Raw genomic sequence first — 288,358 nt, forward strand, 5'->3', positions numbered from 1 at the left:
AGCTATAAAAACATTTTAAAAGCTAAACCCATATCGCGACCTTCACAACATACACACACCCGCACACAGAGTTTCATGTTATCGTGTAGGAAGTTACTTTCGTCGACATAGTGGGTGGGATTCTTCATCGGCGGGAACCACCACTTCGCCGGCAGCGCACTAACGCCTGCGGATTTCCCGACGGCGTGGGGGTGGCCACAATGGGAAATCCCATTGGCCGGCTGCCGGGACGGAAGATCCCGCTGCTGGCGGGGGCGCACCGCACCAGAAAAAGGGTCTTGCAAGACGGAGAATCCCGCCCAGCGTCTTGAATGTAAGAGGGAAGGGGGGAGGGAGAGGTACTACTCCTTTGGCATGTTTCTTCCAGACAACTGCTCAGCAGCTTCCATGTTGTAACAACATAAGATATCAAAAATGGCTATTCTAGTCACATGACAGCTCTCTCCCCATAATGATTTCAGAAGGTATTTGCTTAGCTCATGTCCGGAAATACGGTGACTATTTATTTTTGGCTGAGGTGATTTGATTCTGTAATGAGCCAGCCATTAACTTCCGAATGATTCATTATCCATCTTGATGAGATATGTAAAACACCTTTCCATATATCTATTGTCCTGCTCGAATTTCTCTCTCTGCTTGACAGGTAACCTTATAGAAATGCAAAGATGAGATCACTCTCACTTCACCTCTCGGGTTCAGCTCATTTGTTCATATTTAGATCAAGGCTGTAATGAGGTCAGGAGCTGGGTGTCCCTGGGGGACCCCTACTAAGCATCAGTCAGCAGGTTATTGCTGAGGAAGTGCTGCTTGATAGCACTGTTGATGACCCTTCCATCACTTTGCTGCTGATCGAGAGTAGACTGATGGTGTGGTAATTGGCTGGGTTGGATTAGCCCTGCTTTCTGTGTACAGGACATATCTGGGCATATTTTCCAAAGCGTCGTAGCTGTACTGGAACTGTTTGACCAGTTCTGGAGCACTGGTCGTCAATACTATTGCCAGAATATTGTCAGGACCCATAGCCTCTGCAATATCCAGTGCCTTCAGCTGTTTCCTGCTATCACATGGAGTGAATGGAATTGGCTGAACAAAGGGATGTTCGGGACCTTAGGAGGAGGCCATGATTAATCATCCACTCAACACATCTGGCTGAAGATGGTTTGAAATTCTTCCGCTTTCTCTTTTCACAGCTGTGCTGGAATCGGCATCTTGAGGGTGGAGATATTCGTGGATCTTCCTCCTCCTGGTCGTTGTTTAGTTGTTCACTACCGTTCATGATGAATGTGGCAGGACTGCAGTGCTCTGATCTGTTCCGTTGGTTGTGAGGTGATTTAGTTCTGTCTATTGCGTGCAGCTTCCATTCTTTGGCATGTAAATAGTGCTGTATTGCAGCCTCAAGGTTGAAACCTCATTTTTATGTATGCCTGGTGCTGCTCCTTGTAGTTGAGTACAACTCTGCTGCTGATGGCCACAGCACCTCATGGATGCCCAGTCTTGAGTTGCTTGATCAGTTCGAAATCTCTTCTCGTGGGCAATCCCTCAGCATCGAGGATGACTTGCTTCCACTCCAGGGAGGTGGGTTTTCCGGTGGATGAGTAGTCCAATCCTGGATACGTAGGCTCTGCCACTTGAATGGCAGGTTGTACTTGATTAGGTGGATGGGTGGGACGCTCCAGATTCTGCGCTCTCTTTCCACTTTTTACACTTGGTCTCCACATGCTCTCCACATGGCGCTCGAGGTGATTGGCACCTTCACAGAATATTTTTCTCCAGTTTGTTCATCGGGAATGTTACATTTATTTAGGGGAGCTCTCAGAGTGTCCTTGCAGCATTTCCTTTGTCCTCCTAATGATCGCTTGCTGTTGCGGCGCTCGAAGTAGAGCACTTGTTTTGGGAGTCTTGTGTTGGGCATGCGGGCAATGTGGCCCACCCACCACAGCTGGTCGAGCATGATCAGTGCCTCGATGTTGGGGTTATTGACCTGGGAGAGGGCGGTCACGTTGGTACGCCTATCCTGCCAATGGATTTGCAGGGTTTTGCAGAGGCAGCATTCGGAATCTATCCCATTTAGCAGTGATAGTATCACACAACACAATGGGGGGTATCCTCAGTGTGAAGATGGGACTTCATCTCCACAAGGGCTGAATAGTACTCACTCCTACCAATATAGTCCTGGATAGAGGCATCTGACAGGTAGATTGGTGAGGATGAGGTAAAGTTGTTTTTTTTCTCTATTTTTGTTTCCTCACCACCTAACCGCTATGTTCTTTAGTTCTTTAGGACTTGGCCAACTTGGTCAGTACTGGTACTACTGTGGTGGTATGAATGTGAGCACTGCCATTGGTGCAGAGCATGGGTTTCCCATTGGCTCTGGCTGGTCATGTGCCTCTCGTCCGATTGGCTGGGACTAGTCATGTGACTTCTCACCAATTGGTCGAGAGGCAAATAGACCCTGCCTCCGAGGCGGGGTATAAGTACCCAGAGTTCCCGGCGGTCGGCCTTTCTCTGTAGTTGACCACCGGGCTAACAACTAGCTGATTAAAACCACAGTTTGGATCTTCATCGTCTCTCGAGTCCAATTGATGGTACATCAATTTAATCAGCTAGAATTTTGGAATGGAGCTACGCATCAAGCCTGACTGCCTCCGCACCAGCCCGCATGCTTCAAATGCATCTGCAATCTTTAAACACTGGCAGGCGTGTTTTAACAGTTACCTGACAACTGCAGCCGGCAAGCCCACCAAGGAGCAGAAACTCCAGATCCTCCACCCATGCGTGGGCACGGCGGTATACTCAATGATTGAGGATGAAAGCGATTATGATGCGGCCACGGAGATTCTCAAAGGACACTTTCTCCGGCCGGTCAACGAAGTATACGCACGGCATCTCCTGACGACTAGACAACAGTTCCCTGGTGAGTCATTCGACGAGTTTTACCAGGCCCTCACAGCTCTAGGGAGAACGGGCGCATGTCTAAGTTTCGGCGACTGAGCACATGGAACTTTTAATTAGAGACGCTTACGTTGCTGGCATGCAGTCCCCTTCTATCCGCCAACAATTGCTGGAGAAGAACGCCCTCAGCCTAGCTGAGGCACGGACCCTTGCAACCTCCCTGGAGGTTGCTGACCTGAACGCCCGCGCCTACGCCCCCGGCCGCGCGGCAACACTCTGGACTTCATGGCACGCACCACCCCCGTCCTCCGTGGACCCCGACCCCCCCCAGGCCTGCGCTGCGGGTCGCTCCGACAATCTAGCGGGGCCCCATTGCTATTTTTGTGGCCTCTCCAAGCACCCCCGCCCGCGCTGCCCGGCTCGCTCCGCTCTGTGTAAGAGCTGCGGGAAGAAGGGCCACTATGCGGTGGTCTGTCAGAACACGTCAGTCGCTGCTCTTCTACGCAGCGACCACGGATCACACCCCCTGGGCCCCCCTAGGGCCCAGTGCCGCACACCAACCTCTCCGGCCCACCTCCCGGCCCCCGCAACAGCCCCACGGTCCTCCCGACCCTCGCTCCCAGCTGCCACGACCGGCCCGCAGACGCCGCTGACACTGCCCCCAGCCGCCACGAAGTTCCCACGGGCGCTGCCATCTTGGGCCCCGGACGCCATGTGCGGGCCATGGGCGCCGCCATCTTGAGCCAACATGGAAGGCCCTGCCAGCGATTACTCTGCCACCGAGGAGGATCTGGAACTCTCGCCACAACTTGCTTCCATCACACTCGACCAGTCGCGACCACGCACGCTCGCCAAGACTACGACAACGATCCAGCTCAACGGACACAAAACGAGATGCCTGCTGGACTCCGGGAGCACAGAAAGTTTTGTCCACCCGGACACGGTAAGACGCTGCGTGCTCCCCATCCATCCATTTAAGCATAAGATTGAATTGGCCTCATGTTCGCACTCCGTCCAAATCACCGGGTGCTGCATAGAGGACCTCATGGTCCAGGGGAGGGTATTCAAAAACTTCAAACTCCTCATCCTCCCCCGTCTATACGCTCCGGCTCTCTTGGGCCTGGATTTCCAGTGCAACCTGCAGAGCTTGACCTTCCAATTCGGCGGCCCTATTCCCCCTCTTACTGTTTGCAGCCTCGCGTCCCTCAAAGTGGACCCCCCTTCCTTGTTTGCTAATCTCACCCCAGATTGTAAACCTGTTGCCACTAGAAGCAAACGATACACTGCCCAGGACCGGACCTTCATCGGGTCCGAGGTCCAGAGGCTCCTTAAGGAAGGAGTTATCGAGGCCAGCAACAGTCCCTGGCGAGCCCAAGTGCTGGTAGTTTGGACTGGGGAGAAAAACCGGATGGTCATTGATGACAGTCAGACCATCAACAGGTTTGCGCAGCCGGACGCATAGCCTCTCCCCCGTATTTCCAACCTGGTTAACAGGATCGCGAAATACAAAGTCTTTTCCACGGTGGACCTTAAGTCCGCCTACCACCAGCTCCCCATCCGCGCGAGTGACCGCAAGTACACCGCGTTTGAGGCAGATGGGCGCCTCTACCACTTCCTCAGGGTTCCATTCGGTGTTACAAATGGAGTCTCGGTCTTCCAACGGGAGATGGACCGAATGGTCGACAAGCACAGTTTAAGGGCCGCCTTCCCGTATCTTGATAACGTCACCATCTGCGGCCACGACCAGTAGGACCACGACATCAACCTCCAAAAATTCCTCCGAACCGCAAAACTCCTTAATTTAACTTACAATAAGGATAAGTGCGTGTTTAGCACTGACCGTCTAGCCATCCTTGGCTACGTAGGCCCCGATCCCGAACGCATGCGCCCCCTGATGGAACTCCCTCTCCCCAACTCCCTCAAATCCCTCAAACGCTGCCTGGGCTTCTTCTCATATTATGCCCAGTGGGTCCCCAACTACGCCGACAAAGCCCGCCCCCTCATCCAGTCCACCTTTCCTCTGTCGATGGAGACCCGCCAGGCCTTTAGCCGCATCAAAGCGGATATCGCAAAGGCCATGATTCGCGCTATCGACGAGTCCCTCCCATTCCAGGTCGAGAGCGACGCGTCTGATGTAGCTCTGGCGGCTACCCTGAACCAAGCGGGCAGACCCGTGGCCTTCTTCTCACGAACCCTCCACGCTTCTGAAATCCGCCATTCCTCGGTGGAAAAGGAGGCACAGGCCATAGTCGAAGCTGTGCGATATTGGAGGCACTATCTGGCCGGCAGGAGGTTTACCCTCCTCACAGACCAACGGTCAGTAGCTTTCATGTTCGATAATGCACAGAGGGGCAAGATCAAGAACGACAAGATCTTGCGGTGGCGGATCGAGTCGTCCACGTACAACTACGATATCTTGTATCGTCCTGGGAAGCTCAACGAGCCTCCCGATGCCCTATCCTGCGGTACCTGCGCCAGCGTGCAGATCGACCGCCTCCGCTCCCTCCACACGGATCTCTGAAATCCAGGGGTCACCTGTTTTTACCATTTTATTAAGACCCGCAACCTGCCCTACTCCATTGAGGAGGTCAGGACCGTCACCAGGGACTGCCACGTCTGTGCCGACTGAAAATCGTACTTCTACCGCCCCAAACGAGCGCATCTGATCAAGGCATCCCGCCCCTTTGAACGTCTCAGTATAGACTTCAAGGGTCCCCTCCCCTCCAACAACCGGAACACATATTTCTTGAGTGTTATCAACGAATACTCCCGCTTCCCTTTCGCCATCCCCTGTCCCGACATGACCACAACAACCATCATAAAGGCCCTCCTATCCACCTTCTCCCTGTTCGGTTACCCCGCGTACATCCACAGTGACCGGGGGTCCTCCTTTATGAGTGATGAACTGCGCCAATTCCTGCTCAGCAGGGGCATAGCCTCTAGCAGGACGACCAGTTATAACCCCCGGGATAACGGTCAGGTCGAGCGGGGGAATGGCACCATTTGGAAGACCATCCTGCTGGCCCTACGGTCCAGAGATCTCCCTATCCCCCGTTGGCAAGAGGTCATCCCCGACGCCCTTCACTCAATCCGGTCTCTCCTCTGTACTACCACTAACCAAACACCCCATGAACGTCTTCTTGTTTTCCCCAGGAAGTCGTCCTCAGGATCCCCTCTCCCGACCTGGCTGGCCACCCCCGGGCCCATCTTGCTCCGGAAGCATGTGCGGGTGCACAAGTCCGACCCGTTGGTTGAGCGAGTCCAGTTACTCCATGCCAACCCGCAGTATGCGTACGTGGAGTATCCCGACGGTTGGCAGGATACGGTCTCACTTCGGGACCTGGCACCTGCCGGCATGCGGCCTTCTCCCCCTACATCAACACCTCCCCCCAACCCAAATTTCCCCCCAGCACCCCCCACGCCCCCACGACCCAGCGCACATGCCCCCTCTCCCCCGATTACAGCGTCCCCACCACCGGCCCGGGGTAGGGAGACACATCTACGACCCGCGATCCCGGAGGCAAGAACGACCACGGGCACCCAACAGGCTGATCGTGTCCATCTGATGCGACCATGGGACATTTTGTTTTGGACTTTGTTGTTATTCTGTTGCACCTTAAGTTAGTAGTAGCAGTATTGTTGTTTTTGCCACGAGCCAGTGGGCAGCCCACCTTTCTCGATTTTCGCAGCTCATACCACCAGTCCTCGGACCCCCCTCCCCCTCTTCCTCTTACACACACCCCCCCCCCGTCTTCTTTCTCCACAAGGGGTGATTGTGGTGGTATGAATGTGAGCACTGCCATTGGTGCAGAGCATGGGTTTCCCATTGGCTCTGGCTGGACATGTGCCTCTCGTCCGATTGGCTGGGTCTAGTCATGTGACTGCTCACCAATTGGTCGAGAGGCAAGTAGACCCCGCCTCCGAGGCGGGGTATAAGTACCCAGAGTTCCCGGCGGTCGGCCTTTCTCTGTAGTCGACCACTGGGCTAACAACTAGCTGATTAAAGCCACGGTTTGGATCTTCATCGTGTCTCGAGTCCAATTGATGGTACATCAACTACCAAGTCACTCTTGGTGATGGACACTGAAGTCCCCCCATCCAGAGTTGGTGTTTAACATGGAGGAGTACTGATTCAACAGCTGGAGGGTGACGGTACACGGAAATCAGGAGGAGTCTTCATTGGCAATGTTTAACCTGATGCCCTGAGATTTCAAGGGGTTCAAAGTCAATACTGCGGACTCCCAGACTGTATACCACTGTGTTGCCACCTCCAGTCTTGGTGGTATATGGGACATTGTCTGTAAAGTAAGATTCCGTGAGTATGACTGCCAAGCTGTTGCTTAACTGGTCTCTGGAACAGCTCTCTCAATTTTGTCTCAGGCCCCCAAATGTTAGTAAGGAGGACAATGAGGCAGCAAGGTGGCGGTGGGTTAGCCCTGCTGCCTCACGGCGCCGAGGTCCCAGTTTCAATCCTGGCTCTGGGTCACTGTCCGTGTGGAGTTTGCACATTCCCCCCGTGTTTGCATGGGTTTCGCCCCCACAATCCAAAGATGTGCAAGGTAGGTGGATTGGCCCCGCTAAATTGCCCCTTAATTGGAAAAAAATAATTAGGTACTCTAAATTTTTTTTTTTTTAAAAAGAGGACTTTTCAGAGCCAAGAGGGCTGGGTGTGTAGTTGTTGTTTTCGGTTGCCTAGGTCAATGCTTGGTGGTTTATGGTTTTTTATTCCTTTTAGCTTTCACAGTGGTTTGATACAATACATTCCAGAAGCCATTAAAGAATCACCCTGATTCTTAAGACAAATGTAGGCCAGAAAGGTAAGGACAACGGATGTCCTTCCCGGAATTATATTAATGACAATGAACAATGGTTTCAATTTATTAATTAAATCGAAATTCCCACCAAGTGCCATGGTGAGATTTGAATCCATGTTGCCAGTGTCTCTGGATTATTAGTCCACTGACACTATGCCCAACCATCTTCAGCTGCTTCATCAATGACCTTCCTTACAACATAAAGTCAGATGTGGGAATGTTTGCTGATGGTTGCACAATGTTCAGCATCATTCACAACTCCTCAGACACTGAAGCAGTCCACGTGCAAATGCAGCAAAACCTGGACAATATCCAGGTTTGGGTTGACAAGTGGCAAGTAACATTTGCGCCACACAAGTGCCAGGCAATGACCAACTCCAATACGGGAGAATCAAACAGTAGCCCCTTGACATTCAATACCATTACCATCACTGAATCCCACACTATAAACATCCTGGGGGTTACCATTGACAACAAACTAAACTGGACTAGCTATATTAATCCTGTGGTTACAAGAGCAGGTCGAAGGTCAGAAATCCTGCAGCGAGTAACTCACCTCCTGACTCGCCAAAGCCTGTCCACCATCTACAAGGCACAAGTCAAGAGTGTAATGGAGTACTCTCCACGTGCCTGGATGAGTGCAGATCCAACAACACTCAAGAAGCTCAACACCATCCAGGACAAAGCAGCTCTCTCGATTGGCATCCCTTCCATATGCATTCACTCTCTCCACCACCGGCGAACAGTGGCAGCGGTGTACCATCTGCAAGATACACTGCAGGAACTCACCAAGGTTCCTGATGCAACACCTTCAAAACCCCCGACCACTACCATCTAGATGGGCAAGAGCAGCAGATACATAGGAACACCACCATCTGGTGGTTCCCCTCCAAGTCACTCACCACCCTGACTTGGAAATATATTGTCGTTCCTTCACTGTCGCTGGGACACAATCCTGGCACTTCTTCCCAAATAGCACAGTTGGTGTACTTACATCACATGGACTGCAGCAGTTCAAGAAGGCAACTCACCACCACCTTCTCAGGGGCAATTAAGGATGGGCAACAAATGCTGGCCTAGTCAGTGAAGCCTACATCCCATATTAAAAAAAAAATCAAATTTTTTAAATGCCACTGCCTCTATAGAGCACCGGCCATACCACTTTTGCATGACATTGTTTTCCCATTTTAGAGCAGTAGTTTTAGGAGTTGATGTTATTTTTTTACTGGTTTACACTCTGATTTACTTAATTTACTTCAGGTATATCTTCGCCTTCCTAGCAACATATTTGCTTCTACTTCTTCCCCACCTACAATACTGGTGATAAATGTAACCTTTGTTTCATGGATTCCCAGGTCGAGGTCACACTTTCCAACATATCACGGCTAAACTTCATTTTCAATTCTGCAGTTTAATCACCAATTACCCTCGTGTCCTCAGACAAATAATCATGAGGATGCGCGTGTAAACGGATAATTTCTTGCCAGCAACTGATGAAAAAAATTTACTTTGTTAGTCGCGAGTAATTAAATTTTTAAAATGGAACACAATTTTCCTCTGCTTCAGGAATGAAACTCTGGAGCGAAACAGGAGTTTCCTTATGAGTCTCTGCAATGAATAAGAATATGATGGTGACTCCGTGTAAGAAATGAGCACAATGGGGCAATGTCCTCAGAAACAAGATCACAGTAGCAAGTTTCTGAGAGGTATCAGCCATTACTGCATGCATGAGTGTGTCCTGATAAAGCAGTAGAAAATAGAGGATTATATGTGAATACATCACTGAGAGAAACAACAAGCGTCACAGAGATAATGCAAAAAACACAAGCAGCTGCCCCGATAGCCTGGTGGGTAGACATCGTAGCATTGAGCCAGAAAGACATATTTAATTCTTGGTCTGTCATGCATTAGTTATTTCAGCGATGCTAGAGTGCCATAATTGTCTCTGGCAACTTGGACCTTTTGCTGGGATAGGAGGAGAAAGTTCTCTGTGGTTCCCATTCCTGAGTGCTATTCAGTGACTCCAGCTGACAAATGTAAATATGTAGATGTCAGGTACCAATTGCATTGGACTCAGCTCCATAATCTTCGACAGTTAAATAGCCTGCTGTCAATCTTGGTCGAGGCTCACACATGAAGATCAGATGCTTTGTCAAGGTAGTAGAGAGCTCCTGACAGGTGAAACCATAACCCAGGAAACCTCAAGGGTTTCAGTAAAAGGGAAGAGAAAAAGAGACTAAATGCATATAACGCTGTGCCAAAGCATCATCTGAAACTGAGTGATTGAAAGAAGAACAGCACAGGTGGGGCATCATGAAGTAAGGCACTGTTTCCGAAGGAAAGACTGCAGGAAATGAGAGTATCCCTGTGAGAAAGAGCAGCATTGTATTGAAGCCCATGGGAGATAAAAGTGCTCTAGCTCAGCAGTGCAGAATGTGATAGGAAGGCACCATAGGAAATGAGAGCATTGCAATTAGTGGCTACAGGAAGCAGGCACAGTAAATCACCTTGGTAATTAGAGCATTGAACAGACTTGTATCTACATTAGCCATGTGCCATCTTCCCATCACATCTCTTCTGACAAGTTTGTGAAGCCTGCAGGTTTTTCTGCCCAAAAATTATAACTCACCTATAATGCTGGGTGCTTACATGAATGTCTGCACCTCCATTCTCCATCAGGTCTGTGGGTCAAAACTAATTGACTTCATAGGCATTGTCTAACTCCATGATTACCAACCATGCACCCTGTACACAGGTTCTGCCCCTCCGACATGAGCTTCTTTCCTGCTCCCTTCATTCCACCATTTGTTCAGTTAGCTTTACATTGAACTCAAGAGTTCAATGAATTGATTGGAGGGACACAAACAAAAACAATAAACACAAGAGGGTGACCTGTTGGCCATGTTTCTTACTTCAGCAGCCACTTTCATGTCATCAAAAGTAGTTGATGAATCTGGATTATTGGACAAATTAATCCCAAAAAGTCCACACCACAATCTAGATCAGGGGCTGGGTTCTCCAAAAATGGGGCTATGTCCCCACGCCAGCGTACAAACGCTGGAGTTTTACTCTGGACATTCCTTAAAAATATGAGCAGCTATTCACCCACCTGCAGGGGGCGAGCAGGGCCCGGAGTGCTTATCACACAGGCCCCGGCACTTCCGGTTCCAAGTCCGCACATGTGCATGGAGCAAGTGGTCGCAGCGAACACGATGGTGGACTCGCCAGCGGACCTGCCCCGCGCCGCTACATATAACACGCCCGATCGCCGCCCCAGCTACCCATAAGGCCCCCCCCCCCCCCCATACTTGATCCCTCGCCCCCCACCAGGGCGGCCATGGACTGAGTTCGCAGCTGCCACCCGAGGTTCCCGACCGGCCAGACGTGGTTAGAACCACGTCGTCGGGAACTCGGCCAGTTTTACCCAACGAATCGCTGGGGGGCCTCTGTCAATGGCCCCCCAGCCGCACCGCATATTCCGCGCACAAGTGATTCTCCAGGGATCGGATGTTGGGCTGGGGGATGATGTTCGGTTGTTGTGGATGTTGGGTTTGGGGAGGAGATGTTGGGATGTGGTTGGGGGGATGTTGGGTTTGGATTTGTGGCAAGTGATGTTCGTTTGGCGTTAGATGTTGGCTTGGATTTTCAGGGGGTGAAGTTGAGGCTGGAGTTTGTGGGGGGGGATAATGATAGGTTGGGGTTTGTTGGGTTGAGGTTGATGTTAGGTTGGGGTTTGTGGGGAGGGGTTGGTGGGTTGGGGATTGATGTTAGGTTGGGGTTTGTGACAGGCGGATGGTGGGTTAGGAAGATGAGGTGGGAGTTGCAGTTGGAGGATTTCTGTCTTTAAAAAATCAAGAATGGCCTAAGATTGCAACAGCAGGATGAAAGACCAGTAGGCAAGTTGGAAAGGACAAGAGATCTGAGTTGCTTTTCAATACATTTGGGTTGTCTATGATTTTGTACCACTTTTACAGCGTTTCCTGAAATAAACACATTTTAGTGAGACCAACGTTCAAACCCTTCAGGATGAAATGTAGCAAAAAAAAGAAACTGCAGCATACACATTGAACAAAAATAACTTGTGCCACATGGTGGGGCTGGTAATCGCACTGTGTCTCATACCTCTAGACTAATGCTAGCAGAAGTTCAATGAGCTGACAAGTGCAAGTCATATAGTGTACTGGTCAGGCTTTGCTCTTCCTTGCCACCAATAGTTAACTCTGGAAATTAATAGCTGTACAAATAATACTTCACAGAGCAATGTGGCTAAAACGTTCACAAAGTCAATTTCTTCAAAAGTTCCCATCTCCTTGCAGCAATTACTTGCACGTAGAACTCCAAATCTTCTGCCTCCACCTCAGCAAGGCAATGGCGCCAGATCTATTACATCATCTATGTGGTGCCTCGGAAACACCACATAAATGGTATTCCTCACACAATTCTCCCAATCTCATCACTGGAGAAACCTGTACATAGGGTGGAATTTTCTCATGATTTGTCGGTGTCTGGCTCTGACTGAAAACTGGGGCGGAATTCTCCGACCCGCCGGGGGGTCGGAGAATTGCCCGCCGCCGGCGTCAATCCCGTCCCCGTCGTGGCCCGAATTCTCCCGCCACCCGGGAATCGGCGGGGGCGGGAATCTTGCCGCGCCAGTCGGCGGGCCCCCCGTGACGATACTCCGGTCCGCGATGGGCTGAAGTCCCATCGCTGACAAGCCAATCCTGCCGCCGGGAATCAAAACACCTCTGGTGCCGGCGGGATTGGCGGCGTGGGCGGGCTCCGGGGTCCTGGGGGGGCTCGGGGCGATCTGACCCCAGGGGGTGCCCCCACGGTGGCCTGGCCCGCGATCGGGGCCCACCGATCGGCCGGCGGGCCTATGCCATGGGGGCACTCTTTTTCTTCTGCCCCGCCATGGCCTTCACCATGGCGGAGCAGAAGAGACCACCTCCGCTGCGCATGCGCTGGTATGACATCAACAGCTGCTGACACACTGGCGCATGCGGGGACTTCCGCTGCCCGGCGAAGGCCTTTCGGCTCCAGCTGGCGTGGTGCCAAAGGCTGTTCGCGCCGGTCGGCGGAGTGGCAACCACTCCGGCGCGGGCCTAGCCCCTCAATGTGAGGACTTGGCCCCTAAAGGTGCGGAGAATTCTGCACCTTTGGGAAGGCCCGACGCCGGAGTGGTTGACGCCACTCCATCCCGCCGGGACCCCCTGCCCTGCCGGGTAGGGGAGAATCCCGGCCCAGATGTGTATTTCTCCAGATGTGCAGCCAAGACCTTGAGCCGCTTTGACAAAACAAATTTGAGGTTGTGGTTTACGCCACCAGTCTGCCCTGATAGATAGGGATGTCATCTTTAAAGGGCACCCAGATCAGAACTGAGGTGAAACTCCCTCCCCCACCCCACAAAGATATCAAGGACCCTCCCCCATGGCATAAACATCGGGGGGCATTCCATCACCGCCACAGCACAATTATCACAGGCTCTCCCTCTCCCCCCACCCAACAACCACCACGGCAGTATCGCCGCTGCTTCCCCCTCACTGCTAGGTTATCTCCCTCACTGCCTGCTCCATACAGTCATGACAGTCATGTCCACCCATTCAAAGGATTTGGCTCTCTCACCACCCCTCCCAACCATATAATGGGAAGCTCCCCCCTCCAAATTGGACTACCCGGAAGGCCCGCCCCGGCACTGCCCCAGGTACAGGCTGGCACTGCCAGGTTTGCAGCACCAACCTGTGCCACAGACATGCCCATCCCCCACCGGGGGCTATACCTACCATGGCGCTTCTGCCAGGATACCCTCAACTGCTTCCAGGCTTCATAAAGTTGCTGTGAATCTCGTCAAAATTAAGTGAGGGGGATTATATGATGGGTAGGCCTTTTAATCCATTGCAGATTCATTAAAATGTATTCAAGCAAGGTTTCTGCCCTTAAGGGTGGGAGCCCTGTTACACCATGGACGGGGTGGGCGTGGAAAAGCGGGAAACGAGATCTTGCTGATGAGAATGTAATTTCCCGACTCTTGGGAGACGTTGGGACCGCCTCACCACTTACACTGGGAGCCAACGCGGGCTCAAAGTCACTCGCATTATATCTGCAAGATGCAGGTGACTGGAGGAGACAATTGAGGCATCAGAGATGCACTGCATTCCTTCTCCACCATCCAGTGGTGTTATGGTCTCAATAGAGATGAGTAAATTTTAAAAAGAAATTCAAACTCCCAGTTATTAACTGAAAGGATTATGCCAAAAGGTTTAATGTTTTATACATAAACATTTGCCATTCAACAATTAAACATAGCATGTACTGCTAACTTAACACTATATTTCATAAACACTTATCCTTTAAATCCAAAAACCTCAATAGAACACTTTATGTTCTTCTTTTATTTCCACCCAAGAGATCCCTGATACTTTACAGGATTTTGAGAATTCTTTCAGTTTTCCCAAGACCAAGCCAAGGTGTCCCACGGCTGTCTGGAATTTGCTGTGATTCTCTCCAGTGTTCCCACTTTTCTCCAAGGAGTGAAATTCCTTGGGATCCTTCTACTAATATTTGGCTAGCCAGCACTCCAACTCTCCCCCGACTTTCCTTCCAACACTTCACGATCGTGGACACCACAGCCCAAGGGTGGGCCTCACTGGTAACTCCACAACAGAAAACACCCTTAGTTTCTGATGACCGCTATCATGAGTCTGCGGATCCTGGGAGATTTTCTCAAAGCTGCTTCCAAGCTCCAACTGTTTGCTTTTGTGAGAAATCTCACAGTTAAACGCAAGCCCCAAAAATCTCCTGCAATGCATTTCCACGGAAACGTGCACATCAAAACCCACCCTTTGATCTGAGAAATAAATGGATACTTTAAGGCCCCTTGTTTACTAGTTGCTTTCCAAATGCTCTTTGATGGGGGGGGGGGGGGGAATATTTATATTTAAATATCTATATTTCTATTGTGGACAACAACCGTACAAGACTCACTGGTTCCATTATGAAGTTAAGAGAGGACCACGTATTGTTTATTGTTTTCCCACTTCCAACTTTGACCTTATTAAATAAAATAGGCAACCCTGTGAATAGTAATCTTTAGGTCTGTTCACCAGCTTCTCACCAGTTGTTTTCGTTCTTCTTGAAGTTAAAAATTTCAATCCCCAAACTAAAAGTTATTTTGCCCAAAGTTCAGGGACCATGAATTTATGTTGTAACACAAGCCTGAGAGCTGATGGAGAGGCTCTCTTATGACCAAAGGAAATTATGAAATTGGTGAGGCATGAGGTTGCGCAGACTTAAGATCGAGAGATGCAGACTGTAGAATGCAAACCGTGGACTCCAATATCTCGCCTCCGTATTTTAATAAATCCTAATGACATCCATGAGTCTCCAATTCACCAATGGAAACTACAGTGCAACTCATAATGGGGCTGAACGAGGCCCAGAACTCACATTCAAAAAGCCTTACATGCTCATTTTACAGCACAAACTCACTCAAATTGGCGGGTAATTCAGGTCCATTACTTAAGACATTCATATTAAATGTCTTAAATGTGACCCAAACTGCTAAAAACATTTGAATAGTTCTTAAAATACATCAATGAGAGTGTAAAACGTTTCTCAGTAGCAAGAAACAAAACAATCTTAACATTTCAAAATCAGAAAAAGGCAAAGTGTTTATTAATAAACTTGACTTAAGATGGCCGGTACATATTTAAAATGGAATCCCCTCCAGCTCCAAGTAGCACATTTTCAATTATTTGTGCTTCTAAAATTAGAACAAGAAACAGAGAGTGGCTGACACCACCCTCAAAGAAAAGTATGATCGGGTTCCTCATTCAATACAAAGGCAGTCTTGTGCTCCTGGTCAGCCTGGGAGAAAGTTCCATTCCATTTAAATAGCTCTCAATAGTGATTCAGCTCCTCAGGTTATGTCGGTTTCATTTGGAAAGTAAGTGAACCCAATGTACCAAACCATAAACATGCTTTATGATCCCTCGGAAGATACAAAAATGAATCCTTTCTGAATAAAGGATATATGAATGAACGTATAGATTGAGAAACAGTGCAATGGGAGGCAGTGGAAATTAAATCCACACAAGTGAGCTGATTTGATAGCTCAACAGGAACCAAGCAGAAATATAATTCCTATCCTACCCCAATCAGATACCATACTGCATATTTTTGGAATACCAAATGTAATTTGTAATTGCATTTAATACGCATGGTACGGGGAGGCCAAAGTGTCAGAAAGAGTAAAAGGGTTTCTCAACTCCGAAAGAATTTAATAGTATTGTGAGAAACTGTTAGATGAAGGGATTAACAGATCTGAGTGTGTGCATGCGTGTAAGGGAATAGACACACGCGAGAATTAAACTAACATACAGACACAGCACAGAAATTAGTGTTTGATTCAGAGACGAGAGAGTCTTCACTGCAGCTGCCAGAGTGGGATCATGATATTTCAAGATCAGCATCGCTCAAGTGATGTAACATTTATATTTCAGTACCATTACCAGGGTCAGTTCTAACTTTAGTGACAGCACGATACTATAAATGAGCCAGAACTAGTGCTTCTGGCAGCACCCATCTCAGTTTTTCTATGCACTGTCAGGAGCAAACATGTTGGGCAGCACGGTAGCATTGTGGATAGCACAATCGCTTCACAGCTCCAGGGTCCCAGGTTCGATTCCGGCTTGGGTCACTGTCTGTGCGGAGTCTGCACATCCTCCCCGTGTGTGCGTGGGTTTCCTCCGGGTGCTCCGGTTTCCTCCCACAGTCCAAAGATGTGCAGGTTAGGTGGATTGGCCATGATAAATTGCCCTTAGTGTCCAAAATTGCCCTTAGTGACCAAAATTGCCCTTAGTGTTGGGTGGGGTTACTGGGTTATGGGGATAGGGTGCAAGTGTTAACCTTGGGTAGGGTGCTCTTTCCAGGAGCCGGTGCAGACTAGATGGGCCGAATGGCCTCCTTCTGCACTGTAAATTCTATGAAAAGGCTCCTGCCACCGGATATGCATGTGATATTGGTATGTTTCTGACTGCAACTATGTTAGCTTCTGCGAATCTTCACTTAAAGTCTCTGGCCACAAAGCAAATTTGCAGTTAGGACTTTACAAGAATGGCACATGTGCAGCTGCTTTTTGTTGGCACTTGTTCTCTGAGCTCTACCACACATTTTGAATGGGATGGACTGTCCGACATCAAGTGAAGGATTACGCTGCCACATACTGATAAGTGGCAGCTCAACACTATGAACCATCTGTGGCTTTTATAAGGAGTGAGAAAGGCCTGGAATTTGCAGTAGGAATAATGGTGAGGTTGTCAGCACTCGAGGTTGCTACAGTATAAAACGGACAGCACATGCGCAGTTGAAGTGTTGAAATTTGTAACTCGCCGTTAGGGATGCGCTGTTCCCACAATAGCTGTGTTGTTTCAGTCTTCACTGATACAATCATAAGAAAATCATTGATTTGCCATGAACCTCAACCATTTATAAAGAACAAAGAACAAAGAAAATTACAGCACAGGAACAGGCCCTTCGGCCCTCCCAGCCTGCGCCGATCCAGATCCTTTATCTAAATCTGTCTCCTATTTTCCAAGGTCTACTTCCCTCTGTTCCCGCCCATTCATGTACCTGTCTAGATGCTTCTTAAATGATGCTATCGTGCCCGCCTCTACCACCTCCGCTGGTAAAGCGTTCCAGGCACCCACCACCCTCTGCGTAAAAAACTTTCCACGCACATCTCCCTTAAACTTTCCCCCTCTCACCTTGAAATCGTGACCCCTTGTAACTGACACCCCACTCTTGGGAAAAGCTTGTTGCTATCCACCCTGTCCATACCTCTCATAATTTTGTAGACCTCAAACAGGTCCCCCCTCAACCTCCGTCTTTCCAACGAAAACAATCCTAATCTACTCAACCTTTCTTCATAGCTAGCACCCTCCATATCAGGCAACATCCTAGTGAACCTCCTCTGCACCCTCTCCAAGGCATCCACATCCTTCTGGTAATGTGGTGACCAGAACTGCATGCAGTATTCCAAATGTGGCCGAACCAAAGTCCTATACAACTGTAACATGACCTGCCAACTCTTGTACTCAATACCCCTTCCGATGAAGGCAAGCATGCTGTATGCCTTCTTGACCACTCTATCAACCTGCGTTGCCACCTTCAGGGTACAATGGACCTGAACTCCCTGATCTCTCTGCACATCAATTTTCCCCAAGCCCCTTCCATTGACCATATAGTCCGCTCTTGAATTTGATCTTCCAAAATGCATCACCTTGCATTTGCCTGGATTGAACTCCATCTGCTATTTCTCTGCCCAACTCTCCAATCTATCTATATTTTGTTGTATTCTCTGACAGTCCTCCTCGCTATCTGCAACTCCACCAATCTTAATATCATCTGCAAACTTGCTAATCAGACCACCTATACCTTCCTCCAGGTCATTTATGTAGATCACAAACATCAGTGGTCCAAGCACGGATTCCTGTGGAACACCACTAGTCACCCTTCTCCATTTTGAGACACTCCCTTCCACCACTACTCTCTGTCTCCTGTTGCCCAGCCAGTTCTTTATCCATCTAGCTAGTACACCCTGCACCCCATACGACTTCACTTTTTCCATCAACCTGCCATGGGAAATCTTATCAAACGCCTTACTAAAGTCCATGTATACGACATCTACAGCCCTTCCCTCATCAATTAACTTTGTCACTTCCTTATAGATCATTCCTCCAACTAAAAGCTAATGAAAACGTTAATAACTTCTGATAAAATGAGAGTTGAGTTTTTAACGACACGTTAGGTCAGAATTATTGCTGAACAACAGCCCTGGTCTGAGAAACTAATTTTACATATATGGAGTTTCATTCCTGCAGAATATTTTAAAATTGCAGAATTTTTATAAAGTATTTTTCTTTTAATTTTTGGCCTGATATTTCTCACTTCGCCTCCTGTCTATGTTGCAATCTTCATTTAACTTTCTGCACAATGGTTTATATGTGATGTATCTCTTTCCTTCCTGACTTGCTGTCTGTGAGAATTCCTCAATCCGATAAGCTAATCAGCACTCCAGATGTCTGCCCTGTTGCCAGAGGCACCAATCCCCTGTCGGTGGCACAAATTGAAACTGAGGTCTGAGAAGAGGAAATCTGTGCTCTGTGGCTGAAAAACCTCTGTGGTCAGTTTTCTTAAAGGTCAGGGGCTACTCCTGTTCCTTCGCCCCTGACCACGCAATGTGAACCATACAGATCCTCGCCATGGATACAGAGGGTATTTACTCCCTTGCCTTCAAACCAAATAAATATGTCTTACTCTGTGGCTGTGGTATAAAATGCATATTCACAAAAGCTGAGAAACAAAACCACTGCCAGATGGACCTATTAACTCAGCGCTGTAGTTCCTCACCAGAGCTGTTTCACAACCAAAGTAAACAGCAGAGTTTGCTCGTGATCCTCTTGTTTATTCATGATGTAACTGTGAGGCTACATTAGGAGCGTGAAGGCTTCTCTGACTTGGTTCTATATTATGATGTGTTACCTCACTTAAAGCAATCATCAACATCAATGCGAAAAACAAAAAAATACTTTACATACTTACAAACTCAAATCAACTTTGTATAAAGTGCCCATATGAGGGTGCTCAATTTACTGGAATTGCAATCATCGTAACAGTGTTTAAGGCTGATCATTATGCAATTACTTTTTTGCCACAAAATTCACCATTAAAATGGGACATCTTTTCATTTGCTGAAAATGTTGCTGGTGCTATCTTTGTCTATAGACCGAGTACAAAATAACATATACATGGTCAGCAACTTGTGCATTAAAGTAGTGGTAAGCAAAATATTTATTTCTACACCTTTATAAGCAGCTCATCTGAATGGCAGCAATGGTTTGCAAATAAAATGTCTTTCAAACATGCATCACATCTCGTAATGATGCAAGTTTCCAGATGCTGGTCAAGAATTAGGGAAATTAATCAGAAGCTTCGTCTCTTCTTAAGCATGGCCCAATCTCATCAGTTGCCCAATACGCCTTGAGTCAGTTTGCAGTCTGTTATTCCACCTTGTGGGCCCAATTCATATCATCAGTCCTTGGCTTGTGTCCAGTTAGATTGGTTATGAGATACTCAAATTGCCGCCAAAATCCAATCTTCTCCAGGAGGTAATTCAGCCATCCTGAGCACAACAAGGAGGAAGATTTACAGACATCAGATTGTACACTCCCATAAACATCACAAACCTTTAGACCTTCTTTGTAATCACATTTCAGTGTCCTGGACAAATTAGCTTATTTTTCCTCATACAAGCCTATTCTGTTGCTTTACAAACTTTTATGCCAGTCTACAATGATGTATGTCACTTCTAATCATAAATGAATATATCCAATTAGTACAAGAATAAGGGTTCTAGTAATCATCCACCCTTGAGTATCGTAGAATATCACAATCAAATTTTAAAATGCATTTCAACATACTGCAACTTAACAAAAGACACATGTAAAACAAATGGTCATTTAAGATGCAGCAACTAAAAACAGTATTTCAAGATTACCTCAAACCCCTGATTGATCCCGGTGCAGCCAATTTTTCTTGTTTTCTGTAGGTTCTGTTTTATTCAGGTCTATTTGTTACTACTGACAGTAGGTTATTAATAATTCGATGTGGAGAGTGTTGCTTACTGAGAACTGAGAACACATCATTCCTGAGAGAGAAGAGGGCTGTTAGGCCACATTCTCCCTTGAAACAGATACTCTCCCTTGTGGATTGTTTGTAAATACACTCATCGTTGGTGTCCTACAAAACAACTCATCATTTTTTCCAATGGCTGTTAGTGAACCTGGCTTCCTCAGCAAGGAGGATGTTTGGGTACTTCTGGTTTTAAAACAAGGGCCTGGCTTTCTTATGCCAGTTTGAAGCAATACTACAACCATGACAACTCAGTCCTGAATGAGATGATTGGCTATGACCAGTTTTGTACTTTTGGCTGGTTGTGCGGTGCTGTTGTGCAGAACGCATACACAAAACCTCACCTTTGCAATTCATTATGTTAGACCAAAATTGCCTTGTCCTTCAAATCTGATTATGTAACTTGTCCAGATCAAGGCCTATAAGGTAAAGTTAGTATAGTCCCATTTGACCATCGGCTGCTTTCCCCTTTGAGGGGGATGGCTGACTGGTGGTTTAACTGGAGGGTCACCACACCTCAGGCATGAGGCGAGTTTGAGAAGGTGGAGCCTTCATGAATAACCTCAGCCGATACTGGAATTGATCCCGCACTGCTGGCCTTGCTCTGCATCACAAACCAGCTATCTAGACAAGTTAGCTAAACCGGCTCAAACTCTAATCCAGGTTGTTATACAGCATCACTCGTGTCAGCCACTTCTAATCGCAAACAGAACGGAATTCTGCAATGCTCCATCTAGCTTGAATAATGAAAGGTTATGTCACACAGGGAGATGATAAGTGACCGATCCTGTTATGGAGCATTTTAGCTCAGGTTGGAACTAGGCCAAACTGTTACTCACGTTTAGGACAAAAGTGATCCCTTTTCATTTGATTGTAGTCCTCGGGCTGGTAACTACTTTTAAATTTCCACCAACAAATTATAAAGATATTGACAACACCTACATTTGCCCACTAATATTTCACAGCTTGATACGAATACAAAAATAAATAAATAAAGAAGACAGCCATTCATATCTTTCCACAGTGGGATGGGGTTGCTTTCTGTTTTACAGCCACTTCAAGCAGGAATGAAGGGCCATCAGTGATTTTTCTAATTTGCTTTACTGGTCTTGTAACGACATCAATGTTCAGCAGAGTAAATGTTTATATTAGCAAGACAGTTCGACTTTTGGGTAAGATTACCTTTACAGATTAAATGCTCTACTGTCAAAGTGATCGTAAGCAAAATACTAAATACAGGGAATGTAACCAAAGCTTGATATTTTAATTAAACATGTTCTAGTTCAAGGATAAACGTTTGACATAGTTTGTTGGCAGCACAATTTTCTGTCACTATTCTTGGGTTGCGAAGCAGTATTTACAATTCTGACCTGTGGTAATGCAGAAGTAGGTTTCGTGAGGGGCAACATGATGGATGCGGTGATGTTTTCTGGGCAAGATGATGTGAAAGTCCTGCAACATGGTGACCCAACGAGGCAGACCGAAGTACGTGTGAGACCATTTGTGAATCTGATTGGTCATTGTCACAAATATGCCTAAACAGAACACATAAGAGTCCCAGGCATAAGCTTCATAGACAGCCTCTGTAAAAAGGAAAACAAAGAAGGAATCAAATGAAACTCCATCTTACAGCAACCACTTGAGTACTTGCCAATATTGAAAAATTTATTCTGGTTAATAATTTTTGGGGGAAAAAATTAAGTGCTAATCCTTTCCTTCATCTTTCATGGGTTATGCATGAGCTACAAATCTAGCTTCTACATTTTATGAATGTCAATGGGATTATGTTGTGATGAGAAATGGGGTAGAATCACATGGTCCAGTAAAACCTTGTTAAACAAAGCTCACAGAATCCAAAGACAATTCCTAATCTCTGTAGGATTTTTCACTAATATTATGGAATATGGGAACAATAATTTCAGATTTTACAGAATTGTTAAGCAAGACGAACAGGAAGCGTGCTTTAATCAAATAAAACTCCTGACTGCTACAATCAGCATGGACTGGCCTTCATGTTACACCGTGGCAGCAATGTCCACCAGCAACTCTTTCACTTTCTGAACATGACTTTCTTCTCCTTTTGTAATTATTCTGTTATCTCCCTCAGAAGTCGGAAGTAGCCTTTTCCTTCTCCTTCGTGTTCACAAATCCAACCTCAGATGTTATTGCATCACAATGGAAAAGACATACGCGTGGTTCCTTTTTAAATATTGTAATTGTTAAAACAAAATAACCAGGGCTCCTGAAAAATTCTTACTATTCACAGTCTTAGAGTTCAGATCCTAAATTCAATTTCCAATGTTATACGCCACACTCTTTGTTCTGTCAGTGACGTTGAATCTAACAGTTCAAAACCTGCTCTTCAACCCAGAAACTCAAGATTTCAGGTCACAAATTAAAATTACAGGTGTGAATTAACCATTCACTACTGTTGCGGCAATAAATATTCAGTGCATTTTGCGTTCAATCCATCCAACCGCCGAACATGGTTGCACAACGGAGTGCTTGACTATTACCAGAAGTGATGAATTCCTTTCTCAGCAACAGCACTTTCCTTGTCAGGAGAGCCTGCATGAAGAGAAGAAAGAGGTTGCTGACCTGCACAGTGTTTTGGGATGAAAGCACGGTTTGGTTTCAAAGGCCTACTTCATCAACTCTTTATATGGTTAACCTACTGAGTACTGCACGTTCTTTGCAGCCTTCAAAATTCCCAAATGTTTTTGGCCAGGCAACAGCTGTGAATGGAAGTCGCTATCATTTTCTAACATTTTATACTAAAGCACTGAGCTGTAAAAAGAAAAATCTGCAGAAACAAAGAATTTTCGGAATCTAACCAAAATAACATTTTAGGCTTGTGACTGGAAAGGCGTCAAAATTCTAATTTGGCATTTAAAGAGTTAAAATATAACTCAACATGGTTTGTATTCTTATTGGAAACTGGAATGGAATGCTTCGGGTTATTTGTTCCTCATTAAAACCTCCACAGTTACCCCGCAAATATGTGGTTAATACTCAGCAATATACAATATTTGAAGTACTTTAGTCTTCAGGGGCAGAAGATTCTGCACTGGGATTCAACACCTCTTGAAACGTCGAGATATTTTGAAGGGATGCGCTGAGATAACTATCCTAAAGTATCCTATTCAGTAGACTGGATTGGTAGAAATGTCAACAACTGAAAACATACATGGTCCGATAATAAAGTTTAGCACGCGCTGGGCGAGCTGAAGAGAGATGAAAGAGGGGACAAGATAGATCCACATCATTTTTGAGGAATAAAGTGGTGCTTCTGTAAAAAGCTGCAATTATAGCACGATTGTAAAGCAATATTTAGCAATACTTTTTTTGACATTTACATTTCTCAAATTTTACGTTAGAACATGCAGTCCCCAACATTTGTAGAAACAGAAATATTATATTCATTATAACAGCCACAAGGAACATCAAGTATTAATGGGTTATTAATTCAAGGCCCATTAAGTAAATTTGAGGGTAACCCAGCCTTCAAAATTGCATTTTACCGCAGAATATCTGAACATGGAAACTATCAACAAGCTGGGAAAATATAAAATGCTCAATACAATAAAAGTAACTTCCTAAAAATAATCAGAATCTGTTCAGAGTTTTAACATATATTTTGGAATATTTAACCAAAGACTCGCAGTGTTCACAAGTCAATTATCCTCTCTCAGCATCTTCTTGAACAAGTGTTTCACCAACAGCCTCCCATGAGCCGAACATTGATGCCTGGTGGCTGTAGCATTGATGCCTGGTGGCTATAAGAGTAAATTATCCATTTATAATGCACATGTTTATCAGACATGAGGTCGCAAGGTTTACCAGACAGTTTCCTGGGTCGGCGGTATGAGGAGAGATTGAGTTGGTTAGGATTATATTTGCTGGAGTTCAGAAGAATGAGGGGGCACGTGATAGAAACCTATAAAATTCTTACAGGACTGGACAGGACACTATTCCCAATGGTGGGGTAGCCCAGAACCAGGGGTCACAGTCTGGGGATACGAGGTAGACCATTTAGGACTGAGATGAAGAGAAATTTCTTCACCCAGAGAGTGATGAACCTGTGGAATTCACTTCCACAGAAAGTAGTTGAGGCCAAAACATTGTATGTTTTCAAGAAGGAGTTAGATATAGCTCATGAGGTGATGGGGATCAAAGGATATGGGGGGGGGGGGGGGGGGGGGGGGGCAGAACAGGTAATTGAGATGGATGATCAACCATGATCATAATGAATGGTGGAGCAGGCTCAAAGGGCCGAATCGCCTCCTCCTGCTCCTACTTTCTATGTTTCTATATGATAGATCTGACCCAATTCTGTAAAAACCTTGTGTTTAAAGGAGTTACTTTCACATTAACTCTGTTCTCTTCAAATGTCTCCCCTTCAAAAATCTTAAGAATCACCTTTTGGTTTAATACATGGTTGGTAAAGATACTGCATTAAGTAAAAATTAATGCTTTATAAATACGGAGTAATCATGACAGTAAAAATAACAAATCAGTTAAATTTAGTGAAAATGGTGGCTTTTTGGGGCTTGACTTAAGAGGAAATTGTTGTAGTGCCACTAGATGGTGCTATAAAAGAACAATTTGAACATTCTTGCAACTTGTGAGAAAGTCAGCTAAATATATAAATAACTGAATAGATGAATAAAGTGATATTGTTTTAATATACTGTTTATGATGGAAGTCAAAATAACAAGATGACAAGCCTGCAACCACTTTTGGTTCTTCTGGCATATTACCTGTTGAAGCACATTTACACAGATCAAATAAAAGGGATAATTTCTAATTTAAATATTTAAGCTTAAGTATCTTGCTCATTGCTGGAAGTTCACCTCATGGCCATGATGGTTTGAACAAATATTGGCTAGTACGCAAGGTAAACAGCTGTTAGACATTTCCAAGGGGAAAGCGAAGTTAACATCCCCTAACATTAAATAACAATAGAGAAAGGGCGACACGGTGGCACAGTGGTTAGCACTGCTGTCTCACAGCTCCAGGGACCCAAGTTCAATTCTAACCTCGGGTTACTGCCTGTGTGGCGTTTGCACTTTCTCCCCATGTCTGCGTGGATTTCCTCCGGGTGCTCCAGTTTCCTCCCATAGTCCAAAGATGTGCAGGTTAGGTGGGGTTATGGGATAGGGTGGGGGAGTGGACCCAGGTAGAGTGCTCTTTCGGGTGGCCTCCTTAGCACTGTAGGGATTCTATGAAATCACAGGCTTTTCCCAATACTATATATAAATTGTCTCAATGAGTGTAATGGCACTGTATCAGCACCTAGTCAATGCTACAATACAATTAACATTCATTACCCATTTGTGCAGGATGCATTGGTCAGTATTATTACTGCTGTATTAGTTTGCACTAAAGTGCAACATTTTACTGAATGTGTCCCCTTTGCATTTTGAATGTAAACCCAAAGTTATTACTAATCTCCAGTGATCTTGTCCGTAATGTGGCTCAGAGATGATGTCCTAACTTTTAAAAAAATATATTTTTAGTCGGGTGTTCATTTTATAGGATACTCAACAGTGCAAAACAACAAGGCAGAGTTAGACACTGGTACAAACATAAAACCCCGAAACATAGCCTACCCACTCCCACAACCTGAACCCTTCCCTTCTCCCCCCATATGTTTTCTATTGGTTATTTACATTTGGCTAGTAGCAGTGTTGTTACATTAGTGTGTAAACATACAAGAAGCAAGTATAACTAACAAGGGATCAATTGAGAATGTATAGTACAAAATATAGTGCAAACTGGATGTTAACGTGCTTTGTTGCAAATGCCACGAGAAACTACGTGCAGATTTGAGGTGTCCCTTTTGCTTTAAGTCCCCGATGGTTGGGTTCCTGACCTCTCTGTTCTACTATTTATATGTGGTTCTCTTGTGTTGAAACATACCAGAGGCATGCTTGCGGTCCCCCAGGTGTGCCTTCCTGTTGCTGTTCTGGGCATCCTCCCTTCCCCGTGCCCTTTTGGTTCCTCTACCCCACTTCCCCCGTGTTCTGGGTTGTGTCTTATTCTCCCCCTTCTATGATGTCCTAACTTAAAGTATTTTCAGAAACTTGTTTCTCCCCATAGGCTTCATTAGAGTGCAACATTCTTTTCCCACATGCCCTTCACTTAATTTACTCTCTCCCACTTCTGATATTTCCATGTCACATGTTACTCAACGGCCAGTGAATTGGTCCAGCAACCTGATCAAACACCTCCAGCAATCCGATGGGAAAGTGTCCCTGGGCAGTCCAAAGTAATTCCTCCATTCTGCTTCATCTCATCCTCATGGTTTTGTCAAGACTCTAAACTCAGTTTGTGTGGAATCCCAATGCAAGCACATTGCTACTCCAATTGTGTACATTGCATCATCGCATCCATCTGGTAATTCATTAATAATCCATTTTAAGAAGTTATGTCAAATGTTCCGACTATTTGCGACAATCTGCACTTATCTAGTGCAGCAATACACCCCAAAGTGCTTTACAGAGTGCTAATTGGAAAAGAAAATGACACCAGGCCAATGGAGGAGATGGCTGGATGGGGGACGAGATGCTTGATTAAAGAGGTACGTTTTTTGGAGTGTGTTAAGCGAGGGAAGTAAAGAGCCAGAAAGGTTTAGGGGGGATTAGCGGGACTTAGGACCTAGATGGTTTAATGCACAGCTACATATTGGTGGGGTGTTGAGTGTACACAAAGTCTAGCTTTGGAAGAACATGATGTGGAGATGCCGGCATTGGACTGGGGTGAGCACAGTAAGAAGTCTTGCGACACCAGGTTAAGTCCAACAGGTTTGTTTCAAACACTAGCTTTCGGAGCACTGCTCCTTCCTCAGGTGAATGAAGAGATTCAGAAACATTGGAGGAAATTCTCTGGCAATGACTGTATGGGTAAGAATGGAAGTAGGTGAGAGTAGTGCCACTGAGCTGGACAACAGGCATTGAAGGAGTTTGGTGTAGTCGATGGTGTTGAATGCTGCAAAGCAATCATGCTGGATCAACTAGAATTTATTGATGACCACTGTCTTGGAAAACTTACGCATTATGATATTCAGCACATTGCTGCACTAGAGCCAACCAAGTTGAGGCATACGTAACCCACACTATCTGCCAAGCAAGGGACACACAGCCATTTCAGTACAGAATACCGTCCTGCATTGTCGCAGGCACAGTACTGCCTGAGAGGCTAGATCACCCCAGCAACATACAATTCAAACAGAGTATGTTGGCATATTTTTTCACTTCCCCATGGCAAAAATCAGTCTTGTAATACATCCTATCTTGCAGCTCACCCGAGGAGAATGAAGATTCACCCTCCAAGGCAAACACATTTGAGTGACAGGCATCCCTCGGAATCAGACTTACATTGTTGTAGTTTGCAGCTGAGCACTAAACCACTGGAGCTATCATCCTGTTTCTGAGTTACTGCATGTCCTAATGAGCACCAGAGGATGCCAGATCCTAGTCAGGAAAGACGGTAGAAGATTCTTCTTCATCTCTTCATTCTCTTCCTGGCTGCCAGCTTGTGCCTTATCCTACGCCATGTCCCACTGACAGTTCATGTCATATCTGACTGTGTTAACTCTACCTAAATCCACCAATCAATAACAAGAATGTCAAAATTGATCAGCTATTTCATTGGAGTACAAGATGATTCTTGACACGTATTCACATCAGATAGTGAACCTACATTACATTTTCATACATCCCACTCAATAGTCCAGAGTTGCATCTCTCTCACAGACATTTCCTCTGAGCCCTTGTTTGTTCACAATCTCACACATACAAAATCCGGGGTTGATCCGATCCTGCTCGGCTTGGATGTTTACAGTTATTTTTGAGCATGACACTATTCTACTTCTCCAAACTTGCTGTGTTAATTACATTCTTGACCTTTCTCACAAAACGTTGTACTGTCAGAATTTGGTCATCAGCTGTGACTGCAGCAGACTGCAAATTATAAATACATCCAGCAACTCCTTATGGAGAGGGGGGGGGGGGGGGGGGGGGGACAGAGAGAGAGAGAGAGAGGGGGGGAGGGAGAGAGAGAGAGAGAGAGAGGCGGAAAGCTGAAAAATGGGCCCGTTGTACATACATTTGTTCCACACTGTGCTGAAACACCCTGCACTCAACTTCACAATTTACAAGTGAAACAGAATCAATTTGTAAAGATATTGTTCAGAATTGAAAGGAGAATACATGCACAGTACAGGTTCCCTTTGTTAGTTTATGCGGATTGAAAGAAACATAAAAGAAGACGGAATATACGGTGATTCTGCTCTTTTCACCATGCCATTGTGTACTCGGGTCTTAAATAATTTGATCCAAATGTCTGGAAATAGAGTTGAGATATTGATCAGCCATGAACTAATATAATGGACGAGCTGTCGGGGTGGGTGAATAACCCAAATCCATTCCTACGTGTCACTTTTGGATTACAATTATCTGCAAATTCTTTTGTAAGAGGTTACATTACTTCTTCATCATTTTACCAGATTGTTGTGTAAAAAAGGAATAAATTAGCATATCAGACAGATAAGGTAGGAATTTGGTGCAGCCCAGATTATAGTACAGGTATATGTCTTAATCATTACAGATCGTAGCTACCTGGTCACTGATGGAACATCCTGGCATTTTTAAAAATTGAGTTAGACAGGATACTTGTGGTTATTTATTCATGCTTTTTGCTGCCCCATTCAAAGTGGAGGGAAGATCACAAGATTATCTTAATTTGTCACTGGTTGAATTGTTCCTCTAAATCAAGCTCATTTTATCCAGTCCCAGTAGATGCGCATATTTTTTTCCACTCGGGGATTATTTTTTCTAATGATAATGTGGTTTCCCCAAAGACTCCGCTGGTTAAGGTAGTAAATGGCTCAGCTAAACGATCACGGAACTCCAGATTTGATCTCGAGGCTGTTGGTTAGCTAGTGTCAATCAGGCTAATGGGACCAACTCTGCAATGGGTTCCAGCGCCCCAAGCTTGGAGAAAAAGGGAAAATGAACAAGCTTGCTGCATCAGCTTTGACAAAAGAAAATCACTCAGACTCGAAACATTAGCTCCGTTCTGTGTCCACAGATGCTGCTCAGACCTGTTGAGATTGTCCAGCAATTTCTGTTTGTGTGTCAGATTCCAGTATCTGCAATAATTTGCTTTTATCTTGCTACTCCTGATTGTATTCCCGCTGGAAAGGTGCATGCAAAGACATGGGGTGAGCAAATTATATGGTCCCTGTGGTGGCACTAACTTCCATAAGAACAGCACGAGAACAATCCAACTCAAAGTTACAATAATTCATATTACGCAGTACTTAACAGCAGCATCAATTTTCAATCAACCCCGACAATTTTGCAAATTAATTATTCCATTCTCCTTTTTTTGGCGAAACTGTAAACAAACACTTTCCCCGGATCACAGAAAATAGCTTTCTTAACACTGCACATCCTCAGCAAATGCTCTTTACAGCTTTGCTATCAGACAATGTTACAAGCATGCAACTGGTGTTTTAGCAGCAACCTATGCATTCTGCTCAAATCAGTGCTCCCCGTAGAGCATTAATCGCGGTATTACTCAAATACAGAATTGTAAACAAAGAGGACAACGCAAACACAGTTCCCACCAAAAATATCAAGACTTTTGAACTTTAGACGAGTAGATGTCCCTGGGCTGTATTGATAGTGACTGCGAATGCATTACTTTATCCCATATAGTATTCAATTAAACTGCTATCTCTGATTAATATTCAATAACCGAATGTCAAATCAGATTTTTATTACAGAATATTGTAGATCGTGATATTTTTGATTCAAAGTCTATGGATATATGACTTAAATGGAAATGAGTTAAAGTTAGTTTAGCAATGCAGATAACATAGATGTTGGTATATAGGTAGACCTTTGATGCCTCAAAAAACCACTCCAAAAACAGGGGTCAACTTAGACGCCGAGTATAAAAGTGAAAGACCAGCGTGGGTGGTCGCCACTTTCAAGAATCATCTGTTTCTGACACTAAGGGCGGAATTCTCCGCAGGGGGCCGAATTCGTGAAGGCCATCGTGAACTCGGCCGAGGTTCACGACGGCCTCGGAGCCCGCTCCCCGCACCTAATTCACCCCCACCCGGGGGGCTAGGAGCGGGCCTCCATCTTTCTCGGCAGCGACCTCGTCGCGCCGAGAATGTGAAGTCATCCGCGCATGCGCGGGTTGCCGGTTCGAACCCGCGCATGTGCGGATGACTTCATCGCGCAGACGGCACGAACCCGCGCACAAGGCAGCTTGATCTTGCCGGGCGGCGGACGGGAAAGAGTGCGTCCATTTTGGACGCTGGCCCGACGATCGGTGGGCACCGATCGCGGGCCTGTCCCCTCCCGAGCACAGTCGTGGTGCTCCCGTGCCAATCGGGCCCCTAGATGACCCAAACGGGCATCTGGCGCCCGTTTCACGAATGCAGCGACCAGGTGTGGTTGCTGCCGTGGTGAAACGGGCATGAAGGGCTGGCCGCGCGGACCATCGGGCTCGGAGAATCGCCGTTTGCCGTGAAAAACGGAGAGCGCCGATTTTTCCGAGCCGGGGGGTTGGGGGGGGGGGGGGGGGGGGAGAATCGCTGGGGGCGCCAGGGGGGCATAAAAAATGTCGGGAGGCCCTCCCACGATTCTCCCACACCACGTGGGGAGTGGAGAATTCCACCCTAAGTGTGGGCATTGCTTGAACTAATAAGCACTAATAAGCACCATCACAACACAACTTGCAATGCCTGCTTGATCCTTTAAGCCCAGTTCTAAAGTAGCGGTAAGTAAAATATGCATTTGTGGGGCAGGATACTGAGGCAACTTACGAATGCAAATATCATGTGCCGTGGCGGACAAGGAGTTGACTTATACATCAAGTATATGCAAATACATGAGTTTTAGGGCAGGAGAAACCAAATCGACTTATGGGGCGGGATTCTCCAGCCACCGTCAAAGGGAATTCCCATCGAAGCCACCCCACACTGCCAGGAAACCCATGGGTAGGAGGTGTACTGCTGATGGGTCCAGAGAATCCCGCTGCTAGCGAACGGCTGGACATTTCCTGCCCAGGTCTACTTATCTGCCGTGATGTACGGTAAGTTGTTCCATTTCTTTAAAAAAGATTCAGTGGAAAGTGATAGGGAAAATGTTCCAAAAAGATGGGGGCAAGTATCAAATATTGTACATAGCAGTGGGGGTGTCACTTGTGTTGAGATAGTGTTCCTGCGGTTTTAGGCCACGAGTCAAGAGGTAACAGACCACTGGAACGTTTGGATCAGTAAACACTGGGGAGGCGTTAAGGGTTGCAGGGTCAATAGATGGGTTTGGAGACACAAGAGAATCTTGGGTTGTGAGAGCACTGGAAGAGAGAGACAGGAGAATGACAGCAGTGGAATAATGGAGGTGGCTTGCAGGAGTAGAGAAAGCACGGTGGTCGGTGTTGGGTGGATGGTGGGAAAGTTACAGATCGCCAGCGAGGGGTAGCACTGGGAGATGACAGCAGTGAGTTGCAAGTAGAAATACCCTAATGCTCAGGGTGACAGCGCCCAATCACAGGTCAGGATACTTAGATTTTTGCCCAGCAGTGACTTGTGGAATTCAATAAATTCACCCTCTTCCAATGCTGCATCCCTTCCCTGTGATCAAGTGGCTTCCCCCCCGCCTGGCCACTGCCAAAAATATTTTTCGCAACCATCACCAGGAACCAGCTTTAAGTATTTTTAAAATCATCCCAGCTAATTTTCAGCTTCAACACTTTGGCAGTAAACTTAGCAAGTCAATTGCCCACCCACTATAAAATCCGCCCAATTTCCGTTTCCATTGATACTCATGGTAGAATGAAGATCAGGCAATGTCTTCCCCATGTGAAATTGAAAATTACCTCAAAGTGTAGATTTTAATGGGGTGGATTTTCTGAGTTTACATCATGAATTAAATTAAAATGGGGCAGCGTATGATTTTAAAACAAACCGAAGCGCTCACAGTATCAGCGTTTTCCTCGGTGCCCAACACAATGCAACATTCATTGCTATGCCATCTTTGTGAACTGTTACCAAAGTGGAAACAACCTCTGGGTTTTAGTGTAAAAACCAATCAGCAACACACACGCAGGCCGGTTAAAATCGGACTAAAATTGTGATGAATGCACTGGATTTGTGCATCCCTACAGATTCAGCAAAATCTAGCTGTGTTTTAAGTCCAATTTGGAAGAAAATATTCTACTAAACTCTTTCCCTTCGGGATTCAAAGAATTCTGATCAAAATATCACCAGGCAACTGTAGCTTTCACTTCGCACAACCTGCTGACCCACTCGCCTTTCAGGAGCAAGTAGATTTGCTCAGCAGGAGCCCCCATAGATTATTTGAATGCTTTGGAATGACCAAACAGGAGGAATTTGGAAAGGTTATGGCCTCTGTGACTATCCACTCTATCCAGAATTGCAAATACGTCTCCGAAGCTGGAAGAGGAGTCCAATGCCTGCAGAGTTGCTGGCTCACAATTGAAAAAGCATCAAATTCATTCCGTGCAAAGAACATACACTATGCAATTCAAAGCTCCCCCTTGGTAGTTAGTTAGTTTGCAGATTACTGAAGATGATGCTGCTCTTAATTTTTAAAAGTACACCGGGCTCTGAAGGTCCTCTGGGAAGATAGAGCTGTAAAATTGTGGAAGTCCTTGAGCCGTTTCAATTCTGTAATGTCAGCACAGAAAGGTGAAGGAATACGACCACCAATATTATATCCACTTGCCCATCTGGGAGCTAGATGAAAGAATTCCATAGCTCTACAGGCAGAACAGTGCCGACTTTTTTTTTCCCCCCCTGCATAGGCTTTGCGTACTGGGGGGTCCTGATAATGTTTCCTGCAAAGAGTAGTGGGAGACAGAAGGGGGTCAGATCAAAAGTCCATTTAAAACTGGAAGGGAGGAAGAACATGTGGTGAATCAGTTTTCCAAGCACATACGGGATTATCCCTGGGGAACAGAATTCAAACAACACCATCTGGATGCTCGTCTCCTGGGAAAAAGGCCTTAGCAGCTGGACATCTGATTGAGAATGCGTCCCCTGTTGGTTGTTAATGGGCCAATGGATATGACCCCGTGCTCCTTGCAGGAAACGGCATCAGGACTCACCCTAATTTTCCTGTGTGACCTGAACTGTGTTATTCTGTACGGTCTCGCGTGTCATTCTGAACTGCAAGGGAGAACGCCAGAAAGTGGAAGGGTGCAGCCGAGCGGGAGTGGGTCATACTTTGAATCGTTCAGGAATTATTTAAAAAATAAAACGGGAAATATTGCCTGCAAATCACAGGCAGCTGCTCACATCAAACTATCAGAGCTTTTAAAATCCTCTATCAGCTGACATCATGTGCTGGCAACAATGAGTCTATTTGAACTGCTGTTACTCAGCTGATCTGATTGTGCAAGTCCAGTATTTCCACAGCAACCTCTCTGAACACAGTATGATGATAGGAGTGCCAGCTTCATTACCACTACCCATTCCCTTCAGTGGGAGATGCTTTCGCCAAAGGACCGCTATTTAAATGGACTTCTGCAGGGAGGACAAAAAGGTTCAATGACACACTGCACACTGTAGAGGAGAACAATGGCAAATCAAATAACCTTTCAAAATTAAACAGCTTGGTTCTTCTTTAAGAGGAGGAAGACGGCATTTGGTAAATACAAAGTATAAAATTCATACTTTAAAAACTGCATGCCTTGGATTCTTTTTAACACTTGAAATGCATTAGAATAATAAAACAAGCAGCTATTGTTGGTAAGGCCCACCCCTGCAGGGGGAGCTTACATTATAGCTGCTTTCATATTGCTGGTATGTCACGTTAGTGCTGCCAGCTCCCAGTGCATGGGGTCTTAGGCAGCCTGCAGCAACCCGAAAGTCACTGCTTCAGATTTTTTTGTGGCCTGTGGGAGGAAAGCGCGAGTTAAAGGAGTGGCCTTGATGAATTCAACAAGTTTATTTTGGGGCTGCCGCCAGAAGCCCAGGGATCCGGGCGCTCGCTGGCACTCGATTCCCTGACACAATAACGCAAACTTGTGTGTGTGTGTCTCTCAAATAAGCAAGATTTGCGAGAAGGCCCATCTGACAATGTGCCTTTCATACAAATAAACAAACGAGACCAGTGCCAGGTCATTTCCATGCTCCAGTTTACAGTCTGATTCTTTCTACTGAATAAACAACCTGAATCAGTGCCAACCTCTAATAAGGCCCATCTCCATGGATCCAATTTACATATCGCCAACAAACAAACTCAACTAATGCCAACCTACATTACCACAAACCCCCTTTGTCATTCTGTCATGTCTGGAAAGATAAGGCCACTTTCCTATGTGATCTGTGGTTTATTGTGTTGTTTTCTCCATTGCTTCGAATGCTTTGAATTACATTTTTGGTTATCAGGATGCATTGCAATGGCACCCCATGTTGGCATACCAACACACAATTTCAACGAGTAGCAAATGCAGGTGAAAGCCCCCCATTTCATTTGATACCAATCTTCAGCTCAGGGTCTTCTGAAGAAGAATTCTACATTAGCCAGGATACACCCCCACCCCCCCCCCCCCCCCCCCCCCCGGCAGGTTTTGCAGTGGCGAAAGCTGCTCACCATTGGCTGCCAGCAGGATCTATTTGCGTTATTTTCCAGCCGCGCCGCCAGGGATCAAGTCACACATGGAGGGGGCGTCGCCTTCGGCAGCACTGGAAGATCCCGCTGACAGGAAGGACTGGAAAATCCTGACCATTATTTCAGACACGCATCAAGCAGACAGAGAGGAGTTTGTGCAAAAATACAGGCAACTAAATGTTTTACGATCTATTTGTTGGAGGGTGAATAAAACCGCACAGTTTCCAACAGCCCAATAAGGATGGGTGCACAGAATGAAGTCCACTCAAACACAGTTAGTTACAGCAACCTACATTTATATAAAGCCCGCAATAAAGCAAAAAGATTGCACGGGTAGTTAGGCATCAGATCCAAGCAGGAAAAAAGGGGGGTTGGTGACTAAAAGTGCAACTGAAGAGGTAAATCTTATGGAAGCTTTTCAAAGTGAAAGTGAGCTCCACAACGTGGGGATTGGATGACTGAAATCTCTGCCACAGAGGATAAAACAAAACAGTGAGCAGCAGACCAGAGCTGAAAGAACAGAGAGCATGAGCAGGGACAGAAAGCTGCAGAATGCTGGAATGGCAGGATGCAGCGAGGCAGGGGAACGGTTTGAAGAGGGCGACGACAAAATTGAGACTGATCTGCAGAGAACAGGAAGCCAGTTGAGTTTGGCTATAATTTTGGTGGTAGATAATTGAGATAGAATGCAGGCAGTAGAGCTCGTGATCAGTTGGACTTTGTGGAACGGAGGCGGGAGGCACTTGTAAATTCAATCCTGGAGCTGACAGAGGCACAAGTGAGATCCAGTAATAACCAGGGTGAGGTAGGGGCAGGGATTGATGTTGTTTTGGAGGTGGCGATTCAGAGTATTGGTAATGTAGTGGATTTGAGGTTTTGAGCTTAGTTCAGGGATGGGTAAACACAAGGGGCACGATCTACCGGCTGCATCCTGCCTGAACGGGGGCGGGACATAGCAGTAGATGGAGAGCGAGGCCTCTTCCAGGATTAACCTGACTCATCATACCTCACGGGATCTAATGGGATCTCATGAGATGTCACAATCTGACAATGGGCGGGATCAGTATTTGATAAATCTGCATAGTCGAGTGAGTAGCTAGTTTCACTCTAATATACAGCTCGCCTGATCTCCCAAGGCATTGGGATCTAACCCCTTCACCTCAGAGACCTTAGGCGAGCTCCGTTTGGTACTGGTCCTCACAAATGGGGACCAGGCTGAACAGCACTTGGGGGAGTGGTCTCCCCGGAGATCGGAGGCCCCTGGATGATTGGCCTCTGGGAAGTGTGGCACCCAGGCACTACTGGTGCCACTGGACACTTTGGTGTAGGAGCATTTTCCACGGTCTGAGTATTGAGCCAGCCTTAACGTGGGATTCCTCCCTCATTGTTAGGCCTTAGTTTAATAAACAAAGCAGACACACAACAACCTTAGATAAAACTACTTTTATTGTCCCAAGCTTGGTTTTGTGTATACGACAGATGGACATGGATAATGCCAAGTTAGATCTGCTGAAAACTGACAATAAAACATCAATTGTATGATTTCCAAAAATCAATAACCCACCCCAGTTGGACTCGATCCAATTCCTGAAGCTGTCATGTTCAAACTATCCAATAAAATTGTGATCAACCCATGATTTAACCGCATCCTCTCCACCCATTGTCCAGCTGGGGACAGGATGTCAGAACTGGCTTCTTCTTTACTTCATGGATTGTTTCAGACAGGATATTGGAACCACTGATACTCAGTCTACTATGTAATCTGCTGACCATATATCTCGTGTGTCTCAAAAACATGGGCAAGTTAGCTAGCCTAAATCCCATCATGCATCATGGCCACTGCTTGTAGCAAGAGCCTACATGATTATCACTGCTATGTCCTAATGGTTTAATGGTTAATAATGATTACTGGGTATACTTTCTATAATTAATCTCAATCCTGAATAAACTAATTTATGTAAAACTACTCTAGTGGCATCCTAGCTAATCAGTTTTAAGAGGTCTCATCACTGGACACCCCCTTCACTTGGCACTGCCAAGGTGTCCAGTGGCACCACCAAACTGGGAGAGGCAGTGCCAGGCTGGCAGTGCCAAGCTATTATTGTGTCCATGCCAGGGATCAGGCCAGGGGATGCCCCACCTGTGTGATGTGGGGTGCGGGGTGGCCCTGTGGACCCTTATTGGCGATTTGGGAGAGTCTGGGAGATCACATTGGGTGGGGGTGGGGGGGGGGGGGGGGGGGGGGGGGGGTATTGAGATTGGGGCGCCATTATAAAATGGCATCTTGATCTCCTCCTGCACTGAGTAGCTCTGGCGAGCAGAGTTCCTCAATGCTGTAAACGGGACTAAGTGCAGCCTCAGCTGGGCGTTCCCTGTTGCGGCACCAGATTGCAACAAAGTCCCATTCAATAGCGTGGTTTTTCTCTGCACCACGAGCACCGGGAAACACCCACTAAACACTCTCGACATGGGACTCTGTTGCAATTTGCGGCCAAGATAATAAACTGTTAGGCTTCCGCAGATATCACGAGAGCATGGTGAGACCAGGGCATTGAATGATAAATAGCTGGTGGTGTGAAACAAACAAGATTCCTTCAATCTTTCCAATATTGAATTGCAAGTAATTCTGCTTAATCCATGTCTTGATGCTGTACGACTGTCTGGCAGTAACAAATGCAGTATCAATGGGGTAGTAATGAAAAGGCAGAGCTAGGTACTATTGTCATGCATTTGAAATCTGACCCATGCTTATTATTGAAGGACAACGTATTGATGAGGGATAGAAAAATTGTGCTGGTAGGCGATTAAGTTAAGATGCAGACAGTAGAGCTTTGGGTAAGTTAAACTTTATGAAGCTGGGACTGGGGAGGATCAATGTGCGAGGCATTAGAAAAATTAGTCCTGGAGCTGACAACTGCATGCAAGACCTGAATAATATCCAGACTTGAGCTGACAGGTGGCAAGTAACATTCAGGCCATATACATGCCAGGCAAGAATAATAAATCTAATATTCCCCCTTGACATTCAATGGCATTATCTTTGCTGAATCCCATCCTCAAGGTTACAATTGACCAGAAACTGAACTGGGCCAGCCACAGAAATATTGTGCCTATAAGAACAGGTCAGCGAGTACGCGAGGAACTTACTTCCTGAATCTCAAAGCCTGTCTGCAAGGCACACCTTAGGAGTGTGGTGAAATACTCTCCCCCTGATTGGATGACAGCAGCTCCAACAACACTCAAGAATCCCATTGTACTCTCTGCTGGAGGCATCCTGACCTGAAGAAACCAAGGGCATCTTTCACCAGTACCATAACAGGAAATATGCACGGAAGAAAGGGCGATCAATCATACTTAAAAGATGAAAAGCAGAAATAAAACAATTAATCAAACGATAAAGTTAATGTGAAAATAAAGTAAGAGAAGAAAATTTGATGAGAGGTGATGACGTCTCCTTGTATTATAGCGAACCGAGTTGATATGTATACTGTATGGTTCTGAAAATCAGACCACTTCAACGGAGCTGACTGCTCGTGCACTGCATAATTGTGTACATTACTCCAAGTAGATTTGGAACAGGATCAGAATTGTTCAGGATCATCCACACTCGCAGCCAGCAAAAATATAGCATTGCATGTTTGAAGTCTGATTACATATAAATGGAAGGTTTTACAAGCAATCTGGAATGGCTGTGAGCACAAACAATCTGGAATGATAGCAGCGTGATGGTCCTCCTGTTGAGCATTTGGATGGGGTGTGAGTATCACTGCAATGACGGCAGTATGATAACCCCCACTGAGTATTTGGAATGAATTGTGAATGGCTTTTATGTCTCTCTTTGCCTTTTCTTTCAAGCAGATGGTAATGCAGGGAACCCCAGCTACTCAACGCTTTATAAATTAACATGGATGCAGTGGAATAAAATTAAATAAAACGGAATCTGATATACTCGATATTTACTGGCGATATTGTATCGTTTTGCAATCTACTGCTTATTTAAAGAAGTTAAACTCTTGGCTTGCTGTGTTTTGGCAAAATCCTCGATGTTTTACTTTACTGGAGATGGCATTAAATGAAAGTACACTCAACAGTTTCAAATCTGGTGGCAGTCAAACACAGGCTGCATCACCAAAGGATGTCAAGTGATAGAGGCAAGCTTCATAACCTCCTGGATCACCACACATCGCCATGATTCAACAACCATAACTGCATGTGCATTGTGCCTTTAACATCGAAAAACAACCCAAGGTGCTTATCCAAAGTGACAATGCCACAATGAGCTATGGCAGGAAAGGCAAAAAGATTAACCTAAGTGGACTGATTTAAAGCTTGATTTAAAGGGAAAAAGGAAGGAATTTCTGGGTGCAGAGACTAGACAGCTGAAGGCTGCTGAAGATCCAATGAAGGAATCAAATAAACCGTGAGTTCTCAAAGGCCAGGGGACTTAAAGGCAAGGCCGTGAAGGAATTTAAAAACCAGGATAACAATTGTAAATTTGAAATGTTGAGGGATCTGGAACAGGGTCTGGAGGTGACTAGAGATTAAGGTTTCAGATGAAAACTGACTGAGGTAAGTGTGAAGGCAGATGATGGTATAGAAGTGGAAGTAGGCCTTTGCGATAAGAATGTATACGGGGTCAGAGCAGCTCAGGATCAAAAAGTGCACCAAGATTGCAAACAGTCTGGCCCAGCACGAGGCAGTGGCCTCCTTCGGAAGGCAATTGTATCGGTGGCAAAGTGCTTGACTAGTATGAACTACTGATAGCCGCTTTGGCCTTCCTAATGTTTGAATGGAGGAAACTGCAGCTCGCTAGGGATGGCACGGAGGCATTGTGGTTAGTACTGCTGCCTCACAGCGCCAGGGACCAGAGTTCAATTTCGGCCTTGGGTGACTGTGCGAATTTTGCATGTTCTCCCCATGTCTTCGTAGATTTCCTCCGGGTGCTCCAGTTTCCTCCCACAGTCCAAAGATGTGCGGATTAGGTGGATTGGCCATGCTAACTTGCCCTACATATCCAAAGATGTGCAGGTTACATGGGGTTACGGAGATAGGGATGGATCGTGGGCCTAGGTAGGGTGCATTGTCAGAGGTTCGGTGCAGACTCGGTGGGGTGAATAGCTTCCTTCCGGGATTCTATAGTTTTATGGGTGTCAGAAAAGCAGTCTGACAACACAGAGCCATACAGAGTCTATAAGAGAACTAAATATCATCAGCATTCCAGTGGAAATTATGTAATGTCTTCAAATAGAGAACTATATTTCAAAGTATTTAGTGCATCTCGCAGCCCGCTTTAAAACCACACTTTTGAATGCCTTATTAATATTTTAAAGAAATTGCATGGTCCAAGTTTTACACATCAACTTTCTCATCATTGTTGAGATATATCTCTCAATCCTGTACATCACAAAAGAGGCCACCTGTTTTGAAGAATAATTATTACTACCGTCGAACTATCGTTTATTCTTGATGTGAGTTTTGGTACTTTGAAACAAAAATGTCCTTTCTTCCAAACATCTTAGCAACCAATCTCCACACAAAGTTCCCTTCAGAATATCAGTGATTTCAGGAATCAATATATTAGTGTGGGGCGGGGGGGGGGGGGGGGGGGGGGGGGGGATTCTTGGAACTTAGAACATGGTAAATTTGCTTTAATATTAAGATTCCAAAGCACAGGCTTGACTGAGAGTGAAAATTAAATAAGATTGTTTTAATAAGACATGTCTTGTCACAGCTTCTAAAGCAGTGGCATAAAATAGCAGCTCTCATCTTGCTTCACAACCAGGTTGTGGCTTAATTCTTTCTCAGGATTTTGAAAGCAAGCAGACTCTTATCCAAAACTGCAGGCACTCCCAGTTGAGACTCTGGCCCAGAGATAGCAATGTATTTGCCTGGTGTTACGATTGCTGCATAGTTTTGTTTTGGCAATATCAGAATTTTTAGTAGCTAGACTATTATGGGCTCCACAGCTGTTGCCAAGTGTTACGTACTATATTTGAATAGCGGAAATACAGCTACATCTGTTACAAAGCTTTGCAAGTGAATTCTGACCTTTTAAGTGGTCCGGGGTTAAGGTTTACCTGGACTTGTGGCGAAGTCATGATCGGGCCAGCTGCTCTGGACCCCAGCATCAATATCAGAAAATGTATTGTCCCAAAGAACTCGGACAAGGTGGAAAAATACATCCACAGCTCTTTATCCAGTGCTTCCAAAATAGGAAATACTTTACAACGTCAAAAGGATTGTATTTCCCCTCTCCTGCTTCCCCAAAATCTTCGACCACTGGGTCCGCGCAGAGTCTAACCTTAACACTCAAAGTTCAAACCCATCTCCAGAGCAGGAGCATGGGAGGTAAAGTAGTACATGCTCAATTGATGCAGTATACAATCCCCAGGACACCACCCAAAATTATCAGCACAGGCAGTAGACCAGCTGGCTTCAACCAAACTAACATGCACTCTCTCATGTCCAGCTGCCAAACCTGAACCAGATCCACTATTGCCAACTCTCTGCAACCCTGGCTCAAAGAGAACAGCAGCCTCCCACGCTAACATGACCAGTGCTGGCATCTAAGGGTGGCCACCTCCTGTCACTTGGTCGATGCCTCCACTGATCACTGCAAATTGGCTCAAACACAGCAGCAAGATCACCAATAATGCCGGAAACTAGATTTAGTTACTTGACTCCCTGCAGCTGAAGATGACCCCGCCTTCCTTGATCCGACAGAACCCTAGAAATCAAAGAACAATGTACAGAAATCCACAGCATTCTCAATGAACAACCATGCCAACAAACCTTCTGCATCATGGCACTCCTCTTGTAAGTACAGTGCAATTAAAAAGTCCATAAAATACACTGAACAGTTTAGCCCAACAATTACCCAATTTTATCTGCTTCGTTCAGCTGTACCCGCTCATTGTACCGAATGTTTAACCAGCACTAATCAAAACAAGCGCAGTCACACCCACCTCACTCCCAAACATATTATTATTATACTGGGATGGTAGCGGTGGGAACCTTCACAACATTTAAGTAGTATTTAGATGAGCTCTTAAAATGCCGTAGCATAAAAGGCTACGGGCCAAGTGCTGGGAAACTGAGGTGAGAGTAGATAGGTGTTTGATGGCGTGCGCAGACACTTTGGGCCTCTTCCGGGCTGTAAAAACGCGATGATTCTATCAGCACATGCATACTCCCTGAGGTGTTAGTTCATATTGTGTGCCCAAGCCTGTGCAGTAGGGTTTGAAGCCACAACCTATTTCAGAGCATGGTGCTGAGGTAGCTGAAAGTACTTCTACGAAGGTGAAGCAAAGGGAAGAGAATGTACTAGATTCAGAGGAAATGAGGGTTGAAGAAGGTACGGGAAGAGCAGCCATGGCTCTGGGGTGACTTGGTTTTTTAGGTACGGTTACAATCTGGGTTTTGACGTCACTGTGGGGCACCAGGTAGATTAACAAGTGGCCTGGGCCTTGTGACATTGCAGGGATAGGAAGGAAAACCATTGTTAGAGATGCTCTGGATTTGATTCGATGGATAAGATTGAAACCAAGCAAAACTCCATCCATCTGGTCAATAGATGATGTAAGCGACCATGTCAAAGGCGGAAGCAATAGGGAGAAGGGAAGATGATCCACAATCACTACTAATGTCATGCATGTTGAGGAGGTTTGGATTTTTCAGCATGAATTTATCACCTGTGAAAGAAACAGTTTGGTTCAATAAAGGATGGAACACAGAACATTTAGGACTTGGCTGTTCATGACAGCAATCTAGGAAACGTTGACCAAATTCAAAAATTATTATTGCTTTGGACTGGAGGCTAACTGAGGCAATGTAATTCTGTAAAAGTAAGGCCTATATAATCATTGAAAGTCTGTGGGATATTTCTCGCGACATCGGAAGCTGTCACATCAGCTTGTTTGAACCATGGGAAAGGTAAAGAGAAAGCAACAGCAGATTGTTTTTTCCACTTTGTATGGTATAAAAGCAAACATCCTAAAGTGAAAAGAGGACAGTCATGGGAATAGACTGGAAGGTACAGCAATGAGGATGTAAATAAAGAACCAACAATCAAAGAGCAACAAAGAACAAAGAAATGTACAGCACAGGAACTTGCCCTTCGGCCCTCCGAGCCTGCGCCGACCATGCTGCCTGTCTAAAATAACATCTTCTATATTTCCGGGGTCCGTATCCTTCTATTCCCATCCTATTCATGCCGAAGGGCAAGTTCCTGTGCTGTACATTTCTTTGTTCTTTGTTGCTCTTTGATTGTTGGTTCTTTATTTACATCCTCATTGCTGTACCTTCCAGTCTATTCCCATGACTGTCACTGTCTGTGTGGAGTCTGCACGTCCTCCCCCTGTGTGCGTGGGTTTCCTCCGGGTGCTCCGGTTTCCTCCCACAGTCCAAAGATGTGCGGGTTAGGTGGATTGGCCATGCTAAATTGCCCGTAGTGTCCTAATAAAAGTAAGGTTAAGGGGGGGGTTGTTGGGTTATGGGTATAGGGTGGATACGTGGGTTTGAGTAGGGTGATCATGGCTCGGCACAACATTGAGGGCCGAAGGGCCTGTTCTGTGCTGTACTGTTCTATGTTCTATGTTCTATTCATGGATTTGTCATGATGCCCCCCAAAGTAGAAGAGTTCGAAGCTGTAATCTGATTTAAGCATTCATACTTTTCTATCTGTAAACTTTGTGTGTTCCATTGTCATAAAACTGATTACTGGAAGAATTTCAAACCTTGCCTGATCTTGCTTCTGAGGACCGTTGAAAGTAAAGAGGATTGAAAGAAAACCCCACAATTGTCGTTGGATGGGAATGACTTCAATATTGTGTGTGGGCTGGGTACGGAAACACAATTGAAGGGATCCAAATAGGATTGCTATGGGAAGAGATGAGCATGGATCTGAAAGGTGGCAAAAAATTTCAAGAACTCTGGAGAGGAAATTAAGTCAGAGATGGCCCCATAGTTATTGAGGGCAGAGGGGATGAGAGTGCATTTTCCCGAGATGTGGATTGATGATGGCAATTTTAAAAAGGGTGCTGGAAAAGTGGGAACCTCTTACAAGATCCATTGACATGGGAAAGGGGGAATAAAGGGAATTTGGGGTGGTCAACAGATGAGTGGGAGTGGATTCAGCGGAACAAGATAAACTTGGAAAATACATTGAGGTGGAGGAATGAATAATCAGTGAAGAAACTAGTGAGTGGCCAACAGATAGGACTTAGGCTTGGGGATGTTTGGCATGGTGAGCAAGCAGAATTGGGGGAAGCAGCAGAGAGTTGAATGAATGGCCTCCATCTTAGTTACATAGTAATTCACCATCTCATCCCACGGGTCAGGATTAAACCTGGTACCATAAGTCTAATTAAAAAACAAACAAGATCCTTCCAATACCTATACCTTGTAATTAGGTCAGTGGGATTCTATTCATCCTAATTTCAGGAATCAAAACTACAATTTTCATGAAGTTGAAGACATTTTTGTCCAATTAACTGACAGATCACAATAAAGAGTGACATGATCTCACCTGGACTGTTAGTGATAAACTTGTAGGTCATGTGGGCCAGTGGCATAACAGTAAACATACAGTTATCTCCATTAGTCTCAATGAAGTCATGCCTTGTTATTGCAGTTGGATCAATGTGATGTTCTCGAAAAGGTCTTATAAATGCCTGTACACAAGCAAAAAGAAAAAAACATCAGAATGCTTGGCTTTTGCTGCATATATTACAAGTGCATCAACCAAAGTAGGACATATACATTTGAAATAAATCTAAATCGATTGTTCCAATGATAGGCTGCTTTGCAGGAAAGGGAAATTGATGATCACAAGGACAACTTATTTTTGGAAGTTTTTGTGAATATGTTGAAAATTAGGGTAACATGAAATACAATATATATTTTTTTTATTTATAAATTTACAGTACCCAATTCTTTTTTCTATTTAAGGGGAAATTTAGCATGTCCAATTCACCTACCCTGCACACCATTTTGTTTTGTGGAGGTGAGACCCACACAGACATGGACAGTGACCCGGGGCTGGGATCGAACCCAGGTCCTCTGCGCCGTGAGGTAGCAGTGCTAACCACTGCGACACCATGCCGCCCCTATGAAATGCGATATTTTACAGTTAGGTACGCGACACCTCTGGGCAACAACATGTTCGGAGAAGCTCGACCGAACACTCCCGACCATCCAGCATTATACTTCTACTTGACACACAGTCTGTGCTCAGTAAATGTTGCGCGATTCATCATGACTTGGCTAACCTTGTCCACACCAAAGTTTCCTGGGTCAATTTAATTGAAATGCTTGTGGAAGAGTCAGATGCTAGGAACATTCTGTGGTGAACGTATTGCACTAACCATTCACCACTGTATTACATTGTATCACGCTGTTGCCCATGTGGGCTCCACCTATGGACCATTGTACGATATTACACACAATGTATCATGTTGGTGCCCTTGTGGGCTCTACCCCTGGCTCCGCCCCCTTGAGGGGAGGTATAAAGAGCAGCAGCCCTGTAGGCGGCTCTCACTAGCAGAGCAGTCGCAGGCAGGCACTGTTCTAGTCGATTAAAGCCACAGTCTACATCTACTCTCTGTTTCGTGTGAATTGATGGTCGCATCACATTCCAAATTCCGAACTTGCTTTCCGGGAATGTGCTTCTGCAGAATGTGAAGGCCTGCAGCAGCTAAAAGAGCTGGTACACTCAGAAACAGACAGGCAAAGCAGCAACAAAGGCTTTGAAGAGTAGTCTGTGGCTGTGTACAGGGCCAGGTCTGTCGCTGCAGCTGTGGAAACATTAGTGAAGGAAGTGAAGCAAAGGAAGCTCTGTGCAAGACTTTAATGGAGAGCAGCAGAGGGAAATGGAAGGAAGGGGAAAGGCCTTGCCATCAATTCTCCGGAGCAAGGACAATTCTCGTTTCATCTCCACCAATCACCAAGCCATATTCTTTCATTTCTACTCTTACATACATTCACTCCACTAAAAACCTCACTTGCTATGCAGCTGCATGTCGCATCACTCTTATCACCGCACACATTATGGGCTGCTCACTGACAGATTGGAATAAAAGAAACCTCTTATTTTTTGCAATATTCTTTCAAGGGCAAGATAAGCACATAAAAATAATGTAAGAAGTCTTACAACACCAGGTTAAAGTCCAGCAAGTTTGTTTCAAATCACTAGCTTTCGGAGCACTGCTCCTTCCTCAGGTGAATTTGAGGATTCGCCTGAGGAAGGAGCAGTGCTCTGAAAGCTCGTGTTTGAAACAAACATGTTGGACTTTAACCTGGTGTTGTAAAACTTCTTACTGTGCTCACCCCAGTCCAACGTCGGCATCACCACATCATAAAAATAAAAGTAGCAGGTGGACACCCAAACCATGCACTCTAACCTACTATGAGGACTGTGGCTATGGGTCTTCCGAACCTGATGTATTACTACTGGGCGGCGAATGTGGAGAAGGTGCGGAGCTGAGTCAGACAGTTTGATTCCCAGTGAGTCAGGTAATAATAGCTTCATTGAGAATTTGGAGGCAGTTTCACCAACACTTCGGGTTGGGGGCAGGGTCAAGGGAAATACCTATTCGGGGGAACCACGGATTTGAGACAGGGAGGTGGGATGGAAAATTTAGGAAATAGGAGGAGAAGGGGATTAAGACACTGAAAGATTTGTTTCTTAGGGGTCGGTTTGCGGGATTGAAGGAGCTGGAAGCGAAGTATGGGTTGGAGCAGAGAGAAATGTTTAGATACATGCAGGCTCGAGATTTTGCCAGAAAGGAGATGCAGAACTTCCCGGAGGAGCCGGCCTCCACATTGCTGGCGACAGGGAGACTGGAGAAGGGGGTCGTGCCAGCGGTTTACGGAGCTATTTTGAAAGAGGAGAAGGCACCACTGGAAGGGATCAAAGCAAAGTGGGAGAAAGAGTTGGGAGAGAATATAGAGGAGCGGGTCTGGTGTGAGGTGCTCCGGAGAGTGAATGCCTCCACCTCGTGCGCGAGGTTGGGGCTGATACAGCTGAAGCTGGTGTACAGGGCACACCTCACGAAGGCAAGCATGAGCCGATTCTTTGAAGGAGTAGAAGATATGTGTGAACGTTGCGAGTGGGAGGGGCCGCTAATCACGTCCATATGTTTTGGTCCTGTCCAAAACTAGAGAATTACTGGAAGGAGGTTTAGGGTAATTTCTAAAGTGGTGCACGTGAAACTGGACCTGGGCCCCCGGGGAGGCCATAGTCGGGTTGTCGGACCAGCCAGGGTTTGGAGACGGGTGCAGAGGCAGATCTTGTAGCCTTCGCCTCGTTGATCGCCCGAAGGCGGATGCTGATGGGTTGGAGAGCAACCTCTCCACCCTGTGCCCTGGCGTGGCGGGGAACCTGTTGGAATTCTTGACTCTTGAGAAGGTTAAGTTTGAATTGAGGCGAAGGATGGAGGGGTTCTACAATTCATGGGCATTATTCATTATGCACTTTCAAGAACTAGATAACATTAAACATTAGTTGGGGGGAGGGGGGCGGCGTGTGTTAATGGTGGCTATGGGTGATTCCTTTTTGTCAATTGTTTATGTGAACATGAGGGCAAATGTTTGGGATTTGGTGGGAGGATGGGATCGTTATTATTGATATGGGGATTGACATATTTGTTACTGATTATTGTTTATTGTTGGTGGATGTAAATTTGGGATAAAATGTGAAAAAGAGGGAGAATAAAGAAATTTTTTTTTTCTTTTTTAAAAGACCCAGAGCAGACAGTGCCCTGAAGATGACTGATTAAGAGTTCACCAACTACTTGTGTTGGGATCGCACTCCACTGCACCCTAGCCTCCCTGCTGTTTTCCAATGGCTGTGACTATCAGGACAAACTGCACCCACCCGTGGGATTATGTTTCCTGTCATTTGCAATTCAGCTACACAATTTGCATTTATATAGCACCTATAACATAGCAAAATGTTCCAAGGCATTTAACAAGAGGATTATTAGACAAAAGTTGACACAGAACCAAAGAAAGTCATGTCTTGTCAAAGAGGTAAGTTGATGAGGCCTACTGAAGCAAGCTGAAAAGAGGTGCAGACCATAAGCACCAGCATCGATCTGTTGGCACATCTGGGACGGAATTCTCCGCAGGGGGCCGAATTCATGACGCCCGTTGTGAACTCAGCCAAGGTTCACAACGGCCTCGGAGCCCGCTCCCCGCACCTAATTCACCCCCATCCAGGGGATAGGAGCGGGCCTCCGTCTTTCTCAGCAGCGACCTCGTCACGCCGAGAATGTGAAGTCATCCGCGCATGCGCGGGTTGCCGGTTCCAACCCGCGCATGCACGGATGACTTCATCGCTCAGACGGCACAAACACGCGCATGCGCAGTGGCTGTCTTTCTCCTCAGCCGCCCGGTAAGACGTGGCGGGTTGATCTTGCCGGGCGGCGGAGGGGAAAGAGTGCGTCCGTTTTGGACGCTGGCCCGACGATCGGTGGGCATCGATCGCGGGCCTGTCCCCTCCCGAGCACAGTCGTGGTGCTCCCGTCCCAATCGGGCCCCTAGATGCCCCAAACGGGCATCTGGCGCCCCTTTCACGAATGCAGCGACCAGGTGTGTTTTTCTGCTGTCGTGAAACGGGCGTGAAGGGCCGGCCGCTCGGCCCATCGGGCTCGGAGAATCGCCGTTCGCCGTGAAAAACGGAGAGCAGTGATTTTTCCGAGCTGTGTAGGGTGGGGGGGGGGGTGAGAGAATCGCTGGGGGCGCCGTGGGAGGCCCTCCCACGATTCTCCCACGCCACGTGGGGAGCGGAGAATTCCGCCCCTGGTTTCTTTCTTGCTATTAACTTCTATTTTTCGGACAGAGAGGTGGAGAGTGATGTGTTGGGTATGCTGGGTCTGTGAGGACTGCATTTACCAGAGCAGTGAGAGAGACAGGCTACCAACACTTGTAGAAGTACAACTCTATTTTATTGAACTATGAGCTGTTAAACATACTTGCTCTGTGGGTCGACACTATGTTAGGTTGACTGGAGACCTGAGGCTAACCTGACCAGACTATACTGCTAGCACATGGTGGATGTTCGTGTTACTGATTACGGACTCTGGCTGTCTCAGAGGCTGCATCCCAAATGAACGGGAAAACTAGTGCCCTCTGGGTTTATAGTGGCCGTGTTCTGTCTGGTGATTGGCTGCTGTGTTCTGTGTGTTGATTGGTCTTTCAGTGTGTCAGTCAGTGGGGGGGGGGGGGGGGGGGGGGATTTCAAAATGAGTTCCATCACTGACCAGCAGTAAATATAGCCCAACAAGTACAGGGTGAATAAGGCATGGTGAACAATGGCATATGGACAATGTAGTGCTGTTTAAGCCTAAGTTTATACACATTGGAAGGTGAGAACCTAGCCAGAAGAATATTGGAACAGTTGAGTCTAAATGTAATAAAATCATGGATGAGGATTTCAGCAGTAGATGGGCAGAGATGATAATATGGGTGGTCTTGGTCTCAGAGAGTTTATGGGATCAAAAAATTAGCTCAGGGTCACAAGTGTTTGTGAACAGTGTGGTTCAACCGGAGGCAACAGTGGAGAGAAGCCATTGCAGGGATTCCCTGGTTGTGACTGGATAGGCAAGAGTGAAGCCGGGGAAGGGTAGTCTCACTCAACTAGCCAACAGAGGAAATTTTTTAAAAAGACAGCATGGCCCAAGACTGCAGACAGGTTGAGAAGGATAAGTTGAACAGTGCACTCAGTCACATGGGATGTCGTTGGTGGATTTGTCAATGGCTGTTTCAGTGAGTGCAGAGATAAAAATCCGGTTAAGAGAGGTTCAAACGTGGAACTTCAAAAATATGGGCATGGATTTGGGAGGTGTTAACAAGGATGTGGGAGAAATGGGAAGTTGCAATTTTGAAACTGGATGACAGGTAGCTCCGACTTCTAGTATTTTGAGATCGGCAGGACGTGTTGCAGGACACAATTGAAGGATTTGGGTGGCATAGACACAAATCTCCTTAACAAGATGAGAAGTTGTGTCCATTTTTCTAAGTCACACCATCCCAACATAGACGAAGAACAAAAGCATTCCCAGCACTGACGTCTGGAAAACAACACTTTATCAATGTGGAGAGTCTGTCCACAACTGGCGTTAGACTAACTGATCTACATTCACCCAGCTTTATGCTTTTCTCCCTTAAACAAATCTTGGTTGTTCTTCCATTCTCTTCATTTAGTGTAGAATGAGATTGTCTTTCACTTGGTATCCATTGATATTCTTGGGTGTTATTGTTGTATCCTTCTCTTGGACAATAGCATGAATTAGTGGAATGATTTGCAAGCTGATTAACAAGCTGAGGCCACAATAAGAGCAGTCCTCCCACAATTGTAACCATTGTTCTCCTGACCAATCGGGAGATTAGTTCTACAAGGCAGACCTGACTTTACAGGCGGGAAAGCTACCCATCAGCCAAACGTTTGCTTCTATTATTATTAATCTAACTGCTCTCATTGCCAACCTAAATTGCCAAATGTGCTGAATTGTTTCAGTTCTTCTCTGCTGGAACACCATTTCATGTCTTTAGCCAAATTCAAACCACTGCCTTTTTGATGGGCACTGATTCCATGTAAGGCAGGTAAGTAAAATTTTAACAAGTAATCAGGGAGGATATACATTGTTAGCCTTTATCTCAATTAGAATTAACTGGAGCGCTTCTTCATGTATTTTCATGAATTGATGAATCTCTTAAATTCTTAGATGAGCCAAAAGTGAATCCTAATCTTACATTTGAACGTAGAGGGGGGCAGGTGGTGAGGAGGAGGAGAGAGTTTGTTTTCAGGCACTCCAAAACATTAAATGCTGAGACTGGCAAATATGACTCTGCCACCATTGAAAATATCTGCCTCTAACTTCCTGGAGCTAAGTGAGCACTCTCCCACAAGCAGCAAATTTTAAATTAAAATGTAAGCCACTCCAATTACTTCCTACGGGCTTGCAGAATGTACAACAGTGTGCTGACTGATTTGGGCGATTAAAATAATTCGCAATCCTGCTCACAGACATGATTTGCTGTCTCGAAATTTATCATAGAACATACAGTGCAGAAGGAGGCCATTCGGCCCATTGAGTCTGCACTGACCCACTTAAGCCCTCACTTCCACCCTATCCCCGTAACCCAATAACCCCTCCTAATCTTTTTGGACACTAAGGGCAAGTTAGCATGGCCAATTCACCTAACCTGCACATTTTTGGATTATGGAGGAAACCGGAGCACCCGGAGGAAACCCACGCAGACATGGGGAGAGCATGCAGACTCTGCACAGACAGTGACACAGTGAGGAATCGTACCTGGGACCCTGGCGCTGTGAAGCCACAGTGCTATCCACTGCGCTACCATGCTGCAAATTATGGTGCATCATTTGCTCACAGGATTGAGCCCAGAAGGAACTGCAGCATTGTGTGTGCATTGAGTAATCTGTATTAGTGGCCGATCTAAATATCGAGTGAAAATGTTACGGACAGGAGAGGGGTTAATTTAAACAGCACTAATCTCTCACCACTTGTCCGCAAACAGAAAAGTGTTTTTGATTTGCTTCCCCCTTTAGAAGTGATGGTATTTCCCAACTTGGTTTTTGGGATGAACCAATTTCTATTAATAACCCCACAGCAAACTCGAGCTAGGATGAACTCAAAGGGTTAGTTTATTTGCACATATTCAAAATGCAAAAGGAGGGTTGCAACATTGCAACATTTTCTGGTGGCATTGATTTTGTGCGATAAAACAGGCAGGCATAGCTGAATCGGTCTTATAAACGCTGGTACAGACTTTTCAGCAGAAGCAATGTAGTTGAGTCCAGGTGTCCAAACTGGGCCAGAGCTTCCCGTCTGCAATGCGGCCAGTTAGATGGTAAAATGGCAGACTGACTTTGGCGTTCCACAAGCTGGAGGTCCATGTCACATGGCTCCCACCTCTCCACGCTGACTTTGACAAGGGATGTGTATCGCTGGTCTGGGGCCTCAAGACTGTGGAGTGTTTCAACCATGAAGAATTGAAAGGAAGCTTGCGGGGCCCTTTGACTTAGCAAACGAGTCGACTCCAGTTGGCCAGTCTGGAATATGAAATGCAGGATTGCCTTTGTGTAGCTCTCTTTGATTTTGTTTCTTCAGAGATAACGAGGTGCGAGTTTCTCTGTTACTGCCAGTTAGCTCCTTTAGTTCCAAAGGCAATCCTGCCTTTTTAGGCCTGTATCTAGGTTTAAATTTTGAGAGATAGCAACGAGCATATATATTTATCTTATAATAAGAATATACAGGATGAAATCTTAGTCTCTCACAAAAGTATTGCATCTTTACTGAAAGCACGAGTGAAAATTGGATGCACATTGTGCTTGTTGTTGTACAGGAACTCTTGTACCAGATTCCTCACTGCTACAGATACAAGGCTCAGGCAGTGACTTCTCAAATGGTGGTGACGAGATTGAACAGAAACAAGGGATCAGGAGGCATATCAATGAAGATAACAAATGATGAATGGAGAAGAGGGAGTAAACAACTTGGTGAAGTACAAAGGTCATGTGGTACTCCTGTGCATAAACAGTTCTGGTCACCTTCTCCCTCACCTTCCTGCTTGGAAATGGAGCATCTCCCTCTTGCAGCAATTCTATTTTAATGCACATATTTACTTTTTAAATGTCACTATGACAAAGAGGTGGCATTCTCCAAGGAAGTTTTGAGCCAGCCCCTTAAGAAAATACAGAAGATAAAAAATGATCGAGGAGTGCACACAGGACAAACTAAAAGCATACATACCTGGCAGGGGGAAATCAATGATCAGAAACATTGATCTCCCAGGACTCTGATCATCCTTCCCTCTACTTATGTGAGAGCGCCGATTTCTGTAGGTTTCATTTCTTTTATCGGAGGGTTTCAGTGGAGGTTTCTTGACCTCTTGCTCTTTGGTGTTGGAAACTGTTAGTTGATTGTTTGTTCTCCTTTAAGGGAGTTTAGTGCTAACAGAGTGAAGTTTGAAAGTTGATGGCTACAATCAATCGAGACCCAAACCAGGGGGTGCGTAACACTGTTAGGGTGGCTGTGAAAGACAGCAAAGGAGGTACACCCATTGACCGTGCATTCTTCATGAAGAGAATTCTTCTTAATGCCTGTGGATTTGAAGCTGTGGGACTTCCCCAGCACTGGAAACCTTGATGTGACCTTCAGGAATTCCGCTGCCTGTATCAATTTCCTGGAAGTGTTTGAGGAGAAGAGAGACCTGCCACATCTGAGAATCCTCAGAGCAGAGCATGTCTTTATTCTACCGCCTCAATGGGATTGTGTGGTGACCATGCACCTCACAGCCCCGATGTCCCGTTGTAGATCTGCTCACCTGCCTCACCAGATAATGCCGACAAGGTTGGCAACTACCCCGAGGTCAAGGAAGCCTTCAGAGTCTGGACCAGAAAATGCCAGGTCAAGGTGACACTCAAGACTGATGGTAAGGGAGTAAACCTCCACCTTCCCTCCAGCTTCACAATCAGAGAAGGCTGTGGCCATGTCATCGACGCTGGGCAGCCCAGGTTGGCCGCTCCTGTGTTGGCCATGTGCCGATCAACTGCTGCGCTCTCATCTGCAGGATTTGCAAGCAGGAAGGACATCAGGTAAAGGACTTCAGGCAAACCAAGTGCTGCAACCTGTGTGTTGGAGTCGGCCATTTCTACTAGACCTGTCCCAAATGTGGCCTTAAATCATAAAATAACAGCCCACCGTGCTGGAGGTAATATATCGGCATGGATAGAGAATTGGCGAATGGGCAGAAAACAGTGAGTTCTTTTTCAGTTTGGCGACCTGTTACCAGTAGGTTTCTACAGGGATCAGTGCTGTGATTGCAACTGTTTACAATATATGCCAATGCCTTGGAGGAAGGAAGCAAATGTAGTGTAGCCAAATTTGCAGATGACACAAAAATAGGTGGAAAAGGAAGTTGTGAGAGGGATACAAACAGTTTGTGAAGAAATATTGATAGGATAAGTAAGTGGGCAAAAGGTTGGCAAATGGAGTATAATGTAGAAAATGTGAAGTTGTTCATTTTGGAAGAGAGAACAAAAGAACAGTATTATTTAAATAGAGAAAAACTGCAGAAAGCTGCAGCACAAAGGGACTTGGGGATACTTGTACACGAAACACAGAAAGCAGGCACACAGGTGCAGCAGGTAATCAGGAAGGCGAACGGAATGTTGGCCCTCATTTCAATGGGATTGCAACTTAAGAGCAGGGAAGTCTTGCTGAAACTGTACAAGGAACTAGTGAGACCACATCTGGAGTACTTTAAGCAGTTTGTCGTCCGCTGACATAAAGAAAGATATTGGGCGTGATTTAAAAGAAATGGAACAGAATCCCATGTCGAGTGCATTTAGCCACATGTTTCCGCTGCTCGCAGCACCGAGGTAGACCCTGTTATCTAACTGGACTCTGTTTCATTTTGGTGCCTCAGTGGAGAACTCCCTACAGAGGCGGCACTTAGTCCCATTTCTTGCACTGAGGAAAAATGGCAGCCTGATCCTAAGGCATCCCCCCCCCCCCCCCCCCCCCACGTGACCCCGGGCTTCCCCAAAGCACCTATGAGGGGATCATCGGGCCCCCACACCCCACCCCCAGACCAATGTGGGCAAAATGCCACCCAGACATCTTGGCACTGCCAGCCTAGTGGCACCCAGATGGCATGGCCAAGGTGGCATCAGAGGTGCCAGGGTACTACCCTGGCCAGAGTTCAGCCGCCCAGGGGCCCCCAATCCCGTGGGAGACCCACCCGAGAGCCGGTACACATGGTCCCCGTTTCTGGAGATTAGTACTAACCAGCGCTTCCCCCCCCCCCCCCCCCGGGTCTCCAAGGCACAGGGACTTCTTTGATTGTATTGAAGCACCCAGAGAGCGAAAAATGCTGTCTGTGGAGGAGCTGTACATTATAGCACTTTGTGTGATAGGAATTTTGAAATGTTTGTAATATTCTTTCAGATATTTTACGAATACAGTGTATATTTGCAAAACATAAACGAAGAGCAGAAGTATATAGTAAATGTAACTGTGTCGGAACACCTCAGAGTGCGACATGACACAGTGTACTCTCTGTAATGAAAATGTTGGAATGTTTGTAATATTCTCATTACTAGGGTAGCATTGTGGATAGCACAATTGCTTCACAGCTCCAGGGTCCCAGGTTCGATTCTGCCTTGGGTCACTGTCTGTGCGGAGTCTGCACATCCTCCCCGTGTGTGCGTGGGTTTCCTCCGGATGCTCCGGTTTCCTCCCACAGTCCAAAGATGTGCGGGGTTAGGTGGATTGGCCATGATAAATTGCCCTTAAGTGTCCAAAATTGCCCTTAGTGTTGGGTGGGGTTACTGGGTTATGGGGATAGGGTGGAGGTGTTGACCTTGGGTAGGGTGCTCTTTCCAAGAGCCGGTGCAGACTCAATGGGCCGAATGGCCTCCTTCTGCACTGTAAATTCTATGATAATCTATGGTACTGAAGCACCTCAGAGTGCGCCTTGATCTCTGTCGAGAATGAATATTATTGCACTTTCCTGTTACGGCAATTTGAAATGTTTTCTCTTGTTTCTTTCAGATGTTTGATGAATAGAGTTTACTTTTGCAAAAACGAAACTAAAAGCAGAAGGATATTGGAACCCAGAGAACAAATAAAATCAAGCAGAGTGAAAGACAAACCAAAAATTAGAATGTCAAAGTGCCAAAGAATGAAAAGGTCTCAGCAGAACAGCAATACCGCGCTAGTTCCAACAATTCAGCAAACCTGCAATAGGAAAACATTCCTGAAGCCAGTTTCTGTTTTCAGCCCAACACAGACCACCTTCAGCTTGTGTTAGGAGTGACAAGACAAATGCCTCAGAGTTTATGCAGAAGTCTGCCTCCAGTCAGTATGTGTATTAATCTGTCCAATAAACAAGGTCAAATACTGAAAGTTGTTATTCCAAATCCCAATGCAAGTAATAACTACAACATTTAGATAATTGAAAGTGTTACAAGAAGCCAGAGAACCTCGTTCACCATCCCCATGCATTATGTACACTATGCTTTGCTATTGAATCGATGCAAACCACTCTATATATCTTAAGGCAGATGACTTAGCACAGATAAAGTACAGAACAAAATAAAGTTCCTGACAGTGTTCCTACCCTCAAAAGATGTGGAGTCTAAAACAAAGACATTAATTCAATTTAATTATTCAGCCATCCAGCTCTAGCCAGCTGCATTCCACAGGCGCCGCCATCGTCCCTGCAGGTTTGTTACATAATTTCATCATCTATCGGTTACCTTGTCATTACCTTTAAAGCTTTTGATGCTATTCTAAGCAGACATTTATGCAACTCTGCCATTATCAACATCATGCTTTCGTTGTGGGTCTTTTTTACACGTTTAGGACTCTGCTCGTCAAAAATAATTCTAATCTGCAGACTTGCAGGAGTCATTACTTTTATGCTCGCAATCTGTTAGGTATGTTGATCACGTTTAAATAATCTATCACCTTTGTGTTAAAGTCTTTATCTCAAACTTTTGTTCCATTGACAAAGCCTTAGTTGTGGAAGTTCCATCTGCACAATACTTCTGTGAGCTCTATGCAAATGTATCAATCTTTTGAGAGCCCTGGCCTGCTAACGGTCTTCTGTTCTGGGGCAGGTATACTCTCCTCAGCCTGACCTACTCGAATTGATGGGGTCATTGGCAGAGCGGATTTAGTGCAGTGTGCATCCTTGGAGTGCCCTGGCTAGATGCTCTTGGGGTGCCTTACTGCTGCTTCACTTCCCTTTGGGTGCCCAATGGCCCCTCCCTGACTGCTTGAGGAGAAGGTGCCCCAGCCTCCTCTCACCTAGGCTGAAACACAGCCAAGGCTAGAGCAATGGTATGCAGCTCGAAGCACAAATCCGGCAGTAACTACTGGAGCCTAGTCTCCAAAGCAGCGACTCTCCCAATGGGAACTTCAGTACACTCACATGTCGGAGGCAGACTATCAGTCAGAACATGAGCGGACTCCTCCATCTTTCATTCCAGTCTGCTGACTATCTCTGACAAGAGGCGGCACGGAGCCCAGAGGTTAGCACTGCTGCCAGGGACCCGGGTTCAATTCTGGCCTTGGGTGACTGTGTGGAGTTTGCATGTTCTCCCAGTGTCTGAGTGGGTTTGTTCCAGGTGCTCAGGTTTCCTCCCACAGTCCAAAGCTGTGCGGGTCAGGTGGATTGGTCATGCCATGTTGCCTCTTGGTGTCCAGGGATGTGTTGGTCCGGTGGGATTAAAGGGTTGCAGGGATAGGGTGCTCCTTCAGAGGGTCGGTGCAGACTCAATGGGCTGAATGGCCTCCTTTACCTCTGTAGGGATTCTATGCTTCTAATCCATGAATGCTGCCTGATGTTTCCCTTCCTGTCTTTGCATTGGCAACATTTCTTTTCGGGGAAATTATCAAGGCTTGTTAATAGGAATCCAAGCCTAATCTAGAATTCGGTCCCACCGAGGGGCATGTATCTGTGCCAGTGGAAGGTGCAGGTAAATTCAGTGACAGTTCTTCCTCTTAAGATTATTCTGTTTCCTCCTCAGAAGTGGTCTGGGAGCTGGGTCAGAGACTTCTTCGGGAGGAAATCCTCCTGCTTTTCTTACTGACTGATTAGAGAGAAGTGAGACTTAGTGGTATATTTTAAAGATCACTCACAGTCATTGTCCACATGTATCTGGATTACTGATGGGCCCTCACTGGCTTGTTTGGGCGGGGGGGGGGCCATCTCGCCTTCTATGCAGGGACAATCCCTATCCTCACCACTCAGCTCTGTGGTCTGCTCTTTAAACCATGAGAGGATCTGTAAGCTGAGGATCCCCCTCCAGTCATGGCTCTTTTCCTTTTATGTGAAATCATGTCCTACATAAAAGCAGATGGATTGACAGTGAGCACTATGGGTGAATGAGAATCCAGAAGCATGCATGCCATGCGTCCTCCCCAATAAGGGGTGAAGATGCCGTTTATGCAGGAACATACATGAAATGGTGTACTTAAAGTGGCTGGCAGACATTTGGTGCTGGTATTCCATCTGCTGGTTTGAGCGACATCCCCTTGGCCTCTAACCCTGGGCCTGCCTGATACCCTCATTAGTGTGTGAGTTTGCGGTGAGCAAACATTTCACTTACCCTGACAGAGTGGAGCATTCAGCTGTTTGTGGAACTGCAGGGTGGTCCTTCTCTAGGTTTCATGGGCGTGAACCTGCCCGGTGGCCTGCTCCCAGGCCGGCACGGTCAGGTGGATAAATCTCCTGCTCCCTTCCCTCGGAGAGAGGACCACCCGCCTTTCCTGGATGGTTTGGAAGAGAACCCTCAGGGAGGCTTTACGGAAGGTTTCCTTCGCTTTGTTGCCATTGTTTGCCTCTTCACCCCAGCACTAGGCCTGCAATGAGTCTGTCCGGCTGCCATTTCAATACGGCACCAAGACTTTCAAACCCATGAGGTAAACAAGGGTGGTCGGGGGGGGGGGGGGGGGATTAGTTCCTGCTACACCGCCAGGAGATTCACTGAGCTTCTTGCTGATTCATAATTATTGAGTTGAAAAAAACAGAAGATTGCACACGTTTAGCCGTCCAACCACCCAGCGGAAATTATGCCAACTTTCCCACCACTCCCAATCACAAGAATGCAAATTTTCTTTTTCGTTCATATATGGGAATCGCTGGCTAGGCCAGCATTTATTGCCCATCCCTCGTTGCCCTTCAGAAGGTGGTGGTTAGCAACCTTGTTGAACCGTTGCAGTCCCCAAGGTGTAGGTACACCCACTGTGCCGTTGGGGAGGAAGTTCCAGGATTTTGTCCCAGCGACAGGGAAGAAACAACGATATATTTTCAAGTCGGGGTGGTGACTGACTTGGAGGGGAACTTCCAGGTGGTGGGGATCCCAGGTATCTGCTGCTCTAGTCCTTCTAGATGGTAGTATTCTTGGATTTGGAAAGTGCTGACCAAGGAAATGAAAATGAAAAATCGCTTATTGTCACAAGTAGGCTTCAAATGAAGTTACTGTGAAAAGCCCCTAGTCGCCACATTCCGGCGCCTGTTTGGGGAGGCTGTTACGGGAATCGAACCATGCTGCTGGCCTGCCTAGGCCTGCTTTCAAAGCCAGCGATTTAGCCCTGTGCTAAACAGCCCCTGGGTGCTGGGTGCAAGGAACCTTGGTGAGTTCCTGCAGTGCCTCTTGTAGATGGTACACACGGCTGCCACTGTGCAGTGGCGGTGAAGAAAGTGAACCCTTGTGGAAGGGGGAGCAATCAAGTGGGCTGGTTTTTCCTGGATGGTGTCACGCTTCTTCCGTGTTGTTGGAGCTGCACTCATCCAGGCAAGTGGGGAGTATTCCATCACTTCTCCCTGACTTGTAGATGGTGGACAGGCTAGGCTCTGCAGGATTCCTAATCTCTGACCTGTCCTGGTAGCTACAGTATTAATATGGCCGGTGCAGTTCAGTTTCTGGTCAATGGCAGTTCCCAGAATGTTGATAGCATGGATTCAGTGATGGCAATGCCACTGAATTTCAAGGACCAACAATTAGATATTTTCTTGTTGGAGATGGTCATTGCCTGGCACTTGTGCAACATGAATATTACTTGTCACTTGTTAGACTAAGCCTGGATATTATCCACGCCATGCTGTATTTGCATGTGGAATGCTTCAGTGTCTGAGGAGTCATGAATGGTGCTGAATATTGTGCAACCATCAGTGAACATCCCCACTTCTGACCTTATGTTGGAAGGAAGGTCATTGTTGAAGCAGCTGATGATGGTTGGGCCTAGGACACTCCCCCGAGGAACTCCTGCAATGATGTCCTGGAGCTGAGATGATTGATCTCCAACCACCACAACCATCTTCCTTTGTGCCAGGCATGTCTCCAACCAGCAGATTGTTTTCCCCCCCCCAATTCTCATTTACTTCAGTTTTACTTGGGTTTCTTGATGCCATTTCAGTCAAATGCTGCTTGAATGTCAAGGACAGTCACTCTCACCTCACCTCTGAAATTCAGCTCTTTTCTCCACTTCTGGACCAAGGCCAAGAGGGGAGTGACCCTAGTGCAACTCAAATTGATCATCACTGAGCAGGTTACTGCTGAGTAAGTGGTACTTGATAGCACTGTTGATGGCCTCTTCCATCACCTCACTGATGATGATGGAGAGTAAATTAATGGGACGGTAATTGGCCGAGTTGGATTTGTCCTATTTCTTGTTTACATTGCCAGGTTAATGGCAGTATCGTATTGGAACAGTGTGACAAGTTCTGGAGCACAAATACTAACGCCGGAATATTGCCAAGGCCCATACATAGCCTTCGTAACCACCATTTCTTGATAAAACATGGAGTGAATCGAATTGGGTGAAGACTGGCATCTGTGATTGTAGCAAATGACTTGTCTATGATGTTAGGAAGGAGGACAGGATTGGGTTTGCCTAGGTTGATGCCAGGTTATCGGTCCGGTTTCAGTTCTGGGTGGACACAAATGAGTGGGCATTTCGGGAAAAGGACATTAGTGAACCAGATGGGTTTTTACGACAATCGACAATGGTTTCATCTGTCGTGGTGAGATTCAATCCTGGGTCCCCAAAACATTACCCTGGGTCTTTGGATCACTAGTCCAGCCATTCTCTCTTACGGCCTACTTCTCTACAGTCCTCAAATCATGTCCAACACAAAATCAATTTAACAACTATTTTTGGTTTAAAAAAGTTTTTCTTACTTGCCCCAAGGGGTAGAACAAGCTGGAATAGACAGGAGCTCTATTTTCAATGCTGTACTGCTCTTCAGTACAAATATTAGCATTTACATTTTGATAGGAAGTATAAGGAAAGGCAATATAAAGGGTATATTTCTAAACTGGAGCAGAGGGACCTTGATGCATATGTGCACAAATTCATTGAAGGTGGCAGGACAGGTTGCTAAAGCGGTTAAATTAAGACACATGACATCCTGAGATCCAGAGTACACCAATTTTGATGATTGTGGGGAATAAAAAAAGAGGTGGTATGAAGAAAAACCTTGTTACGCAGTAATCCAGGATTTGGGATACACTGCCTGAGAGAGTGTGGTGGAGGCAAATCCAACTGTGCATTTCATCAGGTATTTGCGCAATTATCCGAAGAGAAAAAACTTGCAGCATTACAGAGAAAGGGTGAGGGAGTGAGACCAATTACGTAGCTCTTACAGAGAGCCAGCATGGATGATGGGCTGAATGGCCTCCATCTATGCTGTAACCATTCTGTGATTACAGAAAAGATGTCGATACCAGAGATGTGCAAATAAGTACATGGATAAATTAGCTGCTATGCAAGGTTACACTTCAAATAGGTGATTGAAGAATAGGATAATAGACAGGTATGATAAACTAGTAAAATTCCTGTTCCTTGTTCAAACAAGATTGTAAACCCAACAATTACAGACCAGTCAGCTTAGCTTCAGTGATGGTGAAGCTTCTGGAAACAATTATTCAGGATTGAATTACTTGTCACGTGGAAAAATGTGGAATGATTAGAAACAGCTTCATGGATTTCCAAAGGGAAAATAGTGTTTAACTGTGTGGAGTCTGCACGTCCTCCCCGTGTGTGCGTGGGTTTCCTCCGGGTGCTCCGGTTTCCTCCCACAGTCCAAAGATGTGCGGGTTAGGTGGATTGGCCATGCTAAATTGCCCGTAGTGTAAGGTTAATGCCCCGTATAACGGGTATACGGGTTACGTGGGTTTAAGTAGGGTGATCATTGCTCGGCACAACATCGAGGGCCGAAGGGCCTGTTCTGTGCTGTACTGTTCTATGTTCTATGTTCTATGTTCTATGTTCTAACTAACCTTATGAAGAGGTAACAGAGAGGATTGATGAGGGTAATGTTGTTGATGTGGTCTACATGGGCTTCCAAAAAGTATTCGATACAGTGACAAACATCAGACTTGAAAGAAAGGTCATGGCTCATGGAATAAAAGGGAAAGTAGCAATGTGAGTAGGAAGCAAAGGATAATGGTCATTGGCTATCTTTTGAGCTGGAGGAAGGTTTGGAGTGATGTTCCTCAGGGGTCAGTATTGGTACCCTTGCTTTTCTTGATATACATTAATGATCTTGATATGTAGAGGACAATTTCAAAATTTGCAAATGATACAAAACAAGCATTGAAAACTGTAAGAGGACAGTGTGGAACTTCAAAAGGATAATTGATAAGTTGGCGGAGTGGGCAGATAGGCAGCAGATGAAGTTCAATGTGGAGAAATGGGACATGATGCATTTTGTAGGAGAATATGAATAAACAATGTAAAATTAGGGTACAATTGTAAAGAGCAGAGGAACCTGGATGTACTTCCAATAAAGGTGACAGGACAGATGGAGAGAGTAGTTCATAAAGCACACAATATCCTGGGCTTTATTAATAGTGGCTTAGAATACAAGAGAAAGGAGGTTATGCTGAACTTATTTAAGACACAGCAAGACTTCAGATAGATTATGGTATTCAGTTCTGGGCCTCACACTTTAGGAAGGTTTTAATGCATTGGAGATAGTGCAGAAGAGGTAACAAGAATGGTTCAAGGGATGAAAAACTTCAATTTTGAGAATAGATTGGAGAGATTGGGACTGTTCTCCTTGGAGACGAGAAGGTGAAGAGGATTTGATGGAGGCGGTCAAAATTCTGAGGGAGTTGGACAGGTAGATAGGGAGAAACATGGACAATGCGATTTAAAGTGATCCGCAAAATAAACAAATACGTCGTGAGATTATCATAGAATTTACAGTGCAGAAGGAGGCCATTCGGCCCATCGAGTCTGCACCGGCTCTTGGAAAGAGCACCCTACCCAAGGTCAACACCTCCACCCTATCCCCATAACCCAGTAACCCCACCCAACACTAAGGGCAATTTATCATGGCCAATCCACCTAACCTGCACATCTTTGTGACTGTGGGAGGAAACCGGAGCACCCGGAGGAAACCCACGCACACACGGGGAGGATGTGCAGACTCCGCACAGACAGTGACCCAAGCCGGAATCGAACCTGGGACCCTGGAGCTGTGAAGCGATTGTGTTATCCACGAAAAGAGCGATTGGAGCCTGGAAAGCACTGCCTGGAAGTGTGGTGGAGGAAGGTTCAATCGAGGTGTTCGCAATGGTACTGGGTGAGCATTTGAATAGAAACAATGTGCAGGGGTACGGGGAAAAGGCAGAAGAATGGCACTAAGCCATGATGCTCATTTGGAGAGCAGACATAATGGGCTGATTAGCGGCAATATAAACAAGCTAGAGAAACTATGCAGAGGAGCTGTTTATCACTCCTAATTTTGAGAACATGTACCGGTGTAATGAATTAACATATCTAGTACTTAGCTCTGGATGTTAATCCTCTGCGAAGCAGCAATAATCGCAAGGCTGCCACTCCGCTCAAACTTTTCAACTCCCTGCTCTAAATTTCTTGTCAGTCTCCCAAGTTCTGCTCCTTCCGAAATACAGAGCATACAGTCAGACTAAGAACTCCATCACAGCATTATAGCATCTGTGCGGGAGAAGACAGCATTAGCTGCCAAAGGGTAAGATTATGCACCCAGTAAGAATGTTATTCGTTCTGTGATTCGTCGTTTGTAAGAATGTACCTGAATGGACTACTCCTAATTTCTATGTATGTTTCTATGTCGCTTAGTGAATGGGTGAGTGGATGAATGAGTGAATGGCAGGTTGGGTGTGGTAGGTCGGCGAGTCAGATCAGGTCAGGAGGGCTAGTCAGATTGTGTCAAAGAACAACGATCAAAGAAAAGTACAGAACAGGAACAGGCCCTTCGGCCCTCTAAGTCTGCACCTGTCATGCTGCCTGTCAAACCTAAATTCTTTTACACTTCCGGGGCCTGTATCCCTTTATTCCGATCCTATTCATGTAGTTGTCAAGACGCCCCTTAAATGTCACTACCGTACCTGCCTCCACCATCTTCTCTGGCAGCGAGTTCCTGGTTCCCACTACTGTGTAAAAAGCTTCCCTCGCACATCTCTTCTAAACTTTGCACCTTGCACATAAAACCCATGTCTCCTGCCCGTTGTGGCGGTTGGATGTGGGGTTGTTGGCGGAGGAGGAGGTGTGTAGGAGGGTCCGGGCAAGTATTGAGGGGTACCTCGAGGTGAATGATACGGGGGAGGTTCAGGTGGGGATGGTCTGGGAAGCCCTGAAGGCAGTGATTCGTGAGGAGCCGATATCCATCCAGGCACACAGGGAGAGGAGCGAGAGGAGTGAGAGGGATAGACTGGTGGGAAAGATGCTGGAGGTGGACAGGAGGTATGCAGAGGCACCAGAGGAGGGACTGTTGGGGGAGAGGCACAGCCTGCAGGCTAAATTTGATTTGCTGACCACTAGAAAGGCGGAGGCACAGTGGAGGAAGGCACAAGGGACAGTGTACGAACATGGTGAAAAGGCGAGTAGGATGCTGGCTCATCAGCTCCGCAAGCGGGATGCGGCTAAGGAAATTGCTGGAGTGAGAGACAAGAGTGGGAATGTGGTGCGGAAGGGGGTAGAGGTGAATGAGGTCTTCAAGGACTTTTACGGGGAACTGTACCGGTCGGAGCCAACGGGGGAGAGGAGGGGAATGGAGAGGTTCCTTGACGAGCTTTCTTTCCCGAAGGTGCAGGAGGAGAAGGTGGAGGGGTTGGGTGCGCCGATTGAGCTGGAGGAGCTAGTTAAGGGGATTGGGCAGATGCAGTCAGGGAAGGCACCGGGGCCGGATGGGTTCCCGGTGGAATTTTATAAAAAGTTTGTGGACCTAGTGGGCCCCTTGCTGGTGCGGACACTCAACAAAGCGTGGGAAGGGGGGACTTTGCCCCCGACGATGTCTCGTTTATTCAAAGAGGGACAAGGACCCCCAGCAGTGTGGTTCATACAGGCCCATATCTCTCCTCAACGTGGATGCTAAGGTGCTGGCAAAAATCTTGGCCACAAGGATAGAGGACTGTGTGCCAGGGGTTGTGCACGAGGACCAGACAGGTTTTGTGAAGGGAAGGCAGCTGAACACGAATGTGGGGAGATTGTTGAATGTCATCATGATGCCGGCGATTGAGGGGGAGGCAGAGATAGTGGTGGCACTGGATGCAGAGAAGGCCTTCGATAGAGTGGAGTGGGGGTACTTATGGGAGGTTTGGATTTGATGAAGGGTTCATTAGATGGGTAAGGCCGCTATATGAGGTCCCGATGGTGTGCGTGGCCACGAATAGGAGGAGGTCGGAGTACTTCCGGCTTTACCGAGGGACCAGGCAGGGTTGCCCCCTGTCCCCCTTGTTGTTTGCACTGGCAATCGAGCCGCTGGCGATGGCGTTGAGGGATTCAGGGAGGTGGAGGGGTTTGGTGCGGGGTGGGGAGGAACATAGGGTGTCGTTGTATGCCGGTGACCTGTTGCTGTATGTGGTGGACCCGGTGGGAGGGATGCCGGGGGTGATGGAGTTGCTAGCTGAGTTTGGAACCTTTTCAGGTTATAAATTAAATTTAGGCAAGAGGGAGGTGTTTGTGGTGCACCCTGGAGACCAGGAGGAAGGAATTGGTAGGCTCCCGCTTAGGCGGGCAGGGGAGAGCTTTAGGTACCTGGGGGTGCAGGTGGCCAGGGACTGGGGGACTCTTCACAAGCATAATTGCGCCAGACTTGTAGATCAGATGGAGGAGGAGTTCAAGAGGTGGGACATGCTGCCATTATTGTTGGCGGGGAGGGTACAGTCCGTCAAAATGACGGTGCTTCCAAGGTTCTTGTTCCTCTTTCAGTGCCTGCCCATCTTTATCCCCAGGGCCTTCTTTAGGAGAGTGACTAGCAGTATTCTGAGCTTTGTATGGGCGCATGGGACTCCGAGAGTGAAGAGGGTGTTCCTGGAGCGAGGGAGGGATAGAGGCGGGCTGGCGCTGCCCAACCTTCTGGGGTACTATTGGGCGGCCAATGTGTCAATGATGCGTAAATGGGTGATGGAGGGGGGAGGGGCGGCGTGGAAAAGAATGGAGATGGCGTCATGTAGCAGTACGAGCCTGGGTGCCATGGTAACGGCGCCATTGCCGCTCTCCCCTAAGAGGTTTACCATGAGCCCGGTGGTGGCGGCGACCCTAAGAATCTGGGGACAGTGGAGGCGGCATAGGGGGGAAACAGGGGGCTCGATGGAGGCTCCACTGGGTGGCAACCATCGGTTCATCCCGGGGAACAAGGATGGGGGATTTAGGGGGTGGCAAAGGGCGGGCATCAGCAAATTGAGGAACCGGTTTATTGGCGGGAGGTTTGCGGGCCTGGGCGAACTGGAAGATAAATTTGGCCTTCTCCAAGGGAACATGTTCAGATACTTGCAGGTGAAGGCGTTTGCTAGGCGACAGGTAGAGGGATTCCCTTTGCTCCCCTCACAGGGGACGATGGACAGAATGCTTTCGAGGGTGTGGGTCGGAGAGGGGAAGGTGTCTGACATCTATAAGGTAATGCAGGAGGTGGAGGAGTCGTCAGTGGAGGAGCTGAGGGCTAAATGGGAGGAGGAACTCGGGGAGCAGATAGAGGACGGGACTTGGGCGGATGGATGCCTTGGAGAGAGTCAACTCTTCCTCCTCATGAGCGAGGCTTAGTCTCATCCAATTTAAGGTGCTGCACCGGGCCCACATGTCCGGGACTAGGATGAGTAGGTTCTTTGGGTGTGAGGATAGGTGCACCAGATGTTCGGGGAGTCCAGCGAACCACGCCCATATGTTCTGGGCATGCCCAGCACTGGAAGAATTCTGGAAGGGGGTGGCGGGGACGGTGTCGAGGGTGGTTGGATCCAGGGTCAAACCAGGGTGGGGACTCGCAATTTTTGGAGTTGCGGTAGAGCCGGGAGTGCAGGAGGCAAAAGAGGCCGGTGTCCTGGCCTTTGCGTCCCTAGTAGCCCGTCGAAGGATTCTGCTACAGTGGAAGGATGCAAGGCCCCCAAGTGTGGAGACCTGGATCAGTGACATGGCGGGATTTATAAAACTGGAAAGGGAAAATTTGCCCTCAGAGGATCAATACAAGGGTTCTATAAACGATGGCAGCCTTTTCTGGACTTCCTGGCGCAAAGATAGGTATCTTGGTCAATAGCAGAAGCAACCCGGGGGGGGTGTTCCTTATTGTAGTTTCTATTCTGTAACTTTATATTGTGTTAATTTGCATTGTTGTTAAAATGCTGTGTTGTGCATGGGGGTGGGGCAAATGTTTATGATTATTAATATTATTGTTATTTTTGGTATTTTACTATGGTGCGTTATTGTTGTATAAATTCAAAATTTTTCAATAAAAATTATTTTTAAAAAACCCATGTCTCCTAGTAATTGACTCTTCCATCCTGGGAAAAAGCTTCTGACTATCCACTCTGTTCATCATAATTGTCAAGGGGTAATCGGGTGGTGGGGGGGGGGGGGGGGGGGCAGTGTTGGTTGTAGTGTAGTTGAGTTTTGGGGAGCGGGTTGGTGTAGGGTGGGCGAGTCAGCGTTCAGTGTGAGTGACTTGGGAATCAGTTCTGTAATTACCCAGGAATTATAAGTCGGATTTTTCTCTCTAACATTCCTTTGGGTAACGAGCCGTGTCTCTAACACAGTATCAGAGACTTTTGCAGAGGGTCCAATGGAGCAGGAATTGCGCATCAGAAATTCAAACTTTCTGGGAAATTCCCATGGAGGTCAACGTGCCGCCACTTCCACGCGGTCCCAACATCCAATCTGGGTCATGCGTCCAGTCTCTGAATTTTCGGAAGATCTGGCCTAATGTCTTTAAATAAGCAAATATGGTTTTAAATAAATCCTCGGTATAGCCCTCCGTCCTGGAGCAATGCCCTTATCAATTTCAGTGTAAGCAGCGCACGAGAATAGCAAGGATGAACCATCACCAGTGACGAAGAATAGTCAGTCTCCATCTAGCATATGACACAAGCAGGAACACTCAGAAGGGAAAACACATTCTGTAAACAATGTCGGAGACAATTATTGCTTTTAACTTGTTGCAGCTTTAGTTTTCTGAAGCAACAGAAAACACATGAGAACCTAGATAAAGATATTCACTATATGAGATTCCACTGCCAAAATATTCGCTGCAAAGAGTTGTTAAATTCACTTTCTATTCAATGAGTTAGAGGTAAGTTCAGCTCAACTCATTGGCATTCCAGCCTGTAATGTATACCAGGCTCTAAGAATGAGGCATTGCACTGGGGACCATTCTGCAGTCCAGAAGGAGAAAAGAGCAGTTCTACGTTGAACTTTAGTCCATTTTACCTTCATTCCCTCAAACATAAGAAGCGTTGCTTTGGGGCGTGCATTTTTGGCTTTTCCGTGAAGACATTTTTCTGAAAATTAATCAGCCCTACCAGCTGCATTATAAACATTTAATTCCCGTCGATTATTTCTCTTGTTTGCCAGATTGAGAGGCTGAGTTGGTAACGTGATCACAGCCCTTCAGGAAAAAAGCATGCTGAGTTATCCAGCGGGGGAGGTGCGCTGAGTCCATGCAGTCTTGCCCTCTGTCTCAGCTGTCACTTTCTTAAGGAAGGACTCCTTGTTTGAAGCCGTGTGCTTCCCGTTCCCTTCTTGGGCCTCGTTGCTGCACAGCATCCCTGGATATTAGAGTGGGGGAGGTGGGGGATGCAACCTGTTCACAGGCTTTTGTCAACACTACTTTGAAATCAGCCCACTAGAGGTGTACGAGAATGGTCCAGTGCGATTCACTTTTTAATTTTCCATCCCTGTGGGAACTATACTCAGCACTTCCCCTAATGGTACAACTGTGACAGGTACAGTTGACATAGTACAACTGAGATTAATTAGTGCCTGTTTACTACCCAATTAGATTATTGGATCTGTAATAACTATACACAAAACAATTCAAAGAGATCATCACCAGAAGTATACTGCACAACAAAATCTCCACAAACCAAATTCAAGGCATCAAAACATGGGCAAGTTTAATACTTACAACATTCAGAAAGCGGCATGTTTTCAAACAATTTCCGAAATGTAAAACAATCACGTCTTTGAAACAGAATTATTACAAAAAACATGCTCGAGACACAAACCAAGTATTACAATGTTCACCCATGGAGTGTAGCTTGGCAAGATAGCCCTTTTAAAAAGCTTCACCCGAACTTCCCTGCATTTATAACGCTGCCTCTTGCAGCAGCTCTCAGCTGTGCCCTGTTAAGCCACAAGCTGATTTCAATTAATCTGATTCAAGTAAAATCTATGGGTCATTTAGAATAGTCTTTCGAGAAAAGATCCTCACAGCGAAGGGCCTTATTCGGTGTCGTGCAATTCTCTATGGATTCTGACATTAGCTCCCTCAGAGTCACCAGTATATTTTGGTTCACATCACCTCATGCCCAATTTACATTGAAGCTCTCCGAATTAGCGTTCGCGTTTAAATACAAAGCCAGAAACATTTGCAGGGTGTGTGTGTGTGTGTGTGTGTGTGTGAGTGAGTGAAGGAAGAGAAGGTAACAATGTGAATGGGTCACAGATACAAAGCACTTATTTTTAGACAATTTTTAATTGTGGCCCAGATGTCAGCACACTCACAAGACAATGCACATATTAAATGCTATTCATCCAGTCGGCCCTCACCTTGCCAATGACAGGGATATCAACAGAACCCCAGGTGTCTGCTCCCCAGTGGACCAGGCCGGAGGCAAAATCCGCAGTAACAATCCCAGCAACTGGAAAATATGGAAAGGATTGGAAGATCCATAATGAGCTCACAGATTGAAGCCATGAATGTTCAGACAGAATTATTTGATCCAAAGTACCATATCTATATTCACATTTTTAAAATAGTAAAAATCGATTTCAGTTTTCTTTCCGTAACAATAAACTATTTTCATAAAAGCAGTAACTAGACGTTTCAGTAATTCTTGAAACGTACACATTTTTTTAAAAACTAGAATGCTCTCCAAATTAATGCAGTAAAATAGACTGGAAACAAATGTTTGGTGCAACTCAATGAAACGCTTTAAAGAAAAACATGAAGATTTTTTTATGCTACAATTGGTTAGCTTGGCAGTGGAACAAAATTAATTCAATGGAGCACTGACACCTTGTGAGACAAGGGCTATTAGTCACTCTCACCACCTTACCCAATTTTAAACATAATCATGAGCCCTTATTAACAGAAGCTGCCTGATCGGCTGCTCTTTGCCAGTATTTTGTGTTTTTATTTTTCCTCTTTCAGACCTCAGCTACGTCTCTCAGATCGGCAGCAAGTGGGGCCTCTCCAGAGTGCAGAACTGCAGAAAGAATGAGCCACCAGTCAAGCACTGCATAAAAGGTGTAAGTACAGAGCACTGCTAGCCGCCTGGGATCATTCATTGTTAGTAGAAAGTGGACAAACAGGAGAACAGGTAGGATTTTTTTTTTAAATGAACACTTTCCTAATTAAATTTGTCAACATACAACAAAACGCCTCATTATTATTTAACTGAATAGTATGATTTCTTGATTTGCAAAGGCCTACATCATTCTTAAACAGCCTCCGCTGTTTTACAGATTTCCGACATAATGTGGAAATGGGCCTTTTTCCATTGGCAGCTTCTGCAGCTCAAATCAGAGGACAATGACCCTTTATGTACTGGCTCATGCTCTTACCCCCACAGTAAATAGCAGTCCCATCTTTCCTATTCGGTCATCAGCACAAAGTGGCATGTTCCAAGTACAGAAGCTGCACTGGCCCACACATCTCAACATTTGACGTTTCCTTCTGAGGAACCATTCGGTCTTTATTCAATGCTTCAACCCAGTCAAACTCGGGCAGTTTGCATGGAAGGGAAGTTAGAAGTACAAATCCATATCTAAATCAACATGCGCTGCCCCACCATGATAACGAACACTCATTGAAACGTAAGACAGACCGTCCCACCAGTACAGGCACCAAATGTTTATTGTGGAATATTCCGGTCACAGAATTCATTAAAATACTTTTTGTTCAGAAGAAAAAGGTTCCCAGCCGGATCATGCCTGATGTAAGTCACTGGAATCTGTTGCGAGGCCTCATTTGATGAATTTATACAAAATACTAGACACTTAAAGCTATGTGGCTAATCAATTGGAATGTTTTCTTTCAGATGTCTGGGTTAAAATACCTTGGGCAGGATTCTCCATTGGCCAACGCTGAATTCGGGCGGAGAATAGCTCCCAATGCCAAAATTGTGACAGGTGCAGGTTTGATGCCGAATCGCGATGCTCCACCTCCTGAAAATGGCGCCAATGCGACTCACGGCGTGCATAGTTGAACGCTGTTCGTATATCATTAATGGGCCCACTTGTGATTCTCCACCTCCGATGGGCCGTTCCCGTCAGCGCAGTCCACATGTGCTCGCACAAATTGTTAACTTGCCGTGGTGGCTGAGGGCAGCACAGTGGGTTAGCACAGCTGCCTCATGGCGCTGAGGTCCCAGGTTCGATCCCGGCTCTGGGTCACTGTCCGTGTGGAGTTTGCACATTCTCCACGTGTCTGCGTGGGTTTCGCTCCCACAACCCAAAGATGTGCAGGCTAGGTGGATTGGCCACGCTAAATTGCCCCTTAATTGGAAAAAAAATGAATTGGGTAACTTGGCGTGGTGGCTGCTGAGAGAGAAAGAGGGCATACAGACAGTGTCCTGCGCTGCCATGCTACGCCGTCAGCCGTGCCGCTGGCTAGGGGGGCTTCTGGCAAGGCTGGAGGGAGTAGTGGGGGGGGGGGGGGGTGGCCAGGTGGTGGGCTATAGGATCAGGGTGGACGGGTACGCAACACCATTACCGCTGCCGGCAAGGCAGCCATGCAGCTGCGCATGCCACTGACTGCCCGCTATAAACCTGGTGCCCTGAATCATATAGGTTACCCCTCCGGGGCACCCCACTTGCTGCCCTCTCACCCTAGACGACCCATCAGTTGTATGGGCACACTCCAACACAGCCTGTCCCATCTTTTCAACCGCGATCAGTGTGTTGGGGGGGGGTTTGTATAGTTTATCCGCGGTTGCAGCTCGTCAGCCCTGAGTGTGTCCATCACGGACCCGGCAATTCCCGCACCGTTTTTCATGGGTTTTGGTGGTGGTCCACGCGATGCCGGTGCTAGCGCCCCTCACCGGTAGCAGAATCGGTGCAGGTGTGGCGCTGATCTTTCTGACGTGAAACGCCACCGATTCTCCGTTGGCGTCAGCTCTTAGACCCAGGAACGGATAATCCAGCCCCATTGTGTATATTTTGAGATGTCTTTTGTTTATTTATTTATTCTGAGATTTTTTTAAAAATATCTGCACGACATTAAAAACGTTTCAGTCTCCACACGACCTCAAACTGCTTCCTGTTGTCAATTTTTGGCCACATTTGTATCTCAAATTGCAACGTTACGATTGCCTATGTCATCAGGTTTAGTGCGTATTCCCTAGGTAAACAGGTCCTGGTGCACTGTAATTGCAGATCACAGGGCACAAGGTGGTGTCGTAGCCCCACTATGTCATATACCACAGGATCGTCTGTGAGCAGTGCCATGCAAAATCTACCAGCATTTCGCTATAATCATGGGTTTATTGACCATGCGTCTCCTGGAAAAAAAGAGGGGAGGGGAACCAGGGTGTTATTCGCAGCCACACAAGTGGAACTCCAAGGTAAAGGGATTGCAGCTGGGGGTTTCCAACACACAACCACAGTGCACTCAATTTATAAATCAAAGACAAAATGTATTTCCTTCTACTGCTGTTGGTAGATTGTTAAGGAACGAACAAAATGTTATTGCTTTCATTTATAAACTAGCTCATTGTTTTAATGAGGGCTCCTCGAGTAAAAATGTCAGTTGTGGGGTTAGGTGGATTTAAAATAATGAGACATACAACTGTGTGGGAATCATGGGTGCCAACCTGCATCCTCCATCTCCATGTCACCACAACCTCCCTGCTGCTACACCAGCATACCCGTTCTTCCATGCTGCTTCAACTCTTATCATTTTCATTAAAATTGTTCAACTGTACATATCTCAGTGTCTGTCCCAATTCAGCTGGTCTATATGGGCCCTTTTACCAATACATTCCAATATTCTTCTTTTTTTTTAAAGCAGCAATGAAGCTAAACACTGCCAAATTGAGCATAAAAATTCATAAAATATTTAATTTTAGGTTTTTAAAAATTAATTACAAATGAGGTTAAATGTAATTCTTACTGACATCACCTTTTTTGATAAAGCATGGAACAATGAAAAATAACTGTCACTGAGACCCATATCACACAAACCAACAGTGCATACAATCAGCATCAGGAAGCTACGAAAGGAAGGACAAAAAAAAATCAGCATGTTCCAAATATTTTAGTGAAATAGGGGGCTGGATTCTCTGATTCTGGGGTATGTCCCCACCCGACGTAGGAACAGTGGTGTTTTACGGCAGAAAAAGTGGAGCAAAACAGCCACCGATTGGCCGTTTCGTTGGGGGCTAGCAGGACAGCAGCGTAGAGCACCCGGCTCCACTTACCGGTAGGCCCCAGAGAACTGCCGGCTCCATGGCCGCACATGCGCACGGCGGCGACCTGCAGCGGCCGTGCCGTGCTACATGGCGGCAGCCACTCGCAGACCCGGCCCGCGAAATAGTCTCCCCTCTTCGGCCGGCTCGCCCCCAAAGTGCCCCCAGCCCTGAATCATGACCCTCCCTGCCCGTGGATCGGGCCTCTCTCGACTGTGGCGGTGCTGGACCGAGTTCCCGACGGGTGAGACCACGAGAGACCCACCCCGTCAGAGGCGGAGCATCGGGCCTCAGGCAATATCCTGAGGCTGTCGATACGCCGCTTTGGAGGGGGCGGAGCATCACGAAAGCGGCACTGCCCTCAATTTCATTGGAAACATGGATTCTCCGGCTGGTCGCCGAACACTATTTCGGCGTTGGCGACCGGAGAATCCAGCCCTGGGTCTCTCACTCATACTTGGAAGTGTTGAAGAAACCTGCTAAACTCTTTCAGCCCAATGTTATGACAATTGCCTATAAACATGCAAAGGAATGACCATTATACATTCAGATCCATTTCGGGCCTGAACCAACGCAGGACATATTTCCACTTCAGTTTAGCAGGCAGGTTAGTGACTTGCAGTTTGTGTTTCGCTGAGTGTACCAGTAGAAGTTGCTCAAATCACGGTTATTACAAAAAAGACAGGGTGAACATTAGCAAATATAACACAGGCAAACACAACCCAATAATTTTTCAAAAACTGCTACCCTCTCTCTTGGACTATTGTTTTATGAAAAGCATAACAATGAAGTAGTTCAGATGCTTTCTGCAAGATTCAGTTCAAGAAAAGTGTGGTCATCAAACCACCCGATATGGATTAGCTCTCGAGTGCTGCAGCCACCATTTTACTTAAGAACAAAGTGCTAACACTGCTGGGAATCTGAAACAGGGCATTTATATTCTTTACGTTTTAATGTGCACAATCGTAGGCATTATCTTCACTCTTTCATCGTGCAACTCAAGTGAAACAAATAGTTTACACTTATCCCCACTGACATAATGGAAGCTGAGCCATGCATTAAAAGATGCCTATAAAATTTTCAAACCTGCATTGTGTCATAATATACACACCAGTATATCATGGTGCAGACACACACTGATTGACACACAGCAAGACCAATCAACCTACAGACACCGCAGCCAATCACCAGTTGGAGCACACTCACTATAAAGACAGAGGGGACCAGTTTTCCTGCTCATTCGGAACGCAGCCTCTGAGAAGGACAGAGCTCACAGCTTGTAGCACAGATCTTCACCATGTGCTGAAAGTATAGACTGGTTAGGATAGGCATAGGTCTTCAGTTTAATCTAACAGTGTCGACCCACAGTGAAAGTATGTTCAACAGTTTCTAGCTTAATAAAATAGTGTTGTACTATTTCAAGTGTTGGTAGCCTGTATGTGTTACTGCTGAGGTAAACACTGTCTCCACAGATCCAGAGTACCCAACACATCACATTGGCTTAATATTGTTGCAAGCAAGTGTTAGATGAATCTCCTCTTCTTCTTCTTAGACAGTCCCTTGGAATGGAGGACAACTTGCTTCCATTCTGGTTCGATGGATTCTGAGATGGCTGCTGAGTCAAAAATGCCATCTGCAGACCCTGTCACATGCGAGGCAGGTGAATTCTTGAAAGGGTCGGATAGAAATGAGTTGTTTGGAGATTTGTGCATTCACTCCAGTGTGTTAATTCATTTCTCTGTATAAAGGACCAAGTCTCTCGATATGATCGGTGACTTCCCGAACAAACCTTCTCCATTTTGGTCGGTCACGAGCTGGAAACTCCCAAGAGTCATTGGGGATGTTTGACCTCTTAAGGAATGCTTTGAGGACATCGCTAAAGAGATTCCTCCTGGGACTCTCCTGCCACAGCCGAGTTCTGAGTAGAGCAGTTGCTTTGGGAGTCTGGTGCCAGGCTCACAAAGAACACGCACTGTGTTAGTAACAGTGGTTATATTGTCTGCTGTGTTTTCCAGTTAAATCTTAAGTAAAGTAACATTTGCAACAATAGTTTTAACATGACTATTGTATATTAAAATATATGATCTTGGGAAGCATTTTCACACATATCTTTGCTTCTTGTAACAGGAGTGTAGCTGTGAGAAAATAACATACACTTTAAATAAAAATATTGCCAATGATGAATTGCACTAGTTTACGTGACTGATCGGATATGCAATGGTGAGTCAATTAATGGGGTAAAATTTAAAGGATCTAATCTGGAAAAATGATTCGCTGGCTGGAAGATGCAAATCGCATTCCTTAAGCATGTCAGCACTATCGAGGGAGGGCTCGAGTAAATATACTTCCATGTATTTGTTGTCCTGAAGTGATGATTTTGCCAACCCAAATGAGTCTATAAACCTTCAGAGTCCTGGATGTAAGTAATATCTTTCCCTGATCTACACTACATCATGTTAAATTATTGTTGTAAATTTTCCATGTCTAAAGAATTATCCTCAACTGAGGCACTTAACTCAGACACAATCACAATTACTATCATGTTCTACATCCTGTAGGTTTTGCATTTAAATAGCTAATGTAGGAGTGCTGCACGGCAATGCTAGACTATTTATTGTAGCTTTTACAATCAACAGAAATGACATGCTGTAAATGAAAGGAATTGGGAAGCTTGCTGGAAAGCATTCATCAGATAGTGAAAAAGAAACCGGTTTTGGCTTGGTAAGAATTATCACAGCTTTTATTCATAATATCTTTCTTCCGCATATGAAAACAGGTAGAGATCAAGTATCAGACTTCTCTTAAAATGATGAACTGGCGAATGGAAACCTCAGAATTACACTTGGCATTTTATTCTGCAACTTACTGCAAGTCCAGTCAACATTCCATTAAAACACTTAAGTAGAGCAACAATTCTGAATAAAAAAAACCCCTCAGGATGTCCAGCTTTGCATCTCAAGATATCACTTCTCATTAATAATGTTATGCTGTAATAAATGCAGCTTAGAATGTTTGCCAAAGTACACAAAATGATATTGAGGGCAGCTTGCAATGCAGATGAGATCTTAGGCTTTGCAAATAAGGCTTGAAGTACAAAAGGAGAGTTATGCTGATCCTTTATAAAGCCCTGGTTAAGCCACAACTAGAGCATTGCAACCTATGCTGGTCAACAAACTTCAGGACTGATATGAGGGTCCTTAAGAGGGCGCGGTGGCGATATACGGAATGGTTCCAGTGATGAGGGAATTTAGCTGCAAGGTTAGGTGGGAGAAACTGAAGCAAAGGAGATGGGGGAGATTTATTAGAGGTGTTCAAGATTATGACAGTTTTTTTAAAAAGTGTGTTCGGTAGCCACCAAGCCAGGCAATATGTTCGGCAGTGGCTGAATGGAGCTCCTTCAGCCCTCCACTGAATTTTGTCAGGGGATAGTCTTCAATGATGTGAGTCATTGATTGGGTGCACCACAGCTACAATCTGGGTTCCCCACAAGTCCCCAAAGGCTTTGGCCAGTGCACAAAAGGTTGAGGCATGCCCAATGTTGGTGTGGCAAGTTGAAGGCGAGTGGGCGGTGTGGTAGCGTGACCCCATTAAGGGGGTGGGCTCCACAGACCACCTGACTTGCTCGGGATCAATTGCATGGAAGCACGAGAATCCTGGCAAATGGGGAGTTTGCGTGGGGCTCCGGGAGCAGGAGGCTGGGCAGTTTAGAGCAGGGAGCTGAATGTAAAGACATGGGGCGGAATTCTCCGCAAGGCCCGACGCCGTCGTGAAACCCGGAGAGGTTCACGACGGCGTCGGAAGCCTCTCCCGGCCCCTTATTCTCCCCTCCCTGGGGGGATAGGAGGGCCGTACCGGGAAACTCGGCGGCTGGGTCTTGTCCCTGGCTTCAAGGCCCGGCGCGCCAAGAATGACGCCGCAGCGGCGCCTAATGACGTCAGCCGCGCATGCGCGGGTTGGACAGCTCAGACCCGCGCATGCGCGGTTGCCGTCTTTCCCCTCAGCCGCCCCGCAAGACGTGGCGGCTTGATCTTGCGGGGTGGCGGAGGGGAAAGAGTGCGTCCCCTTGAGACGCCGGCCCGACGATTGGTGGGCATCGATCGCGGGCCCGTCCCCCCCCCCCCCCCCCCCCCGAGCACGGTCGTGGTGCTCGATCCCCGATCCGCCCCCCACAGGCGCCACACTTACCTGGCACGCCATGTTCACGATGGCAGCGACCAGGTATGGTTGCCACCATCGTGAACAGGTCAGGAACGGCTGGCCGCTAGGCCCATCCGGGCCGGAGAATCGCGGTCCGCCGTGAAAAACGGTGGCCGCGTTTCTCCGAGCGGCGTGTCGCAAAACCGGACACGGCGTTTTGGGGGGGTGGGAGAATAGCGGTAGGTGCGGGAGCGGACCTCCCGCTATTCTCCTACCCATCGTGGTTGCGGAGAATCGCATCCTTGTTGTACAGTGTGCTATGCCTGCTAGCTCACTACCATTGCCTCACATCAATAAATCCCTTTTGTGTGCTACTGTGTGTCGTGAGCCATCACATTGATGACAAGGTAAAAGTTTTTGATCGCAGCCAACAGTTGTCGTGAATCGAGGAGGGAATCAAAGGAATAGTCGAGAAAGAAAGCGAGAGGGAGACAGACAGAGAGGGAGAGAGGGAGACAGACAGAGAGGGAGAGAGGGAGGCAGGCAGAGAGGGAGACAGACAGAGAGGGAGAGAGGGAGACAGACAGAGAGGGAGATGGGGAGACAGGCAGAGAGGGAGAGAGGGAGACAGACAGAGAGGGAGAGCGGGAGGGAGGGAGACAGACAGAGGGAGACAGGCAGAGAGGGAGGGAGGGAGACAGACAGAGAGGGAGAGAGACAGACAGAGAGGGAGAGACACAGAGAGAGAGAGAGAGAAACAGAGAGCGAGAGAGAGCGAGAGAGAGCGAGACAGAGAGAGACAGAGAGAGACAGAGACAGAGAGAGAAAGACAGACAGAGAGAGAAAGACAGACAGAGAGAGAGACAGACAGAGAGAGAGACAGACAGAGAGAGAGACAGAGAGAGAGAGACACACACACAGAGACACACACACACAGAGTCACACAGAGACAGACACACAGAGACAGACACAGAGAGAGAGAGACACACACACAGACGCAGAGAGAGAGACACACAGAGAGAGACAAACACACACACACACAGATAGAGAGAGAGAGATAGGGACAGGCAGACAGACAGAGAGGGCGGGGGACAGAGAGGGCGGGGAACTTAGAGAGAGAGAGCGAGCGAGAGAGAGCGAGACCAGGATTCAAACTTTGCGTTCCTCAGGTCTCTGGAAATCATCCCACTCGGGTAAAATCCAATCACCACCTGTTACTGGGCAGAATACGACCTTGGCCAATTCACTGGCCTCCAGCAAACCAATCGAACCAAGTCCCACCATCTGTCGGGTGCCACAGAGTCTGAGTTCTGCTGTCCAGAGTTTTCTCTGTCATTGCTTTTGAATTCCTCATTGTCTCTGCTGCTTGATTTCAATATTCACGTCCATTAGGCATCCATGGATGAAAGACGATAACGGCAAAAAAGAAAAAGGAAATAGGGAATCAACAGGAAAGACCTTGCACCTTGATTATCCTCCAATGTTATAAGTTTAACTCTGCTGTGAGGGACCATGAAGAACCTGTCCCAGCCTTCACAGTCAGGCTTCACCAGCTTGGGTGTCTGGGATCACACTGAGCAACATGTTGTGCAAGTGGCTCGTTTGTTGTATTCTTAATATCCAGAAGAAGCTCCCGGTTGAGACCACAATTACGTTGGAAAAAAGGGATTGAGATAGCTCAGGAAACAGGCCACAAAATGCACCATTGAGCTACAAAGCATTGCTGAAGGGGAGGTTAAACAAGTCTGGGATGGTACGGCCAAGAGGTCTGAGGCAGGATCAACAGGCACAGCTCAGAGCCAGGCACGGTCCTTGGGACAGGACTTGCACCCAATGAGTGGAAAGGAATCGGGTGTCAAACTGAATCCAAGGTGGGCTGCTACCGTTGGGGAGGGGAACCATCCCCAGATGACCTACCCCAGGTGCTTCAGTTGCAATCGAATGGGGCACATTCAAACACATTGTGCGAGGGAAGGCGCGCCATTGCAAAAAAAAGCAGCAGCAGCAGTTCACAGCGCCACTGAACATAGTGGAGAAGAGCTCTGAAGAAGATCATGCAATGTATCAGTTGAATGCAGTCCAGTTGAACAGCCTCCAACTGAAATTGTCTTAAAGGTAAATGGCAGAGCCCTTGAAATGGAAGACAACACCGGGACTTCGATGATCATAGTGAGAGAGCAGGCCTTCCAATATCTGCATGAAGAACAGTCTTTAAACTTGAAGAATACTACAGCCAAGCTTTCGGCATACACCGGGGAAATTTTGAAGATCCTCAGAATAGCCAAGACCCCAGTGGCATACAGAGGGCAGAAAGACAATCTGCCTTTGGTTGTCGTGGAAGGACATAGAGCCAAGGCGCGATTCTCCGCAACCACGATGGGTGGGAGAATAGCGGGCCGCGCCGTTTTATCCACGACACCGGTCCGACGCGCTCCCGCTATTCTCCCCACCGGACAAATGTCCGTGGTCGGCATACTCATGGAAATCCACGGAGAGTCGCCTGATGGAGGCAGAACGGCGACTCTCCAGCACCCCCGCTATTCTCCGGCCCGGATGGGCCGAGCAGCCTGCCATTTCCCGACCTGTTCACGACGGCGGCAACCACACCTGGTCGCTGCCGTCGTGAACATGGCGCACCAGGTAAGTGTGGGGCCTGTGGGGGGCGGATCGGGGATCGAGCACCACGACCGTGCTCGGGAGGGGACGGGCCCGCGATCGGTGTCCACCGATTGTCGGGCCGGTGTCTCTAAGAGACGCACTCTTTCCCCTCCGCCGCCCCGCAAGATCAAGCCGCCATGTATTGCGGGGCGGCTGAGGGGAAAGACGGCAACCGCGCATGCGCGGGTTTGAGCTGCCCAACCCACGCATGCGCGGCTGACGTCATTAGGCGCCGCCGTGGCGTCATTCTTGGCGCGCCGGACCTTGACGCCAGGGACAAGGCCCGGTGGCCGAGTTTCCCGGCACGGCCCTCCTAGCCCCACCGGTAGGGGAGAATAGGGGGCGAGGAGCCGCCTCCGAGGCCATCGTGAAACTCGGCCGAGTTCACGACGGCTTTGCCGATTTTTTCCAGTTGCGGAGAATTCCGCCCCTAGTCTGTTGGGAAGAGACTGGTGACAGAAGATTAGACTCAACTGGATGGAAATCTTCAAAATATCTGACGGCGTCCTCCAAGATGTCTTAAGGAGGTATAAAGACGTCTTCCACAAGGAATTGAGCTGAATGAAGGGCATAAAAGCCAAGGTATATGTCAATACGGTTTTGGCACCTACGTCATCAGACCCAGACCAGTGCTATACAGATTACATCAAAAAGGTTGAAGCAGAGCTAAAGAGACTGGAAGATCTAGGATAATCAAGCCAGTCCAGTTTGCAGAGTGGACGGCACCGATAGTCCATGTCCTTAAACCTGATCAGTCCATAAGAATTTGTGGGGACTAGCTGACAATAAATCAAACTGCCCAGGCCGATCGGTATTCAATTCCCCGAATTGAAGGTCTCTATGCCAAGCTGGCAGGGGGCCTCGCCCATTAAAATCTAGACTTCAGTCATGCCTACCTACAACTAGAGTTGGATGAGGAGTCTCAGAACTTTTCTACAATCAATTCCCTTAAAGGCCTCTCCTGGTCTACCAGGTTGTCATTCGGCATTGCTTCAGCCTGCGCTATCTTCCAGTGCACGATAGAAAATCTCCTCCAGGGAATTCCCACGGTGATGGTTTACCCTGATGACGTGCTAGTCACCGGCACGACATGAGAAGAACACATGGCCAGCCCAGAGGAAGTATGAAAGAGGTTTTCAGATGCTGGGGTCCACCTAAAATGTGAAAAATGTACTTTGCAGGCCTCGTAAGTGGCATACTTAGGAGTTTGCGTTGATGCAACATGGTTGCATGCATTGGAAGGAAAGGTAAAAGGTCCCTGCACCTAAAAATCTCAACGAGCTGAAGTTCTTTCATGAAAGGGCCAATTATGGAAGGTTTATTTTGAATCTAGCCACAACATTGGCACCATTATACCAGCTATTAAGGAAGAATCAGTGGTGACAATGGAGGGAGCTTGAAGAAGAATCCTCCTGAATGGTGAAGCAAACATTACACAATCTTCACACCTCTTGGTGTATTTTGATCCGGGGAGATCAATCGTGATGCTTCCCCTTACAGTATAGGTGCAGTTTTATCCAACAAAATGGCAGATGGTTCTGAATGCCCTATTGCCTTTACCTCAAGCACCCTTTCAGAAGCAAAATAAAACTACATCCAGATTAAGAAGGAGATCTTAACAATTATATTGCCATAAGAGGGAGTGCAACCAAGGTTCACAAGACTTGTTCCGGGGATGACGGCAGGACCGTCTTATGAGAGATTACACAAACTGGGCCTGTGTTCTCTAGAGTTTTGAAAAATGAGAGGTGATCTCATTGAAACTTACAAAATACTTAAAGGAATGGACAAGGTAGATGTAGGTAAGTTTTTTCCCTTGGTTGTGGCATCTGGAACCAGGATTACAATTTCAAAATGAAGGGGATGCCACTTTGGACAATGATGAAGAGAAATCTTTTTACACAGAGGGTTGTGAATCTTTGGAGTTCTCTATCCCAGAGGACTATGGAAGCTGAGTCATTGAGCGTGTTTAAAGCAGAGGTTGATTGATTTCTGATCAATAATAGCGTAAAGGGTTATGGGGATAGTGGGTGTAAAAGGCGCTGAAATATTCGATCAGCCATCATCGTATTAAATGGCGGATCAGGATCAATGGGCTGAATGGGCTACTCTTATTCCTATGTTCCTGTGTTTCCTATGAGTGAAGTTTTGAGCTGTTTTGTGAAGCACATTTTAAGATAAATAAATTACTGTGCCTGAACTTTTCCCCATTATTTGACTTTTGCTTCTGCTAAGTTTCTATCTTAATAAATATGATTGGTCATTTGCAGCCCGAGATGCTTGGTCTGTTAAGCATGAAAGTACTTGTCTCTGTGCAGGAGGAAACAGGAGAGCAGGAGGTATGTTAAACTACTTCCAATTAGCCTATAAACATAGTAAGGAGGTTGGTGTTCATCTTGAGCATGCAACACCAATGGAAGTAGATTGTGCAGAAGACTATTCTTTGGTGTATAGTAAATACACACTAGCAGTCTAGATGGGAAAAATACTTTATGGGAGCTTGAATCATCCTCATAGGTTGAAATGGCACAAAACAGGCCATTCATCCCAACCAGTCGATTTTGGCATTTGAACTCCCCTCAGGTCTCCTCCCATTTTCTTGATCTAAATCCATCATCATTACCCTCTATTCCCTTCTCCTTTATAAACTTGACTAGCTTCCCCTTGAATGTAGATCTTGTCATTTCCTTCAACTCCGCTCTGTGGTAGTGAGTTCCACATTCTCACCACACTTTGGAGAAAGAGCTTTCTTCGGAATTCCCTATTAGATTTTTTTGCTGGCTATTTTATATCGATCACATTCAGTTATGCTCTCCTTCACAACTGGAAACATTCCCTCTGCACCCACGCCCCTCAGCCCACTTTTTACAAGAGAAAGGATGCATGGTCCCTGAGAGGATGCAGAGGAGATTTGCCAGAATAATTCCAGGGATGAGGGACTTCAGTCACAAGTTGGGTTGGAGAAATTGGCATTGTTCTCCTTGAAGTAAAGGAGGCTGAAGAAATACTTGAGAGAAATATACAAGATTATAATAGGTTTAGATAAGATAGACAATGAACAGCTATTGACATTCGCTGATGGTACAAGGGCTGGTGTTAGAACTGGGGGAGGAGTAAACTGGCTCCCTCTCATTCAGCTGTCTCGATTGGTCGTAACAAAGGTTTTTAATGAAAACTTTCTTTTCCCCCGAAATGCATTTTCCAAACCAAATGTATTTAGTTAGCAGCCAATCAAACCACATTTTCTTGAGTCAAAGAAAGAGTAAATTTATTAGTTAAGCAATCTGAGAAAACACACACACAAACACGATAAAAAGTTAGAGTCCAAATAAAAGTTAAATGAATATATAATTAAATCAGTTGCTTGTCCTTTAGGGGGTAGATTGGTGAACATTACCGCCGTTTAAAGTTATCTGGTTGCCTTTAAAATCCTGAAGTTCAATTGATATTCAGGTAACTGCACTTTGCTGGAGTTTTAGCCTCAGAGAGGGAGATCCCTCATTGCTCCCTTCAGGAGTGAATCCAGGTGAATTTTGTGTCGGTGTCTGGCTTGGAAAAATCAATTCTTAAACCTCCTGCCTGTATATTCCAAGAAGCAATTCGATTAACATTTCTATTGTTGAACAACTATCGAATTGTTTTATCTTTCATCTCAGAAACTTTAAACATATTTCAAGATAGCAGAAACCAACAGGAGATGGGGTTCTTTTGTCCTCCACAGGGAATTCTGAATGTCTTGTTGGGTTACCTGACAGGTTAACAGTTCTAAAAGTCTTGACTGAATTACAGTTGATTAAAGTCTCGCATTTTGCAATTATTTCAAAGAGTTCCTTTTTGAAGAGGACTTCGACACTCACGGGTATGGAATTCCAGGAGGAGCATGTCATCAGGTGTGCTATGCAATTCATATTGTAACTTTACAGAAAAGGTCAATTTATAATCCCAGATATCAGGTAACTCATGGTAGACATTTTTGGTCAAGTTCTTGTATATTTTTGAAAAAACAAATTACTTTTGAAAGTTGAATATGTTTTTTGGTTAACTGGTAAAGTTACAGGTAGACCTCACTCAGGCACAATTTTCCATCACCGCAGCACGAGAGGTAGAACTTTAAGAGAGTGGGGACTGGACTAGAGACAGGTGTGGCCACAATTTTGTGCCACCGTCCTCTGTGCTATTTTTAGGGAGGCTGGCTCGAGGTTGGACTGATAATCCCAACAATTGTCATTAATTAAACATGATAAAGAGGTCTATTAAGGTCCCATCCCAAATGGATTAGGATTTTCAGGTGGCAATGAAAGCAGGCCACATCAGCCTGAAGCATGTCCAGGCAAACATGGTGGAAAGAGAGGAAGGGGCAGCAATTGTTCGCACAATGACCCCACCTCACTGTATCTGCAGCAGCCGTTGGCCTTTCTCTGGAGGAGTTGCTCCTCTAAGATCCTGACCAGGCTACTGTTGTATTTTAAAGAAGAAAATAAACTTATCTGGTTTTCTGCTCACTGTCTGCATTCTCACATCAGAGCTGGTGGTGATGCGATCGCCAAGTATCACTGGGCCTCCCATTGGCCCTGAAGCATCAAGAGCTTTTCAGCCATCCCTAACTGAGGCACAGATACAAGGTTCTGGGCAAGAGCTAGGAGGAGAATGGGAGGAAAGATTTTCATAAGCCTCGAGTGGCATCTGGAACATGCTGCCTACTCGCAAGGGTGGTGGAAGCAGAGACAACCAATAATGTCAAAGGAAATCCAATAGGAAATAAATTGGCAGGGAATTAAGGAGGGAATGGGATTAATTATAGCTCTGCTGGCACAGATTACAGGAACTAAATGGCCTCCTTCTGTGCCATAAAGACTCTATGACTGCAAAAGAGATCCAGCTTATTCAACCTTTCCTAAAATGTATACTCAAGTACATCTGGCATCATCCTTGTAAATCCTCTCTCGGTGCTCTCTATCCTTTTCCTAATATGGTGACCAGAACTGCACGCAGCACTCCAGGTGTGGTGTCACGCAGGCAAGATACAGATTTGATATAACTTCCCAACTTTCCAAAACTATCCCCAGAAGTAAAGCCTAGTTTGCTTTTTTATGGCCGTGCCAACCTGCGGCGCAACTTTTAACAATTGGTGTATTTATAATCCAAGATCCCATGGTTCCTCTACCCCACCTAAACTCACACTTTCCAAGTAACAGTGACCTCTCTGTTCTTCGTACAAAAATATGCAACCTCACTTTTTACCGTGTTGTACTTCATTTGTCAATTTTGTGCTCATTCTGAAAATGTCTTCCTGTAATTTGTTGCAGTCCTCTTCAGTGTTACCTCCTGCCCTCCCTCCCCAAAGAAAATTTGGTGTCATCCACAAATTTGGAAATTGTGTTTTTGATGCGTATGTAAATCATGAACAACAGTGATCCCAGCACTGATCTTTTTGGAATACCACTTTCCATCTACTGCCACCTTGTATACTGACCCTTTATTCCCAATCTACTTTCTGTCCTGGGAGCCAGCTAGCAATTCAAGCTGTCACTTCTCCCCCAATTCAGCATACAGTGACCTTATTCATTAGTCTATTATGTGTCATCGTATTGAAGGCCTTGTGAAAATCCAGATAAATTACATCTACTGCATTACCATTGTCTACTGTCTCCGTTACATCCAACAAAAATACAACAAGATTGAGCAAGCGTAATTTTTCCTTTTGAAATCCATTCTGACTATTCTTTTCTATATTTTTCTTTTTTTTTTTTAAGATGCTCTCCTATTCTCTCCTTCAGGAGAGATTCTATTATTTTTCCTATCACTGATGTTAATGTGACTGGTTTATGGTTCCCGGGGCAAGTTTTGACCCCCTTCTTAAATATAAGAGTTACAGTCCATTATCATAAACTAACAATCTAGGCACAATGCCTCATGAATTAAATCAGCAAGTACATAGGAAGTCTCCTCCAGGTTTTATTCTGAAAAAACAAATTCAGTACTTGATTAAAAAACATTACTTTCAAGTTTGTCTATTTGAGCCTTTGACTTAGCTCAGTAACCAGTCTGTACTTCCAGAGTCAACAGCGTAAGCCAATCGCTTCTTGATTCTCCAATATAAAATAAATGGAGGATTTTAATTATTAAAAAATACTGGCAAAATTGGGTAAAAAATATATAATTTCTTCCTGTTCCCGATCCATTCTATTTTACTTGCTCACTAACCACATTTTATCCCAGCTATGACAATGGACCTTGACCTGGTCATTGGGTGGTGATTTAGAGTTGATTCAGCAACAGATGCTTCCTCACTTCCTGCCGAGAAGCAGTAGTCTCTGCTCAGCACTTCCTCCGGATGACACGGCCAAGATCAATAATTTGATATGTGAGGAATCACAGCGTATAACCACAGAATCACTGCATGGGACTAAGCACCGCAGAACCAATGATTAATCATTAAGGCAGTAAGTTAATATTCAAATGGAGAATGTTTCCAGATACATGATTCAACGCATTGATTTTTCTGTTCTCATTTTTTATAAATCTTTTGAAGATCCAAACAGGAGCTGTTTAAACTTCTGAAGCAATATCTTTTCTTGAAGGTTGTTAATATATTAAATATCTAGGCTTGGGAGTGAAGGGCACAATTTCAAAATTTGCAGATGGCACGAAACTTAGAAAAATGTTGAGCTGGGAGGAGGTTCGAGATGGACTTCAAGAGACACAGATTCTGGTGGTGCGGATGGGTATAAGGCGGATCAAATATAATGCAGAGCAGCTCTGTAGGAAGGGTGAGGAAAGGCAATGTAAAAGAAAGGATACAATCTCAAAAGGGACGAGGAGCAGGGAGACCTGGGAGTGTATGTGTACAAATTGGTAACGGTAGGAGGATTGATTAGAAAGTGGTTAATATGATATACATGATCTTGGGCTTTAGAAATATGATGCAGGAGGGGGAGAAAAGAAAAAAAAAAGAGAGGACAGAATGTACGTGAACCTTCCTGGTTCAGCCTCAACTGAGATACTGTTTCCAATGCTGGGCACCGCACCTTAGTAAGAATCTGAAGGCATTTGAGTGGGTGCAGAATGAGAAAGATTCCAGGAGTAAGATACTTCAATTACAGGGTTAGATCGGAAAAGCTGCGCTGATTTTCTTAGCGAACGGGTGATTGAGTGAAAATTTGTTTAGATAGGGAGAAACGGTTCTTATTGGCATAACATAGAACATAGAACATAACAGCGCAGTACAGGCCCTTCGGCCCACGATGTTGCACCGTCCTGTGAAACCCTTCTAAAGTCCCTCTACACTATTCCCTTATCGTCCATCGCCAAGGTCGTGATGCACGCGGTCGACGAGACCCTCCCCTTTCAAGTTGAGAGCGATGCGTCAGACGTCGCTCTAGCCGCCACTCTCAACCAGGCAGGCAGACCCGTGGCATTCTTTTCCCGCACCCTCCATGCCTCCAAAATTCGGCACTCCTCCGTCGAAAAGGAGGCCCAAGCCATCATTGAGGCGGTGCGGCTTTGGAGGCATTACCTGGCCGGCATGAGATTCACTCTCTTCACTGACCAACGGTCGGTTGCCTTTATGTTCAATGACACACAGCGGGGCAAGATCAAAAATGATAAAATCTAGAGGTGGAGGATCGAGCTCTGCACCTACAATTACGAGATTTTGTATCACCCCGGTAAGCTCAACGAGCCCCCCTATCCCAAGGTACATGTGCTAGCGCACAAGTGGACCGACTCCGGGCCCTACACGATGGTCTCTTTCACCCAGGGGTGACCCGGTTCTTTCACTTCATAAAGGCCCGCAACCGACCCAACTCCATTGCGTAAGTTAGGGCGGTCACCAAAGACTGCCAGGTCGGCGCGGAGTGCAAACCGCACTTCTCCCGGCCAGACCGGTACCTGAAGGCCTCCCATCCCTTTGAACGCCTCGGCATGGACTTCAAAGGGCCCCTCCCCTCGTCCGACCGAAACACGTACTTTCTTAACGTGGTCGACGAATACTCCAGATTCACCTTCACCATTCCATGCCCCGATATGACATCTGCCACAGTCATCAAGGCCCTCAATACCATCTTCACTCTGTTCGGCTTCCCCGCTTACATCCACAGCGAACGGGGATCCTCCTTTATGGGTGATGAGCTATGTCAATTACTGCTCAGCAACGGCATTGCCTCGAGCAAGACAACCAGCTACAACCCCCAGGGAAACGGGCAGGTGGAGAGGGAGAACGGGACGGTCTGGAAGGCCGTCCTGCTGGCCTTACGGTCTAAAAATCTCCCGGTCTCCCGCTGGCAGAAGGTCCTCCCCGACGCCCTACACTCCATCCGGTGCTACTTTGCATGAATGTCTCCTTGCCTTCCCCAGGAAGTCCACCTCCGAGGTTTCGCTCCCAAAGTGGCTGGCAGCTCCAGGACCCGTTGATGCATGGCATTAAGGGTAAAGTAGTAGTATGGATAGAGGATTGGTTAATTAATAGAAAGCAAAGAGTGGGGATTAATGGGTGTTTCTTTGGTTGGCAATCAGTAGCTAGTGGTGTCCCTCGGGGATCAGTGTTGGGCCCACAATTGACATAGATGATTTGGAGTTGGGGACCAAGGGTAATGTGTCCAAGTTTGCAGACGACACTAAGATGAGTAGTAAAGCAAAAAGTGCAGAGGATACTGGAAGTCTGCAGAGGGATTTGGATAGGTTAAGTGAATGGGCTAGGGTCTGGTAGATGGAATACAATGTTGACAAATGTGAGGTTATCCATTTTGGTTGGAATAACAGCAAAAGGGATTATTATTTAAATGGCAAATTATTAAAACATGCTGCTGTGCAGAGAGACCTGGGTGTGCTAGTGCACGAGTCGCAAAATGTTGGTTTACAGGTGCAACAGGTGATTAAGAAGGCAAATGGAATTTTGCCCTTCATTGCGAGAGGAATGGATTTTAAGACTAGGGAGGTTATGCTTCAATTGTATAAGGTGTTAGTGAGGCCACACCTGGAGTATTGTGTTCAGTTTTGGTCTCCTTACCTGAGAAAGGACGTACTGGCGCTGGAGGGTGTGCAGAGGAGATTCACGAGGTTAATCTCAGAGTTGAAGGGTTGGATTATGAGAGGTTGAGTAGACTGGGACTGTACTCGTTGGAATTTCGAAGGATGAGGGGGGGATCTTATAGAAACATATAAAATTATGAAGGGAATAGATAGGATAGATGCAGGCAGGTTGTTTCCACTGGTGGGTGAAAGCAGAACTAGGGGGCATAGCCTCAAAATAAGAGGAAGTAGATTTAGGACTGAGTTTAGGAGGAACTTCTTCACCCAAAGGGTTGTGAATCTATGGAATTTCTTGCCCAGTGAAGCAGTTGAGGCTCCTTCATTAAGTGTTTTTAAGGTAAACATAGATAGTTTTTTGAAGAATAAAGGGATTAAGAGTTATGGTGTTCGGGCCGGAAAGTGGAGCTGAGTTCACAAAAGATTAGCTATGATCTCATTAAATGGTGAATCAGGCTCAAGGGGCCAGATGGCCTACTCCTGCTCCTAATTCTTATGTTCTCCTCCACAGACACATGCGGCTCCACAAGGCGGACCCATTGTTCGAGAGGGTACAGCTACTCCATGCAAACCCGCAGTAAGCCTACGTGGTGTACCCCGACGGCCGCCAAGACACAGTCTCCCTCAGGGACCTGGCACCAGCTGGGTCCCCCCCCCCCCAACTGCCCCGGCGCTACCCGTCGTCCTCTGCAGCGCACCTCACCACAGCCCCCGCTCCAGGATATTCTGTCCTTCCATTGGTTCCACCCGGGGTTGAAGATGAGGACTACACGCTCCCGGAGTCACCGGCGACCACGCCAACGCCTGCATCGCCACCGGGACTGCGGCGCTCGCAATGGAGGATCAAGGCACCCGACCGTCTGAATTTGTGAACTTTTGCAGAACTGTACACTTAAAAAAAATGCTCAATTACACGTAAATAGTTTTCCACCACCCCTGGGTGAATGTGGTATTCACCACTGTTGTATATAGTGCACGTATGAGATGTAATACGGTACAGCTCCTGTACTACAGGTACAGGGGTAGATCCCTGCCTGCTGGCTCCGCCCAGTAGGCGGAGTATAAATGTGTGTGCTCGCCGAGCTGCAGCATTTCGGCAGCAGCTGTAGGAGACCACACATCTCTGCTTAATAAATCCTTGATTACTCTCTACTCTCGTCTCGTCATAATTGATAGTGCATCACACAGTTTTCCCTTTTTTGAGCTTTGTTTCCATTATCACCACAAAGTCCTATTCCCACGTGGCTACCTGCACCTGTGGCTCAACAATCTTATTTACCACACATGTTTACATACATCAACTGTAAACCTGAATGAGTACTTGGAATTTTCTTTTTACTTTTTCCAATTGAGGGGGGAATTTCGCACGGCCAATCCACCTACCCTTACATCTTTGGGTTTTGTGGCTGAGACCCACGCAGACATAGGGACAAAGTGAAAATCCCACACGGACAGTGACCTGGGGCCAGGCTCGAACCCGGGTCCTCGGCGCCGTGAGGCAGCAGTGCTAACCATTGTGTCACCCCTTTAATGTATGGTTATGGCCAGGTAGCAGGGATCACTGAATTCCCTTGGCAGCAAGTTGGATTTCTCCCTCGCCCTTCAGCTCAAATGTATGAGTTGATAACAACACAGCAGGGTGAAGTGAATCTGGGACGTTAGTGAACAACAACACAAACATCACTGGGGAGGCCATGGTGTAGCAGGAGTGTCATTGGATTGGCAATCCAGGGACCTGGATTTGCATCCTGCTATGGCAGATAGTGAAATTTGAAATCAATAAATAAGGGAATTCAAAGTCAAATGATGACCATGAAACCCATTATTGGTTATTGTAAAATCCCATCTGATTTACTCTCGAGAAGGAAATCTGCAATCCTTACCTGGTCTGGCCTACATGTGATTCCACACCTACAGCCTCTCTGAAATGGTCTCGCAGAAAGTCAAAAAAAAGGAATGAAACCAGACGGATGGACCACAGCATGACCAAGATACTGTAAATAACAATCCCAGCGCTGTCGACCCTGCGGCATGCTGTCTCACAGACTAGTCCAGCAACAGCCTAAATAGTCATACTTATGAACTTATACCTTACAAATAATGACCCAGACACCACTACCGTCATGCCTGGGTATATCCTGTGCCAGCAGCTGGACAGGCCCGTCAGAGGTGGGTATACTGTGGTATAGAGTTGGGAGGTGGTTGCCCAGGGAGTCCTCTACATCAACTCTGGACCCCATGATATCTCATGGCGCCAGGTCAAACAGGAGACCTCCTGCTGATTACCACATACTGTCCCCATTCTGTTCCTCTATGTTGAACACCACTTAGAGGAAGCATTGAAAGTGCCAAGAGTGCAAAATGTACTCTGGGTGGGGGACTTCAATGCTCATGACCAAGGACGGTTCGGTAGCATCACCACAGACTGAGCTGACCGAGTCCTAAAGGACATAGCTGATAGACTCGGTCTGCTGGGAACCAACAGAGGGAAAAACATACTAGACCTCACCCTCACTAACCTTCCTGCTGCAGATGCATCTGTCCATGACAGTATCAGGAGGAGTGATCATCACACAGTCCTTGTGGCGACCGAGTCCAGTCTTCACATTGAGGAAACCCTCCATCGTGCTTTGTGGCACTCCCACCATGCCAAAAAGAGATAGATTTCAAAAAGATCTGGCAACTCAAGATTGGGCAACATTGAGGGCTATCAGTAGCAGCTGAACTGTACTCAAACACAATCTGTAACCTTATGGCCCGGCATATCCCCCACTCTACCATTACCACTCAGCCAGGGGGAGGAACCCCGGTTCTTTGATGAGTGCAGGAGGACATAGGAGGAGCAGCACCGACCATACCTAAAAATGAGGTGCCAACCTGGTGAAGCTACAACAATGGACTACTTGTGTTCCAAACAGCATAAGCAGCAAGTAATAGACAGAGCCAAGCAATCCCACAACTAACCAATCAGATCTTGGCAATGAAGATTATTATAAAGATTATAATAATGTGTAGCAACTAGGGGATATTGCAGTGTTAATGTAAGCCTACTTGTGACACTAATAAAGATTGTTATTATTAAGTCACTGAAGGTGGCAGGACATGTTGAGGGTGTGGTGAATAAAACTCATTGCATCCTCAGCTTAAGGGCACAGAGTACAAGAACAAGGAGGCTATGTTGCGCTTTTACGAAACAAGATACTAGCTCGACCTCAGCTGCAGTATTGCATCCAGTCCTGGTCACTGCACTTCAGGAATGAAGGAAAGGTGTTGGAGAGGGTTGAGAAAAGATTCATGAGAAAGGTTCCAGGGATGAGGAACTTTAGCTATGTAGATAAGATTGGAGAAGTATGGCTGTTTTCCTGGGAGAAAAGAAGGCTGAGATGAGATTAGATAGAGGCATTAAAAATCCCAAGGTGTCTGGACAGAGTAGATAGGCAGAAACTGTCCCCACTCGTGAAAAGATCGAGAATGAGAAGATGCAGGGTTTAAAGTACTTGGCAAGAGAAGCAAAAGCTGTAGAATAATGGGTTATAGTTATGGCAATGAAATTGTGATGTGCATCATGACGTAACAGTGACATCAGCCGAGATTACGAAATGAAGTCTGTACAAGAGAGAGATGTACTTACTTAAAAGTCTAGAATGTATGATAGTGTAAATAAAGGGAGTTTTTGAAGAAACATACTGGAGTTAGACCTACGGCACTCATAGGTATTGGGAAACCTTCTCAAACCAGACAGGCTAGAAGTTACCCGAAGAGTGATTCAAATAGCATTCATAGTGAAAACCAAATCACAAACCAAAAGCAACACAAGAAAAAAATCATTGGATAGGGAGGTTGGTCTTTGGAAATGCAGAGCAATTTCAATGCAGTGGGTCTTACTGGCTAGATTTGCTGGAACCGGTGCAGACGCTACTACAACACAGACCACAGACTTTTGTGGATTTTAAAAAGTAATATGTACGGGTTTTATTGTACTCTGAGCACAGAAAAATGCACACGTAGCTAATTTGACATTAATGGTTGTGCTTCAAGCTCGTACTTCTAGGCTTCTGCCAATGCAGCACTTGCACCAGTCACTGCTCAGTGTATAAATGAGCAGCTCACTGTTCTTTATCATATATAGTCTGCCTTTGTGGACAATACTCATTAATGCCCTTCCCACCATCTATAATAAACATAGCATGACCAAGATCAAAAAGTCATCTCAAAGAGCTGTTGCAACAAGCCGGCATCCTGCTGCGATGTAACACCACAGACTACATTGCAATCCCCACAATATAGAAGACATAGAAACAGCAGAGACCCTTAAATAAAATGTCCTCTGGAAGAAAATATTTCTACATGAACACAGAAGGCCACAGCAGGCATATCTGTAATAGGCAAAATGTTTCTAAACCTGACAGTGAGATACGGGTAGTCATGAGCTGGAGACAAACTATAGACGTGGCATGTTTCATCCAAGACTTTAACTTAATCACTGCATTTATACAGAAAGACAGCACGCCGGACTAAAACAGATCAGTGATAATTTAAAAAGGTTTAAAGGAGAGCCTTGTCCTTGTGAGCAAAGTTTCAAGCAAAGTTTAGGCATAACTTTTCACGGTACAAGCAGCACTTGCCTCTGCGTCCTTCAGCGAGTACAAACTGAAGACTAATCTGAAGCTTTGTTGTCTCGTTGCCCCTCCCATTGCATCTGTCAGACATGGTTAACCTGGACAAGGATAGTTGAGAAGTTAGCTGAGGGGTATGGAGCAGCAGGTACTTATTTGGAGTTACATTCGGGTTCAGTGCATGCCTCAGGAATCGCTATTGGGACCCTTACTTTGCTCATTCACATAAATAAGTTGGATGCAGAAGCTCAGTAGAAATTGATCAAATTCTCAGAACGGAACCAGCAGGAATAGGATAATGTGAGACAGCAACTTGGGAATTACAAAATAAATTAGTCAGAATAGCAATACAGACGGAACAATGACAGGTGAAATGTAATGCAGACAAGTAAAACATAGGAAGTAAAATATCATAGCACATTGGAAAAAGAGAAGTGGCATAATGACTCCATGAACATTACTGAAAAGGAATCTAGGAGCTTTCAAAAGACCTGAAATGTGACGTACCCAATCAATATCCATCAAATAGAACGATGCTTTCAGTCAAAACACCAGATGCAAGTCAGAGTCAGCCTCGAATGTTTTGGTACTGTGGCAAGCCTTTCCATGAATGACGGACAATTGCATACGTTACTCAATTGTTCAAAAAAGGTTAGAAGGACTTCCGGTGGTGGCCATGGAGTGAGTGGTGGCACATTTGGGTGGCTCCCGCTCAGGGTGAATTTTCTCAGTCCCTCCCCACCTGAGTTGTGTGGTGTTTGAGGGCAAAAGGTGTACGAGTGCACAGGGAAGGGAATACTCCTCTTGTTAGGTTAGGTTGGTGTATGTATCAGCAGACGAGGAGTACCGCGAGGAAGATAGAGCAGTTGGAGCAGGAACGTTTTTGGGGTGCAACACTGGGGAAGACGATGGAGGGCAAGGGGGCAGTGATGCCCTCCCAGTGGTCGACGGAGCTACTGGTGGAGTTCCTAAATGGCAAATTCCAGTTGAGGAAGGAGGCCTTCGAGGATTTGGCCAAGGTGGTGAGGTTGCATCGGTTCCTGGATAAAGAGATTTTGAGGTGGGTGACACACAGACCAAGAAATGCTCCTAATAGGGGAGTGAGCTGCGGATTTACCAGGACCTGGGTGCAGAGCTGGCCAAGTGGAGGGCCAGGTGCAATTGCATAAAGACCGCCCTCAACAAAAAGGGGGTGAAGTTCGGGATTTTTTTATCCTGCTCGCTTGTGGGTGACTCATCAACGGCAGAAATTATATTTGACTCGCTGGAGGATGTGGTAAACTTTATGAGAGACCATGGACTGGGAGGATTGGGAGGACATCAAACTCTGGAGAGGAGTTGTGTGTAAATTGTCGGGCCTATTGAGTGGGTTAATGTGCAGAATGCGACAGGGGAGCGGTGATGGTGAGTGTGCCTTTTGTTTCTCTTTGTTTGTTGGTGGTTGAGAGGGTTGGGGGGGGGAGGGGTGGACTGTGAGGGTGAGGGGAAGTCAGAGGCCTTGAGTGGGGGCCACCAAGCTAGGTGGGCGGGCTAGTTGACAGGAGTGAAGTGTGGGGTTCTCAGGAGGAAGGTGTTGGGGGGGGGGGGGGGGGGGGGTGGATTGGGTTGGTTCTTTGTTTGGTTTGGTGGGGGAGTGGGAGGGCAGGTTGCTGACGTGGGTGTCATTGGTGTAGTGCAGTTGAGAAGAGAGTGATTGTGACGGACATCTAGGTGTGGGCCTGGAGGAGTGTGTGACACGGCCCGGGGGCTGGCTTACAAAGGGGTATGGCTGTTCGGCAGGGGAGGGGGGTGGGAAGCCCCCCATCCAGGCTGGTCACACGGAATGTGCGAGGGATGAATGGGCCTGTTAAGAGGTTGCATGCTTTTGCGCATTTGAGGAGCTTGAAGACGGACATTGTGTTCTTGCAGGAAACGGACTTAAAGTTGGGCAATCAGACGAGGCTGAAAAAGGGATGGGTGGGGTAGGTGTTCCACGCGGGGTTAAACATGATGACACAGAGGGTGGCTATTAAGAGAGTGGCGTTTGAGGTGGGCAGCATTGTGGACGATACGGGGGATAAATATGTGATGGTCAGTGGAAGGTTGGAGGGAATGCCGGTGGTCCTGGTGAATGTTTATGCCCCGAATTGGGATAACATGGACTTTATGAGGAGGATCCTGGACCTGGACACGCATAGGCTGGTTATGGAGGGTCGATTTCAATAGGGTCTCGGATCCGAGATTGGACGGGTTGAGTTCCAAGTCGTCGAGGGTGTCGGTGGTGGCTCGGGGAGTTGAGGGGGTTCATGTATCGCATGGGGGGAGGGCGGACCCGTGGAGGTTTGGGATGCTGAGGGTCAAGGAGTTTAAATACCTCTCCCACTAGGTGTACTCACGGATTGATTTTTTCATCAAGGATAAGGCACTGTTGGGCAGGGGTGGCCGACTCGGGGTATTCGACAATCGTGGTGTCTGACTGGGCCCTGCACCGGGTGAATTTGCGGGTTGTTCAGGGGGAGGCCTAACGGCTGCTGTTGGCAGATGAGAGTGTGTGAGCGGGAGAGGGCTGCCATTCAGTGTGGATGAGGGAGTGTGAGCGGGTGAGGGCTGCCATTCGGGGTGGATGAGGGAGTGTGAGTGGGTGAGGGATGCCATTCAGTGTGGATGAGGGAGTATGAGCGGGTGAGGCCTTCCAATCGTGATGGATGAGGGAGTGTGTGAGCGGGTGAGGCCTTCCAATCGTGATGGATGAGGGAGTGTGTGAGCGGGTGAGGCCTGTTATTCAGGGTGGATGAGGGAGTATGAGCAGGTGAGGCCTGCTATTCGGGGTGGACATGGGAGTGTGTGAGCGGGTGAGGGCTGCCATTCGGGGTGGATGAGGGAGTGTGTGAGCGGGTGAGGCCTGTTATTCGGGGTGGACATGGGAGTGTGTGAGCGGGTGAGGGCTGCCATTCGGGGTGGATGAGGGAGTGTGTGAGCGGGTGAGGCCTGTTATTCGGGGTGGACATGGGAGTGTGTGAGCGGGTGAGGGCTGCCATTAGGGGTGGATGAGGGAGTGCGAGCGGGTGAGGGCTGCTATTCGGGGTAGATGAGGGAGTGTGAGCGGGTGAGGCCTGTTATTCGGGGTGGACATGGGAGTGTGTGAGCGGGTGGGGGAGCTGCTATTCAGAATTAAGTGGTGTTGAATAACACGGAGGAGGTCACGGCCGCCACGCTGTGGGAGGCACTTAAGGCTGTAGTTAGGGGTGAATTTACTTTGATACGGGCGCATAGGGAAAGGGTGGAGCATGAGGAGTGGGCAAGGCTAGTAAGGGAGGTTCTGAGGGTGGATCAGAGGTACTCTGTAGCACCAGAGGAAGGGTTGTTGAAGGAGAGGCAAAGGCTCCAGATGGAGTTTGGGTTAGTGTCCACGGGAAAGGCGATTGGGCATTTGCGGAGGGCCAGAGGGGCCCTCTGCCCTCAGCCCCAAGAAGAATGCTGGCCCATCAGCTGAGTAAGCAGGCAGCTGTTAGGGAGATCGGAAGGGTGAGGGACGAAAGAAGGGTGATGAACCCAGAGTGAGTGAATGGAGTATTTGAGGCCTTCTTCTGGTGGCTGTGCGAGTCGGAGCCCAGGTCTGAGGGGGCGGGGATGAGACGGTTCCTGAACGAGTTGAATTTCACTAAGGTGGAGGGGGAGAGGATGGTGATGGACGGAATCGGTGCGATGCAGGCAGTGAGGGCCCTGGGGCCGGATGGGTTCCCAGTAGAATTTTATAAAAAGTTTGGTGCGGAGATGGAGCAGCTGCTAGTGAGGATGTACAATGAGGAGAAGGATAGGAGGGTGGCCTTGGGTGAACTTGGCACCACTGGTAGAGGGAATGAAGGCGGTTTTCAAACGGTGGGATGTGTTGCCGCTTTCACTGGCTGGGTGCCTTCAGACGGTGAAAGTGACAGTGTTGTCCAGGTTCTTGTTCATTCTCCAGAACCTCCCCACCTTTGTTCCCAAGCTTTTTTCAGGCAGGTAAATGGGATAGGTTTGTTTGGACGGGAAAGACCCAGTGATGAGACGGGTATTCCTGGAGAGGGGCGGTGGGGGGTGCTGGCTTTGCCGAATTTGATAAATTATTACCGGGCAGCGAATATTGCGATGATGAGGAAGTGAGCGGCGGAGGAGGGATCAATGTGGGGGCGGATGGAGACAGCACCATGTAGGGAGACGGGTTGGAGGGCACTGTTGTTGGCGCCCCTTCCGTTCTTGCCGGTCAGGGACTCAATGAGCCCAGTGCTGGTTTCAGCTTTGCAGGTGTGGACACAGTGCAGGCAACATTTTGGGTTGGAGGGCACGTCCTTGTGGACGCCGATACGTGACAACCATAGATTTGTGCCGGCAAGGCTGGATGCGAGAATCCGGGGATGGGGCAGGCGGGGTTAGAGTACTTTAGGGACTTGTTCGTTGGATGCAAGTTTGCAGGTCTGGAGGAGTTGGAAGAAATGTACGAGATTCCCAAAGGAATGGTTTTAGGCATCTGCAGGTGAGAGATTTTATGAGGAGAGCGCCATCCTTCCCAGAACCGCCCGGGGGGGGGGGGGGGGGGGGGGGGGGGGGGGAATCACGTCCACACGTATTGCCCATTTTCAAAGCTGAGGGGGTTCTGGCAGGGATTCACGGATGTTATGTCCGAGCTTCTGGGTGTAGGGGTGGCTTCAAGTCCAGAGATGCCGAGATTTGGTGTGTCGGAAGATCCGGGAGTCCAGGTGGGGAAAGCCTCCCTGATAGCCCAGAGACACATTTTATTGTGTTGGCCGGACTTGAAGCCGCCAAAGGCGGGGGTGTGGGTGAGTGACCTGGAAGTATTCTTGGAGTTGGAGACGGTCAAGTTTGCTTTGCGGGGGTCGGAGGAGTAGTTCACCCGGAGGTGGAAACCGTTCATTGATTTTTAAAGGTGGATTGAGGAGTCAGCAGGGGGCTGAGGGGAAAGGGGGGGGGGGGGGGGGGGAATAAGTGCTAAAATTAGGAAGGCGAGACATGGTGGGGTGTTGGTATCAGGGAAGGTTGGGGATTTGTGGTTTCTGTTCATGTTGATGTTCTGGTCTTCTGACATTTTCGTGTGTATATACATATAAAAGCCTTGGATAAAAATATATTATTTTAAAAGGCTATAAGGAGAGCCCCAGCAATTACAGGCCAGTCAGTTGTGGCCAAGCTTCTGGAAACAATTATTCAAGATAGAATTAGTGGTCATGTGGGAAAATGTGGGTTGATTGGGAAGTGCCAGCATGGATTTCAAAAAGGGAAATGGTGTTTTAAAAAATTGCAGGAGTTTTTATGAAGAGCTAACGGAAAGGGTCGATGAGGGTAATGCTGCTGATGTGGTGTACACAGACTTTCGGGAACCATCGATACAGTGCCACACAACAGACTTGTTAAAAATGTTTTAGCTCATGGAATAAAATGGACTGCAGCAGGTAAGGTAAAGTCACCATAGTCCCAGATGACCATAGACAGCTTTCCCCTTTGAGTAGGGAGAGCTGACTGGTGGTGGTTTAACCTGAGGATCACCACACCTCAGGCGAGGGGCAAGGTTGAGAAGGTGGACCTTCATGAGAGGGACAGTAGCACCATGGATATAAAATTGGCTGAATAATAGGAGAGAGCAATGGTCAATGGATATTGTTTGGGCTGGAGGATGGTTTGTAATTGTGTTCCCCAAGAGTCGGTATTAGTACTCTTGCTTTTCCTGATATATAGAATGAAATAGAATTTACAGTGCAGAAGGGAGCCATTCAGCCCATTGAGTCCACACCGGCCCCTGAAAAAGTACCCTACCTAAGCCCACACTTCCACCCTATCCCCGTAATCCAGCAACCCCACCTAACATTTGGACACAACGGGGAAATTTAGCGTGACCAATCCACCTAACCCGCACATCTTTGTCCTGTGGGAGGAAACTGGAGCACCCGGAGGAAACCCAAGCAGACACGGGGAGACCGTGCAAATTCCACACAGACAGTGACCCAAGCTGGGAATCAAACCTGGGTCCCTGGTGCTGTGAAGCAACAGCGCTAACCACTGTGCTACCGTGCCGCCCTGATTAATGGTCTAGATCTTGCTATGTAGGGGACAATTACAAAGTTTGCAGATGATATAAAACTTGGAAATAATGTAAACTGTGAGGAGGACAGTGTAGAACTTTAAGCAGATAGAAATATGTTTGTGGAAGTTGGTGGAGCGAGCAGATAAGTGGACGATGAAGTTCAATGCGAAAAGATTTGAGGTGATGCATTTTGGTGGAAGGAACATGGAGAGATGATACAAAATAAGGGTACGACTCTTAAGAGGGTGCAGGAGCAAAGGGACCTGGGTGCATATGTGCACAGAAAGTAGCAGGACAGGTGGAGAGAGAAATTAATAAAGTACACAGTATCCTGGGTTTTATTAATAGGATCGTAGAGTACAAGAGCAAGGAGGTTATGCTGAACGTGTACAAGACACTAGATTGATCTCAGCTGGAGTATTGTATACATTTCTAGGTGCCACACTATAGGAACGATATGGAAGCATTGGAAAGAGGTCAGAAGGGGTTTACAAGAATGGTTCCAGGGATGAGAAACTTCAGTTATGAGGATAGGTTGGACAGCTTGGGAATTATTAAGTAATAGCAGCATAGTTGGAAAATCATAATGTAATCAAGCTGAGTCAGCATGGCTTCATGAATGGCAAATCGTATATGACTAATTTATTAGAGCTTTTCGAGGAAGTCTCAACCAGAGTGAATACAGGGGAACCAGTAAACGTGCTGTATTTGCTTCCAGAAGGCATTCGACGAGGTATACAAAAGGTTAAGTCAGAAGATAAGAGCCCATGCTGTTGGAGGTAGCAAACTGGCATGGAAAGAGAATTGGTTAATAGACAGGAAACAGCGAGTAAGGATAAGGGGTTCTTTTTCAGGTTGCAACCAGTAACCAGTGGGGTTCGACAGGAATCAGTGCTGGGACTGCAACTGTTTACAATATATATTAATGACTTGGAGGAAGGAAGCTCATATACTGTAGCCAAATTTGCACATGACACAAAATTAGGTAGAAAGGCAAGTTGGGAGAGGGATACAAACAGTTTGCAAAGACGTATTGATAGGCTAAGTGGGGGGAAAGTTGGCAAATGGAGTATAATGTGGGAAAATGTGATATTGTTCATTTTGGAAGGGAAATTAAAAGAACAGTATTATTTAAATGGAGAAAAACAGCAGAAAGCTGCAGCACAGAGGGACTTAGGGATACTTGTGCACGAAACACAGAAAACTACTACACAGGTGAAGCAAGTAATCAGGAAGGCTAATGAAATGTTGGCCCTTATTTCAAGGGGGCTGGAGTATAAGTCTTGCTGCAGCTGTGCAAGGTACCGGTAAGACAACATCTGGGGTACTGAGAGTAATTTTAGTCCCCTTATTTAAGGAAAGATATTTCATTTGGTGGCAGTTCAGAGAAGGTTCACGAGGATGATTCCCGGTATGGAGGGATTGCTAACTTACGAGCGAAGGTTAACCAAGTTGGGACTCTATTATTTGGAATTTAAAAGAGTGAGAAGTGATCGCATTGAAACATAGAGGCTTCGTAAGGGACTTGACGGGGTAAATGCTGAGAGGATGTTTCCCCTCATGGCAGAGCCTGGAACCTGTGGGCATAGTCTCAGAATAAAAAGGAGTTTCTTCTCTCAGAGGGTTGAGAGTTCTTGGAACTCCTTGCCACAGAGAGCTGTGGGGACAGAGTCCTTGTGTATATTTAAGACTGAGATAGGTTCTTGATCAGTAAGGGAATCCAAGATTACAGGGAATGAGCAGGAAAGTTGACGTGAGGAATGTTGGATAGGCCATAATCCTGCTGAATGGTGGAGTAGGCTCGAGGGGCCAAACAGCCGAATCCCGTTCCTATTTCTTACGGTCTTATGGTTAATGTTCTTCTTGGAGAGAAGAAGGCCAAGTGGAGTTTTGATGTTCCAAATCACGAGACAGAATAGATTGGGAGAAACTGTTCCCGCTTATAAAAGGATCAAGAACGAGAGGGCACAGATTTAAAGTGATTTGCAGAAGGGGCAAATGTGATGCGAGAAAAAAGCCACGAGTGCTTGGGGTCCGGAATCCACTATCTTGAAGTGCGGTGGAGGCAGAACCTACTGAGACATTCAAGAGGGCATGAGATGATTCTTTGAATAGAAACAATGTGGCAGGGGCAGGGGGGAAAAGGCAGGGGAATAGCATCAAGTCATAATGCTCATTTGGAGAGCATGTGCAGACACAGTGGATCGAATAAACTCCTTCTGTGCCATGGCAATTCTGTGTAAGTGGTTCAGAATAGCTTGGCAGGGTCCTGGTACAGAGCACAAGTCTCACACGCATACAGCAGAGTGGGCAGGGCCGTTGCACTGCAGGCTTTCAGTTTGGTAAACAAACATATTTCTCTTCACTTCCAGACTAATGTTTGAAGGCTGCCAACCGCTCCACATACCTCCTCTTTTCCCAAAGGTACTAAATCTTTGAGCTATGATTCATAGACAATGGCAGTCTACAGTGTCCAGTCCATGTCCTTAATCTTTACGTGAGTGTGACTGTGACTGTTGAGAACCTATTTGTCCATGGTGGATATTACAGCAAGGTACGTTCCTGTCTGTACCCAAAACCCACAGCAGTCAGTGGATAATTACAGGAATAGGAACCTTAGCTGGCAATTCTGATTTCCAGTTCAGGATAACAAACTCAGAGGCCTGTTACATTGCTGACATGTTGATAATACAGGATCAACTAACTCACAGGCCAGGAGTCAAAACTAGGCACTTGGGTCTATATAAATCACTAACATTTACTTTCCCATTCTGAATTCTGACAACTTTCTGGAGATCACACACCAAAGTACTGGAAAATTTTAGAACTTCCTCATACCTGATTAGGAAAAAGGTTTTTAAAAAATGTATTCTTAATGAAAGTTTTTACAAGACAAGGCAAAGAGAGAAAAGGTCATAGGTCATCAATGTAAAGCAGGTACAGCACATAACAGACGTCGTTACAAGCATAGGAACAAACAATAGAGGATGAGTTAGGAACAATATTCCCAACCTATTCCTTTCACGGTCCCTTCACGGATACAAGACCCAAAGCAGGATACCGTTACACAGAGTGACATCATGCCCATCACTTGAAAGGAAAACAGCAGAACCTAAAATTCACGAGAGCCCCAATGCGAAGGGGGGATTACACTTGTATCCCACAATGCAATCCAACCGCCATCCAGGCCCAGGACAGAGCAGACAACCATCACATGACTACAAAATTACAACGAGAGGACTATTACCACAAGTCCAAGTAAATCTCAGCCCTCAGACCCAGGGTCTCCTGTCCAAAGTGAGAGACCCTCATCAGGAGAAAAGACATACTCGGCCTGAAGGAAGAGTCAAACAAAGCCCAGTCCTCACCAGGATAAGATATAGTCTACCGGGGCCCGAAAAGGATAAAAGCATGGAGTAAAAATTAAATCCAAACCCGAAACTGATTAGTACAAACTGGGAGGCTGTCCCCGATCACAGCGACAATGAGCTAACTCCAGCAACCCCAAATTTCCACCCCTCACCCCACTCTGGTTCTGTCCGTCTTCCTTCTAAAGAAGACAGGAGGGAAAACAACAAGGATTATCAGACATTATAAGGCTGAAAATACATTTAGGATTAAGACACGAGCACAGGTCCCAAATTTAACATTCATTTCAACAAAACATTAAATCAGGATAACCAACAGTACAGGTCATCAGTACTGGGAAGCTCTTCATCTCCTTTCTGGCAAAGCCTCGAAGCTGCGTGTATCTAAGTATTTCCCCCTGCTCCAACCCATGCTTCGCTCCCAGCTCCTTCAATCCCGCAAAACGACCCCAAGAAATAAATCTTTTAGTGTCCTAATTCCTTTCTCCTCCCATCTCCGAAAATTTCCATCCCACTTCCCTGGCTCAAATCTATGGTTCCCCCGAATCGGCATTTCCCTTAACCCTGACCCCAACCTGAAGTGCCTTCAAATTCTCAACAAAGCTATTACTACTGGACTCCCTGAGTATCTCCCCGGGGCCATCGGTAGCGGCACTGGCGCTAGCGCCTTCATTTCCGACCCCTACCCAAACTCTCCTCCATTCTGACCCATTGGGAGTACTTTTCAGGATCTCCGATGGATTCCAATGTTGGACGCATGAGACACCATTACTTCCAGCATTGGGGGGGGGGGGGGGGGGGGGGGGGGGGGGGTTAACCTGACCTGTTCGGCCACTTCAAAACCATCATGTCTAGCATCAGAAATAGGATTGGATTGGATTTGTTTATTGTCACGTGTACCGAGGTACAGTGAAAAGTATTTTTCTGCATGCAGCTCAACAGATCATTAAGTACATGGGAAGAATAGGGAAAAAAAGAAAATACATAACAGGGCAACACAAGGTATACAATGTAACTACATAAACACTGGCATCGGATGAAGCATACAGGGTGTAGTGTTAATGAGGTCAGTTCATAAGTGCGTCATTTAGGAGTCTGGTAGCAGCAGTGAAGAAGTTGTTTTTGTGTCTGTTCGTGCGTGTTCTCAGACTGGACAAATCAGGGCCAGTGGTCAGAAGGCCAATCCAACACCAGGCCTCAAAGACAGGATAAATTGTGCTCCATCAAATTTAATATGCCCAGCATCCAGATTGAGATTCCCAAAACAAGGCACCCAACCCTCAAACTCAGTCAGGAACTCCTCCACCACCTCATTTTTCCGACTGGGCTCAGCGGAACACCCCTCCCGGTCCCCTTCCCTCCCCTCCGTCCCGAATCTACCAGGTTGGGCGACAGGCCATGCAGCAGCATCTCAACCATACGAAGAAGGGTTCTCACCAGAGACATTGCTCTCTCTATGGCAAGAAGTGCCTCATCAGTTCCATGAAAGTACCCCGGAACTTTTGGAATTGGGCCTTGACGACCTGTACCTCAGGGCCGAGATTTTCTGCCAGAACAGCATCTTCATTGGTAGCCATCATTCCCCGGTGCACACAGCACCGTCAGGGCAGGAACCCGCTCAAAGGCATCTGTGCCACTAAAGGCCAGGCCCCACCCCAGCTCCTTCCAGCCGACACAAACAAGCGAGGATTTAAACATTCTATCTTGGCTCTATCATACCAGACACCAACCAAACAATTCTCGGCACATAGTACATGCTATGTAAACCAAGAAAAGACATAAAAGAAATGTGGACGAGGATGAGAAGGCAGATTAAAAGATGTCGCTCGCGAAAACACGGCCACTCCCGCGCTCACTTCACATGTCTCCAACTAGGAAAGCGTTAAATAGATGCTCAAATAGATGCAAAGCATTTTTCTCCTTTGAACAAACAATAAGGTTAAGGTCGTTGTAATTATGCCAGAAACATGTGCACAGTGTGCAATTATATCTTTCAGTGTCCAAATTAGGTCAAGTTGCTATTTGTGGACAGTTTCCCACAGATGTTCAGAAAATGTCACCTTATAAGCTTCAGTTATTCAATATATTAAATATATCAAATGAGTAAAGATATTCCTGCTACAAATGAAAATAATGTTGCAATTATCTCCTGTACCGCTCATAAGCAGCCATATCCTCCAAACTCATTTCCAGTTCAATGTGTTCTACGAATTAGAAAAAAATAATGGCATCCGCATTTCTAACTATAGGTTGGAGGGAAAGCCATTGGTGAAGCAGCTGAACAACTTTGTGCTTCGGACCATATCCTGAGGAACTCCTGCAGCAATGCCCGGGCTGAGATAACTGGTCTCTGACAACCACAACCGTCCTCTATTGGGCTAAGTATGACTCCAACCAGTGGGTGGAAGGTTTTCTCTTTTATTCTCTTTGACCTCAATTTTGTGTGGGCTCCCTGATGCCAGACTCTGTCAAATGTTGTCTTGTTGTCAGGGCAGCCACTCTAACCTCTGGAATTCCACTCCTTTGTCCTATCTGTGGACAAAAGGACTGTAATCGTGTCTGGAGTGAGGAAACCCTGGCAAAACCCAAACGGAGCATTGGTGAGTAGGCGTTTGCTGAGTAAGTGCTGCCTGATGGCACTTTTCATCACTTTGCTAATGACCAAGAGTGGACAGATGGAGCAGTAATTGACCGGATTGGCTATAATCTGCTTTTTTGTGGATGGGGCATATTTGAGTAATTTAACACATTGTGAGGTAGATGCTGGTACTGTCAGTGCACTGGAACACTTCGGTTAGGAGGCACAGCTAGTTCTGGAGAAGAAATCTTCAGTACCAAAGCCAGGAGGTTGTTGGAGTGCATAACCTTTGCTGTAATCAATGCTAAAAATCAGGCACAATCTGCTTCACTCAACCTACACCATCTCCCTTCATCGCAATATATTTCTTACTGGGGTCTGGCTCCATAAATCTTCAGAAATACATCTAGGTAGCCATTATTAATGAGTCACCCAAAACAGTTCAGCCGCCCTCCTGCATCCCTTTCCCCCATTCCCATAAATACACCCTGTCTATTTGAAACAACTATTCTCCAATACACAGCCGCAACATTAAACTAAACAACAATTGTGACCTGTAAGTAAGGAGGGACAATTATTATATATTTCCTTTCAGAACAATGTCAGGGTCTTAGAGAGCACAAATTTATTGGAATGGTACCAGGGAAGAGCAATTACACAGAGAGGCTGTGGTTCTTCATCCTAGAGCTGGGTAGGTTAAGAGGTTTAATTGAGATGTTCAAAAATCTTTCTGAATTTTAATATATTAAATAAAGAGAAACTGTTCCCTTTGGTGAAAGAAATCTTAAACTCGAAAATGATTGGCAAAAAATCAAGAGGTGACATGAGGAAACCGTTTTTCACAATGAGTTGTGAAATGCATTACCTGAATGGGTGGTGGAATCAGATCCAATAGAAACATTCAAAAGGAATTGGATAACTATTTGAATGGAGTTATTTTTTTTAAGAAGGGGACATGGGGAAAGAATAGGGCTAACTGAATAGCTGTACCAAAGAAGCCACTGTCACAATGAGTCAAATGGTTTCTTCTGTGATGTAACAAGTCAATGAACAAGCAAATGTCTCTGTTTTAATGAAGCATGTTGTTTTCATTTTCTCTTTCCTGGCACTTGGATTTTTCCATCCTGCAAAATGTCAACCCGCAATCGGCTGACAAAATATTACTAGAGAGGCCGCATAACGTTACCCTTCTTTTTTTGTTAATAATCTTTATTGTCACAAGCAGGCTTGCATTAACCCTGCAATGAAGTTACTGTGAAAAAACCCTTGTCGTCACATTCCGGCACCTGTTCGGGTACACGGGAGGGAGAATTCAGAATGTCCAATTCACCCAACAAGCACATCTTTCGGGACTTGTGGGAGGAAACCGCAGCACCCGGAGGAAACCCACACAGACACAGAGAGAACGTGCAGACTCCCCACAGACAGTGACCCAAGCCGGGAATCAAACCTGGGACCCTCGCGCTGTGAAGAAACAGTGCTAACCAACGGAAGATGGAGACTTTCTCCAAGTTGGGAAGTGATCCTCCAGTCTGCCAACAACAGTAAAATCTGTCAATTGCACATCAATGGCCGCATGTCAAAATATCACGTGAGCAGAGACTGAAATCACTGAACTTCAGGATGGATCTTGTATCTAAAGATATGTAAATCTGATATCCCTGTGGGGCCACCATGCGTGCTACCTTTTGCACACCGCACTTGTCTTTATCAATAAAGACGAAGACCAGTGAAGATTAAGGTTTGACAGAAAGGTCATCCCAAATTTGAATTCCCTGAAGTTATAAGAAAAACAAACCACAATAGGCGAGAAAGAGAATTCTGAAGCTGATATCAATTAGTAAACTAAATGAAATAATTTGAAGTATTGCTCTAATTGACCTGCTAGTTGGGACGTCTTGGATACATTTGCTGTTGTTTTAACAATTGTTTCTCAAAGACTACTCGAATGAATGGATTTATGACATAGTTACAGCACTGTACTATATATAGCACTAGAAGACATTCCAGTCTTATATTACTCTAGGTAACTGATGACACTTTACAAGGTCAACTAGATACAGTATCAGTATGCACACTTTTCATTAGTAATGAAGTTAGTATTGCGGTTTGCACCAGGGACACAGTGATACTGCAAATGGCATCATACTGTTAAAAGTTTAAATACTGTACATTAAACCTTAAAAAAAAGCTAAAACTCATTTACACTTTGCCTCCTCCTGTCAAAATGACAGGCATCCAAGTTGCAAGCATTTGGTAGGAGGTGGACCTCAAGAGAAGTGGGCTGTCAAGACCAGTCGGTGTGTTTGGGAGCAGTGTGAAAATATCCCCTGCTTTTCTTATCTCAATTAATCTTGACAGCAGCAGACATTCATACAAAAACTCATCTCCCCAATATACCAACATGAACCAAATATGCAAGAGCAAAACCTGTTAAGAACCGGGGGGAACTGGAAGTGACGTTTTCCCGTCCACACAGGTGAACACAGTGCCTGCAGTCATCCGGCATGCATTTGAATGGGTTTATGCTGGGTGAGGACCAGTCAACCATGAAATTAATTTGATGTGTGTACACATTGGGTCTTGTTTCACTGCGTTTAATATAAACACAGAAAAAATTGAGTCTTCAGAAGAAAGCAGGCTTTCAAATGTAATCCATCAGCCTATTAAGTTGATACTTTCTGTTCTATCTGATTTCCCTCCTCTTTTAAAGAAATACTAGAATTGCAAATCCCAAACACTCTCCTAGCTTTCAGACCAATGAGGAAACAGGTAGCATCAAAGCAAAACAGGAATCTTCTTACAAAATGCATTATAATTTCTAAAAGAAATACTGGGCGGGACTCCACGCAGCCCGATGACAAAATCAAGAATGGCAATCGGGTGGAAAATGGCTCCCGCGCCGAAATCGGGGTAGGCGCCGGTTTGACACCGATTGCCGATTCTCCGACCCCTCCAAATCGGGATCATCGCGACGTGCGCCGCACGCAGTCGCAACCCTGTCAGTGCGCCATCAGATGGCCCACCCGCAATGCTCCACCTCCAGTGAGCCGGGTTCCCAGTGGTCGGGAACCCGGTGTGCTGGCTGCGGATAGTGCCCAGCGCCGCCACACTCAGCCGAGATCCGTGCCGCTGGCCGGGAGGCTCTGGTAGGGCTGGGAGAAGTGGTGGGGTGCAGGTGTAGGCATGCGTGGCTGCAGTTTATCGGCCCTGTGCATGTGCAGCCTGGAACCCAGCAATCCCACGGGTACTTCACGTGGCACCACCAGTGCTAGCCCCTCACCGGTAGCAGAATCGGTGAGGGGTTTGTGCCGTTTTCCTGTCCTGAAACACCACGGATTCTCCATTGGCGCCGGCACTTAGCCTCAGAAACAGATGATCTTGTTTCGTGTTTTTGCTATCAGAAGCCAAAATACATAGGGTTTTGCACTCATACGAAATGTTCCTAGCAAACAGTGAATAAGGGCTCACAGAACCGGGATTTATCGACTGGATTTTCTTTCCAACATTCCCAGCTCTCCTCTTCTGAAAATGGAACCTCACCAAAGTGGCCATTCTTCATCTGTCAGCTTTGACAGTGGATGCCAAAATTATATCAACAGGAATAGGACATTCAGCACCTTGAATCTAAAATCGATTGATGTGAACTGAACAGACAGACCATAGCCTTTGGGAGAAGAGTGTTCCAGATTTCCAAGACCTTTTCACTCCTGATGTTACTCCTTTTTTTAAAAAATAATTTTTATTGAAAGAATTTTTTACATGAAGATATTTACCCCAACTAACTATAAAATATTACAAAATATTCCCTCTTAACAAATATCCCCCCCCCGCCCGAACTCGCGCGCGCGTTGTCCCTCCCCCCCTCCCCCCTCCCCCAAAAACAAACAAAGCAACAATCAACATCAAACATGAACTGCGAGCAAATTTGCCCGCATTTCAACCGTAAATAACCCACCACAACCGTTGTTGCCACCCCCTCCCCCCTCCCCTCCCCTCCCCCCCGGGTTGCTGCTGCTGCGACCTCTGTACCCTATCTCTGAGCCAAAAAGTCGAGGAAAGGCTGCCACCGCCTGAAGAACCCTTGTACCGACCCTCTCAGGGCGAATTTGACCCTTTCCAACTGAATAAAGCTTGCCATGTCATTAATCCAAGTTTCCACGCTTGGAGGCCTCGCGTCCTTCCACTGTATTAGTATCCTTCTTCGAGCAACTAGGGACGCAAAGGCCAGTACTCCGGCCTCTCTTGCCTCCTGTACCCCCGGCTCCACCCCAACCCCAAAGATCGCAAGTCCCCATCCTGGTTTGACCCTGGACCCCACCACCCTCGACACCGTCCTTGCCACCCCCTTCCAGAACTCCTCCAGTGCCGGACATGCCCAAAACATATGGACATGGTTCGCTGGACTTCCCGAACACCTGACACATCTGTCCTCACCCCCAAAGAACCGACTCATCCTTGTCCCCGTCATATGGGCTCTATGTAGCACCTTAAATTGAATGAGGCTAAGCCTCGCACACGAGGAGGAAGAATTAACCCTCTCCAGGGCATCAGCCCATGTCCCATCCTCTATCTGTTCTCCCAGCTCCCCCTCCCACTTGGCTTTCAGCTCCTCTACTGATGCCTCCTCCGCCTCCTGCATTACTTTGTAGATGTCCGATATCCTCCCCCCTCCGACCCAGACCCCCGAGAGCACCCTATCACTCGCCCCCCTACTGGGGAGCCTGATGTTACTCCTTAATGGCCTGTTTTGAATTTCAAGATTATGCTGCCTTGTTGTGGAACGCTCCACCAGAGAGAATAGTTTTCCTAAATCTACCTTATAAAATCCAGATAGGTGTGAGGTGATGCACTTGGCCAAGACAAACAAGACAAGGAAATATATGATGACCGGCAGGGCCCCGGGAAGCACCGAGGAACAAAGGACCTTAGTGTGCATGCACATCAGTCCCTTAAGGTAGCAGGGCATGTGGATAAAGTGCTTAAGAAGGCATGTGGAGGAGGCAGCTCGGTGGCGCTGTAGTTAGCATTGCTGCCTCATGGTGCCGAGGTCTCAGGTTCGATCCCGCTCTGGATCGCTGTCCGTGTGGAGTTTGCACATTCTCCCCGTGTTTGCGTGGATTTCACCCCTACAACCTAAAGATGTGCGGGTTAGGTGGATTGGCTATGCTAAATTGCCCCTTAATTGGAAAAAAATAATTGGGTACTCTAAATTTTTTTTTTTTAAATCAATTCATAAAAAAAGGCAGCATATGGCACAGTTGCTTTTATTAGCTGTGGCATAGAGTTTGAGAGCAGGTAAGTTATGGTGGAACTGTATAAAACATTGGTTAGCCAACACCTAGAATATTGTGCGCAGTTCTGGCATCCACATTATAGGAGGGATGTGATAGCACCGGAGAAGGTGCAGAGGAGATTTACCGGGATGTTGCCTGGACTGGAGAGTTTCAGTTATGACGAGAGATTGGATAGACTTGTATTGTTTTCCTTGGAGCAGAGGAGACTGAGAGGGGACATGATTGAGATGTATAAAATTATGAGGGACTTAGAGTAGACAGGAAGAAACGTTTCCCCTTGGTGGAGGGATCACTGACCAAGGGGCATAGATTTGGGATAGGGGCAGGAGGATTAGAAGGGTTGAGAGGAAAAGCTTTTTCACCCAGAGGGTAATAGGAGTCTGGAACTCACTGCCTGAAGGGATGGTGGAAGCAGAGGCCCTCATAACATTTAAGAAGTATTGAGATCGGATGCACTGGAGAAGGTCAATTCGGATGCACTGGAGAAGGTCAATTCTTCCTCCTCGTGTGCGAGGCTGAGCCTCATTCAATTTAAGGTGCTGCATAGAGCTCACATGACGGGGACAAGGATGAGCCGGTTCTTTGGGGGGGAGGACAGGTGTGTCAGATGTCTGGGAAGCCCAGCGAACCATGTGCATATGTTCTGGGCATGTCCGGTGCTGGAAGGGTTCTGGAAGGGGGTGGCAAGGACGGTGTCGAAGGTGGTGGGGTCCAGGGTCAAACCAGGATGGGGGCTTGCGATCTTTGGGGTCGGGGTAATTTGCCCTGAGAGGGTCGGTACAGGGATTCTCCAGGCGGTGGCAACCTTTCCTTGACTTTTTAGATCAGAGATAGGCGTTCGGGGTCGTGGCAGCAGCAACCCGGGGGGGGGGGGAGGGGAGGGGGGGCGGGGGGGGGGGGATGGGGGGGGAGGGGAGGGGGAGCGGGGGGGGAGGGGAGGGGGGGGCAGCAATGGTCGTGGGGGGACATGCACGACTGTAACGCGGGCAAGTCTGCTCGCTGCTCATGTCTGAAACTGTAGGCTGCCTTGTTTGTTAAGTTGTTGCTTGGGGGGGGTGGGGGGGAGGAATGGTGCGCGCGAGAGGGCGGGCGAGGGAGGGATATTTGCCTAGAGGGATTGTGTTGTAAATAATTTAAAAATTAGTAGGGGTAAATGTCTGTATGGAAAAACTCTTTCAATAAAAATTATTTTAAAAAAAAAAGAAGTATTGAGATGAGCACTTGCAATGCCAAGTCATATTAGGCAATGGGCCCAAGTGCTGGAAAATGGGATTAGAATAGTTAGGTGGTTGTTTTTGACCGGCACATACACGACGGGCTGATGGGCCTTCTTTATGCTGTAGACTTTGATGACTCCAACTCTTCAACCATTTTCAATAGCTTGATTAGATCAACTCTCAACTTCCTCAACTCAAGGAAGAGCAAGTTAAGTTCAGGCAACCTTTCCTTGTAATTTAGCCCTTTAAACTTTGAGAATCTGTGTGGAACATTCGGTGTGTGGCAGCCTCCGATCCTCACACGATCTCTGAATCATACTTCTAGAAGAAGTTGTTTTATAGCAGTCAGATCCGAAATTCTAGCTAATTTTCTCTGCTTTTACCTCGGCGAATCAAAATTACCATTGCCTTTGCTGAAGCTAGCTAAATTAGCATTCCTCCATCACACAAGGTAGATCAGAGGCTGAAGTTTCCGACTCAGCATTCTGTACTGTCTAAACTAGAAGCGCCACCATTGCTGAAATACCTGATTTTACTCGAGGTAATAACTTAAGAGATAATACGTTAAAATACAAGCAGGGGATTAAGGAGGAGCCAACATTTTATCCTTACACAAACTGACAGCATCAATAGTGCAAGAATTTCCCCAAAGGAATTGGCTGCTGTCTTTGAATTTTTAAAAATCTTCCAACACTTTTTCAATTTGTTTCTACTCAGGAGGGTTGGTTAAGTGTGCACTTGACCTCAACTTAAAACAAGATAGAAAAACATAAATATGCTGGTTTACAAGTACAAAAATACATAAAGATTCTTCTGTTATATTTAAAACATTATTGACTTGTGTAACATTTGGCTAAAAACCGCAGATTCTCGTAGAATCTCATAGAATGTACAGTGCAGAAGGAGGCCATTTGGCCCATCGAGTCTGCAGCGGCCCTTAGAAAGAGCATCCCACTCAAGCCCACACTTCCGACCCACTCCTGCAACGCAGTAACCCCACCAAACCTTTTTTGGACACTAAGGGCAATTTAGCGTAGCTAATCCACCTAACCTGCACATCTTTGGACTGTGGGAGGAAACTGGAGCACCTGGAGGAAGCCCACACAAACACGGGAGAACAGGCAGACTCCGCACAGACAGTGACCCAAGCCGGGAATCAAACCTGGGACCCTGGAGCTGTGAAGCAACTGTGCTAACCTCTGTGCTACCGTGCTGCCCAGATTAAAAGAGTAATACCCGGCAATGTGGAAAATTGCCCAGGTGTGACCCTTACACAAGAAACAGGACAAATCCAACCCTGTCAATTACTGACCTATCAGTCTACTCTCAAACTTTCAGTAAAATGATGGAAGGAGTCATCCACAGTGCTATCAAGCGGCACTTACTCAGCAATCACCTGCTCATTTTGGGCTCCGGCAGGGTCACAGATCCTGACCTCATTACAGCCTTGGTTCATACATGGACAAAAGAGCTGAATGCCAGAGGTGAAAGTGACTACTCTTGACATCAAGGCAGCATGTGATCGAGTATGGGATCAAGGAGACCTAGCCAATGGGAATCGGGGGGAAAACACAGCACTGGTTGAAGTTATACCAGCACAAAGGAAGATGATTGTGGTTGTTGGAGGTCAGTCATCTCAGTCCTGGGACAATACTGAAGAAATTCTTCTGGGGAGTGTCCTAGGCCCAACCATCTTCAGCTGCCACATCAATGATCTTCCTTCCAACATAAGGATAGATGTGAGAATGTTTGCTGATGACTGCAAAATATTCAACACCATTTGTGACTCCTCAGATAATGCATCAGTCCATGTCCAAATGTAGCAAGACCTGGACAATATCCAGATTTGAGCTGACAAGGGGCAAGTTACGTTTGTGCCACACAAGTGCCAGACGACACTCAATGTCATTACCATCGCTGAACCCCCCACAATCAACATCCTGGGGGTTACCATTGATCAGAAACTGAACTGGACGGGCCATATTAATACTGTGGCTACCAGGGCAGATCAAAGGCTAGGAATCCTGTGACAAGTAACTCACCTCCTGACCACCCCAAAGCCTGTCCACCATCTACAAGGCACAAGACAGGAGTGTAATGAAATACTCTCCACTTGCCTGAATGGGTGCAGCTCCAATAACACTCAAGAAGCTCGACACCATCCAGGACAAACAGCCTACTTGATTTTCACCCCTTTCCACAAGGATTCACTCCCTCCACCACCGATGCACAGGAGTAGCAGTGTGTACCATTTACAAGGTGCACTGCAGGAACTCACCAAGGGTCCTTAAGCAGCACCTTACAAACTCATGAGCACCAGCATCTCGGAGGACAAGGGAGCAGATACATGGGAATCCCACCACTTGGGTTCCCTTCCAAAACACTCACCATCCTGACTTGGAATTATATTGCTGTTCCTTCACTGTTGCTGGGTCAAAATCCTGGAACTCCCTCCCTAATAGCACAATGAGTACCTACACCACACAGGCTGCAGCGATTCAAAAAGGCAGCTCACCACCACCATCTCAAGGGCAATTAGGGATGGTCAACAAATGCTGGCCTAGACAGTGAAGCCCGCATCACATAAAAAAAAATTTTTTTTAAACATTGTCAGTGTTTCCAAACTTGTCAAATGTTCCTGACTCATCTTACTTCACAGATCATTTTTCACTCTTTTCAATACAGAGAACGAACATTCACCAGAAGCATTTGTGACAGGTATTGTTAAAAATATTTTCAGAATGTTTTTCATATTTGTACGTGGTGGTTTGCAGACTTTTCCAAGTCTGCACAAATCAGCTGGTGATCTTGAAGCACAGAGCTCAACATTATCATGAAATGCATGTATTGTTTCACTTCATCGTCAAAACGATTTGCATCTATGTCCTCCCGGTAGAATTCAATTAATCTCTTACTGCAGCGGTTCTTAGTATTCTCATCCAAAATTTTGTCGAAAAGTTTTCTTCAGAGATTCACTTCTACTCTGCAATTGCATTATTAGTGTATCACAAATAACACTGACAATCACAACGATAATCATCTATTTCCCTTTTAAAGTGATTTCATTTTCTCTAATTACATCAAAAAGTAACTGCCTGTGTCTTGTACGCTTCTCATCATCAGAAGGACCTGTACTCTTTGTTAATGTTAGTGGCTCTGCTTCCACTGAGGTTTGGTAACTTCGAACTTCCTTGACAAAACTGAGGTTAACAATTGTGACGCATTCAATGAAGTTTTTTCAACATTTTGCAGTGATTTGCTGATGGCATTAAATCTTTGAAATAAATAGTTCTGCAAAACAGTAAAAACTGCAATATTGCACTTTTCAAATGCACAAATTCACTAAAGATTTTGCTTCAGCTTCCACAAGTGATTTCTCTGAATTGGATGTGATTATGTCTGATAAGCATTCCTTTATATCAACAAAGTTCTGTCTCAAAGCCAGAAACATCTGCACCAAGAGGCCACCTAGTATCACCAATTCTTTTGACCATTAAATGTTTTCCATGTGCCTGCTCCAAGCGTGATTGCAGCATAGTCCACTGATGCGTGGAAACCAAAGAGAAGGCATACAAGTTGTGAACAAAGTCAAAAAACAGACGGCTGCCTTACACAATTCAGCTGCTGCGTTACAGATTAAATTCAAGGAGTGACTGGAACATGGGATGAATAATGCACAGGGTCTTGCTTATCGACCTGAATATTGTCCTGCCATATTTGCAGCATTATCAAAGCTCTGCCCACGACAATTTTTGATGTCCAATCATAAGTTTGCAGTGATTTCCAAAATATGTGTTTCCGGGCACTCAGAGTGTGGGGCTGTAGCTGGACAAACAACTTCAACGTTGCTGGTCACATATCCTCAAATTAAAGTCAATTGATCCACATGACTCACATCTGGTATTGAATCCACTGTTATGGAACCGTATTTGGCATCGCTGACTTCATTAGTGAATTGGTTTCTGCCATTATAGTGATGAAGTCATTGTAGGTTCTGTGCATTAAAAAGTTGGTCTTCCGACTGGATGAAGGCGGCGGCGGCGGAGGGCGGGATTTTGTCACCGCCAGGATCCTGTAGAGACCTCAGTCAGAAGCAGTGGCTCGGCTATCGGGTTGCAGCACTCTCCTCCAGCTCGCCGGCTTCCGAGATGAGTTCCTCCGCAGCAGGGTTGAAATCCGTGGATTATGAGATCTTCGGGGAAGTGCAGGGTGTCTTCTTCCGGAAGTACACTGAGGAACAAGCCAGGAAGCTAGGCCTGGTTGGCTGGGTAAAGAACACGTCACAAGACACAGTGATTGGACAGGTGCAGGGAGCAGTTGAAAAGGTTAACTTTATAATGAACTGGCTGAAATCCGTGGGGAGCCCAATGTCTCGGATCGACAGAGCCAATTCCTCAAACGAGAGAGAGATCTCCAAACTGGACTTTGATATGTTCTCAACCAGATACTAAGATACCGCAACGGCTGGCGCTTGCTGGGACTTTGCTAATATCACCGTTAATGTCATTTAGCTGGGAGAGGGAGCCATTTGTAGGATGTGAGGGTTTGGAGACTTGGAAGGGGAGTAGGTTGCTTGCTATCTGTGATCTTACTTTACCCATTTTCCCCATAAATTCTGAGTCTTTGGGGTGGGGAGGGGGGGGGGGGGGGTCTGGCAGTCAACCTTCATGCATCTTTGAAAAAAAAAGTACTGTTTGCACTAGACCGGTTCTGAGATGGTGTTGCAAAGAGTGTTGAAGGGATGTGATCTTCCTTTCACATCAGGGAAAGTTGGGAGCAAATCGCTCTGTTCCTCCACCCTTCTTAAGATGTATTTTTGAATTTATTGTTCAGTTCAAATCAAGACCCGGTAGAACCACTTCCCCCACTTTGATTTAATGCTTTTAAACGAGGTCTGCCACCAGTCTCCTGATGGTCACTCGTCTCCAGATGGTTGTACTGGTGGCAGATGAAAAGTGGGTCCCTTCTGCTGTTAGAACAAGGTGGGTTGGCCGATCCACACGAGGAAGTGCAGTGTTGCATGCCAGACTCGACAACCCCATGATAATATAGTGAATGTTTTAGTGATCGCTTCGGGCAGCACTGATGTTGGCAATTCTTAAAGGCAAAAACAAAACTCACTCGCAGTTGTTTCTGTTGAATGTTCTTACGTTTGGTGTCAACCGACTTTATTAAACTGGGATCGTACATCATGCAGCATGAAAAAAAAAGGTTGGTCTTCCCTGAGCCACAATACTGATGACTTTTCGAATGCTCTTTGAGAAGTTCATCAATTGCAAAGATATTCAAGTCAGGCCAAGAAAATGTGCTTGCTCAGTTTGACACTGATGACTCATCATGTCCTCTTAAAGGAACACAGCAGTTTGTTGACTGTGACAACACATCTCAGCACTTTCCTCCAGTAAGAACACTCTTTTTCAAACCGAGCCGATATGGCAGAATCAATTCTTCCAAACAATTTACATCTTTGAACAAACGCGCACACAGATTTATATGATTGAGATTTGGAAGTTTCATGATCAGCAATATCGTTTCGAACATTTCTCCAGTTAGAGAACCCATCGACAAATCCTCGTTCCCCTTTACAGGGGGTCAGGGAATAATTAACAAACATAACAGTAGACTGCCTTAGATTTCTCCTTTCCATCATGCCATTTCTCTTCACCTCGAAAAAAAACGGGACTCATGAAGACTTCTCAACTGCCTTCGTTCTCAAACCTCTAACTCTTCTCTCAAATTATCCGTATTACCCCTGATCTCTGGTACATTTATTACGAAATATTCAAACATATCCAGTGGAACAGGTTTTGGCCATAAGGCAATGTTTTCAGGGTAGGTTTCTTCCCTCGAGCAGCAGAAGGACAATGTGCTTGAGCAGTATTTTGTAGTTCCATTTCCATTTCACTTCTTGTTCAAGTTTTTCAGGCCATGTGTTGTCTCTGGAAATCAGCAGGTCAAAATGATTAGGCCAGTCGCCAAACACTTTGTTAGATGTTGTTGTTGAGGATGAACCTGCAGTTTTGGCACTGCTCGATGCTTCAAACCTTTTAAAGTAAAGTTGCAAATTATCTTTTTGCTTTGCTTTATCCTCTTGCCTCGCCTTCAATTTCCTGCATTTCTGACTGTCAGATTCATAGTGTCTCTTCATAGTGATTGGTCTGTCTTGATTTCAACGAGCATTAATTTTCAGAAAGAGCAGGTTTCTTTGCCCTCCTCAGCCCTGGCCTGGGGATCAAGTCACCCCTGCATCTGCCCCTCAACGGCCTAAGTTCACAGGGTGGCTCACTGGCAGCCTGACTGCTGCTGGCTATGTGGCCTGGCCTCTGCTCTCGCTCTTCCCAGTCCGGTTGACGCCCAGCCCTCTCATTCTCAGCCCTGGCCTCTGGTCATGTCACCCCACTGCCCCTCAAAAACCACAATGGCGGCGCCTGCCTGGCCCTCGAATCTCCAGACTGCTCACCGCTTGCTGAGGTGACCTGCTCACCTCTTGCTTGGGTGATTGGGCCTCAATCCTCAATGACCCTGTGTGCTCCTGGCTGGCTACCTGGCTGCTGTTGGGTACTGACTTTCTCTAGCCTGCCTTGGCCACTGTTCTTTCCATGGTTGGCCTTCTCAGCCCCGGCCTGGATTTGCTACGCTGCTCCCCTCGACGGCTGTTGGCCAGTGCCTCCTCCTCGCCTCGCTGAAAGTTTTGCAGGCTCGCACCCCATTGTAGAGTCAGCAATCTCACTTTTGCCTCAAGCCGCCAGGCCGAATGTCAGAAACCTTGCTGCTGTTCCAATCAATGAAAGTTCAGAAATTTCACAGTCAGGAGATCAGTTTGAACTAAGTCTCCACCACCTTTCAATGTCTGGCGCACCATTTTCCCTCTCCAAAGGTAGGGCCACTAATCAGACCCCGATGTTGCATGCTGAGAGGCTCATTCGAATTTCTTGAGCCTGTCAGCAAATATGGAGGAGAAAAATATTACCTGGTGAAGAGCGTCTGCTGTTTGGATTCACTCCCTGACTCACCAGGAACAACGAGCACAGAGCTAAACAAAGAATTGCAGCAAGTCACAACAGCTGTGAACTACAATGAACCTCAGCCACTCCATGTGCGTTTGTTTGAAAACCTGTACGCACGGGGTCTGATCATGATGCACTGTTGTTTCACTTCAAGGTCCACTGCCTACCAAGAGTAAGAGTACTGAAAATACTTTTTGAACTGAGTGACCAGCTGCTTGTAGGGACAAAAACTGCAAGAAATAAACAAATTCACTGATTTTCTCTGTGATCAAAACCAGATTTGCCTCTTTGCTTACGTCACAGACACGTTATATGAGAAACTAACTGAACCAGATGCAAATATGCACAGAAGAATACCATAAGACCCTAAGGCATAGGAACATATGTAGGCCATTTGGCCCATCGAGTCTGCTCCGCCAGTCAATGAGATCATGACTGATCTGATAGGATAATCCTCAGATCCACTTTCCCGCCTTAACCCCACAACCCTTGATTCCCTTACTGATTAAAAGTCTGTCTATATCGACCTTGAGCATACTTATCGCCCCAGCCTCCATAGTAAAGAATTACAGAGATTTGCAGTCCTCCTCATCTCGGTCTTAAATGGGTGATCAATAACTCTGAGATTATGTCCACTGGTCCTGGGGCCTCCCGTAACGGAAACGACCACTCAGCATCGACACAGCATTCATGAAGAAAACTGCATTTTGAAAGAGTAACACTATATGCTGATATGGCAATTTCACCTAACTTTCGAAGTATCTGTGATATTGCATTACCTGCATTGAACATGATGGACGCAATTTAATAGCCTTGTCACGTCTGACTTGGTGATGCAACAAGGCCATTAAATCTTGTGGGAGGCCTCTCGTTAGATTCGCCGTCTCGTCTCGCCCTCACTGGGCGAGATCCAGATTAGCAGCTTTAAGTGTGCCATTGGACTCATTTAAGTATACCTGTGCCGTAATCTCCGGGAGCCTGGGAACTAACGACTGGGAGATCTCAACCGGGCGCCGTTTAGCTCTGGTTTCCACAAAGGTGGACCAGGAGTAATGGCCCTGGTGGGTGGTTTAAAGATTGGTGCAGCATTTTAAAATGGCATCCCTATCCGCAAATTTGCTTCCTTGCACTGGCAAGCTGAGTGGGTTTCCTCCGGGTGCTCCAGATTCCTCCCATAGTCCAAAGATGTTAGGTGAATTGGCCATGCTAAATTTCCCCTCAGTGTCCAAAGTTGTGTAGGTTAGGTTAAGAGGATAAGCCGGGGGAGTGCAACCTTGACAGAACATTCCTCTTCAAGGCCAGAACAAATGGCTAGCGGTGTCTTTCTCGGCGCTGCAGGTGCCGGAAAACCACGCTAAAAGTGCCCAAACAGGATTCTGTTTCTGTCCTGTTAAATCTCCTTCTCCAGCCCCCCCCCCCCCCCCCCCATACTGTGGCCAGCAACGTGTCAGGCCAGTTAAGGACTTGTTCCCGCTTCTGCCACAATACCACTCGGAAGATAGAACAAAGGAGGAAAGCGTGCTCTTTCACAACCTCAAACTTATAAAGTTGAAACGGAGGTGGTAGCTCCTTTAGGGAGTGCGGGACAAGGGGGGGCGGGGGGGGGTGGGGGTCAATGCCCCGAAGATGGGATCCTCTCCCCCCCTCCCACACTTTCCACCTATTCGCTGGCCTCCAGAACCTGCCCCCCACTCCCCTGTACCCAGAGGGTCCCCAATCCCTTCCCAACCAAGATCTGAGACTCCAGATCTACAGCAATGTGGTTGACTCCCTCGAGGGCAATTATGGATTCTGGTCCAACCAGCAGCACCGACGTCCCACGAACGAACAAAAAAAAAGAATTACAAAACTGGAAGGAAAGTGGAGTGGTCAGTAATTTGTGTGGCCAGTGACGTGTTGAGTGACCAAGATTCAGGCAAAGAATGAATGAGATAATTTAGCAGTAAGCTGGGAGGGTAGAAAGTCTGTTTAAGAGTGAATGGTAGGGGTGAGTGTAAGAGGAGGCAGCTGAATGAAAGGTCTCTCTCAAGGACAAAGAAATCCTGAGCTGCCCAAAATCATTGGTAGAGGTAATTCCACAGGAACCTATACTCTAATTTTAAAAAGTTTCCATCCATGTAGCAAACTTCACAAGTTCAGGGTATTTGAAAGCACTTCGGAGTTAATGAAGTGTTTGTGAAGTGTAACTACTGTTGTAATGCAAGGAAACAGATAGCTAATTTACACAAAGGCAAGGTGCCACAAACAGGAATGAGATCATTGGATAATCTGTTCCGGTGATGTTGTCGAAAGATAACTTGTTCAGGATACTGGTGGAACTTCAAGCTCTTCTTTGAAGAGGGCTGCAATATGTTTTCTTCTAATGAGAGAACACAGAGATTTGGTTTCATTTTTCATAATTTTTGACTGCAGCAGTTCCTCAGCATTATACAGAAGTGTCTGCCTGGATTAACACCCAGCTTTTGAAAATAGCTGGAGATGAAGAAGGTTGGGCAGCCTTATTGCTCCTCCTGACCCACAAGCAGTGCTGGAAAGGCACTTAGTTGCTCCCCAAAGCCATCCTCACCTCTCTTCAGCTCTTGAGGATGCCCAAGATCGTGTAAACCCAACTGGCCATTGATGAAGCTGCAAAGGTGGTTAAATTAGATGCTGCCAGCCTCATTAAAATATTTAAATTGCACATCCGTTATCCCACCTCCACTAAAGCCCTTAGCGGATGGGTTGGTGTTGGGTTTGAGAATTTAAAAAATAACACCTGACTCCATTTTGGGTGTTAAAATTTAGCTTGGTGAACAATGTTATGGAAGTGGTTCTCTGTAATTACAAAGATGAAGGTAAACAAAACAGCAACTAAAGTGTACTAAGTGGAGAATAATGGATGCCTGGCAGTGATATCAAAGCAGTAATCTAATCAAGGAGTTCGGGTTACTTTATCGGTCATGACCTCAAAGGCAAATATGGTCTACTTTACCCAAAGATAAGATTCCAGCCTTGGACACACTTCAGAATGTTCAGTTATCAGAATATGTGCAGTTAACACCACAGGGTAGTTTTACTTAGTTTTGAGTTTGTTCTTGCAATGACACTAGCTCACACTGTGGTATCAATAAGACAGGGCATTCTATGGTGTTCATGTGTGAAGACACCCACACAACTAATGACAGTGATGTAATCATGGTATGCTTAATCACAAAATAATTAACAGTTGATTGCAAAGTGAGAACTGCATATTATTATAGATACTGGAAGGTCTCCTGTGGAATAACTCACAGCATGTCAGAGATTACACTCTTGCAAGGGGTGTAGGGAGCTAAGTGTATGAGTTGGAAACGCACACTGGCTGGTAAAAAGATTTAGATATTAGTTTCTGAGAGATGCACACAGAGACTGAGATTTAAGTGTTACCTGTATTTGGAATTTAAGCCAATCAATTTTTCCTCAGATCATGATAATAGCAGGGAGCAGAGTGCAAGTATGGAACATCTGAAAGGTTTTCATGATGTCATAAATCCCAAGATTGAAGGTTAGGCAATTCATTATTCACCCAGCACAAGAGATAGTTGGAGCTGTAAAAACACTGCCGGTCATTCTTTGTTTTTTAAATAAACATACAGTAAAGTCTTTGTTATCTGGCATGCTCGGGTAATGGCTGGTGCCAGCTAATCAAAAATGCCGCTTAACAGGGAGTTTGTTACATTACTCCGGGCAAACAGGCCTTTGTTCAGGTGCAATAACCAAAATGGACCCATAGACTCCCTATAGCAGTTACTTTCAAACTCAGGGTTGCGATCTGTGCGTGGCTCGCTGGCAGGTTTCGGGAGGTTCTGGGGCCCATTGGTTCCCAATCATGGGACGAAGTCCCACCTTCCACAACAGGCTTGTAAAAATGCCAACGCGATCAGCTTTCAGAATGCTGGCCATCGGGCACGTGCACGCCCCCTCAGCAATGCGGAGGTTCAAGCCCAGCAAGGCAGACCGCCTCCTCCTGACATCAGCATGCTGACCCAGGAACAGATTCTTTTTGAAAATCGATGGAGTCTTCTCTCCAGAAGCAGCGACAGGGAGCAGCTCATGCCCCCGTACACTGACGTCACATGCTCTGGGCATGAGAGATTCCGCCATTTTGTAGATGCCAACAGTGTTGGTGTGAGCTCCAGGGCCTCTAGTGAACAACCCATTAAGGAGCTGAAATCGGGAACAAAGCAGTATAAAGAAGTTTTCTTGAGGTATCGCTTTATGGCCTCTTCCTGTTGTGTAAAGTAGGGTCATATGGAAAACTGTGACACAATACTGACATTTTCGAACACTGAGTGATCGATCGGCTTGTCAAAAAAAAATTATTCTAATTACTAGAGAATTCTGGTTGGTAGAGTCCTGATAACCTAAAGTTGACTGTATACACGTTAGTGCCATTTGTCCAGTTGCCAGTTTTCCAGTTGAGTTTTGCCAGTGTTTAGAGATTCTGGTAAAACTCACTTAGCTGTCAGTATTGTGTCACAGTTTTCCATATGACCCCACGTTACACAACAGGAAGAGGCCATACAAAACAAGATTTTTAAAGGGAGTCAGCTGACTGGGAAAAAGGGCATGCCTTACTGAGTATTAGACTCACTTTGACTGTATACATTCCTCTCATCAATTTCCCTGATCAACTGTCAAATGACCAGCAGCCAGCGTTCTCTCTCAAAACGGGAGAGCAGCTTATGGGACTGCGGATCATGTGACCGGATCACCAATGGGGAACGAGTGCGGGGATCTCAATGCAGGGCGCATGCTTTTGCAGCCAGTTGTGATGCCAGTGCGGAGAATGAAGATATCGATTATAGCGCCCTGTATATAGTTTGTATTTATAATAAACTCATCCGTTATTCGTTAGCTAATTGGTGGTTGCCCGTTATTGCATTTACTACATTGGCGACGAGGAAAAACAACAGCGACTCAGATTTCACCGAAGAAAGAATTTTGAAGGCTAGTTTTGTTACAAGAGTTGCTGAACAGGTCCAAGTGAGTCCAGCCTGCAAAGCAGTAAAAAATAGTCATGCCTCTCTTCGGAAAATTAGACGCTTTCAACACGACTACAAAATGTGGAGTGTTTGGGATATTTTTTCCGGGCTGATGAAATAGAGGTGGAGGATAGGGTGCAAGTTATATTGCTGATCCGAAGTTTAACATCCCTGATGCTTGAAGACATGCGCCAAGCTCATTGAGCTGGCAAATGGCATTACCACACTAAGCCCTCAGTGATATTACAAAAGTACACATTTAACTCCATGGGGAGAAGCCCAGGAGAGACCACTGTGGTCTTTGGAGCAAGGCTAAGACAAATCGCAGAGCATTACGATTTTGGGTCAGCATTGAATGTCATGTTAAGAGGCCAATTGGTACGTGGTACAAACAATGCAGCTATACAGAGAAAATTGCTAGCTGAATCGGAGTTAACTTTTAAAAAGACACTCGTAATGGTGTCGGTGATAGAGAGATTTGAGAAGGGTGCCCAGGAGTTGCAAAGTGCACAGAGTGATGAGTCAACCAGTTAGTGCGGGAAGCAGTGGCGCCACAGGTGGGGGCCCTGGTTTAAGCCAAGAGAGCAACACAAAAGTCAGAGAGCCACAAAGTATAGAAGATTTAAACAACAGACTTAGTGTAGATTTAGAGAAGCAGAGTGTGTGGAAGAAAAGGACATTTGAGGCACGAGTGAAAAAATAAAGCAGGGCCTCAGCGGGCGAAAGGAACATTTTGTTGTTTAATAATGTGAAAGTGGGAAAGATGGCCCCCACAGTGGTGTTGTTCGCGAACTGCCAGCCACTGAAAATGGAAGTGGACATGGGGGCGTGAGCTGTTGTCATGAGCAAACAGACCTACCGGTATCGCCAAGAAGGGGTTCAACTCTTGAGGTTGAAGAATACTGCAGCTAAACTAGCACCATATGCCGGAGAAGCCATTAAAATAGTAGGGTGACCATGACCCCAGTGAGTTAAAGACAGCACTTGGCACAATTATCATTGATAGTGGTGTCAGACACGATCGAGATTAATGGGCTTGACAGGATCCAAGAGATTAAGTTGATCCAGCAGGAACTTTTCAAATTGAAAGGGGGGCTGCACAAAGTCATTTAAAAAACTAATAGGTATTCCAGGAGGATTTGGGAAAGAGCGAAGTGTTGCAAGTAAAAAATCCATGTGGGCCTGGAAGCCATCCCAAAATTTTTAGAGCAAGACCTGTACCCTCTGCAATAGTAGTGAAGTTAAAGACAGAGGTAAAATGACAAGATTTGGGCATCATTAGGCCCGTACAATTTACCAAGGGGGCAGCATCTATTGTGCCAGTAGTCAAACCATAATACCATAAGATATAGGAACAGAATTGGGCAATTCTGCCCATCATGTCTGCTCCGCCAGACAAGATCATCCGTATCTGCAGAAGTTACAAGCCAACGGTAAATCAGACTGCAAAACTAAATAGGATACCCATATCCAAATTAGAGGATCTATATGGCAAGTTGGATGAGGATTTGACATATGCAAAGTTGGACATGAACACCCCACATACCACAACTGGTTTAGCTCAAGGTGAGCTGCTGATGGGTCGATGCTTGAGAAGCAGGTTGAGCCTGGTGGTTCCAAATTTGGTTTGGAGGGGGAGGGGGGGGGGGGGGGGGCTGTTGTGGAGACAAGGCAGAGTTGCCAGAAGAAGAATGCAAATGTGGAAACAGCATTTGAGATTGACGATTCAGCTTTTGCAAAGGATTTGGAAGTGGACCAATTCGGGTCCCTGGAGTTGTAGGGGCCAAGATGGGGCCATTACCCTATGATGTGAAAATGCAGGACAAATTTTTGAAGAAACACATAGGTCATTTGTGTATATGGGAGCCATTCCAAGGGCCAGTGATACTGCCGGATCCCATTGTGCCAGCCAGTGGTGTTGTTGTCCAAGGACTGAGGCGGCTGATCAGTCAGTGGCAGGCCCGACAGGGGCTGGTTTAGCTCACAAGGCTAAATCGCTGGCTTTTAAAGCAGACCAAGCAGGCCAGCAGCACGGTTTGATTCCCGTACCAGCCTCCCCGGACAGGCGCCGGAATGTGGCGACTAGGGGCTTTTCACAGTAACTTAATTGAAGCCTACTCGTGACAATAAGTGATTTTCATTTCATTTCAAAGTGCTGTTTTCAGTGAAAGCGAGAAAATAGCGGAAAGTGAGGTGCTGCTACCAAGAGAGGGTTTCAGTGAAGCAGGTCCAACTGAAGCTACTGCTACTGTGGTACCTCGACCAGTTGAGTTACGTTGATCGCAGAGAAAGAGAAAGTCCCCTGACTGGCTGAGTTTCCGATAAACTGTGTTAAAAATTGTTTATTATTGCTAATGCTTTGAACGTTATATAAGTTATCAATGTGCAATGTAACAAGGGACTTAAAAGGGGGTGAGATGTAGTAGCTACGCCCTTTAGGGGGATTGGGGGGGGGGGGGTGCTTTGGAAGAGTCCTGTGACCCAATCCACCAATGGGGACCGAGCGCGAGGATCTCAATGCAGAGCACGGGTTTTTGCAGCCAGTTGTCATCCTTATGCTGAGAATGAAGACATCAATTATAGTGCTCTGTGTATAGTCCATATTTATAATCAACCCATCGTTGTTAGTTAGTTAACTAGTGGTCGCCAAATATTGTATTTACTACAGCGACATTTACATTTTAGTCATCCAGTGACTGCCCATCACTCACACTAATCCTCATCCAATCACCAAACAATGTCTCATCAATGAACCAATCTAAGCAGTACCTTCTAGTCATGTGGACCAATTTGAACATGGCCCCGCCCTCTGACCTGTAGGCAGAAGTGGCGGCAAAAAATGTATTTTTAAAATTATATTCATTAGGGTTTTACATTTTTGCAAACAGCGCAAAAATATTACAGAGTAAATACGTCTCAGTAATACATCACAGTAAACAAGAAAAGAATGGCTGAACATACATGAATGCAGAGGGGAACAGGAGAACAAGATTATAACTGGCCCGATACAATTCTTAGATCTAACTAGATGCCTCCGTAAGCCCCTACAGAGACCGGGGAGAAACAGAATGAAGCCATGAAAAATGGTGCACACCCTCCCACGATGCATCTGCTCACAATTACCACAAGAGTTCAGGATAGATTTTCTGTTCCATAAGTCAGGCACTCACCAATATTAATCTCCCTTAACTCTGGCAGTACCAAAGGTGCCAATGACATACTACAGCCTCCTCTCCTCGGATACCTAACCCACTTGCACCGATGCAGGAACCAGGCATGCATTCTTTATACCCACCCTTACAAAGAAAATATGCAAAAACGCCAGTTCTAAAGAACCCCAGTTCTCAAGGAGAATTTCACAAATACCACACAATGCAATTTAACCCAAATCTCAGGCCAAATACAGAACAAATATTGTTCCATCCCTTTGCACAGAGGACCAGCAACAACACATTCAGATTATGAAGCTTTCAGGGCCACCAAAGAAAAAGAAAGGAAAAACAGCTGGAGCTACCAGAAATAAACTACAGGATAAGAAAGGATCAGGGCCCAATCCTGGTTCCATATTTTCCTGGCGCCGGCCGGTCACCCATTAATGAGGAAGAGGACAAGCTGCTCATTCAACCAAGAAAGCATCCCACCCCCAGGGGGTTACAGGATCTCCACTTCAACCCCAGATCAACCACAGGCCTTGATGCACCACAGAAGCAATACCCAGCCTTTCAGGAAGTCCCCAATAGGCACCTTAAAGAAGGGACTGCCCAAGCTCCAGGATACCAGCCACAACACCAGTCCTGACCTGGCCCGCACCTCGCGACACACAGGAATCTAGACCCCCCCCCCCCCCCCAGAACCTCCAGCACACCCCGACACCTACACCCAAGCTGGACCTGCACCTCTCCAGCCACATCCAAGGCAGTGCCTCCATTTATGCTGAAAAAAAGGATGGGTACAATTCTCTGGTTGTGATGTACTCGGTGCCAATCCTACTATTCCCAGTGAATAGTATGGGAGACCCTAAACGGGATGCGGCACCAGGAACCAAACATATTGCGACAATTTCGACCAGAGGCACCCGGTGCAATCTGGATCACGAGTTCCATATCAGCAAATTTAAATGAGTCTTAAAACTCATTTTAGTTTGTGCAGCCCGGTCGATGCCGGAGTCTCCCAGCTCCCGCGATTCACTGGCCCCACCAGCGGAAATCAGTACTGATCTCCAACAACAGAGACCAGACATGATGACCACGCCAGGGGCACGGAGGCCATTGGAGCCCCCAGGTGGTCAGGGTAGGGCATCGCTAGGCACCTGGGCAATGTCACTCTGGTACCATGGATGACAATGCCATGGGTGCTGTCAATTTCATCCTCAATTTCAGTAAGGACATAACTAACCCTGTCATCTAACTCCACCCCCACCCAGGGCCGGCTCAAGGCACCGGCAACTCGGGCAGTCGCCCGGGGCGCCATGTGCGAGGGGGCGCCAGAGACTCGGGTCCCGCGCATGCGCAGTTGGGCCGGAGCCAACCAGCACATGCGCGGTGGCCGCCCTCCCCAGGGCTGCCCCCCCGGTCCGCCCCCCCCCGCTCGGTCCGCTCCCCCTCTCGGTCCGCTCCCCCCGCTCCCCCCCCTCGGTCCCCCCCCCCTCGGTCCCCCCCCCCCGCCCCGCCCTCGGGTCCGCCCCCCCGCCCCACCCCCCTCAGGTCCGCCCCCCCCCTCGGGTCCCGCTCGCCCCCCCCCCCTCGGCCCCGGCCCCCCCCCCCCCCCCGGCCCCCCCCCCTCAGCCCCGGCCCCGCCCCCCCCGGCTGCGCCCCCCCCCCCGGCCTCGCCCCCCCCCGGCCCCCCCAAGGGCGCCGAAGTTCAGCTTGCCCGGGGCGCCAGCAACCCTAGGGCCGGCGCTGCCCCCACCATCCACCCACTGTCCCGCCCTGGCTCCACTCATCCTCATTATGAATGAGGTAAGGGGTGTTAAACAAACACTCCTCTCCCATAACAAGTATTATAACACATAATGACAAAAAGGAGTAAAATTACACAAACCACATTTCACATAATCGGCTCATTATGAGGTTTGCTAGAACAGGACAACAAATGACACTCTCCCTCATTCTCACGTCTCGCACGTCCTTGCTGGAGCAAAGACAACAATAAATAATCAACAACATAGTCACAAGGGAGTAACGTCAAGGATTATAGAAGAATTAGAGGATAATGACGCAATCGATGTTGCTTAAGAAGGGCCGATGCTGAGACAGGGTCTTGCAATTACTCCAACGAATGAAGCTCCTTCACTTTCACCGTACTGCCACTTCTGCACTCAAGAAACCCACAGCCTAGGACCCACCAAGAAGGGGGGGGGGGGGAGGAGGACTTCAATCTCTCAACCACTTGCGACAAGCATTGAGGATATGATAATATATAAGGCCAGTGATCGGGGGCCCAACTGACCCCAGGCCTCGAAGATGGGATGTTCTGGGCTCCGTCAAACCTAATACACCCTGCCTCAAAATCAAGATTACCAAAGCATAGCCAATTTTCAAACACAATCGTCAATTCGCCTCCCACTTCTCACCAGGGACCAGCCTCATGGACACACCTTGCCATGCCCCTACCTCCCGAACCCGTCAGGATAACTAACATGCCATGTAGCAGGATCTCAACGTCCCGAAGACAGGCCCTCACCAGGGAAAGTGCTCTTCCAAATGCGTGAACGCACCCGTGCGCCTCCACCATTTTCCCAATGATAGCTCGCAAAACTTAAAGCGAGCTCGAACAACTTGCACCACAGAACCGAGCTCTTCATCCAGAACAATATCCTCAATGGTGGCCATCAGCCGGATGCACACAGCATTGCCGAGGCAAAAGCCCATTTATCAGTAACAATGCCACTGCAAGCTGGGCCCCACCCCAGCCCACTCTGACCGCCATGGGCAAACAAAGAACTTCTGTCATTTATATCAGCTCCTCTTTTCAAAACATCAATTGGGATCCTCCAGGTTCATAGCGCAAGACACATATCCCACGAATAGACAAATGTGAAATGCGCACCAGGATAAAATAAACGATTAAATAAATGATAACAGACAGAGCTTGTGAAAATATACCCACTCCCCTGCAAAAAAGAAAATTAAAAAAAAAGGATTTGGCGACAGCAGCTGATGGGAACTATCCGTTTTGTCACAGGACATCTCAGGTTCTAGCGGCCAGGGTCTTCCAGTCTGGGGCTATACTGCATGGTGTGAATTTAAATTGATGTGTTGCATGTGGAGACCTTATTGTGAAATAAAAGCAGCTGCTGTTGGTCAACTGTAAAAAGAAGAGTGAAGAGCCTTTCAAAGGGGGCTCTAAGCCAGGACCTCACAGTACTCGGTAGCTTCGTCCATCTTGACAGCTTTGTGAGTAAATTAATTGAAAGGGCCTCAGTGTCATTGCAAGTACAGGCAGCACAGAGCTGTGTAGCAACAAATAAATAATGAACAAAAAGGAAGAGAAGTGTTATATAAATTGTGGATGTCTGGAGCTCAGTGATGGATGGCGCAATGTTGTGTGCTTACAAATGTTATCCAATGAAGCACTGAAAGCGCTAAGACTCAAGCAACAGAGTAGGAGGCATCCGATGGTAAAGGTAAATCAAAAGAATTCTGTGAATGGAAAAAGGAATTCAGCCATCCAAAAGCAAAACCAAAAACAACATTGGTTCTGGAAAAGGCCATGAAAACATCTTTCTTCAAAACATTTCCGATTGCTAAAAGCCCATACAACCAGAGAGGAACTATCCTTCCAACTGCTCACAAGAGCAGGGATGTACTTCTGAGGCTGGAGAAGGCTCTGGTCAGACCCCATTTGGAGTATTGTGAGCAGTTTTGGGCCACATATCTAAGGAAGAATGAGCTGGTCTTGGAAAGGGTCCAGAGGAGGTTCACAAGAATGATCCCTGGAATGAAAAACTCGTCATATGAGGAACGGTTGAGGGCTCTGGGTCTATACCCGTTGGAGTTTAGAAGGATGAGGGGGGGATCTTATTGAAACTTAGAAGATACTGCGAGGCCTGGATAGAGTGGATGTGGAGAGGATGTTTCCACTTGTAGGAAAAACTAGAAGCAGAGGACACCATCTCAGACTAAGGGGACGATCCTTTAAAACAGAGATGAGGAGGAATTTCTTCAGCCAGAGGGTGGTGAATCTGTGGAACTCTTTGCCACAGAAGGCTGTGAAGGCAAAATCAGTGTGTCTTTAAGACAGAGATAGATAGGTTCTTGATTAATAAGCAGATCAAGAGTTATGGGGAGAAGGCAGCAGAATGGGGATGAGCAAAATATCAGCCATGATTGAATGGCGGAGCAGACTCGATGGGTCGAGTGCCCTAGTTCTGCTCCTATGTCTTATGGTCTTATGTTAGGAAAATATGCAAAGTGCTGGTGAGGGAAAAATTCAGAGATTAAATTGCATATGACTTTCGAACAAAAGTTAGTGGAAGATTCAAGGAACTGTTAAGAGATATGATACGTCAATCGATAGAAAAGCTTGGTGAATACCAGCAGTTTGGAATGAGACAACCGACGTTGATGGTGCAGTACACTCATTAGCTTAACTTTAAAAGATAGCCTTCTTCGTCAGGCATTATAATCAGAAATGGCTGAAGAAATATTCAAGTTATTGGATAATTTCATGGAATCAGAGTTGCTTAACTGTGGTGCTGTTTGCATAGATGGTGCTGCACGATGACAGGCAATAGGAGTGATGTTGCAAGAATAAGAGCTGTAAGCCCACAAGCAACCGGTGATTCTTTGTACATTGCATCATCAAGCCCTTGCTTCAAAAAAGAATGAACGCGGATTGACATGCTGTGTTAAACACAACTGTCACAGCTGCAAATTGTGTGAAGTCCAGACTTGTGAATTCACATTTATTTGTAAAACTGTTCACAAAAGGGTGCAGGAGATGAAACATTATTGCTCTACACTGAATCATGTTGGTTGTCTTGCGGCAGAGTCCTGGAAAGAGCTTTTGAGCTTTCCCAAGAGCTGCAGGCTTTTGCTTCTGTGCGCAATACTGCAAGTAGTTAAAAGCATCTCTTGCCAATTATTGATAACTAAACTTGCATAGCCTGGTGATATTTGAAACCGGTTAAATATGTTGAATTTATCAATGCAAGGGTGCAAAACAACCAGACCAGTGGTGAGTGACAAGGGGCTGGATTCTCCGATCCCGGACGGCAAAATCGCGTCCAGCGATCAGCCGGAGAATCAGAGATCCCGATCAAATCGGGGGCGGCGCCACTTTCGCAATGCTCCACCCCCTGAAAAGCGGCATACTCTAGGAGTATGTGGTGGCTGTGGTGGCTGTGGTGGCTGCGGAGTCGGCGTGGGGGCCGCGGACTCGGCGCGGGGGCCGCGGACTCGGCGCGGGGGCCGCGGACTCGGCGCGGGGGCCGCGGACTCGGCGCGGGGGCCGCGGACTCGGCGCGGGGGCCGCGGACTCGGCGCGGGGGCCGCGGACTCGGCGCGGGGGCCGCGGACTCGGCGCGGGGGCCGCGGACTCGGCGCGGGGGCCGCGGACTCGGCGCGGGGGCCGCGGACTCGGCGCGGGGGCCGCGGACTCGGCGCGGGGGCCGCGGACTCGGCGCGGGGGCCGCGGACTCAGCGCGGGGGCCGCGGACTCAGCGTGGGGGCCGCGGACTCAGCGTGGGGGCCGCGGACTCAGCGTGGGGGCTGCGGACTCAGCGTGGGGGCTGCGGACTCAGCGTGGGGGCTGCGGACTCAGCGTGGGGGCTGCGGACTCAGCGCGGGGGCTGCGGACTCAGCGCGGGGGCTGCGGACTCAGCGCGGGGGCTGCGGACTCAGCGCGGGGGCTGCGGACTCAGCGTGGGGGCTGCGGCAGACTCAGCGTGGCGGCTGCAGATTCAGTCCAGCACCGCCACAGTCGGGGGATGGCCGATCCGCGGGCAGGGGGGGGGCAGTATTTGGGGCTGGGGGCATTGTGGGAAAGAGCTCTAGCTGCTAGTCATTCTCCCCCCCGCCCTCCCGGTGAAGGGAATTGGTTGCCGTTTTGCGCCTGTTCTCCTGGCATAAAACACCACCGTTTTCACGCCGGCATTGGGACTTAAGTCTCCCAAACGGAGAATCCAGCCCAAGGTTCAACATTAGGCAGAACATTGTGATTGGGAAAACTACATTCGGTAATGAGGTGTCAAGATTCCTACGATTTGAGTTTATGGATGCAAACATGACAGCTGGAGTGAGTGAAAGAAGGGATCACTGCTCATCTTGCAACATTGGCAGAACACTTCAGCATTAATTTTGACAATACAAACAAAGTATGATTCGGTTCAGGATCCATTTTCCACATTTGCTGTGCCACCTTGTTGTTTCAGTGGAGAATCAGAAGAAGTGAAGCTGGTGGAACTGTCCTGTGACTGCTCAGTGCAAGCAAAGCCTCAGCAACAAACACCTTCCCAGTTTAGGACATCTGTTGCTGCAGAGAACGCAGGATTGGTAGACGAAGACTGAAATTGTTGCTACCTTTCCCAACAACATTCCTGTGTGAAGCATCGGGCCGATCCTGAGGCGAAGCGTGGAGGATCTGTGGCCTTTTATGTGGAAAAAAAATCGGTGCCGTCCCCCTCACCGATGTTGCAACTGGTGGGGGACTAGCAGCCGCGCCACGTAAAACCCCCGGCCTCCACAAAATAAAAGGTCGGAGAATTGCCCGGTCCATGGCCGCGCGTGCGCACTGAGACGACCTGCAGCGGTCGCGCCTTACAACATGGCAGCGGCTGTGCGCAGATCCAACCTGCCAGAAAGTGGCCCCCAGACCCCCTCACCACTGCCTGGCTAACCCCCACCACCCCGCCCAGCCCACGTGGGAGCCCCCCTCCTCCGGCCAGCAGCACGGCTCCAGCCCGACTGTGGCGGCGCTGAACACACATCAGGTTTATATAATAGTATAACTTAAGCCTTGGCTTACCCGGCCTTCCAGGGCACCTCCTCTCCGCAGGTCCAGCAGAGGCCATTACAGTTGGAGGCACTGCTAAAGCTGCAGGTACTCTTATCCAGTGGGCAGCTCTGCGACTCTTGAAGGTGGGCCACATCGTTTGGATGGTATTCCTGGCAGCAGCCTCACATTTGGCAATCGCTGTTAAAATGTTGCTTTGGGTCCTGTTTGCCACCTGCTTTTGGGTCACAACAATGATCCCTGGAATGAAGACCTTGTCATATAAAGAGCAGTGGAGGACTCCGGGTCTGTATTCGTTGGCAGGATGAGGGGGTAGCTTATTGAAACTTACATGATACTGAGAAGCTTGGATAGAGTGGATGTGGAGAGGACGTTTCCACCAGTAGGAAAAACTAGGCACAGCCTCAGACTGAAGGGACGATCCTTTAAACCGAAGATGAAGAGGAATTTCTTCAGCCAGAGGGTGGTGAATCTGTGGAACTCTGCCGCAGAAGGCTGTGGAGGCCAAATCACTGAGTGTCTTTAAGACAGAGATAGTTAGGTTCTTGATTAATAAGGGGAGAAGGCAGGAGAATGGGGATGAGAAAGATATCAGGCATGATTGAATGGCAGAGCAGACTCGATGGACCGAATGGCCTAATTCCACTCCTATGTCTTAAGTTTTTATGGTTCCAGCAGCGGGATAATCCTAGGAGTTGAGAAAATTCCAATCCTAGCCTATCACCATTCGGAAAGTTATCAAATGTGCCTTTCTTGGCCCTTATGAAGATAACCTCACACTTCTTCACATTAAAGTGGCTATCTGCCACTATTTTGCTTAATCAGTCTATACACCTTTAAAAGTTCCTGCTCCCATATACACAACCTACCGTCCCTCCTATCTTGGTGTTAATAGTAATTAATAATAATTGCTTATTGTCACAAGTAGACTTCAATGAAGTTACTGTGAAAAGCCCCAGTCGCCACATTCCAGTGCCTGTTCGAGGAGGTTGGTATGGGATTTATCTGTAAACTTGGAAATGTAACCCTCTATTACTTTACCCAAATCTGAGAAGCCGAGACAAGAGTTTACGACAGACCCAAAAGTGCACTGAAGCTCATTTCAAAATCCGAATCATTTCGGAGTGATCCTGACAGGTACCATTCAGCTAGGGGTTTCCAGAAAGCAAACTTTTATAATTATTAAAACCTACCCTACCAGGTGTGTATTTTAAAGTAATTCTTAATTTCAAGACAGCAGCTTTGCCAGTCGTGGCGACATGAATAAGACAACCAGGGCTTTTAGGAAGCAAACCATTCTGTTCCCAGACACAAATGTTAATTTTACATACATGTGGTAGCAAATTTCGGCCCTCGTCACAGCCTGACCCTTGGCTGCAGCAGCTGCAAAGCATGCTTTCAGCAGGCGCAACTATATATGGAACTTACTCCTTGTGGTCTCAAGAGGACATCACTCAAGGGGAAGCAAAAATGGCAGGGTGTTGACAGAAGAACAGAACTTGGTATGTGACTGTAGGGGGAGGTTGGTTTCTGCGAGTGAATGAAGGCTAAGGACTCCTGCGGTGGGGAGAAATCTGTGAAGCTTACTGATTTGTCTTTTGTTAGAAATTAAGCATATTGCAGTGCTGGCACCCTTCTCCAATTTTAGTGTGTTTAATAAAAACAACGACAAGTGCCTATACCGGTTCTGTCACTTTTGCCTAAAAGAAAGAGTGTTCCATTTAAAATCCAAACAGGTGCCCGATAACACCAAGGCTAAAAGAACGAAACAACAGGTGGGGAGCTGGGTGGATTACAAAACTCCACCTTTGGCTTCTGGAAGACAGGTCAAATCATGGCCAGGCAGAAATGGCCGACCTTTCCCCATGCTGACACCTGTTAAAGACCGACTCTGAAATGACTTTGCCCAATTGGAATTCAATTCTCTGTCAATTTGAATCCACTAAAATATGCTTTACGATGCACAAAAACACAAAGCCTAGCAGCAGAAGGCTGCAAAAGGAAAGGCATGGTGGTGCCCCTTATTTAAGGCCGAAACATAGCTTGGGGGGCCCAAAGCAATAATACTCTTACTCCTCTTGTCAATAAACAAGTGTAAAAAAAATGTTTGGCGCCTCTTCACCTCTCTGGTGGATGGCTCCCAATTCTCTTCAGTCTGATGGGAAAGCCACTCAAGTTCAAATTGCAATCAGAACTTGATGCCATAATCAAATCCCTATCTTGAATTTGAAAAAGGGCACTATAGGCAGGTTGTATTGAGCATTCATTCAAAAGTCTATATAAAAAATCACATCATCTGGATCTGCAGGTCTTGGCAGGTTAGTAGGGCCCCCTGCATGCCTTGGCAGGTTAGTAGGGCCCCCTGCATGCCTTGGCAGGTTAGCAGACCCCCCCCCCCCCCCCCAGTGATCTTTCCGAAAGGTTGCAGGGTGAAAAAGAATCACTTGGTTTAATTACAGTTAATTTATTTTTTCAAGTTTCTAGGTTTAAACAATACTCGTCTCACATTACTCATTTATATCCTGTAGCCTGGCATTTTACAAATTTCCTAATAAGGACAGCCATTGCTTCACATCTTAAGGATTGTTCACATGATTGTGCCTTCTCACTGCCCCACCCCCACCCCCACTCTGTTTTTCCCTGTCACAGTGCAATTTCCCAGTACGCGAGGGAATAGATATCCCGCAGGCACTGCTGAATAGAAAAACGTATTTACATGTAGGACTGGTCATGAGTTGACTATCTCATGTGTTTTCACATGTGTAACTGTGTCCTGAAGGATATTCCATTTCTGCCATCTGTATTTGATTCAGTTGGGGATTTTTTTTTTTTTTTTTAAATGCTTTAATCATTTTGCTCTTTTTGTGAGAATAGGCTCCTCACTGAGTCCTCGGGAAGTGTGCGCAATGGCAGCTCATTCCAAAAGCAATTTTATTTCTGGGCTAGAGAACAGATCAAGGAAGAACTGCTGCTGGCTGGCTGTGCTCCATAGGGAGGCCTGGGAGAAACTAGGGAGGAGCTGGAGGTTGTGAAGAAATCATGGTCAATAAGAGTAGGGAATCGGTTCCTCCCTGGGACTTGGCGTTGTGAAAGGAAGAGGAGGAAAGTCTTTGTCGCACTAAACAGAAAGTCTGTATTTTATTTTAAACAATTATAAAGCCCTGGCTAAAAAGAGTCAAGCTTTATCCATACACGTTTTAATAACATTTGATGTAAGAAATTACAGATTAATTATAAAATAACTTATTTCCTTTTTAAATCACTTAGTTTATCAGGGCTAGCACCTGTCTGACCAGTACCTTGAGGATATAGCACATGATAATAAGGTTAATGCAGTGAAAACTTCTGGGATACAATATATATTTCCACGAGTGGAAAACAGCTACTTCACAAGCGCCTTTGGAGACAGCATTCCATTTACATCATGAATATTATCATGTTTTGCGCATGCTATTTTTTTTTTTTAATTTGTGTTTTAAGGGGGATAGCATTGTCCAGCATATTCACATTCTGTGGGTGGGGTCACTCCAAAATCTTGCCGAATAACTTCATTTTAACCATCTATAAAATGATTATGCAATTACTGGGTTCTGGCGAAACACTGGGGTCAGAAAAGGTCCCGTGTTCGTTCTCCGCCTTGATTTGTGAGGATAAGCGGAGCAGAAAAAGGAATCTAAAATCAAATTTAACTCACACTGGAGCAGAGTGGGGCGGATGGGCTGAGAGATGGGAAAATGCTCAAGCGATTGCACTGCAGGTGCCAAAGTTCGATTCTCGAAAGGGATAACTGCTGTGGGAAAACAGAACTGAAACAACCCAAGGTAGACTTTTAGTGAGAAAATGCGACGGCATTTTAGAACTATTCCTTCGTCACTGCAAACCTTCACATTAACTTGCTCCGCACTTCAACTGATCTCAAATAACTAAATATTAGTTATGGTTAGCATGGCTGCCTCACAGCTCCAGGGTCCCAGGTTCAATTCAGAGTCAGGTTAATATCTGTGTGGAATTTGCACTTTCTCCCTGTGTCTGCGTTGGTTTCCTCCCATGGTTTAAAGATATGCAGGTTAGGTGGATTGGCCATGCTAAATTGCTCCTTTGTGTCCAAAAGGTTAGGTTGGGTTACGGGGATAGGGTGGAGGTGTGAGCTTAAGTCGGGTGCTCCTTCCAAGGGGCGGTGCAGACTCGATGGGCCGAATGGCCTCCTTCTGCACTGTAAATTCTATGATTCTATTACATTTCAGTAACTGAGCCAAACAAATGAGCAAATACGAAATGCAGCATCCACCCCAACTGCACAAACACCAGATCCACTTTTCTGTGTGTGTTGTACACCCGAACACCTGTGAGGTCCCACTTTGGACTCTCAGGCTGGAACTTTCCTGCCCTTCCCGCCGGCAGGATCATCTGTTCCCGCCAAAGACAACCCCCCAACCCTACCCCCCACAACGTGACAATGGCAATTGGCTTTGGTGGGACTGGAAGATTCCATCAGCGGGCGGGTGGGCCGGAGGGAGGGGGTTTGGTCATGGACATTGCCTTTGCAAAATCCAGCCAAAACCCTCTAAGCTTCAGGTATGCCCAAAACATATGGACATGATTTGCTGGGCTTCCCGTGCACCTCGCACACCTGTCCTCTACCCCAAAAACTTGCTCATCCTAGCCACTGTCACGTGTATCTGGTGGACTACCTTAAATTGTATCAGTCTGGCACATGCTTAGGGCATCCGCCCACAGACCCGCCTCTATCTCTCCTCCTAGCTCGTCCTCCCACTTGCCCTTAAGCTCCTCCCACTTGCCCTTAAGCTCCTCCACCGGACTTTCCTCCGCCTCCGAAAGCTCCTGGTAAATATCTGATCTCTCACCCAGATACTGGAGATTACTCTATCCTGTATCCCCCATGGCGGCAGCAGCAGAAAGGCTGGAACCTGCCTTCTCAGGAAGTCTTGCACCTGCAAATACCTAAACCCATTCCCCGCTGGCAATTCAAATTTATCCTCCAAGACTTTCAAGCTGGGGAAGCTCCCGTCTATAAATAGATCCCCCTTCCTTCTAATTCCTGCCCTTTGCCATCTCCGGAACCCACCATCCAGCCTACCCGGTACAAACCGATGATTATTATAAATCGGGGTCCAAACCAATGCGCCCTCCAGTCTCTTGCATCTCCTCCACTGCCCCCAGATTCTCAGAGCTGCCACCACCACAGGACTTATGGAGTATCGGGCTGGCGAGAACGGAAGAGGTGCCGTTTTCAGTGCTCCGTAACTTGTGTCTTTGCATGACGCCCCCTCCATCCACTCCCACACCGACCCCTCCCAAACTACCCACTTCCTAATCATGGCTATATTAGCCACCCAGTAGTAATTGCAGAAGTTCGGCAGTGCCAATCCACCTTCCCCCCCCCGACTGCGCTCCAGTAACACTTTCTTCACTCGCGGGGTTTTACCAGCCCGCAGAAAGCCCGAGATAATCTTATTCACCCGCTTGAAAAAGGCCTTTGGGATGAAGATGGGGAGGCACTGAAAGACAAACAGAAATCTGGGGAGGACCGTCATTTTCACAGTCTGTACCCTCCCAGCCAGTGATAGTGGGAGCATGTCCCATCTCTTAAAGTCCCCTTCCATTTGTTCTACCAACCGGGTTAGGTTTAACTTGTGCAGTGCCTCCCATTCCCGGGCCACCTGGATTCCCAGATACCAAAGTTCTTTCCTACCATTCTAAGCGGCAGCTCTCCCAGTCTCTTCTCCTGTCCTCTTGCCTGGATCGCAGACCTCTCGCTTTCGCCCAGGTTCAATTTATACCCCTAGTAACAGTTCCTCCCCTGTCAGCAAAGCAGCTCCCCCCCTCCCTCCCCCCGAGCAACAATACTAGAAACCCAACCCCCCCCAAGTCAAGCTCCAGCTTAACAGCTGCTCACCCCCCATTGTTCTCTCCCCCCACTTGGACAAACATATTAAAAACATCCCATTCCGCAGTAAACAAACATCAGAAAAAACAGTGAAGAAACAGCAACTTTAAAAAAAAAACCAAAAACAGAACCAGCCCCAAAAGACCCCTCTACCCAGCTCCCTGCAAGACATAGTTACCTTATGCCATCAAAACAGCCCTTATTCCACATTACACTACTTATACTTATACAGTCCAGCACAACAAATCGCCACCACAGTACTGTCCAAGGCTTCAGTGTCTTTTAGTTCGCCTCCAGCTTCTTTTCTTTAATAAAGGTCCATACTTCGTCTGGTGCTTCAAAGTAGAAGTCCCGTTCCTCATGTGTGACCCACAGACGGGCTGGGTACAACATCCCAAACTTCACCCCCTTCTTAAAGAGGGCTGTTTTTGCCCGATTAAACCCAGCTCGCCTCTTGGCCGAATCCGCGCCCAGGTCCTGATAAATGTGCAGCTCGCAATTCTCCCACTTGCTGCTCCGTTCCTTCTTGGCCCTCCGCAGAACGTGTTCCTTGTCCAGGAATCAGTGAAAGTGTACCACCATCGCCCTCGGCGGTTTGGTCGCTCGGAGCTTCTTTGCGAGGGCTCTGTGCGCTCTATCCACTTCCAGGGGCCGTGGGAATGCCTCAGCCCCCATCAACTTCTCCAACATGTCTGTCACATAAGCCACTGCATCCGATCCCTCACTGCCTTCAGGGAGGCCGACATTTCTAACATTCTGCCTCCTGGACTTGTTCTCCAGGTCCTCCAGCTTATCCTGCATTCTTTTCTGGCGGTCATTCATCATCTCCACCTTGGTCTCCAGAGGTTACACATTCCTCGTGCTCGGACACCCTTTTTCCCCACCTCCTGGATCGCTCTTCCGTGGGCCTCTTGATTCTGCACAACTTGATGAATTGAAGTCTTAAAATCGGGTCCAGCGTGTCCTTCAGCTTGGCGAAGTAATCTCCGAAAAAATTCACCAGCTGCTCCGTCGACCACTGTGCCGTCTCCCCGCGGCCCTTGCTCTCCGCCATGCTTTCCCGCGTTACCAGCTCTGCTCGCGTCTTCCTTATAGGACTTTGTCTTCTCACACAGCCAGTTCTGGTCCAATTCTCCATACACCGGAGGAGGATTTCTCCTCACTGTCTCACTCTTCGCCGATTCATCCCATAAAATCCGGGGAAAAAAAGGGGGGGAAAAATTCCAAAAGTCCGTCAAAGGGGGGAGCTATTAAATGTGTCACCTACTCCTCCATGGCCGCCACGTGAAGTCGCCTACTGAAATTCTGAATAACATCCAGTGCACAGAATTTGAACAGAAGCATTTCATTATTAATAACTGCAGGAGGATGGTGTAGAACATCCTCAAGCTCCAGACACTTCTATATTGACAATGTTTAGTTCAAATAACAGGAGAATGTGTCCATTTATCACCATCCTATGCTTATATTGCTAAACTGGCTCCCATTTCACAATGACAAAATCATAAGCTTACATTTTCAATGGCCCGCTATTCTGATATCAGAATAAGAGACCCTTGCCAGACCTGCTGAGTTTTTCCAGCATTTTCTGTTTTTTGTGCAAGAGATATTGACACTGGGAGTTGTCTGACTGTTACCACTCTGCTGTGATCCAAACAAAATAAATGCCAATATTAAAAATGACTTTAAATTAATTGTGTGATAACCTCCCTATCAGCGATTTGAAAGAAATTGAACAAGTGAAGCCACTTCACAGTACAAACCGTCACACGATAGTAAAGCAGTGGATCAGAAGGAACTAGAGCAATTCCTGATTCACTGAAAAGGCAGGGCACACAGGGCTGTGGTTGGGAAACAATGATAAATGGCAAGATTGGATGCTAAAACAAGATGCACAAGACAGAGTTGGCTGGACTAAATGGCGGTTTTGCTTTATTCACAGTTAGAATCCAATTACAGGAATCTGGGATATAAGATGGCAGCCATTCCATCCAACTAGGGTCACTCTGTACCAAAAGGGACTCGCTATTAAGTATGCTGAAACCAACACGTTGTAATACTACCATTATACAACCTGTTGCAGCCCTCAGTGCAATTTATACAGCAGCAAACAATCAAGAGATAGAGGAAGCAGGTAAGGATTCACATTTAGAGAGGTGGGGGGGGGGGGGGGGGGGGGGGGGGGGGGGGGGGGGAAGAGAGGGAGAGAAAGACCACAGGACTTCATTCTCAGAAGCTGCAGCTTTATCGGAAGAACTGCAAGCATAACCCTACTCTGAACTGGTTTAAACTGCCCCACGTAATGTCCCAACAGTAGTCAATCTTTCAAATGTAACCCCAGTGTTGCGTGCGCAATACTTACAAATGGCTATTATTAATTTGAAAAAGTGATCCATGGAAAAATGGAGCATCAGGAAAAAGAAGTTGATCGTCACCAAACACACACACAAGATGACACAGACCCATTCTTGTAAACGTTTACCTGGGAACAAAGGGAGAAAGAAAGATTATTATTGGGTGTTGCAGTAGAAGCAACAATATGTTAAGAATTAACAGTTAAAACTTGTCAAGCTAGTCAGTTCATTTTACCATCTTTATGCTTCTCCTGTTAGTACAGCAACAGAGCTTTTGCAGAATGTTTTTGAGTTAAGGCAGAGGTTAAAAATATTGTTCTTTTATTACTGATTCCAGCTGTTAGAGTGGGTTGGTTGAGTACCATGGAGTTTCCTCCACCTGCCCCCCAACCACCCCCCCCCCCTTCCCCACGCCAGCCCCTTTTTCATGGTTACCAACCAAGTCTTTTTGTGTGGAGTAGGTTTGAGCGCAGCAGGCAAACTGTAGATAGCCAGATTTATTTTACTTTTTAAAAAAATGTACTTTCACCCTCGCATTAGTCTCTGTTGTGCACAATCCCCGATTGAGAAGCAGGGAATCAGACGGCTTCCACACCTCCACCAACACCACTCCTTTCAGGCAATAGGAAACTCAGGACGATGGCCCAGGTTAACTAATTGACCATTTTTTCCACAATGGATCGTTCTGACAGCACTCAATGCCTCCTGCTGAAGCCACCATGAATCAGAAATGCAAATGCGCTGATGTAACCAGGCTTAAAAGGAAATAAAAAGCAAAGTCACTGACAAACCAGATCAGACTGGTTCAGATTAGAATAAAATAAGAAGCATTTATCTTTTGTCGGGACCAAACCAGACCTGGGCCAGTTCAGCTTTGCGATTAATTAACTGGGTTGTTCAAACATCAGTTTTTTTCATGCTCTTTCAGTTTTTAAGTACAAGGAACTGCAGACACAGAATGTGCGCAATACCATTAGGAATTATGCAGAAATTAACCCAGAAGCTGTGCAAATAAAATGTCACCTAAGGATGTTCAGCAGTGGTGGGCACCGATAGCCTGGGGGCTACATACAGCCCATTTGGGTTCAGAGCGTGGCCCACGAGGCACTTTGTTGACCATTCTCCACGAGCAGGGGTGCCACATTTTGCTGATTTCCATCCGCATCATTTTTGTCCTCCTGGTATGACTAAAGCAAGGGCAAGTGAAGTGAATGTGGGAGCTGTGCGTTCCCTCTGTGTCCAAAGTAAGTATTTCCTTTGTTTTTACCATTTGATGGTAGCTCTATTGATATGTAAATGATCAAGCATTTTCTATAACTCTTTATGAAATATTTGGCATGCATTAAATGTATTTAATCTTTTTTATAGGGGTCATGATTAGTGAACATGCCTGATTTCAATCTTGCAACCCACTGTGATGAAGGAGGGCCACTCATGCAGCCTACTCACTAGCCTAGGTTGCCCATCGCTGATTGTTAGGAATTTGGGAATTTAGGGAATTTAACGTGGTTAACAGTGAGATTAAAACAAAATAACAAACAAGAAAGATGAACAGGCGTCTAGAGGAATAATGAGATACAATTGGCCCAGCAACAAAATTAGCAGGCATCTCGAGGCATTGATGCGCAAAACATCCGAAAGATTGTTTACCAGAGATCAATGGGGCTATACAAATGATAACTTCTAAAGGCAAGGAATTGGAGAGAGGTAGACAGCCGAATGCACAGGTGGGATGTGAAAGAGACTGAACAGTATATCTGTTGGCACCCTCATTGGGGTAAGAGGCCAGTTCTCCATCCAACAGTCAGAAAATCCAGTTCCAGCTGCGATCCGAACCATGGAGGCCTGTTCCAGATTACATTTGGAGCCACGAGAGAATGCAGATACTCTCCTCTAAATGACACCATTTTGTGCCTTCACTGAACAAAGGGGAGAAATTTTCCAGCCTTGGTCATCTAAGCGGTATCATGTGGTAACTATTAGCTGGATTTGACATATATAGGGTTCCTAAAATTAGATCTTGTTTGGGAAAGGGGGTGTCTCGGCAAGGTCAGGGAATGTGGACATGTATATTTTGGGAACAGGAGGTAACTTAAAATGGTGTGTTTAGTTATTAATATACTTAAGAGTCATAGTATATATTAGCTTTTGTGGTGTTTATCTCTTTTCCTTTACTTTAATAAATATTCTTTATTAATTGTTTACACCATGACGGGACTGGTTCCATATGGGGTTGTACATTGTTCCTGATGTTCCTCACATTATTCAGAACAAATATACACCACTCAGAGTTTTGAGACACTCGCAGGTAATATCCGCTGAGTTCTTAACACTGACGAACAGCATAGCTTTCATCTATCCGCATCCTATAGTTGCAATTTAACAGAACTAACAAACTCCAAGTTAAAGATTTACAACCAAAGGATTAAAGACATTCAGTACACCCTTTACAAGGAACCTGAACACTGAAACGAGGTTGCCAGCATTTTCTTTCAGATAATTAATCTTTCCATGGAGAAAGGGAATCTTGGCCCGGCATATCCTTCACTCTACCATTACCATCAAGCCAGGGGAAGTGTAGAAAAGGATGCCCAGAAGCATCATTAGGCAACCTAAAAAGGAGGTGCCAACCCAGTGAGGCTGCAGCACTGGATTACATGCATGTTAAACAGTTGAAGCCGCATGCTACAGAGAGAGCTAAGTGATCTCACAACCCATGGATCTGATCAAAGGTCTGCATTCTTACCACATCTTCATAACTGGTGGTGGAAAAATAAACACCAACAGGGTGAGGGAGAAGCTCCGTGAGCTTCCCCTTCCTCATCGATTGGATTGGAGTTTGTTTATTGTCATGTGTACTGAGATACAGTGAAAAGTATTTTTCTGCGAGCAGCTCAACAGATCATTAAGTACATAAAAAGAAAAGGAAATAAAAGAAAATGCATAATAGGGCAACACAAGGTACACAATGTAACTACATAAACACCGGCATCGGGTGAAGCATACAGGGGTGTAGTGTTAATGAGGTCAGTCCATAAGAAGGTCGTTTAAGAGTCTGGTAACAGCGGGAAAGAAGCTGTTTTTCAGTCTATGCGTGTTCTCAAACTTTTGTATCTCCTGCCCGATGGAAGAAGTTGGAAGGGTGAGTAAGCCGGGTGGGGTCTTTGATTATGCAGCCCGCTTTCTCCAGGCAGCGGGAGGTATAGATGGAGTCAATGGAACCTGCGCGGACCAGCTGACAGATGTGTTTGCGGATATCTTTAACCTGTCCCTACTCCGCTCCGAGATCCCCACCTGCTTCAAGAAGACCACCATCATACCGGTGCCAAAGAAGAACCGGACAACGTGCCTCAATGACTACCGCCCGGTGGCCCTGACTTCAGTTGCAATGAAGTGCTTTGAGACACTGATCACGAAGCGCATCACCTCCATACTCCCAGAACGCCTTGATCCACTGCAATTCGCATACCGCTACAACCGATCCACAGCAGACGCCATCTCCCTGGCCCTACACTCATCCCGAGAGCATGTCGACAACAAGGACTCCTACATCAGACTCCTATTTATTGACAACTCCGCCTTCGACACCATAATCTCAGCCATGCTCGTATCAAAGCTCCAAAACCTAGGACTGGGCTCCTCACTCTGCGATGAGAGAGCCTACCACGTGTGAGTGCAGAAGACAAAGCTGATGCATTTACAACCACCTTCATCGAGAGTAGCTGATCCATCTTGGCCAACTCCTGAAGTCCTGCCATCATGGAAGTCAACTGCAGGCAATTTAATTCACTCCCCAATGTTTGAGCACCCCAGGGGGACATACAGCAAAAGCTTCCCATCACCACAACATTCAAGTTATAGAGCTGAAAACCTGTGGCTCCAGATCTAACCATGCCTGCACTTAAATTCTTCTAGTACAGCTACAATACTGGCATCCTGACTTGAAAACGTGTTGCCATTCCTTCACTGTCACTGGGTCAAAATCCTGGAACTCCCTTCATAACAGCACGGTGGGTGTACCTACACCACATGGACTGCAGCAGTTCAAGAAGTCAGCTTACCAACACCTTTGCAAGGGCCATTAGGGATGGGCAACAAATGCTGGCCTAGCCAGTGATGCCTACATCTGAATAAATTAAAATAAAATACTCGATAAGGGAATAGTGTAGAGGGACTTTAGAAGGGTTTCACAGGACGGTGCAACATCGTGGGCCGAAGGGCCTGTACTGCGCTGTAATGTTCTATGTACTCAACAAAGTTGAAAATTGCACAGGTATGTCCTGTCCAAAAGGATCAGGCCATATCAAAGCCAGTCAATTACTGCCCCATCAGCATACTCACAATCAGCAAAGTGATGGAAGCTTCTTCATCGGTGCAATCAAGCGGCTCATACTCAGCAATAATCTGCTCAGTTTGGGTTTCACCCAGGCCACTCAGCTCCTGATCCAAGCGGGGACAAAATAGCTGAAATTGAGAGGTGAGATGAGAGGGACAGATGGTGACATCAAGGTATTTGACCGAGTGTGGCATCATGGGAGTCCTGGTAAAAGTTTAGTCAATGTGAACCAGGGAGAAAACTCGCCACTGGCTGGAGTCATCCTTTGCACAAAGAAAGATGGTTGCGATTGTTTGAGGACAATCATTTCAGCCCCAGGGTGACACTGCAGAGGTTTGTCAAGGCACGGCCCAGGCCCAACTATCTTTGGGTGCTTCCTCAGTGACCTATGGTAGGTCAGCGGCTGGATATTCTGTGGCAACTGACTCAGCTTCTGACTCCCTAAAAGCATTCCACCATCTACGAGGCACACACCAGGCTTACTGTCAGGCAGGATGCAAAACAGGTGACATGACCCCCTTCATTTACCCTAACTTTAAGGTTTCAGTTCCAAAATATAATCTTATAAACCTCTCAATTGCAATTTTAGTCAAAGAAACAATGCTGTAGCTGACACCAAATTCAACTGGAAAGCAGTTCTGCCTCTTGTGGGCTGTATTTGGATCATTTTCTTTTATTGTTATTTTTCCTGTCTTGCTGACTGTTCCTGATGGATTCCATAATGCCGCAAGGTAGAATTGGACATATACAATACCTCAGAAACAGCTCTCAAACTCCAGAGAAATAAACACCACTATGCTTGCAGCTCCATGAAATAAAAAATGTTTTTGTAAGATGTTACCCAACAAATCCTTGTGGGATTTCTTATAAGCCGCTCTCAAAACACAGCTTTTAATGATACAGCTCTTCACTTTCAAGCATTACATAAATTAGCCAAATCAGAAATATATGAGCGAGAATCCGTAAAACTTAAATTTTACCACAGGAAAATATGGATTTTTCATATTTTTAGGGTATTTTTCAGGGTATTTTTAAATATTTATTTGAATTTCAGAAGAAGTTAAACATTAAATATCACAGACTATTGGAGCAAGTAAAAACATTTAATAAACATGAAAACATTGGATCATTATAAAAACTCCTTTACCCCCCCCCCGTAGTTTAACAAATATACATAGATTTAAAAATTAGCGTGGATTACAAAGTATATCTTAAGATACAATGGTCTCTTTAACACAAAGTCCCTTTTAAGCATACAAGATAACTGTGGACACGTACACGCACTCCGCTCTGAACCTGATTGTCTCATGAGAGGTTATTTTGTAAAAATAAAAGTATTCAATTATTTTTTCCAATTAGGGGCCAATTAGCATGGCCAGTCCACCTACCCTGCACATCTTTGGATTGTGGGGGTGAGACCCATGCAGACATGGGGAGAATGTGCAAACTCCACACAGTGACCCGGGGCCTTGTTCAAACCCAGGTCCTCGGCACCGCGAGAGAGCTTCATGAGAATTTCTAAGATGTGCAGGTTGGGTGAATTGGCCATGATAAATTGCCCTTAGTGTCCAAAATTCTATGATTAACCTAGGACAAAAGTTCGGCACAACATCGTGGGCCAAAGGGCCTGTTCTGTGCTGTATTTCTCTATCTATCTAAACTCCACTCCTAAAACACACTTTATGTTCTTCTCTCATAATGACGCTTTCCTTTAACATTTTGCATTCCAAAATCCAGTCCAGGTTTCGCAAGTGACACTTTCAAACAAAGTTTCCACTCCACATTTAACAGTGAATCCAGTTCAGGATTTTAAATCAACCCCATTAGGATTTCTTGGTATTGTCTGCTGTTTAAACTGCTCAAAATTGCCTTAATTCTCGATTCCCAGGCTGCATTAAATGTTTCATCTACCACTGAAGTTGACTTCCCACTTTAAATCTAGTTATTCAGGTTGTCTCTTTAAATCAGAACAAGTTGTTTACTCTTCCTTGAATTCTTCTGAACAATACTTTGGTCTCTGTTCACTTAACTCCAGACTTCTGGGGCACCACGGTGGGGCATGGGTTAACACTGCAGCCTCACGGCACCAAGGTCCCAGGTTCGATCCCGCCTCTGAGTCACTGTCCATGTGGAGTTTACACATTCTCCCCGTGTTTCCGTGGGTTTCACCCCAGCAACTCAAAGATGTGCAGGCCAGGTGGATTGGCCACGCTAAATTGCCCATTAATTGGAAAAAATGAATTGGGTACTCTAAAATTTTTTTAAGCTCCAGACTTCTTACGACAGAGTTTCTCTCCCAGTTCCCTGGTTATATGTATTGTATCTTGTTCTTTAGGAAGCCGCCATTTTGCAGCTCCCAACCTGTCGCATCTTTCTTCTGGCAGAGTTGATCCTCTCCAAGCACAGAAGAAATACAGTTTAAACCAAACCAAACCCACACATACAAACACCTTCATCCTGCATGAATGTAACTATAGGCTTTCCCCTTCCAGGCACAGAAACATTACATGAAACATTAAAATTATACCTTGGGTGCAATTCTCCCCCCCCCCCCCCCCAAAACGCCGGGTGGGAGAATCGCCGGAGTGCCTAGCGAGTCCCGGCACCCGCATGTGATTCTCCCACCCCCCCCAACCGGCGCGGCGAGATTCACGGCTAGCCGCTGGGAGAATCGCCGCTCGCCGTTTGTAACGGACGAGCGGCGATTCTCCGGCCCGGATGGGCCAAGCAGCCTGCCCAACACGACGGGTTCCCGCCCGCACCATCCAGACCTGGTCACTGCCGGCGGATCCATCTGACATCTTCTTGCAGGGCGGCCGCGGGGAGGACGGCGACCGCGCATGTGCGGGTTGGCGCCGGCCAACCTGAGCATGTACGGGTGACGTCATTTACGCGACACCGGCCACGTCATTTACACGGCTTTTGCGCGGGGCCAAGGCCCGGTGCGCGTAAATGACGCGGCACCGCTCCTAGCCCCCCGGGGGCAGGAGAATAGGGGGCTGGGAACGGCCTCCGACGCCGGAGTGAAACACTCCAGTTTTCACTCCGGCGTCGTGACTTAGTCTCCCGATGGGAGAATTGCGCCCCTTATTTTCTAGTGTTTACCAATAAAAATATTAATCTGTTAAAACTACTTTCCCAACAGTAGCACCACACACTCACTCTTCCAACTTCTTCCATCGGGCAGAAGATACAAAAGTCTAAGAACACGCACTAACAGATTCAAAAACAGCTTCATCCCTGCTGTTACCAGACACCTAGACGGCCCTCTCAAGGACTAATGGACTTATGGACTGATGTGGGGCGGAATTCTCCCCTACCCGGCGAGGCGGGGGGTCCCGGCGTAGCGGAGTGGCGCCAACCGCTCCGGCGTCGGGAATTCTCCGCACCTTTGGGGGCCAAGCCCTCACATTGAGGGGCTAGGCCCGCGGTGGAGCGGTTGGCACCACACCGACTGGTGCCAAAACCGGCACCAGCGGCCTTTGACGCCCGCCGACTGGCGCCGGGGCTGGCCGAAAGGCCTACGCCGGTTCGCGTATGCGCCGGTGGTGACGTTAGCGGCAGCTGCTGCTGACGTGACCACCGGCGCATGCGCGCTGGGGGATTCTCTTCCACGTTCGCCATGGTGGAGGCCGTAGCGCCGGTGAAAGGGAAAGAGTGCCCCCACGGCACTGGCCCGCCCGCCGATCGGTGGGCCCTGATCGTGGGTCTGGCCACCGTGGGGGCACCCCCGGGGTCCGATCGCCCCGTGCCCCCCTCCAGGACCCCGGGAGCCCGTTCGCGCCGCCGATCCCGCCGCCACCAGAAGTGGTTCAAACCTCTACGGGCCTTCGACCCATCGCGGGCCGGAGAATCGCCACAGGGGGCTCGCCGCTCGGTGCGTCGCATTTCCCTCCCATGCCAATTCCCGGGTGGGGAGAATTTCTGCCACGGCGGGGGCGGGATTTTCGACGGCCCCGGGCGATTCTCCAAATTTCACCCCTGATCTCTTCACACATCTTCTCTACTGAGTAGACTACACTCCTATATGCTTCACCCGATGCCTGTGTCTATGTATTTACATTGTGTATTTTATCTTTGCCCTATTGTGTATTTTCTTTCCATGTACGGAATGATCTGTTTGAGATGCACGCAGAAAAATACTTTTCACTGTACCTCGGTACACTTGACAATAAACCAAACCAAACAAAGCCAAGTTTCTCTCAACAGAAAGGGACAAAGAAAACTAGCATCAGCGTGCTGATTATTAACAGATTGGCTACATTTATGCAGAATACAAAAAGAACTGACAGTATGATAAGAAAATATCTTACTGAAACTATTGTACGCTCCTCCAAGGAATTACAACCCCCATTATGAATGTATTACTAGTAATGTATACATTATTAAATAGTAATTTGAAGAAATGATGCCATAGCAAAACAATACCCATCAGGTTATGCTGATTATGAATCTTGTCATCAACACTATTATACTCTCATATTCCCTTTATTCCTACACAAAGATGACACTTCCTATATCTGCCTTGGAAAATATGATGCAACCACAGCTTATTCTTCTGTAGACTCATCATCCGTTTATGTTCACAGCCGCGTGTGAATTAACCCTTACCTGGAGAGCCATTTGGGACCAGTGCCTGCATGAAGTATTAATGAGGGGAAAAAGGAGTCCTGGTGCTTAATGTTTACAGCATCTTGCAATGCAGCAAGAAAAGCAAATCCAAGAAAGTTCTATATGGCATGGTTTGATGTGCCACCCATGCATGAGATCGTAGAAGCAGATCTTCCCAAAAGACCTTGCACATATTGGCACGGATTTTGTGTTGAAAATAATAGTGAGGCTATCAGCACTCACCCATTAATTAATGAACAAACGGGACAGCAAATTCCAGCACCACACACGTGGCAGAATCCAGCAAAGTTGCTTTGAGTTCCCCTGCACCTACACAGATTTCACTACTCCAGTTCCTCATGACTCAACATTCACAAGTATGCAACAACTTAAATTTTACCCACTAGATATCTGTTAAAAAAAGTTAGGACTTTCCCATTCAAGAGCATGTGAATTTTACCCGCATGTTATGTCTTAATTACTGCCAAATAATTGTTATGACACTAAGACTTTATTATTTTGGAAATGTGGAGTCTCATTCAATAGAACCAGAGAATTCCTACAGTGTAGAAGGAGGCCATTGGGCCCATCAAGTTTTCACCGACCCTCTCAAAGGACACCCTACCTAGGCCCACTCCCCCACCCAAACCCAGTAACCCAACCTAACCTACAAACCATTGGACACTAAGGGGCAATTTAGCATGGCAAATCTACCTAACCTACAAATCTTTGGACACTAAGGGGCAATTTAGCATGGCAGATCTACCTAACCTGCACATCTTTGAACTGTGGGAGGAAACCGGAGCACATGAAGGAAACCCACACAGACACAGAGAACGTGCAGACCCTACACAGTCACCCAAGGCCAGACTTGAACCGAGTCCCTGGCGCTGTGAGGCAGCAGTGCTAACCACTGTACCACCCATTCCTTCAGAACTTTATTATTACTGGAGATTTACTTTTCCTTTTGTCTCTTTTACCTCTCTCCCTAACTTCATCTCTATCTTTCCCATTCTTGATTCTGTACTTGTTTAATGTTGAATAAAATATCCAAACTCACATTTTCTGGTTTAGACTCTGTCGGGGAAAATATTCAATTTGATCCAATATCGCATATGGGGTATGGGGATCACAATGTGTGGTTACCCCATGCTACGTTCCTTCTGAGGCAGGAACACAAACGTTGTGCTGCCTATTCATCAACATGACTAGAATATGCAGTCCAGTGGAAAACATGCTGCTGACTGGCTCCACACACTGAAGGAAATCCAGCAGTGTGTGTGACTAACACAATATACGGTTAGCCTGTAATTCATAAAGACAGCCGCTCCCTCTTAAAGGAAAATGTACTCAGGCCAGAGCAGCTGCTGGAGCTATATCAGGAAGGTTTTGGTGGAAGAGAGAGTGCTGCAGAAGAAAGAGAGGGTTCCTAATTTCCAGGATGCGGGGTGGAGACCTTGGAGATAGAGATCGAAAGGAGGAGAAGAACAATGTTCCCCTGGGAGGTCCAAGGGTCCTCCAGGCACATCCTGTAAAGGAAACGGGAACTGGTGGCCAGGGTGGTCAGTCAATACCTGGAGTCTGACTCCAAGGATCTGACAGCAGTGCTGGAAAATGTTCAATGATCTCACAGGAGTGGCCAAGGCCAACAGGTACATCTTTAAATGACGTTGATCCACCAGAATACCAACTTTTCACACTGCTCAATGCACCGCAGTCTCATCACTCATACATCTGACTCAGGATGCATGTCTAACATTCAGATATTCCACCTCAACCCCGCACAACAACCAATGCAGCCAGCCTCATAAGCACTTCACCTACGGCTTCCACATATCTCCAGCTATTCAGCTGTGGCAGTCACATCACACAAACAAACTGCAATGCACTCACCGACATTCTTCCTTTTCTCTTGCAGAACATGATCAGTCATAACCACAAGTGACAGCAGAGACCTGACAGGGAACAGGCAGGCCTATGCCTCCTGAGCCTTTGGAGGAAGCAGTGCTCCACATCATCATGCCGGCCGTGACCGAGGACATTGCCTCCCATGTCCGGAACATTGAGAATAACGGTACACCCCTGCCTTGCAATCCCTTCTCAAATTCCATTTTACCCCGATCTGACATGAATTTAAAACTACAGATTGTGTGACCATGAACCTGAGCCAGAGGATTGCTAATGTTGTACCATTGTTTTTCAAAGAAAGGAAAGGAAAGACAGACTAAGTAAATACAGGCTCGTCAGGACACCTGGTAGTAGGTAAATTGTTCAACGACATTTCGAGTGTCAGTATAATTTAGAAAAGCACAAATTAATCAAAGAGAGCTTAGATTTATTCAGGGAATAAATCTAACTTGACTGAATCTTGTTGAGGAGTGACAAGTATGGTCAATGAAGTTTGCATGTTTGCCATAATTTATATGGATTTTAATACAGCTTTTGACATGGCCCTGCACGACAGACTGGTCAGAAATGCAAAAGCTGTGAGATCCAAGGAAAAGTGTCAAGTTGGAACTAAAATTGTCTCAGTAGCAGGAAGCATATGGTAATGGTTGATGGGTGATTTTACAACTGGAAGATGGTTTCAAGTAGGGTTACACATGTCTTCTTACTGGGTCCATTGCTTTACATGGTATGCGTAGTGATATCATGGTGGTGTGGTAATTCACCAACTGACCACTCATTAATATATAAGTGACCGCAGACTGACTAGGGAGCTGGGCGAGAGGATGCTTGTGCACGTTCGTACTGTTATTCATCTGTTGCTTTGTATGCATTTGACCCACCGTTAATGTAAATAAATTGTTTATAGCTTTAGCTACAAGTGTTCTTGTAATATAAATCAGGCCATCCGGCAAGAACATTACATGGTACCAAGGCTGGATGGTATTAAACATGGAGGAAAAAGCAAGCTTGCCACAGAGACTTGAAGATCTTGCAGACTGCACGACTGAACTACATGGAGTCGTTGAAGTCACCAATAAGTCTCAGATTTCATGGTAATGCGGACAGAAACTGACATGTATTTAAACAACAATTTACATGTTTTCTTAATGCAATAAATTTAGGAAATCAATCAGATTCGCATAGGATAGCGATGCTCCTAACAGTCCGAAGCAATTGCTCTGTTTAATACGTTTAAATTTCCAAATGGTGAAGATAGTAAAAATTTAAACGAAGTAATTCAAAGATTTCATGAACATTGCACGGAAAGAATGAAATTTATGAACGCTATGTATTTAGATCACATTTAAAAAAGACAGAAGAGTCCAAAGATCTTTTCATCACTGATTTAAAGTTAAAACCTGTAATTTTTCTGGGGTGGAATCTTCCATGATTCGGGACCAAATTGTGTTTCATGTGAATGAAAATAAGCTGAAGGAACGGTTGTTGATGGAATCGGAGCCGTCATAGAATCATTGAATTTACAGTGCAGAAGGCGGTCATTCGGCCCATCGAGTCGGCACCGGCTCCTGGAAAGAGCACCCCACCCAAAGTCCACACCTCCACCCTATCCCCATAACCCAGTAACCCCACCCAACACTAGGGGCAATTTTGGACACTAAAGGCAATTTAGCAAGGCCAATCCACCTAACCTGGACATCTTTGACTGTGGGAGGAAACCGGAGCACCTGGAGGAAACCCACGCACACACGGGGAGAATGTGCAGTCTCCGCACAGACAGTGACCCAAGCCGGGAATCGAACCTGGGACCCTGGAGCTGTGAAGCAATTGTGCTAACCACCATGCTACCGTGCTGCCCTGTCATTGGAACAGTTAAGATTTGTCAGGCTCATGAGCTAGCAGCACAGCATTCTAAAATGTTTCTCAGTAATGGAGGCGTCTTCTTGGAGGAAAGCACTCCAGATGACGCCCTTTTCCCAAAAAGGGAGGAAACTTCAGAAAAAAAGCGGAAAAGATCCTGCAGCTCCTCACACACCAATAAACTGGTTAAAGATCAGGACAAAGTGTTTCTGTGTAAAAGATGTGGTCAAAGGCACAAATTAAGGCATTGTCCAGCATTTAGCAAGTTTTGTTCCAGGTGCAAAGGAAAAAAATCACTTTGCTCAGAATTGTTACTCGAAGCTCAACCCCAGATCAGTCAGAACAGTGGAAGACAGTCTCCAGTGATGAAACATCATTGTTTGTTGGAGTAATAACAGAAAAGAATAATTTTTTGGAGACATCAAAAAATTCTCCAGTACTTAAAATATCCAAACTGATAATCCATTTAAAGTAAATGCCGTTGATGAGGACTACCACTTGAAGTGAATTGTTCAGTGGTCCGATGGAAGTTAGACACTGGTGCCAAAGCAAATTTAATCAGCACGAGTGATTTTTAAAAATCTAAAAATTCAGCCGAGGAGAAGAAATCACAAATTATCTCTGACAGATTATAATGGTTCAATCTTTAAATGTTATGATGCTTGTGACCCGACTGTGGTGGTGAAGAACACAGTTTATTCCGTCCTATTCTGCATTGTATCCAATAGCTTGGATTCATTATCAGGTGCTCAGTCCTGTGAAGAATTAGGTTTAGTGCAGTTGCTATGTAGAATCCACAAAGGATTGGATCAACATTCCAACCATTCTGAAAACATTATCAGCCAATTCAGTGATGTGTTCACTGATTTTAGTGCATTGCCATTCGCCAACGAGATACAATTTAAAGATGCATTATCTAAAGTACCGATACAAACTATTAGACGTGAAATTTCTGAAGATGTAGATCTGCATGTCAATCTCATTTCTACCCTACCACCCATATCAGATACGAAACCACAAGTTATCAAGAAGATAGAAGAACCTATCAAGGGGGTAAATTCCATGGTATGTGTGAAACAAAAAATGGTGATGCTCGTGTAGGCATGGCTCCCAAAGACCTCAACAAAAAAAGTGTACATATTGTAAAACAATCATCCCAGAAAGCAATGGACAGTCAATCTGATCCATATCTTGCGGAATCACATTACAAAGCATTACCATTGTCACATGGTAGATCGCCAGCAGAGTTACTCATGAATAGAAGGTTGCATACCACACTTCCCATATTTGGAAAAGGAGAAGAATGCAGTGGTACTGCAGGAAATGCAAAACATTAAAGCAAAACAAAAGCAGCTCTATGATAGAGGGTTTAGAACTTTACCTCCGAGTAGTGATGACATTGTGAGAATAGAAGATTCTGGCAATTGGTCGAGAAAAGCTATTGTACTTGAAGAAGCACCTCGTTCCTACAATGTACAGACAGAGGAAGGGTTGGTTTTAAGAAGAAATCATTGCGCGTTCTTGAAAACCAGAGAAGACTTTCACAACAACCTGATGGATGACACATCTACGTCAGAATTAATGTCAGCTGCAGTGTCCGATTGTTCAGCAGTTCCCGAGCATGAGAATGTCATTGAATCTACAAGTCCTTAGCAGCAAGGTCAAACCTCGAGAAGATCAACCAGTCAGAAGAAAACCTGATCGTCTCAATTTGTAGATTTGGACTATTTGTACATTCTATGCTTGCTATTCTTGTGTATAGAAAAGAAAAAAAATACTCGCAGGCTAATTTGATATCACATGTAAATATACTGATGATAATGTATTATTTAAAGGAAAGGGGATGTAGTGATATCATGGTTGTGTTGTAATTCACCGACTAACCACTAGGAGTCTCATTAGTATATAAGTGAATGATAGAGTCAGGTGACCTCAGACTGACGAGAGAGCTAGGAGGAATGTTGCTAATGCATGTTCATACTGTTATTCATCTGTTGTTTTGTATATATTTGACCCACAGTTAATGTTAATAAATCATTCATAGCTTTAGCTACAAGTGTTCTTGTAATATAAGTCAGGCCATCTGACAAGAACATTACAGTATGCATCAATGACTGAGACATAAACCTAGGATGTATGATGAAGAAGTCTGTAGATGATACAAAAACTGTCTGCTTGGTTGACCATAAAGAAGGATGCTGTACACCTTCAGGATCAATGAACTGATCAGGTGCATAAAATAATGGCAAATAGAATTCCATCTGGAAAAGTGTGAGGCAATGCATCTGAAGAGGTCAAATGGCAAGGGAGTATAAAATAAATGGTTCGATACCAAGGACAGAGGGACCTCCATGGTTACAGATCCCGAATAGAAGAAGGGCAGGTAGAAAAGATGGCGACACTGTCGATACTTGGAAATTTATTTTATCTCAGCATGGTCCCAAGATCTGCCCATGCTGGTTACTAAATGAATTGGCATGATCGATGTAAGAGCAACGGATGTTGGGTGAGGGGGGGGGGGGGGGGGGGGGGGGGGGGGGCATGGGTTTGTATGAGTTGGTACTAAGTTGCCAAAGAGGCTATAAAAGGACCACGGGGGTATGGGTGAGGTTTTCATTGAGAGCAGCAATGGTGGGCAGAAGGACACAGGTTAGAATGGAGGGTATGTGGGGCCATGGGGGCATGAGGTAGTGCATGTTGGCATGGATGGGGCATGTAAATGTGAGGGGATGTGAAGAATAGGGGATGGAGGGCTGTTTATTCTGCTCTTCAAACAAAAATCCATAGTGCTCATACATCGAGGCAAGTACATCCCAGGATGGAAATTCGATCTCCCAGACACTAGCTCCTGGATCAGGTTTGTGGAATGGCAAAATGTCCCAACTCAGGAGCGAAAATCCAGGCAAAATAGAAAGAGCGGAGAGGGAAAGGCTAGTTGAGGAGATACTCAGAGTAGACAGGAGTTACGCAGAGACCCCCATGACAGGGCTACTGAAAGAGCGGCGGAGGCTGCAGGCGAAATTTGACCTGCTAACCACGGGGAAGGCAATAGCACAGCTGAGGAAGGCCAAAGGGGCTGTCTACGAGTACGGGAGAAAGCGAGTAGAATGCTGGCACGCCAACTTCGCAAGAGGGAGGCGGCCAAGGAAATTAGGGAAATACGGGATAAGGAGGGCAACACGGTCATAGACCAAGAGGGGGTGAACAAAGATTTTAGGGCGTTCTATGGTAAATTGTATGAGTCAGAGCCCCCGCTGGGAGGGGGCTGGATGAAGCAATTCATGGACCAACTGAGGTTCCCAAAGGTGTAAGAGGATCTTGTGGAGGGACTGGGGGCCCCGATAGAGCTGGAGGAGGTGGTAAAGGATTTAGGGAACATGCAGTCGGTCAAGGCCCGGGGCAGGATGGCTACCCTGTAGAATTCTACAAGAAATTTTCGGAACTGCTGTGCCCACTCCTACTAAGGACCTTCACTGAGGCCAAAGAGAGGGGGATCTTCCCCCCAACAATGTCACAGGCTTCGATTTCACTCATCCTCAAACGAGAGAAAGACCAGCTACAGTGTGGAGCTTATAGACTGATATCACTCCTGAACGTAGATGCCAAACTGCTGGCCAAGATTTTTGCTGCTAGGATTGAGGATTGTGTCCCTGGGGTGGTAAGGGAGGATCAGACAGGTTTCGTCAAGGGCAGGCAATTAATCTCTAATGTACGGAGGCTCCTGATCATCATCATGATGTCCTCAGAGGGAGGGGAGGCAGAAGTGGTGGCGGCAATGGACGCAGAGAAAGCCTTTGACCGGGTGGAATGGGAGTACCTGTGGGAGGCGCTAAGAAGGTTCGGGTTCGGTGAGGGGTTCATAGGTTGGGTCCAGCTACTCTACCAGGCCCCCATGGCAAGTGTGAGCACAAACAGGGTGAGGTCGGAATACTTTTGGCTCCAACGAGGGACGAGGCAGGGGTGCCCCCTCTCCCCGTTACTATTCGCCCTAGCAATAGAGCCGCTGGCTATAGCACTGCGGACTTCAAGGAACTGGCGGGGGCTGGTTTGGATGGGGGGGGGGGGGGGAGGAGCATCGGGTCTCACTTTACGCGGATGACCTGCTCCTGTACATCTCGGACCCACTAGAGGGGATGGGGGAGGTCATGCAGATTCTGAGGGACTTTGGCAATTTCTCGAGGTACAAGGTAAACGAGAAGAAAAGTGAAATGTTTGTGATCCAAGGTAAGGGGCAAGAAAAGAGACTGGGAGAGCTTCTGCTGAAGATGGTCAAGAAGAGCTATCGGTACCTAGGGATACAGGTGGCTCGAAAGTGGGATGCCCTCCACAAGCTTAATCTACCCTCGGCTGGTAGAACAGATGGAGGGGGACTTCAAAAGGTGGGACATGCTCCCGCTATCTTTAGCGGGGAGGGTGCAGACCGTTAAGATGACGGTCCTCCGCAGATTCCTGTTTGTCTTCCAGTGCCTTCCCATCATCATCCCTCAGTCCTTCTTTAAGCGGGTGAACAAGATCATCTCGGGATTCGTATGGGCAAACAAGACCCCGTGAGTAAAGAGACTGTATCTAGAGCGCTGTCGGGGAGGGGGTGGGCTGGTGCTGCCGAACCTTTGCAGCTACTATTGGGGGCTAACATAGCCATGATTAGGAAATGGGTATTGGGGGAGGGGTTGACGTGGGAGTGGTTAGAGGCGGCCTCATGTAAAGATACCAGCCTAGGGGCACTTGTAACGGCACCTCTGCCGTTCTCGCCGGCCACTACTCCTCTAGTGGTGGTGGCGGCATTAAAGATCTGGTGTCAGTGGAGAAGGCACAGGGGGGTGGAGGGAGCCTCCGTCTGGACCCCGATACGCAACAATCACAGATTCGTCCCAGGCAGGATAGACGGAGGGTTTCAAAGCTGGCATAGGGCAGGCATTAAAAGGATGGGGGACCTGTTCATAGGCGGGACCTTTCCCAGCCTGAAAGCGCTAGAGGAGAAATTCAGTTTGCCCCCTGGAAATACTTTCAGATACCTTCAGGTACGCGCCTTTCTGAAAAAACAGGTGGTATCATTCCCGTTGCTACCCCCACGCAGGATACAGGATAGGGTGGTCTCCGGCACCTGGGTAGGGGAGGGGAAGGTGTTGGACATCTACCAGGAACTTAAGGAGGTGGAGGAAGCCCCAGTGGAGGAACTTAAGGGCAAATGGGAGGAGGAGCTAGGCAGGGAGCTGGATGCTGGCCTGTGGGCGGACGCCCTAAATAGGGTCAATTCCTCTTCATCATGTGTCAGGCTTAGCTTAATCCAGTTTAACGTATTCCACGGGCACACATGGCGGCAACCAGGATGAGCAAACTCTTTGGCGTTGAGGATAAATGTGCGAGGTGTGCAGGAGGCCCTGCAGATCATGTCCACATGTTCTGGGCATGCCCGGCTCTTAAGGGATTCTGGCAGGGATTTGCTAAGGCAATGTCCAAGATCCTAGACACGCGGTGGTGCCGAGTCCAGAGATAGCGATCTTTGGTGTATCAGACGATCCAGGAGTTCAGGGAGTGAAAGAGGCCGACGTCCAGGCCTTTGCCTCCCTGGTAGCCCGGAGATGGAGCCGTTTAATGTGGAGGGACCTGAAGCCCCCGAGTGTAGAGACCTGGGTTAGTGACATGGCTGGGTTTCTCAGCCTCGAGAAAATAAAGTTTGCTTTGAGGGTCCATGGCAGGGTTCCCTCGGAGGTGGCAGCCGTTCCTCGACTTTCTAGGAGAGCAGTAAAGGTCAGCAGCAGCATCCCGGGGAGGGTGGGAGGGAAGAGAGGCGGGGGGGGGGGGGGGGGGGGGAATCGTTATGTTGTATTGTTCCTTTCTTTGTATATATGGTTAACTTTTATTTCATTTTGTTATCCTGATGGTTGCACACGGTTATGCAAAAATTAAGTTTTTGACAAAAATTTTGAATAAAAATCATTTTAAAAAAAGAAAATCCAGGCAATATATCACAACAGCCGAGAACATCATTCGTCTATAGAGTGAACTCAAAGCAAAGATGCATCGAATTCCGAAGACAGGAAGTTACATATTGCAGCTACAAACATAACACAATAGCCTAGGTATTGCATGCTCTCTGCCAAGATGGGCAGAAAGTATTTCAACTCAAGTTGTTTTGAAAAAGCATTGCTTTACACAGAGGCTTGAACACTTTATTTGGAATATATCAATTTCCCACAAGCTTCTGAATTAGATATGGGTAGATTCAGCTCTTGATAACATCTTGGAAGAGCTGATGGAAAGGTATCCACAATTAGTTGTCCAGCTAATTTTCATAAGAAGCAGTTGTGACAGTTGATGTCCTCCAATCTAAGATGGGAAATAGATTTCATCCTTCTATTCCACATCGAACAACTCCAACCAAATGATTTCTGTTTTTTTTAAATGATTACAGGACAAGTTTTTCACCCAAAAGTTGAAGGGTGTTAATGACGGAAGATGGAACAATGCTGGCATCAAATATTTTCAAGCCCAAAAAGCATGTTTAAATCCAGGCTGAAAAGTTCTGTTTAGTCATTCAAGTCCCATGCTCTGGAATTGCTTCCTAAAACCAGTACGGTAGCATGGTAGCATTGTGGTTAGCATAATTGCTTCACAGCTCCAGGGTCCCAGGTTCGATTCCGGCTTGGGTCACTGCCTGTGCGGAGTCTGCACATCCTCCCCGTGTGTGCGTGGGTTTCCTCCGGGTGCTCCGGTTTCCTCCCACAGTCCAAAGATGTGCAGGTTAGGTGGATTGGCCATGATAAATTTGCTCTTAGTGTCCAGAATTCCCTTAGTGTTAGGTGCGGTTGCTGGGTTATGGGGATAGGGTGGAGGTGTGGGCTTGGGTAGGGTGCTCGTTCCAAGAGCCGGTGCAGACTCGATGGGCCGAATGGCCTCCTTCTGCACTGTAAATTCTATGATCTATGAACCCCTCTGCCTTTGCTACTAATCTCATCTCCTTTAAAACCCAACTTTTCTAATTTTTCCTCTGCTATTGCTAATAGGGAATTGGCAATCGGAGTTAAGTGAGCACTTCACACAATGCAAGTGGATCCCCGTGGGTGGTTGGGGCATGTAGCATGTGGGACTCACTGCCTGGCATTCCCAATCAGACCGTTATGCCTGGACACTGTGCCTGAGCACTCTGGGAGGTAACACCACACACACACAGCAGCCAACATCTGAACATCAAAGGGATGGGACATTTCCTCAGCCGGAGGATGGGTGAGTGACACGGGGAGGGACCCAGCACCCGGTCCAAGTGTCGTTATGAGCGGGTGTCCGGGGTATAAGGTGTGGGGTCCGGTGAGGGGGGACCCGCTGCAGCCGGGCGTGAGTGGGCAGGGCGATACAGGTGGGGGTGGGGGGGGGAATCAATGGGGAAATGGAGGGTCCCGGGGTGGGAGCCACCATTGTCTGCCTGTCTAACACCCTCTCCCAATACCTAGATGCTCGAGGTAGCGATCCATGTGCCGGACCATGCCCCACACTTTGAGGACCCAGCCACCCATCCCAGGGAGGGACCCAGAGGGGAGCCCCGCGATGGCCCCGAGTGTGTGCATTGCTGGTTATTGAACAGATGACGGACAGCGCCTGACGCAAGAGGCTCCACCTCAACAAGGAGACTGTGCGGCACCTATGCCATGTCCTCGTGGACTTGGCACCACGTGGAGGATGAGCAGGACAGTGGTTCCCGGTCTGCCAAGGTCACCGCAGCCCTGAACTTTTACGCCTCGGGATCATTCCAGGGCTCGAGCGGGGTCCTGTGGCGAATCACGCAGGCCACAGCCCACAGGTGCATCCGACATAGAACATAGAACAGTACAGCACAGAACAGGCCCTTCGGCCCTCAATGTTGTGCCGAACAATGATCACCCTACTTTAAACCCACGTAACCCGTATACCCGTAACCCAACAATCCCCCCCATTAACCTTACACTACGGGCAATTTAGCATGGCCAATCCACCTAACCCGCACATCTTTGGACTGTGGGAGGAAACCGGAGCACCCGGAGGAAACCCACGCACACACAGGGAGGACGTGCAGACTCCACACAGACAGTGACCCAGCCGGGAATCGAACCTGGGACCCTGGAGCTGTGAAGCATTGATGCTAACCACCATGCTACCGTGAGGCCCCCATCATAGATGCCCTGTATGCTGGACGGAAAACTACATCATCTTTGACATAGACCAATCCCAGCAAGATGCTTGGGCTGCAGGTTTACTCCACCATCGCCAGGATGCTCATTCTCCAAGGGGTAATAGATGCCACATATGTTGCCCAACGCTCACCGGGCTCTCTGGGAGAGCCCCATGTTAAACAAAAGGGTTCTATTCCCTCAACAGACAGCTCGTGTGCGACCACCAGTTGAAGATCATGCTCGTGTATGTACACTGCCCAGGAAGTGCCCGCAACAGCTACGTCCTAGGGCAGTCGGTCAACCCTGACCTCTACAAGGACCACCCCAGGCTCTTGAGAGTTAAGGGGTATCCGCTGATGACCTGGCTAATGACGCCAGTATGGAGGCTTAGATCGAAGCAGAGACCCACTACAACGAGGCCCATATGGCCACCCGGGCTATGATCGAGCAGTGTACCGGACTCCTCAAGATGCGGTTCCGATGCCGCGACCACTTTGGTGGTACACTCCAGTACACCATCGGAGGGTTGCCCGCTTTGTGGTGATCTGCTGTGCCCTCCACAACCTCTAACAGCAGCATGGTAACGAGTTGGAGGTTGGTGATGAGGAACACGTGGCCACCTCTGAGGACGAGGATGATGAGGAGCCGCCGGAACAGCAGGGGCAGGAAGGAGAGGCCAGGGAGGACCCGCCAGGGGCTGCAGGAGAGGCGGACGTGGCGAGGGTCCAACAGGAAAGCCTTCATATTCGCCCAATTCACTTAGTTCATGGCCTGGTCCATCACCCCCTCATTCCCATCTCCCACCCTCCCAGGATACGTGTCACATCACTCCAGGGTGCTGGGACTGTGTTGCACCATCAGCGGGTCACTGTCGAAGGTAGGGGGGGTGGTGATGATAGCCCACAGAGAGCTGAGCGCCAGTGCTCCCCAATCTATGCCATAGTCTGACCCCTGCCTGTGTGCTGAGTGCTTGCTCACGTCCACCTGCACACGGTGTGCCCGGGGTGAACACACACACGCACGCACGCACGCACACACACACACACGTTTGAGGGACAGTCAACTAGAACCTGGGAAAGCCATATGCTTTTTAAGTCACTTCCCAGGAGGTATATTCATGTCTACTTGTGATGTCCATAAACCACTAATAGTCAGCTGACTTTTTGCAATCCATTTTGTAAAGGTCCAGCGACAATTCCATAAGTTTCTTTTTAAATGCCCATTTCTCAGTCAGCCAAATGGGCATGATGTGACCATCACATCCCTCCAGCAAAATAAAGAATAAAAGCCACATTTAAAAAAAATATCAGAGCAAGACATATTAACATTCATCCACATTCACTCCCACAAACTCCTCAAAGTCATGGTCATTAACCTTCTACAGCTGACTTGTAAAATTTTGTTTTTCATTCACAATTTATGTTACACATCATCCTTAAGATGAGTCAGAAATAAAAACACTTTCTTGTTTTTAGTTGTGTTTCAGCAGCAAGGAAGGCTTGGAAAATGAAAATAATCTTGATGCCTTTTCCACCTTTAAGTGTCATTAAGTGTTATCAAAGGGCATCATATTTTCGCTAGTCCATTTTGGGTTTTTCTCTTTCATGGGATGTGGGTGTCGGGGGCAAGGCCAGCATTTGTTGCCCGTCCCTAATTACCCTTGAATGGAGTGGCATTTTAAGAGTGGACCACATTGCTACGGGTCTGGAGTCACATGTAAGCCAGACCAGGTTAGTGAACCAGATGAGTTTTTATGACAATCGACAATGGTTTCATGGTCATCATTAGATTTTTCATTCCAGATTTTTATTGAATTCAAATTTCACCATCCGCCATGGCACGATTCGCACCTGGTTCCCAGAGCATTACCCTCAGTCTCTGGATGATTAATTCAGCGACAATACCACTACACCACCACCTCCCTTCCCCTTGTTGATCCTCTTGCACACGATTCCTTCTAAGTTTACTGCTTTGTGGAAAGAGTTTCTCCAGTCTCCTGTTTTTAATAAGGCTAATTTGGGTCACTGCAGCCTATAGACACTTCCTCGGCTTGCAGCATAGCCTAAAAAAAATTTGACCCTTGACCCATGATTTAAACATTTCAGTTTCACGTAAATTAGTAATCCTGATTTTGAGGATAACATTAGGTGCTACACTGCCTTTTAACACAGGCGGTGAACCCAGGCTCTCTGCCTCCTCCTGCACTTTGTTCTTTGTTGGGTTTTCAGTTTACGTTACAAAGTCCAGATGGCTTGGTGGAAGTTTACGTTACAGAGTCCAGATGGAAACTACAAAATCTGCTTATTTGAGTCTTCAGGTGGGAAAATCCACAGACGTTGGATTTTCAGTCCTCAGTTTCTGCAAGGATCTTTTAATTTTCCTCATGTAACTAGCTAATTCTGCAGGTTTATATTAACAAAAGGAAACTAGTAGGTCACTAACCAAAATGTTAGCTTTCATTCCGCTTTCAGGCAAAAACATCTCCATCTCCAGCCACAAGCAAAGTTAGCAAGCAACCAGTATTTCGGAGAATACTTAACTCTATTACTGTTGTTTTTAAGAAAAGCTAGCGGCCATTGTCCCTTTAAACAATAAGCTTTGACAGAAATTTGAGTCAGTGTCAGTTTTAACGAAAATCATGAGCGGGATTCTCCGTTTGCAAACGACAAATTCGTGGGAGGCACCGGTTTGATGCACCAGTTTGATGCTGAATCTCGATGCTCCGTTACCTCGAAAACAGCATCAATGCGATGCACGCGTTTGCATATCATTAGTGGGCACAGCCATGAATCTCCGCCTCCAATGGGCCAAGTTCCACGTGTGCTCACAAACGTCATAAACCGAACGTGGTGGCTGCTGCGATAGAGAGAGAGGACAGTGTCCAGCACCACCATACTTCAGTGGCACGGCTGTCGGTGGTCGGGGGGGATGGGTACATAGCACCATTACCGCAGCCGGCAAGGCAGCCATGCGACTGTGCAAGCTGCTGACAGCCCACTTTAAACCTGGTGCCCTGGGTTGTATAGGTGACCCACCCCCCGGGGCACCCCCTTGGGTGGCTTCTGGCCCCAACCGACCCATCAGCTGTGTGGGCACAACCTGTCCCACCGTTTTGGCCCCAATCAGTGTATGTGGGGGGTGTATATTTTATGCGCGGTTGCAGCTTGTCAGCCCTGTGAGTGTCCATCACGGATCCGGCGAATACCACACTATTTTTCATGGGATTCAGTGGTGTTCCACGCGGCACCGGTGCTAGCCCCTCACCGGTTGCAGAATCGGTGCAGGTGCAGGGCCAATTTTCCTGTCATAGAACACTTGTTGCAGAAACGGAGAATCCAGCCCCACAACTTTCATGTCCTGAGCCATTGGTTAAATCTCTGAGTCCCCCCCCCCCCCCCCCCCCCCCCCAACCCATTGGTTTCCCCTTGCAATGCTAAAAATCTGTTTTCATGTCCCTGGGCTTGCCACAGAGGAAGCAAGTTGGGAGAGTTCCTTCTTTTTAAAGACAGGGAGCAGTCCTTTGGATCCCATTCTCCTGTTTTTAGCTTATTTCTCCTTCACCTTCTGTCCTTTCACTCCCTTCTGCTCTTTCACTATTTCCCATCGTTCTCCCGCTTGCTGTCCTTCCCGGAACTCTGGAAGTTTACCTCGATTGAAGGGTCTGTGTATACGCTCACGGTCATCTGCCATGATAGCAGTGTGTCTCACTCTTGTAACTCATTGTTCCTCAAAACGGGGTTTTACGTTAACTGGGAAATAGTTCTTAAATTCTTCCAATAGAATTAGTTCATGTATGTTCTTGTAAAAAAGTTTCTGTCGAGGTGTCTAATTCAAAAGCCATGTGTTTCTCTCTTTCAAATTCAATGTAGGTTCAGAACTTGCTGAATTTCTGATGGGCCACCGGTAGTAACTCGTCTAGTTTTAAAACGGCGGTTTCTGCCTGTTCATCGTCCAGAGAACTTTCTTTTGAGAACACGGAATAAGCTTCATGAACTCTTTCATTTAACTCAACTTGCAAGAGTACAGTCCAAGACGTGTTTGGCCATTTTACTGTTTTTGTAATTTTCTCAAATGAAACAAAGAGAGATTCAATAATAATAATCTTTATTAGTGTCACAAAGTAGGCTTACATTAGCACTGCAATGAAGTTACTGTGAAAATCCCCGAGTCGCCACACTACAGCATCTGTTCGGGTACAATGAGGGAGAATTCAGAATGTCCAATTCTCCTAACAAGCTTGTCTTTCGGGACTCGACACTGGAAGAACGTGCAGACTCTGCACAGACAGTGACCCAAGCCGGGAATCAAACGCAGGTCCCTGGAGTCTGAAGCAACAGTGCTAGCCACTATGCTACCGTGCCACCCCAAACCACTTCTTCAATAAATTTGAACACTAGCTGTAAGTTTTTCTGAAAATAAAATCTTATCTGGGAGTCAAAATCGTACGTATATCACACTACCCAACTGCAGTTTTTCCTTTGCCAATTTAAACTGTTGGATTACACTCTCCCACTGCATTTCTAGTTAATGCTACTTTGTCAGTTTCTGGTTCTATGTTTGCCTCCCCAGTCTCTCACTCAATGTCAAAATGATTAGCCAGAATATGAATAATTTCAGCCTTTCTTGCTTTGGGACTAATATTTATGTTTACATGCTTGACTGCAGCTCAGAGGTCCTCAATATTTAATATTTTTAATGCAGTCCATCTTAAATATCCACCACAGTGAAACTATGAGCAAGTCTGCGGATTGTTTTTTTTTGCCCCAAGTTTGTAACAAATAGAGGTGTGGGATAACATTCCCCCTTTTCATACCTCGTGGCTGACCGCAACAAGGTGTGTTTTTGAAAAGGAGTGTTTTAACTCTTTTGAGTGATATGACTTTAAAGAACAGACATGAACAGGCTTTCTTGCAAGTTTAAATCAAGACAAAGGACAAAATGCTTATTTTCACAACACTGGAAACATAAGCACAACAAACACCCATTCCTCAAACATGCAGACGCAAGGAAAGATGGCTTCTGGAGGTGTGACCTGCACTTAAGACTAGTATCAGAGTAACATGAAACAGGGCACTTGTTTATAGTTGTTACGGTGGTGGTTGAAAACATTGCAGGCCTGAAGGATTCTCTATAGGTTCCACAAAGACAAATGGGGGTTGGAGATTTCTAGCTGTTTCTGACAAAATTATGGCCAAGCTCCTGTAGTGAAAAATAATCTTAGCGGTAAAACATATTAGCCCCTTTTCACTGCCCGAGATGACTATTTATTCAAGGCAGGTTCTTTCCTTTTACTGGGCGGTCTCTCCCTCAAAGGAGCCAGTCCAAGGCTGTTTTTTTACACTCCCTTGTGGATTAATAAGAATCGCCGCCCTCTCCAGCCAGTTTCATAAATGTGACGGCAGTATCGATATATCCCGTTGCCCACAGTTGAAGCCGATGTAATTGACATACAATGCGTAATGTTTGATATATTGTCAAATTTCCGGCAAAGATCGTCGCATCGAATTATTTTATTTGATATCCTCTTTTCATGGAGCGGGTGGTTCAAGTAACTATTGTCAAAACTCTTCTATTGAAATTGTGAAGAGTAGTCAGTGAACACCTGGGAAAGCCATTTGCATTTTAAGCAATGTCACAGAGGTATATTATCATGTCTCTCTGAGTCTGTCGAGAAACCACAAATGGAGTAACTTGCCTTTCCTCTGTCCACTTTGTAAAGATACAGTGTCAATTCCATGTTGTTGTTTTATTTTAAGTGGTCATTTTCAAATGACCTTTACAGGCATGATGTTACCGTCGCAGTCCATACATACATCACCTACACCACCTTTGTCACCCTCTCCATTACTTCTCAATTAAGTTAATCAAACATGATTTACCTTTAAGAAGTTCCTGCTGTCATTGCAGGGGCTGGTTTAGCTCACAAGGCTAAATCGCTGGCTTTTAAAGCAGACCAAGCAGGCCAGCAGCACGGTTCGATTCCCGTACCAGCCTCCCCGGACAAGCGCCGGAATGTGGCGACTAGGGGCTTTTCACAGTAACTTAATTGAAGCCTACTCGTGACAATAAGCGATTTTCATTTCATTTCATTTCATAATCCATATTTCCCAAGTGATAATTATTTTTCTTTCTCAGATTATTTTCTCTAAATATTCCCCACCCTTTTATGTTATGTTAGGCTGACTGGCCTGTGGTTGCCAGGTTTATCCCTCTTCCCCTTTTTTTAAAAAAACAGGAATGTAACATTTGCAATCCACTCGTCCTCAGACACTACTCTCATATTCAAGGAGGTTTGGAAGATTATGGCCAGAGCTTCTGTGGTCTCCACCCTTACGTCCCTCAGCAACCTGCGATGGATTTCACCTGGAGCAGGTGAAGTTTCTATTTTGAGCACTGCTAACCTTTCATGTGCCTTCTCTCTTTTTTTTTAAACCTACAAATAGGTTACACACTTCCACTACATCACCACCTTTACCGACAACATTCTTCATTTAGCTATCCTTTTACTATTTCTGTTTATAAACAACCTGGGGATGCGTTTTATGCCTGCTATATTTAAAAATATGCTCATAATGAGATAGATATATAATGTGTGCTGTTAGTTTGTAAATAGCCTTTCCAAAAATTGCTGCCACTTTCGAAGCAACATAACTCTTAACCAGTTAACCAGAATAGTTACCATATTTTCTGGCAGATTGCACTCCGCTCAATCTGCCTCTGCAGCCTAAATGCACTGAGGTCTGGGTGAACTTGCTGGAGACAGGTCATCAAAGACGGGGGCTAACTGTCCAACAGTGGCCGGTAGCCACTGGTGCCGAATTACGGGCATATTGGGAATACCGCTAGGATCTTCCCAGTGGCAGGCATCAAAATGTGGCAGGTGGCAGAGGCAGTTTGCAAGGCCTCTTCCAATTTACCCCCCCCCCCCCCCCCCCCCCCCCCCCCAGGCACAGGGATCGGGGAGCTACAATTGTGGCTGAAGGTCTGGCTGTGAAGTTTTCCTTTCATGGAAGGGGCCTAGGGGGTGTCAGTTGTTGGTGTTGCCACATTTTAATTTAAAAGAGTAAATACTTCTTCAGAGGGAATCTCAAGATGAAGGTGTCATCTTGCCTCATCCTACAGCAACAGCACCCATCTCCGTGGAGGCACAGCCATTACCAGGTTGTACACCCTCTGATTGGGCCTGTAGCTTCAGAACCTGTCCACCAGCCTCGACTGGATGGCAGATGTGGAGTCCACATCCCAGAAGGTTACACCAGCAGGTGTGTTACCAACAAGTGTGGGTTTCAGAAATGGTCCCACTCTCAATTATTTCCAACGGGGATAGGTTTCACCGTGAATATCCTGTGTTAGTTTGAATATCAAACTTCCTACAAACAAAGCACAGGATCCCAGATTTTTGATTCAAAAGGAATAAACACTTCTCATCAATTGTTCAAAACCTCAAAGACAATTTAAAAACAAACAGCACAAAAATACAATATCCCAATATGCTTTCTAATCGCTATTTAAAAATATTTAATAAATCCATCACATAAGCAGCTGGTCAAATGTAATTAGGTTGCCTCACTTGACCGACTCTGTTCTATGCAGGAACCAACTTGCACTGTTATAGAGTCATAGAAGTCTACAGCATAGAAAATGCTTTTCGGTCCATTGCTTCTGTGCCGGTCAAAAACAACCACCTAACTATTCTAATCTCATTTTTCAGCACTTGGCTCATAGCCTTGTATGCCTTGGTATCACAAGTGCACATCTAAATACTTAAAATGTTTTGAGGGTCACTGTCACCCGCACCCTTTCAGTCAGTGAGTTCCAGATGCCCCACACCCTCTGGGTGAATAGGTTTTTCCTCACATCCCCTCTAAACCTCCTGCCCCTTACCTTAAATCTGTGCACCCGAGTCATTGATCCCTCCACCAAGGGGAACATTTTATTCCCCTATGCCCCTCATAATTTTATACATCTCAATCATGTCCCCCCTAGGGCAGCACGGTGGCACAGTGGTTAGCATTGTTGCCTACGGTGCTGAGGACCCGGGTTCGAATCCCAGCCCTGGGTCACTGTCGTGTGGAGTTTGCACATTCTCCCCGTGTCTGCGTGGGTTTCACCTCCACAACCCAGAGATGTGCAGGATAGGTGGATTGGCCATGCTAAATTGCCCCTTAATTGGAAAAAATAATTGGGTACTCTAAATTTATATTTTTTTAAAGAAAAAAAAAATCATGTCCCCCCCTCAGTCTCCTCTGCTCCAAGGAAAACAACCCCAGTCGATCCAATCTCTCTTCATAGCTCGAACTCTCCAGCCCAGGCTTGGTAAATCTCCTTTGCACCCTTTCCAGTGCTATCACATCCCTCTTAAAATCTGGATTCCAGAACGGCACACAATACTCGAGCTGTGGCCTAACCAATGTTTTATGCAGTTCCAGCATAACTTCCCTGCTCTTAAACTCTATGCCTCAGCTAATAAAGGAAGTATACCATCTGCCTTCTTAACCACTTTATCCACCTGCCCTGCTACCTTAAGGGACCGGTATTTGCACACCACTAAGGTCCCTCTGATCCTTAGTGCTTCCCAGAGTCTTGCCATGTATTCCCTTGCCTTGTTTGTCCTGCCCAAGTGCATCACCTCACACTTATCCAGATTGAATTCCATTTGCCACTGATCACACCATATGACCAGCCCATCTTTATCCTCCTGTGATTGAAGGCTATCCTCCTCACAATTTACCACCCCACCAATTTCTGTATCATCTGCAAACTTAAATGATCAACCCTCCTAAAGTCTAAATCATTTATAGAAGCCACAAACAGCAAGGGCCTTAACACTGATCCCTGCGGGACCCCACTAGACACAGGCTTCCAGTCAGAAAAACACCCTTTGACCATCACCCTCTGCTTCCTGCTACTCAAGTCAATTCTGGATCCAATTTGCCAAATTTCCTTGGATTCCATGGGCTCTTGTGTTCACCTTCAGTCTCCCATGTGGGACCTTATCAAAAGCCTTGCTGAAGTCCAAATAGTCTAGGCTCACCTGTTCAAAAGGGTTGATGACATTTGTGAAAGGTGCAGGAGGGGATCAGCCAATCGGGTGTACATGTTTTTGGTCGTGCCAAAATCTGAGCAAGTTGTGGGGCACCTTCTTTAGCACCATGTCGACAGTGTTACAGTTGGACCTCCAACCCAGTCCCTTGGAGGCCATATTCAGGGTGTCGGACTTGCCGGAGCTCCAGACAGGGGCGGGGGCAGGTGTCAGTTGCTCCATCCTGTGCCTCTGTACGGCTGGGAGACTTCATAGAATTTCTCAGCCTAGAAAAGGTTAAATTTAGCTTCAGAGGGAATGAGGATGGTTACACAAGAGGTGGCATTTGTTCATATCTCACTTTAAGGAATTAGCCTCAGTCAGCAGCTAAAGGAGCGGGGGGGGGGGGGGTAGTTAATTAGTCAGTTGATGACTTATTTTTGGGTTGAGGGCGGCATTGTTAAATATGTGTAATGCAAATTATGTAAAACATTTTGAAAAGGCGAATAAAAATATTTATTTAAAAGAAAGCCTTGCCCTCATTTACACATCTGGTCACTTCTTCGAAAAATTTTATCAACTTGGTCAGACAAGACCTCCGCTTAACAAACCCACGCTGACTGTTCTCGATTAATCATGCCTTGCCAAATACAGATTAATTTGGTCTCTCAGAATTGCTTCCAATAGTTTCCCCACCACTGAGGTTCGACTGACTGGCCTGTAGTTTCCTGGTTTAATCCTTCCTCGTTTCTTGAATAATATCCCGTGGCCAGGACGGAATTGGAAATTATTGCCAGCACCCCTATTACCTCCCTTGCCTCACTCAACAGCCTGGGATACATTTCATCCAGCCCTGGATATGTATCTACTTTAAGCCTGCCAGGCCACTCAGAACCTTCTCTCGGCCTATGTTAATTTCTTTGATTTTATCAGAGTTCTTCTCCCTAATTTTTAGACCCACATCGTCCCTTGGGAACACCAACATAAAGTATTTATTTAGAACCCTACCTACGTCCTCCAGCTCCACACACAAACCACCACTGTGGTCCTTAATAGGCCCTATTCTTTCCCTTGTTTTCCTTTTACCCTAGGGTTTTCCTTTATTTTACCTCCAGTATCCATTCATGTCCCTTTTTTTGCTCTCCTAATTTCCTTTTAAAGTCCCCTCTTGCACATTCTATACTCCTCTCGGGCTGCTAATGTTTTGGCTGCTTTTCCTAAACTTTAGAAGTAAAGTCATACACAGGGTGCACTTAACCAGGGTGAGGATGAGCCGGCTGTTTGAGGAGGTGGTGGATAGCTGCAAGCGACATGGGAGGGGCCCAGACAATCATTTCCATATGTTCTAGTCCTTCCCGAAGTTGGAGAAATTTTGGGGGTTGTTTTTCAGCACCATGTCAGCACACTGAGCTAAATAGCTGGCTTTTAAAGCAGACCAAGGCAGGCTAGCAGCACAGTTCAATTCCCGTACGAGTCTCCCCGAACAGGTGCCAGAATGTGGCGACTAGGGGCTTTTCACAGTAACTTCATTGAAGCCTACCTGTGACAATAAGCGATTTTCATTCATTTCATTTTCATGTCAGAGGTGCTACACGTATATTGAAATGAAATGAAATGAAAATCGCTTATTGTCACGAGTAGGCTTCAATGAAGTTACTGTGAAAAACCCCTACTCGCCACATTCCGGCGCCTGTTCAGGGAGGCTGGTACAGGAATTGAACCGTGCTGCTGGCCTGCCTTGGTCTGCTTTAAAAGCCAGCAATTTAGCCCAGTGTGCTAAACCAGCACCTGGCGAGAGTGGTGAGCCGTGAGCCTGTAGAATTCATTACCACAGGAAGTAGTTGGGTATTTGGAGCCTGGTACCCGGGAGGCCATATTCGAGATGTCAAACCTGCCGGAGTAGCAGATGGGTGCAGGGGCAGATGTCTTAACCTTCACCTCGTTGATCGCTCGCAGGCGGGACCTGCTGGGGTGGAGGTCAGCTTCTCCCCTCCTGTGCCTCAATGTGCCTGGGGAATCTAATGGAGTTCCTGTATTTGAAGAAGGTGAAATTTGCTCTGAGAGGGACAGATGAGGGGATCCACAAGAGATGGGGTTTGTTTATCTTCTACTTTGGGGAAACTGGCTGCCATCAGGGGTGGTGAGGCGTGGCATTGGTGTTGTGTTTATTGTTGTAAAAATGTTGAAAATTTGAATTAAAATATATACTTTTTAAATGAACTGTGTGTGGGACAAAATAGTGAGTCTTTATTGATAATATAAAATAATCACTTCTCTGGCGCTCTTTGAAATGAAGATAATTGGTTGCAAAGTTATCCAGGTGTTAGTTACTTTACATGCAAACAGATACTACAGATAGAGGCTCACAGACAATACATTCATTGTGCAAATTGTGAATCTTAAGAATATTCTGCCTTTGAAAACCCGTGTGAAAGTAATCACTGCATTAGAAACCTGCACATTGATGCATTTTACATGAAGCTCATTTGAATTGCTAACGTATTCAAACCTCAAAAATGGGTTAAACTAATTTAACGCCAGTTGTATGGTCTGATCGGTTTACAAATACAAGGTAAAGGTTATTCATCTGTATCTAGGTGTGGTGGCTCCACTGAAAGGGCCGTCGATCAACACAACCAAGTTTTCTTTACCCCACAGTAAACCCAACTGTTGTGCAGCGGAAAATCTTGCAATTTACACAATATTGCATTCTGCTTTTCACAGAATTCATTTTTCTTCTGTTCCTTCAATTTGCTGTCCTCGCTTTACAGTGCTGATTCATTCTGATGTATAGTTCCACAGTCACTTGGTAACCTCTGCTACTTAACTGAGTAACCATTCTTCAAATATAAATCAGTTCCTCAGTATGTGGATAGGACAAGAACCAAATGCATATGCCATGCTTGGCACAGAATACTGAATACAGTATTTATGCATAATTGGAACTTAATATTATCGCACACAGGTCTCTCAAAGTGCAACACCAGGGCAGAGAGGCTGTTGCAAACATATGTAGAATAATAGGGTTTATAGCAGGGATGATTCAGTATAAAGTAAAAAGAAACACCATGTCCTTGTTCTAGAACGGGTTAAGATTAATCTGGAACACCGGGTACAATTTTGGGCCAGTCACATGGTGGGTTAATAGAGCTCCTGGAAAAAGTTGAAAGGAGGGCCTCTGAAATGATCAAAAAGGCTTAAGAAAGTTGAAGGCAGCACGGTAGCCCAGTGGTTGGCACAGTTGCTCCACAGCTCCAGGGTCCCGGGTTCGATTCCGGGCTTGGATTACTGTCTGTGTGGAGTCTACACGTTTTCCCTGTGCCACGTGGGTTTCCTCCCACAATCCAAAGACGCGCAGGTTAGGTGGATTGGCCATGCTAAATTGCACTTAATGTCCAAAAAGGCGGGGTGGGGTTACTGGGTTATGGGGATAGGGTGGAGGTGTGGGCTTGGGTAGGGTGCTCTTTCCAAGGGCCGGTGCGGACGCAATGGGCCAAATGGCCTCCTTCTCCACTGTACATTCTATGATTCTCTGAGTGTTTTTACTATCGGAGTAGCACAGACTTTGAAGTAATTTGATTCAAGTGTTGAAAATGATGGAACAGGCTAGACTGTATCTGTATGGACAGAGTACATGAACCCAATGGTGTTGGGAAAACAGGGGGCGGGGGGGCACGGAGAGGAGAGATGGGGCTATGTACATAAGCTGTGTAAGCACAGCCAAGGTTAGATATCAGGGGCTGGATTCTCCCCTACCCGTCTGGGCAGGGGGTCCCAGCGGGATAGAGTGGCGTGAACTACTCCAGCGTCGGGCCACCCCAAAGGTGCGGAACCCCAAAGGTGCGGAATCCTCCGCACCTTTAGGGGCCAAGCCGTCACTTTAAGGTGCGAGGCCCGCGCCGGAGTGGTTTGCACCCCACCGGTTGGCGGGAAAGGCTTTTGGCCGGCGGAAGATAGCGCATGCGTGGGAGCGTCAGCGGCTGCTGATGTCATCCCTGCGCATACACAGGGGGGTGGGGGGGTGTCACCTCCGTGTTGGCCATCCCTGATGCCCGACGCGGAAGGAAAAGAGTGCCCCCAGGGCACAGGCCTGCCTGCGGATCGGTGGGCCTCGATCGCGGGCCAGGCCACCGTGGGGACACCCCCCCGGGGCCTGACCGCCCTGCGCCCCCCCAGGACCCCGGAGCCTGCCCGCACCGCCTGGTCCCGCCGGGAAATACCGGGCGCGATTCTCCCAAAATGGGAGAAATCGTAAAGCTGGCGTCAAACCCGGGCGGGTTTGACGCCAGCGCGCCCCTTCCCGACCGGGAACCGATTCTGGTCCCTGGTCGGGGCTAGCAGCCCGACGCCGTAGGCTCCGGCATGACGGGCTTAACGAATATCGTTAAGCCCGCTTGCCGGAGTTAGCGCCGGCTGACGCGTCATATGACGTCAGCCGCGCATGCGCGGATTGGAAGACTCCAACCCGCGCATGCGCGGATGACGTCATCGCGTATTTGCGCGAAACCCGTGCATGCGCAGGCCGGGTTGCCCCTCAGCCGCCCCGCGAATGGATACTGCGGGGCGGCGGAAGGAGAAAGAGTGCGCGGGCATCGGGCCCGCTGCCCGCGATCGGTGGGCACCGATCGCGGGCCCATGGCACCCTTGGCACGGCCGTGGTACTGCCATTTTTACGAACGGCCAGACCAGGTGTGTTTGCCGTTCCTAAACGGCGTAAAGGGCTGGGACTTCGGCCCATCGAACAGCTGTGAATCGCTGCCGGCCGTAAAAAAACAGCAGCAGCGATTCGGGTCGGGAGTTGGGCGGGTGGTGGGGGAGAATAGCGGGAGGGCGGGAAAAATGTCGGGAAGGCCCTCCCGCTATTCTCCGACCCGTCGTGGGGGTCGGAGAATTTCGTCCACCTTGTTTAATTCAAGCCGGCAGGACCGGCATAACAGCAGCGGGACTTCGGGCCATCGCAGGCCGGAGAATCGCCGGGGGGGGGGGGGGGGGGGGGCACCGACAGGCGCGGTGCGATTCCTGCCCCCACCGAATATCCGGTGCCGGAGAATTCGGCGGCCGGCGGGGGCGGGATTCACACGGCCCCCGGTGATTCTCTGACCCAGCGGGGGGGGTCGGAGAATCCAGCCCCAGGAGTTTATTTTTGCAGAGGGTCGGTAACCATTGGAACAACTGAACAATTTTCCAGCTCATGCAATAAGTATGGATTCTCGGCCAGCAGCTTTGATCAGGGAGCTGGATATCACTGTATGGAAGGTGGGTGGAATGTTAGGTGATGCACTCATAATCACCATGATCTCCTAGTACTCGTTTTGATCACCTTCTTGGTTTCAGGGCAAATTTCTCATATCGGTTTTAATAATTCAGGGTACATGTTTTTTCAAATCTGTTTCTTCACCTCTCCCAAGCAATTCCTGGTCGGAAGCAATATTGTGAATCCTGATGCTTAGTTGTATCATGGCTGTCTCGAACAGGCTCAATGGGCTATCCAGCCTGCCTTTTCAAACATTCATATGCATCACCTGATCATGAGGGAGTTCTGACATTTATTTCACTTTGCGAGACATCATAGCCATGCCTAATCCTATCCCTGTCCAACATCCATACGTGTGCTTTTCTTGGCCGAGGCATCAGATTTGCAATCAGGAACTAAACCCCCGAAAAAGTTTCCTCTTCCCTCGCCTAAAAAGGTCGTGAGGCTAATTATTGGGCCCAACTATCACCTCAGCTGAGATCAACTAATTCAGCACAAATCGGGAATTAAATGTGATCTTTGCTGCCTCACTTCCACAGTGAGCAGGGAATTAACTTAACGACAACATTAGATGTAACCCTGTAATTAGTGACATCTTCAACTATATTTAAAATACCAGATATCTAATCTTAGTTAAAAGGCAAAACAATTCTCATGCCTGATGAAGAATCCTAATTTAATCATTACAAGGAGTATTTGTCTTACTCTATATTTAGGCTATGTATTTAAATAAAATTGTCAGTTTTAATTTTAGACTCTGAAATTAGATAAAGTTTGCAGCTCTTGGTATTTAAAATTACAGACAATTCAGTTATATTTTTGTATGGTGGCAGAGATTCTGTCAGCCTCGGATATTTGGTACGCCACAGATCCCCCAACATTGAATAATTTGAGATTGAACAAATCCAATTCAGAGAAGTATAGAGCTTAGCTACAATATGGAAAGATTCAAAGACGACTGTAGTGTTACTCAAAAATGTGTCCCTAGCAGCTAGTTATTTATTACGACAATTTGTTTCCCAAATAATAATTTTTAGTGTTTTTAGGTCGCCCCTGTGGAGTCCTATATCTGTGAACCCTCCACTTTTCAGTCAAGTGGATGTATCCTGCAATAATAAAGTTACTCATCCATTTCCCACCACCAGTCTCAATGTATTTTTACACCAAAGATTGGACGGGAATACAATCTAAAGAGATTCCCTTACAATAATGCCAAAGGAGTGAATTCATTTTATACTGTACTGATGGAAGGAAAACTATATAGAGATATGTATAGGTTCAAACTCATATTCCAGATTACCAATTTGTGATGTAATTTGTTTTTATTCATTATTCCCACACAATATATAACAATGCTTTAAACTAAATAGTGTGGGGCAGGGGAGGGGGGTGCAGTTGTATGGAAAATTAGACAATCAAAATGAAAGGAGAAGGTAGAAGTGTAGGTTAATGATGAGCTGGATTGTTACCAGAAAATAAAAAGGGACAGAATATGCAAAAGTAATATTGAACTAAGAATCATGGAAACCCTAGTATAAGGAAGCCATTTGGCCCATCAAGTCTACACCAACCCTTCAAAAGACCACTGTACCTAGGTCCAATGCCCCACCGTATACCTGTAACCCCACCCAACCTTAGAACACCATGGGTCAATTTATCGAAGCCAACCCACCTGACCTGCACATCGTTGGGACTGTGGGAGGAAACCGGAGTTCCTAGATAAACCCAGGCACACGGGTAGAACACAGAAATTCCACGCAGTCACCAGAGGTCAGAATTGAACCCGGCACTGTGAGGCAGCAATGCTAACCACTGTGCCACCATGATTCTAGATAAGAGTAGGGAAATTTGATAATTGAAGAAGCTTAAAGGCTTTGTGTCTGAATGCACAAAGAAATCTGAACAAAATTAATGAGTTAACTGCGCAAACAGAGGCAAAAATGTATGATTTGGTGGCGATTACTGAGACATGGTTACAAAGAGACCAGGTCTGGGAGTTCAATATCCACAATTAATCAGTATTTAGGAAGGATAGACAGAAAGGTAAAGTAGGTGGTGTAGCTTTTCTGGTAATGGAAGGGATTGGTGTTATTGTGAGAAATTATATAGATGCTGGAGATCAAGACGTGGAATCAGTCTGAGTAGTAATAAGAAATAGCAAAGGAAAGCAGTCCCTGATGGGAGTAATCTATATATCCCCAAACAGTAGTTGCACAGTGGGGCACAGTACAAAGCAGGAAATATTGGAGGCTTGTAAGAAAGGTATGACAATCATCATGGGTGATTTTAATATGCATATAGTCTGGATTAATCAAGTTGGCAAGGGTAGCCTTGGGGGAGAGTTCATTGAATGTGTTAGAGATTTTTTGTTGGAGCAATATACATCATAGAATTTACAGTGCAGAAGGAGACCATTCAGCCCATCGAGTCTGCACCGGCCCTTTGATAGAGCATCCCACTCAAGCCCACGCCCCCATCCTATCTCCGTAACCTGACCTAACCTTTTGGACACTAAGGGCAATTTATCACAAACAATCCACCTAACCTGCACATATTTAGACTGTGGGATGAAACCGGAGCAGACACAGAGAAAAGGTGCAAACTCCACATAGATAGTCACCCGAGGCCGGAATTGAACCCGGGTCATTGGAGCTGTGAAGCAGCAGTGCTAACCACTGTGCCACCGTGCCATCCCAAATGCTGTGGAACCAACCAGGGAGCAGGCTACTCTGGATTTGGTATTGTGAAATGAGGAGGATTTAATTAATTACCTCATAGCTAAGGATCCTCTAGGGAAGAGTGATCATAGAATGATGAAATTTCAAATTCAGTTTGAGGGTGAGAAACTGGAGACACACACGGAGTTACGGTATTAAACAAAGGTCATCACATCAGCATGAGGACAGATTTGGCCCAAGTGGACTTGGCAGAAAGACTAAAAGGCGGGACAGTTGATGAGCGGTGGCAGTTGTTTAAGGAGATATTAAATTCCTCCCAACAAAAATATATTCCAGAGAGGAAGATAGACTGTAAGAGGGGGGATAAACATCCATGACTAAACAAGGAAGTTAAAGATAACAAAGACAAAAACAAAGACATACCATATTAGAAAGGCCAGTGGCAGGCTGGAAGATTGGGAAACTTTTAAAGATCAACAAAGGGTTACTAAAAAAGTAATAAAGGAGCAAAAGGTAAACTAGCGGAAAATATAAAAAAAGGGTAGCAAAAGCTTCTTTGTACAAATAAAAGGTAAGAGAGTAGCTAAATTTAATGTTGGTCCCTTGGCAGATGAGACCATAGAATTACAGTGCAGAAGGAGGCCATTTGGCCCATCGAGCCTGCACCGGCTCTTGGAAAGAGCACCCCTCCCAACCGTACACCTCCACCCTATCCCTATAACAGAGTAACCCCACCCATCAATAAGGGCAATTTTGGACACTAGGGCAATTTAGCATGGCCAATGCACCTAACCTGCACGTTTTTGGACTGTGGGAGGAAACCGGAGCACCCGGAGGAAACCCACGTACACACAGGGAGAACGTGCAGATTCCGCACAGACAGTGACCCAAGCCGGGAATCGAACCTGGGACCCTGGAGCTGTGAAGCAATTGTGCTAATCACTATGCTACCGTGCTGCCCAAGGAGTTAATAGTGGGGAATACAGATCTCGAAAACACTAAATCAATATTTTGCCTCAGTTTCACGGTGGAGGAAATTAGTACCATCCCAATAGTAACAGGTAATGCAGAGGTAATAGAAAGAGAGGAACTTAGAACTATCATCATCAATAGGGAAAAAGTGGCCGGACAGTGGCGCAGTGGTTTTTGATTTGATTTGATTTATTATTACCACATGTATCAGTATACAGTGAAATGTATTGTTTCTTGCATGCTGTACAAACAATGCATACCATACATAGGGAAGGAAGGAGAGACTGCAGAATATAATGTTACAGTTGTAGCAAGGTGCAGAGAAAAGATCAACTTAATACGAGGTAGGTCCATTCAAAAGTCTGATGGCAGTAGGGAAGAAGCTGTTCTTAAGTCAGTTGGTACGTGACCTCAAACTTTCGTATCTTTTTCCTGACGGAAGAACGTGGAAGAGAGTATGTCCGGGGTGCGTGGGGTACTTAATCATGCTGGCTGCCTTTCTGAGGCAATGGGAATTGTAGACAGAGTCAATGGATGGGAGGCTGGTTTGCATGATGGACTGGGCTACATTTACGTCCTTTTGTAATTTCCTGTGGTCTTGGGCAGAGCAGGAACCATACCAAGCTGTGATACAACCAGAAATAATGCTTTCTATAGTGCATCTGTAGAAGTTGGTGAGAGTCGTAGGTGACATGCCAAATTCCCTTAATCGTCTGAGAAAGTAGAGTCGTTGGTGGGCTTTCTTAACTATAGTGTCGGCATGGGGGGACCAGGACAGGTTGTTGGTGATCTGGACACCTAAAAACCTGAAGCTCTCGACCCTTTCTACTTCATTCCCACTTATGTAGACAGGGGCATGTTTTCTACTACGCTTCCTGAAGTCAATGACAATCTCGTTCATTTTGTTGACATTGAGGGCGAGATTATTGTTGTCGCACCAGTTCACCAGATTCTCTGTCTCATTCCTGTACTCTGTCTTGTCATTGTTTAAAATCCGACCCACTACTGTGGTGTCATCAGCAAATTTGAAAATCGAGTTGGAGGGGAATTTGGCCACATAGTCATACGTGCACAAGGAGTACAGTAGGTTAGCACTGATGCCCCATGGCGCCAAAGACCCGGGTTCAATCCCAGCCCCAGGTCACTGTCCGTGTGGAGTTTACACATTCGCCTCGTGTCTGTGTGGGTCTCACCCCCACAACCCAAAGATGTGCAGAGTAGGTGGATTAGCCATATTAATTTCCTCCTTAATTGGAAAAAATATAATGGGCACCCTGTAGATGTAGCATATCTGGACTTCCAGAATGAATTTGATAAGGTGCAGCACAAAATGTTAATACACAAGCTAAGATCGTACAGGGTTAGTGGTAATTTATTATCGCGGATAGATGACTGGCTACCTGACAGAAGGGAGAGAGTGAGGATAAGTGGGTCTTTATCTGGTTGACAAGATGTAACTAGTGGGGACTATTTACAATAGATATTAATGACTTGAATGCAGGGATAGAAGATACTAAGCCAAATTCGCATTTGACACTAAAATGGGTGGGATAGTAAATTGCAATGGGGAAATAAGAAATTTACAAATGGATATAGATAGGTTAGGCATGGGCCAAAATTGGCAGATGAAGTTTAATGCAGATAAGTGTGAGGTTATCTATTTTGGTCAGAAAAATCGAAAGGCAACTTATTATCTCAATGGAGAGAAACATCAGGGTGCTTCGGTGCAGAGGGATCTGGGAGTCCTCGTGCATGAAACACAGAAAATTGGTATGCAGGTGCAGCAGGTAATAAGGAAGGCAAATGGATGTTGTGAAATGTACCAAATAAATGTAATTATTTCTTTTTAAAAAAACTTTCTGTGACAGAAAGTGGATTCTTATACTGCAATTCATCAACATTAATGGGACAGTTTGGGCAAGTAACTTCTTTCATTCCAACAACAACAGCATCTTGCATTTCTATAGCACCTTTGCCATTGAGGGAGCGCAGCGAAGATTCACCAGACTGATTCCTGGGGTGGCAGCATGGTCGTGCATGGAGAGACTGGGTCGACTGGGCTGCATTCACTGGAGTTTAGCAGAATGAGAGGGGATCTAATTGAAACAGATTAAATTCTGACAGGGCTCGTCAGTCTGGATGCAGAGATGTTGTTTCCTCTGGCTGGGGTGGGGGGGGGAGCTCTAGAACAAGGGGTCACAGTCACAGGATACAGATAGGCCATTGAGGACTCAATGGGCTGTAAAACTCTATGACTGACATGAGGAGAAACATCTTCACTCAGAGTGTGGAATTCTCTGGGTTACAGGTATAGGGTGGATATGTGGGTTTGAGTAGGGTGATCCTTGTTCGGCACAACATCGAGGGCCGAAGGGCCTGTTCTGTGCTGTACTGTTCTAAGGCTGTACAGGCCAAGCCGCTGAATATATTTGAGAAGCAAGTAGATAGGTTTCTAGACTCTAAAGGCATCAAGGGATATGGGGAAGAGTGCTGGAGTATGGTGTTGAAATAGATGATCAGCCATGCTCATATTGAATGGCGGAACAGGGTGAAAGGGCCAAATGACCTCCTCCTGCTCCTATTTTCTATGTTTCTATGATCCCACAAACTTTTGACTCCAAGGCCAGAGCACTACCACCATCACACACGATACCGGAGAACTGTCAACATTGCATGTTGGAATAACTCCCAAAACGAAAATCCTGACAATCCAGGAAAGATCGGGATACTAAAGTCAACTATTGTCAATATACAGTTGGGATACAAATGCCCTGGCAGAAGGAAGGCAGTGAAACAGGCACCGCTGCATCTTTTCCAGGAAGTATCTGAACAGAGGGAAGTACAAGGCTATGAGTGAAGGGGGCAGTGGGGTTAGTTATGATCTGGGGGACAGCAGGGCCAAATGCTTTCAACTTGCAGACTACCTGTTGTAATGGTGTTTGCTGGACTGTTCTGGAGTTAGCCAGGCTTTCCCAGCTATACATATATAATGTCATGTGTGGGAGCCAGGCTCAAACCTGGAGACGTTGTGATGTGGCCACTCCCCTGGCTGTGTGTGTGTGTGCGCCCCCCAGGCTCTGGTCTAAGCCCCTGAATGGCTGTGGCCCAGGCAGGTAGCTGGCCCCCGGGGTTGCCTCCCTGCTTACCTGGCGAGTAAAGCTGTGCCAGCTCCCTGGCCCCCGCGTGCTGTGGTCCCCAGCGCGGCACGGTGCTGCTCCTGGCGCCGGCTCCGTGCTCGTTCCCGTTCGGGTCCTCCTCAGCCATGGAGCTCCGCTCAATGTCCGCCTCGGACAGGGCAGTGGCCGCCTGCTCCATCCTGGGCTCCTTGGCCAGCCGGCAGCTTGTCCCGATCACGGAGCCCGCATTCAGCACCCGCCAGCCAGCAGCGACTCTCCTCCCCCTGCTGCTGGATGGGCAAGGCCGGGGAGAGGCTGAGGAACAGGCTCCAGGGAGAGTAGCAGCCTGGCGGTGCGGAAAGACGTGCAGCCCCGTACGTGCAGGCTGAGGGCGGAGTGTCTGCTCCATTTTAAACTGAGTGCAACTCCTGCTCCAGCTCTGCAGCGAGTTAGACAGAGAGGAGCAGCTTCCTCTCACTCCAAAACTTCAACATCAGAAACCAGTCAATGCCTCATTGGTAAACAGGTTCAGTTCACTGAAGTTTCTGGGGGGTGGGGTTCCAATGTCCGCTTACTTTTAATTCCCTGTGACACCTCCGAGCCAACGCACAAGTTAACTGCTCGGATTTGGTCTCCCCAAGTATAATTTGCCCTGCCTTTAAGGAGGAATCAGGGAGGCTCAATGTGGTTGGCCTGCATCTCAAAGGAGCTAGGAGTGCAACATTAGGACATTGTGCAGTACACTTGGAGCTGCCTGTGTCCCACGCAGTTGGGGTTTGCTGAAGCCTGCACAATTTTGATGCAAAAGACCTGGAATTGAACATTTCTAGAGCTGACCTAGATGCAATTGAGACAGAATGGGGACGGTATCATGATGGCCATCATTGCTGTTTGTTGAGCACGAAAACAATGTTGCGCATTTGAATAGAAAGTGAAGAGACAGGCCGGTGGGATAAAGTAGGTGGGAAGAAAGCCAGTGTTGTAGATAGTTGAGACAATTATTGACATAATACTTCTGTCATGTCATCAAAGATTGAGAAGGTCGGTTGGCTTATGAGGAGGGGTCGGTAGAATGGGCTCATAGTCTTCGGAATTTAGAAGAATGAGAGGTGATCTCATTGATTGTGGGAGGGTTTAACATTATAGATGTAGTAGGTGCGAAGAGTTTAAAACAAGGGATGTATAGTTTTTCGATAAGAGGTTGGACACTAAGGATTGAAATGTTGGGACATTTCCTGGAGGATTGTGAATCTTTCGAATTCCCACCCAGAGGGCTCTGAATTCTCAGGTGTTGAGCACATAAATTGGATTATGGATAGATTATTGGATCCTACGGAAATTGAGGGATACGGGGATTGGGCAGGAAAGTGAAGTTGAAGATTTGGCTATAATTTTATTGAATGGGGCATCAGGCTGTAGGAGCCATATGGCCCGTCCTGTTCCTATTAAATATCCGAGGGTATCAAACTATTCGGAAGGACAGAGTGGATGGTAAGGGAGGTGGTGTTGCTCTGTTATTTAAGGATGACATCCGGGCAATAGTAAGGGATGACATCGGTGCTATGGAGGATAGGGATGAATCCATTTGGGTGGAAATCAGGAATAGTAAGGCGAAAAAGTCACTGATAGGAGTAGTCTATCGGCCACCAAATAGTAACGATATGATGGGGCAGGCAATAAACAAAGAAATAACTGATGCATGTAGAAATGGTACAGCAGTTATCATGGGGGATTTTAATCTACATGTCGATTGGTTTAACCAGGTCGGTCAAGGCAACCGTGAGGAGGAGTTTATAGAATGTATCCGCGATAGTTTCCTAGAACAGTATGTAATGGAACCTACGAGGGAACAAGCGGTCCTAGATCTTGTCCTGTGTAATGAGACAGGATTGATTCATGATCTCATAGTTAGGGATCCTCTCGGAAGGAGCGATCACAATATGGTGGAATTTAAAATACAGATGGAGAGTGAGAAAGTAAAATCAAATACTAGTGTTTTGTGTTTAAACAAAGGAGATTACAAGGGGATGAGAGAAGAACTAGCTAAGGTAGACTGGGAGCTAAGACTTTATGGTGGAACAGTTGAGGAACAGTGGAGAACCTTCCAAGCGATTTTTCACAGTGCTCAGCAAAGGTTTATACCAACAAAAAGGAAGGACGGAAGAAAGAGGGAAAATCGACCGTGGATATCTAAGGAAATAAGGGAGAGTATCAAATTGAAGGAAAAAGCATATAAAGTGGCAAAGATTGCTGGGAGATTAGAGGACTGGGAAATCTTTAGGGGGCAACAGAAAGCTACTAAAAAAGCTATAAAGAAGAGTAAGATAGAGTATGAGAGTAAACTTGCTCAGAATATAAAAACAGACAGTAAAAGTTTTTACAAATATATAAGACAAAAAAGAGTGGCTAAGGTAAATATTGGTCCTTTAGAGGATGAGAAGGGAGTTTTAATAATGGGAAATGAGGAAATGGCTGAGGAACTGAACAGGTTTTTTGGGTCGGTCTTCACAGTGGAAGACACAAATAACATGCCAGCGACTGATAGAAATGAGGCTATGACAGGTGAGGACCTTGAGAGGATTGTTATCACTAAGGAGGGAGTGATGGGCAAGCTAAAGGGGCTAAAGGTAGACAAGTTTCCTGGCCCTGATGGAATGCATCCCAGAGTGCTAAAAGAGATGGCTAGGGAAATTGCAGATGCACTAGTGATAATTTACCGAAATTCACTAGACTCTGGGGTGGTCCCGGTGGATTGGAAATTAGCAAACGTGACGCCACTGTTTAAAAAAGGAGGTAGGCAGAAAGCAGGAAATTATAGGCCAGTGAGTTTAACTTCGGTAATAGGGAAGATGCTGGAATCTATCATCAAGGAAGAAATTGCGAGGCATCTGGATAGAAATTGTCCCATTGGGCAGACGCAGCATGGGTTCGTTAAAGGCAGGTCATGCCTAACTAATTTAGTGGAATTTTTTGAGGACATTACCAGTGCAGTAGATAACGGGGAGCCGATGGATGTGGTATATCTGGATTTCCAGAAAGCCTTTGACAAGGTGCCACACAAAAGGTTGCTGCATAAGATAAAGATGCATGGCATTAAGGGTAAAGTAGTAGCATGGATAGAGGATTGGTTAATTAATAGAAAGCAAAGAGTTGGGATAAATGGGTGTTTCTCTGGTTGGCAATCAGTAGCTAGTGGTGTCCCTCAGGGATCCGTGTTGGGCCCACAATTGTTCACAATTTACATTGATGATTTGGAGTTGGGGACCAAGGGCAATGTGTCCAAGTTTGCAGATGACACTAAGATGAGTGGTAAAGCGAAAAGTGCAGAGGATACTGGAAGTCTGCAGAGGGATTTGGATAGGTTAAGTGAATGGGCTCGGGTCTGGCAGATGGAATACAATGTTGACAAATGTGAGGTTATCCATTTTGGTAGGAATAACAGCAAACGGGATTATTATTTAAACGGTAAAATATTAAAGCATGCCGCTGTTCAGAGAGACTTGGGTGTGCTAGTGCATGAGTCACAGAAGGTTGGTTTACAAGTGCAACAGGTGATTAAGAAGGCAAATGGAATTTTGTCCTTCATTGCTAGAGGGATGGAGTTTAAGACTAGGGAGGTTATGTTGCAATTGTATAAGGTGTTAGTGCGGCCACACCTGGAGTATTGTGTTCAGTTTTGGTCTCCTTACTTGAGAAAGGACGTACTGGCACTGGAGGGTGTGCAGAGGAGATTCACTAGGTTAATCCCAGAGCTGAAGGGGTTGGATTATGAGGAGAGGTTGAGTAGACTGGGACTGTATTCGTTGGAATTTAGAAGGATGAGGGGGGATCTTATAGAAACATTTAAAATTATGAAGGGAATAGATAGGATAGATGCGGGCAGGTTGTTTCCACTGGCGGGTGACAGCAGAACTAGGGGGCATAGCCTCAAAATAAGGGGAAGTAGATTTAGGACTGAGTTTAGGAGGAACTTCTTCACCCAAAGGGTTGTGAATCTATGGAATTCCTTGCCCAGTGAAGCAGTTGAGGCTCCTTCATTACATGTTTTTAAGGTAAAGATAGATAGTTTTTTGAAGAATAAAGGGATTAAGGGTTATGGTGTTCGGGCCGAAAAGTGGAGCTGAGTCCACAAAAGATCAGCCATGATCTAATTGAATGGCGGAGCAGGCTCGAGGGGCCAGATGGCCTACTCCTGCTCCTAGTTCTTATGTTCTTATGTTCTTATTCTGTTCTTATCAGTCAAATATTAATAACAACAATAGCTTATTGTCACGAGTAGGCTTCAATGAAGTTACTGTGAAAAGCCCCTAGTCGCCACATTCCGCCACCTGTTCGGGGAGACTGAAACGGGCAGTCAGTTTTATTGTGAAGTGCTTCTTGGCCACTTTAGTCGGTCACCCTGTCTCTTTACTGAAATGTTGCGACACAGTGTTTATTCTGATTGGATTTGATTAAGGTCCAATCCTGAGTGCTCCAGCGTGATCTCTACTGTAGGCAAAGCCAGAGAACTGATTGAGACAGCGCACATGATACAGAGACGTAACATGTAATATAATCAACTGTACTCCTAAATCAGGTTGCAACCTTCTAAACATCTTTCATTTTTGACTCTCCAAATGTCTCCATTGCCACAAACTCCCAAAGTTAAAATGTATCACTTAGAAGATCCAAAATAACCCTAAAGCTCTGAAGTATTTTTGATTGCAATTGGAAATCCAAACTATGTTCAAATAAGGAAAATCAATCACCATTATTTAATTTGGTGGATTAACAGTAAAGTGAACAGTCTTTAAACACAGTAGACAGCTTTCCTGGACTCAAGGACTGCACAAGGACTGTAGTATGTAGTCAAAGAGACAAAAAATGTAAATGCAACTATTGACTGTTACCAATCACGTGTATTTACAGTTGATCATGTATTTGCTGGTTATATCACACCGATACACAAGTGCAGATAATCCATATAATTGAGATCATTGGGGTTCTTTGGGGACACTGAGTTTGATTGATAACTGCGTTTGAGGTGAGGTGTGGGATAAATCTGAAAAAAGGCCTGGGATGATTCTTTGCTGACCTTGGATGTGATCTAATGGCCACGCTGCGCCTGAAAAACAGCACGCCACGGCAGAGCATTACCAATAGAAACCGGGAGACATCACTCCCGGGATCAACCCAGCTCTCAACGCCTCACAAGTTCTAATGCGATCTCGCGAGACATTGTGATGTGAATCCCGCCCATTGTGGGCGGGATCACTTTTAAGCAAATCTGCATATTAAAGAGAGCTAGTCCTCACTTTAATGTGCAGATTCCTGAGGTACCCGAGGCGTGGCCTTTATCTCCTTTGCCTTGGAGATCTCAGGCGAGTGCTGTTCAGTATTGGTCTCCACAAACAGGGAGCAGGTTGAATGGCATGCATGGGCATCTCTGAGGGAATTGGAGGCCTCTAGGTGCATGCCCTTTGGGCAGAGTGGCCCCCTGGCACTGCTGGTGCCAGCTGGGCACCCTGGCAGTGCCACCTGTGTGGAAGTCTGGCACTGCCAAGGTGCCCAAGTGGCACTGCCAGCTAGCAGGGCAGTGCCAGATTGGCACTGCCATGGTGCCAAGTTGGCATTTTCTGTGGGTTGAGTAGGGGCGTGCTGTGGGTTGGCGGGTCGCTTTGAGGGCCTTGGGGATCGGGATGGAATTTTTAAAAAAACGTCTCCTTTCCCGCTCTCACATCGCTGCTAGAAGCCCCATTGAAAAGCTACACCTTGTTCAATAAGGTGTAACTAGGGCTGAAATTGTCCAAGCCCGCCATGGTGGCACCTGCTGTGGGCCAGCCAAAAGAGGATTCTGGCAGCGGGCAGAGTCATAAAATTCCGCCCCAGGTTTTTAGTATTGTTAATAATGTATAGTCTGATACCAGGGATGTAATGACCCCCACAAGGCCCATGTGGATACTTAAATTGATCTCCCCATGGGATTTGGGAATATGAGTTTCCCGCTAGCGGGTGGAGGCCTACCCAGTTGCTGCTTATAATAACCCGGTATAAAGGCCGGCCCAGACAGGGATCGGCATGTTGGTTGTCCCAATGGAACTGATACTGTGTATGTATTTACTACCTCAGGGACGATTCTTGTGACCATGCATAAACCAGCATTAACCCTATCGTTCAACTTCCTGGGTCTTTAGAAGTGATTTGCTTCTATCTACTGGAGTCAAAGTAATTGTGTAGCACACACTACATTTCAGTGAATGAGAGCAGAGTGTATAAATGTCTCCACCTGATCCCTACATCTCGGTATATTTACATAGATATTTGGCATGTAATGATTTGCAGGAGTTAGTAACATAAAAATACAAAAAAAAGTCAGGTACCCCTTCAAGGAATCACAAATGTTAAATACAGTACATTCATTGACATCATTGTGAATACAAGTGGAGCATTCAAGAAATGTTGATACAAAGTTTGATCATATGACAGTTGACATGTTTGATTCTAATTTTTTAATTAAAATCTGGATTGCTCAAGTATTTCCCATTCTATTTATTTCCACGCTCTTTTTTAAATATTTTTTTCAGATTTTTCCATTTTATACACAATTCAAAATAATACAAAGCAACGAAACAGAATAAAATACCCAGACACACATACCCCCTAACCTAACCCCTCCTAAAGCATAATTCCCCTTTTTCATTGCCCCTCCCCCCTCCCTTAGCAACTAACGGTAACCAGCTCTTTGAAATATCCAATAAACGGCTGCCATCTTTAGTAAAATCCCTCAATTGCTCCCCTCACAGTGTACTTGACTTTCTCGAGGCATAGGAACTCCACCAGATCTCCCAGCCACACTGAGGCACTGGGCAGGGAAGCTGACCTCCAACCCAGCATCTCTCGCATCCGGGCAATCAACATTGGCCCCCGTGGCCATCTGCAGCTCCGGCGAGTCCGGCATCCCCAATATGGCCACTACGGGGCAGGGCCCCAGCTCAATTTTCAGAATTGCCGACATTGTGTTAAAGAGGGAGACCCGAAACCCACAAACTTGAGACAAGACTGGAGCATGTGCACGTGGTTGGCCGGATCCCCTGAACAGCGCTCGCACCTATCCTCCACCCCTGCAAAGAACTGACTCATTCTGGACCTATACACTACTTTGAGTTGGATTAAGCCAAGCCTCACGCACGAGGGTGTGGAGTTCACCGGCGCCGGCCGGATGCCATAGTTTATTGAGGCTTAATTATTCTCCGGCCTGGATGGGCCGAAGTCCCGCCGCTGGGAGGCCTCTCCCGCCGCCGAGGTTTAAACCACCTCTGGAACGGCGGGATCAGCGGCGCAAGCAGGCCCCCGGGGTCCTGGGGGGGCGGGGGGTGATCGAACCCCGGGGGGTGCCCCCACAGTGGCCTGGCCCACGATCGGGGCCCCCCGCTCAGACTCCGGGCCAGTGCCCTGGCTGCACTATTTTCCTCCGCAGCCGCCACGGTCTTCGCCATGGCGGAAGCGGAAGAGAACCCCACATTGCGCATGCGCCGGCCGTGACATCAGCGGCCAGCTGCCGCTGACGTCACTGCCGGTGCATGCGCCAACCGGCGAAAGCCTTTCGGCCAGCCCCGCTGCCGGGGGCACCAGTTTTTTGCGCCGATCTTCTGGTGGCAACCGCTCCGGCGCGGGGCTGGCCCCCAAAGGTGGGGAGAATTCCCCACCTTTGGGGAGGCGCGACCCCTGAGTGGTTGGCGCCACTCCCCTACTCCGGGACCCTCCGTCATGCCGGGTAGGGGAGAATGCCGCCCCTTGCGAGTGAAATAACCCTCTTTATTAGAGAGGCTGGCAGCACCACAGGGAATGTCGGGAAAATCTGTCTCGCAAAGTTGCGAACTTGCAAATATCTGAGTAAGTCAGATCGCGAGAGCCGAAACTTCCTCGACAGTTTCTCTAAACTGGCAAACTGTCCCTCCAGGAACGCATCCCCCATTCTCTCCAACCCCTTTCGCTCCCACCCGCTAAAAGTGGCACCTAATCTTGCAGGCTCGATCAGATGATTTGCACAGATCGGAGTTAGCTTCGATACTTCGCCAATTTAAAATGCTGTTGGAATTGTCTCCAAATCTTCAAAGTGGAGACAATCACTGGGTTTGCTGAATATCTTGCCCAGTGAGAACGGGAGCGAGGCCACCAGATCCTCTACATGGCTTTGATTCCATCTGAACACATGTAGATCCCGGATCACTACACCAACCCAACACTCTCTCTGCATTAGCTGCAGAGTAATAAAATATCAGGTTTGGCAACACCAAGCCCTCTGACTGTCTATTCCACTGGAGGACTGTCCTCCGAATCCTCACGGTCTTACCCAATAAAGGACGTAATCAACTCTTTGACTCCGCCAGAAAAGGATTTAGGGTGAAAGACTGGCAAACATTGTAAAAAAAAAAGCAAAAATCTTGGCCAAATATTCAATTTGATGGACTGAACCCCGCCCACCAAAGACAGAGGAAAGGGGAAGATTGTCCCACCTCTGCAGATCGATCCTGACCCTGCCCGTCGAGCTTGTATAGTTCACGGAAATGGGCCCAATACCAGACCACCTGAAACCCCAGGTACCTACAGCTGGAAACAACCTCCTGGAAAGGCAACCGGAAACCCCCTGATGGACCCCTCTCCCCGAGGGAATAACTGAGAAGCACTCACTTTTTTTTCAAGTTTAGCTTGCACCCTGAAAAAGACCCAACTCGCCTCAGCAGCTCCATTATATCGCCCATGGTGTGGATCGGGTCCGTCACATACAGTAAGGGATCATCAGCGTACAGAGATATCCCATACTCCACCCCTCGTCTCACTATACCCACCCAACCTCCAAAGTCCTCTATTGCCAATGCAAATAAGAGGGGAGACATGGAGCATGGGCTATTGGCAGACTTGGGGTTATGTGGATGGATATTGAGGGCAATAGACGGGTGTATGGGGTTTAATGGGAATGGGTCGGTTTCACCTTTGGTTTTGTTCCCCTATTTAATGAGAAATACTCTGAGCTCATGTTATTTGAGCGGACACTAGCTGTTGGGGCCTTGTATAACAGTCTTATCCAAGCCACAAACTTGGGCCCCAACACAAACTTCTCCAAGACTGCAAGAAGATACTTCCATTCTACCCTGTTGAATGCAGCAATTACCTCTGGATTCGGCCCCTCTGACAGAGAATAAACCCCCCCCCCCCCCCCCCCACCCCCACCTGATGGCTCTGACCTATAAAGGAATGCTTCAAACACCTCATTAACTTTGTCCAGCGTGGTCACCAGCCTACCATCGAGTTTCTGACCTGAATAATCTCTCGGGAAGCTGCCTGCCGCCTCAACTGGCAAGCAAAGAGATGACTAGCTTTCTCCCCATACTCATGCATAACCCCCCCTCCAACACTGCAACTATCGTACCACCTTGTCTGGAGACAACAGATCAAACTGCATCTGCAGCTTCTTCCTGCTAGCCAGGAGCACTGGGGTTGGGTCACTCAACCACCTGCAGTCTACATCCAAGATATCATCTGCCAACTTTTGGAGTTCCTCCCTCGCTTCCCTATCCAAATGTGCTTTGTGCAAAATTATCTCCCTTCTGCTCTCAGGGCCTCCCAAAAAACCAAGGGTGAAACCAACCCATTCCCATTTAACATCATATACCCATCTGTTGCCCTCAATATTCGTCCACGTCACCCCAAATCTGCCCATAACCCCGACATCGCTGAACCGGACCTACATCTAACATCAAATCTACCAAATATGGAGCATGGTCTGAGATGACTATCGCAGAGTATTCAGCTTTCCTCACCCCAGGCAGAAGAGACTTTCCCATCATAAAAAAGTCAATCCGTGAATATACTTCAGATACTTTGGAGGAAAAAGAGAATTCTTTACCCCCAGGGTGGGTCAACCACCACCGATCTGCGCTAACCGCCCCCCCCCCCCCCCCCGCCCCCCCCCCCCCCCCGCCCCCCCCCATCTCCTTCATGAACGCCAACAGACCCTTTGCTACCCTCAAAGGGGTCAAAGACTTTGGCTTAGACCCGTCTAGTTTCAGATTTAAAACACAGTTTAAGTCTTTCCCCCCCAAGATCAACTGGTGCGTGTCAAAGTCCAGTATTGTGGCGAAAATTCTCCTCATGGATGTTCCATTGTCCTAATTTGGGGCGAACACATTCACCGCCTTTTATTGATTAAGATTGCCACCCTTCAGGCCCGACTATCAATGTCCGTGTGGAACACCTGCCTCACCCAGGCCTTACGAAGCCTTGTCGGGTCCCCTGCTGCAGCACCACATCAGCCCTTAAATTCTTCTAATGAGAGAAAACTCTCGCTCACTGAGCTCTCCCCAAACCACAACTCATCTGATTGTGCGTCTATCACACCCCTCCCCCTTAGGTCAACCATTTCCACTGCGAGGGATTATCCCCTCTCTCTTCCAAGTTCCTAACACTGGGGCCTACCCAAGATGGCCACCAGCCCCACCCATAAGATGAGAAAGAAAAACCCCTGGTCAAAGTCAGAAATTTACCCTCCCCCTTCCTCTCCCATCAAACAATACTCTCTCCTCAGCAGCCCCAACCCCATCCCCACCAGTCACACCTTCTAGTCTCATCAAAACCTGTCCATACAGGTCCAAAAGGTTGAACAGGTTGAAGCCTCTCCCCCCACCTCACTCCCATTCACTAGCTTAACTCTGTCTGCTCGTGAGGTACCCCTCCCCCCCTGCCAGTGCCCACACCCAATAAAGAAAGGAAACAGAGATAGCCCCCCCCCCCCCCCCCCCCCCACACACCGCACTACTACAAAAGAATAACTGAAACCAAAGCCTTTAAACTTCTCCACCTCCACCCTGAGCCATATATTATTCACATTACGGCCCTAATCCTTAACCCAACTTCCTCGCATCCCCCGCAACCACTCCCAACCACATTTACCCTGCAATGCTGAACCAGAAATCTCAGTTAAAGAAACATATATAAAAAATATTCAAATATCCCCAAACAATCCCATCCTATCAACATCCATTAAAGTCCCATTCAAACCTACTCAATTCATGATGTGATTCACCTGAGGAAGGAGCAGTGCTCCGAAAGCTAGTGTTTGAAACAAACCTGTTGGACTTTAACCTGGTGTTGCAAGACTTCTTACATCTATTCAATTCAGTCCAAGTCTTTGTGCTCTAATGAAAGCCTCCACTTCTTCCGCCGTCTCAAATAAGGGTGATCCTTGGAGTTATGCGTGACTCTCAGTCTCGCCGGATACACAACACGAAAACGCACACCGCTCTTGCACAGTGCCGACACACCTCTTTGCAAGCTCTGCCTCGGCATCCTGATAAATCATAGAATTTACAATGCAGAAGACGCCTTTCGGCCAATCGAGTCTGCACCAGCCCTTGGAAAGTGCATCCTATTTAAGCCCACGCCACACTCTATCCCCATAACCCAGTAACCCCACCTAACCATTTTTGACACTAAGGGGCAATTTAGCATGGCCAATCCACCTAACCGACACGTCAGAATGCCTCTGCCATTCCACCTCACCTCATGATTGGCTTTGGCACATTTCAGGGCCGGCTCTTTAGTCCAGTAGCTGTGGAAACACGCCATCACCTCCCGTGGTGGCTCATTAGCCCGTGGCCTCAACTGGAGCATTTGGTAGGCCCTGTCCGGCTCGGGGGAGGGGGGAACATCTGTTCCTTCTGCGGCCATCTAAAATGGGCGCCTGCAGGGATCGATGAAAAATGTGGCTAAGCCTGATCTCAGATAGGCTGCAGCCTGCAAATATACAAAGCTACAGCTCACACCTAAGCAGAAACTAGCACAGGATAAAGGCCATTAAAAGGCCATCCCAGGACAATGGGCTCCAGGTAGAAACTGACAATAAGCAGCAGACTCAGTGCACCTGCTTTCCTTATTTGGGAAGGCCTACATGCCTCGGACACTAACGGCTATGGCCGACCAAGACCCGCCCAGCCATCAAGGTGTCCGTCCCCAATTGAATAAGATCGATCAGGGTGATCGAGATCTGATCGATCCATTGGACCTTCACCTGGGACCGCCCAAAAGAGCGCGTAAACCCCAAGGATAAAAGGTGCTGCGCAGCCCACCACTCGCTCTCTCGACTGCAGCCGTCTCGACTACAGCTTCGACAGCCGACAACAGCGGTAAACCTTTCACCAGCCAAGAGGGAAACCATCCACGCCATCCACCAGAACTGAAGACACAGCAGCAAGAACTCCATCAGTGCCAGACTACAAGATTACAGATAAGGCCATATCTGCACTGTATTTGCCGGTCACCTGGAAGTTAAGTTAAGGTCGTTTTATTATATCAGTTTAGAGTCCAATGTGCATGTGTGTGTGATTGATTAGTATTAACCTTGTGTGTGTATTAATAAACTATTACTGTATTCAGAAATTTGTGTGGCCATTTACCCATTGTTTATGGGTTAAATACACACTGTGGTTCAGAAGATACAGCATAATTGGCGACTCTGCTGGGATTCGATTAAAAGTAACAATTGTTGCTCCTAAAGATCCCAAAAAGACCTATATTCCTGATTTTGACAATTATTTCAAAATCAGAAACCACAGGTGTAAACTCTGTATTGGACAAATTCTAGAATTTTGGAAGTGTGTACTAATTGCAGGCGCATCTAACAGGGGAGGATCGGGTAAACTCTGCAAATTTGCACTCAAATTCAGAGGGATTAAGGCCGGAACATAGCCACAAGCCATACCCGCTGTCCAATCGACTCTCTATCCCCTTGTTCCAAAAGTAAAGAAAGAGAAAATGACAGGGAAAGAGGTAGTGACAGCAACAGAGAAGTGTCCCATATGGGAAGAAGTTTTAAGGAAATATATTCAAGGGAAAGGTTGGCCCATGTGGTCAGATTTCTGTGTGAATGCCGAATCAGGTCCTGGGAAGACAGGACAAACTTGGTGGGAAGATTTAAGCAAAGTGCATGGGAAACGTGTGCAGTAGTATAAGAAGCCAATGGCCATAGTGTGCTGTTTGGCGCAATTGTTAGGAACCGAGGAAGTCCTAGCAACCGCCCGAAGGAAAAAGAGGAAACAAAGCCACAGGACTTCCACAATTCCCCATCCATTTTTCACAGGCAACTAGCCACTGGCCTGACCAAATTCTCCCATGACGGAACTCAACCCTGTAACAATCCTCACCAAACACCCCAACACAGCTTCTCTTAGATGGCCGAATTAAGGGCGGTTCAGTTAGCCAGGTTCGAGCCGCATGATGAACACTACTACAGGGCAGGGACATCACAACGCGCCAAGGTCCACACATTTTTGGTGGATAATTTACACTACGGAGGAATCCCACATGAGTGCCAGATAGTAACAGCCAAATACTCCACAGAACCCTTCATTCCCAGATCACTACAGCCATGAGCAGGCAACAAGAAGACAGGCCCCCAACAATCGAGTGACACATTCACAATTTATGTAGATGGCTTCTCCACTATTGAGGATGGCAATAGGATAACTGGGTGCGGTATATACATGGAGGATTCCCAGGGATGCACCACTAGAAGAAGTAGCCCTCAAACTACCAGGACACCTAGGAGCCCAGGCCGCTGAACGTGCAGCCATGCGTTATGTGGTTGCCCACCCGGAATCTTTCCCAATGCCTGCTGACATACATTCAGGCAGTATGTATGTTTGTAACAGTCTGACTGAATTCCCCCCCCTGTGGGAAGCTCACGGTTTTGTGTCTTCCGACGGTAAACCCCTACCATCAGCCCCGTACTAGAAAGAAGCAGAGTAAGGCCTACTTAGATAAAAATATACACCTGGTATAATATACCATCGGGCAGCAAGTTATGACCTCGCTATACAACCCGAGCTCCTTCCTATCCCCTAAATTTACTGGTCCCTACACCATTTTTGGCAAAGTGAGCCCCCTCCCCCCGTTTATAAAATAGCAAGACTGCTGGTTCCATGTAAATCAACTCAAAGCCTCTGGAGTCAAATGTAACCAATGTAACATCACCTTGACAATGGCAGAGGACGATGCTCCACCCACCGATCAACCATGGCCCCCAGTATGACGGCACTTCCCTTACTGGTCCTCCCACACCTACTCGCACCAAATTTGAACTTGATTCGACTTGCTGTATTTACTGCTTGATTTGTTGGGGCCGGGGGGCTTGCGAGCATGGTCTCGGCAAATCAGCTGGTGAGCCTTCATTTGCGGTGTGAAGCCCATGGGACCCCGTTAAGTGGACCAATTAATGTTGTTTTGCGTTGCCGGCCACACCGGTGAAACAGCGGGGAACTGGTGATAGATCCCGCTCGCTACCACACTCAGAAATCTTTCCGGAGAATGGCACCCACTGTTTTGTCTCTTATTATCTGATCATTCTGTCTCTCCCTCAACCCCTCTTGCTCAGTCTCTTGTCCACTCTCTCTTTCTGCCATTGCCTCACCTTGTCTCTGTCATTTCCTCTCCCTCCTCTCTCAATCCATTCTTTCTCTCCACACTTTCTCTCATTTCCTCCCTTTAATACGGCCACTAGCATTGGCTGATTGTCCGCAGACAACCTCCAAATTACTATCTGACTTTTCATTCACGGGATGTGAGCTTCGCTGGCTAGGCCAACATTTATTGCCCATCCCTCATTGTCCTTAAGAAGGTGGTGGCGAGCTGCAATCCTGACCCACTGCAGCCCGTATGGTGTAGGTACGCCCACACTGCTGTTTGGAAGGGAGGTACAGCTTTTTAACCCAGCAGCAGTGAAGGAACGGGCACATAGTTCCAAGTCGGAATGGTGCGTGTCTTAGAGGGGAACTTGCACATTATGGTCTTTGTTGGTAGAGGATGTGGGTTTGTAAGGTGGTGTCGAAGGAAAGGCTGTAAAGGCTGATAGCACTCAGGGCTTCTGCTTCTGATAGTGCCGGCAATATTGTTCTGTTTATTTCTCTGCTGATTGTTTTAGAGCTGAGTGTGTAACAGCTCCTCCTCCTCGCTCCCAACCCTCGCCATTAAATATGGTTCAAAATAGACAAAAATGAAATTAATCAAAAATGATTCTGCAAATATTGAAAGACACTAATTTACTTTATGGCAGATACATTATAGAATTATTGTTACTTAAATATCAAAGCCATGCTCTGTGCATGTGCATTGCCAAATGATCATTGTTTATGGTAAACAAGTTTCAACTCTCAAGTATATTTTGAATGCCACTTCTGCTTAGTTTAGAGAGGAAAAACTAGCCTGGATGTTCCTGGGGAAGTCGTCTCGAGGCAAGGATCTTGGGAAGAGCAGAGGTTCCATTCGGCTGTGGCTGCACCCCTAACCCCAGAGTCAGGACATTAATATTTAAGCAACAGAGAAGAAGAAGGGAAGGATTATTGTTGGAACGGCATAAGTGAGTTTGGGAACGATTGAGAAGTCAAAAGAAATCACTGTTGTTTCCATCAATTGAAACAAAATGGGATAAATTGCTCTGTGGATTGCCTGCACTGCTGAAATTAGTCGTTTAAAATTTAAACCCCTCCGAGACCTGGATGTAAGGGACATGCCACCATTTCTGTTGCACAGCTTTACAAGGGGTGTAAATGACAGGAAATGCGTTCTTACTGTGGCCAGTTGTATTGTGTGACTACCCCAATTTACAGCTGAGTTTTTGATGGGCGGGAGATGGGGCACAATCCCAAATCCTTTCCCTGCCTGCTTATGTTACCCCTTCACCAACTCTAGCTGTATGAGATACTTGCTAGATTGGTCACTGCCAGCATCGGGAATGGAAAAATACAGCCAACTTCTACCAAAAAGATATCAGGACTCCAAGTATTTAAATTACAAGGAAAGATTATACAAACCATAATTGTATGCCCTGGAATTTAGGAGGTTTGGAATGATTTGAATGAAGTTTTCAAGCCATTAAGGGGGAAGTGATGTGATATATTGGGAGAAATGATTTCCGCTGTTAGGAGCGTCTAAGATTTGGAGGCATAGTTTAAAGATTACAGACAGACCTTTCAAGAGGGAAGCGAGGAAACACTTTTACTCACAAAGGGTTGTTGAAGTTTGGAACTCTCTTCCGCAGACAGATTAAAAAACAAAAATTTAAAGTACCCAATTAATTTTTTTCCAATTAAGGGGCAATTTAGGGTGGCCAAATCCACCTAACTTGCACATCTTTGGGTTGTGGGGGTGAGACCCACACAGACATAGGGAGAATGTGTAAACTCCACACGGACAGAGACCCAGGGCCGGGATCAAACCTGGATTCACGGCGCCCTGAGGCAGCAGTGCTAACCACCGTGCCGCTCTACCTGCGGACAGATGTTGATATGAGATCAAGTATAAGTTTCAAATCTGAAATTGATAGGTCTGTTAGCCAAAGGTATTAAGGAAGCAAAAGATGTTGAGTTAAGGTTGCGGATCAGCCAGTACATTGACTAGCGCATTGTGTTCTCGGTCAGGCTAACATCCCCAGCATTGAAGCAATGACCACACTTGATCAGCTCCGCTGGGCGGGCCACATCGTCCGCATGCTGAAACAAGCGTCTACTCGGAACTTCGACATGGCAAGAAAGTCCCATGAGGGCAGAGGAAACACCTCAAGGACATCCCCGTGGGTCTCCTTGAAAAAGTGTTAAATCGTCACCAACACCTGGCAAACCCGACCCAAGACCACGCGAAGTGGAGAAAAAGCATTCGGGAAGGAGCTGGACACCTCAAGTCTCATTGCCAAGTGCTTGCTGGAGCCAATCATCAACAGCGAAAGGAGCACATGACAACCTGGGCACCCAACCCACCCGCTCCTGCAGCCACCATCTGCCCTACCTGAGACCTGTCACACATTGAGCTCTTCAGCCACCTGAGGACCCACTTTCAGTGTGGAAGCAAGTCATACTTGACCCAGAGTGACTGCCTAAGAAAAAGAGACATAGAGTAGCAGCACACGGGTTAAGTAGACTCTTGTTGTTGCTATGTTCCAAGAATAGTCTGGCCCAGTTCAGGGTTTGTACGAAAAAATCTACGCCTTTGTTCTTCGTCAGTTCCTTAGTCACAGATACTAAAGCACTTGGAGCAGGATAATTCTGTGTCACTGCTAGAATATAAATCTAAAGGTATCATTGCAACCCATGTGCATCCTTTTCCATGTTTGAAGCTTAATTTGGGAATAGGAAGACAGCACTTCACATGCAGCAGCCCTCATCACCAAAGCATCAGTTCACTTGACGTTTAGATTGAGGTCTAATAGTGTACAGTGTCAGGACATAACAGCTGGTACCCTGTTCAAACGGAAGCATGAAAGATGGGAACAAGGGAGGATCAGCTTTCATCCATCCTTAACTGAGGAGGATCAAAGATTGTTACAGCCCTTGAAGAGAGTAGCGAAGCAACATTCAACAAATGACAGTGGATTGGGAATGATCCACCAACCACAACTGCCTTCTGCTTCACTGTGCGCAGTTCACCACGGAGTATGTAAGGTAACATTGATGTCACGTGCCCCATGCTGAAGAGAGATTCTCCCATTTTGTGAGCAGCAAGCAAGCAACAGGACTGAAGAATTTAGAAGGGATTGTTTTGTAATAAGGAAGAGAGGGCCAGAGACACAAACAGACGAGGGTCTCACAACTACATCTGCTGGAGAGAGCTGCAGAGGAGAGTCCACAGCAGGACAAAGCAGTGTTGGTGTGAGCTGTTCAGGGGGGTGCACAGCAGGACAAAGCAGTGTTGGTGTGAGTTGTTCAGGAGGGTGCACAGCAGGATAAAGCAGTGGTGGTGTGAGCTGTTCAGGGGGGTGCACAGCAGGATAAAGCAGTGGTGGTGTGAGCTGTTCAGGGGGGTGCACAGCAGGATAAAGCAGTGTTGGTGTGAGCTGTTCAGGGGGGTGCACAGCAGGACAAAGCAGTGTTGGTGTGAGTTGTTCAGGAGGGTGCACAGCAGGATAAAGCAGTGGTGGTGTGAGCTGTTCAGGGGGGTGCACAGCAGGATAAAGCAGTGGTGGTGTGAGCTGTTCAGGGGGGTGCACAGCAGGATAAAGCAGTGTTGGTGTGAGCTGTTCAGGGGGGTGCACAGCAGGACAAAGCAGTGCTGGTGTGAGCTCCAGGGCCTCTGGTGAACAGCCCATTAAGAAGAAGCTCAATTCAGGAACAAAGCAGTGTAAAGATGATTTTTTTAAGATATGGCTTTATTAATTGTATCAATGCAAATCAGGATGCAAAGCCCATGTGCATTATATGCAGTGACGTACTGGCAAATGAAAGATTAAAACCCTCAAAACTTCAAAGGCATTGGAAGGCTAAACATGGCGAGTTCGAGGCCAAACCTTGATTTTATTCAACAGATGCAGTGAGAACTTAAATCATCAGCTGAAGTCCTTAGCAGAAATGTAACATTAAATGGCAAAGCAATGAGATCGTGATGACCAAGCAGGTGCATTAAAGGTAAGCAAAAATGGTGGGCCTTGAAGCTCGGGCATCCCCCTTTATCCCCTCTGGTCTGATCCAACCTCCCATCCTCGCCTGACGTGGGTCGGGAAGGCCAGCTGGCGTGGGTCATGAAGGTCTGCCGGCTTGGGTCGCCAAGGTCAGTCGGCCTGATTCCCAAAGGAAGGCTGGTTGGTTAAAATGGGTCCCAGGCAAAATAGTTTGAAAAACACTGGCTCAGATAACGGGGGGGGGGGGGGGGGGGAGGGATCATGTCAGACCAAGAGAAGTATGGCTTCGACCTGGAGGTGGGGGTCAGACTGGACGGTGGGGTGGCTGGATGGAGTGGGGGGGGGGGGGGGGTTTGGACATTGTGGGGGAAGAGATTGGACAGGGATTCGGGAGGCAGATGAATGGTGGGTAGGATGGGGGAGTCGGGCAGGGGTGAAGACTCTGACAGTGGTGAAGGGTCAGGCGAGGATGGAAGGTTGGATCAGACCAGAGGGGATAAAGGGGGATGGTCAGACTGGAGGTGGGGTGGCAGTGGTTCGGACTAGAGGAATGGGGGGGTGTCAGAATGGAGGGAGTGGGGGAATGCTGGGGTTTGGCTCAGGCCAGAGGATGGGTGGGGTCAGACCAGAGGAAGGGGGGGATGTCGGACTGGAGGGAGGGGTGGGTGGAAGTGGGGGTCGGACTGAGGGAGGGGCGGAAGGGAGCCATTGGAATGGAGGGGGAGGTCAGTCCAGGAGAGGGGACAGATTGGGAAGTGGAGGTTTGCCTGTGGGGTGTCCTATGTGGGTTGGGGGGGGGGGGGCATACCAGGTGGGTGATGGTGGTGGGGTCAGACTGGGAAGGGTGTATCAGGCTGGACGGCAGAGGGATTGGGGATGGTGTGAGGCGCCCACTGGCGGGTCATGTGTGTGCGAGATGTCCCGTGCAAGGCTGGGTCTCAGTTTTTTAAGGGGTTACTCTGGAGTTACTCTTTCAGAGTAACTGTCAGGGTAAAACTGGAAGAACCCTTCGAAGTTATCAATTTAAATCACTTCTGTCGGTAGGTTCCCAGCCCAGTCCAGAGGAAGTTAGCGCTTCTGGGCAATTGCTGGGTAAACTCTTATGTGGGATGTTCCCAAAGGAATTCCCCTGCGCATCATTGGGGTACTCCCGAAGTGCAACACTGGGGATCCAGGAAGTTGTGGGCCATAGTGTCCTGGTCCTCTTATCTACCCCACCACAATAACTATAAATACCACACATCAAGTGGGGTTGACCATCCTGCTGTTGTGGATAGGACAACTATCTGTGTTGTTATTAGGCAAAGGGGCCTGAGTTATCCCCTTTGCTCAGAACACTATGGCATGAGATTAGATTGCAGTTTATCAGCCAGACACTGCAACCAAGGGGAAGCATTATGTAAGGAAACATTAGTGATACAATGTTACATTCCAGGATTTATGTGGAAGAAAATTAAGGCTTGGCCCTGTCGGACAATCCCCATCATTCAATCTCTCCCGTCTTCCACCCTATCACAGACCATGTTTTTGTACTTGTCCCACTCACCCCTTACTCAAAACCTATTAAATCTCCAACTTTTCCCAGTTCTGATAAAAAAAATCATAAACCTGAAACGTTAACTCTGTTGCTCCCTTCAAAGATACAGCCTGACCTGCTGAGAATTTCCAGCATTTTCTGTTTTAATATTAGTAATTCGTTAAGTTTGTCTGAGTGTTGCAAATTTTGGCACATAAATAAATTATTTTAGAATATGTGTTAATTTTGACATACAAACAGTGAAGCCAACTCCACTATACTTTTAAAGAAACGTAACATTAAAATCACAAGCTAATCGATGCATCGTTTGTTGATTTCCTCAATTTTCATTTTGGGGACCCCCTCCCCCAGCTGGGTGTCACGATGCCCTCAACTGCAGGAATTTATTGCCTTCATGTCACCATGCCAGCCCCCGCCACAATGGGAGCCAAAGCTTCCTTTGAATGTCAGTCACTGTTGGATTGCCACTCCGCCTCTCTTTTCTTTACACCTTGCCGGAGCTCCGCATTTCTGGCCCAGACTTCTGGACCAGGCCACTTCAGAAATATGGAGCGTATCTGCTCCGAGATGTATTCTTCGGAGCAATGGATTATCGGTGGGAGCCAGGGCACGCTCCCTTTTTATGGCACTAGCAGTTGTGTTTTGGTCAGTCTTAATTCCCAGACGCAGTGAAAAGCTTAGGGACATTCCAGTAGCTTTTTACTGTGTTAGTGAATGGATATGAGTACGGTACATGGGTAGGGTGGTAGGGTATTGCTCGGTGCCCAGTGGGTAGGATAGAGTGTCAGGGTAGAAGGTGACTGATGGGTAGGGTGCCAGCCGAGTAAGATGGCAGGGTGGTTAGGGCAGCAGTGTGGGTAGGGTGGTGAGGTTGAGTCAGGTCAGGGAGAATCGGAGGGTCGAGGGGAGTCGGTGGGGCAGGAGATGGGAGGGCGAGGGGTTAATCGGGAGGTCAGCAGATGGTCGGGAAATAGTCGGTGTGTTGGGGGTGTTGGAGTGATGGGGGTCAATGTGAGCCACTATGTAATGTTATCTAGGAGTTAAAACTGTTTTCCCCGGTCCACAATTCCTCAGGTAACTAACCAGGTAAGTAAGTCGGGTCCCTCCAAAGGCTCCAACTCTAACTGAGATTCAGAGACCTTTTCAGAGGGTTCTGGATACAACGGAATTACTATCAAAAGTCCAAACTTCCTGGGAAATTCTCACAAAGTCAATACATCAGTACCTCCAAGGAAGGTCCTGTCGCACTTCTTGGGGGGTACGTTTGGGGTACAACCATCCAGACATCAAGAGTTCTGTGTCCATATGAGAGTAGAAAGTACTATACTCCATGAATGCATGAGTGTTAGGAGGCATGAGCTGAAAAGGGTTAATAGGTAGCTTAAATAAAAGCAAATGTTGCACAGAAGATAATTTTGTGCTTGGGAGGCAGGATTAGCATATTATACAATTAGCTTGAAATAAACTGTACATGCCTATGGATTTAGAAAGATGAACAGTGTGTTATCCCTCAATGATGGTGTACCTGTCTAGATGTTGACACCTGCTTAGTAAGTTGGGTAGGCCAGAAAACATTTTTCTCACCCAGCTCCGAGATCCAGGCCATAGGTTAGAAACGCGTCATCAACAACGTCCACAATGCTCCAATGATCCTTTCTGGCAGGGTGGTTGGTCCTTTCCTCCAAATGGGGTCACTGTTCGTTGAAGGACTTCCTGCAGCAGCACTTGCAATGCCTGATCGCTTAACCAGGCTAAAGTGCCCCCAACCATTTTCACATCAAGCAGAAACACACCATTAAGAGCAGCCAGCAACTCTTTAAGAAAATGTGCCCCAACCTTAGAGATTCCAGTATTTCATGCACTATCTAATAAACCTTGGTATAATGGGGCAAGGTCAATCACTTACTCCCAGTGCAGCAACAAATTGGACTGTTAAATTGGCCCTGTTGAGACTTAAGGCCACATCTGGTGGATGGAAAACATTTTCACTTAGAGAAATATGCGATGGAAGCTTCAAACTGGCAGAAAACAAAACAACATCTTATATTTGCATAGAGCTTCCATTGTAGAAAAAAAATCCCAAGGCAGTTCAAAGAACGCCAGAGAGAGGGAGGAGCGAATTCAGGCACGGCTGCAAACAATGGACTGATAATTTTAAATTTGAGGCATTGAACAATAGAAAAAGATTTTTTTTGTACAAAACCTAATGTGCCAGCCAAATTTACTGACACCTGGCTGACAGCTTTCAAATAATGAAAGACAAAGGCCCTGAAAATCCAGGCACAGGTTGGGAGTGGCGGGAGCAAGTAAGTGAAGAAATGCATCTCCTCATGACTTTGCTGCTGATGTCAAAGCCCACAGGAGCAAGGAGAGATCCCTTGTTTTCAACAACATCTGCAAGCCCCATACCATTGGGGATGTACCTGGAGTGTTCACTGCAAAAACTAGGTCAGTCATTTTGAAGAGATGGTCCAATTAAGGCTGATTCCAAGAGCTATCCTTTCCCCCTTCTCCCCTCCTCCTCCACTGTAAATATGTAGCTGCCCCCCCCCCCCCCCCCCGCCTCCCCGCCCCACACACACACACCCCCCTCACTGTAATGCATTTCTGTACAATTATTTTCCCTTTTTCAGTGGTCCTGACCTTAATCCCGGCCTGGACTTCCAAGTGGGGCACGTGTCAGCAAGGTATTCTTGGTCCAATCAATATCTCCATTGGCCATACACTAGGTTGCATTAAGCCCCGGATGCCTAGTGTAGGGAGTCTCTGTTTCCTATCCCTGCCCTTGTTTACAAATATAGTCGCCATTGTTGTGGGTAGAGTTCCTCCCACAATTGATTTCAATTTAATCAACACAATCAACAAATCAAAGTCCTGGCCTATTTTCTGGCAGTTCTGAAATGCTGCTGTTGAAGTCACGAGGAAGATACACCAGAATGGCTCCAAATTCTGTACAGCCCAGAAATCTATATTGTTTTTAATTGTTATGTTTTTCTGCCTGTTAGTAATAATCTTCATTGTCACAAGTAGGCTTACATTAACAGTGCAATGAAGTTACTGTGAAAAGCTCCTGGTCGCCACATTCCGATGCGTGCTCGGGGACACAGAGGGAGAATTCAGAATGTTCAAATTACCTAACAGCACATCTTTCGGGGCATGTGGGAGGAAACCGGAGCACCCGGAGGAAACCCACGCAGACACAGGGAGAACGTGCAGATTCCACACAGACAGTGATCCAAGCTGGGAATCGAACCTAGGACCCTGGAGCTGTGAAGCAACAGTGCTAACCACCGTGCTGCTGTGCCACCCATGTTACGGTCAGCGAGGACGCATCAGGACTTGGCCTATCTTTCCCACTCCTCAATAGAGCATAACAGGGTTTTTTTTGTCATTCACAAGGATGAAGGTATTCATTGATGGTCGGTGCTTAACATCGATGTGCTGCTTACAAAGAGTTCAGTCCAAAAGGTTTCCTTGAGGTTAAAGACAAATGGGTTCATTTTCATTGTGCTAAAAAGCCTGCCCAGATAAAGATATCAGATACTTAAAAAGGTAGAACCACCTTTGCAACACACACATTCACAAATATGCAAAATTACAAGTTATACAGTAGAGGAGATTAATTTTTGGCCACATTAAAATTCAATGATAAAAGGCAAAATAAAAGAGTTCACTGTTTCTGAGTCCTTCACTGGTGTTTGTGGCTGAGGCAACATTTTTTCGCAGTGGTCTTGAAATTTCAGTGGGGTTAAGGCCAATGTAAATTGCAATTTGTAGAGACAGTCTCTTTTAAAACTCAAGGCTATTGTACCTGGAGTTCCTTTTGATTGAAATCCTCAATCTCTGTGATGGATTCCACAATGTAGCAGAGAAGTAGGGCTCTGAAATTGAGAATGGGGAGAGAGAAAGATGGTGTTAGAACAAAGAACAAATATCAAAGAACAATGCAGCACAGGAACTGGCCCTTCAGCCCTCCAAGCCTGTACCGGTCATGATACCAACTTTTGCCGAAACCCTCAGCACTCCCTTGTGCCATATTCCTCTATACCCATCCTATCCATGTGTTTGTCCAGATGCCTTTTGAACGCCGTTAATGTATCTGCTTCCACAACCTTCCCTGGCAATGCGTTCCAGGCACTCACACCCTCTGTGTAAAAAATCTGCCTCGCACATCTCCTCTAAACTTTGCCCCATGGACCTTAAACCTATGCCCCCTGGTGACTGACCCCGCCACCCTGGGAAAGAGTGTCTGTCCATCCACTTTATCCATGCCCCTCATAATCTTGCAGACCTCTATCAGATCACCCTCAACCTCCGTCGTTCTAATTAAAACAGTTCGAGTCTATTCAGCCTCTCCGCATAGCTAACACCCTCCAAACCAGGCAACATCCTGGTAAACCTCCACTGTACCTTCTCCAAAGCCTCTACATCCTCAAAGTTGCCACCCAGGTTGATAGGGTTGTTAAGAAGGCGTATGGTGTGTTGGCTTTCATTAACAGGGGGATTGAGTTTCAGAGCCGCAAGGTTTTGCTGCAGCTTTATAAAACACTAGTTAGACCACACTTGGAATATTGTGTCCAGTTCTGGTCGCCTCATTATAGGATGGATGTGGAAGCTTTGGAGAGGGTACAGAGGAGATTTACCAGGATGCTGTCTGGACTGGAGTGCATGTCTTATGAAGAAAGGTTGAGGGATCTGGAATTTCCCCAGGTGGAGGAAGCAAAGAGGCATGTGTTGGAGGAGCCCCTGGGGCTGAAGGAGGTGCTGGATAGTATCAGGGGTATGAAGTCGGGGAAGGCCCCTGGGCCGGATGGGTACCCGGCAGAATTTTATAAGGAATTTGTGGCGGACCTGGCACCACATCTGTTGACGGCGTTTAATGAAGCACTGGAGAAGGGGAGTTGCCGGAGACGATGAAGCAGGCAGTAATCACACTAATCCCCAAAAAAGGGAAGGATCCAGTGGAATGTGGGTCGTATAGACCCATATCACTATTGAACACGGATGTGAAAGTATTGGCTAAGTTGTTGGCGGGGAGGATGGAGGATTGTGTCCAGGGGGTGGATGCAGAAGATCAAACAGGCCTCATGAAGGGCAGGCAGCTCGCGGGTTATATAAGACGGCTGTTAAATGTGGTAATGAATCCGTCGAGAGCTCTGGTACCGGAGGTAGTGGTGTCCATTGACGCAGAAAAAGCATTTGATCGGGTGGAGTGGCGGTACTTGTTTGAAGTTTTGGGAAGGTTTGGGTTTGGGCCGAGATGAAATGAAAATCACTTATTGTCACGAGTAGGCTTCAATGAAGTTATTGTGAAAAGCCCCTAGTCGCCACATTCCGGCGCCTGTTCGGGGAGGCTGGTACGGGAATTGAACCGTGCTGCTGGCCTGCCTTGGTCTGCTTTAAAAGCCAGCGATTTAACCCAGTGTGCTAAACCTTTGTGGCATGGGTGCGGTTGCTGTATGTGGCACCAAGAGTGAGGGTGAAGATGAATAATATGAGCTCACGAAGCTTTGACTTACACAGGGGTACGAGGCAGGAGTGCCCGCTGTCATCAGGACAGAGGAAGCATCCGGTGTCGCTCTATGCCAATGATCTCTTGCTGTATGTTTCGGATCCATTGGAGAATATGGGAAGGATTGTGGGCCTGTTGGGGAGGTTTGGCGGGTTCTCAGGATACAAGCTGAATGTAGGGAAAAGCGAGGTATTCCCGGTGAATGAGCTGGCACAGCGGGCTATTTTAGGGGGGATGCCATTTACGGTAGCGAGGGATAGGTTTAGGTACTTGGGGATTCAGGTAGCGAGGGAATGGACGGGGCTCCATAAGTGGAACATCACGAAGCTGGTGGAGGAGGTCAAGGAGGATCTTAAGAGGTGGGATACACTGCAATTAACATTGGCGGGGAGGGTCCAAGTGGTGAAAATGAATATTCTGCCGAGGTTCTTGTTTATCCTTCAGGCTCTCCCGATCTTTATACCAAAGGTCTATTTTTGGAAAGTGGACACAATCATCTCTGACATTGTATGGGCAGGGAAGGTGCCGAGGGTGGGGAGGGCCCTGCTACAGAGGCAGCAGCGGGGGTTGGCATTGCCAAACTTGCTTCATTATTATTAGGCGGCGAATGTGGACAAGATTCGGTGGTGGTGGGAAGGAGAAGGGGTAGAGTGGGTGAAGATGGTGGAGGAATCTTGTAAGGGGTCTAGTTTGAGGGCTATGGTGACTGCAGCATTGCCAATGGCTCTGAGTAGGTATTCAGGGAGCCCAGTGGTGCAGTCCACGGTAAAGATATGGAATCAGCTGAGGAGGCATTTTAGGGTGGAAGGGATGTCGGTGCTAATGCCACTGTGCGAGAATCATGGGGTTGAGCCGGGGTGGGATGGATAGCATATACAGGAGGTTGAAGGAATTGGGACTGGTCAAGGTGAGAGATTTGTATTTGGAGGAAGGGTTCACCAGTCTGGAGGAGCTAAGGGAGAGGGTAGAGCTGCCAAGGGGTAGTGAGTTCAGGTATCTACAGGTTCGGGACTTTGCACGCAAGGTCTGGAAGGGGTTCTCTGGATTGCCGGGATACACCTTGCTGGAGTGACTGCTGCTTCCGGATGTGGAAGGGGAGGGAAGAATTGGGAATATATATAAGTGGCTGGGGGAGCAGGGAGGCGAGCGGGTGCTGAAGATCAAGGAGAAATGGGAAGCGGGAATGGAGATCAATTGGGGATTGTGGAGTGAGGTACTGCAAAGGGTAAACGGGACCTCCTCTTGTGCAAGGATGAGCCTGATACAGTTTAAGTGGTGCACAGGGTGCATATGACTCGGACAAGAATGAGTGGGTTCTTTCAGGGGGTAGCAGATGAGTGTGAGAGGTGTGGGCGGGGGCCAGCGAATCATGCGCACATGTTTTGGGGTTGTGAAAAATTGGGAAGGTTCTGGGCGGGAGTGTTCCTGGTCTTAGCCAGGATAGTGGAGGAGAGAGTGGACCCGGACCCTTTGGTGGCGATATTTGGGGTTTCAGGGAAGCCAGAGCTCATGGAGAGGCAGAAGACCGATGTCTTGGCCTTTGCCTCTCTGATTGCACGGCGACGGATGTTGCTGGAGTGGCGGTCGGCATCGCCACCTGGGGTAGCAGCATGGTTGGGTGACCTGTATGACTTCCTGCGTTTAGATAAAGATAAAGTTTGAGTTAAGGGGCTCAGCAGGGGAGTTTGAGAAAGGGTGGGGGATGTTTGTGACCGTGTTTGAGGAGCTGTTCGTCGCGGGGGGGGGGGGGGGGGGGGGGGGGGGGGGGGGGGGGGGGGGGGGTAAAAAAGGAGAAAAATCTGTACAAACTGTATGGTTGATTGTTGGGAAGAATGTTTCCCGGGGTGTTTATTTGCTGTAACCTACTTTAATACAAGTTTGAATAAAATGCGTTTTTAAAAAAAAGATTAGGAATGGTCGGCACAACATCGTGGGCTGAAGGGCCTGTACTGTGCTGTACTGTTCTATGTTGTATCCTTCTGGTAGTGTGGGGACCAGAATTGTGCACAATATTCCAAGTGCGGCCTTACCAAGCTTCCATACAAATGTAGCATGGCTTGCCAGTTTGTATACTCAATGCCCTGTCCAATGAAGGCAAGCATTCCGTATGTTTTCTTGACTACTTTGTCCACTTGTCCATGGGGCTGGTTTAGCACACTGGGCTAAATGGCTGGCTTTTAAAGCAGACCAAGGCAGGCTAGCAGCATGGTTCAATTCCCGTACCAGCCTCCCTGAACAGGCGCTGGAATGTGGCGACTAGGGGCTTTTCACAGTAACTTCATTGAAGCCTACTCGTGACAATAAGCGATTTTCATTTTCACTTGTGTTGCCATCTTCAAAGATCTATGAACCTGCACACCCAGATCTCTCTGACTTTCTATATTCCTTAGAGTTTTACCATTTACGGTATATTTCCCCTCTATGTTAGACCTACCAAAATGCATTACCTCACATTTGTCCAGATTAAACACCATTTGCCATTTCTCTGCCCAAGTCTCCAACCTATCTATATCCTGCTGTATCTTCTGACAATCCTCACCACTATCTGCCACTCCACCAGTGGCGTGCAGAGGTCTGATGATGCCCGGGGCAAATCTTGATTGTATGCCCCTAGGACTCAAGTATAAGGCCTAATATACTGAGAAATATTATGAGAAAGGAAAACATTTTGAATATATAAACACAGATGAAACATGAAATAAACGCTTTATTCGATTTTAATATAAATCAATCAAATTTATTAAGTTCTTTTCCCCAAATGATACCTCCTGTCACAAAACACCTGAACTACTTCACTTTTTACATCAGCTGTGAGAAATTCTTTTTCAATGCTTATTAAAGCCAGGTTGGTCAGTCGCTCCTGTGACATAGAAGACCTCAGATATGTTTTTATTAATTTCAGTTTTGAAAATGACCTTTCACAGCTTGCGACTGAAAATGCGATTGTAAGCAGTAATCTGTATGAAACACACAGCGTCGGAAAGACATCCCTCCCATACTGCAGTAAAGACTCCAGAGCATCTTTAGGATCAGGGGGAACTCTATTCCCTCCAGCTCGAAGGAGCATCACAAAATCAATAATTTTGTCATATAACTGAATTGCAACCACATCATTGTCATAATAATTTTCAAAGTCTGAACATTCCTTTTTTAATTTCTCTCTTTCTTGTTCATCTTCAATCACTCCTGAATTCAAGTTCAGAAGAAAAGAAAATCGGTCACTGAGTCTTTGAAGACGGACACTGCGGTCTTCAATTTCAGTTTTTAATCTGTTCACAATCTCTACCATTACTCTATTCATTTCTTCTTGTGCCGTCAGTCCACTATCTCTTGCTGACTCTCCAGGCATTATTCTTCTTCTCCTTGTTCGTGCAATTGGTATTCCCCAATTTTGACAATATTCATTGGCTAAATCTATTGCATTGTGGATAATTTCGTCATTCTTCAAATTCAAGATATGAATAAGTCCTCTCAGATCACAAGAAGCTTCATGGAACCCCATTTTCGGATCCTGCAAACGTTTTGAGACTTTATCCACTGATGATAAAACTGAGTACCAAAAATTTAATAAAGCTATAAACGGGAACTGTTGAATAGAGTTCAGTAGCAATCCTGCATCAGATTTAGTTTCCCTTGAAAATTCTCCTTCCAGCAGGTGTTGAAGGCTTGCAATAACGTTGTCACACTCTTCGTGGATTACTTGCACAGCATCATGGCTGGAACTCCATCTTGTGTCACACTGTCTTTTCACAGTCCGAGTGACAAATGATTTTAACACATCCCAACGAGAAGTAGATGAAGAAAAAAAAGTAGAGTTTTTCTAGAATGCCAAAAAATGTAACAACAACAGGTTGCACCTCACTTGCATGGACACAGGACAAATTGAGGCTGTGGTTCTCGCAGTTCACAAACACAGCTTTTGGGTTAACTTCAAGAATTTTTTGTTGAACACCTCCTCTCACTCCAGCCATAACTGCTGCGTTATCATATGCTTGACCACGACAGTCATTCATGGAAATTTTGTCTTCTTCCAATTTTTCCTGAATTTTATTTACCAGGCTGACTGCATCTTTCTTGTTGACTTGAAAAAATCCCAGTAATGTCTCCTTTATTTCTACTTTTCTGTTTTCATCAATATGAACGTAACGCAGAATTTCAGAAACCTGATCTTCATGGGCAATATCTGGAGTTGAATCCAGCATTATGCTAAAATAGTTTGCGTCCTTAATTTCGGAAATTATATTTTTCTTGACAGTTTCACCAAGAAGATTGATTATTTCGTTTTGAATTCTGTTGGACAAGTAGGTGACACTTTTTGGTTTCTCTTTCCCTCTCTGCAAGTGTTTTGCTAAGATGTCATCATATTTGGCCAAAAGCCTGATTGTTGCTAGAAAGTTTCCTGTATTTTCACTGACTGTCTCCCCTGGCTCTGATAACCCAGATATTCCTTCTCCTCGATGTCCACGATAGGCCAGATTCTGTTTTGCCAGAAAGGATATAACCTCGACAATCCGTTCAGTTATAGCTTTCCATCTTTTCTTTTCAGCAGACATTTGCTGTTGAAGTTCAGCATCTATCGTAGTTGAATGATGGAGTCGAACTACAAGGTTCAGGTATTCCCTCATGTGACCTCTATGAGAAGGGCTTTTCTCATGGTCAGGTATTGTTGGATTTAATTTTCTCTAAGTGGAGAAACCGTCTTCCTTTCCAAAGTTTGACACAGACAACAAATGCTCCTTTGAAAACAAAAAGCAAACAAAACAGTAGCATGCTTTCCGATATGGAGAGTATAACAACCATTTTCTCTCCACAATTTCTCCGTTTGTGGAAACTTTATCAAACCACTGTTTGGAAAATGATCTCCCATCCTTCTCAGCAAATGGACCACTTTTATTCTGATATCTTTCAGGGCCATGTTGTAATATTGTCATCTTCAAATGATCTGGAATCGGCTTCTTCAAACAGCCAAAATCGCTTCTTTGCAAAATATGCAAATATCTTCTTTATTTTCTTCACATGGATCATCATCCTGACAACGAGACTGAGGAGAGAGTATTATGTTCTGACCCAGCTGAATCCGTATCAGAAAAATCCTTCTCTGCACCCACATCATCTTTTACTTCTCCAGGTTCTCCTACTTCTTCTTTACTTCTTTTTATCCATGCATCTAATGCCCCTCTTTGATGGGACTCTTCTTCGACTCTGGCCCTCTTTTTTTTCCTGTTCTGTGCTCCACTCGGTTGTACACGAAATACTCGTAACATTTCATTTTCTATCTCAAAAACCGTAAGACGCATGAGAAAATGGGAAGAAAATGGTAAACAATCGGTCAGTTGCAGACGGATAAACCATATTTCATTTCTTTGTTCCTTCGTATCAAATTATTTCACACTGATTCTCCACTGATAATTTTGTGCAATTTATATCATAGACTTGCAAATTAGTGGTATCTGTATTCGAATATTAGCATGTTAAGGAATAAATGTCTCCTATTCTGAGATTAAATGCCATAGCAGTCCTCTGATCATCCAGGCTTCACTCTTACTACATCCCACGTAAATATTTCATTAAATATCACCAAAAAACCTATAAAAACCGTAGTTGCACCTGTTCTAGAGCTATTCACTGACCTGAGTAGGTAAAATAACTAATCTAGATGCACAAAAAGCTGAAGAAAAGACGAGTTATGACTCGAGGAAACGCAGGAACGAACAGCCACGTCTGCTTGTTGCTTTTGATGGTTGCACCACGTACATCATGCGTGTGGGGGGGATGGGGAGAAGGACCATTTTCTCTAGACAGAAAGGGTACACCATGTTAAAGGAATAAAGGGCTAACAACTGCCTCTGCAGTGTGGTGAGCCTCCAAAAATTGATTTATCACCGCTGAAATTTTAAAATTACTATCTTATTTCCTTCTCTGGGGCAGCACAGTGGCCTAGTAGTTAGCACAACCGCCTCACGGAACTGAGGTCCCAGGTTCGATCCCGGCTCTGGGTCAATGTCCGTGTGGAGTTTGCACATTCTCCCCGTGTCTGCGTCGGTTTCGCCCCCACAACCGAAAAAATGTGCAGAGTAGGTGGATTGGCCACGCTAAATTGCCCCTTAATTGAAAAAAATAATTGGGTAATCTAAATTTAAAAAAAAAATTTTAAAAAAAAAAAAAAAAAAATTTTTTTTTTTTCCTTCTCTGATTGGATGCCCCCATCCAATGGATGCCCGGGGCCAATGCACCGTCGGCCCCCCCCTCTGCACGCCACTGCACTCCACCAACCTTGGTGTCTTCAGCGAACTTATTAATCAGACCGGCTACATTTTCCTCCAAATCGTTTATGTACACTACAAACAACAGAGGCACCAGAGGAACACCACTAGTCACAGCCCTCCATTCAGAAAACACCCTTCTATAGCTACCCTTTATCTTCCATGACCAAGCCACTTCTGTATCCATCTTGCCACCTCACATCTGATTCCGTGTGACTTCATCTTTTGTATCAGTCTGCCAGTTCAAAATGGTCATTCTGGTCGCATGACCTCTCTCCCCATAGTGAGTTGGGTTTTCCCACAGAAGGGATTGATTAGCTCATGTCTGGGCAGACCTTGGCTATTGTGTTATTTACGAGGCAATTAATTTCTTTAATGCCCCACTCATCACTTCTGAATAGGCTATTCTTGCCTGTGATGTGTTAGGAAGAACATATCACCATCTTCTACATAACTATTGTCCCAATAGACTTTATGTCTGCCTGAAAGGGGCTTTTGAGAAATACAAATAGTGATAGCCAATTACAGTTTCCATTCATCCTGGAAGGAATTTCTGACATTAGCAGGTGTGAAATTCCATTGGGATGTCCTAATTTTGGCCCACTCACCTAACCTAACCATATCCATTTGTAAATTTTGTGTTTCATCATCACTACTTGCTATCCCACCTATTTTAGTGCATCTGCAAATTTGGCTGTAGTACACTCTATCTTTGCATCCAAGTCATTAACGTAGATTGTAAATAATTGTGCCTGAGGATCTAACGCTATGGCACATCACTAGTTACAGTTTGCCAACCAGAAAAAGCCCCATTTATCCCCACTCTGCTTTCTGCTTTTTAGCCAGCCCTCTATCCAAGCTAATAATTACCCCAACCCTGTGAGATCTTACCTTATGTACTAACCTTTAGTACAGCACCTTATCAAATGCCTTCTGGAAATCCAGATACACTATATCTACAGGACCCCATTATCCACTTTGCTTATAACATTTTCAAAGAGCTCGAGCAAATTAGTCAAACGCGATTTACATGTGGCAGCCATCCTCATCAATGTCTATGCTTTCAAAGAAGTTCAATTTATGTTTGACCAGTTGATGAAATTAAAGATGAATATTACACACACACACATGCCACATCATCATATGACCATATTTTCTCTTCCCTTTTCCATCAAGGTAGTAGTCAGGCAGGATGGTTCCACACATTCCAGCAGCCTGTAGTGTAATGGTGATAGCTGATTGTGCTGCGGAAAGATATGCAGAAAATGTGGGGGGAAAGAACATTTTGCCAAGAAGTGCAGAAGCAAAGGTGAACAGAGAGGGAAGCCTGGAAAACTATGTAAAGAAAACAGAGATGAAAGTAGCACAACTGTGAGACGAGTTGAAGAGGATGCAGAGAGTGAGAACATGATTAGCAATCATGGATACATGTTTTCTGTCAATTCAAGCAAACACGAGAAAGTTCCAGGGTGGGATTCTCCGGTCGCCGACACCAAAACCGCATTCGCCGATCAGCCGGAGAATATCCGTTTCCGACAAAATCGGGGGCAGTGCCGCTTTCGCAATGCTCCGCCCCCTCCAAAGGGGCATACTCCAGGAGTACGCCACACACCGTATCGACAACCTCAGGACGTTGCCTGAGGCCCACTCCCCAATTCTCCGCACTCAACCTGCCGAGTTCCCGACGGCGTCGGTCGCATTTGCTATTATCCGTTGGGAAGTCAGCGTGGCGGCTGTGGACTCAGTCCAGCGCCGCCTCAGTCGGGTGAGGATCAATCCGCGGGCAGGGGGAATGTTGTCAGGGGCTGGCGGCACTGTTGGGAGGTGGTCCAGGACTTGTGAGTCGGCCAAAGGGGCGGCACTATTTTGCAGGTCGGGTCCGCGCACAGCCGGCGCCATGTTGCACGCGCGGCCACTGCAGGCAGCGCGGCCACGGACCCGGCAATTCTCCAGGCCGTATAGGCAGCTGGAGCTGGGTGCTCCACACTGCTCGGCTGCTAGCCCCAGCCTAACGGAGGATCGGTGGCCATTTTGCTCCAGATTATGGTTTGTAAAACGTCATCGTTCCCGTGCCAGCATCAGGACATAGCCACAAAATCGGAGAATCCAGCCCCCATTGTTGTTGATGGTGTTGAAATGAGCATTGTTGTAGATTTAGACAGTGACGCAGCGAGAGTAATGCATCGTCAGGACACTGTGGGAGGAAGTGAAGACAAAGACGTTCAAGTGTACATCTCAAAAATGTATCTGTAGACATCTATACCCCAATTGAAACTGTTGGATGCTTCATTATGGATGTGAGAGCAGGGAATCGGAATGAAAATGAAATGAAAATCGCTTATTGTCACGAGTAGGCTTGAATGAAGTTACTGTGAAAAGCCCCTAGTCGCCACATTCTGGCGCCTGTCCGGGGAGGCTGATACGGGAATCGAACCGTGCTGCTGGCCTGCTTGGTCTGCTTTAAAAGCCAGCGATTTAGCCTGGTTGAGGAGGATGGTGAGCCTCTTCTGAGCCTCTTCGTGACGTGAAGACCTGAGATGCTGCACGTTGGATTAAAAGTGAATCAGTGAAATCCTATGAGAAGCTTAGAGACAAGTTTGGACTAGTGCTTCAGTGAATTTGGGAAGTTACACAACCGCCAAGTGAGATTAACCATTGATGACAACCCTGGCTGATCCCTTGAGGAAGTTGACCAGAAAAAATGAATGGTTCAGATTTGATGAAGAACAGAAAGCGGCTTTCAAAGCTTTGAAAAACAGCTTGCCGTGTGCTTAGACCCTGGGATACTATGATCCAAATGCACTAATAAAAGTCAAGGCAGATGTTAGTCCAGTAGAATTAGGAGCAGTGCTGGTGCAAATGCACACTGAAGGCCCATGAATCATTGCCTATACCAGCAATGACAGGTGCAGAGAGGAGATATTCACAAACACAGAAGGAGGATTGGTGTGTCGTGTAAACAATTCCATGCACACTTGTTCCACATTGAGTTTGAATTAATCATGGATCACAACTCATTAGAGATTATTTATTCTCCCAGATCCAAACCTGGTGCCAGAATCAAAAGTTGGGGTTTGAGACTGCAGCAGTATTAATACAAGGTGATTCACATTGCTGGAAAGATGAACATTGCTGACCTGCTATCACGCCTACTGAGGGAAGATCAAACACATAGATCCTTGCTGGAGAAGGACGATGAATAATTGAAGTGGTTTCTGACAGTTCATGCTACACCCAGAGCAATGACAACTCGAAATGTTGAAAGAGAGTCAGACAAAGATTTGGAATTGGATGACAGTAGACAGAGAATCCAAGCTGGAAATTGGAAGAATTGCCCATTCCAGATGTGTAGTGCTTTATAAGATGAACTGGGCACATTTGGGAACAGTGTTTTCAGAAGCAGTGGATTTGTTGTGCTAAAAAAGGCTTACATCTAGACTGGTGGTGTTGGCACATGGTTGGTACTAAGCACAGCTAGCAAACTAAAGTATGGTGGCTGATGAGACCATCAATTCACACGACACGTGGTTAGAAGTGAACAGTGGTTTTAATCGTCTTACAACATAGCCTGCCTGTGACACGATGAACTCCAGGTGAACTGGCAGGCAGGCTCTCAGCGTCAACCTTTATACTTCCGGTTAGGGGGGGAGGAGCCGTGGGTGGAGCCAAGGGTGGAGCCCAGTACAAACTCCTGTACACTCCCAGTGCATCTCCCCCTAGTGGCAGAGCAGCGCAACTGCTTGTGTGCCGAGCTTACAGAGACATAGTACAATATGTGTAATACAGTGTGAATTACGCTACTGTGATTCACCACAGTGGCCAACGATGTTCAAAGATGTGGGGCACTTCTGTCAAACCATGTTTTAGATGTCAATTTGTCAGCTGACCCAGTCCACCAGAACTAGTACAGAGCACACTGTTACCAGCTGGACCATGGAGGATGTAGCAGTTGACTTCTTAGGCCCATTTCCATCAGGAGAGTCCATACTGGTGGTGATTGAATATTACATCCATTATTATGACTATGTGATGACGAAGGGTGCGATCTACCAGCCACGCTGCGTCCAAAAAGCAGTGCACCGTAGTACAACATGGCTGGGATCTACCCGACTCGCTACGTCTAGCGAGATCTAATGCGAACTCGCGAGACATTGCAATGTGAAGCCCTGTTGTGGGTGGATCACCTTTTGCCAAATCTGGGGTCACCAAGTCTTTCTGATCTATCCCTTTCACCTTGCAGCGTTCAGACAAGCACCGTTCAGTGCTGGTCTCCACAAACAGGGACCAGACAGAAAGGCACATGTGGGGGACTCCCAGGTGATTGCTGCAACTCCTGGTCACCTAGGCACCCTGTCACTGCCAGCTGGGTGCTAACCTGGCATTGCCGAGGTGCCCTGGTGGCACTGCCAGCTGGTAGGGGCACTGCCAGCATGCCAGATTGGCAGCATCAAGGTACCAAGCTGGCACTTTTGTGCAGTGATGATTGGGCCGGGGGGGGGGGGGGGGGGGGGGTGTGCACTGCATGGATGTGGGAGGGGTGCGAGGGGCCCGGTGATCAGAGATCCTCAGAGTAGAAAACGGGGCTGAGTGCGGTCTCGGGTGCGTCTTCCCCGCTGAGGCCCTGTGTCTAACCAGAGGGGCATTAGATAGTGGGGTGTTTCTCGGCGCTGCGAGTGCTGGGAAACACGGGACTAAACGCGCTCCCTGCAGGACTCTGTTCCCATTTGGTTAGATCAGGCTCAAAATCTTCAGCAGCAGAGGAAGTGGTGTCTGAAATATTTGCAAGGCACAGTCTGTATTCAGACAATGGCACACAATTCATTGCATAGACTTCGGGCACGATCTTCTGGCCTTGTTACACTCGTGCTCAAGCGTAACGAGGCCGGTGAATAGCGGGAGAGGCCAAAAACAGGAACCGCACCAGGCGCCAAACAGTTTGCGATGCATCTAGCCTATTTCAGTAGACGAATTCGGAATCTCGCCGTAGTGTAACGAGAAACCAATTATCACCACTTAAGCCCCATTTCTATACAATTAATTAGAGCCACCTGTCATCCAACGGCCTCCTGTCATTTACCGGCCTCCCCAGCAAGTGGTCACACTGACACCGATTAGTATTCCTTTTGAAAAACGTGAACCAGACGGAAAGGCTTCTGTGGCGATCTGAGGAGGGGAGTAGCCATCTTTGCTCACAGGCAAAGAGACCGGGGTCGCTGGCCTTGCCACCCCTGTGCTCGGCGGGCGGTCGGGGACCCTCCGCAGGGGTCAGCTGCCATGGGAGGGTTGGGGGGAGGCGCTGGGTGGCAACTGGGGGGGGGGGGGGCAGTCGCTCGTGGCACCACTTTGCCAACCCTTGGATCCCAACCCCATTCCGGGGACAACCGCTGTCTCTTCCCGTCTGCCGCACCGAACACCCATAGCCCCCACCAACTGCTGAGGCCTCTGGCTGCGTGGCTGAAGGCTATTGCTGATAGGGAATTGGTAATCGTGGTTAAGTGAGAACTAGACACATACCAAGTGGGTAGGTGGGCTATGTAGCATGTGAGAGCCATTGTCTAGCAATCCGATCGCACCTTGATGCCTGGACACTCTGTGGGAGTCAACACCACACACGCAGCAGCCAACATCCGAACACCCAGGGGTTGGGACACAGCTCCCGGGATACAACCACGGCTGGAGGGTGGGTGGGTGCCAGGGGGAGGGGGGGTTGGCTGGAGAGAAAGGCAAAGGGTCCGGGGTCAGCCTGCATTGCAGATGAAAAAGACGGAGGCATCATAATGGTTGTGCAAAAAGTTGTTAATGTGCTGTACAATACCCCATTCTAGATAGTGCCAGCCCTCCCCCTGCCCCCAGCCACCAGCCCCCAACCCCACTCCCTTCCCACCCCCTATCTAACCCCTACCCCCTACCCTAGTGTCCTCAGTGATGCTCAATGTGCGTGGCCTCCTAGCTCTACCACTATATCTTGGTGTTCCTCCAGGATGCAGTTCTGAGGTGGGGCAGCCAGCTGCTTACCTCGTCCCATGGCCTTCGATGCCCCTGACAGGCCCTTGGGACTCTGGGCGGAAGGCCCCAGCTCACTTGTCGACGGTACATGCACAGCCGAGCCATCCTGCCCCGTGTGCTGACCCCAAGATGCAACCTCATCAGAGGGGTGAAAGTCGGGAGTGCTGGTGGCCACCATCGCCGCCCCATGGGACGGGTCCGGGTAGGCACTCACCACCCCCTCTCCCCCAGTCGGCGCCCATAGGGCAATGGGGTTCACATTGGGACAGAGGAGCAACTGGTTTGTGCTCCGGCTGCCCTGCATCATCTGACTCTGCCAGCCCTGGTGGTTCCCCATGGTCCGCATCATCGTATTGATGCCCTCGGTGATACTCGTCAGTGACTGGAAAACATCCCCCAGTAACCGCGCCATACTCTGCAGTGCCTCCCCCATGCCCACCTGCAACTGGGAAAGGTTCCGCAGCGTCTTGGCCATTCCTATCTGAGAGCGGGAGATGTCCTGCAGAACCCATCAAGATTTGCCTGGTACTGGGTGATATCGCCCAGTGAGGCAGAGACATACTGCCGAGACCCTCAGCCATGGCAGTCACCGACTGCGCAACACCTTGGACACCTTCACTCATGATGCCGACGTTGTGCACCAGGCACTCCACTGCGGCCGCCACCCTAGCAGAGTTGGCATCAGTGCCACTCATTGCTGGCACCATCTCCTCCGCCTGTAGCCTCTGGGACTCCTCCAACCGGCTATGGATCGGCTGGAGTGACGCTGACATCTCCCTCTGAACATCCCGGCCACTCCCTATCGTCTCCATCAGCTCCAGGAAACAATTGCAGAGATGCAGCATCAGCCTGAGCAAATGCAGCCAAAGTGCTGCTCGCCGTTGTTAGTGGGGGGGCTGGCGAGATAGGTCCCGGCGTTAAGTGGATCAATTAACGTTGAATAGTGTTGCCGGCCTCACCGGGCTGAGCGCCGGGAAAGACGCAGCGATTCCTGCTCGCTACAGCACTTGGAAATTTTTCCGGAGAATCATGCCCTTTGGCAGATTAACATGCAAGTCACAGACAATCGCTGTCACAGAGTAACCCCTAGTGGCCACAGGAAAATGGGAAGTTGAACATAAAAAACAATCCTTAAGAGAAATGGATGAGGATTGCTCAGATTGAGGGTGAAGAGTGGATGGAGGTGTTGCTGGCCATGGATAGAGAATTCCACGCTCTACAATGGGAATCAGTCCAACTGAGCTGCAATTTGGATGTAAAATACGCACCAAGATTTCAGAGCTGAGGGACACCAGTGTTGATCAGGAAGTTTGAGATCATGGTGTTGAGAAAAAGGGTGCTGCAAGGCTTTAGCCAGGCCACAGAAGGGGAGCTAGACAGTCTGATGTGATGTCAGGTAATGGAGTGTTGCTCGCTCCTGCCCACTTGCCGATGCCAGCTGTATTTTGACATGCGTAGTGTATTATTCAGGTCAATAGGCCTGTTAAAAAGTTTAATTGACCTTGTCAATTGAAAGTTTAATTGACGGGGGTGGCACGGTGGCACAGTGGTTAGCACTGCCACCTCACAGCTCCAGGGTGACAGATTCAGTTCCGGCTCGGGTCACTGTCTGTGCGGAGTCCGCACGTTCTCCCCGTGTCTGCGTGGGTTTCCTCCCGGTGCTCCGGTTTCCACCCACAGTCCAAAGATGTGCAGGTTAGGTGAAATTAAACGAAATGAAAATCGTTATTGTCACAAGGAGGCTTCAAATGAAGTTACCGTGAAAAGCCCCTAGTCGCCACATTCCAGCGCCTGTTTGGGGAGGCTGGGGCGGGAATTGAACCATGCTGCTGGCCTGCTGTATTGGCCATGCTAAATTGCCCCGTAGTATCAAAAAGGTTAGGTGGGGTTACTGGATTACGAGGATAGGGTGGAGGTGTGGGCTTAAGTAGGATACTCTTTCCAGGGTCCGGTGCAGACTTGATGGGCCGAATAGCCTCCTTCTGCACTGACAATTCTATGATTCTAATTGTTTACTTACATACGGCGGGTGGACTGGTGCTTTTAAGGTATGATGGGGTCAGCTCAGGAATGGGCACGAAGGTACAGGATGGGTTAGCCACGCAGCTTATTTTACATGCCCCCCCCCCCACACACACACACACACACACACACATACCACCGCATGTAAAGTCCAATCCCACATTCCATGTGTAAAACTGGATAGTGAATATTACTGGGCTATTTGATCATAGAAATCCCAGTGGTGGTTCCATTAGTCTTAACGCAAGCTAGGAACCGAAGCTGGGCTCTTCCCTAACATTATGTGGCACGTTTACTCAACATGGTGAGTAGGTATTCTGTTATAGATTTTATATTCTGCTCAAAGTATCTCAAGGCAACAATGAAAGACTTTTGGCTTGAAAATCCAATCAATTGTGTAATTATTGACAGCCACCCTTAGGTTGTTCTAAACATTGTTCTCTGCACTAGTTTGTATGTTTTTTAAAGTCGATTTAAAGTATTACCATATAGCAGAGCCCAAATTTGGCTATGTGAAATAATAATTAACTTTGCTCATAAATAGAATGGCACAATGGTTGTAATTAAATTACTTTCTACTTAATGCTGAAAATCCCTAATATTCCGTTGTTTGATCGACAAGGAACAGAAGAAATTGTTCATAGATCAGGAGAAAAAAGTGCCTCCAGTCGTCTAACACCTAATCTCTGTCTGCACACTGACTGGTTCTTTTAATTGCACTTTCTTTCCAGTTCAACTGCAGGAAACAATCAGTCTCAGACTGTTTAACTTACTCTATCGACTCCTCACTGATTTTCTGCTCCCTCTGTGTTAGCCCGAAACCCTGCAGCTAAATTATGTCCAGCTTTACAATCTCCTGATCCTTGCCTCCTAGTGATTCCTCTTATACTTGTGGCCCATTTCTCTCTCTTTTCTCCTCTGAGCCTGATTTCACCTCTATTCCTTTCTTTTTATGTCATCTTACCAGCTATTTTCTTCTGCCCTAATTAACAGAAAAAGTTAAATATAGAGAAAAGTTATCAGTTTGGTTCCAGAGTCTTCCCTACATGGTAAGTTTCTGATATCATGCCATTGCCATCAAAAATCTTTACGGTAGTTGTTCGTTAATGTCCATGCTTATGATGAAAAATTTGCAAATGACACCCGCTTCCTGTCTGCACAATCAGATTTTCTATGCGGTGATTTTCTTTTTTTTTTAATTTTTAGAGTACCCAATTATTTTTTCCAATTAAGGGCCAATTTAGCGTGGCCAATCCACCTAATCTGCACATCTTTGGGATGCAGGGGTGAAACCCACGGAGACATGGGGAGAACATGTAAAATCCACACGGGCAGTGACCCAGGGCCGGGATTCAAGCCCGGGTCCTCAGCGCTGTAGGCATCAATGCTAACCACTGCACCACCGTGCTGCCCATGGGCTTGATTTTCTGGTCCTTCCTGTTGGCGGGATCTTTCAGTCCAACAGAAGATGCCCACCCCCCACGGCAGGTTCCCTGGCGGAGGGGCGGGCGAGCCATACAGAACGCCACAGAGCTCGGTAGGACTGGGGAAAATCCCACCAGTTCCCGTCGTCGCTGCTGTTGGAAAACACACCGTGAGGAGGCCAGAATACTCCGCCCTCTATTTCTGCCACGGTTCTGTGCTAACGTTTCCCTGTTATAAATTCCTATGTGGATATTAACAATGTCTATGTAAACACATCATTTTGACAGGCACAGAACAAAGAAAAACATAGCAAGAAGCGCATAACAACTTTCCTTATTTAATTAGTTTTAGATAAATATGAAAGAAACAAGTTTAATTGTGAAGCTCTATTTGCTACCTGTGGGTTTGTTAATAGTTATTAATCAGAATGTTCTTGTAGCTGTCCTTGAGAGTGAGTGAGAGCAAGGGAGAGCGAAACCAGAACAGGAATACATGTCTGGGAACGAAGCACAAAATACCAAACCCAATGCTTACAGGGCTCCCTTAAAAAGTCACCAAGCAGAGCTGCCACAGAGGATACTGTGAAACGCATGCCTTACCCTCCTCTTATTGCTGCATGGACACCAGGGCCTGAATCTTTGAGTCTGGCCATGGTCAACATCAACGTTGGACGAGGCCAAAAATCACAACGCATGCTGTTGGCTATTGGCCATCCAGTATTGGCCATTTTGGTTGGCCTAGAGTTGGGGCCCAAGAAGGCCACCCACCCTCATAAGGCGGTGATGCACGATCAATTACGCAAAGATGAGAGTTGGATGGAATCGAGGCTTTATTACACTAAGATGTGTGGCCACCTACAGCAGCTGGCGTAGTGGCTGCTGTATTGGGAGCACACATATTTATACTCCGCCTACTGGGCAGGCAGGGAACTACCCCCGTACCTGTAGTACAGGGCCTTACCACAAAACACCTACACCGACATCCTCTATATACAACATATACATCAGTGATGACCACCTCAGGCGGGCAGGCAACTCGGCTCATTACGAGCTTTGTTAATCAGGGATTAAGGAAGGTGACAGGGATTTTCAGTTTGACGGGGGTCAGATTATCTGTGGCAGGCTCGGGTGCCAGTGCTCAGGCAGGCCTACAGACCCATCCTGCCTGCCTGTGTGGAGATGTAGCCAGAAGCCAATGTGTAGAGCAACCCCCCCCCCCCCCCCCGACCCACACACACACACACACACACACACACACACACACACTCCTGCTGTGGTAACCTGGCCACATCTGGAGTATTGTGTTCAGTTTTGGTCTCCTTACTTGAGAAAGGACGTACTGGCACTGGAGGGTGTGCAGAGGAGATTCACGAGGTTAATCCCAGAGCTGAAGGGGTTGGATTACGAGGAGATGTTGAGTAGACTGGACTGTACTCGTTGGAATTTAGAAGGATGAGGGGGGATCTTATAGAAACATATAACATTATGAAGGGAATAGATAGGATAGATGCGTGCAGGTTGTTTCCACTGACGGGTGAAAGCAGAACTAGGGGGTATAGCCTCAAAATAAGGGGAAGTAGATTTAGGACTGAGTTTAGGAGGAACTTCTTCACCCAAAGGGTTGTGAATCTATGGAATTCCTTGCCCAGTGAAGCAGTTGAGGCTCCTTCATTAAATGTTTTTAAGGTAAAGATAGATAGTTTTTTGAAGAATAAAGGGATTAAGAATTATGGTGTTCGGGCCGGAAAGTGGAGCTGAGTCCACAAAAGATCAACCACGATCCCATTAAATGGCGGAGCAGGCTCGAGGGGCTATATGGCCTACTCCTGCTTCTAATTCTGATGTTCTTATTCCCATTCCCGTTCTGCTAAACCTTATTCCCATTCCCTAATAATATGAAAAACTAGGACTGCTCCTATTGTTCGTAAAGCACAAGACTCCCAGCAATTGCATTTAAACCCCATTGCCCCACAGCCCCCCGATATAGCACAACACAAAGGGTTGGAATTTCACCTGGCAATCTCCCACCATCCCCACAATTTGTTAGGGGTTTGCACCAAGCCTCCATTAAGGTTTCGATGGGATATTTTGAGAACTCCTGCATAGGTTTTTGGCGAGAAATTTGAATGAGCATCTCCGCTGAAGATTTCCCTCGATTCCCAGGGACAGACAGCACATGGCCCACATGGTGTTCTTCAATGATATTGGTGAGGAATGTCACATGGGCTATACAGGTAACAGCCCACGAGCAGAGCAGGAATGGGGACCTAAACGCAGACCAAAACGTTGCCATCAATACTTTTTTTCAAGTGGACAAAATTGCACTCAGTCCTACAATGCCACATTCTTTTCAACATGTAAACTGAGGCCCTAATCTTACCTCGGAGGTGGGATGCGACATGGAAAGGGGGCACAGTTGCAGCTGCGAAACCTGAAAGAATGGGTTTCTCACAGGTTTCAATGAATTTAGTGGCAGGATCTGATTATCATTTTGTTTCCAGCCAGCCAGAATTGGCAGCTGGCAGATTGTTGTAGAGTGAAGTGTGGCGGTGGTGGTGATTGGGTGGGGGGGGGGGGGGGGGGGGGGGGGGGGGCGGTGTGAGATATCAGAAGGATGGGTGGGAGATCAGTGGAGTGGAAGGGAAATCAAAAACGCTGCAGGGGGATAAGATGTGTTAATCAGAGAGGTAATGATTGGTGGATGGGGAGATTAGAAGAACCTCGAGTGATCGGAATGACTGGTGAGGGTGTGAGAGTATATGAAACTGGTAAACAGGGTCCAGCAGGTATGTGGGAAGGCGTCTATCTGTTGGATCTAGCAGTCCTCATCTCCCATTATCCTGGGATTCTCAGAGTTAAAATACCCAGACTGATTTGTTTCAATATAAAGATGAAGATATAAAGAAAAATTTGATCAAGGGCTTGCCAATGAAGTTAAACGTTTTAAAGACTGTTAACCTACTAGATAGAGCTCTTCAATCCAACCACTGCTGACCTACATACAGACGTCAAGGCAGAGGCAACAGGGAAAATGACAACTTCTCATGAAAACTGTGGAGTGCATGCTTATAAAATTGGAATTTTTTTAATGAAAGTAGGCTTGAGGTAGTGTTTAGTTTGCCACATTTGGAAGATAGCAGTGCCAATTAAAACACAAACATGGACATGACAAAGACACAGGGACCTGGAAATTGTGCCGCCCCCATTGTTGGAGAAAGAAATTGAGCAAGGAAGCTTCATAGTGTTCAAAATTCTCATATACATTTCACGCTGGAGATCTGGGACTGGATTCTCTGATCCCCGACGCCGAAATCGCGTTCAGCGATGGGGCGGAGAATCCCCGATGATGACAGAATCAGGGGCAGTGCTGCTTTTGAGATGCTCTGCTCCCTGAAAATATCCATAACCATGGCCTCAGGCCATTGCCTGAGGCCGTCCCGCGATGCTCCGCCCCCGACCAGCCGAGTTCCCGACGGCGTGGGACACCTGTGGTCTCACCCGTCAGGGGCTCAGCGTGGCGGCTGCGGAAAGCCGATCCACTGGCAGGGGGGGCTTTAATCGGGGCTTGGGGCACTGTGGGGGGGCGGTCCAATGTGTGCGAGCCGGCCAAAGGGGGACTATTTAAGCAGGCCGGGTCCGTGGCTGCGTCCGCCACGAGGCACGGTACGGCCGCTGCAGGCCGCCATCGTGCACATGCGCGGCCAAGGACCCGGCATTGCTCTGGGCCGTATTGGAGCTCTACGCTGCCTGGCTGCTAGCAGGGAATCGGTGGCCATATTGCACCAGTTTTCCTGGCGCAAAAACCACTGCGTTTATGCCGGCGTGGGGACTTAGTCTCCCAAACGGAGAATCCACCCAGTGGTGTGTGCTACATTCGGTCTCTATATAGAGCATTGGGCAGAGTTACAAGGAACACAAAATATTTAAATTTGGGTCCTGCTGTTGTAGCTAGAATGGACTGTGCTCGGTGTAAAGCTAGAAGACAAGGAGCCCACTCATTGCGCACTTGATTAAGTGTGAGAGCAAATTTCTTGGCTAAAGGCTGTACAATGGATATTCGGCAGGGTCTTCTGGAATAATCCTTACTTTTGAATTTGTTACCTGATGGGTTTGTGTCTATATTTCAGAAGAGAGAGAGCTTCATCATAAAGTTCTGTAAGAACAAAGAACCTGCTGATGCTTACACTGGATGAAATTAAGATTGACAATCTCCTTCCATCCCATAATCTGGATGTGGCTCCAGGATACGCTTCACTTCCTTGTTCTCATTTTCCATCAAATTATACCATCTTGTCATCTAACATAGTACGTCTAACAGAATACTGAGGCATGTCATTGTCCTGTATATATATCATATTCCTAACTTTCAAGATACAGGGCGGGATTCTCCGGCCGCGTTTGCCTGGGGACCTGAGAATCCCGCCCGAGGTCGAGGGATTTTTCCATTGTCAGCGTATCGCCCGTGGCGATCTTACGGCGGGGTGGGGCAGGAAAACCCAGCCCACAGTCTTTATTCAACATGGTATTTTTGAAATTGACTTTTAAAAGTTCACAAACATGCAGTAAAGATGGCCACCAAACCTCGGTGAACTATTGTGATTTCTGCACAGACAGAGAATTAACTGGGGTCTCTGGAAAGTTCTTAAAATGTAAATGGTAGTGGGTGGGATGCCTGTGAGTTACGGGTATCATTTAAACTCAAATTCAATTTCATTCATTTGAGACTTTAACCAAAAAAATGGCAACAGGAGACAGTGTGATGAAGTAAGTCAGGAAACTTTACTTAAGATATAAATTAATACTTAACCAAGTAGGGGGGTGAATTGACAGGAGTGCTAGGGCTCCTCTTGCAAGTTCGGCTAAAGACGCAAGACTACGCTCAGCTTCTATTTCCTCCCCATAACTTTGGTGAGTTTTCTGCTTTCCTATCTCTGCGACTTTCACTTTCAAACTTGCACTTTGCTCTCGGAAAGCTGCTGTTTATTAACCCTTTCCAAGCCACAACGCGTAGTGTGATCAATTATGTCATTGTCTTCTGATTGAGGCGGGGCTAATTCTCACTTGGCATTAGGAGTACGTGATCGATCTGTGATTGGTCCAAGTGGGCATGATCCGTTTCTAATTGATTTCTCGAGGGTGATGGTCATCTATTGATATCATTTCCCATAGTCCCCTGACTGGCCCTCTCAGTGTCAATTACTTGTGGGTCTATCCCTCTCATTAAAGTTTGTTACTGTCCCCTCTTGCTAAGATCAAAGAATGTTTTACGGTATCTTCCTTTGCCATTTGCTTAGGACGGAGGAAGTATGCTGTCTAATCCTAATGACTGATGCCTTGAGCGTGTCGTCTCAGGATTTGCTTAATTGGTGCAAATTCCTCATTAAATCAAATCCTCATTAGTGACTGCTTTAGAGGCCCTGTCCTTTGTCGGTGTTGGGGCTGAGTCACTTCAATGTTGGAACAAAGAATAAAGTTGTAAAGTTGCTTACAACTTAAAATTCTGTGTATCTAATACAGAATACCACTAAGTACTAATACAGAAATTTACCATGCAAGTTGTACTTCGAGTAATACAGAGTGAATATACAATAGTCACTGTTTAAAATGTGATGTTCTGAACCAGTCTCCTTGTACATTTAGTTAATGCATAATGTTGAATAATAACAATCTAAAGAATTGTACTGCTACTGCTCATCGTATACTGTCACAAAATGTAAACCTAATGCAAAGTTAAAGATAATTACTTCTTAAAACCAATGAGCTAAACCAATGTAAGGTACATCTGCTGGTATACTTCCTTCCCTTACACCCATAAGTTACTGCTAGCTTTCCTAATGCTAATAACACATGGGAGCTGCCTATTCAACCTTGAAGGCTAAAATCTCCTGCAGAAACTTACACCAGGGTCCTCTTCAGGCCTTATCTGTGATTAGCTCATCGTTGATGAGCTTTATTCTGTCTAAAATCCCAAGATGCAAAGTCCTGTCAAGTGAACCTAAGAATAAGTAGCATGGTGGTTAGCATAAATGCTTCACAGCTCCAGGGTCCCAGGTTCGATTCCCGGCTGGGTCACTGTCTGTGCGGAGTTTGCACGTCCTCCCCGTGTGTGCGTGGGTTTCCTCCGGGTGCTCCGGTTTCCTCCCACAGTCCAAAGATGTGCGGGTTAGGTGGATTGGCTATGCTAAATTGCCCGTAGTGTCCTAAAAAGTAAGGTTAAAGGCGGGGGGGGGGTTGTTGGGTTACGGGTGTAGGGTGGATACGTGGGTTTGAGTAGGGTGATCATTGCTTGGCACAACATCGAGGGCCGAAGGGCCTGTACTGTTCTATGTTCTAATAGTCACATCATGCTCAAACTAACATTCACAGACTTCATGTGGTGGCCATGGAGTGAGTGGTCACACAGTTGGTGGCTCCCACTCGAGGTGGAATTGTTTGGTCCTTTTGGGTGCGGGGGGGGGGGGGAGTGGGCAAGGACCCCGAGTAGATACGTTGCGGCTGGGGAGGGGGTTGAGAGATCAGTACACCATTTTATAATGGCCTCCCGATCTCCCCCAGCACTGAGAAGTTCTGGTGAACGGATCTTCTCAGTGCTGAAATTGGGTCTAAGTGCGGCCTCAGCCGTATGTTCCCCACTAAGACCCCCGATCTATCCAAGTGGCCATTCGATAGTCTGGTGTTGCTGGATGCGCAGAGTGCCAGGAATCACCCAGCTAATCGCACGCCTTGTGGACTCTGTTCCCAATCGGGTAGATCGCGCCCTCCAGGTTGATTGATTATTACACTAAACTAAAACTATTCATATGACATCAATTTACCTACATGCACTCACTTGAAGACATTCAAAATGAGAAACCACTTGTGAATTTATCGACTGGGTATTTACGAAAACTAAGAGTTAACAACCCGCAGACTCAGTGTTTTCCAGCTCAACACTAATCAAAGAGAGTTATGGAGAAACCAGTTTATCGTAAGCAGCTGTGAACAGCAATCATTCATTACCCCATTGGCTTCTATCGCCAAATCCTTTGTGTGGAAAGCAGAAGTTTTGATCATGTGGTCACGTGATAAAATTAACTTCAAATAAGAAATGTCATTTCAAGACCAGCCAGAAACAGGTCAGTCTGGAAACAAACAGGACAATAATAATAATAATCTTTATTGCCACAAGTAGGCTTACATTAACACTGCAATGAAGTTACGGTGAAAAGCCCCTAGTCGCCACATTCTAGTGCCTGTTCGGGTACACAGAGGGAGAATTCAGATTGTCCAAATTACCCAACAGCATGTCTTTCAGGACTTGTGGGAGGAAACTGGAGCACCCGGAGAAAACCCATGCAGACATGGAGAGAACGTGCAGACTCCGCACAGACACTGACCCAGTCGGGAATCGAACCTGGGACCCTGGAGCTATGAAGCCACAGTGCAAACCACTGTGCTACCGTGCTGTCCCATAGGGCCCATTCCTCCAGCAAGAATAATCGAACATTGTGAGAACAACTAGTTAACCTAGGCAGTGAGAGCGAGGGGTTAATTTGTCTTCACCTGCAAAGTTTCATTCATACAGAAACTCGGCCACAACTTTGCATGGAAACTCAGAGACGTCCAACTCCCATTCTTTTTTTTTCTTTTTTAATAATTTTTATTGGAAATTTTTGAAAAATATATATCAACAGAACAATAATAACAATAACAATAATAATAAACATCCCCCGGCACCCGTAACAACGCATATAACAGACGCCCCCACCCCCCCAAACCCAATAAACAACAAAATAAATTAATAATCAAATTAACTTAAACACTACCCCCCTAAAACCCCCTCCTTTCCACCCCCCTCCCCCCCGGGTTGCTGCTGCTGCTGAGCTAGTACCTTATCGTTGAGCCAGAAAGTCGAGGAAAGGCTGCCACCTCCTAAAGAACCCTTGTACCGGTACCCCCTCAGGGCGAATTTAACCCTCTCCAGCTGAATGAATCCCGCCATGTCATTAATCCAGGTCTCCACGCTTGGAGATCTCGCATCTTTCCACTGCAGCAAGATCCTCCGCCGAGCTACTAGGGACGCAAAGGCCAATACATCGGCTTCTTTCGCCTCCTGCACTCCTGGCTCCACCCCAACCCCAAATATCGCGAGTCCCCAGCCTGGCTTGACCCTGGATCCCACCACCCTCGACACCGTCCTCGCCACCCCCTTCCAGAACTCCTCCAGTGCCGGGCATGCCCAGAACATATGGGCATGGTTCGCTGGATTCCCCGAACACCTGACACACCTGTCTTCGCCCCCAAAGAACCTACTCATCCTAGACCCGGACATGTGGGCCCGGTGCAGCACCTTAAACTGGATGAGGCTAAGCCTCACACATGAAGAGGAGGTGTTCACCCTCTCCAGGGCGTCCGCCCAAGTCCCCTCCTTGATCTGCTCCCCCAGCTCCACCTCCCACTTAGCCTTCAGCTCCTCTACCAATGCCTCCCCCACCTCCTGCATTACCTGGTAGATGTTAGACACCTTCCCATCCCCGACCCACACCCCCGAAAGCACCCTATCCCTTACCCCCCGCGGGGGCAGCGAAGGGAACCCCTCCACCTGTCGCCTAGCAAACGCCTTCACCTGAAGGTACCTGAACATATTCCCCGGGGGGAGCTCAAACTTCTCCTCCAGTTCACCAAGGCTCGCGAACCTCCCGTCAATAAACAGGTCACCCAACTTCCGAATGCCCGCCCAGTGCCACCCCAGGAACCCGCCATCCATGTTCCCTGGGACAAACCGGTGGTTCCCCCGCAGCGGGGCCTCCACCGAGCCCCCCACTTCCCCTCTGTGTCGCCTCCACTGCCCCCAGATTTTGAGGGTAGCCGCCACCACCGGGCTCGTAGTGTACCTCGTTGGAGGGAGCGGCAGCGGTGCCGTTACCAGTGCCTTCAGGCTCGTGCCTCCACAGGACGCCATCTGCATCCGTTTCCATGCTGCCCCCTCCCCGTCCATTACCCACTTACGTACCATCGAGACGTTAGCCGCCCAATAGTACCCAGAGAGGTTGGGCAGCGCCAGCCCCCCTCTATCCCTGCCCCGCTCCAAAAAGACCCTCCTTACCCTCGGAGATCCGTGCGCCCAAACAAATCCCAGAATGCTGCTGCTCACACTCCTAAAAAAGGCCCTCGGAACGAAAATGGGGAGGCACTGAAACAAAAACAAAAACCTCGGGAGCACCGTCATTTTAACAGACTGTACTCTACCCGCCAACGACAACGGCAGCATGTCCCATCTTTTAAATTCCTCCTCCATCTGCTCCACCAACCTAGTAAAATTGAGCTTGTGCAGAGTCCCCCAGCTCCTAGCCATCTGAACCCCCAGGTACCTAAAACTCCTCACTGCCCTCTTTAGCGGGAGCCTACCAATCCCCTCCTCCTGATCTCCCGGGTGTACGACAAACAGTTCACTCTTGCCCAGGTTCAATTTATATCCCGAGGAATTCCCAAACTCAGCAAAAATCTCCATCACCTCCGGCATTCCCCCCACCGGGTCTGCCACATACAGCAGCAAGTCGTCTGCATACAGCAACACTCAGTGCTCCTCCCCACCTCGCACCAAACCCCTCCACCTCCTCGACTCCCTGAGAGCCATGGCAAGAGGCTCAATTGCCAACGCAAAAAGCAAGGGGGACAGGGGACACCCCTGCCTCGTCCCACGGTGGAGCCTGAAGTACTCGGACCTCCTCCCATTTGTCGCTACACTCGCCATCGGGGCCTCGTACAGCAACCTCACCCATTTAATAAACCCCACCCCAACCCGAACCTCTCCAACACCTCCCACAAGTACCCCCACTCAACCCTGTCAAAGGCCTTCTCCGCATCCAATGCCACCACAATCTCCACCTCTCCTTCTGCTGCCGGCATCTTTATCACATTTAGCAGCCTTCGCACGTTAGTGTTCAGCTGCCTCCCCTTCACAAAACCCGTCTGATCTTCATGTATCACCCCGGCACCCAGTCCTCTATTCTAGTGGCCAAGATCTTCGCCAGCAATTTGGAGTTTACATTCAGCAGTGACATTGGCCTGTATGATCCGCACTGCAAGGGGACTTATCTCGCTTCAGGATCAGGGAAATTAGCGCCCGAGACATCGTCGGAGGCAAAACACCCCGTCCCATGCCTCGTTGAAGGTCCTAACCAACAGGAGGCCCAGCAGGTCCGCGTATTTCTTATAAAATTCAACCGGGAACCCATCCGGTCCCGGAGCCTTCCCCGACTGCATGTGGCCAATCCCACTGACCAGCTCCTCCAACTCGATCGGCGCCCCCAGTCCCTCCACCTGCTCCTCCTGCACCCTTGGAAATCGGAGCCTGTCCAAAAAACTCTCCATTCCCCCTCCCACCGCCGGCGGCTCCGACCGGTACAGTTCCCTATAGAAGTCCCTAATGACCTCATTGACCTCTGTCCCACCACATTCCCACCCCTATCCTTCACTCCACCAATCTCCCTAGCCGCGTCCCGCTTACGAAGCTGATGCGCCAGCATCCTGCTCGCCTTCTCTCCATAATCATAGACCGCTCCCTGCGCCTTCCTCCACTGTGTCTCCGCCTTTCTGGTGGTCAATAAATCAAACTTGGCCTGCAAGCTACGCCGCTCCCCCAGCAATCCCTCCTCTGGGGCCTCCGCGTACCTCCTATCTACACAGCTCCCCCACCAGTCTCTCCCTTTCCCTCCTCTCCCCCCTCTCCCTATGGGCTCGGATGGAAATCAGCTCCCCTCTAATCACTGCCTTCAGAGCCTCCCACACCATCCCCACCTGGACCTCCCCAGTATCATTGACCTCGAGGTACCTCTCGATACATCCCCGAACCCTCCTACACACCTCCTCATCAGCCAACAACCCCACGTCCAGACGCCAAAGCGGGCGCTGGTCCCGCACCTCCCCCATCTCCAGATCCACCCAATGCGGAGCATGGTCCGAAATCACTATAGCCGAATACTCGGCCTCCTCCACCCTCGGGACCAGTCCCCTACTCAAAACAAAGAAATCAATGCGGGAATAAACTCTGTGCACATGGGAGAAAAAAGAGTACACCCGAGCCCTCGGCCTCCCGATCCTCCAAGGATCCACTCCTCCCATCTGGTCCATAAACCCCCTCAACACCTTGGCCGCCGCTGGCCTCCTGCCTGTCCTTGAACTAGAACGATCCAGTAGGGGATCCAGCACCGTATTGAAGTCCCCCCACATGATCAAGCCCCCCACCTCCAGGCCAGGAATGCAGCCCAACATACGCCTCATGAAACCAGCATCATCCCAATTTGGGGCGTACACATTTACCAACACCACCCTCTCCCCAGCAGCTTACCGCTCACCATCACATGTCTGCCGCCACTATCAACCACAACCTCAGACGCCTCACTTTTCCCCACCAGGATCGCCACCCCCCCGGTTCTTCAAGTCTAGCCCTGAGTGGAAAACTTGCCCAACCCACCCCTTCCTCAGACGGACCTGGTCCGCCACTTTCAGGTGGGTCTCCTGGAGCATGGCCACGTCCGCCTTCAGCCCCTTCAGATGCAAAAACACCCGGGCCCGCTTAACCGGCCCATTCAACCCCCTCACGTTCCACGTAATCAGCCGGATCAGGGGGCACCCCGCCCCCCTCGACTAGCCATAGCCCATCGACTGCTCGCCCCTGGCCAGCACCCATTCGGCCCGTTTCCCACGGCGATAGAACCTCACCCCGACCCCCCCGAACTCCTCTCTGGCCAATCCAGCAGCAACCCGGTATTCCCCCCCCCCCCCCCCCCCAAGGCTAGGACCCCTCCTAGCCGCGACACTCCCTCCACTGTACCCCCGTGAGCCAGCTGACTTCTGCTGACCCCGGCAGCTCCCGCTCTAACTCCGACCCCTCCCGATATGAGGTCCCCCCTCCTCCCCTGCATCAGCTCCTGGGCACCGCTTCAGCGCGGGAAAACCGGTCTAATAACCACGCCCCTCGCCACCAGCTCCATCCCCTCGTCCCGCAGCTAGGGAAACCAGAGAAAAGCCCCACTTTCACACTGCCCCACCCCACCAACGCAGCTCCCAAACAGCAGTCCCAACCCAACCACTGACTCTGTGCAAACAAAGACACACATCAACCACAAACCCCAGTACCCCCCTTAGAACACAGAACCATAACCCACATCGTCCGAAAGTGAGAGAAAAAACAAAAACAAACAGAATAACCCGCTACAGCATAAATAGTGATACAGAAATAGAAAAAACTCCCACAGCCCCCAATCTCTAGTTCGAGTCCAACTTTTCAGCCTGCACAAAGGCCCACGCTTCCTCCGGGGACTCAAAGTAGTAATGCCGGTCCTTGTAGGTGACCCACAGGCGCGCAGGCGGCAACATGCCGAACTTCACCTGCTTTCCATGGAGCACCGCCTTCGTCCAGTTAAACCCGGCTCTCCGCTTGGCCACCTCCGCACTCCAGTCCTGGTAGACACGCACTACCGAATTCTCCCACTTACTACTCTTCACCTTCTTGGCCCATCGGAGAACACACTCCCGGTCACTGAACCGATGGAACCGCACCAGTACCGCCCATAGGGGTTCATTCGCCTTAGGCCACCTGGCCAGTACTCTGTGGGCCCCCTCCAGCTCCAGGGGCAGATGGAAGGATCCTGCCCCCACCAGCGAGTTCAGCATCACAGCCACGTAGGCCGGCAGGTCCGACCCCTCCAGCCCCTCCTCGAGGCCCAGGATCCGCAGGTTCTTCCTCCGTGACCGAAGCTCCATCTCCTCGAACCGATCTTGGCACTTTTTATGAAACGCCTCGTGTATCTCCACCTTCCCCACGAGGGCCGAAACCACCTCCTCGCGCTCAGAGGCCTGCTGCTGCAACTGAAGTATCGCTGCACCCTGGGTTGTCTGGGTCTCCAGCAGCTTACTAGTCGTCACCTTCAGGGATTCCAACAACTCTCCTTTCAGCTCCGTAAAATAGCGCAGAAGGGCCACCTGCTGCTCCTCCGCCCACTGCCTCCACTCCTCAGGGGCTCCACCGGCTGCCATTTTGTCCACCTTCCCCCGCTTTTCCAGGGGAGCTACTGCCGTTTTTCTCCTCGCCCCACTCCGAGTCCGCACCATAAATCCCGGGGGGTTTTGCTCCAGACCCCTTTATCCACCGGGAGTCGTCGAATCGTTTGGGTCCCTTAAAAGAGCCCAGAAGTCCTATTAAAGCGGGAGCTGCCGTACGTGCGGCTTAGCTCCGCATAGCCGCAACCAGAAGTCCAACTCCCATTCATGTCAAGAACCATGAGAGAGAATCTATCTAGACCTGCAATACCTGCATTTTAACGGATTAACTTTAAACTGGTGATTTGCTTTTTGCTTCTTGTATTTCTGTTAATGTACTAAATGCATGCATCATCGATAAAATCGATCATTGCTTGTGTGCTTGTGTGTGTGAGACAGTGAGTTTTTTTAAAACTGTGTTTGCATTAGGGGAGCTGGTGACATTGTCACTGGACACAGGGTAATGCTCCAGGAAGCCAAGTTCAAATCGCGCCACTGCAGATTGTGAAATTTGAATTGAATAAAAATCTGGAATTAAAAGTCTAATGATGACCATGAAACCATTGTCGATTGTCCTAAAGCCCCATCTGGTTCACTAATGTCCTTTAGGCAAGGGAATCTGCCTTCCTTACTTGGTCTGGCCTACATGTGACTCCAGATCCGCAGCAGTGCGGTTGACTCTCAGCTGAAGGGCAATTAGGGCTGGGCAATAAATGCTGGCCTAGCCAGTGTCGCCCACATTACTAAAAGTCACAACATTAAAAGGGTTTTAAAACATTAATCAACCAAATAGGTGGACAAACAGGAGGTGAGGAGAGAGGGGAGAAATTGTTCCACCATCTCATTCCCATCTGCAACAGTCACTTTAATGAAATTATTATCTGAGGCCTGGGATGCAGGCATGTATGCAGAATCTCATAGGTAGCAGTCCCCTACTTTGCTACTTAAGGGTGATGCTCCTCAACTTTCGGTTCCATTTTAATCCCACATGCCTGTCAGTTTGGTCATGTGGAAAGTAGGAGGACTTTCCTCTAGGAATGCTCGTTGGCTTGACCAAAGGAACCATTCACAGATGTGGGACACAAGGGTCCAGGGAGAGGGTCGATCTGACTGCCCTTCACAGTCTTCTTCATGGGTGGGTGGCCCACATGAAAACGTTCAAAGCAGAGCTGATATATAAAGTAGGATATTTCCATTTCCATTGGCTCTCTGCCATACAACAAGTGACAGCTCTGTGCCTCGACATATCCAAGTGATGCCAAATCAATCAAAACAGAACTGGGAACCTCAATGTCACCAGACAGAAATCAGTGGCACAAGTGTCCCCGTAGAAGGGAGCCACTAAAAATAATCTAACCCATGGCCAATTATATCTAAGAGGAACTTAGTGTGAACCAAATCAGTTTTTTGTTGTATTGATATTTATGTAATGAACATCCAGTGGTGCTCAATGGTCACAGGAGGTCTCACGCAAACCACTGGGCTCCAGAGGTTGTCTCTCTGGGATCACCCACCATAGACAAGAACAAAATATGGGGATATCCTTACATATCTCCCTGACATAATTAACATATTGTACAATCAGTTGTAGTCGAGTGCTCAGCTGTGTGTGTGCAGTGTCACCTTTTATCTTCATTCTGTTTTCAGAGAAAGGCCCATTCTCCTGACTCACCCTCTTTCGTTTATCGAGTAGATTACTGACATGAGGAAATCATTATTGAAAGATAATACACTAGCCACAATCTCAATGAAATATATTTGGATGACTAAGTTACTGTATGTTGCCACCATATCAGATTTAACAAGCCCTGGCAGTTTTGCATTTGGCTTTGCACCACATGTACTAGTGGGATTCCGTCAGTACTTGCACCTTTCGAGAGACTTTGATGCTCCTTTTATACCGCTCAATGACCATTCTAATATTGCTGGCGTCCAATGGGTGAGTCTTGTCTAGGTGTTGGCTACCCCATAGTTAACTTGCTGGGTTTCAGGATGTTTACTTTGGGAACGCCTGCCGCCTGCATCAGGACTGAGCCCCCATGGACCGGCAGCATCAGACGGAAACTTGTCTCGAGCATCATAAAAACAGCTTTTGTGAAGATTGTTGCTTTCAAAGGAGATAAGCTGAAAAACAATCGGCTCTTGAGTGAGCATTCTGGATGCAAGATCAAAATAATTGCAGCATAGTATGTTGCCAAGTTCTGCTGCTGCATTGTTTGAAGTAAATATGTTACAAGTGTGGTTTGATGTGGTACTTTCAGGTTTGACCTGACAGAGTGAGAAATTGGTGTAAATTCTAGTGCGCGGTGTTACTTACCAATTGTTAATAGAAGCATATGCAACTGTAAACGGTATGCGCCCCAAATACATAACTCAAGGGGAGTCTAGTGCAAACCTTTAAAAAGAAGGCACTATCTTAGAGCCTGAGCAGTACCATTCCTCACTCTGCTGAGTACAAAGTTCATAAAAAGAAAACGGAAGGCAACCGAGTATGATAAATATTTGTATCACAATCACACTGCAATTGAGACAATTAACAAGAAAAATGACACCTGGTTCTGGGAGCGGAAACATGAAACTTCACTTGAGGCCCTAAAGAACCAATTAATGACAAACACAGAGATTTTGATGAAGTCAAAATGACAGAAATTTAATGGATGCCAGTCCACATGGAGACCGCATTTATTTAAAAATGCCCATTTAAAGATAGGCAATATAAACTGGTTTACATTTCCGCCAGCTGCCAATGTCTTGTGCAAGTGACACCAAGCAAAACGTGGCACGCAAAATATATATGTAAAACAGGCAGACTGAAAAATCTGTCGTTTTTACTGAACCATCCTGACTCTCTCTGGCCAGTGAGAGTCCCAAAACACAATGGCCATGTCATGACAGAATCACAATGTCATCACAAATGCCTGAATAGTGCCGGTATCATATGATCACATGTTGCTGATGTCATAAAGGCTGTGGTCGGAATCATGGGATGGCTTCGATGGGGAATCCTACTGACAGGCGGCGGGATTGTCTAATCCTACCACCAGCGAAAGGCGTGCCGCCAAGAAACACACGGCTGGGGGACTGGGGAATCCCTCCCAGTGCTTGTACACATAAATGCAGGAGCGTAGGGCAGCACGGTGGCCTAGTGGTTAGCACAACCGCCTCACGGCGCTGAGGTCCCAGGTTCGATCCCGGCTCTGGGTCACTGTCCGTGTGGAGTTTGCACATTCTCCCCGTGTCTGCGTGGGTTTTGCCCCCACAACCCAAAAATGTGCAGAGTAGGTGGATTGGCCATGCTAAATTGCCCCTTAATTGGAAAAATAATTGGGTAATCTAAATTTATAAAAAAAATAAATGCAGGAGCGTGATATAGCTCGGTTTTCCTTTAAAGACCTGGCCTGCAACATTAAAGCAATTAAAGGCAATTAGACAACGCTCCTTAGAAACATAAGTTAAGTTTTGAACAATTAGGTGGAACTGGGCACACTTTCACTTAAACCTGAAAGGTGCTTGTGGTATTATCATAACTGTAAAAACTGCAAGGAGTAATGAATTGTCGAGAGTAGCCACTAGAGGGAGTTACAGTTACTATATAAGGCAGTGTTGCTGAGCCTTGTGGGGGAGAGTGCAGGAGTTAGCTAGAGAGAGTCAGAGGTACAGATAGTGTAAGTGAGAGCAGATCATAGTTTAAACCAGTAGTGAGATTAACTGTAGATGAGTGTCGTTTAGATGTCATTAATCAACTGTGTATTATTTAGGAGTACGTGTCGAATCCAAGTTAGTGTTAATAAATTTATAGCTTTGTGTAAGTTAAAGCTATTTTGTGGTCTTTGTGAACACTACGCCAACCATCCTGAAATAAGCAACACAAAGAACATCACAGTGCTCTCCGCTTATAATGATTACTGATCACTACCAAAATGTTGGGCACATTTGCAACAACCAAAACCAAAACTGTCATCGTGCGCGGTTTCAAGGTTGTCCACAAGATAAGTGAAACAACTTTAATGAGCCTTAACAACCTTATGTCGAGGCATCATTCCAATCAGGCCATGCTGAACCGTGGAATTGAAAAAATCCAATTATACGTTAATTTCATTGCCACCAATGCAATCTGTTAAACAATGAAATGGAAACAAATGTAAAGTGAGAAAATTAGTGATGCTATTTTAAACTCATTGATAAAGTCAATCAGAATTAGGGACTGACATTAAGCTAACATCAATGATAACAAAAGGATTGATGTGGAAATACAGCTTGGCCAGAATCTTCCAGCTCCCTCCCAAGGATTGTCATTGGCCGCCGGCAGGATCTCTGGTCCCACTGAGGTCCATGGCATTTTGTATGGTTCGCCTGTCCCGCCACCGGGAACCCACTGTGGGGGTCCATCTTCAGCGGGACCAGAAGATCCCATCAGAGGGAAGAGTCGGAAAATCCCGCACTAGCATTTAAAAATTATTACCATGCAGTAATAATGTTACCAACTAATGAGATTTTTCTATGCGGAGCTGCATTCTAATTTTTCATGCAAATATGAGCCTTAGCAATGCAAAATAATTACAAAGTAATGATTTGAGTAAAGGTCACGGGCGGGGTTCTCCGGTGGCCGATGCCGGAATCACAAAACGCGATTGGCGGTGAATCGATTTTGATGCCAAATTCGTGGCGGATGCCAGTTTCACCCAAATCGCAATTCTCCAGTGCCTCGATAGCGGCAATTCTCCGGTGCCTCGATAGCGGCAATTCTCCGGTGCCTCGATAGCGCAATACTCCGGTGCCTCGATAGCGGCAATTCTCTGGTGCCTCGATAATGGCAATTCTCCGGTGCCTCGATAATGGCAATTCCCCGGTGCCTCGATAGCGCAATTCTCCGGTGCCTCGATAGCGGCAATTCTCCGGTGCCTCGATAGCGGCAATTCTCCGGTGCCTCGATAGCGGCAATTCTCCGGTGCCTCGATAGCGGCGATTCTCCGGTGCCTCGATAGCGGCGATTCTCCAGTGCCTCGATAGCGGCAATTCTCCGGTGCCTCGATAGCGGCAATTCTCCGGTGCCTCGATAGCGGCAATTCCCCGGTGCCTCAATAGCGGCAATTCTCCGGTGCCTCGATAGCGGCGATTCTCCGGTGCCTCGATAGCGGCAATTCTCCGGTGCCTCGATAGCGGCGATTCTCCGGTGCCTCTATAGCGGCGATTCTCCGGTGCCTCGATAGCGGCAATTCTCCGGTGCCTCGATAGCGGCAATTCTCCGGTGCCTCGATAGCGGTGATTCTCCGGTGCCTCGATAGCGGCAATTCTCCAGTGCCTCGATAGCGGCAATTCTCCGGTGCCTCGATAATGGCAATTCTCCGGTGCCTCGATAGCGGCAATTCTCCGGTGCCTCGATAGCGGCAATTCTCCGGTGCCTCGATAGCGGCAATTCTCCGGTGCCTCGATAGCGGCAATTCTCCGGTGCCTCGATAGCGGCAATTCTCCGGTGCCTCGATAGCGGCAATTCTCCGGTGCCTCGATAGCGGCAATTCTCCGGTGCCTCGATAGCGACGTCAATGCATTCCACCGTGCACATACAGTAAACGGCGTTGACATATCATTAGCAGGCCTGACCTGGTATTCTCCAGGGCCTCCGCGATTCTCCACCTACAGTGGGGGGAATTCCAGATGGTGAGGTTCACTTGTACTTTTAAAAATCATGAAACAGGTGGCGTGTCTGATGAGGGGAAGAGAGGAGGTTGGACAGAGAGAGAGAGGGGGTAGGACACGGAGAGAGGTGGGGTAGGACACGGAGAGAGAGGGGGTAGGACACGGAGAGAGAGGGGGTAGGACACGGAGAGAGGTGGGGTAGGACACGGAGAGAGAGGGGGTAGGACATGGAGAGAGAGGGGGTAGGACATGGAGAGAGAGGGGTTAGGACATGGAGAGAGAGGGGGTAGGACATGGAGAGAGAGGGGGTAGGACATGGAGAGAAAGAGGATAGGACACAGAGGGGGATAGGACACAGAGGGGGATAGGACACAGAGGGGGATAGGACACAGAGGGGGGTAGGACACAGAGGGGGGTAGGACACAGAGGGGGGTAGGACACGGGGGGGGGTAGGACACAGAGAGGGGGTAGGACACAGAGAAGGGGTAGGACACAGAGAGGGGGTAGGACACAGAGAGGGGGTAGGACACAGAGAGGGGGTAGGACACAGAGAGGGGGTAGGACACAGAGAGGGGGTAGGACACAGAGAGGGGGGTAGGACACAGAGAGGGGGGTAGGACACAGAGAGAAAGAGGGTAGGACACGGAGAGAGAGGAGGTAGGACAGAGAGAGAGAGAGAAGGTAGGACACAAAGAGAGAGAGAGAGAGAGGGAGATAGGACAGAGAGAGAGGGAGAGAGGGGGGTAGGACACGGAGAGGGAGAGAGAGGGGGTAGGATACGGAGAGGGAGGGGGTAGGACACAGAGAGAAAGGGGGTAGGACACAGAGAGAAAGGGGGTAGGACACAGAGAGAAAGGGGGTAGGACACAGAGAGAAAGGGGGTAGGACACAGAGAGAAAGGGGGTAGGACACAGAGAGAGGGGGGTAGGACACAGAGGGAGGGGGGTAGGGACACAGAGAGAGGGGGGTTAGGACACAGAGAGAGGGGGGGTAGGACACAGAGAGAGGGGGGGTAGGACACAGAGAGAGGGGGGTAGGACACAGAGAGAGGGGGGGTAGGACACAGAGAGAGGGGGGGTAGGACACAGAGAGAGGGGGGGTAGGACACAGAGAGAGGGGGGTAGGACACAGAGAGAGGGGGGGTAGGACAGAGAGAGGGGGGGTAGGACACAGAGAGAGGGGGGTAGGACAGAGAGAGGGGGGGGTAGGACACAGAGAGAGGGGGGTAGGACACAGAGAGAGGGGGGGTAGGACACAGAGAGAGGGGGGTTAGGACACAGAGAGAGGGGGGGTAGGACACAGAGAGAGGGGGGTAGGACACAGAGAGAGGGGGGTAGGACACAGAGAGAGGGGGGTAGGACACAGAGAGAGGGGGGTAGGACACAGAGAGAGGGGGGTAGGACACAGAGAGAGGGGGGTAGGACACAGAGAGAGGGGGGGTAGGACACAGAGAGAGAGGGGGGTAGGACACAGAGCGAGGGGGGTAGGACACAGAGAGAGGGGGGGTAGGACACAGAGAGAGGGGGGTAGGACACAGAGAGAGGGGGGGTAGGACACAGAGAGAGGGGGGTAGGACACAGAGAGAGGGGGGTAGGACACAGAGAGAGGGGGGGTAGGACACAGAGAGAGGGGGGTAGGACACAGAGAGAGGGGGGGTAGGACACAGAGAAAGGGGGTTAGGACACAGAGAGAGGGGGGGTAGGACACAGAGAGAGGGGGGTAGGACGCAGAGAGAGGGGGGGGTAGGACACAGAGAGAGGGGGGGTAGGACGCAGAGAGAGGGGGGGTAGGACGCAGAGAGAGGGGGGGTAGGACACAGAGAGAGGGGGGGTAGGACACAGAGAGAGGGGGGGTAGGACACAGAGAGAGGGGGGGTAGGACACAGAGAGAGGGGGGGTAGGACACAGAGAGAGGGGGGGTAGGACACAGAGAGAGGGGGGGGTAGGACACACCCCAGCCCCGAACCTCCACCCACCCCCCCCCCACCCCAGCCCCGAACCTCCACCCACCCCCCCCCCCCACCCCCAGCCCCGAACCTCCACCCACCCCCCCCCCCCCCACCCCGGCCCCGAACCTCCACCCACCCCCCCGCACCCCGGCCCCGAACCTCCTCCCCCGCCCCCCCCCCCACCCCAGCCCCGAAACTCCACCCACCCCCCCCCCCCACCCCAGCCCCGAACCTCCACCCACCCCCCCGCACCCCGGCCCCGAACCTCCTCCCCCCCCCCCCCCCCCCCCAGCCCCGAACCTCCACCCACCCCCCCCCACACCCCGGCCCCGAACCTCCTCCCCCCCCCCCCCCGGCCCCGAACCTCCACCCACCCCCCCACACCCCGGCCCCGAACCTCCACCCACCCTCCCACACCCCGCCCCCCACCCCAGCCCCGAACCTCCACCCACCCCCCCCATACCCCGGCCCCGAACCTCCACCTACCCCCCCACACCCCGAACCTCCACCCACCCCCCCACACCCCAGCCCCGAACCTCCACCTACCCCCCCCCCACACCCCGGCCCCGAACCTCCACCCACCCCCCCACACCCCGAACCTCCACCCCACCCCCACACCCCAGCTCCGAACCTCCACCCCCCCCCAGCCCTGAACCTCCACCCACCCTCCCCACACGCCCTCACACCCTGGCCCCGAACCTCCACCCACCCCCCCCACACCCCGACCCCGAACCTCCACCCACCCCCCCCCCCCCACCCCGGCCCGAACCTCCACCCACCCCCCCAACCCGGCTCCGAACCTCCACCACCCCCCCCACTCTGGCCCCGAACCTCCACCACCCCACCCCCACCCCGACCCCGAACCTCCACCCACCCCCCCACCCCGAACCTCCACCCACCCCCCCACACCCCGACCCCGAACCTCCACCCCCCCCCCCACACCCCGACCCCGAACCTCCACCCACCCCCCCCCCACACCCCGACCCCGAACCTCCACCCACCCCCCCACACCCCGGCCCCGAACCTCCACCCACCCCCCCACACCCCGGCCCCGAACCTCCACCTACCCCCCCCACACCCCGACCCCGAACCTCCACCCACCCCCCCACACCCCGAACCTCCACCCACCCCCCCACACCCCAGCCCCGAACCTCCACCCACACCCCAGCCCTGAACCTCCACCCACCCTCCCCACACGCCCTCACACCCTGGCCCCGAACCTCCACCCACCCCCCCCCCAACCCCGGCCCCGAACCTCCACCCACCCCCCCACCCCGGCCCCGAACCTCCACCGACCCCTCCACACCACGACCCCGAACCTCCCCACCCCCCCACACCCCGACCCCGAACCTCCACCCACCCCTCCACACCCCGACCCGAAACTTATCCCCACCCCCCCCCCACCCCGGCCCCGAACCTCCACCCACCCCCCCCCCCACCCCGGCCCCGAACCTCCACCCACCCCCCCAACCCGGCTCCGAACCTCCACCACCCCCCCCACTCTGGCCCCGAACCTCCACCACCCTACCCCCCACCCCGACCCCGAACCTCCACCCACCCCCCCACCCCGAACCTCCACCCACCCCCCCACACCCCGACCCCGAACCTCCACCCACCCCCCCACACCCCGACCCCGAACCTCCACCCACCCCCCCACACCCCGACCCCGAACCTCCACCCACCCCCCCACACCACCGACCCCGAACCTCCACCCACCCCCCCCACACCCCGACCCCGAACCTCCACCCACCCCCCCACACCCCGACCCCGAACCTCCACCCACCCCCCCCACCAACCCCTCACAACCTGGCCCCGAACCTCCACCCACCCCCCCCACCCCCCAACCCGGCCCAAACCTCCCCCACCCCCCCCCCACCCCAGCCCCGAACCTCCACCCACCCCCCCCCACCCCTGCCCGAACCACCACTCACCCCCCCCCCCCCCGAAACACCCACTCACGCCCCCCCCCACTCCCCGGCCCCGAACCTTCACCCACCCACGCCACACTCTGACACCCCACTCCCGCTCCGCCCCAACCCGGCCCCACCCTCCTCCCTACCAACCCCGCACCCCGGCCCCACCCTCCTCCCCACCAACCCCGCACCCCGGCCCCACTCTCCTCCCCACCAACCCCGCCCACCAACCAACCCCGCACCCCGGCCCCCACCCACCCACCCCCACCCACCCCCCACCCCCACCCCCACCCCACCCCCACCAAACCCAACCCCGGCCCCACCCTCTCCCCACCAACCCGCACCCCGGCCCCACCCTCCCTCCCACCAACCCCGCCCACCAACCAACCCCGCACCCCGGCCCCCACCCACCCCCACCCCCCCACCCCACCAAACCCACACCCCAGCCCCCACCCACCCCACCCCACCAAACCCACACCCCTGCCCCCACTCACCCCCACCCCACCAAACCCACACCCCTGCCCCCACTCACCCCCACCCCCACCCCACCAAACCCACACCCCGGGCCCCCACTCACCCTCCTCCCCACCGACCCCGCACCCCGGCCCCACCCTCCTCCCCACCAACCCCGCCCACCAACCAACCCCACACCCCAGCCCCCACTCACCCTCCTCCACACCAACCCCGCACCCACCCTCCTCCCCACCAACCCCGCCCACCAACCCCGCACCCACCCTCCTCCCCACCAACCCCGCCCACCAACCAACCCCACACCCCAGCCCCCACTCACCCTCCTCCACACCAACCCCGCACCCACCCTCCTCCACACCAACCCCGCACCCACCCTCCTCCCCACCAACCCCGCCCACCAACCAACCCCACACCCCAGCCCCCACTCACCCTCCTCCACACCAACCCCGCACCCACCCTCCTCCCCACCAACCCCGCCCACCAACCAACCCCACACCCCAGCCCCCACTCACCCTCCTCCACACCAACCCCGCACCCACCCTCCTCCCCACCAACCCCGCCCACCAACCAACCCCACACCCCAGCCCCACTCACCCTCCTCCATACCAACCCCGCACCCACCCTCCTCCCCACCAACCAACCCCACACCCCAGCCCCACTCACCCTCCTCCATACCAACCCCGCACCCACCCTCCTCCCCACCAACCAACCCCACACCCCAGCCCCCACTCCCACACCCCGGCCCCCACTCACCCACACCCCACGAAACCCACATCCCGGCCCCCACTCACCCTCCTCACCCCTCCTCCCCACTAACCCCGCACCCCGGCCCCACCCTCCTCCCCACCAACCCCGCCCACCAACCAACCCCACACCCCAGCCCCCACTCACCCTCCTCCACACCAACCCCGCACCCACCCTCCTCCCACCAACCCCGCCCACCAACCAACCCACACCCCAGCCCCCACTCACCCTCCTCCACACCAACCCCGCACCCCCCCTCCTCCCCACCAACCCCGCCCACCAACCAACCCCACACCCCAGCCCCCACTCCCCCTCCTCCACACCAACCCCGCACCCACCCTCCTCCCCACCAACCCCGCCCACCAAACCAACCCCACACCCCAGCCCCACTCACCCTCCTCCATACCAACCCCACACCCCAGCCCCACTCACCCTCCTCCATACCAACCCCGCACCCACCCTCCTCCCCACCAACCAACCCCACACCCCAGCCCCCACTCCCACACCCCGGCCCCCACTCACCCACACCCCACGAAACCCACATCCCGGCCCCCACTCACCCTCCTCCCCACTAACCCCGCACCCCGGCCCCCAGCCCCACCCTACACCCGCTGCCATACCACCCGCCCCAACCAGCTGCTACCCGCTGGCAGGGCAACATATGGCCCACCCAAGGGCACCGCACACAGTAGCCCCTGTAGGGGGGTGCAGGATGTGGCCCGTGGAGCGTACCACTGGCATGGGTAGCACCAGCCATCCATACCCCTGGCAGCAGGATCGAGGGCCTCGGCCAGAGGCTACCACTGTGCCGGGCACCGACGCAGACAGGGGTGCAAAAATGTGAGAGGAGGGGGGGTAAGGATCATGCGGGGGCAGGATCCACAGTGCCAACAGCGGCCACCATGTAGCCCGTTGGACATGGTTGGGCACGGGGGTGTGCAATATTTCAGCCATTCACTCTCTGCAGACAATGAATATTGCAATTCAACCAGCAAAGGTGGCCTTCCTCCTAGTCGCTGCAGCCCTGGGGGATGCCCTGCGGCTGTACGAGATGGAGCTGCTCGAGGAGGAGGAAGCTGCCGCAGCGAGCCTACCCCAGAGGAACAGGAGGCAGCCAGTGAGGATGGGGAGCCGGCTGCGTAACAGGCCAAGGAGGAGGTGGGAAGGAGTGCATCAGGCCTCATGTGTACCCACAGTCCATGTCTTTCAAGCCCCTGCCGGACCAGGGGCGAAATCCTCCGACCGCCAGCAGGGTCGGAGAATCGCCGGGGGCCGCCGGAAACCCCGCCCCCGCCGTGGTAGAAATTCTCCGCCACCCAGGAATTGGCGGAGGCGGGAAACGCACCGCACTGAGCGGCGAGCCCCCTGTGGTGATTCTCCGGCCCGCGATGGGCCGAAGTCCCGCCGCTGGGAGGCCTCTCCCACCGCCAAGGTTTGAACCACCTCTGGTGGCGGCGGGATCGGCGGCGCGAGCGGGCCTCCGGGGGCTGCCCACACGGTGGCCAGGCCCGCGATTGGGGCCCACCGATCGGCGGGCGGGCCAGTGCCGTGGGGCCACTCTCCCTTCCGCCGCCACCACGGCCTCCACCATGGCGGACGTGGAAGAGAATCCCCCAGCGCGCATGCGGGAACTGGCGAAGGCCTTTCGGCCAGCCCCGGCGCCGGGCGGCAGGGGTCAAAGGCCGCTGGTGCTGGTTTTGGCGGTTTGTGCAGTGCTGGTCCGAGGAGACAGAAGAGCTCTTACGCGACTGCTTAGAGACAGTAGACTAGTCCATATTTAAGAACTCAGCGACTAACTTAAATGAGTATGCCACCACCGTCACAGACTTCATCAGCAAATGTGTGGACGACTGCGTGCCAAAGAAAGTAGTACGTACGTTTCCCAACCGGAAACCATGGCTCAACCACGAGATTCACTCCCTACTGAAGGACAGATCGGAGGCGTTCAAAGCAGACGACCCTGTCCTACACAAGAAATCCAGGTACGACCTCCGCAAAGCCATCCGAGATGCCAAGAGAGAATATCAAACTAAGCTAGAGTCACAGACAGACTCTCGGCGGTTCTGGCAAGGACTAAACAATATAACGGGCTACAAAGCGAAGCAGAGCAGTATCTCTGGCAGCAGCGCACCCCTCCCCGATGAACTTGATGCATTCTGTGCTTGGTTTGAGCAGGTAACTAACAATCCGCTGTTGAGTGCCCCAGCAGCCCATAATTCACCCATACCCATCATCACAGCTTCCAAAGTCAGATCGGCCTTCCTGAAAGTGAACCCACGGAAGGCGATGGGCCCGGACGGGATCCCTGGTCGTGCACTCAGAACCTGCGCGGACCAGCTGGCAGATGTATTCACAGACATCTTTAACCTATCCCTACTCCGCTCCGAGGTCCCCACCTGCTTCAAGAAGACCACCATCATACCGGTACCAAAGAAGAACCAGGCAACATGCCTCAATGACTACTGCCCGGTGGCCCTGGCGTCAGTTGTAATGAAGTGCTTCGAGAGGCTGATCATGAAGCGCATCACCTCCATACTCCCGGAACGCCTTGACCCACTTCAATTCGCATACCGTCGCAACCGGTCCACATCAGACGCTATTTCCCTGGACCCTACACTCATCCCTAGAGCATCTCGAAAACAAGGACTCCTACATCAGACTCCTATTTATTGACTACAGCTCCGCCTTCAACACCATAATCCCAGCCAAGCTCATATCAAAGCTCCAAAACCTAGGACTTGGCTCTCCACTCTGCAACTGGATCCTTGACTTTCTGACCCACAGACCACAATCAGTAAGAATGAACACCAACACCTCCTCCACAATAGTCCTCAATACCGGTGCCCCGCAAGGCTGCGTACTTAGCCCCCTACTCTACTCCCTGTACACACGTGACTGCGTGGCAAAACTTGGTTCCAACTCCATCTACAAGTTTGCTGACGATACAACCATAGTGGGCCGGATCTCGAATAACGACGAGTCCGAAATACAGGAGGGAGATAGAGAACCTAGTGGAGTGGTGTAACGACAACAATCTCTCCCTTCAATGCCAGCAAAACTAAAGAGCTGGTCATCGACTTCAGGAAGCAAAGTACTGTACACACCCCTGTCAGCATCAACGGGGCCGAGGTGGAGATGGTTAGCAGTTTCAAATTCCTAGGGATGCACATCACCAAAAATCTGTCCTGGTCCACTCACGTCAACGTTATCACCAAGAAAGCACAACAGCACCTATACTTCTTCAGGAAACTAAGGAAATTCAGCATCTCCACATTAACCCTTACCAACTTTTACAGATGCACTATAGAAAGCATCCTATCGGGCTGCATCACAGCCTGGTAATGCAACTGCTCGGCTCAGGACTGCAAGGAACTTCAGAGAGTCGTGAATACCGCCCAGTCCATCACACAAACCTGCCTCCCATCCATGGACTCCATCTACACCTCCCGCTGCCGGGGGAAAGCAGGCAGCAAAATCAAGGACCCCTCCCACCCGGCTTACTCACTTTTCCAACTTCTTCCATCGGGCAGGAGATTCAGAAGTCTGAGAACACGCACGAACAGACTCAAAAACAGCTTCTTCCCCACTGTCACCAGACTCCTAAATGACCCTCTTATTGACTGACCTCATTAACACTACACCCTGTATGCCTCATCCGATGCCAATGCTTATGTAGTTACATTGTATATCTTGTGTTGCCCTATTATGTATTCTCATGTATTTTCTTGAATTTTGTTTAATTCCCTTTTCTTTCCATGTACTGAATGATCTGTTGAGCTGCTTGCAGAAAAATACTTTTCACTGTACCTCGGTACACGTGACAATAAACAAATCCAATCCAATCCAGTCGGCGTGGTGCCAACCGCTCCGGCGCGGGCCTAGCCCCTCAATTTGAGGGCTTGGCCCCCAAAGGTGCGTAGAATTCCGCACCTTTGGGGAGGCCCGACGCCGGAGTGGTTGGCGCCACTCCGCTACGCCGGGACCCCCCACCCCGCCGGGTAGGGTAGAATCCCGCTCCAGGAATGCATTCAAAGACTCCGGCTGAGCAGGGGGACAGTGTGACATATCCACCACATCATGATGCACCTGGCACTGTGGGGGAATGAGGAATGACACCCGTTCCCGGTAGCCGTCAAGGTGACGGTTGCCCTGAACTTTTACCCACAGGGTCTTTCCAGGCGCCCAGTGGTCAGCCTCTAGGGGATACTGTGGGCAGTGCCCTTCGGTGGGCCATGTGTTGCCCTGTCCGGGATCTCACAGTGCTCAGAGCACAGGTCGGTTTTCACAAACTGAAAGGGGTTGCACTCGATGAATGTGCAGCTGGTGTGTGACCATGTGATGCACACATGCGTGTCTGCACCCGATACCCGGGCAGTGTGCCGACCCCTTCATCCTGGCACACTCAACGGTTCCTGGCCTCTGCAAGGTGTCCCCCCCACCCCCCCAACCGGGGGTTGGCTTCTGGGAGATAGGGAGTATCCGCTGTGGCTGATGATGCCTATCCGGAGGCCACTGCCATGGAGACCCGCTATGTCAGCGCCCATGCAGCAACCAGGCACGTGATCGAGAGGTACTTCAGCATTCTGAAGATGCGGTTCAGGTGCCTGGACCGGTCTGGAGGAGTCCTCCACATCGTAGTGGCCTCCACAAAGTTGCGCAGCAGAAGGGCAACGTGCTGGAAGAGAGGAATGAATGTCAGTCCTCGTCCAATGAGGAAGATGGGGGGAAGGGCAAGGATGGGCAGGACATGGGACCGGCTGGTATGGTAGCCGCAAAACGTGTGCGCCTGGGCCGGCGCGCACGGGATGCTTTAATCACCTCCAGGTTCACAAACAAAGGTACCTAGCCAGCGGCACAGACATCCAATTCCCACCCCCACACCCATGAACACCCTCCCTGAATAACTCCCCCCTTCCCCCCCCAACCCCCTTGCAACCCCTTGTGATTCCTGCCTGCCTCACTATGGGGTGTGGGCCCTGGGATGGCAGTAACAGCAGGTCTGGCCCATGGGATGGAGGATGATGACAACCCGCTCTGGGATGAGTTCTGGTGCTCAGCATCGTTTGGCAATGTCTGGTCCCTGCCCACGGTAGCACTTTCAACCGTCCACCTGGGTTATCCCTATATGCCAGCTGGACATTGCATCACATGGCCCGATTGAATCCCCAGGGTGGCGGAGATGGGGATGATGGGGGAGTGGGGTTGGGTGGGGTGGTGGGACACCGGAACGGTGAGGGCTTGCTGAACTGCAGTCCCTGGACCAAGCGCACACACAGCGTCTGTCAATTCTCTTCGTCCCACCCCCCCCCCCCCCCAACCCCCTTTCCCCTTTCTCTGCGACCAGCCCAGACCACCCCATCCCTCACACCCTTCCGACAGAGCACCGAGGCAGGTTGGAACATCGTGCACAGGTGTTTAATCTGAACACATATATACAGGTTTGTGCCCTCGCCCCTAAAGCTATACTGTGACCTTCCCCCATGCCAAATTAACTGGTATCTACTTTTCTAGCCTTACAGGCCCTAATGCTACATCGAGATGGATCCCCAGGCGGTAAATCAGGAGTTGAGGCAGCCTTCTGTGGTTCAGGCCTTTGACCTGGGTCCCCTTTGGCAACCACCTTATGGGGCAACCAAACCTGGGTGGGCCAGGCTACTGGGTGTCCCAGGTGGCATGGTGTTGCCCTGTTCTGCCCGCTGCCCACGTGATGCGCCAGGGCCAGAACGGGGGAGTCCGAGGTGCTGTGGGGTTCTGGCACCTCCCCTGCGGGAGTCACCGGTTCGGGCCCCATCATCTCCTCCCGCAAGGTGCTGGATGGCCCCCCATGCTACTCTATGGGACTGGGGTGTGAATGGAGCTAACCCTGAGACTCCCCTGTCACCTGGCGCTGCTAGCCTTGGAGACCCGCTCTGGTCCAGAGCTGCATGGTCGCACCCATGGGGCACAGGGAATGGACCATCGCCATTTGGGATTGTGCCATATCACCCATTGACTGTGCCACCACCTCCTGCCCATGGTAACTCCTTCCACATTCCACCTGGGTGATCCTTGCATGTGAGCTGTCCATTCCCTCACACAATCCCATCAGATCCATGGGGTGGCGGAGGTGGGGATGGGGGGGGGGGCGAGGATGGATGGGGGTGGAACACCGGAGCAGTGAGCACTGGCTGAACTGCAGTCCCTGTGCAAAGCCCAACTGCAGGAGTCACCGCAGCGGGCCCCGTTACCTCCTCACTCCGCTGCCCGATGGCCTCCAGGCTACTCCATGGGACAGGGATATGAGCGGCGCCATCCCCCGAGGCTTCCCCAACACCTGGCATTGCCAGTCCGGGAGGCCCACTCTCGTCTCAGCCAGGGTCTTCATGCTCATGGCCATGGAGCACAGGAGTGGACCACCTCCATGTGGGACTGTGCCACATCATGCTGCGATTGTGCCACCACCTTCTGAGTCTGTGCCACATCAGCCAATGACTGCACCATTTCCCTCTGGGACTGAATCACCTTCCTCTGGGTCTATGCCATGTCGGCCGGCGCCTGGGCAATGTCAATGATGCTCTCAGCCATGGCCTGCTGTGACTGGAGCACGTTCTGGAGCTCCGTTGCAATGTCCAGCTGCCTCTGGCACACGGCTGCCTGCAATAGGGCAGCCCTGTCCTGGGCCTCGGCCACCGCCTGCACAGCATGTCCCAGGCCATGGACATCATGGCTGAAACCCTCACCCCCTCCCCCCCCCCCCCAAGGCCTCCACCGTGGACGGCACCCATTGGGTGTTGGCCTGGATGGCCCGCATGGTCGGCACGACTGCGTGCTCCAGCACACTGTTGGACTCCTCCAGTTTACCGACAACCCCTCATGTAGACCCTGGCTCTGCCACTTCATCTCCATAATCGATGGGACTGTTCGTTCCAGAAGCACAAAACCTTCTGGACGGCAGCTAGTCCCTCGGGTCGGCCCGCCCTCCGACCGTCCGCTCCCTCGGGGGTTCCAACCTCCACCTGAAGTACTGCAGCAGCTGTGTGGTGCTCACCAGTTAGTGCCCCAGGAGCCTCTTCATTGAAGTGCCCAACTGAGGTGAGTGTCTCTGGGATGGTGGAGGGTGTTGGAGGCAGCTGTAACGGGAAGTCAGTGTCTTCCCCAGACTCGAGCTCCGGGATGTCACGCAATGTGGGTCCCTGACTCCTGCCCATGTCGGTGCCACCGTCTTCGCTGCTCGACACCTGGGCTGTGGCTGTGGTAGGGGTCGGTAGACACTGAAGGGCCCTCCTCACACCAGCAGCTCCTGAAAAACTCAAGGCAAGACACATTATTGCATCGTGGGCCGCGGGATTTGGCGAGGTTGGGGGGGGGGGGGGAGGAGGAGGAGGAGGAGGAGGCCCCCCCCCCCCCCCCAAGTGTGGATGGTGGGGTGTGTGGGGGGAGGGGGTGTTGCGTGGGGAGAGCGGGAGTGGGGGTGGTGATGGACAGGGGGTGTGGAGGTGGTGGTGGAGCGGGGGTGTCGGGGTGGTCATGGTGGGGTGGTGGTGAGTGTGGGCTGGTATGGGTATGGGAATGGGTGATACACGTGACATGGGAAACCGCAACAGCGGGGTCTCACTTCCTTGCCCGATGCCAACCTCCACCTCGGTGACTACCCTTTCTTTCGTCCTCTGGCCACGTCCAGTTCCCTCTGCTCTGCTGGGGTGAGGGGCCGCAGGTTCTACGCTCCCCCTCTGGTTTTCTCCATCTCTCGGCTGTTGTGTAAAACGCACAGTGTTAGACAGTCCGACGCATGCAGCCCAGGGTGTGGGTAGCTGGTGTCTTCAGTAGTGAGAGCACCCAGTCATGGCGGCCGGTACAGATGCTGGGTGGGGGTTTGGCTGCCCACCGGGTGGGTGGGGATGGTGCCAGGGGCACAGTGCTGCCTACTCACCCTGGCCACCCTGAGGATGTCGCACAGTTTCATTTGGACTGCCAACTGGTCCTCACTGGGTTGCCCACGGCGCTGATAACTCTGCCACCTGCATGCAGGCACTGTGAATGGCAAGGGCTGCAACCTCCTTCCCACCCCGGGTACAGAGTCACCCATCTCTCCTCTAAGCCGATCAGCAAGGCCTTGAGTTTGGCTTCTGTGAAACGGGCTGCCTCCCTTCTTGCTGCCATCTTGTTGGCTGGGATGAGTGTGCATGGCGAGTGCTAATATGCAGCTGCAGATTGTCAGCCTCCTGAGTGTCAATCGCGAACCCGGTGAATCCGGGGCACCGTTTCTCATTGGAACTGATTGTGTTCCACGTGGCACCGGTGCTAGCCCCTCAGCGGTCGGTCAATTGGTCCAGGTGCAACGCCAGTTTTGGTGTTATAGAAGTCCACGAATCCTGCCCCGGAGTCAACACTTCGTCTCAGGAATGGAGAATCCGACCCCATGGGTCCAATCAGCCCTTTATCTTCAGTGCTGAAACAGGACAGCACAGTGGCGCAGTGGTTAGCACTGCTGCCCGCAGCGCTGAGGACCCGGGTTCGATCTCGTCCCTGGGTCACAGTCAGTGTGGAGTTTGCGTGGGTCTCACCCCCACAACCCAAAGATGTGCAGGGTAGGTGGGTTGGCCACGCTAAATTGCCCCTTCGTTGGAAAAACATTATTGGGTAATGTAAAATTTGTTTTTAATCTTCAGTGCTGAAACATTCCATTTAAAGGTTGTATTGCGATTAATTGTTTGTTGCCCCAAATCATCTGTTAATCAAACCAAGTTTACCAAAAAAATTAGCTTGCACCTATAACGTCTGCGTCTGACCTTAAAAAAACTGACAAAAACAAATGTACAAGGCATAGACTTTATTGGGGCCTTTTAACTCTCCTCCTGACTCCCCACAGCCTATTCATCATTTACAAGGCACAAGGCAGGAATGTGGTGGAATATTTTCCACTTGATGAGTGCAACTCCAACAACACCGAGAAATCCATCACCATCCAGGACAAAACAGCCCGCCCGATCGGAACCCTGGGCGGAATTCTCCGACACCCCGGGGGTCGTAGAATCGCCCGGGGCTGGTGTCAATCCAGCCCCCGCCGTGTCCCGAATTCTCCACCCTTCCGAGATTCGGCGGGGGCGGGAATCGCGCCGCGTCGGTCGGCGGGCCCCCCGCGGCGATTCTCCGGCCCGCGATGGGCCCAAGTCACACCGCTGACAGACTACGCCGGCGGCGTAGTTTAAACCACCTCTGGTACCGGTGGGATTGGCGGCGCGGGCAGGCTCCGGGGTTCTGGGGGGGGGGGTGGGGCGCGGGCCGATCTGACCCCGGGGGGTGCCCCCACGGTGGCCTGGCCCGCGATCGGGGCCCACCGATCGACGGCCGGGCCTGTGCCGTGGGGGCACTTTTTTTCTTCCGCCCCCGCCATGGCTGGCTGGCGAAGGCCTTTTGGCCCCGGCTGGCGGGGTGCCAAAGGCCGTTCGCGCCAGCTGGCGGAGCGGAAACCACTCCGGCGCGGGCCTAGCCCCTAATAGTGCGGAGAATTCTGCACCTTTGGGGAGCCCCGACACCGGAGTGGTTCACGCCACTCCGTCCCGCCGGGACCTCCCGCCCCGCCGGGTAGGGGAGAATCCCGGCCCCAATCCATAAACACAAATGTTCACTCTCTCTACCATACACAAGATGTACTGCAGCAACCCACCAAGATTCCTTCAACAGCACCTTCCAAATGTGCAAACTCTATCACCTAGAAGGACAAGGGCAGTGGACGAAATCGAAACACCACCACCTGCAAATTCCCCTCCAAGCCACGTACTATTCCGATTTGGAACTATAACGCCATTCCTGAACAGATGCTGGGACAAAATCCTCACATTCCCTACCTAACAGCACTGTTAGTGTACTTGCCCCACATGGACTGCAGTGGTTCAAGGAGGCGGCTCTCTACCACATTCTCAACGGCAATTATGGATGGGCAACAAATGCTGGCCTAGCCAGCGATACCAGCACCACCTGAAAAATTAAAAACAAACAATTGGTTTGAAGCTGAGCTCTGGTTCAACGGCTTGCTTCAGCCTGAGAGAGCAAACAGAGAGAAGATGGATCTTTTACAAAGGAGTCAGAGGTTTTAATATGAATTGTAAACAGTGGCTTTGATCTTTGTCTTGTTCAATTGGAAGAAACCCTGTGTCATCCATAACTTAATGTCAGACTGTAATCTAATAGCGTAGAGTTGATCGTTTAATCGAAGGAACCGGCAGCGTGGCAGAGCTGAGTGTCATCTATATATGTGACTTTGTGCACTTAGAAAATGTCATTGAAGAGTAGCATGTCGTAAAGGAAGAGGAGGGAGTGAGGAACTCTGGAGAGGACTTTCTGGGAATGGAATGGGAGGCTAAGCTGCAAATGCAGTAGCAGTTTTGGCGTGGCCTGGAATGCAATAGAAAAGCAATGTCATAGAGTTGGATCACAGAGGGCATGTTCCATCTTTTTGAACATCACAGCGACATTAAGAAGGAATGTTGCATAACTGTTACAATCTCAAAGGATATTGTTGGTACATTTAGCCAGGGCTTTTGATGCTGTGAGCAAGGTGAGAATCCCAGACTGGGGGATTTGAACCGGGTGGGAAGTGATGAGCACAAAGTTAGGAAACAAAGGGTGCGATGCTCCAGCCTCGTTGCGCTATCACTCGAGCAAAACAAAGCCGGTGAATAGTGGGAGAAACCGAAAATGGGAACCGCGGCAGGCACCAAACAGTCAGCGATGCAACCCGCCCGCTCCTGTAGGTGAAATCAGGATCCCACCGTAGCGTGGTGAAAAACCAATTATCACTACTTAAGACTTTTTTTCATGCAGTTAACGGGAGCGAATGCACATTCAACGGCCTCCGGTGATTCAGCGGCCTCCCCAGGCAGTGGTCACGCTGGCGCCAATTAGTACTCCTTTTTAAAAACATGAACCAGGCGGAAGGGCTTCTGTGGGGAATCAAGGAGGTGAGTAGCCATCTTTGCTCACAGGCCAAGAGCCCAGGGGCACTGGACTTGCTGCCGTAGTGCTCAATGTGGGGGGGGGGCACCCTCAACTGGGGGGATGCACCCAGCGCCGGCCCTAGGGTTGTTGGCGCCCCGGGCAAGCTGAACTTCGGCGCCCTTGGGGGGGGGGGGGGGGGGCGGGGCCGAGGGGGGGGCCGAGAGGGGGGGGCCGAGAGGGGGGGGCCGAGGGGGGGCGGACCCGAGGGGGGGGCGGACCCGAGGGGGGGGCAGACTCGAAGGGGGGGCGGGGCGGGCGGACTCGAGGGGGGGGGCGGGGCGGGCGGACTCGAGGGGGGGGCGGCGGAGCGGGCGGACCCGAGGGGGGGGCGGGGCGGGCGGACCCGAGGGGGGGGGGCGGGGCGGGCGGACACGGGGGGGGGGGGCGGGGTGGGCGGACCCGAGGGGGGGGCAGGGCGGGCGGACCCGAGGGGGGGGGGCGGGGCGGGCGGACCCGAGGGCGGCGGGGCGGGGCGGGCGGACCCGAGGGGGGGGCGGGGCGGGCGGACCCGAGGGGGGGCGGGGCGGGCGGACCCGAGGGGGGGGGAGCGAGCGGACCGAGCGGGGGGGGCGGACCGAGGGGGGGGCGGACCGAGGGGGCGGCGGACCGAGGGGCCGGGGCGGACCGAGGGGACGGACCGGGGGGGGGGGGGGGGGGGGGCACCCTGGGGGAGTGCGGCCACCGCGCATGCGCTGGTTGGCGCCGGCCCAACTGCGCATGCGCGGGACCCGAGTCTGGCGCCCCCTAGCACATGGCGCCCCGGGCAACAGCCCGAGTTGCCGGTGCCTTGAGCCGGCCCTGGATGCACCCTCAGTAGATGTGGTCCACCATGAGAGAGGGGGCCGCTGGGGTGAACTGCGTGTGGCTCCACCATGCTGTTGTGTTCTGATGTGTGGTAGTATGACTAGGGGTATTATGGTACCTTAGAAGTGAGCTGCTATTGATGCAGAGCACTCGCTGCCCATTGACCCGGGTAAATCATGGGCCTCTCAGCCGATTGGCTGAGAGGTAGGTAGCTCTGCCTACAAGGCGGGACATAAGAACCCGTGCTTCCCGGCAGTCGGCCATTCTTCTGTACGTCTGCTGCCGGGCACACATCTTGTGCATCAAAGCCTATCATTTGGATCTCATCTTCGTCTCGTGTCCATTGATTGTGCATCAATTTAATGCACAAGTTTTAAAGGATGGAGCATCGTATCAAGCCGGAGTGCCTTCGACTTAGCCCGCACGCAGCAAATGCAACAGCAGCATTTAAACACTGGCTGGCTTGTTTCAATAGCTACTTGAGCACAGCTGAAAACGTCCCGACAAGGGAACAGAAATTGCACATCCTCCACTCGTGCGTTGGCAACGCCGTGTACACGCTCATAGAGGACACAACAGACTATGACGCAGCCATGGACTTGCTTAAGAGACATTTCATCCGGCCGATAAACCCACGGGGCCCCGCTGCTACTTTTGCAGCCAGGCCAAGCACCCCCGCCAGCGCTGCCCGGCCCGCACCGCAACCTGTAAAAGCTGCGGCAAAAAGGGCCATTTTGCGGCCATTTGCCAGTCAAAGGCGGTCGCTGCAGTCCCGAGCAACGACCACGGGTCCCCCCCCCCGCGCTCCTCACGCGTCCCACACAGTCCTCGGACCTCGCTGCCCCCACCTTCCACCGCCACGAGTGATTACCGGGCGGCACCGTTGTGGGCTCCCGGCGCCATGTGCGATCCCTGGGCACTGCCATTTTGAGCCCCCGACGCCCGTGCGAGCCCTGGGCGCCGCCGTTTTGTTCACCACCCCACCACGTGCGGCCGACGGGCGCCGCCATCTTGGATCGGCACCGAGGACCCCGCAAGTGACCACTCGCTGCCGGATGACGACTCGGAGTTCCTGCCACGACTCGCCTCAGTAACATTGGATCAGTCACGGCCCCGCACGCTGTCCACGGCGACCACGAAGATCCTCCTCAATGGCCACAAGGCGAGCTGCCTGCTGGACTCCGGGAGCACAGAGAGTTTTGTCCACCCTGCCACGGAAAGACGCTGCACACTTCCCGTTTACCCGGTAAAACAAAGAATCGCTCTGGTCTCCGGTTCGCACTCGGTCCAGATCACAGGGTTCTGCATAGCGGACCTCACGGTCCAGGGGAGGGTGTTTAAAAATTATAAGCTCTTCGTCCTTCCCCACCTCTGCACGGCAGCACTCCTGGAGTTAGATTTCCAGTGCAACCTCCAGAGTTTAACATTCAGATTCGGCGGCCCTATGCCCCCCCTTACTGTCTGCAGCCTCGCGTCCCTCAAGGTTGATCCCCCATCCTTGTTTGCAAACCTCACCCCGGATTGCAAACCCGTCGCCACCAGGAGCAGACGGTACAGTGCCCAGGACCGGACATTCATCAGGTCCGAAGTCTAAAGGCTTCTGAAGGAAGGGGTTATCGAGGCTAGCAACAGCCCCTGGCGAGCACAAGTGCTGGTGGTTAAGACCGGGGAGAAAAATCGGATGGTCATAGACTACAGTCAGACCATCAACAGGTTTATGTAGCTGGACGCGTATCCTCTCCCACGTATCTCCGACCTGGTCAACAGGATTGCGCAGTACAAGGTTTTTTCCATGGTGGACCTTAAGTCCGCCTACCATCAGCTCCCCATCCGCGCGAGTAACCGAAAGTACACTGCGTTCGAAGCGGATGGGCGACTCTACCACTTTTTAAGGGTTCCTTTTGGTGTCACAAATGGGGTCTCGGTCTTCCAAAGGGAGATGGACCGAATGGTTGACCAACACGGTTTACGGGCAACCTCCCCGTATCTCGACAATGTCACTATCTGCGGCCACGACCAGCAGGACCACAACACCAACCTCCGCAAATTCCTCCGTACTGCACAACCCATTAACCTGACCTACAACAAGGATAAATGTGTGTTTAACACCGACCGTCTAGCCATCCTCGGCTATGTAATGCGTAACGGAGTGATAGGCCCCGACCCCGAATGCATGCGCCCCCTGATGGAGCTTCCCCTCCCCCACTCCCTCAAAGCCCTCAAGCGCTGTTTGGGCTTCTTTTCATATTACGCCCAGTGGGTCCCCAATTACTCCGACAAAGCCCGCCCACTCATCCAGTCCACCACGTTTCCCCTGTCGATGGAGGCCCGCCAGGCCTTTAGCCGCATCAAAGCAGACATTGCAAAGGCCACGATGCGCGCTATTGACAAGTCCGTCCCCTTTCAAGTCGAGAGCGACGTGTCTGATGTTGCTCTGGCGGCCACCTTCAATCAAGCGGGCAGACCCGTGGCCTTCTTCTCCCGTACCCTCCATGCTTCCAAACTCCGCCATTCCTCCGTCGAGAAGGAAGCACAGACCATAGTTGAAGCTGTGCGACATTGGAGGCACTATCTGGCCGGCAGGAGGTTTACCCTCCTCACAGACCAACGGTCAGTGGCTTTCATGTTCGATAATGCACAGAGGGGCAAGATAAAGAAAGATAAGATCTTGCGGTAGAGGATCGAGTTGTCCACATACGACTACGACATTTTGTATCGTCCTGGGAAGCTAAACGAGCCTCCCAATGCCCTGTCCTGCGGCACCTGTGCCAACGCACAAGTGGACCGCCTCCGAACCCTCCACGCGGACCTCTGCCACCCGGGGGTCACCCGCCTTTTCCATTTCATAAAGACACGCAACCTGCCCTACTCCATCAAGGAGGTCAGGACAGTCACTAGGGACTGCCACATCTGCGCGGAGTGCAAGCCGCACTTCTACCGCCCTGAACAAGCGCATCTGATAAAGGCTTCCCGCTCCTTTGAACGTCTCAGCATGGAGGGGTCCCCTCCCCTCCAACAACCGCAACACATACTTCCTCAACGTGATTGACGAGTACTCCCGCTTCCCTTTCGCCATCCCCTGCCCCGACATGACCACGGCCACCATTATCAAAGCCCTACACACCATCTTCTCCCTGTTCGGTTAACCCGCTTACATCCATAGCGATTGGGGGTCCTTATTTATGAGTGACGAGCTGCATCAATTCCTGCTCAGTAGGGGCATCGCCTCCAGCAGGACGACCAGTTACAACCCCCGGGGTAGCGGACAGGTCGAGAGGGAGAACGGTACGGTCTGGAAGACCGTCCTGCTGGCCCTACGGTCCAGAAATCTCACAGTCTCCCACTGGCAAGGGGTCCTCCCAGACACCCTCCATTCTATCCGGTCACTTCTCTGTACCTCCACTAACCAAACGCCTCACGAACGTCTTCTTGTTTTTCCCAGTCTTCCTCAGGGACCCCGCACCCGACCTGGCTGGCTACATCCGGGCCCATTCTGCTCCAGAAACACGTGCGGGTGCATAAGTCGAACCCGTTGGTCGAAAGAGTCCAGCTACTCCACGCAAATCCGCAATACGCGTATGTGGAATATCCCGACGGCCGACAGGACACGGTCTCTCTCCGGGACCTGGCACCCGCCGGATCTCGGCCACACCCCCCAACACCAGCCCCCCCCCTCCCCCCCCCCCCCCCCCCCCCCGACCTCCACTGCCCCCAGCACCGACGCACCCAGAGCTCAGCGGACAGGGACCCCCTCCCCCGGCCTGGCTCCGACCAGGGGTACGGACACAGAAACAAGATCATCGCTCCCGGAGTCACGGACGACCACCACTCCGACGTCGCCGGCACCGCTGCGCAGGTCAAGCAGGACATCGAAGGCGCCCACTCGACTGAATGAATCGATTTGACCTACTGGTGGACTTCTGCCTGCGGATGTCCTTGGCCGGTGATTTTCTTTTGTTCTTTACCTGTTCATCCATTTCCCGTCTTCCCCACCTGGCTGTGCAGCTGAAGGCTATTGCTAATAGGGAACTGGCAATCGTGGGTGGGTGGGCCATGTAGCATGTGGGAGTCATTGCTTAGCATCTCAATCAGACGCGATGCCTGGACACTGGGCCTAAACACTGCAGGAGGCATCACCACACACGCAGAAGCCAACATACAAACATTCGGGGGATGGGATCTAGCTCTGGGGACATGTCTAGGGCTGGAGGATGGTTCAGTGCACGGGGGGGGGGGGGGGGGGGGAGCACCCGGTCCAGGTAAGGTTATATGCGGATGTCTGGGGTACAGGGTCTGGGGTCCATTGAGTGTGGACAGAAGCTTGATTTGGCAGCCCAAGTACAGGGACCCGTCTCACCCCCTGAGGATCTGGCCACCCATCAGGCCAGTGAGGGACCCATGGAGAATGCACATGGTGGCTCTGGCTGTATAGGTGTCACTAGTCCTTTGAACAAATGATGGACAGCGTGTGCCGCAGGAGGCTCAGCCTAAACAAGGAGACGGTGCAGAACCTGTGCTATATCCTTGTGGACTGGTCACCACACGGAGGAGGAAGCCACCCATTCTCTGTAGACGTCCTGAACATCAACACCTCAAGATCATTCCAGGGCTCGAGCGGGGACCTGTATGGCACTCGCAGGGCACGTTTTGGCAGTCTGTTGCATCTTCCACACCTGGCACAGTAGTAGGACGACATGCTGGAGGTTGGGGATGATGAATCCCTCCCCCCTCCCCAAGAACACAATTTCCCACCCTCCCAGCGTCTGTGTAGAATCACTCCAGGGTACTGGGACTGTGTCAGCACCATCAGTGGATAACTATCGAGGGCAGGCAGGTGATGAAAACCCGTAGAGAGCTCAAAACTGGCACTCCTCAATCTATGCCATAGTCTGACCTCTGCCTGTCTGCTGAGTGCTCGCTCAAGCCCATCACCGTCCGGGGTGGGGGAGTGCGGGGTCGGAGAGATTGGCCAAGGGTTCGGGGGGGGGGACAGGGGGGGAAATGACTGGAGAGATGGGCCAAGGTTTGGAGGTCGGCCCACTTTGCGGACAAAAGTGACAGAGGCATCATATTGGTTGCGGTGAAGGGTTTATAATGTTTCACAGGTGTCCAACAAGGCCCCACTCATCCAATGATACCACCCCACTCTCCCCACCACCCCCTCACCAGCCCCCTCACCCCTACTTACCCTCCTCTCCCTCAGTGATCCTTGATGTGCTTTGCCTTCCATGCTCTAACGCTACGTCAAGTTGTGTCCCAAGGTTGCACATGGAGGTGGAGGCAGCCAGCTGCTGACCGCATCCCGTGGCCTTCGAAGCCCCTGCAGGGCGTCCTCTAGGGGCTCTGGTGTTGGAGGGTGCCGCGCACTTGCCCGTGCTACCCTGCCCATGCGCTGACTGTAAGATGCAGCCTCATCAGAGGGATAGAATTCAGGGGAGCTGGTGGCCACCACCCCTACTCCATGGGACGAGTCCGGGTTGGCACCCAGCACCCTCTCCTCCAGCCCGATGCCTATAGGGGTCTGGGGTTCACCTCGGAACGGAGGGGAAGCTGGTTCAAGCCTCAGCTGTCCCTGATCATTTGGTTCTGCCCATCCTGGCAGCTCCCCAAAGTCTGCACCATGTGACGACCCCCTCAGTGATGCTCCTCAGTGATTGAGCCATGCTCCGTAGCACCATCTGACAGCAGGATATGTCATCATGGTCAATCTAGTACTGGGTCACGTCCCCCAGTGAGTCGGACATTCTGCAAAGGCCCTCAGCTATGACCATCACCGACTGCGCGACACCTTGGACACCATCATGCTGCCGACGTTGTGCACCAGTCTCTCCACTGTGGTAGCCACCCCAGCAGTGTTGGCCTCAGTGCCACGCATTGCTGGCGATATCTCCAGAGCCCGTGACCGCTGGGACTCCTCCAAACAGCTATGAACAAGGAACAAAGAAAAGTACAGAACAGGAACAGGCCCTTTCGCCCTTAAAGCCTATCCCGACCATGCTGCCTGTCTAACCTAAAACCTTTTAAACTTTGGGGGTCCATATCCCTCTTTTCCCATCCTATTCATGTATTTGTTAAGACGCCCCTTGAACATCACTATTGTACGTGCTTCCACCACCCCCTCCAGGCACCCACTACCCTCTGTGTGAAAAACCTCCCTCGCACATCTCCTCTAAACTTTGCCCCTCGCACCTCAAACTTATGTCCCCTAGTAATTGACTCTTCCATCCTGGGAAAAAGCTTCTGACTATCCACTCTGTCCATGCCCCTTATAATTTTGCAGACTTCTAACAGGTCACCCTTCAACCTCCGTCATTCCATTGAAAGCAGACTGAGTTTATCCAACCTCTTCTTGTAGCTAATGCTTTTCATACCAGACAACATCCTGGTAAACCTCTCCTGTACCCTCTTCAAAGCCTCCACATACTTCTGATAATGTAGTGAGCAGAATTTAACAGAATTGAACAAGTATGGCCTAACTAAGGTTTAGCCAGCTGCAGCATGACTTGTCAATTTTTATACTCAATGCCCCGATCGATGAAGGCAAGCATGCCTTATGCCTTCTTGACTACCTTCTCCACCTGCGTTGCCACTTTTAGTGACCTGTGGACCTCTACACCCTGGTCCCTCAGCCTGTCAATACTCTTAAGGGTTCTGCCATTAACTGTGTATTTTCCACCTGTATTAGACCTTCCAAAATGCATTACCTCACATTTGTCTGGATTAAACTCCATCTGCCAACTCTCTGCCCAAATCTCCAACCGATTTATATCCGGCTGTATCCTGACAGTTTCATCGCTATCCACAACTTCACCAGCCTTTGTGTCATCCGCAAACTTACTAAACAGACCAGTTACATTTTACTGCAAATCATTTAAATATATTACAAATAGCAAGTCTCAGCACTGACCCCTGAGGCATGCCACTAGCCACAGCCCTCCATTCAGAAACGCACCATCCACTGCTACCCTCTTTCTTCTATGACCAAGACAGTTCTATATCCAGCTTGCCAGCTCACCTCTGATCCCATGTGACTTCACCTTCTGTACCAGTCTGCCATGAAGCACCTTATCAAAGGCCTTACTGAAGTCCATGTAGACAACAACCACTGCCCCACCTTCATCAATCATCTTCATCACTTGCTCGAAAATTCGATCAAGTTAGTGAGACACGACCTCCCCTTCACAAAACCTTGCTGCCTCTCGCTAATACGACCATTTGTTTTCCAAATGGGAGTAAATCCTGTCTCGAAGAATCCTCTCCAATAATTTCCATACCGCTGACGTAAGGCTCACCAGCCTGTGCTTTCCTGGATTATCCTTGCTATCCTTCTTAAACAAAGGAACAACATTACCTATTCTCCTGTCCTCTGGGATCTCACTTGTAGCCAGTGAGGATACAACGGTTTCTGTCAAGGCCCCAGCAATTTCCTCCCTTGTCTCCCTCTGTATTCTGGGGTCAATCCCATCAGACTCTGGAGTCTTCTCTATGTTAATGTTTTTCAAGACGCCCAACACCTCCTTTTTGATCTGATTGTGACCCAGACTATTTACATATCCTTCCCCAGATTCGTCATCCACCAAGTCCTTCCCTTTGGTGAATACTGATGCAAAGTACTCATTCAGTACCTAGCCCACTTTCTCTGATTCCACGCATCGATTCCCTCCCCTGTCCTTGAGTGGGACAACCCTTTCCCTGGCTACCCTCTTGCTCTTTATATATGTGAAAAAAGCCTTGAGATTTTCTTTAACCCTGTTTACCTATGACTTTTCGTGACCCCTTTTAGTCCTCCTGACTCCTTGCTTAAGTTCCTTCCTACTTTCCTTATATTCCTCATGGGCTTCTTCTGTCCCCAGCCGCCTAGCCCTTACAAATGCTTCCTTTTTCTTTTGGACTTGGCTCACAATATCCCTCGTTATCCAAGGTTCCCAAAACTTGCCATACTTATCCTTCTTCCTCACAAGAACATGCCAGTCCTGAAGTCCTACCAACTGACATTTGAAAGCCTCTCACATGCCAGACGTTGATTTAGTACAAAACACCCATCCCCATTCTAGATTATTCGGTTCCTGATGAATATTATTATAATTAGCCTTCCTCCCAATTTTTTTCTTTTTTAAGAATATTTTTATTCTCCTTTTTCACATTTTCTCCCAAATTTACAACCAACAATAAACAATAATCAGTAACAAATGCAATGTCAATCCCCATATCAATAACAATGATCCCATCCTCCCACCAACCCCCAAACATTAGCCCGCATGTTAACATAAACAAATGACAAAAAGGAATCAGGAATCATTAACACATACAGTCACCCTGCCCCCAACCCTCCCAGCCCACCCCCCCTAACGTTCGATGTAATCCAATTCTTGAAAGTGCATAATGAATAACACCCATGAATTGTAGAACCCCTCCATACTTCCCCCAGTTCAAATTTGACCTTTTCAAGTGTCAACAATTCCAACAGGTCGCTGCGCCATGCCAGGGCACAGGGTGGAGAGGTTGATCTCCACCCTAACAGGATCCGCCTTTGGGCGATCAACGAGGCGAAGGCTACAACATCTGCCTCTGCGCCCGTTTCCAACCCTGGCTGGTCCGACACCCCATATATGGCCTCCCGAGGGCCCGGGCCCAGTTTTATATGCACCACTTTGGAGATTACCCTAAAAACCCCCTTCCAGTAATCCTCCAGCTTTGGAACAGACCAAAACATATCAACGTGATTAGCGCCCCCCCCCCCCGCAACGTTCACACACATCTTCTACCCCCTCAAAGAGCCAGCTCATCCTCACCCTTGTGAGGTGTGCTCTGTATCCGACCATTAGCCGATGCTACCCCCTTCTCCAGTCCCCCTATCGTCAGCACCTCCTCCAGCAATGTGGAAGCCAGCTCTACCGGGAAGCTCTCTATTTCCTTTCTAGAAAAGTCTCAAACCTGCATGTATCTCAACATTTCCCCCTGCTTCAGCCCATACTTCGCTTCCAGCTTCTTCAATCCTGCAAACCAACCCCCAAGAAATAAATCTTTAAGTGTCCTAATTCCTTTTTCCTCCCATCTCCAAAAATTTCCATCCCACTTCCCAGGCTCAAATCTATGGTTCCCCCAAATTGGCATTTCCCTTGACCCTGCCCCCAACGCGAAGTGCTATTGAAACTACCTCCAAATTCTCATCAAATCTATTACTAGCTGTTGCTAGCGCCTTCAATCCTGACTCCCTACACAAACTCTCCTCCATTCTGACCCACTGGGAGTCAATCCCTCTGACCCAGCTCCGCACCTTCTCCATATTTGCTGCCCAGTAATAATACATCAGGTTCGGAAGACCCAAACCGCCTGCCTGCCTTCCCCTCTGTAGCAGCACCTTTCTAATTCTGGCCACCTTCCCTCCCCATATGAATGAGGTAATCATCCCTTCAATCTGTCTAAAAAATGCCTTTGGCAGGAAAATCGGCAGGCATTGAAAAATAAACAGGAATCGCGGCAGCACATTCATTTTAACCGCCTGTACCCGACCCACCAGTGACTGAGGGAAACCATCACACCTTGCCAGATCAGCTTTCACCCTCCACACCAAATTAGATATGTTGTACCTACGGAGCCCAAGCCCAACCCCCCCCCCCCCCCCCCCCCCACTCCCATTCCTGGGCAACCTGCACCCCCAGGTGCCTAAAGTGAGTCCCTGCCTTACGGAATGGCAGCTCCCCGCCCCTGACCCCGCCCCTGGCCGAGACATCACAAAATATTCACTCCTGTCTAGATATAATTTGTACCCCGAGAAAGACCCAAACACCAGAAGCAGCTCCAATATTCCCCCTATTGACACACTTGGTTACAACACGTATAATAACAAGTCGTCGGCATATAAGGACACCCTACGCTCTATCCACCTCCCCACCGCACTATCCCTTTCCATACCCCCGGACTTCTTAACGCGATGGCCATAGGACATCTCTGCCTAGTCCCACGGTGGAGAGGAAAGTATTTCGAGCTGATGCTATTTGTGCGGATATGGGCCCTCGGCTCCTTATATACTAGCTTTATCCAGTTCACAAATCTGGGTCCAATCCCAAACCGCTCTGGAATTGCCATCAAGTACCCCCATTCTACCCAGTCAAACACTTTCTCGGCGTCCAATGCCACAATCGCCTCTGTTTCCTTTCCATCCGCTGGTGCCATAACCAGGTTCAATACCCTCCTAACGTTCGGAAAGAGCTGCCTCCCTCTCACAAACACTGTCTGATCTTCACCTATCACCTTCGGGAGGCACTCCTCTAGCCTACCTGCCAGTACCTTCACCAACATCTTTGCGTCCACGTATAAAAGTGATATGGCCTTATACGACCCACATTTCGTCAGATCCTTATCTTTCTTAAGTAACAGGGAAATCGATGCCTGCCCCAAAATTTGTGGTGACACCCCCTTCCCTATCGCCTCCTCAAACATAGATTTACATAGAACATACAGTGCAGAAGGAGGCCATTTGGCCAATCAAGTCTGCACCGACCCACTTAAGCCCTTACTTCCCCCCTATCTCCATAACCCAGTAACCCCTCCTAACATCCACAAACATCCCCACCATCAGCGGTACCAGCTTATTTTTGAATTTTTAAATAATATTCCACCGGAAACCCATCCGGCCCTGCCACCTTCCCCGACTCCATCCTCCGAATCGCATGTTTTATCTCCTGCTCCACTATCACCCCCTCTGATATAGCCATGTCCCCCTCCCTTAACCTTGGGTATGCCTTCCCCTAAAATTCGCACCTTCACCTGAACACTACTCTTATCTTTATCCAACAGTAACTTAAAACTTACTGAATTATGGTCACTGTTCCTGAAATGCTCTCCTACTGAAACTTCGACCACCTGGCTGGCTCATTCCCCACTACCAGTTCCAGCACGGCCCTTTCCCTCGTTGGACTATCTACATATTATTTCAAGAAGCCCTTCTGGATGCTGCTTGCAAACTCTGTCCCATCCAAGCCCCGAGCACTAAATGAGTCAATATAGGGGAATTTAAAATCACCCACCACAACCCTGTTGCTTTTACACCTTTCCATAATCCGTCTACATACCTGGTCCTCTATCTCCCGCTGGCCATTGGGAGGCCTGTAGTAAACCTTCAACAGTGTGACTACACCCTTCCTATTTCTGAGCTCTACCCATATTGCCTCGCTGCATGATCATTCTGAGCTGTCCTCCCACAGTACAGCTGTGATAGTCTCCTTAACCAGTAGTGCAACTCCCCCACCCCTTTTGCATCCACCTCTATCCCGCCTGAAACATCTACATCCTGGAACGTTTTGCTGCCAATCCTGTCCTTCCCTCAACCACGTCTCAGTAATGGCAACAGCATCATAGCTCCAAGTACTAATCCAAGCTCTAAATTAATCTGCCTTACTGTCATACTTCTCGCATTGGAACAAATGCACTTCAGACCACCGGTCCTGCTGTGTTGAGCAACATCTCACTGCCTGTTCTTCCTCTGAGTCAAGCTGACCCTATTCGCTAGTTCACCCTCAGTTATTTCACCTTCTGACCTATTTCTCTGGTTCCCACACCCCTGATCACTATTTTAAACCCTCCCGTGTGACTCTTGCAAACCTCACAGCCAGGATATGTATCTCTCTCCAGTTAGATCAACCCATCCTTCTTGTACAGGTCCCACCTTCCCCGGAAGGGATCCCAATGGTCCAGATATCTGAAACCCTCCCTCCTACACTGTTTAGCCATATGTTTAGCTGTACTATCTTCCTATTTCTAGCCTCACTGGAACATGGCACAGGGCGTAACCCTAGAGATCCTGTTTTTTAACTTTCTACCTATCTCCCTGAACTCCTGCTGCAGGACCACGTCACTCTTCCTGTCTATGACATTAGTACCAATATGTACTGATGTGTTATCTGTGTTGGTCTAACAGCGACTGCAACTGGATGCAGTAAAACGAGAAACAGGCTTCCGACACAGGATATGGTCCAACACTGTTTTATTGAACCTGCTGATTTCTGTACATAATCTGCTGTGGGTTGACACTCTATTAACCTAACTGATAACCTCCTACTGGCTTGACCAGACTAGCTCTCTGTCACATGGTGATGATGTTCATTGGCCTGTGCACTGTGACTATCTCCCTGGCCGTGTCCTGTGAGAGAGGGAGAGTCTTAATGCCCTGTGGGCTTTATAGTGGTGGTGTCCTGTCTGGTGATTGGTTGTTCTGTGTCGTGTGTGTTCATTGGTTATCCTGTGTGTCAATCACTACCTGTCTGCATCTCATGATATACATGAGTGGATATTACGACATCTCCCCTTTTAAAATAAATTTTGGAACGTGGCTATATGTGCATGCATAACTATGTACAAGTGGGGAATGAATGAACATATGTACATGGGAAGGTGTCTATCATGCAGATACAGAGCAAACTGAACAAAATTTACAGGATTTAAGTCTATAGATTCAGTCTTTGTGGTGAGCGACAAATTCTTGTTGATCGCCGCAGAGGTGGAGGGGGGGCGCCGGCACCTGGACAGGCGGGATGGCTGCCATCTCGGTGGCCTTGTGGACAGGCGGGATTGCTGCCAGATCGGTGGCCTCGTGGTTCAAGACCTCCGGAGGAGTCATGATGACATGCAGAGAAGTGCGGTCAGGTGATGGGCATGGAACTTTACGCATCGCCCTCCTGTGGCGCCGTAAAATGGAGACATCAACCATTTGGCCAATAAAAGACCTGGGAGCAGCGTGGCTGACGACAACAGCTGGGGCTGACCAACCTCCCTCAGTAGGCTGAACGCGAACAACATCGTCTGGAGCCAGCGCAAGCAGATCCGTGACATGAGCATCATACGTGATCTTTTGCTGGTCCCTGGATCGCTGCACCTTCTGCAGCAACGTGAGGTGGTCAAGGTCTGGAACATGGATGGCTGGAACAGTCGTCCTCAGGTTGCAGTTCATGAGCAACTGCGCCAGAGACAAACCAGTCGACAGAGGGGTTGCCCTGTATGCCAATTGCGCCAGGTTGAAATCCAAGGGTGAATCTGCAGCCTTGCACAGCAACCGCTTGACAATATGGACCCCTTTCTCGGCCTTCCCGTTTGATTGCGGGTAATGGGGACTGCATGTAATATGACTAAAGTGATAGGATCGTGCAAAGTCGGACCACTCTTGGCTGTAGAAACATGGGCCGTTGTCACTCATTACCGTGAGCGGTATCCCATGCCTGGCAAATGTCTCTTTGCAGGCTTTGATGACGGACTTGGACGTGGAGGTCCAACAGTTTCACCACTTCCGGGTAGCTGGAGAAGTAGTCGACCTGGAGCACGTAATCACACCCATTGGCGTGAAAGAGGTCTATCCCTACCTTGGACCACGGAGAGGTCACAATCTCGTCCTGTTGCAGCGTTCCCTTGGGCTGAGCTGGTTGAAACTTCTGGCATGTTGTGCAGTTGAGAACTGTGTTGGCAATGTCCTGGCTGATCCCAGGCCAGTAAACTGTCTGAATCGACATTTCTCGACCCCCAGGTGATGCTCATGGATCTGTCTGAGCACCATGTTTTGCATGCTTTGGGGAATGACGATTCTATCTAGTTTAAGAAGGATCCCCCCAACAACCATCAGTTCGTCCTTAACGTTGAAGAACTGGGGGCACTGCCCCTTTTGCCAGCCATGGGCGAGGGGCTGCATCACGCACTGCAGTGGGGGATCTTTGGCATTTCTTTGCGTATTTGTATAACTCGGTCATCAGTGGCTGGGAGGTTGCTGGCACACAACAGCACCTGTGCTTCAATGTGGCGAATGAAGTCGCCCTGTTGACACGGCGTGGTGACGAATCGGGATAGGGCATCCGCGATGATCAGCTCCTTGCCCGGTGTGTAGACGAGTTCCAAGTCATATCGGCTGAGACGAAGAAGAATTCGCTGCAGCCGAGGTGTCATGTCATTTAAATCCTTTTGGATTATGTGGACTAAAGGCCTGTGGTCTGTTTCTACCGTGAACTTCAGCATGCTGTATACGTAGTCATGAAATTTGACTATTCCTGTCAGGAGACCCAAGCACTCCTTTTCAATCTGGGCATACCGTTGTTCGGTCTGAGCCATGGCCCTGGAGTCTTATGCCACTGGAGCACAGGAGTCGTCTCGCTGGAGGAGCACCTCCCAAATGCCGTCCTGGCTTGCGTCTGTGGATATCTTGGTATCCTTGGTTGGGTCAAAGAATGCCAGCACTGGGGCTGTGATGAGCTTCGCCTTCAGCTCAAGCCACTCCGCTTGATGTGTGGGAAGCCACTGGAACACTGTCGACGTTTTTACGAGCTGCCGGAGGGCTGTAGTGTGGGATGCCATGTTGGGAATGAATTTCCCGAGAAAATTCACCATCCCGAGGAGACGGAAGACCGCCTTTTTGTCCTCTGGGGTCTTCATGGCATTGATTGCCAGCACCTTGTCAGCGTCATGTTGCACACCCTGCTGTGAAATGTGATCACCCAGAAACTTGATAGCGGACCTACCAAATGAGCATTTGGTCCTGTTGAGCTGGAGGCCGTTTTAATGTATCCTCTGGAGAACTTGTTTGAGGCGAGCGATGTGATCCTTGGGCGTCGTGGACCAGATGATCACGTCGTCCACATAGACTCGCACCCCCTCGATGCCCTCCATCATTTGCTCCATTGTGCGATGAAATACTTCGGAAGCTGAGATGATACCAAACGGCATGCAGTTGTAGCAATATCTGCCGAACGGAGTGTTAAACGTGCACAGCTTCCGACTGGACTCGTCCAACTGTATCTGCCAGAAACCACGGGAGGCGTCCAGCTTGGTAAAGAATTTGGCATGAGCCATCTCACAGGTTAACTCTTCACGCTTTGGGATCGGGTAGTGCTCGCGCATGATGCTGCGATTCAGGTCTTTGGGATCAATGCAAAGCGGAGTTCACCAGAGGGCTTCTTGATGCAGACCATGGAGCTGAACCAGTCTGTTGGTTCTGTGACCTTTGAGATGATACCCTGGTCTTGGAACTCTCATAGCTGCATTTTCAGACGATCCTTGAGTGGAGCCGGCACCCGGTGTGGTGCATGGATGACTGGGTTGGCATTCGGTCTGAGCAATATCTTCGTAACGATATGGGAGCGTGCCCATTCCATCAAACACGTTGTGGTATTGTGTGAGAATGTCGTCTATCTCAGCCTGGAGATTTACATTGGGCGAGGCAGTCGCCAGTGTTCAGGGCATGGCATGGACGCGCTGGACCAGATTTAGGTGTTTGCATGCACGAGCACCGAGCAGGGATGCCTTGTCAGGCCGGACGATCTTGAATCGTAACGTCGCTTTGATTGCCTTGGCAGCTATGGCATTGCCATTGTAGTCAAGGAGCTGGCAGGCTGGTTGAGGCTGGTACAGGAAGAATGCTGGGTTGGTCTCGGATGCTGTCGAGGTCCGACTCTGATATGAGGTTTGCAGATGCGCCAGTGTCCAATTTAAACCGGATGCGAGTCTGGTTAACCGTAATTACAGCACATCACTCGTTGTCAGGATCCACAGTGAGGATTGAAAGGTGGTTTGCAGGCACGGTGGAGGCCAGCTTGCACGTGGTGATTATGCCCACCCGGTATGGAGATTCAAGTCAGTCAGCATTGGGGTCCGTTGGGCTGTCGGGATCCAAATCCTGCATGCCTTGTTGTACGCAGTGGATACGTCTGCGCTGCAGCTGGGATCGCTGGCTGTTGGTCGGTGGAGCGGACGTGCATAATGCCGCGTAATACCCAGCCTTTCCACACTATAGACATCGCCTTCCTTTAGCTGGACATTGCCGCTGTAAATGGGCGGAGCCACAATTTGGACACGTCATGCGCTGATGTCAGTGCGTTCTGTACGCCATCGCGCACGTTCAGTGCGGTCGGCTGGTGCTCGCACATGCACATCGGGGTCTTCGCCCTCGTTGTCCACCCGGTCATGGCGCGCATGCGTAGGGACCCGGGAAAAGCGTGCGAAACGGCCACTCTCCTCGATGCTCAGGCCTTGCATTTTTGCGATGGCCTGCACCCTTTTTGCCTCGTGGGAGGGAGGCTAGTTTTGCATTTTCTGCTGCCCTGATGCGGGAGTAACGATTCCTGGCATGCTCATGGACAATGCACATTTCGATGGCGATGGAGAGGGTCAACTGTTTGATTTTGAGGAGCTGCTCCCGCAGGGAGTCGGACTGGACCCCGAAAACGATCTGATCCCGGATCATGGAATCAGCCGTTGAGTCATAATTACATGACTGCACCAGGATGCGGAGATGGGTCAAGAAGGACTGAAAAGGTTCATCCTTACCCTGAAGCCTCTGTTGGAAGATGTACCATTCAAAGCTCTCATTCACCTCAATGTCGCAGTGGTTGTCGAATTTCAGCAGAACCGTCTTGAACTTCGTCTTGTCTTCGCCATCGGCAAACGTGAGCGAGTTATAGATGTGTATGGCGTGGTCCCCCGCAGCCGACAGGAACAGCGCGATCTTTCAGGCATCCAATGCTGCCTCGAGGTCGGAAACCTCGATATGCAGGAGAAACTTCTGTTTGAAGACTTTCCAGTTGGCGCCGAGGTTGCCAGAGATCCGTAGTTGCGGAGGAGGTTGGATCTTTTCCATGCCGCTGGATGGCTGCGTGCTGGTCGTTGTAGATTCACTCGAGGTAGGTTCGTCAGAGTTAATAGCTCTCTGGTACCATGATGTGTTATCTGTGTTGGTCTAACATCGACTGCAACTGGATGCAGTAAAACGAGAAACAGGCTTCCGACACAGGAGATGGTCCAACACTGTTTTATTGAACATGCTGATTGCTGTACATAATCTGTTGTGGGTTGACACTGTATTAACCTAACTGATAACCTCCTACTGGCTTGACCAGACTAGCTCTCTACCACATGGTGATAATGTTCATTGTCCTGTGCACTGTGACTATCTCCCTGGCCGTGTCCTGTGAGAGAGAGAGAGCCTTAATGCCCTGTGGGCTTTATAGTGGTGGTGTCCTGTCTGGTGATTGGTTGTTCTGTGTCGTGTGTGTTCATTGGTTATCCTGTGTGTCAATCACTGCCTATCTGCATTTCATGATATACATGAGCGGATATTATGACATGGACCACGATCTCTGGCTGTTCACCCTCCCCCCTCAGAATGCCCGCTGCTCATTCTGAGGCATCCTGGACCCTGGCACCAGGGAGGCGACATACCATCCTGGAGTCTCTTTCACGTCCACTGAAGTGTCTATCTGTGCCCTGACTATAGTCCTACAACTATTGCTCTTCTGTGCTTTGCCCCTCCCTGCTTAACAACAGAGCCAGCCATGGTGCCACTGCTCTGGCTGCTGCTGCTGTTTTCCCCAGGTAGGCCACTCCCCCCAACAGTTTCTAAAAGAGTATACTTGTTAGAGAGGGGGACTGCCACAGGGTATTCCTGCACTGTCTGCCTTCCCCTTCCAGCAATCACCCATGAATCCAACTGCTGCTCCAACCGATCCATACAGTCTGCGGGGAGCTGCAATTGAGTGCACTTCCTGCAGATGTAGTTGTCTGGAATGCTGGAAGCTTCACGGACCTCCCACATCTCACCTCTTACTCCTCTAACTGCCATTTTGTGAACTAATTAATAAATTAATTTAAAAATAAATACTTATGAAATTAAAATAAGTTACAGTTAACTCCCACTCTGCTCCCTGGTCAGTGAATCAGTGAAACCATCGGGTTAGGTGGATTGGCCATGCTAAATTGCCCGTCGTGTCCTAATAAAAGTAAGGTTAAGGGGGGGGTTGTTGGGTTACGGGTATAGGGTGGATACGTGGGTTTGAGTAGGGTGATCATGGCTCGGCACAACATTGAGGGCCGAAGGGCCTGTTCTGTGCTGTACTGTTCTATTCCCAGGCTACTGTCCGAATTTCTCCCACTCAGGTCCGCTCCCTGGTCAGTGAATCAATGAAACCATCGACATTCCCAGGCTATTGTCCGAATTTCTCCCGCTCCGCTCTGTTTCCTGGACAATGAATCAATGGAACCACTGACCTTCCCAGACCTCTGTTTGAAAATCTCCCGCTCAGCTCTGCTCCCGATATTTTGGTCGACAGACAAGCCAGAGGGTGGTCATCCTGAAACACTGGTTGCTGAATTGTGATCAAAAAATCAATAACACCTGAGCAAAGGGAACTGTTATAATGTTGATTAGCAACAAAATCAGAAAAAGTAATGGCGTAAGAGGAAAACAAGACGATGTGGTCCTGAATAATTAATGCTCGAGAACTCCTTAAGTCATTCAAAGTAACACCACAGTTAGCCTGATCTCCAGTTGCATTGTTTTATAGCAATAGGCAAGTTCTGAACAGTGTGATGGGGAAAGTAATACAGGAGGCAATTTACAAGTAATGTACCGAATAAGACATATATATATATATATATATATATATACATACATCTTTAACATATTATATATGGATAGTTCAAATCAAAAGCTTGATAGCGAGTGAAATTAAATTAGAAATGTAAATTAACCGAAAAAATGAATTAGTTAACAAGCACTCTATCTAGCTTCTTCACTGCTCTAACAGAAACATATTGGCCAGAGTTTTCTCAAATGCAAGGTTATCTGCTACCACAACAGAAGGCAGATTGCAAGCCCGGGTGCGAGAACAGCAAGACCCTAGTTAAGGGGCTTTGTTCTTCAGCCTCCCAATCTTGTGTTTCTCGGTGGCGCTCCATTCTCTGGTGGCATGATGCTCTGCTCCCTCTACCGTCAATGGGAACTACCATTGAAGCTACCTCACACCACCGAGAAACCATGGGCAGAGCCACGCTGCCAGTGGGACCGGAGAGTATTGCCACCAGCAAACGGCCGGAGAATTCCAGCCAAGAAATTCCCAGCGGCGGCCAATTAAGAACTTGGCCCTGTGAATGCTGCCCAGTTGAGGGTGGTTGCCCACTTCTCGGAGCTGCCAGCCTAATCAGAGGGTGGGCAACTCAACAGCCTTGGCAGCGGCACAGAAAGAGATGGTCACTGCCGAGGGTGCAGGAAAAAGAAGAAGCGACTCAAAGTCCAAGTAGGCTTTTGTGTTTCAGAATCAGAATACAGCAGGTGCTGGAAATCTGAAATGGAGACTGAAAATGCTGGGAATACATAACAACATAAGAACTAGGAGCAGGAGTAGGCCATCTGGCCCTTCGAGCCTGCTCCACCATTCAATGAGATCATACTGATCTTTTGTGGACTCAGCTCCACTTTCCGGCCCGAACACCATAACCCTTAATTCTTCAAAAAACTATCTATCTTTACCTTAAAAACATTTAATGAAGGAGCCTCAACTGCTTCACTGGGCAAGGAATTCCATAGATTCACAATCCTTTGGGTGAAAAAGTTCCTCCTAAACTCAGTCCTAAATCTACTTCCCCTTATTTTGAGGCTATGCCCCCCAGTTCTGCTTTCACCCACCAATTATATGTTTCTGTAAGATCCCCCCTCATCCTTCTAAATTCCAATGAGTACAGTCCCAGTCTACTCAACCTCTCCTCGTAATCCAACCCCTTCAGCTCTGGGTGTAACCTCGTGAATCTCCTCTGCACACTTTCCAGTGCCAGTACGTCCTTTCTCAGATAAGGAGTCCAAAACTGAACACAATACTCCAGGTGTGGCCTCACTAACACCATATACAATTACAGCATAACCTCCCTAGTCTTAAACTCCATCCCTCTAGCAATGAAGGACAAAATTCCATTTGCCTTCTTAATCACCTTTTCCACCTGTAAACCAACTTTTTGCGACTCATGCACTAGCACAGGTCTCTCTGCACAGCTGCAGGTTGTAATATTTTGCCATTTAAATCATAATCCCTTTTGCTGTTATTCCTACCAAAATGGATAACCTCACATTTGTCAACATTGTATTCCATCTGCCAGACCCTAGCCCATTCACTTAACCTATCCAAATCCCTCTGCAGACTTCCAGTATCCTCTGAACTTTTTGCTTTACCACTCATCTTAGTGTGGTCTGCAAACTTGGACACATTGCCCTTGGTCCCCAACTCCAAATCATCTATGTAAATTGTGAACAATTGTGGGCCCACACTGATCCCTGAGGGACACCACTAGCTACTGATTGCCAACCAGAGAAACACCCATTAATCCCCACTCTTTGCTTTCTATTAATTAACCAATCCTCTATCCATGCTACTACTTTCCCCTTAATGCCATCCATCTTTATCTTATGCAGCAACCTTTTGTGTTGCACCTTGTCAAAGGCTTTCTGGAAATCCAGAGATACCACATCCATTGCCTCCCGTTATCTACCGCACTGGTAATGTCCTTAAAACATTCCACTAAATTAGTTAGGCACGACCTGCCATTTATGAACCCATGCTGCGTCTGCCCAATGGGACAATTTCCATCCAGATGCCTTGCTATTTCTTCCTTGATGATAGATTCTAACATCTTCCCTACTACCGAAGTTAAGCTAACTGGCCTATAATTACCCGCTTTCTGCCTACCTCCTTTTTTAAACAGTGGTGTCGCGTTTGCTCATTTCAAATCCGCTGGCACCACCCCAGAGTCTAGTGAATTTTGGTAAATTATCTCTAGTGCATTTGCAATTTCCCTAGCCATCTCTTTTAGCACTCTGGGATGCATTCCATCAGGGCCAGGAGACCTGTCTACCTTTAGCCCCATTAGCTTGCCCATCACTACCTCCTTAGTGATAACAATCATCTCAAGGTCCTCAACTGTCATTGCCTCATTTCTATCAGTCACTGGTATGTTATTTGTGTCTTCCACTGTGAAGACCGACCCAAAAAACCTGTTCAATTCCTCAGCCAATTCCTCATCTCCCATTATTAAGTCTCCCTTCTCATCCTCTAAAGGACCAATATTTACCTCAGCCACTCTTTTTTGTTTTATATATTTGTAAAATCTTCTACTATCTGTTTTTATATTCTGAGCAAGTTTACTGTCATAATCTATCTTACTCTTCTTTATAGCTTTTTTAGTAGCTTTCTGTTGCCCCCTAAAGATTTCCCAGTCCTCTAGTCTCCCACTAACCTTTGCCACTTTGTATGCTTTTTCCTTCAATTTGATACTTTCCCTTATTTCCTTAGATATCCACGGGCGATGTTCCTTCTTTCTACCGTCCTTCCTTTTTGTTGGTATAAACCTTTGCTGAGCACTGTGAAAAATCGCTTGGAAGGTTCTCCACTGTTCCTCAACTGTTTCACCATAAAGTCTCTGCTCCCAGTCTACCTTAGATAGTTCTTCTCTCATCCCATTATAATCTCCTCTGTTTAAGCACAAAACACTAGTGTTTGATTTTACCTTCTCACCCTCCATCTGTATTTTAAGTTCCACCATATTGTGATCGCTCCTTCCGAGAGGATCCCTAACTATGAGATTATTAATCAATCCTGTCTCATTACACAGGACCAGATCTAGGACCACTTGTTCCTCGTAGGTTCCATTACATACTGTTCCAGGAAACTATCACGGATACATTCTATAAACTCCTCCTCAAGGCTGCCTTGACTGGCCTGGTTAAACCAATCGACATGTAGATTAACATCCTCCATGATAACTGCTGTAGCATTTCTACATGCATCAATTATTTATTTGTTTATTGCCTGCCCCACCATAATGTTACTATTTGGTGGCCTATAGACTACTCCTATCAGTGACTTTTTCGCCTTACTATTCCTGATTTCCACCCAAATGGATTCAACCTTATCCTCCATAGCACCGATGTCATCCCTTACTATTGCCCAGATGTCATCCTTAAATAACAGAGCTACACCACCTCCCTTACCATCCACTCTGTCCTTCCGAATAGTTTGATACCCTCGGATATTTAACTCCCAGTCGTGACCATTCTTTAACCATGTTTCAGTAATGGACACTAAATCATAGTCATTCACGATGATTTGCACCATCAACTCCTTTACCTTATTCTGAATACTACGAGCATTCAGGTAAAGTACACTTATGTTGGCTTTTATATCTCTGTTTTGAATCTTAACACCTCGATCAGTAACCTTTCCTAAGTTATATTTCCTCTTAACTTTTCTCCTAATTTTCCTTGTCGTTGAACCCATATCTGCATGTAACAACCTGCCGCGTCGCTTACAATTTATGTTTTTACTTCCCATTTTATTCCTTTTAGTATTACTGGGCCTATTCACTGAGCTCCCCTCAGTCACTGTACCTTGTAGTATCACCCTTTTTGATTTTTGACTATGTCTTCTCTGCCTTACACTTTCTCCCTTACTGCCTTTTGTTTCTGTCCCTGTTTTACTACCTTCCGACTTCCTGCATTGGTTCCCATCCCCCTGTCACATTAGTTTAAATGCTCAGCAGTGGAAAAAGAGACAGAGTTAACACTTAAGGTCAGTGACCTTCCGTCAACATCAGCAGTTTTTTAATTCAATGTGCGAGGACCTGTCAGGCACATGGAAGACGTGAACACTCCAGCCGTGGCATCGGAGGCCCAGGAGCAGCAATGCTACCAGGGTCCCTCTGTGGGTCATACAGTGCCCATTAAGGAAAACTCCACCCCCACCTCCTATCCCCACTGCCTCACGCCCCGCCCCCCCCCCCCCCCCCCCCCCCCCCCCCCCCCCCCCCCCCCCCCCCCATTCTGGGAGCCTGCTGGAGGTTGTCAGGGTTTACATGACGGTTTACTCACATGGTGGAGGTTCGTGCCCTGCCGGTAAAATGCCAGCACCAGCAAAAATTGGTTTGCTAACTGGTTTTATTGACTACATGTCTCTGGTGAATAGGTGGCGTGCTGCTGCCCTTCCTGCCATATCCCATGGCGATGGGCAGACATCGGGCCTCTTTTCCGCTGCTGCGTTTATAGAATTAGAAAATCACAGCTTTTTAAATGAGCTTTCCAATAGTGGATAAAATATGAATATTTTCCAACTTCAATTCATCCAGCTAGCTGTCACTTATTTTCTATTCCAAGCTAAGCCCACGCCATTATCAGCAACCACCATTGGTTTACTGCCTCCCATTAGATCAATTTCAAAATTCCCAACCTCATTTCTAAATCCCCCCACAGACTTGCTGCCCCTACCTCTGCAGTCTTCGTCTTCGTGACAAATATCTGAAATAGTCTTCTGGATAGATAGGTGGAAGCAAAACCTCTGGGATCATTCAAGTGGGAATTAGATGCTGTAATAAGGTGAATACTGTATGTTTCAACATACTGTTGTGATCCCAGTTGATGTTACAACTGGACGGGAATATCCCAGAATGCAAACCTGGATCAAAAGACAGAACTTTTCTTTTATAAAACATGGAGGAATGGAATCACTGGTCAGTTAATTAGTTTCGACAACAAAAATAACATTTACTAAACTGGAAAAATTGGATTGCAACACATTGGATTACTCCCCCTTAGCTTAACAATTACACACAGGTTTTAGGTTTAACATGGGTTACAAAGTACATCTTAATCTACAATGGTCTCATGAACACAAAGTCCCTTTTAAGCGCAAAAAATGGCTGTGGTCAAATAAATGCACTCAGCTCTGAACTCAAGTTAGTGTCCGTCAGAATCCCCCAAATGGTGATCACATGAGAATTTCCAAACTCCACTCCCATAACACACTTTAAAATCTTCTCTCATAATAATGCTTTCCCTCAGCAGTTTGCATTACGAAATCCAGTCCAGGTTTGACAAATGACTCTTTTAGCCCAAGCTTCCGCTCCACCTTTAACAGTGAATAATGTACAGGATTTTGCACCACTCCTTTTTAAGTTTGTTTTGGCTTAACTGCTTTTACACAACATCTGAGATCAAGCCACTGAATTCCATAATTAACTCAACTCGCGTTCCATAGTCTGTAGTAAGATATCACAAACCTGAAAATCACTTCCGATAACTTTTTGGCATCTCAGCCTTCTTCTCAGCCCTGTCTGCCTTTACTGAATAGTTCTATGTCCTCGTATCTCACATTTCTTGGAAACTTCTCTTCATTTTTCTAGCTTTCTTAGCTAGCTGCGCCTCAGATCTCTGCACTTGTTTTTTCAAACAGTATTTGATGGTATGGCTTTTCTTCTAGCAAAGCTGAGAAAAATATTCCCTCTCTAGCCTTCTAAACCAATTGATTCTAGTAGTTCTTTAAGAACTGCCTCTCTATTACTATCTATCTCCAACTGCAATAAAATTAGCCAAACTAAAACTTAAAAGCTTCTCTACCTTATAAGGCCCCAGTTGCTAAGCAACCACTGCTGGTTTATTTACTCTTCATGCCATAACCTTCTCTAAGCACAATAGAATCACATTTGGAATTGAAACCAACCCCCATACAAGCACCTTTGTCCAGCATGAAGACTATAGGTGTCTTCAGGCACAGACACATTAAATTAAACACACTTAAAATTACACCTTATTTCTAATGTTCATCAAAAATTCAATTAAAACTCCCTTTGTTTTGCTAACAGCTCCCCTTTTGAACAAAAGACATCTTCAGAATCATGAACATTTCTTTACACTGGTGTTACATCCATTTTACAGAAACTTAACATCACAAATATCTAACCACATAACTCATTACATCATCCAAGTGCAGTTTTCTTAGTTCACAATTACACATCATACGATATAATTACAATGATTTAACCAAAACAAAGACAATAGTAGCATTGTAGAAATCTATACATGGTAGCATTATCATACTCATGTCTTATGTTTCTTTTTCTTCTGATAACCAGTTTTCAACTCCAATTTCACAATGCAATTGTCCTTTTTTGTCACTTGTAGGCATAGTTCCATTCTCAAGCCAACTTTCCAAATTCACATGTGGTAAATTCAACTTTCAATTGAACACGTGCAAAGTTTTATTTTTGTGCATCAGCATCTCTTTCCTTCTCTTGTCAAAATCTCTTTTCAGCAGCTTCAAGAATGTTGTTCAGGTACATCTTATGTTCACTCAAAATAGTTTTAAACTCTGGCTTTGTTTGTTCTTTGAAGTTTTTCTGATGTTGTTGTTTCTCCCTGTCCCATTTCAAATGAGTTTGTTTCAATACAGTTTGAGGCATGCCAATCACTTCCTCTCTCTGAAGTTTCTTCATTTGTTCTAACCCTTCCAACTTTTTACACAAATATCTCAGTCCAGTTCTCAGCAGAGTTTGAATAGTCTTGGACAAACTGTTCACTTGCCTTTCTCCCACTTACTACACCTTGCGTATCACCGGCGACCATTTTAAATCAGAGTATCTGGTCATCGGCTCAGAAAGGTCACTTTGCAATGCCAGCACTTCTGACTGCCAATTTGTACTTTCCAATTTTGCTAGCACTTCAGTTGTTTTCTTATTGTCCATAACTGACTATGATACATCAGTATTATTTCTTGGGTCAGTTCCTTGCTCAACTGTATCAGTATTCCACAATGAGTTTTTGTTCCCAGTTACAACTTTCAAATTGCGACATTTCAGGCCATGCATTTGCTTCTTCATTTCCTCCATTTTGCTTTGATGTTCACAAATTTCATTCTTCTTTTCACGACAAAGTTTTAACAATTTAGTTTCATTTTTTACTTCCACGTTCAACTAATTGTTCACGGCACGCTAGAATAGTGGTTATTAGCACTGTTGCTTCACAGCTCTAGGGTCCCAGGTTCGATTCCTGGCTTGGGTCACTGTCTGTGTGGAGTTTGCACATTCACCCCGTGTGTGCGTCGGTTTCTTCCGGGTGCTCCGGTTTCCTCCCACAGTCCAAAGATGTGCAGGTTAGGTGGATTGGCCATGACAAAGTGCCCTTAGTGTCCAAAAAGGTTAGGTGGGGTTACTGGGTTACAGGGTTGGGTGGAGTTGTGGGCTGAAGTGCGGTGCTCTTTCCAAGGGCTAGTGCAGACTCGATGGGCTGAATGGCCTCTTTCTGCATTGTAAATTCTATGAGTCTATGATTGTATTTAACCTGAACCTCCTTTTCTTGTTCAAGGTATTTTCCGTGATACTTCATAAATACTTCTGAGGTTTGAAATTCACCAAGTTTTATCTGAAGATCCACCTTCATTAAGTTTGTTCCCCCTAGTCAAAGTCCCAAAGCCCAAAGGAACAATGAAAAACCATCCCAAGACTACATTGAACATAGAGAACACAGTGCAGAAGGAGGCCATTCGGCCCATCAAGTCTGCACCGACCCACTTAAGCCCTCTCTTCAACACTATCCCCTTAACCCAATTAGAACAAAGACAAAGAACAAAGAAAATTACAGCACAGGAACAGGCCCTTCGGCCCTCCCAGCCTGCGTCGATCCAGATCTATATTGCCTATTTTCCAAGGTCTACTTCTCTCTGTTCCCCGCCCGTTCATATATCTGTCCAGATGCATCTTAAATGATGCTATCGTACCCGCCTCTACCACCTCCGCTGGCAAAGCATTCCAGGCACCCACCACCCTCTGCGTAAAAAACTTTCCACTCACATCTCCCTTAAACTTTCCCCCTCTCACCTTGAAATCGTGACCCCTTGTAATTGACACCCCCACTCTTGGAAAAAGCTTGTTGCTATCCACCCTGTCCATACCTCTCATAATTTTGTAGACCTCAATCAGGTCTCCCCTCAACCTCCGTCTTGCCAATGAAAACAATCCTAATCTACTCAACCTTTCTTCATAGCTACCACCCTCCATATCAGGCAACATCCTGGTGAACCTCCTCTGCACCCTCTCTAAAGCATCCACATCCTTCTGGTAATGTGGCGACCAGAACTGCACGCAGTATTCCAGTATTCCCTCCTAACTGACACTAAGGGCAATTTATCATGGCCAATCCACTTAACCTGCACGTCATTGGACTGTGGGAGGAAACCGAAGCACCCGGAGGAAACCCACGCAGACATGGGGAGAACGTGCAGACTCCGCACAGACAGTGACCCAGCAGGGAATCGAACCTGGGATCCTGGCGCTGTGAAGCCTCAGTGATAACCACTATGCTATCGTGCTGCAGTACAGCCTGCTCTCCGAATCTTCCTATCAGCAGCCAAGTGAGGTCCTTGCTGTTCAATACGTCATTGAAATAATTTACCTGCAAGAAACCCACGTCGGGCTAGAAGAGGCAGGCTACTATTCCATCAAAGGCTACGACCTCCTGTGCTACCACTCTCATGCTA

At 48.1% G+C, this 288,358-nt stretch overlaps 2 protein-coding genes across 3 annotated transcripts; one reads left to right on the forward strand and one right to left on the reverse strand.

The window, feature by feature from the left end:
- Positions 1-19,146: 19,146 nt before the first annotated feature.
- LOC119971305 (plasmanylethanolamine desaturase-like) lies at positions 19,147-185,153 on the reverse strand. Of its 2 annotated transcripts, XM_038806671.1 has the most exons (6): positions 184,592-185,153; positions 142,666-142,785; positions 69,619-69,710; positions 44,580-44,724; positions 21,764-21,976; positions 19,147-19,884 (listed from the first exon to the last, which is right to left on the reverse strand). In XM_038806671.1, exons 1-6 carry the CDS (start codon positions 184,968-184,970, stop codon positions 19,763-19,765), a joined length of 1,071 nt encoding a protein of 356 aa, XP_038662599.1. In that variant the 5' UTR covers positions 184,971-185,153; the 3' UTR covers positions 19,147-19,762. The 2 variants fall into 2 exon arrangements, with proteins under 2 accessions (XP_038662599.1, XP_038662600.1); XM_038806672.1 differs by lacking the exon at positions 142,666-142,785.
- LOC119971998 (acylphosphatase-2-like) lies at positions 116,457-117,064 on the forward strand. The gene has a single exon (XM_038808426.1). It carries the CDS (start codon positions 116,457-116,459, stop codon positions 116,880-116,882), a length of 426 nt encoding a protein of 141 aa, XP_038664354.1. The 3' UTR covers positions 116,883-117,064.
- Positions 185,154-288,358: the final 103,205 nt, after the last annotated feature.

The sequence above is a fragment of the Scyliorhinus canicula genome, chromosome 9 (genome assembly GCF_902713615.1).
Source record: "Scyliorhinus canicula chromosome 9, sScyCan1.1, whole genome shotgun sequence".
In the NCBI taxonomy this organism is placed as follows: domain Eukaryota; kingdom Metazoa; phylum Chordata; class Chondrichthyes; order Carcharhiniformes; family Scyliorhinidae; genus Scyliorhinus; species Scyliorhinus canicula.

What these genes read in the sequence shown, in the direction of transcription:
- LOC119971305 (XM_038806671.1), bottom strand. Translation starts at nt 184,970, where the DNA reads ATGGAGCAGACACTCCGCCCTCAGCCTGCACGTACGGGGCTGCACGTC. An exon ending in CAAATTAATAATAGCCATTT is followed by an intron (nt 69,711 to 142,665) that starts GTAAGTATTGCG and finishes CATATTTTCCAG; the next exon opens with TTGCTGGGATTGTTACTGCG. An exon ending in CTACTTCTGCATTACCACAG is followed by an intron (nt 19,885 to 21,763) that starts GTCAGAATTGTA and finishes TGTTGTGCTCAG; the next exon opens with GATGGCTGAATTACCTCCTG.
- LOC119971998 (XM_038808426.1), top strand. Translation starts at nt 116,457, where the DNA reads ATGAAGGCGGCGGCGGCGGAGGGCGGGATTTTGTCACCGCCAGGATCC.